Below are 288,358 nucleotides of genomic sequence, written 5' to 3' on the forward strand. Positions count from 1 at the left end.
TAGAACACGCACATAATCTACTCAAAGCCAGTGAGCAATACCAACAACATGCTTGTAATAGAACACAATCTACTAAGAACCAGTGAGCAATGCCAACAACATGCTTGTAATAGAACACAATCTACTAAGAACCTGTGAGCAATACCAACAGCATACTTACAATAGAACACACACATAACCTGCCCAGAACCAGTGAGCAATGCCAACAACATGCTTACAATAGAACACACAAGCAATCTACTCAGAACCAGTGAGCAATACCAACAACATGCTCACAACAGAACTGACACACAATCTACTCAGAACCAGTGAGCAATGCCACCAATATGCTTACAACAGAACACACACAAACTACTCAGAACCAGTAAGCAATGCCAACAACATGCTTGCAATAGAACACACAAATCTACTCAGAACCAGTGAGCAATGCCACCAATATGCTTACAATAGAACACACACAATCTACTCAGAACCAGTGAGCAATGCCAACAACATGCTTACGATAGAACACACATACAATCTACTCAGAACCAGTGAGCAATACCAACAACAGGCTTACAATAAACACACAAACAATCTACTCAGAACCAGTGAGCAATACTAAAATGCTTGCAATAGAACACACAAACAATCTACTCAGAACCAGTGAGTAGTGCCAACAACATGCTTGCAATAGAACACATACAATCTACTCAGAACCAGTGAGCAATGCTAACAACATGCTTGCAATAGAACACACACACAATGTACTCATAACCAGTGAGCAATGCCAACAACATGCTTACAATAGAACACACAAGCAATCTACTCAGAACCAGTGAGCAATACAAACAACATGCTTGCAATAGAACACACACACAATCTACTCAGAACCAGTGAGTAGTGCCAACAACATGCTTACAATAGAACACACAAGCAATCTACTCAGAACCAGTGAGCAATACCAACAACATGCTTGCAATAGAACACACACACAATCTACCCATAACCAGTGAGCAATGCCAACAACATGCTTACAATAGAACACACAAGCAATCTACTCAAATCCAGTGAGCAATGTTAACAACATGCTTGCAATAGAACACACACACAATCTACTCATAACCAGTGAGCAATACCAACAACATGCTTGCAATAGAACACACACACAATCTACTCAGAACCAGTGAGCAATACCAACAACATACTTACAATAAAGCACACAATCTACTCAGAACCAGTGAGCAATGCTAACAACATGCTTGCAAAGAACACACACACAATCTACTCATAACCAGTGAGCAATGCCAACAACATGCTTGTAATAGAACACACACACAATCTACTCAGAACCAGTGAGTAGTGTCAACAACATGCTTACAATAGAACACACAAGCAATCTACTCAGAACCAGTAAGCAATGCCAACACCATGCTTGCAATAGAACACACAAATCTACTCAGAACCAGTGAGCAATGCCACAAATATGCTTACAATAGGACAAACACACAATCTACTCAGAACCAGTGAGCAATGCCAACAGCATGCTCACAATAGAACTGACACACAATCTACTCAGAACCAGTGAGCAATGCCACCAATATGCTTACAATAGAACACACACAATCTACTCAGAACCAGTGAGCAATGCCAACAACATGCTTACGATAGAACACACATACAATCCACTCAGAACCAGTGAGCAATACCAACAGGCTTACAATAAACACACACACAATCTACTCACAACCAGTAAGCAATGCCAACAACATGCTTGCAATAGAACACACAAATCTACTCACAACCAGTGAGCAATGCCACCAATATGCTTACAATAGAACACACACACAATCTACTCAGAACCAGTGAGCAATGCCAACAGCATGCTCACAATAGAACACACAAGCAATCTACTCAGAACCAGTGAGCAATACTAAAATGCTTGCAATAGAACACACACAATCTACTCAGAACCAGTGAGTAGTGCCAACAACATGCTTGCAATAGAACACATACAATCTACTCAGAACCAGTGAGCAATACCAACAACATGCTCACAACAGAACTGACACACAATCTACTCAGAACCAGTGAGCAATACTAAAATGCTTGCAATAGAACACACACACAAACTACTCAGAACCAGTAAGCAATGCCAACAACATGCTTGCAATAGAACACACAAATCTACTCAGAACCAGTGAGCAATGCCACCAATATGCTTACAATAGAACACACACAATCTACTCAGAAGCAGTGAGCAATACCAACAGCAGGCTTACAATAAACACACAAACAATCTACTCAGAACCAGTGAGCAATACCAACAACATGCTTGCAATAGAACACACACAATCTACTCAGAACCAGAGAGTAGTGCCAACAAAATGCTTACAATAGAACACACAAGCAATCTACTCAGAACCAGTAAGCTATGCCAACAACATGCTTGCAATAGAACACACAAATCTACTCAGAACCAGTGAGCAATGCCACCAATATGCTTACAATAGAACACACACACAATCTACTCAGAACCAGTGAGCAATGCCAACAGCATGCTCACAAAAGAACTGACACACAATCTACTCAGAACCAGTGAGCAATGCCACCAATATGCTTACAATAGAACACACACAATCTACTCAGAACCAGTGAGCAATGCCAACAACATGCTTACGATAGAACACACGTACAATCTACTCAGAACCAGTGAGCAATACCAACAACAGGCTTACAATAAACACACAAACAATCTACTCAGAACCAGTGAGCAATACTAAAATGCTTGCAATAGAACACACACACAAACTACTCAGAACCAGTGAGCAATGCCAACAACATGCTGACAATAGAACACACACACAATCTACTCAGAACCAGTGAGCAATGCCAACAATATGCTTACAATAGAACACACAAACAATCTACTCAGAACCAGTGAGCAATACCATCAACATGCTTGCAATAGAACACACACAATCCACTAAGAACCAGTGAGAAAAGCCAACAACATGCTTACAATAAAACACACACACAATCTACTCAGAACCAGTGAGCAATACCAACAACATGCTTGCAATAGAACACACACATAACCTACTCAGAACCAGAGAGCAATATCAACAACATGCTTACAATAGAACATACAAACAATCTACTGAGAGCCAGTGAGCAATGCTAACAACATGCTTGCAACAGAACACACACACAATCTACTCAGAACCAGTGAGAAAAGCCAACAACATACTTACAATAAAACACACACAATCTACTCAGAACCAGTGAGCAATACCAACAGCATGCTTGCAATAGAACACACACACACAATCTACTCAGAACCAGTGAGTAGTGCCAACAACATGCTTACAATAGAACACACAAGCAATCTACTCAGAACCAGTGAGCAATGCTAACAACATGCTTGCAATAGAATACACACACAATCTACTCAGAACTAGTGAGAAAAGCCAACAACATGCTTACAATAAAACACACACACAATCTACTCAGAACCAGTGAGCAATGCCAACAACATGCTTACGATAGAACACAAACACAATCTACACAGAACCAGGCAGCAATGCCAACAACATGCTTACGATAGAACACGCACATAATCTACTCAAAGCCAGTGAGCAATACCAACAACATGCTTGTAATAGAACACAATCTACTAAGAACCAGTGAGCAATACCAACGACATGCTTGTAATAGAACACAATCTACTAAGAACCAGTGAGCAATACCAACAGCATACTTACAATAGAACACACACATAACCTACTCAGAACCAGTGAGCAATGCCAACAACATGCTTACAATAGAACACACACACAATCTACTCAAAACCAGTGAGCAATACCAACAGCATGCTTGCAATAGAACACACACACAATCTACTCAGAACCAGTGAGTAGTGCCAACAACATGCTTGCAATAGAACACACAAACAATCTACTCAGAACCAGTGAGCAATACCATAAACATGCTTGCAATAGAACACAAACACAATCTACACAGAACCAGGCAGCAGTGCCAACAACATGCTTACGATAGAACACGCACATAATCTACTCAAAGCCAGTGAGCAATACCAACAACATGCTTGTAATAGAACACAATCTACTAAGAACCAGTGAGCAATGCCAACAACATGCTTGTAATAGAACACAATCTACTAAGAACCTGTGAGCAATACCAACAGCATACTTACAATAGAACACACACATAACCTGCCCAGAACCAGTGAGCAATGCCAACAACATGCTTACAATAGAACACACAAGCAATCTACTCAGAACCAGTGAGCAATACCAACAACATGCTCACAACAGAACTGACACACAATCTACTCAGAACCAGTGAGCAATGCCACCAATATGCTTACAACAGAACACACACAAACTACTCAGAACCAGTAAGCAATGCCAACAACATGCTTGCAATAGAACACACAAATCTACTCAGAACCAGTGAGCAATGCCACCAATATGCTTACAATAGAACACACACAATCTACTCAGAACCAGTGAGCAATGCCAACAACATGCTTACGATAGAACACACATACAATCTACTCAGAACCAGTGAGCAATACCAACAACAGGCTTACAATAAACACACAAACAATCTACTCAGAACCAGTGAGCAATACTAAAATGCTTGCAATAGAACACACAAACAATCTACTCAGAACCAGTGAGTAGTGCCAACAACATGCTTGCAATAGAACACATACAATCTACTCAGAACCAGTGAGCAATGCTAACAACATGCTTGCAATAGAACACACACACAATGTACTCATAACCAGTGAGCAATGCCAACAACATGCTTACAATAGAACACACAAGCAATCTACTCAGAACCAGTGAGCAATACAAACAACATGCTTGCAATAGAACACACACACAATCTACTCAGAACCAGTGAGTAGTGCCAACAACATGCTTACAATAGAACACACAAGCAATCTACTCAGAACCAGTGAGCAATACCAACAACATGCTTGCAATAGAACACACACACAATCTACTCATAACCAGTGAGCAATGCCAACAACATGCTTACAATAGAACACACAAGCAATCTACTCAAATCCAGTGAGCAATGTTAACAACATGCTTGCAATAGAACACACACACAATCTACTCATAACCAGTGAGCAATACCAACAACATGCTTGCAATAGAACACACACACAATCTACTCAGAACCAGTGAGCAATACCAACAACATACTTACAATAAAGCACACAATCTACTCAGAACCAGTGAGCAATGCTAACAACATGCTTGCAAAGAACACACACACAATCTACTCATAACCAGTGAGCAATGCCAACAACATGCTTGTAATAGAACACACACACAATCTACTCAGAACCAGTGAGTAGTGTCAACAACATGCTTACAATAGAACACACAAGCAATCTACTCAGAACCAGTAAGCAATGCCAACACCATGCTTGCAATAGAACACACAAATCTACTCAGAACCAGTGAGCAATGCCACAAATATGCTTACAATAGGACAAACACACAATCTACTCAGAACCAGTGAGCAATGCCAACAGCATGCTCACAATAGAACTGACACACAATCTACTCAGAACCAGTGAGCAATGCCACCAATATGCTTACAATAGAACACACACAATCTACTCAGAACCAGTGAGCAATGCCAACAACATGCTTACGATAGAACACACATACAATCCACTCAGAACCAGTGAGCAATACCAACAGGCTTACAATAAACACACACACAATCTACTCACAACCAGTAAGCAATGCCAACAACATGCTTGCAATAGAACACACAAATCTACTCACAACCAGTGAGCAATGCCACCAATATGCTTACAATAGAACACACACACAATCTACTCAGAACCAGTGAGCAATGCCAACAGCATGCTCACAATAGAACACACAAGCAATCTACTCAGAACCAGTGAGCAATACTAAAATGCTTGCAATAGAACACACACAATCTACTCAGAACCAGTGAGTAGTGCCAACAACATGCTTGCAATAGAACACATACAATCTACTCAGAACCAGTGAGCAATACCAACAACATGCTCACAACAGAACTGACACACAATCTACTCAGAACCAGTGAGCAATACTAAAATGCTTGCAATAGAACACACACACAAACTACTCAGAACCAGTAAGCAATGCCAACAACATGCTTGCAATAGAACACACAAATCTACTCAGAACCAGTGAGCAATGCCACCAATATGCTTACAATAGAACACACACAATCTACTCAGAAGCAGTGAGCAATACCAACAGCAGGCTTACAATAAACACACAAACAATCTACTCAGAACCAGTGAGCAATACCAACAACATGCTTGCAATAGAACACACACAATCTACTCAGAACCAGAGAGTAGTGCCAACAAAATGCTTACAATAGAACACACAAGCAATCTACTCAGAACCAGTAAGCTATGCCAACAACATGCTTGCAATAGAACACACAAATCTACTCAGAACCAGTGAGCAATGCCACCAATATGCTTACAATAGAACACACACACAATCTACTCAGAACCAGTGAGCAATGCCAACAGCATGCTCACAAAAGAACTGACACACAATCTACTCAGAACCAGTGAGCAATGCCACCAATATGCTTACAATAGAACACACACAATCTACTCAGAACCAGTGAGCAATGCCAACAACATGCTTACGATAGAACACACGTACAATCTACTCAGAACCAGTGAGCAATACCAACAACAGGCTTACAATAAACACACAAACAATCTACTCAGAACCAGTGAGCAATACTAAAATGCTTGCAATAGAACACACACACAAACTACTCAGAACCAGTGAGCAATGCCAACAACATGCTGACAATAGAACACACACACAATCTACTCAGAACCAGTGAGCAATGCCAACAATATGCTTACAATAGAACACACAAACAATCTACTCAGAACCAGTGAGCAATACCATCAACATGCTTGCAATAGAACACACACAATCCACTAAGAACCAGTGAGAAAAGCCAACAACATGCTTACAATAAAACACACACACAATCTACTCAGAACCAGTGAGCAATACCAACAACATGCTTGCAATAGAACACACACATAACCTACTCAGAACCAGAGAGCAATATCAACAACATGCTTACAATAGAACATACAAACAATCTACTGAGAGCCAGTGAGCAATGCTAACAACATGCTTGCAACAGAACACACACACAATCTACTCAGAACCAGTGAGAAAAGCCAACAACATACTTACAATAAAACACACAATCTACTCAGAACCAGTGAGCAATGCCAACAACATGCTTACGATAGAACACAAACACAAGCTACACAGAACCAGGCAGCAGTGACAACATGCTTATGATAGAACACACACATAATCTACTCAAAGCCAGAGAGCACTGCCAACAGCATGCTTATAATAGAACACACACACAATCTACTCAGAACTAGTGAGCAATACCAACAACATGCCCACGATAGAACACATGTACAATCTACTCAGAACCAGAGAGCAATATCAACAGCATGCTTACAATAGAACATACAAACAATCTACTGAGAGCCAGTGAGCAATGCTAACAACATGCTTGCAACAGAACACACACACAATCTACTCAGAACCAGTGAGAAAAGCCAACAACATACTTACAATAAAACACACACAATCTACTCAGAACCAGTGAGCAATACCAACAGCATGCTTGCAATAGAACACACACACACAATCTACTCAGAACCAGTGAGTAGTGCCAACAACATGCTTACAATAGAACACACAAGCAATCTACTCAGAACCAGTGAGCAATGCTAACAACATGCTTGCAATAGAATACACACACAATCTACTCAGAACTAGTGAGAAAAGCCAACAACATGCTTACAATAAAACACACACACAATCTACTCAGAACCAGTGAGCAATGCCAACAACATGCTTACGATAGAACACAAACACAATCTACACAGAACCAGGCAGCAATGCCAACAACATGCTTACGATAGAACACGCACATAATCTACTCAAAGCCAGTGAGCAATACCAACAACATGCTTGTAATAGAACACAATCTACTAAGAACCAGTGAGCAATACCAACGACATGCTTGTAATAGAACACAATCTACTAAGAACCAGTGAGCAATACCAACAGCATACTTACAATAGAACACACACATAACCTACTCAGAACCAGTGAGCAATGCCAACAACATGCTTACAATAGAACACACACACAATCTACTCAAAACCAGTGAGCAATACCAACAGCATGCTTGCAATAGAACACACACACAATCTACTCAGAACCAGTGAGTAGTGCCAACAACATGCTTGCAATAGAACACACAAACAATCTACTCAGAACCAGTGAGCAATACCATCAACATGCTTGCAATAGAACACAAACACAATCTACACAGAACCAGGCAGCAGTGCCAACAACATGCTTACGATAGAACACGCACATAATCTACTCAAAGCCAGTGAGCAATACCAACAACATGCTTGTAATAGAACACAATCTACTAAGAACCAGTGAGCAATGCCAACAACATGCTTGTAATAGAACACAATCTACTAAGAACCTGTGAGCAATACCAACAGCATACTTACAATAGAACACACACATAACCTGCCCAGAACCAGTGAGCAATGCCAACAACATGCTTACAATAGAACACACAAGCAATCTACTCAGAACCAGTGAGCAATACCAACAACATGCTCACAACAGAACTGACACACAATCTACTCAGAACCAGTGAGCAATGCCACCAATATGCTTACAACAGAACACACACAAACTACTCAGAACCAGTAAGCAATGCCAACAACATGCTTGCAATAGAACACACAAATCTACTCAGAACCAGTGAGCAATGCCACCAATATGCTTACAATAGAACACACACAATCTACTCAGAACCAGTGAGCAATGCCAACAACATGCTTACGATAGAACACACATACAATCTACTCAGAACCAGTGAGCAATACCAACAACAGGCTTACAATAAACACACAAACAATCTACTCAGAACCAGTGAGCAATACTAAAATGCTTGCAATAGAACACACAAACAATCTACTCAGAACCAGTGAGTAGTGCCAACAACATGCTTGCAATAGAACACATACAATCTACTCAGAACCAGTGAGCAATGCTAACAACATGCTTGCAATAGAACACACACACAATGTACTCATAACCAGTGAGCAATGCCAACAACATGCTTACAATAGAACACACAAGCAATCTACTCAGAACCAGTGAGCAATACAAACAACATGCTTGCAATAGAACACACACACAATCTACTCAGAACCAGTGAGTAGTGCCAACAACATGCTTACAATAGAACACACAAGCAATCTACTCAGAACCAGTGAGCAATACCAACAACATGCTTGCAATAGAACACACACACAATCTACTCATAACCAGTGAGCAATGCCAACAACATGCTTACAATAGAACACACAAGCAATCTACTCAAATCCAGTGAGCAATGTTAACAACATGCTTGCAATAGAACACACACACAATCTACTCATAACCAGTGAGCAATACCAACAACATGCTTGCAATAGAACACACACACAATCTACTCAGAACCAGTGAGCAATACCAACAACATACTTACAATAAAGCACACAATCTACTCAGAACCAGTGAGCAATGCTAACAACATGCTTGCAAAGAACACACACACAATCTACTCATAACCAGTGAGCAATGCCAACAACATGCTTGTAATAGAACACACACACAATCTACTCAGAACCAGTGAGTAGTGTCAACAACATGCTTACAATAGAACACACAAGCAATCTACTCAGAACCAGTAAGCAATGCCAACACCATGCTTGCAATAGAACACACAAATCTACTCAGAACCAGTGAGCAATGCCACAAATATGCTTACAATAGGACAAACACACAATCTACTCAGAACCAGTGAGCAATGCCAACAGCATGCTCACAATAGAACTGACACACAATCTACTCAGAACCAGTGAGCAATGCCACCAATATGCTTACAATAGAACACACACAATCTACTCAGAACCAGTGAGCAATGCCAACAACATGCTTACGATAGAACACACATACAATCCACTCAGAACCAGTGAGCAATACCAACAGGCTTACAATAAACACACACACAATCTACTCACAACCAGTAAGCAATGCCAACAACATGCTTGCAATAGAACACACAAATCTACTCACAACCAGTGAGCAATGCCACCAATATGCTTACAATAGAACACACACACAATCTACTCAGAACCAGTGAGCAATGCCAACAGCATGCTCACAATAGAACACACAAGCAATCTACTCAGAACCAGTGAGCAATACTAAAATGCTTGCAATAGAACACACACAATCTACTCAGAACCAGTGAGTAGTGCCAACAACATGCTTGCAATAGAACACATACAATCTACTCAGAACCAGTGAGCAATACCAACAACATGCTCACAACAGAACTGACACACAATCTACTCAGAACCAGTGAGCAATGCCACCAATATGCTTACAACAGAACACACACAAACTACTCAGAACCAGTAAGCAATGCCAACAACATGCTTGCAATAGAACACACAAATCTACTCAGAACCAGTGAGCAATGCCACCAATATGCTTACAATAGAACACACACAATCTACTCAGAACCAGTGAGCAATGCCAACAACATGCTTACGATAGAACACACATACAATCTACTCAGAACCAGTGAGCAATACCAACAACAGGCTTACAATAAACACACAAACAATCTACTCAGAACCAGTGAGCAATACTAAAATGCTTGCAATAGAACACACAAACAATCTACTCAGAACCAGTGAGTAGTGCCAACAACATGCTTGCAATAGAACACATACAATCTACTCAGAACCAGTGAGCAATGCTAACAACATGCTTGCAATAGAACACACACACAATGTACTCATAACCAGTGAGCAATGCCAACAACATGCTTACAATAGAACACACAAGCAATCTACTCAGAACCAGTGAGCAATACAAACAACATGCTTGCAATAGAACACACACACAATCTACTCAGAACCAGTGAGTAGTGCCAACAACATGCTTACAATAGAACACACAAGCAATCTACTCAGAACCAGTGAGCAATACCAACAACATGCTTGCAATAGAACACACACACAATCTACTCATAACCAGTGAGCAATGCCAACAACATGCTTACAATAGAACACACAAGCAATCTACTCAAATCCAGTGAGCAATGTTAACAACATGCTTGCAATAGAACACACACACAATCTACTCATAACCAGTGAGCAATACCAACAACATGCTTGCAATAGAACACACACACAATCTACTCAGAACCAGTGAGCAATACCAACAACATACTTACAATAAAGCACACAATCTACTCAGAACCAGTGAGCAATGCTAACAACATGCTTGCAAAGAACACACACACAATCTACTCATAACCAGTGAGCAATGCCAACAACATGCTTGTAATAGAACACACACACAATCTACTCAGAACCAGTGAGTAGTGTCAACAACATGCTTACAATAGAACACACAAGCAATCTACTCAGAACCAGTAAGCAATGCCAACACCATGCTTGCAATAGAACACACAAATCTACTCAGAACCAGTGAGCAATGCCACAAATATGCTTACAATAGGACAAACACACAATCTACTCAGAACCAGTGAGCAATGCCAACAGCATGCTCACAATAGAACTGACACACAATCTACTCAGAACCAGTGAGCAATGCCACCAATATGCTTACAATAGAACACACACAATCTACTCAGAACCAGTGAGCAATGCCAACAACATGCTTACGATAGAACACACATACAATCCACTCAGAACCAGTGAGCAATACCAACAGGCTTACAATAAACACACACACAATCTACTCACAACCAGTAAGCAATGCCAACAACATGCTTGCAATAGAACACACAAATCTACTCACAACCAGTGAGCAATGCCACCAATATGCTTACAATAGAACACACACACAATCTACTCAGAACCAGTGAGCAATGCCAACAGCATGCTCACAATAGAACACACAAGCAATCTACTCAGAACCAGTGAGCAATACTAAAATGCTTGCAATAGAACACACACAATCTACTCAGAACCAGTGAGTAGTGCCAACAACATGCTTGCAATAGAACACATACAATCTACTCAGAACCAGTGAGCAATGCTAACAACATGCTTACAATAGAACACACAAGCAATCTACTCAGAACCAGTGAGCAATACCAAAAACATGCTTGCAATAGAACACACACACAATCTACTCACAACCAGTAAGCAATGCCAACAACATGCTTGCAATAGAACACACAAATCTACTCACAACCAGTGAGCAATGCCACCAATATGCTTACAATAGAACACACACACAATCTACTCAGAACCAGTGAGCAATGCCAACAGCATGCTCACAACAGAACTGACACACATTCTACTCAGAACCAGTGAGCAATGCCACCAATATGCTTACAATAGAACACACACAATCTACTCAGAACCAGTGAGCAATGCCAACAACATGCTTACGATAGAACACACATACAATCTACTCAGAACCAGTGAGCAATACTAAAATGCTTGCAATAGAACACACACACAAACTACTCAGAAGCAGTAAGCAATGCCAACAACATGCTTGCAATAGAACACACAAATCTACTCAGAACCAGTGAGCAATGCCACCAATATGCTTACAATAGAACACACACAATCTACTCAGAACCAGTGAGCAATGCCAACAACATGCTTACGATAGAACACACATACAATCTACTCAGAACCAGTGAGCAATACCAACAACAGGCTTACAATAAACACACAAACAATCTACTCAGAATCAGTGAGCAATACTAAAATGCTTGCAATAGAACACACACACAATCTACTCGGAACCAGTGAGTAGTGCCAACAACATGCTTGCAATAGAACACATACAATCTACTCAGAACCAGTGAGCAATGCTAACAACATGCTTGCAATAGAACACACACACAATCTACTCATAACCAGTGAGCAATGCCACCAATATGCTTACAATAGAACACACACACACAATCTACTCAGAACCAGTGAGCAATGCCAACAGCATGCTCACAACAGAACTGACACACAATCTACTCAGAACCAGTGAGCAATGCCACCAATATGCTTACAATAGAACACACACAATCTACTCAGAACCAGTGAGCAATGCCAACAACATGCTTACGATAGAACACACGTACAATCTACTCGGAACCAGTGAGCAATACCAACAACACGCTTAAAATAAACACACAAACAATCTACTCAGAACCAGTGAGCAATACTAAAATGCTTGCAATAGAACACACACACAAACTACTCAGAACCAGTAAGCAATGCCAACAACATGCTTGCAAAAGAACACACAAATCTACTCAGAACCAGTGAGCAATGCCACCAATATGCTTACAATAGAACACACACAATCTACTCAGAACCAGTGAGCAATACCAACAACAGGCTTACAATAAACACACAAACAATCTACTCAGAACCAGTGAGCAATACTAAAATGCTTGCAATAGAACACACACACAATCTACTCAGAACCAGTGAATAGTGCCAACAACATGCTTGCAATAGAACACACACACAATCTACCCATAACCAGTGAGCAATGCCAACAACATGCTTACAATAGAACACACAAGCAATCCACTCAGAACCAGTGAGCAATACCAACAACATGCTTGCAATAGAACACACACAATCTACTCAGAACCAGAGAGTAGTGCCAACAACATGCTTACAATAGAACACACAAGCAATCTACTCAGAACCAGTATGCAATGCCAACAACATGCTTGCAATAGAACACACAAATCTACTCAGAACCAGTGAGCAATGCCACCAATATGCTTACAATAGAACACACACACAATCTACTCAGAACCAGTGGGCAATGCCAACAGCATGCTCACAATAGAACTGACACACAATCTACTCAGAACCAATGAGCAATGCCACCAATATGCTTACAATAGAACACACAGATTCTACTCAGAACCAGTGAGCAATGCCAACAACATGCTTATGATAGAACACACATACAATCTACTCAGAACCAGTGAGCAATACGAACAACAGGCTTACAATAAACACACAAACAATCTACTCAGAACCAGTGAGCAATACTAAAATGCTTGCAATAGAACACACACACAAACTACTCAGAACCAGTGAGCAATGCCAACAACATGCTGACAATAGAACACACACACAATCTACACAGAACCAGTGAGCAATGCCAACAATATGCTTACAATAGAACACACAAACAATCTGCTCAGAACCAGTGAGCAATACCATCAACATGCTTGCAATAGAACACACACAATCTACTAAGAACCAGTGAGAAAAGCCAACAACATGCTTACAATAAAACACACACAATCTTCTCAGAACCAGTGAGCAATACCAACAACATGCCCACGATAGAACACATGTACAATCTACTCAGAACCAGAGAGCAATATCAACAGCATGCTTACAATAGAACATACAAACAATCTACTGAGAGCCAGTGAGCAATGCTAACAACATGCTTGCAACAGAACACACACACAATCTACTCAGAACCAGTGAGAAAGGCCAACAACATACTTACAATAAAACACACAATCTACTCAGAACCAGTGAGCAATACCATCAACATGCTTGCAATAGAACACACACAATCTACTCAGAACCAGTGAGCAATACCAACAGCATGCTTGCAATAGAACACACACACAATCTACTCAGAACCAGTGAGTAGTGCCAACAACATGCTTACAATAGAACACACAAGCAATCTACTCAGAACCAGTGAGCAATGCTAACAACATGCTTGCAATAGAATACACACACAATCTACTCAGAACTAGTGACAGGGTCAACAACATGCTTACAATGAAACACACACACAATTTACTCAGAACCAGTGAGCAATGCCAACAACATGTTTACGATAGAACACAAACACAATCTACACTGAACCAGGCAGCAGTGCCAACAACATGCTTACGATAGAACACACACATACTCTACTCAAAGCCAGTGAGCAATACCAACAACATGCTTGTAATAGAACACAATCTACTAAGAACCAGTGAGCAATACCAACACCATACTTACAATAGAACACACACATAACCTACTCAGAACCAGTGAGCAATACCAACAACATGCTTGCAATAGAACACACACACAATCTACTCACAACCAGTGAGTAGGCCAACAACATGCATTACAATAGAACACACAAGCAATCTACTCAGAACCAGTAAGCAATGCCAACAACATGCTTGCAATAGAACACACAAATCTACTCACAACCAGTGAGCAATGCCACCAATATGCTTACAATAGAACACACACACAAACTACTCAGAACCAGTAAGCAATGCCAACAACATGCTTGCAATAGAACACACAAATCTACTCAGAACCAGTGAGCAATGCCACCAATATGCTTACAATAGAACACACACAATCTACTCAGAACCAGTGAGCAATGCCAACAACATGCTTACGATAGAACACACATACAAACTACTCAGAACCAGTGAGCAATACCAACAACAGGCTTACAATAAACACACAAACAATCTACTCAGAACCAGTGAGCAATACTAAAATGCTTGCAATAAAACACACACACAATCTAATCAGAACCAGTGAGTAGTGCCAACAACATGCTTGCAATAGAACACATACAATCTACTCAGAACCAGTGAGCAATGCTAACAACATGCTTGCAATAGAACACACACACAATCTACGCATAACCAGTGAGCAATGCCAACAACATGCTTACAATAGAACACACAAGCAATCTACTCAGAACCAGTGAGCAATACCAACAACATGCTTGCAATAGAACACACACAATCTACTCAGAACCAGTGAGCAATGCCAACAACATGCTTACGATAGAACACACATACAATCTACTCAGAACCAGTGAGCAATACCAACAACAGGCTAACAATAAACACACAAACAATCTACTCAGAACCAGTGAGCAATACTAAAATGCTTGCAATAGAACACACACACAAACTACTCAGAACCAGTAAGCAATGCCAACAACATGCTTGCAATAGAACACACAAATATACTCAGAACCAGTGAGCAATGCCACCAATATGCTTAAATAGAACACACACACAATCTACTCAGAACCAGAGTAGTGCCAACAAAATGCTTACAATAGAACACACAAGCAATCTACTCAGAACCAGTAAGCTATGCCAACAACATGCTTGCAATAGAACACACAAATCTACTCAGAACCAGTGAGCAATGCCACCAATATGCTTACAATAGAACACACACACAATCTACTCAGAACCAGTGAGCAATGCCAGCAACATGCTTACGATAGAACACACACACAATCTACTCAGAACCAGTGAGAAAAGCCAACAACATACTTACAATAAAACACACAATCTACTCAGAACCAGTGAGCAATGCCAACAGCATGCTTATAATAGAACACACACACAATCTACTCAGTACCAGTGAGCAATGCCACCAGCATGCTTGCAATAGAACACATACAATCTACTCAAAACCAGTGAGGAATGCTAACATGCTTGCAATAGAATACACACACAATCTACTCAGAACCAGTGAGCAATGCCAACAGCATGCTTATAATAGAACACACACACAATCTACTCAGAACCAGTGAGCAATACCAACAACATGCTTGCAATAGAATACACACACAATCTACTCAGAACCAGTGAGCAATGCCAACAGCATGCTTATAATAGAACACACACACAATCTACTCAGAACCAGTGAGCAATACCACCAGCATGCTTGCAATAGAACACATACAATCTACTCAAAACCAGTGAGGAATGCTAACATGCTTGCAATAGAATACACACACAATCTACTCAGAACCAGTGAGCAATGCCAACAGCATGCTTATAATAGAACACACACACAATCTACTCAGAACCAGTGAGCAATACCAACAACATGCTTGCAATAGAATACACACACAATCTACTCAGAACCAGTGAGCAATGCCAACAGCATGCTTATAATAGAACACACACACAATCTACTCAGAACCAGTGAGCAATGCCACCAGCATGCTTGCAATAGAACACATACAATCTACTCAAAACCAGTGAGGAATGCTAACATGCTTGCAATAGAATACACACACAATCTACTCAGAACCAGTGAGCAATGCCAACAGCATGCTTATAATAGAACACACACATAACCTACTCAGAACCAGTGAGCAATGCCAACAACATGCTTACGATAGAACACACACATAATCTACTCAAAGCCAGTGAGCAATTCCAACAGCATGCTTACAATATAACACACACCCATTCTAATCAGAACAAGTGAGCAATACCAACAACATGCTTGCAATAGAGCACACACACAATCCACTCAGAACCAGTGAGCAATACTAACAATATGCTTACAATAGAACACACACACACAGTCTACTCAAAACTAGTGAGCAATGCCAACAACATGCTTGCAATAGAACACACACACAATCTACTCAGAACCAGTGAGAAAAGCCAACAACATGCTTACGATAGAACACAAACACAATCTATACAGAACCAGGCAGCAGTGACAACATGCTTACGATAGAACACGCACATAATCTACTCAAAGCCAGTGAGCAATGCCAACAGCATGCTTATAATAGAACACATACACAATCTACTCAGAACCAGTGAGCAATACCAACAACATGCTTGCAATAGAACACACACATAACCTACTCAAAGCCAGTGAGCAATGCCAACAGCATGCTTACAATAGAACACACACACAATCTACTCAGAACCAGCGAGAAAAGCCAACAACATGCTTACAATAGAATACAGACACAAATGGCCAAATAGATCTCATGGAGAATGAGAAAACTACATGTCTTGCTCAAGCCCTTCACATATTGTTCTATTCTCTACCATAGTCGCATCTACTCTTTGCAAATACCACGGTTACCAGGGGTACAGTGAGCGTGATCAACAAGAGTAAATGAATTTGAGGGGCAAAAACACATGAATGGTTTTGCACTCTGAATGAGATCTCTGCAATCTTTTGAGTTTATCATTCAAATTAACAACAACACATAAAACTGTGAGAATGTTTATTTAAATTTTTCTGGCATTAATGTGTGAACAAGGTTCATAGTGAGGTTTCAATAAAGCTTCACAATGTTGTTCAATTCTGGGCTTTGTACTCCATGCAGGAACATGTATAATAAAAAGAGTATGGTTGCATCAACCTTTGCAACTCCTCATGCACTGTCTTCTTGAATAAATCACAATATCCTCATAATAGGTACTTATAATGAACAAACACTAAATAAAAGACGTCTTTGAGACTAACTAAGGTGATAAATATGCAAGTTTTACATGTTAACTTTGTTTCCTTTAAGAACCTTAGGTTTTGGTTCTCGACTGTATAAATATGTTGCACTAATTACAGATGTTGCTCCAATAAAAAAATATCTGTAAACAAAACAGATTACAGTAATATAAATGAATAAAACCCATGTAACATTAGTCTTTTAGTGTGCTGTCATGACATATATCTTATAATTAATAGTGTAATGAATAATCAAGTAGATGTGTCATGGAGAATGACAAATATCTGAATAATGAGGAAGATGCGTCTTGAAGAATGTCAACTATCTGAATAATGAGGTAGATGTGTCATGAAGAATGTCAACTATCTGAATAATGAGGTAGATGTGTCATGAAGAATGTCAAATATCTGAATAATGAGGTAGATGTGTCATGAAGAATGTCAAATATCTGAATAATGGGGAAGATATGTCATGAAGAATGTCAAATATCTGAATAATGGGGAAGATATGTCATGAAGAATGTTAAATATCTGAATAGTGGGGAAGATATGTCATGGAGAATGTCAAATATCTGAATATTGGGGAAGATGTGTCATTAATAATGTCAAATATCTGAATAATGGGGAAGATATGTCATGGAGAATGTCAAATATCTGAATAATGGGGAAGATGTGTCATGAAAAATGTCAAATATCTGAATAATGGGGAAGATATGTCATGAAGAATGTCAAATATCTGAATAGTGGGGAAGATATGTCATGGAGAATGTCAAATATCTGAATATTGGGGAAGATGTGTCATTAATAATGTGTCAATGGGAGTGTAAAATTGGAGTAACTTACATTGTTGGTATAAAATCATTCAACCAGTAATAAGAGACTATAGTAGAGAATATAATGGATAAGGATGAAGCAAAACCTTTCAAGATGTTATCTGCATATTTGATAACAGCAGCTATTATGAGACCACCAATTGCCTATCAAGTAAAACATTAATTATTTATTGTCTGAGAATTGACTTAGTGTCCAACTAGAAACTAGTATATGCTCTGTGACTGACTATTTGAATGTCTGTTGACATAAAATAGGGTAATTGAAATATGAACCTTTATTTTGTATCAATATGCTTAGAATGAAATGTACAATTTGTAATTTTACAAAACTAAAACTAAAACTAAAAAGCAAATACTTACCTGTAAGAGAACAACAGCCCATGTAATATTATTATAGCCTTGTAAAAAACCATCTTTATACACAGCTTGTCCATCGTACCAAAACACTCCAATAAGACCAAATAATGTTCCAAAAAATCCTTCAGTACATACAAAAGTAATGAATCAGCTGGTGTTAAGTTGGCCATGTTGCATTGTCTCAAACCAAAAAAGAAAACAACACAGGGACATAATTTAATTTTGCTAAATGTAGTACAATTGCAGCACATATATTTTCAAACAATAATACTTGTTTTACTTCATGAAAATCAAGAAGAATAAGATTTTATGCCAGCATTGTTGTGCAACATTTTGTTGTTTTTCATAAATTTTGAACAAGATGGACATTTCTTGTCCAAATCCCTTTAAGCATCTCAGTATTTGAACGGTCACATCATTTGAATGGTCACATTATTTGAATGGTCACAGTGTTTGAATGGTCACAGTGTTTGAACGATCGCATTATTTGAATGGTCACATTATTTGAATAGTCACATTTTTTGAATTGTCACAGTATTCGAATGGTCACATTATCTAAATAGCCATAGTGTTTGAACAATTAAAATATTTGAACAGTCACAGTGTTTGAATGGTCACAATATTTGAATAGCCAAACTATCTGAATGGTCACAGTATTTGAATGATTACAGTATTTGAATGGTCACAATATTTGAATGGTTACAGTAATTGAACTGTCACAATATTTGAACTGTCATAGTATTTGAATGGTCACAGTATTTGAACTGTCATAGTATTTGAATGGTCACAATATTTGAACTGTCATAGTATTTGAACGGTCACAGTATTTGAATGGTTACAGTATTTGAACGGTCACAATATTTGAACTGACATAGTATTTGAATGGTCACAGTATTTGAACTGTCATAGTATTTGAATGGTCACAATATTTGAACTGTCATAGTATTTGAACGGTCACAGTATTTGAATGGTTACAGTATTTGAACGGTCACAATATTTGAACTGACATAGTATTTGAATGGTCACAATATTTGAACGGTCACAATATTTTAACTGTCATAGTATTTCAACGGTCACAATAGTTGAATGGTCACAGTATTTGAACTGTGATAGTATTTGAATGGTCACAATATTTGAACTGTCACAAAATAATTGAACGGTCACAATATTTGAATGGTCACAGTATTTGAACGGTCAAAATATTTGAAGTCACAGTATTTGAATGGTCACAATATTTGAACTGTCATAGTATTTGAATGGTCACGGTATTTGAACTGTCATAGTATTTGAATGGTCACAATATTTGAACTGTCATAGTATTTGAACGGTCACTATATTTGAATGGTCACAGTATTTGAACGGTCATAATATTTGAACTGTCATAGTATTTGAACGGTCACAATATTTGAATGGTCACAGTATTTGATGGTTACAGTAATTGAACGGTCACAATATTTCGACTGTTACAATACAACGGTCACAGTATTTGAACAGTCACAGTGTCTGAATGGTCACAATATTTGAACTGTCATAGTATTTGAATGGTCACAGTATTTGAACGGTCACAATATTTGAATGGTCAAACTATTTGAATGGTCACAGTATTTGAATGGTTACAGTATATTTGGACTGTTACAATATGACGGTCATAGTATTTGAACAGTCACAGTATTTGAATGGTCACAATATTTGAACTGTCATAGTATTTGAATGGTCACAGTATTTGAACTGTCATAGTATTTGAGTGGTCACAATATTTGAACTGTCACAATATTTGAAGTCACAGTATTTGAATGGTCACAATATTTGAACTGTCATAGTATTTGAATGGTCACAGTATTTGAACTGTCATAGTATTTGAACGGTCACTATATTTGAATGGTCACAGTATTTGAACGATCACAATATTTGAACTGTCATAGTATTTGAACGGTCACAATATTTTAACTGTCATAGTATTTGAATGGTCACAGTATTTGAACTGTCATAGTATTTGAACGGTCACAACATTTGAATGGTCACAGTATTTGAACGGTCACAATATTTGAATTGTCATTGTATTTGAACGGTCACAATATTTGAATGGTCAAACTATCTGAATGGTCACAATATTTAAATGGTTACAGTATTTGAATGGTCACAGTATTTGAATGGTTACAATACGACGGTCACAATATTTGCACTGTTACAATACGACGGTCACAGTATTTGAACAGTCACAGTGTCTGAATGGTCACAATATTTGAACTGTCATAGTATTTGAACGGTCACAATATTTGAATGGTCACAGTATTTGAACGGTCACAATATTTGAACTGTCATAGTATTTGAACGGTCACAATATTTGAATGGTCACAGTATTTGAAGTCACAATATTTGAATGGTCAAACTATCTGAATGGTCACAATATAAAAATGGTTACAGTATTTGAATGGTCACAGTATTTGAATGGTTACAATACGACGGTCACAATATTTCAACTGTTACAATACAACGGTCACAGTATTTGAACAGTCACAGTGTCTGAATGGTCACAATATTTGAACTGTCATAGTATTTGAATGGTCACAGTATTTGAACGGTCACACTATTTGAATGGTCAAACTATTTGAATGGTCACAGTATTTTAATGGTTACAATATTTGAATGGTCACAGTATTTGAATGGTTACAGTAATTGAACGGTCACAATATTTGGACTGTTACAATACGACGGTCATAGTATTTGAACAGTCACAGTATTTGAATGGCCACAATATTTGAACTGTCATAGTATTTGAACGGTCACTATATTTGAATGGTCACAGTATTTGAACGGTCATAATATTTGAACTGTCATAGTATTTGAACGGTCACAATATTTGAATGGTCACAGTATTTGAATGGTTACAGTAATTGAACGGTCACAATATTTCGACTGTTACAATACAACGGTCACAGTATTTGAACAGTCACAGTGTCTGAATGGTCACAATATTTGAACTGTCATAGTATTTGAATGGTCACAGTATTTGAACGGTCACAATATTTGAATGGTCAAACTATTTGAATGGTCACAGTATTTGAATGGTTACAGTATATTTGGACTGTTACAATATGACGGTCATAGTATTTGAACAGTCACAGTATTTGAATGGTCACAATATTTGAACTGTCATAGTATTTGAATGGTCACAGTATTTGAACTGTCATAGTATTTGAGTGGTCACAATATTTGAACTGTCACAATATTTGAAGTCACAGTATTTGAATGGTCACAATATTTGAACTGTCATAGTATTTGAATGGTCACAGTATTTGAACTGTCACAATATTTGAAGTCACAGTATTTGAACGGTAACTATATTTGAATGGTCACAGTATTTGAACGATCACAATATTTGAACTGTCATAGTATTTGAACGATCACAATATTTGAATGGTCACAGTATTTGAACGGTCACAATATTTGAACTGTCATAGTATTTGAACGGTCACAATATTTGAATGGTCACAGTATTTGAACAGTCACAATATTTGAATGGTCAAACTATCTGAATGGTCACAATATAAAAATGGTTACAGTATTTGAATGGTCACAGTATTTGAATGGTTACAATACGACGGTCACAATATTTCAACTGTTACAATACAACGGTCACAGTATTTGAACAGTCACAGTGTCTGAATGGTCACAATATTTGAACTGTCATAGTATTTGCATGGTCACAGTATTTGAACGGTCACACTATTTGAATGGTCAAACTATTTGAATGGTCACAGTATTTTAATGGTTACAATATTTGAATGGTCACAGTATTTGAATGGTTACAGTAATTGAATGGTCACAATATTTGGACTGTTACAATACGACGGTCATAGTATTTGAACAGTCACAGTATTTGAATGGTCACAATATTTCAACTGTCATAGTATTTGAATGGTCACAGTATTTGAACTGGCATAGTATTTGAGTGGTCACAATATTTGAACTGTCATAGTATTTGAACGGTCACAACATTTGAATGGTCACAGTATTTGAACGGTCACAATATTTGAATTGTCATAGTATTTGAATGGTCACAATATTTGAATGGTCAAACTATCTGAATGGTCACAATATTTAAATGGTTACAGTATTTGAATGGTCACAGTATTTGAATGGTTACAATACGACGGTCACAATATTTGCACTGTTACAATACGACGGTCACAGTATTTCAACAGTCACAGTGTCTGAATGGTCACAATATTTGAACTGTCATAGTATTTGAATGGTCACAGTATTTGAACGGTCACAATATTTGAATATTCAAACTAACTGAATGGTCACAATATTTGAATGGTTACAGTATTTGAATGGTCACAGTATTTGATTGGTTACAATACAACGGTCACAATATTTGGACTGTTACAATACAACGGTCACAGTATTTCAACAGTCACAGTGTTTGAATTGTCACAATATTTAAACTGTCATAGTATTTGAATGGTCACAGTATTTGAACGATCACAATATTTGAATGGTCAAACTATCTGAATGGTCACAGTATTTGAATGGTTACAGTATTTGAATGGTTACAGTATTTGAACGGTCACAATATTTGAACTGCTACAATACACAGTACAATACAACGGTCACAGTGTTTGAATGGTCATATTATTTGAATGATCACAGTATCAGAATGGTCACAGTATTTGAGCAGGCACATTATTTGAATGGTCACAGTATTTGAACAGTCACAGTGTTTGAATGGTCACATTATTTGAATACTCTCATTATTTGAATGATCACAGTATCTTAATGGTCACGTCACAGTATCTTAATGGTCACAGTATCTTAATGGTCACAGTATCTGAATGGTCACAGTATTTGAGCAGGCACAGTATTTGAATGGTCACAATATTTGGACTGTTACAGTATGACAGTCACATTATTTGAATGGTCACATTATTTGAATGTGTGTGTAATTGTTAAGATAAGGTTCAGGGGTGGATAACAAGAGACTAACTGGTGTACACTATAACAGATGACTTTATTGAAACTCCTCCTGTGGTGTGTCAAAGCACCCACTTATATACACAAGTTTACATTCCTTGCATTTTGGCGGAAAGTGACTTTGGCCTTGTACATCATTGGGTAATAGGGAGACGAGCTGATAGGTAAATAACTATTAATGAGGTTGTTGTATTGGCTAAAATTAACGTACTATGATTGGCTAAATTATTTGTAAGCAGAATCCTAAATCGACATCAAGCTCGGCTAGTTATATTATGGTGATTTGTTAACACTGAAATGATTGAGATTCAGTCATCTTGTATCTGATCGTCAAAGGAGTACTTGTCCATATTAAGAGATATTGCTGTGGGACAGCATTAATTAAAACAAAATAGCCATTTTGAATATAACATGATGTAGAATGAATATATAAAATTTTAAGTCAAATCATGTCAGAGATATGGCTCTAAAGCCACATTCATTAAAAAAAAAAATTGCCACCAGTCAGCCATTTTGAATCAGATTTGAAAAATAAAATTCATTCATGAACGACCAAGATCCTGTTCCACAATGCAGAAATGCTTTATTTTTGATAATTTGTTAGCACAAAAATGGTTGCCACTTGGCCATTTTGAATCAGATAGTCAAACAAATATATTTGTACATCTATGACATGATCTATAATGAATTTAGGCAGAGGGTTCTCCAAACCCGCCTATTCACATAGTTCATGCCCACCATAGACTCCTGTCAGTCAAAATGACTATTTTGAACTGTAGGCATTAATCAGCGATTCTGCCGATGACGGAGAGATAGAATCTAGGTCAGGGGAAGCCCCATGACCCCAAGATTCTCTTTCCCTTACGTCACGAACCATGTGACCGAGGCCATATGGCAGCGCCATAGACGGCTGTACAATCACTCAGGTTCCTTTCTCTCCGCCTCAAGAACTTGGACCAACGCTACGGAAAGAGTTGGGTGGTTAGGGGGGACCCGGAGTCTATGGTGGGTATGAACTATGTGAATAGGCAGGTTCGGAGAACCCTCTTCCTAAATTCACTACGTTCAATTACCCACCATAGACTCCGGTCAGTCAAAATTACTATTTTGAACTGTAAGCATAGTCAGACGGTGGCGGGTTTTCCGAGCAAACAGAAAAAGGATGAAAGTCCGGGATGAAATACAATAATCACTCAACACCCTGGTTAAGGCCCAAGAAAGGGTGGTGTCTTACCTTGCCTGTGCTGTCCCTGGACAGGGTTCGATGTGCCGAGAAAGCTAGACCCCAACCCAATACTGGGGGCAGTAAGCTTTCGAAGTATAGACCGAAACAGTTCTGCATGAGGGCATAGGACGCAAAGCGGGACCTGGGAGCTTCCAGGGGAGTGCTGAGGGTAGAGAAATCTGTCCGCATAAAATGCCAAGACTGACTTGCGCAGGAACCCTTGTGGTCATTCGGGCTGGGTCAGCAAACCAAGACTGACCCGCTACGACGGGACCCAACCTATAGAGACCTTCCACAATGGATACGGTGTCTGTTAGGTGGTAGTTCATAAAGACATTCTGTGTTCTCCAGAAGCCTGCCCTCCGTGTATGCTTGAGGGGGGGTCACCTGACGCTAGCACTAGTGAGTTAGCAATCGCACAGACCTCATGTGCTCGTACTTGGTGTCTCTGCAAGCTCAGTGTCGAGGAAGTTAAAGTATTATAGACCTCTAATACAGTCGCAGTAAACCACCTGGTTATGGAAGTTGGGGAGGCCGGCCTATCCTGCCTGCCTGGGCAGTAACACAAAGACATATCATGTGCCTGGCACCCAGTCCTGAACCCTTAGTACGGTTTGGTAGCAACTCTGTGCTCGAACCAGGCAGAGAAGCAATTCCTCCTGACCTTCCGGGCAGACAAAATTTGACAGCCGGGGAATGACGATCGGGTGAGGATCGTGTCCTGGGATTTGGTTCTAGGAGAGAAACCCGATTCGTGTCTTTCGTCCATGACGGCAGTACATCATCCGAGAAGGACAATGGCCCCAGCTCTGGTTGACGCCTACCTGAGGCGAGGGCCAGTAGGAAGACTATTTTCTACGTCGAAAAATTTGTGTGGTACTGATCAGAGAGACTCAAAGGTCAGTCTGCTTAGAGCGGACAACACAGCCAACAAGTCCGAGTTGGGCGGTTCCCTTGTCTGGAAGGCAGTAAATAGTCTCCTAATAATAGGACAATCAGCTAGTCAAACAAGTGGATGAAGGAGCCTGCTACGTGGCCAATAGAGGGATGGTATGGATCAATCTCCCTTCCGCTACACCAATCAGTGTATGCTCGTAGCCTAGAAATGTAGGCTGCATTGGTGGAATACCTGTTCGCCCTGGCCAGGACGTTGGCAGCCTGCTCAGATAAAACTTTCGTATGTGCGAGTCTAATGAGAGCCTCTATGCATGTAAGTGATACCCGCTCGTTGGTAGTGCTCCGTCTGGTTGGGATGGCAGGTCTGGTAAGTCTAGCGTACACAACCAAGTGGGTCCACGGGGTTAGCAAATCGACCCTGGCCCAGGTTCCTGGAGTCGGCAGGAGTGTTACGTACGTCGGGAGCTTGGCGATCCGGCAAACCGGTCTAACCTTGGACCGTCCCACAGCCGAAACAGCCTGGAGGCTTGTATCAGCCACCCAGTGTTCAGGAGACGGAGCCGCCCTGAAAGGGCATTTGCCAGACTGTTCCTCACCCCTGGAAGGTGGTGTGGGGTTAGCTCCACATTGTATTCCAGGCACCAAAGAAGGATTTGCTCCGCTAGAACTGACAACAATGAGGAACGCGTCCCCCCTCCTTCTTGAAGGAGACCACCGCTGCATTGCCTGTGTGGAGCAGAACTATGTGGTCTTGAACTACGGGTAGAAAGCGTGGTAGTGCTAAGTATACTGCTTTCAGTTTGAGCTGCTTGATATGGTAGTCCCGAAACTAATGCGGGGACCATATCTTAGGACTTGTTCGTCCAGTAGATATACTCCCCAACCTTGGGAGGAGGCATCAGTTACCTCATACCTGCGGCGAGCGAATCCACGGCGGCCCTCTATCCGAGGTTGGCCAGTGACGGCCACTAGAGCAGGACTTCCTTCACTTGGTCCCAGATCAAAACCCACCTATCTTGTTCCCATAGGAGAGCTTGGCGTTATAACAAGCGTTATACCGAGCGGCTGCGGCCTGGGGAACCACCTTCGAACCGAGGTGATCATTCCGATGATCCGCATTAGTTCTCGGAGGGACACTGAAGAAACGCTGACTAGGCGTTCGGCTAGACTGCTTAGCGCTAAGTAACACGCTTGCAATAGCTAAACCAAGCTTACCTCTGTGTCAAAACTCCATGCCCAGGGACACCAACTGCACGTTGGGTCGAGGTGGGACTTGTTGATTTACTAACGAGCCCAACTGGTGAAGTAAATCCTGTGTTAGCCTGACGTGTTTGGCTATTGACCCCTTGTCCGGGTTGTGTAGTAACCAGTAGTCTGGGTACGGATTGAGGTGTACCAAAATTTGGTGAAGCAGCAGCACTACCTGTTTCATCACTCTGGTGAACATGTAGGGTGCTGTGCATAACCCGAACAGGGGGCACCCAAAATTTGAATACTTGGCCCAGCGATTCGAAGGAGATGGCAACTCGCTGGGTGCATCGGTATGTGCAGGTAGGCCCGCTTAAGTCAGTGGGGCTAGCCAGTAGAAACGGTGGATGGAGAGAAGAACCCTGAATGGTGTCTCCATGTGGAACCGATCAAGAAGCACATAATGATTCAGTCTGCCTAGGTACAGAACTGGACACCCGCCACTTGTAGGTTTGGTACTACGAACACATTTGGGTAGAAGCCTGGATTTAGTTCCGGCTGATGTACCCTGTATATGGCGCCTTTTCCCAGCAAACTACTACTTCCTGTCGAATTGCTTCCACCTTGCGGGAGTCTCCTGGCAGTGCCCAACAGGGGAGATACTGACGGGGAAGATGGAAATTTCAGCGGTATCCCGTAACCAGATGTCACCACCTGGGAAGGTCCAGGGATCGGTCACCCGCTGTCTCCAAACGGGACTACATCGGCGTAATCCGTGTACTACAGAGATATGTGGCCATGTGCCCTGCCCTGAAAGCCCTGCCCCGCAATCGGAGTATTGGCTGCCAGCACCCCGTTGGCATTCAGTGCCCGAGACTCCAGAGGAGCCCCAGTGCAATTAGCCTGAGTCTCTGCCTCACCCAAATTAGTGGGAGAGCCACAGCTGGGAACTGGTGTTCCCTGGAAGAGACGTGTTAGAATGCAAACATGCTTTCGTGTTTCTTCCTGCTTGCCCACCAAGGGGCCACATTGGAGACAGCTCGCTCCGACTGCGTCTGATCTACTCGGCCTGCCAGGGATGCAATTGCCCTGACAGTCCTTCGGCCAAAGCCCTCAACTCAGAGGCAAACCTGACGCCGTGCGAGGAAGGGTCCACAAAGGGACCCGCAACGAGCCCCATAGGAGGAAAGCCTCCAGGGGCACAGCCTCGCTGCAGCCGGTAAAATTGGGTAAACCACCGCCTGAAAAAACAGACTGTGACGATGCCCTCCGATCAGTTGGTACCTCCACCATCGGGCCTCCTACTCGACGTCCTGATACACAAAGCACCGGCAGCCGAGTCTGAGGACTTTCCACTCATGCCAAACACGCACTCACTTTAACCGATTTCTTTACTGGCTGCGCGACCTTGCTGTGAAGAAAAACGAGCGACACGGTCAGTCTCAGCGATTTTGATGGCTCTGAAAGAAAATCTCAGGCCTCAGAACTCCAGTGAAAACCACACGTCTTTACGGCAAAAACCCCGAACCCCGCACACAGCTATGACAAAAGTATTTCAAATGCAGGTTCTATGCTGTTGAATTCTAAATATAACCACTGCACAGTCGCCTCGAAATACGAGGGGACCCCAAAAAAATGGCAGCGAGCCCTGGTGCTGTCATTACATCTATTCATTTCTAAATACATAGATCAAGCATAAAATGAAGACGACCTGCATGAGGGAAGCGAATTACAGTAGTAAAAGGTGCCACCACGAAACTGACAAGTGGTTACGTAGTGGCACCGGGTTTTAATTTCTTTGTTGTGGAAAAAAAAATATTACACACAAAAGGGAAAACGACACGAGGGTAAAGAAGACAAGAAAAACTTATCCTACCAGTAAGAATGTCAAGTGCCGCCCAGCGGCAACAACCCAAGCTAGAAACCCGGACAGGAAAAAGCAAAAGAGCCAGGCAGAGCCGTTCAGAATCATTCCCAACGAGGCGGAGATGAAAGAAAGAAAGGCCTCGATCACGTGATTCATGACGTAAGGGAAAGAGAATCTTGGGGTCATGGGGCTTCCCCTGACCTAGATTCTATCTCTCCGTCATTGGCAGGATCGCTGATTAATGCCTCCAGTTCAAAATAGTCATTTTGACTGACCGGAGTCTATGGTGGGTAATTGAACATAGTGAATATATAAAATTCGACCATAATCAGTCAAAGCATGGCAGAGATATGGCACTAGAACTGCATGAACAAAATGGCTGCCAGTCGGCCATTTAGAATCCGATCTGAAAAATGATGTCCAATGTATCTACAAAGTTTGAACAAAATCCATCCATGAATGCTTGATTTTAATGTTGAAGCACAACAATGGCCACCATTCGACCATCTTGAATCAGATTGTGAAACAAATGATGTGCATATATATAATATTATGTATGATGTATTTGTGAAGTTTGAATGTAATCAGTCCAGGCATGTCTAAGATATAGGACTGGATGCACGCACAGACAGACACATGGACACACAGAAGTCAAACCATAAGTCCCCATTTTCGAGCTGCGTCCTGCTACTAATTTCTACTTACCAAGTTGTATATTTCGTAACCATAATGATTGCTTTGTTTCTTTTAAAATCTTTTCAAAATAAACTCCAGCAAAGCCACTTGAAAGGCATGCACTGAGCACGGCAACGAGACCAATGAATTGATTTGTCACAGGAAGTGATTTGTCATTTGTTGTATCTGAAGGCATCTGTAGAGAATTACACTGATTTAAAATGCATGTTTTTATAGTCTGTTATCATCTAAGAATGAGGCTTATAATAACTGAGTGTTTTTTTTGATAAAAATGTTCACCAGAGATTCAAGAACTATATTCAACATCATATCTCAAAAATGCAGCAACAAAAAAAAGCTGGTCAGCAAAGGTTACAAAATTTATAGTGAAGACTGATTGAATATTACCAAACTCAATTTAGTTTGTAACACATATCACCAATAACAACAAACAATGCTTTACAAATAGCCAGTGTAATTTGATTACACAGTTCCAAAAATTAGTCTGTATTGTAATCCAAATAACAGGACACCAGAAACCCAGCCATCATATTACAATTTGTAATCTAGATTTTACAAGAGCCTAAACTAAAATTTCAGGAGTTTTAAAAAAAGACCTGATACCGTATTACCCCCTGGGCAAGCCCCCCCCCCCCTGTTTTCACAAAAGTTACATGTTGGGGACATCCTAGGATAAACGCCCAGGGTGATTTTAGCCAAGAACAGGGACAACAATAAAGTTTTATTTGCCAAAAACGAACGCGTTTGATTTATTTTAATAGTGTGTTTGTTACGGTAGTTCTCTTTTTGGAGTGTGTGGTGGCCCTGAAAAGGGCAGTTTTGTTTGTGTTTTTACGTAAAAACTCATTGGAACTTAACGGCGTAAGATGAACCACGCAGCATGTGGTGCACACCTTCTGCTTTCTCTTCATTCACGATGAATCCAATATTGCATACCTTGGTGAGTGGTTTGAAGCACTTAGCTTTGGTTTCAAAACGCAGCACTTCGCTGACTGTGAATCCATAACGGGAGCTAGCACTTTTGAGACATCACGTCGTAAACTTGCTACTTTTTTTCCAGCCTTCATCACAGCTATGGCATTACGGTCATGTGGATTAATTTTCTGTTGTTGAAGAAAAAACATTTTGCCGACCTCAAGTCCATTACGATAACCATAATGAGGCATGCCGACCATGGGAACTTGTTGCATCATAATTTTGTCATGTGTGTGGGTGTGTGAATAAATCATGTTAATGAGGTCGACCGGAGTTTATTTTCAGTCTGTTTTTTATGTATCGCCATTTGGATATGTTTATCTATTCACAATAGTTTGTGAACATTTCACATCAGTAATGTAAGATTTATTTGTTTCATAACCTTGTCTGCTATTCTTCAGTAATTACGATGCAATGTATCAATACGTGCGTGAACAAAATTATGCTAATGAGGTCATCGCCATTTTGGATTACAAGCGGTAGGTTTTCCCGGTCGTTTCGACTTGCACTGATCACGGTTACTAAAAATGTAACCGTGCATTGATTACAATACTTACCATACTTTGTAGCCAATTTCAGTGAGTAATACAACTTCATTCGCTGACATAAAACAAGGTTTATTCTTGAAATTCGACCCTGTGTCTTAGTGTTCCCACAGTTCTTGACTGAGGGCTCACGTTTATTGAAACCTCGCATAAATCAAAAAATAAGTACGTGTACAAAATGTACGAAAGCATTCCTTTATTTGACCTTATCATACGATCACAAAAACAACTTTTTTAAATCTTTTTGGGGGTGGTCCTCGGGTAAGCGCCCACCCCCAATTTTTCACGATTTTGTATGCCCGGGGTAATACGGTAGATTAAAACCTGTGAAATGATGATAATAAGGCCATGGTATCAAACTCACCTGTACTAGTGCAACACCAATCATTAACATTATTAATGAGACCCACTTTGCTTCATCTAATTTTCTTCCCAACATCAGTACGGAGAACATGGCTGTTGTTAAGATTTTGAGTTGGTAAGTGACCTGATAATAAAAACATCAATACAATGACACACCTAGCAGGTGACAAATGATACTGCCAGAAGACCATAATCTATTTAGACCAGTTTGCCAATTACTCTATACATGCATCATCACGTTAGAGTTTGAAGTGTATTTTAATTTTAAGGCCTTACTTAACATTTGACTGGATCCTATTTCAGAAAGAGTTGTTTTGGTAGTGTCATCTACCCCATATGGTGTATCGCTTCAAAGAAAGCAATTATGTTAGGGCTGTTTTAGAGGAATTCATATTTTGCATACTAAACATATTACATCACATATATGCAATGCATTATGGGAGATAATATTTTGTATATAATATAATTATCACCCTGGAAACTAGTTATATGTCAATTTCTAATATTGTTTTTACAATATTAGAATACATATCAATAATAATATATCAATTTTTTTTATATCATACTTTTTCATTGTTTTGGGGATATGAAGAAATAATCGTTCCATAGAAACAAGTGTAAAATAGCATGGAAATCCTGATTATATGATAACAATAAAAGTAAGACAAACATGGCAAACCTCTTCTATATAAGGCCTTTACTAACCTGGTATGTAGCAGCATCCAAGTTAGAAAGAGCAATAAATAATAAATTATTTTGAATCGTGTAGAGTCCTGATGGAATTGCTAACTTTATTGTCTCCATAGGCTTCTCAATAACTTCATTTTTTAAAATGGACAACAGTCTTCTAATACTGCCATCTAGAGGTGATAACAAGTGAATGCAAATAATTTCATGATTTGAATTAATAGACAATATATTTATATAGTTAAAGGCCCATGCGCAAGTACATAAACAGTGCCTTTAAAACTGAAAGCAAACATTGTGAACCAAAAATGGCCTGATTAAGTATTGTGGTTTGAGTACTGAAAACTGAGTTTGTTTCATGACATGGCGTCATTGAAAATTGTGAAATTATGTAGGATTGAAAATTTTGTTGATGTATTACACAACATGCAGTGTCAGTGACTTCATGAGTTGCACAGTATGCAGAGATTTTACTAAAAATGATTTAAGTTTTGTACATACATACAAACATACAAATGTACATACGTTCCAAAAATTAACTGCAAGAAATTTGAATCTTAAAAAAAAAGAATAGAATCCCACTTCTTTTCTGCACTATACCTAATTTGACACTGAACAATTAATAGATAAAATAATATTCATGACTTTCATAATACTGTCATAGATTATGCTATAAATAAACAAGAATTTAAATTGGGCCATTCCAGTTTATATCTGCACCCCCCTGTTGATGAGCTTGTGTATTTACTTCATACAGGGTATAATTTCCATGGGTGTATAAGTCATATAAAGTTTTATTTACAAATCACCATTCACCATACAGTAATGGAAATCCAAAACTATAGTTCCTACTTATGGTGTTGATGAGTTCCATTGTGCCACCATACAGAGTAGGAATTCCAAATATAACTCTCATCATATGCTAATTTACCAAGTTCAAAATTTTATATTTGATAATGAAAATCCAAACTAGTCCTGATTCACGGTGTTGTTGAGCTCATTCTTGCCACCATCCTTATCTAATTTCACTGATAACTATTTTATACTGGCTCAATTTTTTTTACCATATACAGCCACAATTCCAAGTTTTTTTAGTCATACTGTTGGAAATCCAACCTCATCAACCGGTATGTGGCGAGATATACTAGGCCATATTTTATTTTAGTAGCCATAACTGCCTGGATTTCCAGGATTTTTTTTTTCCGTACTCGTCTGGATTTCCAGATTCTGTTTCTCCATATACAGTTGGATTTCCGGGGTATTTTCCCCATCATACAGTGCTGGAAATCCGACCACATGAACAGGAGGGGGGGGTGCAGATATAAACTGGAATGGCCCATTTTCAGATAGATGTACCGTAATTCGTAGAGCAATGAAAACATTCTGAGCATATGTGTGGTCCATAGATTGTAGAACACAGGTTTAAATAATTCAATCTTTCTGCATTACTTACTTTCTTGACAGAAAACCAATATTAAGCAAGTTGATATTTTAATTATTTCGGCCATAACAACAGCTGTAGATGATAAATACTTTGGTCCTTGTTCGACTACGGCTCTGGAGTATCTCAACATCAAGACTAAGGAAGTGGTCTGAACTATCAGTATACTTAACGACATGTACTTCAACCGATTTGATCCCATCTAAAAATAAAAACAAGCTGAATTTGAAAATTTGAATGAAATTTGAATGAAAATAATATTAAAGAGAGAATAAAATAATTATAAAGACATTAAAATTACACACATTATAACACATGCCTGTAACAAGGCAGTTTTCACCATGAGTCTATATATAGAAAATCTGATAATGATTTCAACATTTGAAATGAAATGATGTTGTATGGCAGTAAATTGCATTCATGCTACAACTGGTTATACTCTACATCTTTCAGAGATTTGATGTCATCTGACTAATACTTTATGACTTTAAAACCCTGTTTGTACTTGCAGAAAAAGTCTTGGATATATCAATAATCAGACACAGAAAGTTTAGTCTAATTAACAAGTCATAACATGACATGGTTCCTGTCAACCATTTTGAGCCACAACTAAAAACAAAAGTCTAGTTATGTGTGATGTGTCATGCGATGCGATGAGATGTGATGTGATGTGTCATGCGATGCAATGAGATGTGATGTGATGTGATGTGGTGATGCGATGTGGAGATGTGATGTGTGATGTGATGTGCCTTCATAATTGCAGAAATGCTTTATCTTTATACTTTTTACTAATAAATTAAACTAATCATTTAATAAATGAATATGCAAAGTAATTGGACTGTCCAATAAGCCATTTTTCGCAAGCCGTGAGATCACGCGTGACCATGGTTTACGCACCTTAGCAACCAACTGAGTCACGTGATACAGGTCAAGCTTTCAGTTCAATACGATAGCAACCACAGTGTTGTAAACTTCAACTCGCAACAATATCTGTCCCAATGGGAGTCAATCGGTGCAAATGGCGCGCTAACGACGAATGTAAGAGTGATTCTCGTATCAGTACAAAAATTATATGAATACTGTTTTTGTTGTTTTTTTGCGATTCCTAAAACCAAAAACGCAGTCTGAAAAGTATGTGGGATCGATGGATCAGTGCCTGTTCTCGGGCAGACAATTTTGGTTGACACAGAATCATCCAGGACATGTACATGTATGCTTGTTTACTGCACTTTGTGGGCGAAAGGGTCCTTCGGAGTCGTATTCAGACCCAAAACAGCGATTGCGAGAGGTGTCGAACGTCGTATATTCGAGTCGATGACATCGTTGAGCGGCAATCAAAAGAAGCGCCGGTAAACATTGAAACCTGTTGATACGGTTTAACTTTGTTTTGCAAGTTGTACGGGTCGGAACTTTATCGTGCTTGTTTTCATGCCATCAATATTTGTTATTTTAATTTTATGATCGCGTATTTTATTGCAATGCCGAATAAAACGTGGGATTGACTTTTTTTTTTTATTTACAACTCACAAGTGTACATCTTAAATTGTCTTATCATTAGTATCCCGATGAAAACAAGATTTCTGACATTGCTGTTACCTCAGAATTTTAAAAGGATTTAAATGCGAAAAGCTATGCATTTAATGATAACAATATTGCCATAAAGTTACGGAATACGCCTCCTGACAAAGAGCTAAGCCTGAATGTTGGCAAGTGAACTAATTCTATTACAAAATGCCAAATTAAATTGTAATATTTAATACTTTGTTTTGTAGTTTATTCAACTTCCCTTCTATGTCGAAAAGTTATGAATTTTCAAGCTATGTATTTTTTTTAAAGCATGCTTGTTGTTTACAATATTGACAGTTTCCTGTTATTTGTATGGATGCTTGTGCCTATCATGCAGTGTCGACAGATTGTTGTTATCCATATGAACTAATGTGTGAATCATTCAATATTGGCCGTTTCCCGATATTTAAAGCTGTTCATGCTAGTAATGGTGAAAGTAGCAGTAATGTGAAGTATGTGCCTTTGACATGTGATGCCATTACACAGACAGGTGTTACATTCAAACATGCCAGTCGCTCGATATGTAGGCCCTGAGCTTTTTCCGGTCATAGTCGCAGTGATAGCACATTAAAATATCGGACAAACCTAATTTCGGGACATTCCTGAAATCAATATAGAGTAGCCCGGTAATTTTAAAGGTTCGATGAAATTGCAGTCTTGAAGCGACGCAATGTTTTGGGATCACGGCGTAAACAAATCAGGGTCTTCCTCGAGCTAAAACTGAAATCGTGCACAACTTTAGCGATTGCAAGAAAAATATACTTTTTATAGTTGGATGATGACACGCCGAATTTATGCAGGAAGTCTTTGAGCACGGTCATTCTGTCGAAGTCAGCCATGGTCGAAAACCTGAAACAGATAAATCACTCGGATATTTAACGCATGACACTAGACACACGCACGATTTAGTGCTATTTTGATTCAAAGCTTGACCTGTATCACATGACTAGCAACCGGTTGCCAGGCAAATTTAGCCATCTCGCGAGATCTCGACCGAAGCAGAAAATAGTCTATTCAAAGCTATATAACCAAGAAAAAGATTTGTTTTTGGTCTAGGGAGGTTTTTTGATACTTTTTACAAGTAATTAAGTATGCAAATTAAATTGCATTAAATTGACTAATATGAACTATTATACATATAGCACATGGTAAAATAATTACACATTCAACACAGTATGCATGTACCAAGTGTTAAAGCGTGGCTCTGCAATGCCAGGATTGCACCAGTTCATCATTGTAAATGCAATGATCTACCCATGTAGTAAAGTTTTATCAGTATTGTGAAAAATTTGGTTAATTTAGGATAACTCAGTTTCTGGGTAGGGAGAGCGCCCCCTATGTTAGTTTGGGTAATGTATTTCCCATCGTCATTTGCGGCCCGCCATCTTTGAGTTGGCTACTTTTTCAGTTTACTTTTTTGCAGTTGCTTATTTGGCACACAGATATTATCATTTCAACTGTGGGTGTTAAATCTGTTAACGTCCCTAATGTCTGTTTTGAAAGGACTTATTGACACACATTGTTCGATGCTCACTCAATCTATTGAATCACAGTCCCTCTACCACAGAATTACTGTGAATGCATTTTTTGGAGGTTTGTTTCACCCATGGTCGACAGTTAAAGCGGAAGTCAAGCCAAAGAACACAATGCTCCCTAAAGAAAGACCTCCACAAATGTAGTAGAATGCAATTTACAATTTTTGTATATCACTTTTCTTTAAAAAGTAAAGTGTGACATCATAATACAACGGACGGCGACAGACGCCGACAGACAATCACTTATATCATAAGCTCCGCTCGACAAAGTCAACAGTGGAGCTAAAAAGTTCATCTAAAATTTTGCAAACAACTATTGAATCTAAACAAATTTTCTACAAATATTGCATGTAGAGCAGAGCTGGGAGAATTTCAATTATTTGTTGATACTAAAATAAATCTTATTAATTAACAAAACTAGCATTTCAAGAACAGATGAAGTCAAACTTATCATGGGGTATTTCAAATCAGAAATTAAATCTGCAAGCAGCATTGGCGGGGTCCAAGCAGAATTGTCAGAAAAGTTATCTGGAGATACTCATTGAAATGGTGTGTTGATACCAATATCCCTGCATAATGAAGTGTAAACATGTTAAATATTTCTTTATATTCAACATCAGCATAACTACCATACTCGACCGCGTTAGCGCCCATGCCCGGGCAAGCGCCCACCCCCCACTTTTGCGCAATTTTTATATTTGGGGTCACATTCGGCAAAGCGCCCACGCCTTCAAAATGCAACTAATTTAAAACTTGGTCTTGCGTAACGAATCTTGGTAATCATTTTTATATGATACAGCGTGGATATCGACCGCTGTGAACATGTTGTGAATGCGTAGAACACGGTAATCGTGCGTAAACTACGCTTCGACAATGACCTGTTAATACAAGTAAAATGCGGTAAATATTTCATGCCATATTCAGTTTACCTCTCAAAAATGGCTAGTTACTAGTTTTTTGGAAAAACCATGTCGTTTATTCGCTGAAATAAATTCCAACAGATCGTACTTCAACATCGATAATTCACTTCCGCATTGCGTTACCGGAAAGTTTTCGGGAATTTCCGAAGAATTGCGTCAGTGCAACACGGCATTCTGATTGGTAAATAACCAACTTGACCCATTAGGTCAAAGGATGCTGCTGCAGGTCAAATGCAAATGCATCATGGCGGAAAGTGATTTTCATCGCGAGTTTGCGTACGATCCAACACCTTCGTCAGTGGAGATAATATGACAATTTTGACTTTGACTGTGTTCCAACAGACTCAAATGTTTTTAATTTCATAAATTCTGGTGGTACGTAATTAATATTGTAATAAAATGTGCATATTTGTTGTGATCATTTTTGTTTCTTCCTTGTGAAAATCAATGACGACTCAACTAATTTCGTAATTTGATTTTCCCTCAAAGACGTAATCTGTTACTTGATGAATCAAATTTTTCATTTGCACTCTTTTTCGAAGGGGGTGCTCGGGTAAGCGCCCACCCCTAAAAAATCGTGATTTTTTGAGTTGAGGCCCCTGGGCGCTTATGCGGTCGAGTACGGTATATATGTGACTTATAACAATTTGGGGGTAAAATTTGGGTGTATTGCTTCTGCATATGTATGAGGTTACATGATCGTATGTCAGTTACATCTTTTATTTGATGCCATCATGATGGCACTGGTTGCATGTTCCGTTCTGCAACAGTGTTACAGATATGATAGTTATGCATATTAATGAGTTCACATGCCCATATACGGTCATCTGTTATTTTAATCAAATCTCTTGTTCAACATTGTTATAATAATACAGGATTCATCTTCCTAACTGCAACAGTGCTTGAGATATAAAAGTTAAGCATATTATTGAGGTTAGAAGCCCCCACCCCAGGGACGCCCAGCCACAGGACCTAGCCATGTGCCATTCAGTTGGAAAAATGTACCTCAAGCCAAATTTTCACCCCAATCGAACCAATACAACACATGTATTTGCCATTTCCCGTTTTCACAAAATCCAAGATGGCGGCCAAACCACCTGAAGCACCGAAATTTTATTATTTTTTTCATATAAAGCTATGACCATACATGTTACATTTATATTTATTTAGTTGATCTGTGTATGCATTTTTGAGAAACAAATGCCTAACATTTTGTTCAGTTTTTCCTATAATAATACAAAATGGCGGCCAAACCATGCGACCAATCAACTTTTTGGGCTCAAACTTGAAAGATCTGTGCATGTAGATGGATTATGTCAAATTCATGTCAATCGGTCTGCGACTTTATGAGGAGAAGATTTTTAAAGGATTTAGCCTCGTTTTCGAAAAAACAAAATAGCGACAAAAGTCACGTGACCTATAATGTTTTTTTACCTCAAGGATAGGCATGGGCTACAGGTGCAACACAACAAAAATTGTGACTTTTAGACCGTCACAAAGTGGTCAAATTAGGCAGAGGGTTCTCCGAACCCGCCTATTCACATAGTTCATATCCACCATAGACTCCGATTCTGCCAATGATGGAGAGATAGAATCTAGGTCAGGGGAAGCCCCATGACCCCAAGATTCTTTTCCCTTACGTTACAAACCACGTGACTGAGGCCATATGGCGGCGCCATTACGGCTGGCTAATCACTCTGGTTCCTTTCTCTCCGCCTCGCGGATATAAACCAATGCTACGAAAAGAGTGAGGTGGTTGGGGAGGGGGACACGGAGTCTATGGTAGGTATATGAACTATGTGAATAGACATCTCGCTTCCACTGTGTCTGATCTACCCGGCCTGCCAGGGACGCAATTTGCCCCGACAGTCCTTCGACCAAAGCCCTCAACTCGGAGGCAAACCTGGCGAGGAAGGAAGGAAGAATCCACAAAGGGACCCGTAACGGGCCCCATAAAAGGAAAAACCTCCAGGGGCACAGCCTCACTGTAGCCGGTAAAATCGGGTAAACCACCGCCTGCAAACACAGACTGTGAGGAAAAATATCGGTACCTCCACTGTCAGGCCTCCTACTCGACGTCCCAGTACGTGAAGCACCGGTAGCTGAGCGTGAGGACTTTCCACTCATGCCAAACACGCAACTCACTTTAACTGATTTTTACTGGATGTGCGACCTTGCTGTGAAAATACGAGCGACGCGGTCAGTCTCAGCGATTTTGATGGCTCTGAAAAAATATATCTCTGGACTCAGAACTCCAGTGAAAAACACATGCCTTCAAGGCAAAGACCTTGAACCTCGCACACAGCCACAGCAAAAAGCATACCACATGCAGGTTCTATGCTGGTAATTTCTGAATATAATAACCACTGCACAGACGACTCGAAAACGAGGAAACAACAAAAAGGCAGCGAGTCATGGTGCTGTCATTACATCTAATCATTTCTAAATATGTAGATCAAGTATAAAATGAAGACGACATGCATTAGGGAAGCGAATTACAGTAGTAACAGGTGACGTAACGCAATCAACAAGTGATTAAGCTACTATGCCCAGGTTTTATTTTATTGTTGTGCAAAATGCTACACACAAAGGGGAAAACGACACAAAGGTAAAAATGACAAGAAAAACTTGTCCTACCAGCTACAATGTCGCATGCCGCCCAGCGGCAACAACCCAAGCTAGAAACCCGGACAGGAAAAAGCAAGCGATCCATTGGGCCATTCCAGTTTATATCTGTACCCCCCCCCCTGTTGATGTGATCGGATTTCCAGCACTGTATGAGGGGGAAAATACCCCGGAATTCCAACTGTATATGGAGAAACAGAATCTGGAAATCCAGACGAGTACGGAAAAAAAAATCCTGGAAATCCAGGCAGTTATGGCTACTAAAATAAAATACCGGTATGGCCTAATTTATCTCGCCCACATACCAGTTGATGAGGTTGGATTTCCAACAGTGTGACTAAAAAAACTTGGAATTCTGACTGTATATGGTAAAATAATTGAGCCAGTATGAAATAGTTATTAGTGAAATTAGATAAGGATGGTGGCAAGAATGAGCTCATCAACACCGTGAATCAGGACTAGTTTGGATTTCCATTATCAAATATAAAATTTTGAACTTAGTAAATTAGCTTATGACAAGAGTTATATTTGGAAATCCTACTCTGTATGGTGGCACAATGGAACTCATCAACACCATAAGTAGGAACTATAGTTTTGGATTTCCATTACTGTATGGTGAATGGTGATTTGGAAATAAAACTTTATATGACTTATACACCCATGGAAATTATACCCTGTATGAAGTAAACACAGAAGCTCATCAACAGGGGGGTGCAGATATAAACTGGAATGGCCCATTCAAGGCAGAGAAAAAGTGATTAGCCAGCCGTAATGGCGCCGCCATGTGGCCTCGATCACGTGGTTCGTGACGTAAGGGGACCTAGATTCTATCTCTCCATCATTGGCAGAATCGCTGATTAATGCCTCCAGTTCAAAATAGTCATTTTGACTGACCGGAGTCTATGGTGGGTAATTGAATATAGTGAATATGGCCAAATTCGGTTTTCACTAAATCGAAGATGGCGACAAAATTAATGGACCAATCAAATTTTGTTTTCCAAACTAAGTAGATATAGGTTAGTAGAAGCTATATACTAAGTTTCATAGCGACCGGCCATGTTGTTCAGGAGAAGAAGAGATTTTAATGGGGAAAAAATGCTGAGTCAGCAGTGACTATACAAATCATCATTTCCTTCACTGCTATTTTGTGTTTTTCACTGACTCGTGAATAATTGTCTCAAGTAAAATTAAATCAGTATACAGTTTCTTCTACAAATTACAAATATGACAAACATAGAAGAAAATCATTACCAACCTGCAAAAATTCACATATTTAATGAAAAGTAATGACAGAAATATAATAAAACTTTTAGGGAAATTTTTACATAAATCATTTATTTTAAGAAATGAGCTTTCTTCGGATATAATAGCTTGACTCTTTTTCTATTTTTTTACGTTATCATTCTTTGATATTATTTTAATCACTTATATATTTATTGCTGTAAACCAATAGAACATTTGTACTTCTAAGGATGCAATAAAGTTATTATTATTATTATTAGATACTAATCAGGCAAATTTTTGCAATCTGTTTAAAAAAATGTTGAACCAAATTTACTCAACAAATGTGGAAAGTCAGTTGAACAAAACTGGTCATAATAAATTAAGTACATATAAAACCTTCAAAAATAATTATAAATTTGAAAAATACCTGGATGGTATAAAAAAAAACACACAATTGAAACAGGCCGTCACAGGTGAATAAATAAAATTGACAGGGTATGTAACAAGTGTGACTCTAATGACGTGGGTGATGAAAAACATTACATTATTCATTGTAAACATAAGAGTTTTTCAGAACACAGGAACGAATTCCCCTATGCACTATTTATATACTCACCTGATTACCAAATCTTGCCAACTGAAGAGTTGTTTATCAAGATTTTCTCAAGTGTAGACAAATATGTTTGTAGTAATTTAGCTAATTTTGTATTTCAGATTCTAAAATTATTTTAGATTAGTTGTGTTACTTTTGATTCTTATATTGGACTTTACTCAAGCATTGTTTTTGTGTATGTTCTAAATAAAATATGCCATTCTATCCGATCATTTACATAACAATGGATACTTACCATATCACTAGCAACATTCACAAGGTTTTCCCCACATTTGCACCCCTTGGTGTGAAATTATTCTTTTAACAACTTCATTAATAATATGTTCACTATTAGTACTGGTCAATAAATTATACCATTTATTGGTAGTTTACGAGTAGCGATAATGGGATAAAGTACCTTATTCACGTTTTGTACTGGAGGGTCTATGGTTGAGGGTGGACTATGAGAAACTCAATGGCAGAGCAACTATGTGTAATATTCTTTTTTCAGTTAGCGTTGTGCTATTTTTTCCGAGATGAATTCACTTTTTTTTATTTTCAACTTGTTGTCTGTTGTCGAAATGACCAAAACTCTTGACTCGTATTTTTTGCTAAAATTCACAGAATACACGGAGTGTAAATATGTCCCAATTGTTCTAAGAACATTTTCTTTAAACTTTAAGAAGAAATGTTTTCCAGTTCGGCAATTCAACACCAGTTAATAGCTTTGATGAGTCATTCTTTAAAGCACAATGTATTTTTCAAAACCCAGACATATTCATCTGTCTCTTTGCCTTGTGAATTATCTTTATACATGTGTGCAAGTTACATCAATGCATTCTTTATTTGGAATCAAGGAAACATAACAAGCAGTCTGCCAGCTGAGATAGCTTCGCTGTTAGCAATGCACATTGCAATTAAAGAACTGAAGATATCAATAGAAAATTAACAATATGTATAGTATCAAAGCAATCAGACTTGCTGTTTTCAACAAGAATTCAAAAATATTACTTTTCACCAAAAATGACAACAATTTTCATCAAAATTAGATAATTGAAGATATCACCACAAAATGAACAAATCTGAGAGAGGTCCACATTTAGTACCTACATGTATAATATCAAAGCAATTGGACTTGCGATTTTCAACAAGAAATCGAATAATATCACTTTTTAGCAAAAATTACAAAAATATTCACCAAAATTAGAGAATTAAAGATATCATCACAAAATGAACAAATCTGAGAGAGGATGACATGTAGTACCTATATATCGTATTTATCTGGCTAAGAGCCCATGCCCAGACAAACGCCCACCCCCCACTTTTGATAAAATAAAGGAGTTGAAGTCATATCCCAGCAAATGCCCAGGGTTTTTTTTTCTACACCTGTATTAAAACAAGCAGCCTCTCGGCAGAGATAGCTCCGCTGTTAGCAATGCACATTTCAATTAAAGAACAGAAGATATCATTAGAAAATGAACAATATGCATAGTATCAATGCAATGGGACTTGCTGTTTTCAACAAGAATTCAAAAATATCACTTTTCATCAAAAATGACAAAAATATTCATCAAAATTGGAGAATTGAAGATATCATCATACAAATGAACAAATTTGAGAGTGGTCCACATGTAGTACCTATGTATGTAATATCAAAGCAATTGGACTTGCGGTTTTTAACTAGAAGTCAAAAATATCACTTTTTACCAAAAATGACAAAAATATTCATCAAAATTAGATAATTGAAGATATCATCATGAAATGAACAAATCTAAGAGAGGTCTACCCAAGGTATATATACCAAGTATCAAAGCATTTAGGCTTGTAGTTTTCAAGAAGAAGTCGAAAAAGTAAAACATTGACACGGACGACGACGAACGCCAAACGCCGGACAATCACTCATATGATAAGCTCCGCTCGACAAAGTCGACAGCGGAGCTAAAAATAGTTTCAGACAAAAATTTGACAAAAGCCTTGTATGTTATATGTTAGTACCACAGTATTCACTGACTGTAGTTCAAGTGCATCTAGATTTGCAGTCTCTTCTTTGTTTTTGGTATATTTTTATTCAATAAAATAATATATTATGCAAGTATATAAATGGTGAAAGCTGGGTTACCTTAAAAAAAACAAGAGACTGGTGATTCTAAGTTTGCAGAAATGTTTTTATGCGTATACTGTAAAACACTTTATTTTGGTTTGTTTATTTTCAATGATTTTTAATGAGTTTTTAGTTTTCATTGAATCATCCCTTCAGTGAAAATAAAGTGAAAATGAAGCATTTTACTGAATACAAAAAAAAATTATCACATTAAGCACTCAACTGCCTGTCATAACTAACATATCAACTAAGGCTCAACTGGATTGTTGCTGCATAATTCAAATTCCAGTCTTGTTTTCCTTACATATTTATCATTGTTTATGACCTACTAAATAAATGTTATTGTTGATTTTGGGATTACAGAAGGCCTTCCACAACAATGATAGACAATTATAGTGGCCCACAGTGCCAATATGAAGTCAACAATGTTAGCCTATGAAAACATGACTTGTGCAAACACTTAGTGTGTGCATGCTAAAACTGACCCTAGACCCTTACCAGGGTTAACAAAGTATGCATGAATGCTGAGCACAGGTTAAAAAAAGTATAGGTTAAATCTGTTCCGTTTTTAAGACTCGGTCCAGAAAGTGTGCATGAACGCTTGGGCTAAGCGCCCATTGTATTCAATGTCCATTTGGAATATTTGCTATTATATTATATGACATCATTGCAGCAGATTATTCGCGATAATGTATCCCATTATTGACCATCAAGACCCTGTGCCATGGATATGAATAGAATGTTGTTTTAAAAAACGAATAAAGGAGAAACTATTGAAAAAGAAGAGAAATTTGTTGGATAACAACCATTCAATACTAAAATCAGTCCATTGCGTATAACAGCAAAGACCAACATGACTTGTATTTCTTCTAGCCTAGCATTGTGCAAGCCAAGAGTGAAAGACCGCTGCCGACACCGATACGGCATACCTGCTACCAGTCACGGTGTGCCGTTCGCTCGGGCGATCACTACAATGCTAGTTCACACCACATGTCAGTCACTCGTTCACTCTCAATGTAAATGACTTAAATACAATAATATTTGATGGATTAAAACTAGTTTCTTTCTTAGTTTCTTAGTTGCCATATAAGATTGTGAAAAAAAATCCAGAAAGACATTTCAAATTATTCAGATTCACAGGCCAGTGAAACCGCTCCATTCACTGTGGATTTTTCTCCAAATTTTTCGCTTTTTTTAGTGGCAGCAAATCCACTGGTATTGACAACACTACAAAATAATAACAATAGTGAACTCCCCAACAACCCATAATGGGCAAAAGATAACTTTGTACGACATATATGAAGCACAAAGTGTGCATTATGGGTTGGCGGGTTGTTTAAATATATTCAAAGCTATTCATTTCAGTATGCCATTTCCGACTTGCCAATCAATGCCAACACATTCTGGATTGTCAGGAAAAAATTGGACTGACGATGAGACTCATAATTAATAATTCCTGTTATTTTGTAAGCTGCACTTTCTGAATTTGCTTTGTAATTGTTTATAACCATAGAGCTAACATGTATATCTTCCTTGTTACTGTACAGAATAATCATAGTTAAAAATAACTGAAGATTTGCCAATATGCTAACTGTTGTTTCCTCCCATATGTGAATGTAATTGGGTATACAAACCTACGAGATTAACTTAAATTTTACCCTGTAGCCTGAACATGACTAATAGGGACCAAACTTTTAGTAATTCAATGGAAAAAAAACAATAAATCCAATGGGAATTATTTCTTACCCACAGCACTTTGTGTCTAGCTGTATTTAGTGATGTATTTAGGCAGGTATACCACGAGATATTGCACAATTCACAACATATATGCATGAGCCACAGGCAAGTGCATATATGGAGTGAATTGTGCAATAAACCGAATGTCTGACTCATCATACTACTTGTAACTGTGGATATTTGACGTTCAGCGGTACTTGGTTCGACCAAAGTTTGAAACATGGTGGGATTCAGTGGTGTATCATGTATGTTGAATTTAATAAGGAAATCCCAACTTTCCAGTTTGAAAACAAATATCAATAAGTTCATTATCCTTATTAATACTAACCATCCTAAACTAATTAGACATGTGACACGATATCTGAAAGTGTGTTTTGAAAAACACAAACTGCATTAATTTTTACTGCCTGATGTTATGTTATTTTAACGTTCTGTTTTTTACTTACCTTTCCTTTTATTACTTTCAGCCAAAAATGAATTAGTAATTTCATTACAGTGTAATAAAACTGTTATAGTATTATTATTATTATTATTATGTACAGTGACGGGCAAAGCAATCTCAGACCCAACATATTACCTAGATACATCTTTGGTATAACCAAGGTTTTGTGACAATATGCCTGACAAGTTTTGTCATTATTCTGGAGTAAGTTTATTGGTGCAAGATCGCCTCGTTTTTGTGATAGGATATGTACATGATATGCCTTGTCTTAACTCTGACCGAATCAAGGACTGTTCACACCGTCGCTCAAATACAGTGGTTGGTTTACACATCTGCATCTTTCAAAATTACCTTCATCATCTCCCCTAATTTATTTATCCCCAGTAGAGAATTACAATACCATATATCGTTGTTGAATTCTGTGTTATCCCATGGTACTATGAAATACTTTATTTTCACTTGGAATTAAATTTTGCTATTTTCGCTGAAGGAATGACTCAGTGAAAATAAAATCCATCGAATATACCTTTTTTCCTATATTTTACATTCAACCTGTCAAAAATCAGTGAAAATAAATTCCATACAAAACTCCTAAAATCTCCTTTCAGCGAAAATTTGATATTTTACAGTATTTGAAACAGATGGCAATTACCTGGGTTCAATTTTGTCAGGTAGATTTTGAATGTCGCTACGGGACACCAGTTGTTATTGTTGGCATATATTTTTGCCTGAGCCTTGTAGTTTTTTTTGCATTTTTTTCATCCTTCAATCCTTCAATCTCATTTAGTTGATCACCAGTTAAACTTACAAATCGTATTTTCTTTGTCGGAGATTTGCAATCCATTTCAAAGTCACAACACAGAGAACAAAAAATGTTTTACCAGCAAACACAGCATTCTGGCGTTTGTGTAGGTTTGTGTGGCAAACGACGATCACCCAACGACCAACACTCACAACTTGGATCCCGCCATTAACAATCAAAGAAAGCTTAGAAAGGACTGTGTGCTGAGAGTATGGGAGACACATTAAAATTAATTAAAAATTTAAGATTTGCTTTCCAAAACGAGAAGCTTCGCAACTAATATTTGTCTGCTATTTGAGATGCACAACATGAAAACAATGTGATTCCCATTATCAAAATTTATAATACATACAGAAAATACATTTGATGTTTAATTCATGAGCACGTCTGTGATGAATTCAATTTAAATATATTTTTTTTAGATATTAGAAATGGACTAATAATAGATAATCAATATGTATGTTTATCAACATTAAACTAATCATGTCTGTGGATTACCTCAATGAACCAAATAAATTATTATAGAAAATAAGTGATTATTGTGCATAAATTTAGGTTTGTATTTTGTTTTAGAACACACATGTTATGCAAATTATGCAAATTAGGTAATTAATACTTCGCATATCAGTCAGTGCATTGTCCTATATGTTAATATATAATCATTATGCAAATGAGGTTAATTATATGCATGAATTTGTACCCAAAACTAATCAAATCTGTGCATTACTCCAGAGCATCTATGTACCAAGTTTAATCAAAATCCAATGAATGGCTTTTTAGATATCAGTGGAAAAGTCATGGAACAGATAAAAATCAGCTAATTATCATGCAAATAAGGTAATTAATATGCAAAGCTTTCAACCAAAACCTAATAAAATATGCGCATTAGTCTATGTACCAAGTTTCATTAAAACCCAACATGCAGTTCTTGAGACATCAGTGGAAAATATATACATTTATCCAAAATTATCCAATCACAGATGTATATTCATGTAGCAGATAAACTCAACTTGACTTGTCAATTTCTGAACATATTTTACAACAGAAAGAAAATTTCTTGATACATTTATTATCTTTACTATAGCTATGCATCAGTAGTAGTATTTATGTCGCCAGTCAGTAATTTGATGATGTCATCAAGTTCATTGGAACCAGAGTGTGAAAATGACTGCAGTGTAGTGAATAGTTATGGAATAGTTTGCTTATTGTTTATCATAGCAAGCATGGCACCACCCTAAGTGTGCGTGCATATATTACTGGTCATGTTTCCTGAGTATAAAATTAACATTCTGTGATACAACGCATCTCATCCTCTAAAACGTCACATTCAGGACCGGTTTTGTCTTCTAGCTTAGTTTTGGGCTTTGTATAACAGTCTGTTGAATGTGGGGTTTATGGGAACTTGTTCTGAATTTACTAATTATTTGTATTGCATTTCTGTCAAAATTTTAATGTTCTTAATTTTGAATCTTCTTACTGTATATTTGCATTCTACGCACATCGGATAAAAGATGACATTCAAACTGATGACTTAGCGCATTTACGTTATATTATGCGAATTACGTACCTTGCTTGTTTTTAAATTCTTTATAATATTCCAACTCGGAAATTTAAGCGTTCCTTGAGATGCATTTTACATTGACGATACCGCCACGTCGACGGTGATAGTGAAAACTGACCCGGAAGTAAAGAGTGAAGCTATTAAACTTTGACCTTCAATGTCTTCAGCTTTTCTAAAATGGCAGCGCCCATGCGACCATATTGTTTACTGCCCGCTCGTTGCAGAAGTTACTATAGGCTTATTCGAGAGTTGAGGACAACTTGTTCTGCCTCTGGGAAGAATGACGAGGGTGTTAGTTTGGAAGCAAACCCATTTTATTCGAAATATTCGAACAAAATTAAAGAGCTACGAAGGTACGTAAACGAGTTTTGTCCCAGTGGCATATGCATGATGATGCAAGGCAATGAATAGAATAGAATATAAGGTAGGACTCCTGAAGACGTACCTACACTTTATGCATTTTTTTTAAATTATGCTAATGGTACGGTTCTAGAAGCCGTACCTACACACGAATTGGTGACGTCACAAAATACATGACCTTCAATCGGGGTCGTTTCCTCGGTATAGATACAAATTACAATTTTGTTAGAAAGTTTCACAATTAAATCAAATATCCAATGATACCAGTATATTTATTTCATTATTTTAACAACTTGCAATGGTGGAAGTTGGTCAAACATGAGTTCTTACACCTAAATAAGTATCAAATATTTGTCGACACAATTATTCTCTCAATTTAAGGTAGCGAGAAGGGAAATTTTCACTTTTTTCTTGATTTTTCAAAAATTGATAAAACGGTTACTTTAGACCTTGATCATCACCCCAGGTTTACAAAAGATCGAAATTGCGAAATAACGTTGCTCAAATTAGTGTTTTAAAACACTAGCAGAAAAGACTACAACTGCTGTTTCGTGGATATTTGCATAATGTTTATCTTTGAAAGGGTTTAAATGATAACATCTTATCTGTATACTCTGTTGTTGACGATTCTGATATAACGGGTGATAAGCTTCCAGTTGCAAACAATGCGTGTTTATCTAACATCCATTGTCAGCATTATTGTCAGTCGAGACTTCGTCGGAGAAACATGGTCATACAGTACTCATTTCGCCCAACCTTCCGCTTTTACATCGACCGCTTATCGCTTAATTTCCGACCACGCGGTCTTGTCCGACCGGAAACCAACCGCATTTTAATCGTGTTTTTTTTTCGCTCACTCGCTCATTGAAAACATTGACCGTTCGCCCAAACACTGAAAACTGGCACATGGGTGGTCGAAATGGTGGTTTTGATAGTAAAGTGTGAACATACAACTAGTATTAACTATTATTAAATTCTGTACGACACTTCAAATCTAGTAGTTGTATTGTGAAAGCAACTGAACTGGGACCTCTTGTTACGTGTTTTGGGTGCTTGTTCTAGATGTAATATTTTTTATTTTAATGAGACAGTTACGTGAAAAAAGCCTAGGTAACTCCTTTTGACAGAGCAGAGAAACGAGGAAATGTTAGTGATTAATTCCAAAAATAACGATACCGAATCCACATCGGTCCACGTCTGGTAAAATTTGACATTAAATTTTTAAAATTAAGTCACGATCATTGAATGAGCTCGGTCTATACCGTATACGTACCGCAAAAGTGTTCCCACAAAAAATATTTTCGACTAAAAACAGCCACATGCCCTGAAAAAATCGAACAGAGCTTGACATGTATGAATAATTTATTGGACTTAAAAGAAAAACGTGTCAAATTTAGTTATAGCCATAACTATTTGGTGGCCAGTCGATGAACAATTCAAAACTCGGGATTCACACGGAAGTCCTTCAGGGCTGAAAATCATTAACGCTACTCTGGTTTACTTTATTTCACAACTTGCAGAGAAAACTGATTTGCGTGAACTCTAATGTATCTTAGCCTAGTATTTTCTTTTTGAACTATGGTCAAATTCCATCAGTTTGTCAAAATATATGTTTTTCAGCGAATAATTTTGAAGCCTGTCACAGCACAAAAAATCATGTGAATCGACGCCGGTGATTGGATTGTATGACGACCCTTCAATTAGCGTCAAATATGCTTTGTTACAACATCATTGATTGGCTGAGAGTCACAGAACCATATTTGTCCGTATTATCAACAGGACTTTGCAAAATACCACACCCACATTTTCAATCTTTTTTAGCGCGGAAGTTGCCAACAATGTTAAAAAAAATCGTGAATTTCATGGATTCGAATAAAATAAAGCAAGCGATTGATAAGGATGATTATTAATATTTTCCCCGATGCTCTTCGAATTTTTATTTTTTTTATTTCAAGGTAAAAAATGGCTAGTTGAAGTTGCATCGTCTTCAATGCAGTTGTTTCACCACGAACAACTCTAGCTCTGTTTTGGGTATGGTTTAGTTTTGCGATGTAAATTAAAATATATATTAAAATAATAATATTGATTAATTATTTGGGGTTTCAGCCCACAAATTACGGACATGATCCCCATGAATTACGGTCAATGTTTGTCTTCTCTCGGCTGATTGTCACGGTGTTGATCGACGCCCTTCCTAAACTCAGTATGGAGAAACCAACGGGGATCGACATTCCAAACAAACAATCGAAATTATTAACGAAAGACGAGATTTTTCTAGATATTTACAAACATACTGTCATGACAAACATATGTAAAATTAACAAATACACAAAGAGGTGTAATATTAGGTTTTATTTTAGGCTTAGAAATATTTTCTTTCACTCAGCTCATGCATGTAACTGCCATTAATACGGTCCTTCAGCATCGGGGAAAACAACAATAATTATACAAAACACATTGCGAAGACTCAACAATCAGGAAAGAAACCCCAGACAACCATGTCGTACTTGTGTTGAAATACATTTTGTATTTCACGTCAGAATATTGTTTAAAATAAAATATTCAGTCCAAGCCAAATCAAGGTCAAAGGGTCAGGTTGCGTGCATATAATTATATATAGTTAAAACAAAAAGTATTTGAACTTTTGTCAGCTGTTCAACATCTATAAAAAACAGAAAGACAATTATAAGACAATGTGAACCTCGGAAATTATTCTGTTAGTCTGAATTTTAAATGCGCGCGAGCGAGCAGGTGGGCGGTGATATTTCGGGGTTTGCGCGGTCGAAAACAAAGCGGAAATTGTCCGGTCGAATTCAACAAGCGGTCGCAAAAGCGAGAGAAAAAGGTGATGCAGAAGCGGGCGGGAGGTTGTGCGAAAGGAGTACTGTAACTTTGCACAACTTTCTTTTAAATCGTTTTATTTTCCAAGTCAATATTCTATTTTACTAATACATTTTTTTTTCTAACGCAATGGCGAAGAAAAGAAAGAAAGCGTTGACAGACGAGGCAAAGAAAAATCTGCCACTCAGTATCTCACTCTGACACAGCAATTTTTTTTCAAACATCGGCCATTTTGTTTCACCATGAAAACCGTTTTTAGATGTCTTATCAGAGACACTTGAAGGATTAGCTTGTTTGTAAACTGTCAGCGTGTACAGTGGGACAGTAATGTTTGTCAGAGGATTATCCCTCGTTGTTCGTTTGCATAGCAATGGAAAACCCGAACGTTCCTGGAGTACGGACTCAAATGCCAGCAGTTTTCTTCATTTTTCACGCTCGAGCTTGAAATTATTCATTATCTGACACTCTTTATGAGTTCTATGATATCAGTGGTTAATATGTTTGGCCATTTTTAGTGTATATTTATAATAATGCAGCAAATCTACAGTGTTTTATTAACCAAAACTGTTTTTCGCGTTTTTCTCAAGTTGAAGTTTTGATCGAGTACGACTCATTGGGACCGCCGCCAAATCAAGTGCGTTCAGACTAGGACATTCAAACTCGCAGTTATCGTTCAAAAGATAATGATGGTGCGAAATATGTCTGGGTTTTTAAAGAAAATGCTTTGTCACAGAATAATAGTCTGTTAAAGGTGCCAAGTATGAAATAATTTGGGGACAAAAAACAAACCTGCATAGAAATCGGAATAATAGGTCTTTTGATTATCGGAGACGCATTTCAATGGACTTGATTACGGACAATGCATGACGTAAATTTCACCAGCAAATTCCGCTGTGTGCTCTTGCAATCGCGGACTTAGTCATTTTTACAAGGTTTGCCATTTTTGATGTCACGTGATAATTATGTAAACAATGACTGTCCAGTTTTCTGCGAACTTGCAACTCTATACTTAGTCTTTTGATATATATAACCTAAATTACTGTTCTGAACGAGACAACAGACAGAGAATGTTTTATTTAAAAACGTCACAAAACCTTCTCACTACCTTAACAACCTTGTAGAGGTGGAAATTAATTAAACAACAGGTATTTACTCACAAATATAATGGTCAATATTTGTCCATACATTCATTCTGTCAATTTAAGAACTTGTAATGGTGTAAAATTATTAAATGAGAGTTGTCTACACCAAAATAAGTCTCAAATGTTTGTCCACACATTTATTCTCTCAATTTAACAATTTGTAATTTGTGGAAGTAAATTAAATGCGACTTTTCTACACCAAAATAAGTCTAAAATATTTGTCCACACATTTAGTCTCTCAATTTAACAACTTGTAATTGTGGGAATTAATCAAACGCGAGTTGTTTACACCAAAATAAGTCTAAAATATTTGTCCGCACACTTATTCTCTCAATTTAACAACTTGTAATGGTGTAAAATAATTAAACGAGAGCTGTCTACGCCAAAATAAGTCTAAAATATTTGTTCACACATTTATTCTCTCTATTTAACAACTTGTAATTGTGGGAATTAATCAAACGTGAGTTGTTTACACCAAACTAAGTATTAAATATTTGTTGAGACATTTATTCTCTCAATTTAACAACTTGTAATGGTGTAAAATAATTAAACGAGAGTTGTCTACACCAAAATTAATCTCAAATATTTGTCCACACATTTATTGTCACAATTTAACCACTTGTTAATAGTGGAAATTACTTAAACGCGACTTGTTTAATCAGTTGACATCAATGCAACTTACCCGCAGACAGTGCACAACAGAGTATCATTATTGATCAATTATATTGTTATATTATACAGTCAATCAATTGTGGTCTTGGTTCAGTTGTCTACATAGTGATCAGGAGAACCTTGGTTCAATTCCCATGCCTGCCAGTCTTTTTTCGCAAACACTAATTTGCAATAAAGCTAAATATGAAAACAAATCATTCATTTGCATGACTACCCATGTGGTTCAGTAGATATGTACAATGTAGGCAATGTGAGAGATCGCTGGTTCGAATCCAGTATGGTTAGTACGATTTTTGAATGCTAGTGAAAACATTGATCCTATAAGTAGGACTTAAATCCTATCATTTGTGTGAGGACACTCGTGGTACAGTGGACAAGACAGTGTGCTGGGAACTCAAAGATTGCAAGTTCGAATCACGGACAGGACACTCCTACAAGACAAGATATGAAAGAAAAAAAAACATAAACAGCAACTTCTGTATATCAAGAACTCAAGTCAGAAAAACAGAACACAAGAAACTGCCTCACATGGAAGCCAGTCGAAGTCGTCGAAATACGAACACAGTTGAAAGCTGCAGGTCACGTGCAACAACAGACACGAGGAGCAATGCTGCTCTCCAAATGGGTCCCTTCTTTTGTATTGACCCCCTAAGGATTGCTAATCCCCCTTTCTAACTCTTCCCCCCAAAATAATATATCGCCCCTTATACAATGTATTGACCCACAAATTAATAAATATTCATGAGCACAGAAACTGCTACGTAATGAATAAATTAGCATAATTAAAAAAAAAAATGTGCATAAAAGTGTAAGTACATGTACGTCTTCTGGAGTCTTGCCATGCTAATTTATTCAAGATGTAGCAGTTTCTGTGTTCATGAATATTCTTTAATTCTAAAAGGCGACATATTATTTTGGGGGGAAGATCGGAATGATGACCTCGGTTTGAAGGGTGGTTCCCCAGGCCGCACTACGCAGCCGCCCGGTATAACGCTTGTTGTTACAACGCTGAGCTCTCCTATGGGAACTAGATAGGCGGGGTTTGATCTCGGACCCCATATCAACCGGATCAAACTGAAAGCAGTTCGAGACCACAGAGTCCTGCCTCGCACAGGCAACGCAGCGGTGGTCTCCTTCAAGAAGGAGGGGGAGACGCGTTCCCCATCATTGTCAGTCCTAGCAAAGCAAATCCTCATTTGGTGCCTGGAATACAATGTGGAGCTAACCGCACACCACATTCCAGGGGTGAGGGCTTTGTCTCCAGAACACGGAGTGGCTGATACCCCAGTGGTTAGCTTCCAGGCTGTTTCGGCTGTGGGGCAGTCCAAGGTTAGACCGGTTTGCCGCACCCTGGAATGCCAAGCTCCCGACGTACGTAACACTCCTGCCGACTCTAGGTGCTGTGGACCCACTTAGTTGTGTGCGCCTTTCCTCCCTTCCCGCTAGTTCACTTAGCACTGGGGAAACTTCAACAGGTGCACACCTGCATATTATCATTGGGCACACCCAATTGGCCAAGCAAGGCCTAGTTACCACTTCTGTCGGAAATACTAGTCGAAACACCAGTAGTGCTTCTGGACTTACCGGACCTGCCGTCCCAACCAGACGGCGCATTACCAACAAGCCCAGCGGGTAACACTTACACGCATCGAGGCTCTCAGTAGTCTTGCACATACGAAAGCTTTATCTGAGCAGGCTGCCAACGTCCTGGCCTGGGCGAACAGGGATTCCACCAATGCGGCCTACATTTCTAGGTTGCGTGTAAAACTGATTGGTGTAGGGGAAGGGAGAATTATCCATACCATCCTTCTATTGGCCAGGTAGCAGGCTCCTTCGTCCACCTGTTTGACGAAGTGGGTTTGTCCTATGCAACGATCATTGGCTACAGGTCGGCCTTGTCCCCCACCATTGAGAACGTACGGGAACAAGACTAGCCGATTGTCCTATTATTAGGAGACTATTTACTGCTTTCCAGACGCAGCGACCCCATACAAAGGAATCGCCCAACTGTGTGTACTGTGTTGTCCGCTCTGAGGAGACCGCCCGTTGAGCTTCTTCGATCAGCACCACTCAAATTTTTGATGTGGAAAATAGTCTTCCTACTGGCCTTCGTCTCAGGTAGGCATTGGCCAGAGCTGGGGGCATTGTCCTTCTCGAATGATGTACCGTCGTTATGGACAATCAAGTTGTGCTAAAAACACGAATCGGGTTTCTCGCCAAGAACCAAATCCCAGGACACGATCCTCACCAGATCGTCATCCCCCGGCTGTCAAATTTTGTCACCCGGGAAGGTCAGGAGGAATTGCTTCTCTACCAGGTTCAAGCACGAAGTTGCTACCAAACCGTCCTAAGGATTTGGAACGGGGTGCCAGACTCATATCTTTGTGTTACGGCCCAGGCAGGTAGGATAGGCCGGCCTCCCCAACTTCCATAACCAGGTTTACTGCGACTGTATTAGAGGTCTATAATACTTTAACTGCCTTGACACAGAGCTTGGAGAGACACCAAGTATGAGCGCATGAGGTCCGTGCGATTGCTAACTCACTAGTGCTAGCGTTAGCGTCAGACGCCCCCCCCCCTCCCCTCGAGCACACACGGAGGGCAGGCTTCTGGAGAACGCAGAACGTCTTTATCAACTACCACCTAAGAGACACCGAATCCATTGAGGAGGGTCTCTTCAGGTTGGGTCCTGTTGTAGCGGGTCAGTCTTTGTTTGCTGACCCAGCCCGAATGACCACAAGGGTCCCTGCGCATAGGCAATAAGTCAGTCTCGTCATTTTTTGCGGACAGATTTCTCTACCATCAGCACTCCCCTGGAAGCTCCCAGGTCCCGCTTTGCAGCCTATGTCCTCACGCAGAACTGTTTCGGTCTTTACTTCGAAAGCTTACTACCCCCAGAAACTGACCGGAGTCTATGGTGGGTAATTGAACGTAGGCGGAGAGAAAGGAACCAGAGTAATTAGCCAGCCGTATGGACGCCGCCCATGACGTAACGGAAAAGAATCTTGGGGTCATGGGGCTTCCCCTGACCTAGATTCTATCCCTCCGTCATTGGCAGAATCGCTGATTAATGCCTACAGTTCAAAATAGTCATTTTGACTGACCGGAGTCTATGGTGGGTATGAACTATGTGAATAGGCGGGTTCAGAGAACCCTCTGCCTAAATTTAGAATGTATTGACCCACAAATTAATGAATGTTCATGAGTACAGAAGCTGCCACTTCATGAATAAATTAGCATAATTTGAAAAAAAAATTGCATAAGGTGTAGGTAGGTCTTCTGGAATTATGTCTGTCTTTCTTTGCGCACTTATACTAAGGAAGTTATTGAAATGTTTATGCACAATCCCTCCCCTCTCATGCACACCCCAGCTCGTGCTATCCGCACTCGCTTGAGCTAGACCAATTTGTGTGGACGACGCCCCTGAAGTGACTAGAGAAACATCTCACAGCATATCTTTTCTTATTAGCTCCATTACTTATTATTACTTATTATTATTTCTTATTAGCTCCACGATATCACTTACATGATCAACTCCATATTTACATAAACATACCTAGAGATTGAACAAACAACTCAGGATTAACACCATGGATTTGCATAAATCCATGACTGACAGTCATTTTGAGCAAATTGTTTGAATCATGCTTTCCCATCGCTTTTACGCAGAAATCACATTGACATCGCTCTGAACTTGTAAATTAACATTGAAATTATATTGCGGATATATTCATGTTCATGTCTGACATATAAATAAAGCACCACAAGCATTAATTATTATTATTATTATTTCTTTATTTCAGGTACACAGGCCATAAAGTACACACAAAAAAGAAAACATACTAAAATAAAACATTTTATAAAACATACAAAAGGCGTCTGTAATGGCGCCAAAAGATTGATTTATAATATGAATCGCAGTTAATGCAATCGGAAATTATACTATTCTTACTTTGAAAAAGCCGCATATTAAAATTGTACAATGCTTTTCTCTGTAGAGATGAAAAATTTAAAATATTTCTATTGAGTCAATTAGAACTAGCACTTGAGGCACGTCTTAGTTTAAAAACTAATCGTATAGCATTATTATAGGCAACTTTAATTTTGTTTAGCTGCCGACCACTATAATTACATCAAATATTAAGACAATAAATACTGTTTAAAAACGCTTTAAAAAGTGTATGTTTCACATACTCTGAACAGAGACCAAAATTACGCAAAATCATATTTGCCCTTGCATATATTGACCTTAGCTGTCTTTGCATATCTTGACAATCACTGCCTGATGATGACACAATGTAACCAAGATATTTGATAACATAGTTCAAAGATGTACCATACAAATAGACGTTGGAGATACTATTAGGTTTCCATGCACTGTGAAGGAAGACCATACATTTTGTTTTTATAGTGTGAAACTATAATGAAACTATAGTGTGAAATTAATATCATGTTCTACTCCATATTTCTCACAAATTGACACCAGCGTCTGTAGAGCTTTAGCAGATGGACACATCAAGGCTCTGTCGTCTGCTTATAAAAGATGGTTCAGAATACGTGCTCCTAAGTGACACCCGACCCTCGCCAGCCTTAGTTTTTCACTTAAGTCGTCTACATATACCGCAAATAATTTTGGGGAAAGAAAACTTCCCTGACGAACGCCGTTGGAGACCTTGAAAGATTCTGACACACCAGATACCCAACGAACGTAAACTAATTGGTTACGGTACCACCTGGTCAAACACCGCACAATGAACAAAGGCACCTGCTTCTTTATAAGCTTATGAAACAAAGACCAATGATTTACTCGGTCAAATGCCTTTGTGGCATCCATAAAACAGGAGAGTTGTGCCTCTTATAAAAATCAACAATTTCTTTAAGAATAAATATACACATGTCAGTTGATGATGACTTTTAAACCCAAACTGGAAGTCATTCGTCCCAATATACATTTCTAGTCTTGTCAAAATACACAATTCAAACACTTTAGAAATCACAGACACCAGTGCAATGGGTCTATAATTATCAGTAGATGTTAAATCTTTAGCTTTATCTTTTATGATAGGTACAATAACCGCGCTCATTAAATCACCAGGTAAGTCACCGTGAACAAATAGGTCAGTAAAACACATACTCAACAACGGATAAATAGCCGGATTGCCAAAAATTAAATGCTCCGAGGACAAATTATCTTTTCCTGCAGCCTTCCCCTTTTCTAATTTATTGACTGCTTCAACAATTTCTTGTGTAGTAACAATTATGTCATCGTGAAATACAATATTCTGTAATAATGAGGTCACATGATTTTTATGCTTACAGCCCGAAACTGAGTTCAACAACCTTTTGTAGTGATGCTTCCACATATTGGCAATGTTTAAATGCCCACTACAGCCACCCATATTACTTGGAGAAGGACATGATTTAATTGTATCTGATTGAACCAATTTCCAAAACTTATCTGTGTCACCTCAAGACAGTTTGTTGGCCATCGCGTTGGCCCTTGCCTCGTTCTCATTTCTACTGCAAATCCGCAACATGAGTTTAAATTTTGCTCCAGTTTTCCACATAAGTTCCAATAGCGGCCCACTCTACGGTTTTTCGTTTGACACCCTCATCTTGAATGCGTCCCGAGCAATGTGATGATAATCTCGGACATTTCCATTCCAGCCGGGGATTTCATAACAGAACGCAGGTTTTATAGCCGGTATACTTTGCTGTGCCGCCTGTTGCATAGAATGCACTATGTCTGAATAGAAGTTACTCAATTCTTTACCATGGTTTGCATTGCTACAGTTAGGATTCCGACACATTAGCGACTCTTTAGGTAATTTTAAATTACGCGAAAGTTGTCCAGAAATCAATCGATAGTTTTCCAACTCATGCGTTGTAGCTTTTCTCCAATTGGGAACGTTCCTATCATACATGTTAATATTTCCATCATCGGGATCAGAGCGAGTCAGACCAGCAAACTCAATACCCACGCTGAGTGGCAAATGATCCAAAGACATACAATTAAACAAAATGTCAACACTAGAAATTGCATTATGCACTGAGTATGTAGTGACACAGTGGTCCAGCCACGCAGTGGTGTCATGAGCTTCACTATAGTACGTGAAATTGTTATCCCCTGTACCTAAATGATCAACATCGGATATGAATAAATTATTATCACAGCAAAAATGTTCAAGTTCCTGGCCAAATGCAGATTTAGGACTGGCATTAAAATCTCCAATTACAATCACATTTGAAGAATCAAAATCATGAATAATACCATTGATTTTAGCTAAATACATCAAATAGTCATCATAATTATCTTTGGAGCAAGTAGGAAGATACACACATAAAATCAATAAATTAGAAAGTTCTGAATGAAGTTTTAACCCCATAAGTCTGGTGTCCTTTGAATCGATGATTTTTACAAAATTACCCAGTTTCTTACGCTACATGAAGGTCATGCCACCAAATGGTCTACCAACACCGATACCAATCTCGTCATCCATAGCCGATACCCCATTAGCATAAAAATCCCTGTGTATATTCGACAATAGGGTAAGCTCACTTTTAGTTAGCCAGTGTTTTTGAATAGCGACTATATCATGTGAATCACACAACTCACGAATGGCATCAACAGAAGACTTACATCCCCGACAGTTAAAAGTAGCTATTTTAATATTCCTCATATCGATGCGGTTAATAAAACTTAGGAATTAAAATGCCATTTGGCCATGACGTCGGACTTAAAAGACATCTTGCTAGAGAAATCGTAGTTTTTACTTGGAAAGAGGCATATGTATCAAATTTCGTCTCAAGTTTTTCACATTTCACTTTTATATCAAACACCTGATTTACATACATGTAACTACAGATATCCTGTTCCGTGGTAGATGGAGCAAGTCTTGTGACAAATAATTTAAAAGGAGGGCTAGAATGAGCTACCTTGATAGTACGAGCATCATTGACTTTTGCTGTCCCAACTGTTGGTTGCTGGCGCCTTTGTACTATAGTAAATTCATTGTTATAGTTGCTTGTTGATTTACTGATGACTTTAGTCGACACTACAGGTGTTGCATTCTTAGTTACACCAACTGTTGATTCAGTCTCTCTGTTCCACTTAAGTGGCACATTCTTGGTTACGTCATGTCGGAGTGTTTTTGCAATCTCAGCATACGAAACTGATTCAGTTTGCTCAGACATCTGAGTTGGTGTTTTTCCAATCGCATGTCTGGGTATAGGCCTACCTAAATTATAGTCTGTTTCACGTATTATCAATTCATTGGCATTAGGTTCTATTTCGCGTTCAATAGCTGACGGCAGATTCAATTCGACATCATCCACCCTTGGTGAGCTAAGCCGAGATTTCAACTGATTAAGTTTCTTGCGAATAAAGCTCAAATCCTGCATCAAGTCTTTATTTGTCTCTGATTTAAGTTCCAATACCTCACGCCTTAATGATTTCAGCTTCTTTGCCATAAAAGATACGTCCACATGTGTTATGTCAAATGGAGGTAACTTGGTCAAATTCTTTGCCACAAAACAAGGTAAATTTTCTTCATCAATTTCATGAATGAGCTTTATCATATCAAGTACATTATTAGACCGTTTGTTGTGTCCCTGCCGTTTAATAAATCTCGAAGTGATATCGTTACAACAGAGATCAAATAATGTTCTCTTCGCGAAATCAATATCATCGTCTTCAAAGTGATCGACACATAGCTTAGCTAAAATGTCCGTCGGTAAAATGTCAATTTTATTAATAAGAAAACAGTCTAATTCATTGATCATTACACCGCTAGCGGTCAAACCTTTCGTGGGATCTTCTCCCCGATCGTCTGCATTTCCATTTCCAAAGCGTTTCCACTTACAATTAACACAAATTTGAGTATCACCCTGTGCCAGCGTTACCCGCATTCATTTCATCTTTCATCATAATGCCTGATGAGCGAGCACACCGGAGTAGTTTATTGATTTACTAAAAATTTAACCGACATAGCTATAGAACTGTGAAGGTCGTGTTATTAGTTCACACGCAAGTTTAGTGGGATTCAAGAAGACGTCACACACGATTCATGTTTCCAGCTGATATAAATGACTTGTAATAGTATTCAAAGTTAAACTTTTTTCAGTCCATATTTGCCAGAAAACATTTCAATGGTGGCTTCCCCATACATATTTGCTTCATATAAAGAAACATGGAGTATCTATTCTGACATGTTGGCTGTCTATTTCAGATAGCTAAAGTTCCTACAAAACCTTGAAAGCAACAACAGCAGTGCAGTGATGTCAATTTGTTATGCACAGTGGTTTTAATTATCCATGTGATATACCATCGTCGTTGTTTGTGTCAACATTGTGATATTTTCGACTTCTTGTTAAAAACCTCAAGTCCAATTGCTTTGATATTACATATATAGGTACTACATGTGGACCTCTCTCAGATTTGTTCATTTTGTAATGATATCTTTAATTCTCTAATTTTGGTGAATATAATTTTTGTCATTTTTGGTAAAAAGTGATATTTACGACTTCTTGTTGAAAACCGCAAGTCCAATTGCTTTGATATTACATATATAGGTACTACATGTGGACCTCTGTCAGATTTGTTAATTTCAAGATGATATCTTCAATTCTCTAATTTTGATGAATATTTTTGTTATTTTTGGTAAAAAGTGATATTTTCAAATTCTTGTTAAAAACGCAAGTCTGATTGCTTTGATGTTATACATGTAGGTACCTCAGATAGACCTCTCTGATATTTTCAGTTCTTTAATAGAAATATGCATTGCTAACAGCAGAGCTATCTCAGCCGAGAGGCTGCTTGTTCAGAGTTTCAACCAATCATGGCACGTGTAACAACAGTGAAATGTTATAATGTTGAATAGGGGTAATCTCTTAAAAATACAATGTTCATGCATCCATGCGTGTCCGTCCACATCTGTATCTCAGACATTCAAACTTAATAATACATACATGATACATATGTAAGCCTTTAATCCAGCCATTCTGACTTCACTATTCACCTTTGACATTTCCACCACCTCTTGTCGAAGGGGCAACCCACTGATCTCATCAGTAGTGATTGATAATAAATAAATACCCATTAAATGACTGTCAAAACTAGGCTAAGTCAAAGAAGCGATAGACAGAGAATAAGGTTGGGCAGTCAGGGACTGCTGACGATAATTTATTTATTAAACTAAGAACCTACAAACTTTTTAAAACCAAAATTGAACAAGAAAAATACTTAACAATTATGAAAAACAATGAACTTCGCAAATCCTTAGCAAAATTTAGACTTGGCAACCACTGTCTGAAAATTGAAACAGGTCGGCATATAGGTTTGGACTTTTAAAGACAGAGTCTGCAATATGTGCGACAATCACCATGTTGAAGATGAACAACATTTTGTCATAAATTGTCCTCATTACAACGAAATAAGATCAAAACTTTACATTGTAGCTAATAAATGTATACCAAATTTTGACAAATTTAGTAATGAAAATAAATTCATATCATTACTAAGTAACGAGAAAATGTCAATTCCTTTAGCGCAATATTTAAAAAACTGTTTTAATACAAGACAGCAGCACCTACATAAACTAAGCCAGTAACACATTCCTCGTATACCAATTTATCTTTCTTTTTTTTTAATGCTTTTTTGTTCCCTTACTTTTTAGGTAGTTATTTTTCTTTTACTAATTGATTTGTAACCCTTTTCATCCCCTCCGGGGGATGTTGTGTGTTAATAAATAAATAAATTATAAACCGGCGCTTGGTTGGCGCATGCGCAGAAGCCACCATATGAAAAACCCCATATGGAAGGATACATCCCTGTGAGGTAATAAAGTACCTCAAAAAACTATAAACTACAAAGCTCAAAATCTGTAACTACAAACTAGATCTATAAAAACTACAAGCATAAAATAAACAAAAGGGAGGGTGGGTTGGGGAAACAATGCCTGCCATGCGTGTCGAGCCAGCTAGCCAATACCCTCAATCTGTAATGCAGCAATACATATAGTGCCAAGGTGTTAGCCACGCTAGCTAAGATAATCACATATTGAGCTTAAAAGCAATCAAGCATTGGCACCGGTAATCTTTTCCTGCCTTGGCATTGGCTTGAAATTGTCTATACCAATAAACAAGCTGGTTGCTATACAGCTGGTAGTGAGGGGAAAGATTACATTGCTTAATCTGCCACTAAAGGTTACGTAACAAAAGATGACACATTTATAACTGTATTAAACATAAATACATAACCTATTGTTACCACTACAATTCAAGATCAAAATCAAGCATTTCTGCCATTCCAAAACTGGATCTCAGTCATACATGGACATATTAAATTAAAATTAAATATTAACTTGGTACATGCATGGAGGTAAAAAGAGAAGGAGTCACAGCCAAAATAATCCTCCTAAACTTCTTTTGTTTTAGACAAGTTTTATCCCATAATTCCCTTTGTCTTATCGTCCTTTCACCCCAGGATCGTCGCCGACGCGTCATTTACTCTCAAGCGTTGCTGCGCACAGTACACACTCCAAGGTCTTGTTTTACGGTGTCAAAGTAAATGTCAAAAGACATAAAGCATGCGCAGATCTTTTATACGTAGAGGAATTGTGTTTGTGAGAACGGGAAAGTTGGAATTTTGAAAATCAGAGAATTTCTCGTTAAGTTTATGTAATTTTTCGTTTTTCAGCACATTTTTCGTTTTATTTTTGAATCAGCAATATTGTAATGTTTCGAAATTTTGCTAGTACTGTTTTTTAGTCCACAATAAAGCTTGTTTAATGATCTTTGCAATGGTGCATGGCATGAACCGCACCGCGTTGTACCAGAGACTGAATTTTGAGGTTCGAAATGACGCTTTTTGAAGTTTATATCCCTTGTATGTCCTACTTCCTACGGCAGTGCATCAACAAGAAATTTGCTGCATTTTTTGTTTTTGAGCAATCGTTTCGTTCACAACATATGGAAAAACAATTTTTCGTCTGTAATATGCTCTTCGATTTCGTTTAAGTCTTCTGAATTGAAGGACATAGATGTTTCAGCATCGTAGTCAAACTCGTGCGCGTTATCGATCGTCGCCATATTTGTTTAATAAGAATTTGACAGAATTGTCACCGAGTGCTGCCGAAGGCGTTCATAGTATGCTAATTCACGGTAATCCTCACTTCGCTAAGGGGAAACTGTCCTCCTTGATCCGTTCGGAAAATAAACTCCCTGATATATGTACAAACAATGGCGACCATCCTGGTACCTTTGATCTAAGCTTGGCTGTGACTCCTTCTTTTTTTACCTCCATGGTACATGTCTATGTCTATTGAGCATAATGGGGCCTTAATACACATCCTTTTTAGGGGTAGGGGGGAGAGTGGTGTTCCAGATCAAATTCACAATTTCCACATGGCACCATTTTGTTTTAATAATAGCTATTCCAAAGCCATATCTCTTACATTCCTTGACTGATCACATTCATACTTACACATATCATACATGAGCACATGCATTTGTTTTATGAAATGCCCAAACGGTGGCCATTTTAATGTTAACAATTCAGCAAAATCAAGCATTTTCACCATGTTGAACCAGATTGTGTATGGATTGAATTTGTTCAAAATTCACATGTACTTGTAACATTAAACGTCCTTGATGCATTTCATTTTTTTTATTTAATTAGCTCCGCTGTCGACTTTGTCGAGCGGAGCTTATCATATGAGTGATTGTCCGTCGTCGTCGTCCGTCGTCGTCCGTGTCAATGTTTTACTTTTTCAACTTCTTCTTGAAAACTACAAGCCTGAATGCTTTGATACTTGGTGTATATGTACAATGTACCTTGGGTAGACCTCTCTTAGGTTTGTTCATTTCATGTTGATATCTTCAATTCTCTAATTTTGGTGAATATTTTTGGTAAAAAGTGATATTTTCGACTTCTTGTTAAAAACCGCAAGTCCGATTGCTTTGATATTACATATATAGGTACTACATGTGGACCTCTCTCAGATTTGTTCATTTTGTAATGATATCTTTAATTCTCTAATTTTGGTGAATATTTTTGTAATTTTTGGTAAAAAGTGATATTTTCGACTTCTTGTTAAAAACTGTAAGTCTGATTGCTTTGATACTATACATACTGTTCATTTTCTAATGATGTCTTCAGTTCTTTAATTGAAATGTGCATTGCCAACAGCGGAGCTATCTCAGCCGATAGGCTGCTTGTTTAGATTCAAAATGGCCAACTGGTGGCCATTTTGTTTAATGAATGCTGTTTCAGGGCCATATCTCTGAAAAGTCTATTTACATCATACCTTATGTCACCATTGAAATGTTATGTAATATATCTCACAATAATAATATTAATATTACAGAGACATTTTCTTTGTTACATTGCCAATTTTTAAGTTATGCTTAGGAAAATGAGTTTTAGTTTTCCTACTCATATTTTGTAGAATACCATCTATATTTCAAGAATATTTTTTATAATTTTAAATTATATGTCAATTTTAGATTTTTCTGTTATGTTTATGGGCTTGACCTGCAATAAAGATCAATAATATTAATTAGTATAATGCAGTAGGAAATGCTTTATTGACCATTCTTTGTGGGTCAAGAAATATAATAAAGCTAACGAAATGAAATATAGGTTAGGAAAACTTAATGAATATTATAATATCTTTACAACACAGAACTAATCCAGAACAAGTGCAGTCTCTATTGCAGAAGCCAATGAAGTCAGATGTTAATAAAAAGAAAGAATTTGAAAGACTACAGGTAATGAATGTATCAATTGTATTTATAATGAAATGCAAGTTATGTTTTCACATTGAAAGTCAATTTATATCAGGGAAATTGTCTGTTTGTGTTGTTGATTCTGTCATAAAACATTTTCCATTGGTGACAATAACTAAAACTGTTTTTATAATATTGTATGTGTTCTATGTATGTTTTTCAAGATATTGGTTAAAGTTCATTTGAAATAGTTTTTTTCTTGTAGTTACAATAACTCGGACAATTTTTATCTGATCATATTCAACTTTAATAATCTTATCAATCACTATAAAATGTCAACTAAGTTTAATTTTGATGTAACTAGCATGTGCAATACTTAAGATATGAGGTAGAGTTTGGCTGAAGTAAAACACTTGTTCTGATAATAAGAACAATATGTTTGTTATGTGCTCCCTCAGATCTGTCAATTAAATAGGTGTAGTAAACTTGTATTGTGCTCATCATGAGTATAAACAAACAAAAATGAACAAGTAACAGTGTTGTTTTCCCGCTATTTTCAAATCTGGCTAGTATTTTTTGACATAATCATATAATTGTAGTTACTAAGATAGACTTACATAATCACAGAATGTGCAGTTACTAAATTAAAGAACTTACATAATCATAGAATTACAGTTACTAAAAATAAAACTGACATAATCATAGAATTGCAGTTGCTAAAAATAGAACTGACATAATCATAGAATTGCAGTTACTAAAAATAGAACTGACATAATCATAGAATTGTAGTTACTAAAAATAGAACTGACATAATCATAGAATTGCACTTATTAATTAAAATAGAACTGACATAATTATGGAATTGCATAAAACTGTTGTAATCATTGAATGTGCAGTTACTAAAAATAAAACTGGCATAATCATAGAATTGCACTTATTAAAATAGAACTGACATAATTATAGAATTGCATAGAACTGTTGAAATCATGTGCAGTTACTAAAAATAGAACTGACAATCATATAATTGCAGTTACTAAAAATAGAACTGACATAATCATAGAATTGCAGTTACTAAAAATAGAACTGACAATCATAGAATTGCAGTTACTAAAAATAGAACTGACATAATCATAGAATTGCATAAAACTGTTGTAACCATAGAATTGCAGTTACTAAAAATAGAACTGACAATCATAGAATTGCAGTTACTAAAAATAGAACTGACATAATCATAGAATCTGTAGTTACTAAAAATAGAACTGACATAATCATAGAATGTGCAGTTACTAAAAATAGAACTGACATAATCATAGAATCTGCAGTTACTAAAAATAGAACTGACAATCATAGAATTGCAGTTACTAAAAATAAAACTGACATAATCATAGAATTGTACTTATTAAAATAGAACTGACATAATTATGGAATTGCATAAAACTGTTGTAATCATAGAATGTGCAGTTACTAAAAATAAAACTGGCATAATCATAGAATTGCACTTATTAAAATAGAACTGACATAATTATAGAATTGCATAGAACTGTTGAAATCATGTGCAGTTACTAAAAATAGAACTGACATAATCATAGAATTGGCTAGAACTGTTGTAATCATACATGTAGAATGTGCAGTTACTAAAAATAGAACTGACATAATCATAGAATTGCAGTTACTAAAAGTAGAACTGACATAATCATAGAATTGCACTTATTAGAATAGAACTGACATAATTATAGAATTGCAAGAATTGCATAGAACTTTTGTAATCATAGAGTGTGCAGTTACTAAAAATAAAACTGGCATAATCATGGAATTGCACTTATTAAAATAGAACTGACATAATCATAGGATTGCACTTATTAAAATAGAACTGACATAATTATGGAATTGCATAAAACTGTTGTAATCATAGAATGTGCAGTTACTAAATATAAAACTGGCATAATCATAGAATTGCACTTATTAAAATAGAATTGACATAATCATAGGATTGCACTTATTAAAATAGAACTGACATAATTATGGAATTGCATAAAACTGTTGTAATCATTGAATGTGCAGTTACTAAAATAAAACTGGCATAATCATAGAATTGCACTTATTAAAATAGAACTGACATAATTATGGAATTGCATAAAACTGTTGTAATCATAGAATGTGCAGTTACTAAATATAAAACTGGCATAATCATAGAATTGCACTTATTAAAATAGAATTGACATAATCATAGGATTGCACTTATTAAAATAGAACTGACATAATTATGGAATTGCATAAAACTGTTGTAATCATAGAATGTGCAGTTACTAAAAATAGAACTGACATAATCATAGAATTGCATAAAACTGTTGTAATCATAGAATGTGCAGTTACTAAAAAATAGAACTGACATAATCATAGAATTGCATAAAACTGTTGTAATAGAATGTGCAGTTACTAAAAATAGAACTGACATAATCATAGAATGTGCAGTTACTAAAAATAAAACTGGCATAATCATAGAATTGCACTTATTAAAATAGAATTGACATAATCTTAGGATTGCACTTATTAAAATAGAACTGACATAATTATGGAATTGCATAGAACTATTGTAATCATAGAATGTGCAGTTACTAAAATATAGAACTGACATTATCATAGAATTGCACTTATTAAAATAGAACTGACAATCATAGAATTGCAGTTACTAAAAATAGAACTGACATAATCATAGAATTGCAGTTACTAAAAATAGAACTGACAATCATAGAATTGCAGTTACTAAAAATAGAACTGACATAATCATAGAATCTGCAGTTACTAAAAATAGAACTGACATAATCATAGAATCTGCAGTTACTAAAAATAGAACTGACATAATCATAGAATCTGCAGTTACTAAAAATAGAACTGACAATCATAGAATTGCACTTATTAAAATAGAATTGACATAATTATAGGATGGCATCGAACTGTTGTAATCATAGAATGTGCAGTTACTAAAAATAGAACTGACATAATCATAGAATTGCAGTTACTAAAAATAAAACTGACATAATCATAGAATTGTACTTATTAAAATAGAACTGACATAATTATAGGATGGCATCGAACTGTTGTAATCATAGAATGTGCAGTTACTAAAAATAGAACTGACATGATCATAAAATTGCACTTACATGTATTAAAATAGAACTGACATAATTATGGAATTGCATAAAACTGTTGTAATCATAGAATGTGCAGTTACTAAAAATAAAACTGGCATAATCATAGAATTGCAGTTATTAAAATAGAACTGACATAATCATAGGATTGCACTTATTAAAATAGAACTGACATAATTATGGAATTGCATAAAACTGTTGTAATCATTGAATGTGCAGTTACTAAAAATAAAACTGACATAATCATAGAATGTGCAGTTACTAAAAATAGAACTGACAATCTTAGAATTGCAGTTACTAAAATAGAACTGACATAATCATAGAATTGCAGTTACTAAAAATAGAACTGACATAATCATAGAATTGCAGTTACTAAAAGTAGAACTGACATAATCATGGAATTGCACTTATTAGAATAGAACTGACATAATTATAGAATTGCAAGAATTGCATAGAACTTTTGTAATCATAGAATGTGCAGTTACTAAAAATAAAACTGGCATAATCATAGAATTGCACTTATTAAAACAGAACTGACATTATCATAGAATTGCACTTATTAAAATAGAACTGACATAATTATGGAATTGCATAAAACTGTTGTAATCATTGAATGTGCAGTTACTAAAAATAAAACTGGCATAATCATAGAATTGCACTTATTAAAATAGAACTGACATAATTATGGAATTGCACTTATTAAAATAGAACTGACATAATCATAGAATTGCACTTATTAAAATAGAACTGACATAATTATAGAATTGCACTTATTAAAATAGAACTGACATAATTATGGAATTGCATAAAACTGTTGTAATCATTGAATGTGCAGTTACTAAAAATAAAACTGGCATAATCATAGAATTGCACTTATTAAAATAGAACTGACAATCATATAATTGCAGTTACTAAAAATAAAACTGACATAATCATAGAATTGCACTTATTAAAATAGAACTGACATAATCATAGAATTGCACTTATTAAAATAGAACTGACATAATTATGGAATTGCATAAAACTGTTGTAATCATTGAATGTGCAGTTACTAAAAATAAAACTGACATAATCATAGAGTGTGCAGTTACTAAAAATAAAACTGGCATAATCATAGAATTGCACTTATTAAAACAGAACTGACATAATTATAGAATTGCACTTATTAAAATAGAACTGACATAATTATGGAATTGCATAAAACTGTTGTAATCATAGAATGTGCAGTTACTAAAAATAAAACTGACATAATCATAGAGTGTGCAGTTACTAAAAATAAAACTGGCATAATCATAGAATTGCACTTATTAAAACAGAACTGGCATTATCATAGAATTGCACTTATTAAAATAGAACTGACATAATCATAGAATTGCACTTATTAAAACAGAACTGGCATAATCATAGAATTGCACTTATTAAAATAGAACTGACATAATTATGGAATTGCATAAAACTGTTGTAATCATAGAATGTGCAGTTACTAAAAATAAAACTGACATTATCATAGAATTGCACTTATTAAAATAGAACTGACATAATTATAGAATTGCACTTATTAAAATAGAACTGACATAATTATGGAATTGCATAAAACTGTTGTAATCATTGAATGTGCAGTTACTAAAAATAAAACTGGCATAATCATAGAATTGCACTTATTAAAATAGAACTGACAATCATATAATTGCAGTTACTAAAAATAAAACTGGCATAATCATAGAATTGCACTTTTTAAAATAGAACTGACATAATCATAGAATTGCACTTATTAAAATAGAACTGACATAATTATGGAATTGCATAAAACTGTTGTAATCATTGAATGTGCAGTTACTAAAAATAAAACTGGCATAATCATAGAATTGCACTTATTAAAATAGAACTGACATAATCATAGAATTGCACTTATTAAAATAGAACTGACATAATTATGGAATTGCATAAAACTGTTGTAATCATTGAATGTGCAGTTACTAAAAATAAAACTGACATAATCATAGAATGTGCAGTTACTAAAAATAGAACTGACAATCTTAGAATTGCAGTTACTAAAATAGAACTGACATAATCATAGAATTGCAGTTACTAAAAATAGAACTGACATAATCATAGAATTGGCTAGAACTGTTGTAATCATACATGTAGAATGTGCAGTTACTAAAAATAGAACTGACATAATCATAGAATTGCACTTATTAGAATAGAACTGACATAATTATAGAATTGCAAGAATTGCATAGAACTTTTGTAATCATAGAGTGTGCAGTTACTAAAAATAAAACTGACATAATCATAGAATGTGCAGTTACTAAAAATAGAACTGATAATCTTAGAATTGCAGTTACTAAAATAGAACTGACATAATCATAGAATTGCAGTTACTAAAAATAGAACTGACATAATCATAGAATTGGCTAGAACTGTTGTAATCATACATGTAGAATGTGCAGTTACTAAAAATAGAACTGACATAATCATAGAATTGCACTTATTAAAATAGAACTGACATAATTATAGAATTGCATAGAACTGTTGAAATCATAGAATGTACAGTTACTAAAAATAGAACTGACAATCTTAGAATTGCAGTTACTAAAAATAGAACTGACATAATCATAGAATTGCAGATACTAAAAATAGAACTGATGTACATGTAATCATAGAATTGCAGTTACTAAGAATAGAACTGACATAATCATAGAATTGCATACAACTGTTGAAATCATAGAATGTGCGATTACTAAAAATAGAACTGACATAATCATAGAATTGCAGTTTCTACAAATAGAACTGACATAATCATAGAATTGCAGTTACTAAAATAGAACTGATGTACATGTAATCATAGAATTGCAGTTACTAAAAATAGAACTGACATAATCATAGAATTGCACAGAACTGTTGTAATTATAGAATGTGCTGTTACTAAAAATAGAACTGACATAATCATAGAATTGCACTTATTAAAATAGAACTGATGTATATGTAATTATAGAATGTGCAGTTATTGAAAATAGAACTGACATAATTATGGCATTGCATAGAACTGTTGTAATCATACATGTAGAATGTGCAGTTATTAAAATATAACTGACATAATCATAGAATGTGCAGTTACTACAAATATAACTGACATAATCATATAATGACAGTTACTACAAATATAACTGACATAATCATATAATGTGCAGTTACTACAAATAAAACTGGCATAATCATAGAATGTGCAGTTACTACAAATATAACTGACATAATCATATAATGACAGTTACTACAAATATAACTGACATAATCATATAATGTGCAGTTACTACAAATAAAACTGGCATAATCATAGAATGTGCAGTTACTACAAATATAACTGACATAATCATATAATGTGCAGTTACTACAAATATAACTGACATAATCATATAATGTGCAGTTACTACAAATATAACTGACATAATCATATAATGACAGTTACTACAAATATAACTGACATAATCATATAATGACAGTTACTACAAATATAACTGACATAATCATATAATGACAGTTACTACAAATATAACTGGCATAATCATATAATGTGCAGTTACTACAAATAAAACTGGCATAATCATAGAATGTGCAGTTACTACAAATATAACTGACATAATCATATAATGTGCAGTTACTACAAATAAAACTGACATAATCATAGAATGTGCAGTTACTACAAATAAAACTGGCATAATCATAGAATGTGCAGTTACTACAAATATAACTGACATAATCATAGAATGTGCAGTTACTACAAATAAAACTGGCATAATCATAGAATGTGCAGTTACTACAAATATAACTGACATAATCATATAATGACAGTTACTACAAATATAACTGACATAATCATATAATGACAGTTACTACAAATATAACTGGCATAATCATATAATGTGCAGTTACTACAAATAAAACTGGCATAATCATAGAATGTGCAGTTACTACAAATATAACTGACATAATCATATAATGTGCAGTTACTACAAATAAAACTGACATAATCATAGAATGTGCAGTTACTACAAATAAAACTGGCATAATCATAGAATGTGCAGTTACTACAAATATAACTGACATAATCATATAATGACAGTTACTACAAATATAACTGACATAATCATATAATGACAGTTACTACAAATATAACTGGCATAATCATATAATGTGCAGTTACTACAAATAAAACTGGCATAATCATAGAATGTGCAGTTACTACAAATATAACTGACATAATCATATAATGTGCAGTTACTACAAATAAAACTGACATAATCATAGAATGTGCAGTTACTACAAATAAAACTGGCATAATCATAGAATGTGCAGTTACTACAAATATAACTGACATAATCATAGAATGTGCAGTTACTACAAATAAAACTGGCATAATCATAGAATGTGCAGTTACTACAAATATAACTGACATAATCATATAATGACAGTTACTACAAATATAACTGGCATAATCATATAATGTGCAGTTACTACAAATAAAACTGGCATAATCATAGAATGTGCAGTTACTACAAATATAACTGACATAATCATATAATGTGCAGTTACTACAAATAAAACTGACATAATCATAGAATGTGCAGTTACTACAAATAAAACTGGCATAATCATAGAATGTGCAGTTACTACAAATAAAACTGACATAATCATAGAATGTGCAGTTACTACAAATAAAACTGGCATAATCATAGAATGTGCAGTTACTACAAATATAACTGACATAATCATATAATGACAGTTACTACAAATATAACTGACATAATCATATAATGTGCAGTTACTACAAATATAACTGACATAATCATATAATGTGCAGTTACTACAAATATAACTGACATAATCATAGAATGTGCAGTTACTACAAATATAACTGACATAATCATATAATGTGCAGTTACTACAAATATAACTGACATAATCATATAATGTGCAGTTACTACAAATATAACTGACATAATCATAGAATGTGCAGTTACTACAAATAAAACTGGCATAATCATAGAATGTGCAGTTACTACAAATATAACTGACATAATCATAGAATGTGCAGTTACTACAAATATAACTGACATAATCATATAATGACAGTTACTACAAATATAACTGACATAATCATATAATGACAGTTACTACAAATAAAACTGGCATAATCATAGAATGTGCAGTTACTACAAATAAAACTGACATAATCATATAATGTGCAGTTACTACAAATATAACTGACATAATCATAGAATGTGCAGTTACTAAAAATATAACTGACATAATCATAGAATGTGCAGTTACTACAAATATAACTGACATAATCATATAATGACAGTTACTACAAATAAAACTGACATAATCATAGAATGTGCAGTTACTACAAATAAAACTGACATAATCATAGAATGTGCAGTTACTACAAATATAACTGACATAATCATATAATGACAGTTACTACAAATAAAACTGGCATAATCATAGAATGTGCAGTTACTACAAATATAACTGACATAATCATATAATGTGCAGTTACTACAAATATAACTGACATAATCATATAATGTGCAGTTACTACAAATAAAACTGACATAATCATATAATGTGCAGTTACTACAAATATAACTGACATAATCATATAATGTGCAGTTACTACAAATATAACTGACATAATCATATAATGACAGTTACTACAAATATAACTGACATAATCATATAATGTGCAGTTACTACAAATATAACTGACATAATCATAGAATGTGCAGTTACTACAAATATAACTGACATAATCATATAATGTGCAGTTACTACAAATATAACTGACATAATCATAGAATGTGCAGTTACTACAAATATAACTGACATAATCATAGAATGTGCAGTTACTACAAATAAAACTGGCATAATCATAGAATGTGCAGTTACTACAAATATAACTGACATAATCATATAATGTGCAGTTACTACAAATATAACTGACATAATCATATAATGACAGTTACTACAAATAAAACTGACATAATCATATAATGTGCAGTTACTACAAATATAACTGACATAATCATATAATGACAGTTACTACAAATATAACTGACATAATCATATAATGTGCAGTTACTACAAATATAACTGGCATAATCATATAATGACAGTTACTACAAATATAACTGACATAATCATATAATGTGCAGTTACTACAAATATAACTGACATAATCATATAATGACAGTTACTACAAATAAAACTGACATAATCATATAATGTGCAGTTACTACAAATATAACTGACATAATCATATAATGACAGTTACTACAAATAAAACTGACATAATCATATAATGTGCAGTTACTACAAATATAACTGACATAATCATATAATGACAGTTACTACAAATATAACTGACATAATCATATAATGTGCAGTTACTACAAATATAACTGACATAATCATATAATGACAGTTACTACAAATAAAACTGGCATAATCATATAATGACAGTTACTACAAATATAACTGGCATAATCATAGAATGTGCAGTTACTACAAATATAACTGACATAATCATAGAATGTGCAGTTACTACAAATATAACTGACATAATCATATAATGACAGTTACTACAAATATAACTGGCATAATCATAGAATGTGCAGTTACTACAAATATAACTGACATAATCATATAATGACAGTTACTACAAATATAACTGACATAATCATATAATGACAGTACTACAAATAAAACTGGCATAATCATAGAATGTGCAGTTACTACAAATATAACTGACATAATCATAGAATGTGCAGTTACTACAAATATAACTGACATAATCATATAATGTGCAGTTACTACAAATATAACTGACATAATCATATAATGACAGTTACTACAAATAAAACTGACATAATCATAGAATGTGCAGTTACTAAAAATATAACTGACATAATCATATAATGTGCAGTTACTACAAATATAACTGACATAATCATAGAATGTGCAGTTACTACAAATATAACTGGCATAATCATAGAATGTGCAGTTACTACAAATAAAACTGGCATAATCATATAATGTGCAGTTACTACAAATATAACTGACATAATCATATAATGACAGTTACTACAAATAAAACTGACATAATCATAGAATGTGCAGTTACTACAAATAAAACTGACATAATCATATAATGTGCAGTTACTACAAATATAACTGACATAATCATATAATGACAGTTACTACAAATAAAACTGGCATAATCATAGAATGTGCAGTTACTACAAATATAACTGACATAATCATATAATGTGCAGTTACTACAAATATAACTGACATAATCATATAATGACAGTTACTACAAATATAACTGACATAATCATATAATGTGCAGTTACTACAAATATAACTGACATAATCATATAATGACAGTTACTACAAATAAAACTGGCATAATCATAGAATGTGCAGTTACTACAAATATAACTGACATAATCATAGAATGTGCAGTTACTACAAATATAACTGACATAATCATATAATGACAGTTACTACAAATATAACTGACATAATCATATAATGTGCAGTTACTACAAATATAACTGACATAATCATAGAATGTGCAGTTACTACAAATATAACTGACATAATCATATAATGTGCAGTTACTACAAATATAACTGACATAATCATAGAATGTGCAGTTACTACAAATATAACTGACATAATCATAGAATGTGCAGTTACTACAAATATAACTGGCATAATCATAGAATGTGCAGTTACTACAAATAAAACTGGCATAATCATAGAATGTGCAGTTACTACAAATATAACTGACATAATCATATAATGTGCAGTTACTACAAATATAACTGACATAATCATATAATGACAGTTACTACAAATAAAACTGACATAATCATATAATGTGCAGTTACTACAAATATAACTGACATAATCATATAATGACAGTTACTACAAATATAACTGACATAATCATATAATGTGCAGTTACTACAAATATAACTGACATAATCATATAATGACAGTTACTACAAATAAAACTGACATATTCATAGAATGTGCAGTTACTACAAATATAACTGACATAATCATATAATGACAGTTACTACAAATATAACTGACATAATCATATAATGACAGTTACTACAAATAAAACTGGCATAATCATAGAATGTGCAGTTACTACAAATATAACTGACATAATCATAGAATGTGCAGTTACTACAAATATAACTGACATAATCATATAATGTGCAGTTACTACAAATATAACTGACATAATCATATAATGACAGTTACTACAAATAAAACTGACATAATCATAGAATGTGCAGTTACTAAAAATATAACTGACATAATCATATAATGTGCAGTTACCACAAATAAAACTGGCATAATCATAGAATGTGCAGTTACTACAAATATAACTGACATAATCATAGAATGTGCAGTTACTACAAATAAAACTGGCATAATCATAGAATGTGCAGTTACTACAAATATAACTGACATAATCATATAATGTGCAGTTACTACAAATATAACTGACATAATCATATAATGACAGTTACTACAAATATAACTGACATAATCATATAATGTGCAGTTACTACAAATATAACTGACATAATCATAGAATGTGCAGTTACTACAAATAAAACTGGCATAATCATAGAATGTGCAGTTACTACAAATATAACTGACATAATCATAGAATGTGCAGTTACTACAAATATAACTGACATAATCATATAATGACAGTTACTACAAATATAACTGACATAATCATATAATGACAGTTACTACAAATAAAACTGGCATAATCATAGAATGTGCAGTTACTACAAATAAAACTGACATAATCATATAATGTGCAGTTACTACAAATATAACTGACATAATCATAGAATGTGCAGTTACTAAAAATATAACTGACATAATCATAGAATGTGCAGTTACTACAAATATAACTGACATAATCATATAATGACAGTTACTACAAATAAAACTGACATGATCATAGAATGTGCAGTTACTACAAATAAAACTGACATAATCATAGAATGTGCAGTTACTACAAATATAACTGACATAATCATATAATGACAGTTACTACAAATAAAACTGGCATAATCATAGAATGTGCAGTTACTACAAATATAACTGACATAATCATATAATGTGCAGTTACTACAAATATAACTGACATAATCATATAATGTGCAGTTACTACAAATAAAACTGACATAATCATATAATGTGCAGTTACTACAAATATAACTGACATAATCATATAATGTGCAGTTACTACGAATATAACTGACATAATCATATAATGACAGTTACTACAAATATAACTGACATAATCATATAATGTGCAGTTACTACAAATATAACTGACATAATCATAGAATGTGCAGTTACTACAAATATAACTGACATAATCATATAATGTGCAATTACTACAAATATAACTGACATAATCATAGAATGTGCAGTTACTACAAATATAACTGACATAATCATAGAATGTGCAGTTACTACAAATAAAACTGGCATAATCATAGAATGTGCAGTTACTACAAATATAACTGACATAATCATATAATGTGCAGTTACTACAAATATAACTGACATAATCATATAATGACAGTTACTACAAATAAAACTGACATAATCATATAATGTGCAGTTACTACAAATATAACTGACATAATCATATAATGACAGTTACTACAAATATAACTGACATAATCATATAATGTGCAGTTACTACAAATATAACTGGCATAATCATATAATGACAGTTACTACAAATATAACTGACATAATCATATAATGTGCAGTTACTACAAATATAACTGACATAATCATATAATGACAGTTACTACAAATAAAACTGACATAATCATATAATGTGCAGTTACTACAAATATAACTGACATAATCATATAATGACAGTTACTACAAATAAAACTGACATAATCATATAATGTGCAGTTACTACAAATATAACTGACATAATCATATAATGACAGTTACTACAAATATAACTGACATAATCATATAATGTGCAGTTACTACAAATATAACTGACATAATCATATAATGACAGTTACTACAAATAAAACTGGCATAATCATATAATGACAGTTACTACAAATATAACTGGCATAATCATAGAATGTGCAGTTACTACAAATATAACTGACATAATCATAGAATGTGCAGTTACTACAAATATAACTGACATAATCATATAATGACAGTTACTACAAATATAACTGGCATAATCATAGAATGTGCAGTTACTACAAATATAACTGACATAATCATATAATGACAGTTACTACAAATATAACTGACATAATCATATAATGACAGTTACTACAAATATAACTGACATAATCATATAATGACAGTTACTACAAATAAAACTGGCATAATCATAGAATGTGCAGTTACTACAAATATAACTGACATAATCATAGAATGTGCAGTTACTACAAATATAACTGACATAATCATATAATGTGCAGTTACTACAAATATAACTGACATAATCATATAATGACAATTACTACAAATAAAACTGACATAATCATAGAATGTGCAGTTACTAAAAATATAACTGACATAATCATATAATGTGCAGTTACTACAAATATAACTGACATAATCATAGAATGTGCAGTTACTACAAATATAACTGGCATAATCATAGAATGTGCAGTTACTACAAATAAAACTGGCATAATCATATAATGTGCAGTTACTACAAATATAACTGACATAATCATATAATGACAGTTACTACAAATAAAACTGACATAATCATAGAATGTGCAGTTACTACAAATAAAACTGACATAATCATAGAATGTGCAGTTACTACAAATAAAACTGACATAATCATATAATGTGCAGTTACTACAAATATAACTGACATAATCATATAATGACAGTTACTACAAATAAAACTGGCATAATCATAGAATGTGCAGTTACTACAAATATAACTGACATAATCATATAATGTGCAGTTACTACAAATATAACTGACATAATCATATAATGACAGTTACTACAAATATAACTGACATAATCATATAATGTGCAGTTACTACAAATATAACTGACATAATCATATAATGACAGTTACTACAAATAAAACTGGCATAATCATAGAATGTGCAGTTACTACAAATATAACTGACATAATCATATAATGTGCAGTTACTACAAATATAACTGACATAATCATATAATGACAGTTACTACAAATATAACTGACATAATCATATAATGTGCAGTTACTACAAATATAACTGACATAATCATAGAATGTGCAGTTACTACAAATATAACTGACATAATCATATAATGTGCAGTTACTACAAATATAACTGACATAATCATAGAATGTGCAGTTACTACAAATATAACTGACATAATCATAGAATGTGCAGTTACTACAAATAAAACTGGCATAATCATAGAATGTGCAGTTACTACAAATATAACTGACATAATCATATAATGTGCAGTTACTACAAATATAACTGACATAATCATATAATGACAGTTACTACAAATAAAACTGACATAATCATATAATGTGCAGTTACTACAAATATAACTGACATAATCATATAATGACAGTTACTACAAATATAACTGACATAATCATATAATGTGCAGTTACTACAAATATAACTGACATAATCATATAATGACAGTTACTACAAATAAAACTGACATAATCATAGAATGTGCAGTTACTACAAATATAACTGACATAATCATATAATGACAGTTACTACAAATATAACTGACATAATCATATAATGACAGTTACTACAAATAAAACTGGCATAATCATAGAATGTGCAGTTACTACAAATATAACTGACATAATCATAGAATGTGCAGTTACTACAAATATAACTGACATAATCATATAATGTGCAGTTACTACAAATATAACTGACATAATCATATAATGACAGTTACTACAAATAAAACTGACATAATCATAGAATGTGCAGTTACTAAAAATATAACTGACATAATCATATAATGTGCAGTTACTACAAATAAAACTGGCATAATCATAGAATGTGCAGTTACTACAAATATAACTGACATAATCATAGAATGTGCAGTTACTACAAATAAAACTGGCATAATCATAGAATGTGCAGTTACTACAAATATAACTGACATAATCATATAATGTGCAGTTACTACAAATATAACTGACATAATCATATAATGACAGTTACTACAAATAAAACTGACATAATCATATAATGTGCAGTTACTACAAATAAAACTGGCATAATCATAGAATGTGCAGTTACTACAAATATAACTGACATAATCATAGAATGTGCAGTTACTACAAATATAACTGACATAATCATATAATGTGCAGTTACTACAAATATAACTGACATAATCATATAATGACAGTTACTACAAATAAAACTGGCATAATCATATAATGACAGTTACTACAAATATAACTGACATAATCATAGAATGTGCAGTTACTAAAAATATAACTGACATAATCATAGAATGTGCAGTTACTACAAATATAACTGACATAATCATATAATGACAGTTACTACAAATAAAACTGACATAATCATAGAATGTGCAGTTACTACAAATAAAACTGGCATAATCATAGAATGTGCAGTTACTACAAATATAACTGGCATAATCATAGAATGTGCAGTTACTACAAATATAACTGACATAATCATATAATGTGCAGTTACTACAAATAAAACTGGCATAATCATAGAATGTGCAGTTACTACAAATATAACTGACATAATCATATAATGTGCAGTTACTACAAATATAACTGACATAATCATATAATGTGCAGTTACTACAAATATAACTGACATAATCATATAATGTGCAGTTACTACAAATATAACTGACATAATCATAGAATGTGCAGTTACTACAAATAAAACTGGCATAATCATAGAATGTGCAGTTACTACAAATATAACTGACATAATCATAGAATGTGCAGTTACTACAAATATAACTGACATAATCATATAATGACAGTTACTACAAATGTAACTGACATAATCATATAATGACAGTTACTACAAATAAAACTGGCATAATCATAGAATGTGCAGCTACTACAAATAAAACTGACATAATCATATAATGTGCAGTTACTACAAATATAACTGACATAATCATAGAATGTGCAGTTACTAAAAATATAACTGACATAATCATAGAATGTGCAGTTACTACAAATATAACTGACATAATCATATAATGACAGTTACTACAAATAAAACTGACATAATCATAGAATGTGCAGTTACTACAAATAAAACTGACATAATCATAGAATGTGCAGTTACTACAAATATAACTGACATAATCATATAATGACAGTTACTACAAATAAAACTGGCATAATCATAGAATGTGCAGTTACTAAAAATATAACTGACATAATCATAGAATGTGCAGTTACTACAAATAAAACTGACATAATCATATAATGTGCAGTTACTACAAATATAACTGACATAATCATATAATGACTGTTACTACAAATATAACTGACATAATCATATAATGTGCAGTTACTACAAATATAACTGACATAATCATAGAATGTGCAGTTACTACAAATATAACTGACATAATCATATAATGTGCAGTTACTACAAATATAACTGACATAATCATAGAATGTGCAGTTACTACAAATATAACTGACATAATCATAGAATGTGCAGTTACTACAAATAAAACTGGCATAATCATAGAATGTGCAGTTACTACAAATATAACTGACATAATCATATAATGTGCAGTTACTACAAATATAACTGACATAATCATATAATGTGCAGTTACTACAAATATAACTGACATAATCATATAATGTGCAGTTACTACAAATATAACTGACATAATCATATAATGTGCAGTTACTACAAATATAACTGACATAATCATAGAATGTGCAGTTACTACAAATAAAACTGGCATAATCATAGAATGTGCAGTTACTAAAAATAAAACTGACATAATCATATAATGTGCAGTTACTAAAAATATAACTGACATAATCATAGAATGTGCAGTTACTACAAATAAAACTGACATAATCATATAATGTGCAGTTACTACAAATATAACTGACATAATCATATAATGACAGTTACTACAAATATAACTGACATAATCATATAATGTGCAGTTACTACAAATATAACTGACATAATCATAGAATGTGCAGTTACTACAAATATAACTGACATAATCATATAATGTGCAGTTACTACAAATATAACTGACATAATCATAGAATGTGCAGTTACTACAAATATAACTGACATAATCATAGAATGTGCAGTTACTACAAATAAAACTGGCATAATCATAGAATGTGCAGTTACTACAAATATAACTGACATAATCATATAATGTGCAGTTACTACAAATATAACTGACATAATCATATAATGACAGTTACTACAAATAAAACTGACATAATCATATAATGTGCAGTTACTACAAATATAACTGACATAATCATATAATGACAGTTACTACAAATATAACTGACATAATCATATAATGTGCAGTTACTACAAATATAACTGACATAATCATATAATGACAGTTACTACAAATAAAACTGACATAATCATATAATGTGCAGTTACTACAAATATAACTGACATAATCATAGAATGTGCAGTTACTACAAATATAACTGACATAATCATAGAATGTGCAGTTACTACAAATAAAACTGGCATAATCATAGAATGTGCAGTTACTACAAATATAACTGACATAATCATATAATGTGCAGTTACTACAAATATAACTGACATAATCATATAATGTGCAGTTACTACAAATATAACTGACATAATCATATAATGTGCAGTTACTACAAATATAACTGACATAATCATATAATGTGCAGTTACTACAAATATAACTGACATAATCATAGAATGTGCAGTTACTACAAATAAAACTGGCATAATCATAGAATGTGCAGTTACTAAAAATAAAACTGACATAATCATATAATGTGCAGTTACTAAAAATAAAACTGACATAATCATATAATGTGCAGTTACTACAAATATAACTGACATAATCATATAATGACAGTTACTACAAATATAACTGACATAATCATATAATGTGCAGTTACTACAAATATAACTGACATAATCATAGAATGTGCAGTTACTACAAATATAACTGACATAATCATATAATGTGCAGTTACTACAAATATAACTGACATAATCATAGAATGTGCAGTTATTACAAATATAACTGACATAATCATAGAATGTGCAGTTACTACAAATAAAACTGGCATAATCATAGAATGTGCAGTTACTACAAATATAACTGACATAATCATATAATGTGCAGTTACTACAAATATAACTGACATAATCATATAATGACAGTTACTACAAATAAAACTGACATAATCATATAATGTGCAGTTACTACAAATATAACTGACATAATCATATAATGACAGTTACTACAAATATAACTGACATAATCATATAATGTGCAGTTACTACAAATATAACTGACATAATCATATAATGACAGTTACTACAAATAAAACTGACATAATCATATAATGTGCAGTTACTACAAATATAACTGACATAATCATAGAATGTGCAGTTACTACAAATATAACTGACATAATCATATAATGTGCAGTTACTACAAATATAACTGACATAATCATATAATGACAGTTACTACAAATAAAACTGACATAATCATATAATGTGCAGTTACTAAAAATATAACTGACATAATCATATAATGTGCAGTTACTACAAATATAACTGACATAATCATAGAATGTGCAGTTACTACAAATATAACTGACATAATCATAGAATGTGCAGTTACTACAAATAAAACTGGCATAATCATAGAATGTGCAGTTACTACAAATATAACTGACATAATCATATAATGTGCAGTTACTACAAATATAACTGACATAATCATAGAATGTGCAGTTACTACAAATAAAACTGACATAATCATAGAATGTGCAGTTACTACAAATATAACTGACATAATCATATAATGTGCAGTTACTACAAATATAACTGACATAATCATATAATGTGCAGTTACTACAAATATAACTGACATAATCATATAATGACAGTTACTACAAATAAAACTGACATAATCATATAATGTGCAGTTACTACAAATATAACTGACATAATCATATAATGACAGTTACTACAAATAAAACTGGCATAATCATATAATGTGCAGTTACTACAAATATAACTGACATAATCATAGAATGTGCAGTTACTACAAATATAACTGACATAATCATATAATGTGCAGTTACTACAAATAAAACTGACATAATCATATAATGTGCAGTTACTACAAATATAACTGACATAATCATAGAATGTGCAGTTACTACAAATAAAACTGACATAATCATAGAATGTGCAGTTACTACAAATATAACTGACATAATCATATAATGTGCAGTTACTACAAATATAACTGACATAATCATATAATGTGCAGTTACTACAAATATAACTGACATAATCATATAATGACAGTTACTACAAATAAAACTGACATAATCATATAATGTGCAGTTACTACAAATATAACTGACATAATCATATAATGACAGTTACTACAAATATAACTGACATAATCATAGAATGTGCAGTTACTACAAATATAACTGGCATAATCATATAATGACAGTTACTACAAATAAAACTGACATAATCATATAATGTGCAGTTACTACAAATATAACTGACATAATCATATAATGTGCAGTTACTACAAATATAACTGACATAATCATATAATGCAGTTACTACAAATATAACTGACATAATCATATAATGTGCAGTTACTACAAATATAACTGACATAATCATATAATGTGCAGTTACTACAAATATAACTGACATAATCATAGAATGTGCAGTTACTAAAAATAGAACTGACATAATCATATAATGCAGTTACTAAAAATAGAACTGACATAATCATATAATGCAGTTACTAAAAATATAACTGACATAATCATATAATGCAGTTACTAAAAATAGAACTGACATAATCATAGAATGTGCAGTTACTAAAAATAGAACTGACATAATCATATAATGCAGCATGTGAAATACATATGTCAAACAAATTTTAAGCCCAGAAAAAAAACTTTGCATCTTTTCACCATGGACACTGCGTGCACATCTGTTGAAAACATGCGTGTCATATTTTTTAGGTTTTTTGAGATTTCAGAATATTGTTAGAACAAATCTTTTTTTCTCAACCTCAGTCACTCAAACATGTTTTGAACATTGTTTGTGTAATAATACAAAGTAATAAGTCTAATCACTTGAATCATAGTTAACACCTTGTTCAACTCAGTTGACCTGGAATATTTATATACCCTGTGTTTTATAGGGTATATACATACAGGCGCTAAATGTTGGATTTCTAAATTCACTACAAATGTAAATACAGATTGAATTTTAACCCTGATAGTTGTATTATTTATTTGTAGGTTGCCAAAGAAGGAAAACCATCAAGAACTGCTTCTCCAATATGTAAAGTATGTTTACATTGTACCTCTTATCTGATAAATTGTCTTATGGAATGGATTCATTTTAATCCCCATACAAACACAGTCCTTCTTAAAATGACCTGTCTCCATCTGTATTTCGGACATGTCTTGACTGATCAAATTAAATTTCTCAGGACATGTCTGTACTGATCAAATTAAACTTCTCATGACATGTCTGGACTGATCAAATTAAACTTCTCATGACATATCTGGTCTGATCAAATTAAACTTCTCATGACACATCTGGTCTGATCAAATTAAACTTCTCATGACATATCTGGACTGATCAAATTGAACTTCTCATGACATGTCTGGACTGATCAAATTAAACTTCTCATGACATGTCTTGACTGATCAAATTAAACTTCCCATGACATGTCTGGACTGATCAAATTAAACTACTCATTACATGTCTGGACTGATCAAATTAAACTTCTCAGGACATGTCTGGACTAATCAAATTAAGCCTTTCATGACATGTCTGGACTGATCAAATTAAACTTCTCATGACATGTCTTGACTGATCAAATTAAACTACTCATTACATGTCTGGACTGATCAAATTAAACTTCTCAGGACATGTCTGGACTAATCAAATTAAGCCTTTCATGACATGTCTGGACTGATCAAATTAAACTACTCATTACATGTCTGGACTGATCAAATTAAACTTCCCATGACATGTCTGGACTGATCAAATTAAACTACTCATTACATGTCTGGACTGATCAAATTAAACTTCTCAGGACATGTCTGGACTAATCAAATTAAGCCTTTCATGACATGTCTGGACTGATCAAATTAAACTTCTCATGACATGTCTTGACTGATCAAATTAAACTACTCATTACATGTCTGGACTGATCAAATTAAACTTCTCAGGACATGTCTGGACTAATCAAATTAAGCCTTTCATGACATGTCTGGACTGATCAAATTAAACTTCCCATGACTTGCCCTGACTGATCAAATTAAACTACTCATTACATGTCTGGACTGATCAAATTAAACTTCTCATGACATGTCTGGACTGATCAAATTAAACTTCTCATGACATATCTGGACTGATCTAATTAAACTACTCATTACATGTCTGGACTGATCAAATTAAACTTCTCAGGACATGTCTGGACTAATCAAATTAAGCCTTTCATGACATGTCTGGACTGATCAAATTAAACTTCTCATGACATGTCTGGACTGATCAAATTAAACTTCTCATGACATGTCTGGACTGATCAAATTAAACTTCTCATGACATGTCTGGACTGATCAAATTAAACTTCTCATGACATATCTGGACTGATCTAATTAAACTACTCATTACATGTCTGGACTGATCAAATTAAACTTCTCAGGACATGTCTGGACTAATCAAATTAAGCCTTTCATGACATGTCTGGACTGATCAAATTAAACTTCTCATGACATGTCTGGACTGATCAAATTAAACTTCTCATTACATGTCTGGACTGATCAAATTAAACTTCTCAGGACATGTCTGGACTAATCAAATTAAGCCTTTCATGACATGTCTGGACTGATCAAATTAAACTTCTCATGACATGCCTGGACTGATCAAATTAAACTTCTCATGACATGTTTGGACTGATCAAATTAAACTTCTCAGGACATGGATGGACTAATCAAATTAAACTTCCCATGACATGTCTGGACTGATCAAATTAAACTACTCATTACATGTCTGGACTGATCAAATTAAACTTCTCAGGACATGGATGGACTAATCAAATTAAGCCTTTCATGACTTGCCTGGACTGATCAAATTAAACTTCTCATGACTTGCCTGGACTGATCAAATTAAACTTCTCATGACTTGCCTGGACTGATCAAATTAAACTTCTCAGGACATGGATGGACTAATCATATTAAACTTCCCATGACATGTCTGGACTAATCATATTAAACTTCCCATGACATGTCTGGACTGATCAAATTAAACTACTCATTACATGTCTGGACTGATCAAATTAAACTTCTCAGGACATGTCTGGACTAATCAAATTAAGCCTTTCATGACTTGCCTGGACTGATCAAATTAAACTTCTCATGACATGTCTGGACTGATCAAATTAAACTTCTCAGGACATGTCTGGACTGATCAAATTAAACTTCTCAGGACATGTCTGGACTAATCAAATTAAGCCTTTCATGACATGTCTGGACTGATCAAATTAAACTTCTCATGACATGTCTGGACTAATCAAATTAAGCCTTTCATGACATGTCTGGACTGATCAAATTAAACTTCTCATGACATGTCTGGACTAATCAAATTAAGCCTTTCATGACATGTCTGGACTGATCAAATTAAACTTCTCATGACATGTCTGGACTAATCAAATTAAGCCTTTCATGACATGTCTGGACTGATCAAATTAAACTTCTCATGACATGTCTGGACTAATCAAATTAAGCCTTTCATGACATGTCTGGACTGATCAAATTAAGCCTTTCATGACATGTCTGGACTGAATACAGTAAAACTTCTCACATACATCTTCCATATACATTATCTATTTGTTTCACTGATCACAATACTTTGCCCGAAACAAAAAACAACTTTAATAACTGACTTAATGTTTCAGTATGGTATGATATCAGCTAGTGGTTATGAAAGACACGTAGAGGGCACACTATCAGCACATTGTTGGTAATTATATTTTCAGCGTTGTTTTTTTTTCAATTTTTGTTAGACACTAGATTCGGTGATGAAAGTTGAATTGACTCACGATAAGACAAAAGAAGAAATCATACAAGTAAGGCACATGTCTATTAAACTGTACAGTCAAAACCCAGATTTGGCTCGCACCCAGATGACCCCCCAACTAACCCTACCATTAAAGCTATTGTGTTAGTGCATCTGTATGTATGTCTGTATGTATGTATGCATGTATGTATGTATGTATGTATGTATGTATGTATGTATGTATATGAGGCATACACACGCTGGTACATCGCTTTCCTGGTAATTCGATTTTTCACCCTTTTATAGGTCAGTTATCACACTTTATTTCATTGCACCACTTTTGGAAATACTTTCCCGTTTTGGTTGGTGCATTTCTTGGTTGGTTTTGCAAAAATCTAGCCTTTTTTCAATTGTTTTAGTTTTCTCTGTTTTCTCTGTGTTACTCGTCAAGAGGCCTCCATGGCGAGTACACGTGTCAACCCCTTTGCTGGGTTGACACGAAAGCATGGAGTCAAATGCATGTCACTGGATGGTTTTAAAATTGAAAAATATGTTGAGGCTTTTTCACAGCTTTGTGGTCTGGATAAAATTGTTGCAGCCTCTCGTGCTAATGGCAGCATAATTGTTTTCTTTAATTCACTTGAATCTGCCGAATCTGTGTGTGCATCTGGGTGTGGAATTGAGCACACATTTATTACTGTACAACCACTTGTGAAACCCGCTACGAAAGTCATGCTATCTGGTGTACCCCCGTTTATACCCGACTACCTACTACAAGAACAACTTTTACGGTATAGTAGTGAGCAAAATAAATACAATTCCACTAGGCTGCAAAAGTCCCAATTTGAGACACGTTAAAAGTTTTCGCAGACAAGTATACATGCTGTGCGATCAGAATAAACTAGATAGGTGTGCTTAATGTCGTTTTTGAGGAGCGTACTTATCGCATTTATTTATCAACGGACGAAATTATTTGTTATAAATGTCACAAAAAAGGCCACACTCAACTTAACTTTAGTCAAATTATAACACCTGTACCTACACCCGCAGTCACTAACAATGCAAACCCACAAACTGATATTCAAAACGAAAACAAAAACGCAAATCAAAACCTAAACCATGACAATAACACTCAGTTTATGCGTGGTATCCGACAGGGATGTTCGCTGTCAGGACAATTGTATAGTATTGCTATCGAGCCGCTCCTACACAACATTCGTACCCAAAGTAGTATCCATGGTGTCATAATTGACAACATACCTGAACAAAAAGTAAACCAAACTGCACATGCTGATGACATCATTTTTTTCATCACCGAAAACCCTGATTTTGCCAAACTGCAGGAGTGGCTTCCAATTTACGAGAAAGCTAGCAATTCACACATCAACTATGGTAAATCGCAGGGCTTATGGGTTGGTGCGTGGAAAACTAGAACTGACAAACCACTTAATTAATATAGGTTGGAACAATATGGGGTTGAAAATCCTTGGTATTTTCATTGGAAATAATAATAATATAGAGGGTGTGCTATTGTAATTAATAACCTTGTAGTATCCAAATTGCTTCATGGGTTGATATGTTTGTGCCCACCCACACATATTGTTGAGTCTGTCCAACGAAAGCTTCTTGACTTTTTTTGGCAAGGTAAACACTGGGTAAATGCAGAAGTTGTCTACTTACCAATAAATGAGGGTGGACAAGGACTGACGCATCTACCAACGCGCATTACTTCATACCGTCTGCAATTTATACAGCGATATCTTTACTTCAGCTCAGGTCACCCTTGTTACATGTTTACTGACTTTTTTCTTAGAAAGTTTCAACACCTGAAATATGACAAGCTGTTGTTTATTACTGAATTCCCACAACATTTGTATAATATGCCTGATTTCTATTGTAACTTACTAAAAACCTGGCGGGCAGTCACATATATTCGTAAAGATTCGCCATCTAATATGCATAATCTATGTCAAGAACCGTTGTTTCACAATAAACTAATTCTACACCATCTACATAAAACGTCATTGGATATCACACACTTCATCGATCCCACCCACCCAGGCACACTTTGGTGTGATCTGTTATCTCTTGATCCCGACAAACCAATATTTAAAGATTGCTACATTGCATCGCTAACGAAAAAAGATGGAGATTTACAGTGGTGACTTCTTTATGGGGCATACTGGAGGTTTTCTGGTTAAGTCTGGTTTACAACAAACAGATAACTGTCCGTTTTGCCAGGATAAAGACGATCTCGTCCATATTTTTGTAGAGTGTACAAGACTTGAACCACTCTTCAAATTGTTCAACAGCATCATACAAAATCTATTTCATGGAGAGAGAATACCACTATCACAGTATCTACTAGGTGCCACTAGAAGCAAGAGCATAACACAGAACCATAGATTACTATGCTACATACTCGTCTCATTGAAAGCAGCTATCCATGTGACACAGGTAAAGAAAATGAAAGGACTACCGAAAACGGACGTCACTCAAGCCTTTAAGGCGAGACTAAAATGGAGAATTAACACAGAGTACAACTACCACTATCTCAACCATACCGTTGACCAGTTCAAGTACCGGTGGTGTAACAACAATGCGCTAGCATCCATTGCAGAAGATAGACTCGTCTACCCAGATTATTTGAAATAACACCCTTATGAACATTGTAATCATCATCATACTTGTTAATAACATTGAGAACTGTATTATTTATAATTAACGATTAATACTTAAATATTGTCGTTACTACCAACCTAAACAATATTTACCGGGTACCTGTCGGAATTATTCGGAATTGATATCTTGTGTTTCCTGTAAACCTATATTTTTATCCTTTTTAGTCATGTAATAACAGAAATGTAAATATCTTTTTATACCTGTATGTATGTATGTATGTATGTATGTATGTATGTGTGTGTGTGTGGGGGGGGGGGGTGTCTGTGTGTGTGTGTGTGAGTGTGAGTGTTTCTGTCTGTCTGTCTGTGTGTGTGTGAGTGTTTCTGTCTGTCTGTCTGTCTGTCTGTCTGTGTGTGTGTCTGTCTGTCTGTCTGTGCGTGTCTGTCTGTGTGTGTTTCTGTGTGTGTCTGTGTCTCTGTGTGTCTCTGTCTCTGTTTGTATGCGTGTGTTTTCAGTTGTTTTTTGTTTGTTTTTTTCTTTGTTTTTTTGATAAATATTTTGTTATTACTTATAAACAAAAAAATACAGGACTTATAGTAATTTACAAAAAAAAAAGTAAAAAAAAAAATAATGAAGACAGATTACCAAGTAACTTCAATTATATAAAAAGTTTGTGAATTGTAAGATGCACAAAGCAACATTAGGTAAAGTTCCCCCACTTCACCTGAAACAATTCGATAGTGCTATATTTACTACATATACAATATTCCATTTATTTTGTTTCCATAACTTTTTTTTACACCAGACGAAATGAAGGTGGAGTACCATTTAATTTACAAGAATAAATCATTTGCTTAGTTATAATAATGATATGGTTCAATAAACTTGAGAACTGATCATCTCCCAGCAAAATATCTGTGAAAGTGTCTGGGGTATTTAAAAGTTCACCCCATCTATTACATATTGATGTCCAAAGAACAGTAACATACTTGCATGTAACGAATAAATGTTTTAGAGTTTCATCGCTATTATGACAAAAAGAACAAAGGCTAGAGGTGACGAGAGGAGGTCTCATACGGTGAAGCATAGTATTCGTATATAAAACATTATGATTTAGTTTCCACTGGAATTCTTGGATTTTTGTTTCAATGGTAACTCTGAATGGTAACTTGAAAATAGTTTCCTACTTAATTTCATTTATTTGTAACAACTGCTGAAAATTAGTCTTACATTTTGGTGGAATAAAATAAAGAGATGAAAGAGCATTCCGTATTACTTTACATGTTACCGTATTCAATGGACAAAATATGTTGTTATTATTCTTCTCTAACAAAAAAGGGAGTACAGCCTCTCAATTCTAGTTGTATAGCAGAAATTATGCCGTGCTAAAGGAAATATTGTCTGGGAGTAAACCCAATTTCTTGTAGTTGTGCCCAATTTTTTATTTTCCCATTTGAAATAAAAAGGTCCAAGATATAATGCCCTTTAAAATGAAATCTAAATAACATTCACTCTTGTTATCAATGAGAATGTTGGCGTTATTCCAAATTATATTGTTAAGCAACTGTTTGAACTGGTTGCTGGGATTGTAATTTCCACCAACTGCACAATAGACTGTGATAGAAAGGGGCTAAAGTAATAGGTAATAGCTCAATTTTATAATTACATCTTAAAGATTAAAGGACCACCAAGGGGAAGCAGATAGTATGATAAAAAAAGTTTCCAGGGATGATTAATTTTTGGATTAAGAAAGCGCTGGACCCATTTAACTGTGAATGCGTGATAAAGAGCAGCATATTTAGACCTCCCTGGCCAACATCCCCAGCATATTTAGACCTCCCTGGCCAACATCCCCAGCATATTTAGACCTCCCTGGCCAACATCCCCAGCATATTTAGACCTCCCTGGCCAACATCCCCAGCATATTTAGACCTCCCTGGCCAACATCCCCAGCATATTTAGACCTCCCTGGCCAACATCCCCAGCATATTTAGACCTCCCTGGCCAACATCCCCAGCATATTTAGACCTCCCTGGCCAACATCCCCAGCATATTTAGACCTCCCTGGCCAACATCCCCAGCATATTTAGACCTCCCTGGCCAACATCCCCAGCATATTTAGACCTCCCTGGCCAACATCCCCAGCATATTTAGACCTCCCTGGCCAACATCCCCAGCATATTTAGACCTCCCTGGCCAACATCCCCAGCATATTTAGACCTCCCTGGCCAACATCCCCAGCATATTTAGACCTCCCTGGCCAACATCCCCAGCATATTTAGACCTCCCTGGCCAACATCCCCAGCATATTTAGACCTCCCTGGCCAACATCCCCAGCATATTTAGACCTCCCTGGCCAACATCCCCAGCATATTTAGACCTCCCTGGCCAACATCCCCAGCATATTTAGACCTCCCTGGCCAACATCCCCAGCATATTTAGACCTCCCTGGCCAACATCCCCAGCATATTTAGACCTCCCTGGCCAACATCCCCAGCATATTTAGACCTCCCTGGCCAACATTCCCAGCATATTTAGACCTCCCTGGCCAACATCCCCAGCATATTTAGACCTCCCTGGCCAACATCCCCAGCATATTTAGACCTCCCTGGCCAACTTCCCCAGCATATTTAGACCTCCCTGGCCAACATCCCCAGCATATTTAGACCTCTCTGGCCAACATCCCCAGCATATTTAGACCTCCCTGGCCAACATCCCCAGCATATTTAGACCTCCCTGGCCAACATCCCCAGCATATTTAGACCTCCCTGGCCAACATCCCCAGCATATTTAGACCTCCCTGGCCAACTTCCCCAGCATATTTAGACCTCCCTGGCCAACATCCCCAGCATATTTAGACCTCTCTGGCCAACATCCCCAGCATATTTAGACCTCCCTGGCCAACATCCCCAGCATATTTAGACCTCCCTGGCCAACATCCCCAATCAAAATGTTACGTGCAATTCTGTCTGGGCTTTTCCAAATAAATTTATGAAGTTTATTATTTATTTTTTTTAATATCTGCCATTTTGACGTTTATGAGACTAAATATTGTGACATAAATTGTAAGTGAAAAGTACAGAGCCCTGGCTGCGTGAAATAAAAGCGCACATGTTTGGATACTTTGCAACAACCCATTGCACATGTTTATTTTTAAGACTGCTGATACAGTCACTGGATTGTGTTGTCAGCAGAATTTGAGATACATACATCCTGTCTCTCCCTGTGGCATAATGGTATGGCTCAGACAGTAACATGGTGATTGTGAAATACCTTGGAATGTGCTGAACCCAGTGTTGTTGGCAATGAAAATAGATATGACATCATTGACCCGAGTCTCCTACTTTAAATTGGTAGAGCTTGGATTAAGAGTGGTTTATTCCACTACCAAAATTGGCATCCTCTGTACACTGATTTGTTGGCTATTTCGAGATAACCAATAATTTCGTTATATACATTTTATTATTTGCATGCCCATAAATTAGCTAGGGTATTTAAGTTGAGACATAAGGGAAAATATTTAGTCAGGAAGGTGACCTGACTTGATCCTGTAACATCTTGTGATGCTGATTCCTGACTCCAGTGAGCTGTACCCTATACAGGGGTACATATGCAGACGTGCTATGCAGTAATCCCTGCTGATCAACAGGAACCACTGAAGCTCACTGCCTGAACTACTCCCGTTGTACCAGTGCTACCAGTAGCAGCAGATAGCAGTGCAGTTGCCGATACTCCCTGGACACAGAGCACGAGTTTAAATTGTAGTGCAACTGCTTCGACAGTGTGCCAGATACGAAGGAACGCAACATTGCACATTGCTGTCCAATGAAGAGTGGAGTGTTCCCTGCAGCATCGATCAAGTCTCTAATTTATTTTATTTTACAGTGTATTCCCTTCCTTGCTGGTTCCAGTGACCAGCATCCCTGTTATTTGTTTATTAAAGTACAGGAAACCGTATATATTGTGTTGTGTTAATTTGTTATAATCGTTACTGGTATATTTCTTTCTCTGCACAGTCTCAGTTGTGGTGATATACATTCACCAAACGATCCCCACCCCGTGACAGCGGACGAACTGAGAGGGAGGAGACTTATAAGATAAGCATGCTACCAAAGACAAAGACTATTAGACCGGCATTAAAGACAAGCTCCCCGATCCTGAATATGGTGTAGCCCCATAAAGGCCTCCCCCCTCCCGTATTTAACGTCACAATATATAGAGAAATTTTTGAATAACCAGTGATTTAATAATTTGAATTTTGCCAATAAGACTCAGACTACGTGAGGACCAAAGATACAAACATTTATTAAGAGAGTCAATTGGAGCTTCCATATTTAGTAGATAGGCACTCTCGTACCTGTAAGAAAAATATATACCAACAATTTTGAGTGGAGTTGATGGCCAGAGAACCCCAAATGGTTTATCCGTACGAGACCTCCAGCACCCAAGCCACATTGCCTCTGTTTTGTCATAATTTACGTGTAACCCTGAATATGTCTAAAACTTGTTAAAGGGGCGCCTCCAGTTAAGTCTAATCTCACAACAAATTTACTTTTTGGATTAAAATTACAATGGATAACAAAAGATAGATTAACAATGTAAACAACATAAACAATAGTGTCCCATGATTCTTTGGTGCAATCCCTGGGTTTGAAAGGTTCCCCTTTAAGGAGGGAGAACAAATTAATGCAGGAAAGTTTGTCCGAGAGAAAGCAGGTTAGATCATCAGCAAATGTTGAATACTTAACCCCCCTTGCCCTGGATATGAATTCCATGAATAGAGTCATCATATTGCAGTGAATTCAAAACTAATTCAAGTGACAAAATAAAGAGGGCGGGCGAAACCGAGTCATTCTGTCTAACTCCTCGTCTAATATCAAAATAGCCAGTGCTTAGACCTCAGTTCATCACACAGCTTGAGAGGTTATTGTCAAATAATTTGATCCAGTTAATAAGGGAAGGGCCAAAATTAAAAATTTTAAGAGAGTGGAAAATAAAATTCCATTCCAGGCTATCAAAAGCCTTTTGAAAATCAATGGCTATAAGTATTCCTGGTTGATTAGTATCTTTGATGTAATGCATAATTGATTCAATAAGGCGTACACAGTCCCCAATTGATCTACCCTTAATAAAGGCTGACTGCATTTCATTAACAATTTTAGGAAGAATTTTATCAAGTCTTCGTGCAATGCATTTTGAGGCAATTTTGTAATCAGTAAGTTGGCACAGCGGAGCTGTCCATATTACTGATGGCCAGTCATCCATCGTCGTCAACTTTACAATTTCAACTTCTTCTTCGAAACTGCAAGTCAGAATGTTTTCAAATTTGATATGCAAGTACCGTGGATGATTCTTTCACAGATTTGTTCATTTCATGTCAAAATCTCAAATTCTCTATTTTTGGTGAATATTTTTGTCGTTTTTAGATCCGCTGTTGACTTTGTCCAGCGGAGCTTATCATATGAGTGATAGTCTGTCGTCGTCCGTGTCAATGTTTTACTTTTTCGACTTCTTCTTGAAAGCCTGAATGCTTTGATACTTGGTGTATATGTGCCTTGGGTAGACCTATCTTAGGTTTGTTCATTTCATGAATCTAATTTTGGTGAATATTTTTTTCATTTTTGGTAAAAAGTGATATTTTCGACTTCTTGTTATAAAAACTACAAGTCTGATTGCTTTAATACTATACATATTGTTCATTTTCTAATGATATCTTCAGTTGCTAACAGCGAAGCTATCTCAGCCGACAGGCCAAAATGTGCGATAAATTCTCGACTTAATTCATCATTACCTGGGGCTTTATTGCTTGGTAAACACTTTCGCGCTTCAAACACCTCGGCATGGCAAGCTCACTGTTCTAAATTGATTGTTATAAATAGCTATTTAGAGGTAGGTATAGGCCTACATAAAAGTAGATACAAAGTCGAAGTACGTTTAAATATATAGCGCAATTTCACTTTTAGTAGAAAAAAAAAATAGTTTGGTATTTAAAAAAATAAAAATGACAAATCTAATCATGATAGATACAATCAATTTTTGGAATTATACGCTCTGATATACTGTTGACCATTTTAATTTCTAGAATATGTATTTTTTAAATGCATTATACTAGTATTAACAATATAGCTGAAATCAGAAACAATGCCAAATAACATGATTATAAGATAAAGTGATTTTGAAAAAAACTTGATCAGCGTTACCATCCACCGACTCAAGAAAAAAGGCAAAAGTGATAATAACTATTTTATATAATTTGAGCCACACGTAGATGACCAAACATAGTAAACATGTATCAAATTATTTGAAAATGGTGCAGGAGGTCCAACACATACAATTGGTTTTATTTTAATTATTTCCACTTAAAATGGAAGTTGAAACTTTTGGCAGTATATTCAGTTTAAATACCAAAACGAATAAGTTTAGACCTATATAAAGACTCCCTTGTAGCACGACGACATAAAATGCAGTAATAGGTCTGATAAATGTTATATTGTTACAATATACAATAATCTACATTACTATATATTAGTAAGACTATTATGTAACTGACCATCAATAAATAGTTTACCATTTTCGAAACATACTTTTTTACCATTCTTATAAGCAGTGTTCATAACATCCTTCAGAGCACGTTTGGCATCCAAGTCTGATATAACAAATATACCTGTATCACTTAAGCAAATGCGCAAATTTGATTAGGTTTTGGTAGAAATCCATGCATATTAATAACCTAATTTGCATGATAATTAGCTAATTTTTAGCTGTTCCATGACTGTTCCACTGTAGTATCTAAATAACAACTCATTGAATTTTGATGAAACTTGGTACATAGATGCTCTGAGCTTATGCGCAGATTTGATTAGTTTTGTGTTAAAATCTGTGTATGTTAATTACCTAATTTTCATAATGATTAGTAAATTTCCGGCTTTTCCACTTATATCTCAAGTACTAATCATCACATTTCAATAAAACTTGGTGCATAGATGTCATAGGACACTGCACAGACCGGATAGTTTTAGGGTAATATCAGTACATATTAATTACCTAATTTGCATAATTACTAATCATCACATTTCAATGAATCTAGGACTATGCTGAGACCCAATTAGTTTTTGGTATATATTCATGCATATTAATCACCAAATTTGCATAATTAATCAATTTTCAACTTTCACACTGATATCTTGTGTACCATTCATCACGTTTCAATGAAATTTTGTACATAGATGCTCTAGGACAATAGACAGACCTGATTAATTTTGGGTTAAAATCTGTACAAGCTTAAGTATAAAAAGTATAAAAATAAATTGGTTTCAGTGTTGAGGAACACAGAGAAGCTTTACTATAGTCAAACATAAGCGAAAAACATGGAAAGGAACATGGAAAGTTTTGAATAATATTATAAGGAAAAAAATGGAGTTATTCAGGTTTATCAAACAAGTTTGAATGTGGAGGTGTTTAAACTGACAAGAAGTCTAATATTGCTACGGGATTTAATAATTATTTTGTAAATGTTGGGTCTGATTTGGCTAGTAAAATTCCTTCTATAAATGTGGATTTTAGTAAATATATGAGTATGCCTGTATGTTTATACACTGTGTAACACCTGAAAAAAATTATAATGAAGACTTCAACATTTAAAAGCAAAAATTCTAGGAGGTATAATATGCATATTGTGAAATCTGTAATATATTCAATTGCAACACCTTTTGAACACATATTTAATATATTATTTACTACAGGAATATTTCCAAACTGTATGAAATTGCTAAAGTGGTGCATATTTTTAAAGCTGGTGAAAAAACATCCTTTTCAAAATATAGACCAGTACCACTACTTCCTCAGTTTTCTAAAATTTTGGAAAAACTTTTTAATAATAGGCTATTAAATTTCATTGAACATAATGATGTATTGTTTAAAAGGCAGTTTGGATTCAGAAGAAATATGTCAACTACTTCATTATAATTTGTTTAAGTCTTGCCCATTTGCCCCTGTATCTTCAATAGTAGTGTTCATGCTACACAAAGTAAGATTTACACTAAGATTTAGGCTAATCTCATACGTTTGAATTCATGCACAGAAGGAAACGATGGTTAGCACGGGGTAAGGAACACCCAAACTTATTAAGAATAGGCAAAATCTTCAGGAATTTTAACTATGAGTGCTCAGTAAGAGTAACTAGGAAGGTTAGTTCTATAGTTATAAAACAATACCAAAGCAAATTCAGAAAGTGCAAATTGCAGAATAACAGGAAGTTGCACAGAGTCTCATCATCAGTTCATTTTTTTCTTGAGTCAATTTCTCTATATGTGTTAACGTTGATTGTCATGCAGGAAATGGCACATCGAAATAAAAAGTTATGAATATAGTAGTAAATCTCTTAAATGAACATTGAATACAATGGGTTTTTTTTTAGCCGAGCTAAGTGTTCATGCATGTTTTGTTTTGGCTGTGCTAAGGCTCTGGACTGACCAGATTTACTCTGTGCTTAGTATTTCTTAGCCTGTGTTCATGCACATTTTCTTAGCATGGGCTAAGGTTTTGGACCTCTTAGTCTTTGCAGGGAGCTGTAATGAGAAGGAGACTGGACCAATTCTAATCCCCATTAACGCCCTTTGTTTTAAAGACTGTAATCCCTTATAAAACCATTGTGTATGATTCTCATTACAGCTCCCTGGTCTTTGCTAAAGAGCTCTGCGTGAATACTACTAATAAGTGTCTTCTGTTTATTCCTTCCTTAGGCCACAGTCCCTCTATCCCCGGTCTGGAAACGACTAGCGTTCTTTTGTCTCGAACCGCAGTGCGGGTAAACAAACCGTTCACACGCGGGCCGAGGGAGTCAGGAAGTCAGACAGATTACAATACCTTCAAAAGTTACCGTCATGCAAAGCGATACCTCATTGTACGACTTCACTTTGACTTAAAATTCGGGCAACCACAACGTAAACAAACATGTAAACAAAATTATCACTATGAAATTTGGGTTTTTTGAACCCTGATATGCATCACCACCAGCCTACCAACTCATAAACATCCAGTTCCTGCAATTCAAAGATTAATATCGGGAATTATGTTAATGTTCTCGTTTTAATAGGGAAAAAACTTCACGTGCCAACATGCTGACATCGCTAAAAAAATCTTGTCAAAATGGCGTCGTTCATGTTAACGTAGTCGATCAAAAAACCTGTGATATTTCTGATTCTTGGGGGGTTCATAACAGTTCAAGTCAACTATACAACAACTAATGACTTTATTCTATGTAAAAGTATATAACAATGCTTCAATGATTGTATATAAATGATTTTTTTAGCACAGAATTGAGTACATTGTCATTTCAAAACGTCGCCATTTGCATTTACGATCTAAAAAGCATCCATAAAAGTCGCTCAATTTAACATTAATAAAATGCGGTGTGACAAATAAAAAATCAGCCCACCAATTTTTAATGATATGTTTCGATTATAAAATGTCAAAATCGAAGACAAATATTGTTTTCGCGCCGAGAAGTATGGTAAATAAAATTGAGTTAATTTCAATCACCCCAAAAACGACAAATATCTGGGTAAAGGTATGAAAATTTGTTGCGAAAATGTGTCGTTGCTGGTAAAATAGATGAATTAAAGAACTACTCGCCGGCTAAAATATGACCTTATACATTTATCCTGATTAAAAAATTATGTGAAAAAGTACGAATTCTGTAATAAACAACTAAGTTGTAAAAAAAATACATAACACGGACGATGTCAAATCACGTACTGATCACGTGACAATGCTTTGCCCACACCCGCAATGCGCCTTTGCCAGGGAAGGAGACCAATTCACACCTAATACAATGACCGTTTCTAGACCGGGGATAGAGGGATTGTGCTTAGGCGCATACATTAAGGTTCACTTCCCCTTTTTAGTGATCTCTATAACTCATTCAAATCAAATTGGGCTCAAAGATGGGCAAAGAATATTAGATTTAATTGAAATTTAGTTTAAATCTATGCTAAATTAAAAGTTATTTTGAGTATGGGAGTTTTACTTTTTTCTTTTGTGCGCAAAGAAAATGAACTGTTGCATACTGTGGGCATATATCATCTATACTAGTTTACAGGAAAAAGGGATTGTGTATGGTATTTGACATTATGGGCATAATATATATATTTCATACATGGTTACTAAATTAGATTTCCCAATGTACAGTACACTATTGCTGGTATTGTCTGAAGAGAAAAAAAAAATGTACACAATCTTCGAAAATTTAAAAAAAAAACATTTTGCAGTCAGTTAAATTATTAATCATTTGAAAACATTGCCATGAATAGAAACAAATTTACGTTGATGTTTTTTGCAGATTCCAGGAGTTGGAAATAACCTTTGTTTATACTTTTCTTGTATTAACAAACATAGGACCTAATCCTCATTAACACCTACTTGAGCTTGTTGTTTGACAATTATGAATAATAATGAAACAGTACTTACACAGTGTGCCATGACTGAACAAAAACTTGCGCGTTTACTTTTTTCAAAAAAATAGGTATGATAGTACATACGGCAAATGCCACAGTGTTTTTTAATTTACATAATTTTTGAAAACAAAAACGAAAGCCCCAAAAGACTATCCTGCTACATAAATAACAACAAAAGTATCTAATATTGTATTGAAGTCATTGTAAAATGGTAAAACAATTACAAATTCATACCTTGATGTGCCAGTTGCAGTACTGCAATCGTCCTATGATTCAACACCATCTAAATACTCCACAGGTTATGTAGTCCACCAGCGGTCACTGGCATCAGCGTTACTATGAAATTTCACTGGGGATCGAGGCAATATTCGCGAAATTTCATTTAAGTGTACTTGCAAGCGCCAGTAAAACTTGGAAAAATACATTCCTACACGTATATTGACTCACATGAGGTAGCAGGCTTTTTTCTGGGCCATTATATTAGTGACATGAACAAAAATACTGGTCATTTTATGTATATAATGAAAAATAAAATGACCATATTACTGCCCATCAAAAAAAAAATGTCATCAACTCCATCATTTAAAAAGCAATTGTAATTATTCTGACCAGTATAAAAAACATGGGTCATTAAAACCACCATTTTAAAAACACTGGTAAATATTTTGGCCATTAAGAAAATAGTGGCCATTATAATGGCCAGAAGTGACTTTTTAAAGGGGTCTGAGGGGTGTAAAAAACAGTGTTAAAGTGAAATGAAAAATTATTATAACCTCCTCACTAACCTAAAAGCACAAATAAATATTCAAAAGTTGTGAAAATTAAAACTTTCCGAAACGCGGCGGAATTTCCGAAAGTAATCCGGACACTGTTTTTAGCTTTATTGAATTTGACAGAAGAAATTACAAATGCAATGGATGCTTCTAAATATACGGTAACACATACAAATCAACATTGAAAAGCTTATACGGTAACACATACAAATCAACATTGAAAAGCTTATACGGTAACACATACAAATCAACATTGAAAAGCTTATACGGTAACACATACAAATCAACATTGAAAAGCTTATGCGGTAACACATACAAATCAACATTGAAAAGCTTATACGGTAACACATACAAATCAACATTGAAAAGCTTATGCGGTAACACATACAAATCAACATTGAAAAGCTTATACGGTAACACATACAAATCAACATTGAAAAGCTTATATTTGTTACAAATCAACATTGAAAAGCTTATATTTGTTACAAATCAACATTGAAAAGCTTATATTTGTTACAAATCAACATTGAAAAGCTTATATTTGTTACAAATCAACATTGAAAAGCTTATATTTGTTACAAATCAACATTGAAAAGCTTATATTTGTTACAAATCAACATTGAAAAGCTTATATTTGTTACAAATCAACATTGAAAAGCTTATATTTGTTACAAATCAACATTGAAAAGCTTATATTTGTTACAAATCAACATTGAAAAGCTTATATTTGTTACAAATCAACATTGAAAAGCTTATATTTGTTACAAATCAACATTGAAAAACTTATATTTGTTACAAATCAACATTGAAAAGCTTATATTTGTTACAAATCAACATTGAAAAGCTTATATTTGTTACAAATCAACATTGAAAAGCTTATATTTGTTACAAATCAACATTGAAAAGCTTATATTTGTTACAAATCAACATTGAAAAGCTTATATTTGTTACAAATCAACATTGAAAAGCTTATATTTGTTACAAATCAACATTGAAAAGCTTATATTTGTTACAAATCAACATTGAAAAGCTTATATTTGTTACAAATCAACATTGAAAAGCTTATATTTGTTACAAATCAACATTGAAAAGCTTATATTTGTTACAAATCAACATTGAAAAGCTTATATTTGTTACAAATCAACATTGAAAAGCTTATATTTGTTACAAATCAACATTGAAAAGCTTATATTTGTTACAAATCAACATTGAAAAGCTTATATTTGTTACAAATCAACATTGAAAAGCTTATATTTGTTACAAATCAACATTGAAAAGCTTATATTTGTTACAAATCAACATTGAAAAGCTTATATTTGTTACAAATCAACATTGAAAAGCTTATATTTGTTACAAATCAACATTGAAAAGCTTATATTTGTTACAAATCAACATTGAAAAGCTTATATTTGTTACAAATCAACATTGAAAAGCTTATATTTGTTACAAATCAACATTGAAAAGCTTATATTTGTTACAGAAAAAAGCTATATGAGTGGTGGCAGAGTATAGTAGTCAGACAAAACCTATTTTTTATAAGTTTAAGTTTAAATATATATGACATTATTGAATTAAGAACAGTCTTAGTTCTTTATAAAGCAAATAAAAATCAATTACCTTTGAACAGTATTTTGTTAAAATATGTAATATCCATGAGTACAATACAAGACAATGTCAGAATCTTGGTACTATTTACAGAAGGACTAGAGTAAAAGCTATGTGTTTATCTTGTGCTGGAGTAAACATTAGGAACAGTATTGATAATAATCTGAAAAATTGTAAATGTTTTCACACATTTAAGCAAATGTACAAAAAGCATTTGTTAGAACAATATCATGAAATGTGATTTTTCTTTTATGATGTTGTTAAATTAAGCATGTTATTACATGTTATTTGTGATTAATATTTTGAATCGCCCATTAAGGTAGCGAGAAGGGAAATTTTCACTTTTTTCTTGATTTTTCAAAAATTGATAAAACGGTTACTTTAGACCTTGATACATCATCCCAGGTTTACAAAAGATCGAAATTGCGAAATAACGTTGCTCAAATTAGTGTTTTAAAACACTAGCAGAAAAGACTACAACTGCCGTTTCGTGGATATTTGAATAGTGTTTATCTTTGGAAGGAATTAAATGATAACATCTTATCTGTATACTCTGTTGTTGACGATTCTGATATAACGGGTGATAAGCTTCCAGTTGCAAACAATGCGTGTTTATCTAACGTTCATTGTCAGCATTATTGTCAGTCGAGACTTCGTCGGAGAAACATGGTCATACAGTACTCATTTCGCCCAACCTTCCGCTTTTACATCGACCGCTTATCGCTTAATTTCCGACCACGCGGTCTTGTCCGACCGGAAACCGACCGCATTTTCATCGCGTTTTTTTTTTTTCGCTCGCTCGCTCATTGAAAACATTGACCGCTCGCCCAAACACTGAAAACTGGCACATGGATGGTCGAAATGGTGGTTTTGATTGTAAAGTGTGAACATACAACTAGTATTAACTATTATTACATTCTGAACAATTAAGTCACGATCATTGAATGAGCTCGGTCTATACCGTATACGTACCGCAAAAGTGTTCCCACAAAAAATATTTTCGACTAAAAACGGCCACATGCCCTGAAAAAATCGAACAGAGCTTGACATGTATGAATAATTTATTGGGCTTAAAAGAAAAACGTGTCAAATTTAGTTATAGCCATAACTATTTGGTGGCCAGTCGATGAACAATTCGAAACTCAGGATTCATATGGAAGTCCTTCAAGGCTGAAAATCATCGACCCTACTCTGGTTTACTTTATTTCACAACTTGCAGAGAAAACTGATTCGCATGAACTCTAATGTATCTTAGCCTAGTATTTTCTTTTTGAACTAAGGTCAAATTCCATCAGTTTGTCAAAATATATGTTTTTCAGCGAATAATTTTGAAGCGTGTCACAGCACAAAAAACTATGTGAATCGACGCCGGCGATTGGATTGTACGACGACCCTTCAATTAGCGTCAAATATGCTTTGTTACAACATCATTGATTGGCTGAGAGTCACCTGATCGGAACACGACCTGGGTCACAGAACCATATTTGTCCGTATTATCAACAGGACTTTGCAAAATAACCACACCCACATTTTCAATCTTTTTTAGCGCGGAAGTTGCCAACAAATGTAAAAAAAATCGTGGATTTCATGGATTCGAATAAAATAAAGCAAGCGATTGATAAGGATGATTATTAATATTTTCCCCGATGCTCTTCGAATTTTTATTTTTTTTATTTCAAGGTAAGAAATGGCTAGTTGAAGTTGCATCGTCTTCAATGCGGTTGTTTCACCGCGAACAACTCTAGCTCTGTTTTGGGCATGGTTTAGTTTTGCGATGTAAAATAAAATATATATTAAAATAATAATACTTGATTAATTATTTGGGGTTTCAGCCCACAAATTACGGACATGATCTCCATGAATTACGGTCAATGTTTGTCTTCTCTCGGCTGATTGTCACGGTGTTGATCGACGCCCTTCCTAAACTCAGTATGGAGAAACCAACGGGGATCGACATTCCAAACAAACAATCGAAATTATCAACGAAAGACGAGATTTTTCTAGATATTTACAAACATACTGTCATGACAAACATATGTAAAATTAACAAATACACAAAGAGGTGTAATATTAGGTTTTATTTTAGGCTTAGAAATATTTTCGGCACAGATCTAGAAGCAGTACCTACACACGAATTGGTGACGTCATAAAATACATGACCTTCAATCGGGGTCGTTTCCTCGGTATATACGAATTGGTATATACAAATTACAATAAAGATACTTAAGACATTACACATAAGGTAAAACAAATCACGTGACAATATAATGATAATAACGGTAATAAATCCTAGCTTAACAGTTGAACAGAACGCTCATATAGTCAGTCGGGTGACGCCGAGGGTCACGAACTGTGTTGCAAAATGGCCGTGTGGTTGAAACTGGGTCATGGCGTGTCGGGTGAGGAAGACATCATTAAACACTCAAAATCACAATAAAACGGGGAAGTGGTTGCATATTACGGCGTAACCAACATGGGAAATAAAAAAACGCCCAATACAAACGACATGGGTTCGAATCACACTAGATACACACTCACCAGAACCGAAGCAATCAGAAACCAGCAATCGTTTTGGCTTTTCCGTTCAACTCATTGGAACACTGTAGTAGTTAGAAAAATGAACACCACTTAACGACCAACGTCGTGGCGTGGTACACAAGCGTGCCATCATTTATTCTCTCAATTTAACAACTTGTAATGGTGTAAAATTATTAAATGAGAGTTGTCTACACCAAAATCAGTCTAAAATATTTGTCCACACATTTATTCTCTCAATTTAACAATTTGTAATTTGTGGAAGTAAATTAAATGCGACTTTTCTACACCAAAATAAGTCTAAAATATTTGTCCACACATTTAGTCTCTCAATTTAACAACTTGTAATTGTGGGAATTAATCAAACGCGAGTTGTTTACACCAAAATAAGTCTCAAATATTAGTCCATACATTTATTCTCTCAATTTAACAACTTGTAATGGTGTAAAATAATTAAACGAGAGTTGTCTACACCAAAATAAGTCTAAAATATTTGTCCGCACACTTATTCTCTCAATTTAACAACTTGTAATGGTGTAAAATAATTAAACGAGAGCTGTCTACACCAAAATAAGTCTAAAATATTTGTCCATACATTTATTCTCTCAATTTAACAACTTGTAATGGTGTAAAATAATTAAACGAGAGCTGTCTCCACCAAAATAAGTCTAAAATATTTGTCCGCACATTTAGTCTCTCAATTTAACAACTTTTAATTGTGGGAATTAATCAAACGAGAGATGTCTACACCAAAATAAGTCTAAAATATTTGTCTGCACACTTATTCTCTCAATTTAACAACTTGTAATGGTGTAAAACAATTAAACGAGAGCTGTCTACACCAAAATAAGTCTAAAATATTTGTCCACACATTTATTCTCTCAATTTAACAACTTGTAATGGTGTAAAATAATTAAACGAGAGCTGTCTACACCAAAATAAGTCTAAAATATTTGTCCGCACATTTATTCTTTCAATTTAACAACCTGTAATTGTGGGAATTAATCAAACGTGAGTTGTTTACATCAAACTAAGTATTAAATATTTGTTGAGACATTTATTCTCTCAATTTAACAACTTGTAATGGTGTAAAATAATTAAACGAGAGTTGTCTACACCAAAATTAATCTCAAATATTTGTCCACACATTTATTGTCACAATTTAACCACTTGTTAATAGTGGAAATTACTTAAACGCGACTTGTTTAATCAGTTGACATCAATGCAACTTACCCGCAGACAGTGCACAACAGAGTATCATTGTTGAGCAATTATAAACAGGAACGTGTCTTGGCATTAGGGTAAGGGTCGGGTCAGGTATGGGCAACGGAATTATTAACAGGAACGTGTCTTGGCATTAGGGTTAGGGTCGGGTCAGGTATGGGCAACGCAAATGGCAAACACCCTATTGGCAAGATGTACACTAACGGGTTATGGCATGCATATAGTTTACACAAGTAAAAACACAAAATTGGCAATTTTTTGGACAATTGTAACTCAATAATAGAATACACACTATATACACACTACATGTATATAGTCTTATCAAATGCAAACCTATCCAGTCAATCCATTGTGGTCTTGTGGGTCAGTTCTCTACATAGTGACCAGGAGGACCTGGGTTCAATTCCCTTGCCTGCCCATCTTTTTTTCGCAAACACCATTTGGCAATAAAGCTAAATATGACAACAAATTATTTAATTTGCATGACTACCCACATAGCTCAGTTGATTTGTACTATGTCAGCAATGTGAGCGATCGCTGGTTCGAATCCAGTATGTTTAGTTAGATTTTTGAATGCTAGTGAAGACAGTGTCCTATGAATAGGACTTAAATCCTAACTCCTGTGTGAAGACACTCGTGGTACAGTGGACAAGACAGTGCGCTGGGAACTCAAAGATCGCAAGTTCGAATCACGGATTGGACACTCCTACAAAAGACATGAAAGACGTTAAAATCATAAACAGCGGATTCAAAAACTCAAGTCAGGAAAACAGAACACAAGAATACTACCTCACATGGAAGCCAGTCGAAGTCGTCAAAGAACTACCCCAGACCATTCGTCCCGGTGTTATCGCTATCGCCACACGAGACTCCAGCTTGTCTCCTATACAATTTTCCTTCCGCCCACTTAATTTTAATATTCATATGACCTTTGCACTGACATCGATAGCCAATCGCATTCGACCGCGGACGTCACTCTAAATAAACAACTGAATAAATTAATATACCATATTTGGAAGATAGCGGGTAAATTCAACGTTGTTGGTGTGTTCCTTCGGGTTCCGAAGTCGCACGAAACGAGTTCATGTTCCGTTATCTTTCGCAAGTAAAACAGGTCGATATGTATTAAACATGGCATTTGTTTTCTTGTTTTAACCCCCTTATTACGCAAGCTTCCGTCGAAGTGGTGTTTTTTTCGACGATTTGTGGCATGTTGCAAAACGAACGAAACATTGCGGCATTCTTAGCGGTGGATAAGGGATCGACTATGTCGTCACATTTATGTCTCGTTTGAAAGAGAATAAACAACCGCTCAGAAAAATATGTTGCTAATATTTAAGTGCGGTGCCTTGAAATCGCCTGCCCGACGTCCAAATTTCAAAAGGATGTTCGATTTGCAATGACGACTGTTCATATGTACTAGGCAACGTTACTAATTACTACTAGGGTCGGTGTTTGCATTAAAAATTATAGAACAAAAGATCAGCAAAGCGGTGCTTTTGTCGGCGATTTTGTCAAAGGGAATATTGATAAAATGTTGCAAAACAGAATCGCGAGTTGGGTGAAAAATTGCGCTGGCGACACCCGAGAAACACAGTGTCACGGTGCATTCGTGCATCAGTACACCGAAGAAATACATACATATTGTTGCGGACGACTATTGTAGACTGTGTTCGTGTAGTCTTCGAGTTTGTGGACAGTTAAAGTCGTGTGTGAATTTATTCAAGCCAGGAAAAGCAGGAGGGATAACTTATGGAAATCGTCTTTCCAATTTGATCCAGTGCGACGTTGTGAAAGGAGCGACTCTGTCGTCTCATCTATGTCTAGTTTGTAAGAGAAAGATTGATAGCGCAGAAAAAGCCGCCAATAATGTAAAACAGTGGCGTGAAATTGTCAGTCATTCTAATATCTCCCAACCTGTGAACGAAAGGGTTAAGCGTGCTGCCTTGAAATCGCCTGCCAAAACTAAAATGGCGCGTGTCACGTGATTTTGTTTACTAAAGATAGCGTGGGCGTTTGATTGACACTCAACTCATTAGTATTCCACCAAACACAGCTACATCTACTTTCTGGATGTGCGCAGTCAAATTGTATAGGAGACAAGCTGGAGTCTCGTGTGGCGATAGCGATAACACCGGGACGAATGGTCTGGGGTAGTAAGAAATAGACAAGGGATGAAGGCTCCAGCCAGCTCACATTTTTTAAACTCGAAAAAACAGACGAAAAAAATAAAAAATAAAATCTAAAAAAATACCAGGTTGAAGAATATTAGTTGCTCCTTCGAATTTCGCCAAAGCCTTACCTACATTTTACCGATATCTGCAGAAAAATCAAGAAAACTACACAAATTGACTCCATTTAGGAATTCCTAACGGTTAGTCCGAACGAACGACACCGTTGGAGGCGTGGCCTGTTCAGCATTTGTCAACAACCAATCACAAGACTGGTTACGAACTAGTTGAGCAAGGCTAACCGAGTCGTGACCTCGATGTGGTTATATTTTTTCAAGTTTAAAAAATGTGAGCTGGCTGGAGCCTTCATCCCTTGTCTATTTCTTACACTAGATACCAGCCGATATCCCCCCCCCTCGCTCATAGAGACTGCGTATTACAGTTGATTGTAGTTCCTGGGCTACCTGTGGTTGAACAGCTGACAAAAGTTCAAATACGTTTTGTTTTAACTATATATAATTATATGCACGCAACCTGACCCTTTGACCTCAATTTGGCTTGGACTGAATATTTTATTTTAAACAATATTCTGACGTGAAATACAAAATGTATTTCAACACAAGTACAACATGGTTGTCTGGGGTTTCTTTTCTGATTGTTGAGTCTTCGCAATGTGTTTTGTATAATTATTGTTGTTTTCCCCCGATGCTGAAGGACCGTAAAGCTAAATGGCAGTTACATGCATGGACTGAGTGAAAGAAAATATGGCAGAGCTCCAGAAGGAGTACCTACACTTTATGCAAATTTTTTTAAAATTATGCTAATTTATTCATGACGTAGCAGTTTCTGTGCTCATGAATATTCATTAATTTGTGGGTCATTACATTTTAAAAGGGGCGATATAGTGTCTGTTGTTGCACGTGACCTACAGCTGTCAACTGTGTTCGTTCTTCGACTGTGTTCGTTCTTTGATACCCCAGACCATTCGTCCCGGTGTTATCGCTATCGCCACACGAGACTCCAGCTTGTCTCCTATACAATTTGACTGCGCACATCCAGAAAGTAGATGTAGCTGTGATTGGTGGAATACTAATGAGTTGAGTGTCAATCAAACGCCCACGCTATCTTTAGTAAACAAAATCACGTGACACGCGCCATTTTAGTTTTGGCAGGCGATTTCAAGGCAGCACGCTTAACCCTTTCGTTCACAGGTTGGGAGATATTAGAATGACTGACAATTTCACGCCACTGTTTTACATTATTGGCGGCTTTTTCTGCGCTATCAATCTTTCTCTTACAAACTAGACATAGATGAGACGACAGAGTCGCTCCTTTCACAACGTCGCACTGGATCAAATTGGAAAGACGATTTCCATAAGTTATCCCTCCTGCTTTTCCTGGCTTGAATAAATTCACACACGACTTTAACTGTCCACAAACTCGAAGACTACACGAACACAGTCTACAATAGTCGTCCGCAACAATATGTATGTATTTCTTCGGTGTACTGATGCACGAATGCACCGTGACACTGTGTTTCTCGGGTGTCGCCAGCGCAATTTTTCACCCAACTCGCGATTCTGTTTTGCAACATTTTATCAATATTCCCTTTGACAAAATCGCCGACAAAAGCACCGCTTTGCTGATCTTTTGTTCTATAATTCTTAATGCAAACACCGACCCTAGTAGTAATTAGTAACGTTGCCTAGTACATATGAACGGTCGTCATTGCAAATCGAACATCCTTTTGAAATTTGGACGTCGGGCAGGCGATTTCAAGGCACCGCACTTAAATATTAGCAACATATTTTTCTGAGCGGTTGTTTATTCTCTTTCAAACGAGACATAAATGTGACGACATAGTCGATCCCTTATCCACCGCTAAGAATGCCGCAATGTTTCGTTTGTTTTGCAACATGCCACAAATCGTCGAAAAAAACACCACTTCGACGGAAGCTTGCGTAATAAGGGGGTTAAAACAAGAAAACAAATGCCATGTTTAATACATATCGACCTGTTTTACTTGCGAAAGATAACGGAACATGAACTCGTTTCGTGCGACTTCGGAACCCGAAGGAACACACCAACAACGTTGAATTTACCCGCTATCTTCCAAATATGGTATATTAATTTATTCAGTTGTTTATTTAGAGTGACGTCCGCGGTCGAATGCGATTGGCTATCGATGTCAGTGCAAAGGTCATATGAATATTAAAATTAAGTGGGCGGAAGGAAAATTGTATAGGAGACAAGCTGGAGTCTCGTGTGGCGATAGCGATAACACCGGGACGAATGGTCTGGGGTAATTTCTTACACTAGATACCAGCTGATACCCCCCCCCCCCCCCCCCCCCCCCGCCGCTCATAGAGACTGCCTATTACAGTTGATTATAGTTCCTGGGCTCCCTGTGGTTCAACATCTATAAAAAACAGAAAGACAATTATAAGACAATGTGAACCTCAGAAATTATTCTGTTAGTCCGAATTTTAAATGCGCGCGAGCGAGCAGGTGGGCGGTGATATTTCGGGGTTTGCGCGGTCGAAAATAAAACGGAAATTGTCCGGTCGAATTCAACAAGCGGTCGCAAAAGCGAGAGAAAAAGGTGATTGGAAAGCGGAAGCGGGCGGGAGGTTGTGCGAAAGGAGTACTGTAACTTTGCACAACTTTCTTTTAAATCGTTTTATTTTCCAAGTCAATATTCTATTTTACTAATACATTTTTTTCTAACGCAATGGCGAATAAAAGAAAGAAAGCGTTGACAGACGAGGCAAAGAAAAATCTGCCACTCAGTGTCGCACTCTGACACAGCAATTGTTTTTCAAACATCGGCCATTTTGTTTCACCATGAAAACCGTTTTATTAGATGTCTTATCAGAGACACTTGAAGAATTAGCTTGTTTGTAAACTGTCAGCGTGTACAGTGGGACAGTAATGTTTGTCAGAGGATTATCCCTCGTTGTTCGTTTGCATAACAATGGAAAACCCGAACGTTCCTGGAGTACGGACTCAAATGCCAGCAGTTTTCTTCATTTTTCACGCTCGAGCTTGAAATTATTCATTATCTGACACTCTTTATGAGTTCTATGATATCAGTGGTTAATATGTTTGGCCATTTTTAGTGTGTATTTATAATAATGCAGCAAATCTACAGTGTTTTATTAACCAAAACTGTTTTTCGCGTTTTTCTCGAGTTGAAGTTTTGATCGAGTACGACTCATTGGGACCGCCGCCAAATCAATTGCGCTCGGACTAGGACATTCAAATTCGCAGTTATCGTTCAAAAGATAATGATGGTGCGAAATATGTCTGGGTTTTTAAAGAAAATGCTTTGTCACAGAATAATAGTCTGTTAAAGGTGTTAAGTATGAAATAATTTGGGGACAAAAAAACAAACCTGCATAGAAATCGGAATAATAGGTCTTTTGATTATCGGAGACGCATTTCAATGGACTTGATTACGGACAATGCATGACGTAAATTTCACCAGGAAATTCCGCAGTGTGCTCTCGCAATCGCGGACTTAGTCATTTTTACAAGGTTCGCCATTTTTGATGTCACGTGATAATTATGTAAACAATGTCTGTCCAGTTTGTGCGAACTTGCACCTCTATACTTAGTCTTTTGATAAATATAACATAAATTACTGTTCTGAAGGAGACAACAGACAGAGAATGTTTTATTTAAAAACGTCACAAAACCTTCTCGCTACCTTAAGGCAATTGTCAATTTAGTGAGTGTAAACAGGGAACATCATCAATAAGCAGTGCTTCGTAATGTCCCCTTTTTCTTTGTGCATAATGTATTAACTGCAGATGGATACAAGGAAATAAAATGTATTGTCATTGTACATATTAATAACCTAAATTGTATAATTAACCAATTTTAAGCTTTCACACAGATAGCTAAGGTACTATTTATTCCATTTCAATGAAACTTGGTACATAGATGGTCTGTTACATTGCACAGACCTTATTAGTTTTACACTAAAATCTATTCATATTAATTTCCTGATTTGCATATTTAGTTTTCAGCTTTTCATCAATGTCTCAAATAAAGGGAATTTAGAATTAATTTTTACTCCAATACACAGGTGTTCTTTCTAAGCTTTCTTTGATTGCTATCTTTGTTTCAATTTTTAGATTTGGAAAGAACATCATAGTAAAAAAGACATGATTTCTGCTGCTATTCCAGTGAGTTATAATTTCTCTTTACTTTACAATTCTTATAATACTGTGCGTTGCCAGCATGGTGGATTCTCATTGGTTGATTGTTACCATATGCTGCTTGGTTACCCAGTGTTTAAGGTCATTGTTTGATCAAATCCAGTGTGTGAATGAGTAATATCTAAATTTTTCCCCTGTCTGTACAGTATATTTATCAAACAATAATTCTTTTATGTTATGAAATCATTTTAGTTTGAAAATTATGATTATGTTTTTACATTTTGTAATTTTCTAGCATATTATTGTGCATATATCCAAGTTTTTGACATTTTGTGGTATATAAAGCAAAGAGTGTGTGATAACAATATATCTATAATCTATTGTTTGCACAATTTCTGTGTTATTAACAGTATGTCACTTTTTAGTCCCCGTTCGGACGTAGTCCGAAAACGGGGACTTATGTTTTGCCCTGTGTGCGTCCGTCCGTGCGTGCATCTGTGCGTCCGTGATCACCTGTATCTCGAACATGCATGGACCGATTAAGTTCAAACTTCACTCATACATCACACATTATATGGGACATATGCACATGCATTTTTTTCATGATCCGATAAACGATAGCCTAATAGCGGCCATTTTAAGGCCGAAAATGCATCAAAATCACACATTTTCACCATTCCGAACCCGGATCTCAGTTATACATGGACGGATTTTGTTCAAATTTGGTACATACATTAAACATAATAGGACCTTGATGCACGTCATTTTTTTTTCTGATCAAGTTCGAAATAGCCGACTGGCGGCCATTTTGTTTTAAAGAATTCAGTTCTGGATCCGTATCTGAGACATGCTTGGATTGATCGAGTTCAAACTTCACACACACAAGGTACATCATGTCACAAATATGTATGTGCATTTGTTTCATGATCTCATTAACGATAGCCAAATGGCGGCCACTTTAAGGCCGAAAATGCATTGAAATCACACATTTTCACCATTCCGGACCCGGATCTCAGTTATGCATGGACGGATTTCAGTCAAATTTGGTACATACATTAAACATAATAGGACCTTGATGCACGTTATTGTTTCACACATTTTCACCATTCCGGACCCGGATCTCAGTTATGCATGGACGGATTTCAGTCAAATTTGGTACATACATTAAACATAATAGGACCTTGATGCACGTTATTTTTTTTTTCGGATCAAGTTCGAAATAGCCGACTGGCGGCCATTTTGTTTTAATAAATTCAGTTCTGGATCCGTATCCAAGACATGTCTGGATTGATCAAGTTCAAACTTCACACACACATGGTACATCATGTCACAAATAGATATGTGCATTTGTTTCATGATGCGCTTAACAATAGCTGAATGATGGCCATTTTAAGGCCGAAAATGCATCAAAATCACGTATTTTCACAATTCCGGAACCTGATCTCAGTCATGCATGGATGGATTTTGTTCAGATTTAGAACAATGTGTTGTACATATGCAGGTGCTTTTCGGTCATGATCTGCTTTGAATGTATATGTCACTCAAATATGAACGGAACGGGGATGTGTCATTGACAATGACTTGTTATTTCCTGAATATGACTTCATTTGGAAATTTTTTGATAAAGTTGAAAAATATTAATATTGCCAATCTAGGTGCATGTACAATATTTGCTCTTATTAAAATCACATCTCTACCGTACTTCCCCAGGGGCCTGAACATGTAAAATCGGGAAAATTAGGGAGTGGGCTTATACTCGAGAACCACCTCAGAAAAGATATTTTTTTTGGGGGGGGGGGGTAAAATTGTAACCATCTTCCCAACCATGACAAATTATCCAAATTACATTTTTCGTTCACAGTACCGGTCTATATTACGTCTTTTTAATTTCCACGACACTTTTACAATGAAGAAACAAACATGTTCATAAAAATATACACATTTTATTACAATACGATTTACATATCGTCTGAATTTACGGTGCAAAAAGTCGAGGGCAAGATCTTTATCATTATCTTTTTTGTGGAATGTTTTCGATCGTAAGCAAACTCTCGATACAAAGCAATTTACGCCATGGTGTTTTGCATCATGACTTGACCTGAACAACTTTCTTTGACCTAACAGGTCACGTCTTTTGTTAACCAATCAAAATGTTGTGTCGTACAGACGTAGTTTACCGATTATTGACAAACTAATTTTGTCAATGGAAAGAGGAAGTGAATTACTGCAATGTTAAAATGCGATCTGATTTCGACAAAAAAAAACGGTAAACTGAGGGTGGAGGAAGTATTTATATTTTTCACGGTCGCCATTCATGTCGAAGAATAGTTTGCTCGTTCACATCCCATTCACCAAAGTCTCAATGGACACGATTATTCAGAAAAGTAAAACGATGTTCAATGACCAGGTTTCACGACTTGACGATCACATTTTTGGCGTTTCTAAAACTACTACTCAAAAGAAATATGGATTACTTCAGTATTGCAACATCGGGGTTCATCCTGAGTAAATAACAGAATAGAAAATGTGTGAACCATGTTCCGTACGTTCGCCAGCCTGAAATTAATGCAAGTTTTTTCCTAAAAGCAGGAACCAAACTACCGTACCACTCACAATTATTATGCAATGAAATACACTTTTTACATGCATTTTTTGATAAATGTCATCGATTCCCGTTAAAAATACCATGGGCCTATACTCGGGGATGCCCTAAACTTGTTAAATGTCTAAAAACAGACCGGTGGGCTTATACTCGGGGAGGGGCTTATGCTCAGGGAAGTATGGTAATTGAGGTGAATGTACCATATTTGCTCTATTACATGTAGAATGACATCTCTAATTGAGGTGAATGTACCATATTTGCTCTATTAGAATCACATCTCTAATTGAGGTGAATGTACCAAATTTGCTCTTATTAGAATTACATCTCTAATTGAGGTGAATGTACTATATTTGTTCTATTAGAATCACATCTCTAATTGAGGTGAATGTACCATATTTGTTCTATTAGAATCATTTCTGTAATTGAGGTGAATGTACCATATTTGCCCTTATTAGAATCACATCTGTAATTGAGGTGAATGTACCAAATTTGCTCTTATTAGAATCACATCTCTAATTGAGGTGAATGTACCATATTTGCTCTATTAGAATCACATCTCTAATTGATGTGAATGTACCATATTTGCTCTATTAGAATCACATCTCTAATTGAGGTGAATGTACCATATTTGCTCTATTAGAATCACATCTCTAATTGAGGTGAATGTACCATATTTGCTCTATTAGAATCACATCTCTAATTGAGGTGAATGTACCATATTTGCTCTATTAGAATCACATCTCTAATTGATGTGAATGTACCATATTTGCTCTTATTAGAATCAGTTCTCTAATTGAGGTGAATGTACCAAATTTGCTCTTATTAGAATCAGATCTCTAATTGAGGTGAATGTACCATATTTGCTCTATTAGAATCAGATCTCTAATTGAGGTGAATGTACCAAATTTGTTCTTATTAGAATCAGATCTCTAATTGAGGCGAATGTACCAAATTTGCTCTTATTAGAATCAGATCTCTAATTGAGGTGAATGTACCAAATTTGTTCTTATTAGAATCAGATCTCTAATTGAGGTGAATGTACCATATTTGCTCTATTAGAATCAGATCTCTAATTGAGGTGAATGTACCAAATTTGTTCTTATTAGAATCAGATCTCTAATTGAGGCGAATGTACCAAATTTGCTCTTATTAGAATCAGATCTCTAATTGAGGCGAATGTACCAAATTTGCTCTTATTAGAATCAGATCTCTAATTGAGGTGAATGTACCATATTTGCTCTTATTAGAATCAGATCTCTAATTGAGGTGAATGTACCAAATTTGCTCTTATTAGAATCAGATCTCTAATTGAGGTGAATGTACCATATTTGCTCTATTAGAATCAGATCTCTAATTGCGGTGAATGTACCAAATTTGCTCTTATTAGAATTACATCTCTAATTGAGGTGAATGTACTATATTTGTTCTATTAGAATCACATCTCTAATTGAGATGAATGTACCATATTTGTTCTATTAGAATCATTTCTGTAATTGAGGTGAATGCACCATATTTGCCCTTATTAGCATCACATCTGTAATTGAGGTGAATGTACCAAATTTGCTCTTATTAGAATCACATCTCTAATTGAGGTGAATGTACCATATTTGCTCTATTAGAATCACATCTCTAATTGATGTGAATGTACCATATTTGCTCTATTAGAATCACATCTCTAATTGAGGTGAATGTACCATATTTGCTCTATTAGAATCACATCTCTAATTGAGGTGAATGTACCATATTTGCTCTATTAGAATCACATCTCTAATTGATGTGAATGTACCATATTTGCTCTACTAGAATCACATCTCTAATTGATGTGAATGTACCATATTTGCTCTATTAGAATCACATCTCTAATTGAGGTGAATGCATCATATTTGCTCTTATTAGAATCACATCTCTAATTGATGTGAATGTACCATATTTGCTCTATTAGAATCACATCTCTAATTGAGGTGAATGCATCATATTTGCTCTTATTAGAATCACATCTCTAATTGATGTGAATGTACCATATTTGCTCTTATTAGAATCACATCTCTAATTGATGTGAATGTACCATATTTGTTCTATTAGAATCAGATCTCTAATTGAGGTGAATGTACCAAATTTGCTCTTATTAGAATCAGATCTCTAATTGAGGTGAATGTACCAAATTTGCTCTTATTAGAATCAGATCTCTAATTGAGGTGAATGTACCAAATTTGCTCTTATTAGAATCAGATCTCTAATTGAGGTGAATGTACCAAATTTGCTCTTATTTGAATCACATCTCTAATTGAGGTGAATGTACCAAATTTGCTCTATTAGAATCAGATCTCTAATTGAGGTGAATGTACCAAATTTGCTCTTATTAGAATCAGATCTCTAATTGAGGTGAATGTACCAAATTTGCTCTTATTAGAATCAGATCTCTAATTGAGGTGAATGTACCAAATTTGCTCTTATTAGAATCAGATCTCTAATTGAGGTGAATGTACCAAATTTGCTCTTATTTGAATCACATCTCTAATTGAGGTGAATGTACCAAATTTGCTCTTATTAGAATCAGATCTCTAATTGAGGTGAATGTACCAAATTTGCTCTTATTAGAATCAGATCTCTAATTGAGGTGAATGTAGCAAATTTGCTCTTATTAGAATCACATCTCTAATTGAGGTGAATGTACCAAATTTGCTGTTATTAGAATCAGATCTCTAATTGAGGTGAATGTAGCAAATTTGCTCTTATTAGAATCACATCTCTAATTGAGGTGAATGTACCATATTTGTTCTATTAGAATCAGATCTCTAATTGAGGTGAATGTACCAAATTTGCTCTTATTAGAATCAGATCTCTAATTGATGTGAATGTACCATATTTGCTCTATTAGAATCACATCTCTAATTGAGGTGAATGCATCATATTTGCTCTTATTAGAATCACATCTCTAATTGATGTGAATGTACCATATTTGCTCTATTAGAATCACATCTCTAATTGAGGTGAATGTACCAAATTTGCTCTTATTAGAATCAGATCTCTAATTGAGGTGAATGTACCAAATTTGCTCTTATTAGAATCAGATCTCTAATTGAGGTGAATGTACCATATTTGCTCTATTAGAATCAGATCTCTAATTGAGGTGAATGCATCTTATTAGAATCATATCTCTAATTGATGTGAATGTACCATATTTGTTCTATTAGAATCACATCTCTAATTGAGGTGAATGTACCATATTTGCTCTATTAGAATCAGATCTCTAATTGAGGTGAATGTACCAAATTTGCTTTTATTAGAATCAGATCTCTAATTGATGTGAATGTTCCATATTTGTTCTATTAGAATCAGATCTCTAATTGATGTGAATGTACCATATTTGTTCTATTAGAATCAGATCTCTAATTGAGGTGAATGTACCAAATTTGCTCTTATTAGAATCAGATCTCTAATTGAGGTGAATGTACCAAATTTGCTCTTATTAGAATCAGATCTCTAATTGATGTGAATGTACCATATTTGTTCTATTAGAATCACATCTCTAATTGAGGTGAATGTACCATATTTGCTCTATTAGAATCAGATCTCTAATTGAGGTGAATGTACCAAATTTGCTCTTATTAGAATCACATCTCTAATTGAGGTGAATGTACCAAATTTGCTCTTATTAGAATCAGATCTCTAATTGAGGTGAATGTACCATATTTGCTCTATTAGAATCAGATCTCTAATTGAGGTGAATGTACCATATTTGCTCTATTAGAATCACATCTCTAATTGATGTGAATGTACCATATTTGCTCTATTAGAATCACATCTCTAATTGATGTGAATGCATCATATTTGCTCTTATTAGAATCACATCTCTAATTGATGTGAATGTACCATATTTGCTCTATTAGAATCACATCTCTAATTGAGGTGAATGTACCATATTTGCTCTATTAGAATCACATCTCTAATTGAGGTGAATGTACCAAATTTGCTCTTATTAGAATCAGATCTCTAATTGATGTGAATGTACCATATTTGCTCTATTAGAATCACATCTCTAATTGATGTGAATGCATCATATTTGCTCTTATTAGAATCACATCTCTAATTGATGTGAATGTACCATATTTGCTCTATTAGAATCACATCTCTAATTGAGGTGAATGTACCATATTTGCTCTATTAGAATCACATCTCTAATTGAGGTGAATGTACCATATTTGCTCTATTAGAATCACATCTCTAATTGAGGTGAATGTACCATATTTGCTCTATTCGAATCACTTCTCTAATTGAGGTGAATGTACCATATTTGCTCTATTAGAATCACATCTCTAATTGATGTGAATGCACCATATTTGCTCTATTAGAATCACATCTCTAATTGATGTGAATGTACCACATTTGCTCTTATTAGAATCAGATCTCTAATTGAGGTGAATGTACCATATTTGCTCTATTAGAATCACATCTCTAATTGATGTGAATGTACCATATTTGCTCTATTAGAATCACATCTCTAATTGAGGTGAATGTACCATATTTGCTCTATTAGAATTACATCTCTAATTGAGGTGAATGTACCAAATTTGCTCTATTAGAATCACATCTCTAATTGATGTGAATGTACCATATTTGTTCTATTAGAATCAGATCTCTAATTGAGGTGAATGTACCAAATTTGCTCTTATTAGAATCAGATCTCTAATTGATGTGAATGTACCATATTTGTTCTTTAGAATCAGATCTCTAATTGAGATGAATGTACCAAATTTGCTCTTATTAGAATCAGATCTCTAATTGAGGTGAGTGTACCAAATTTGCTCTTATTAGAATCAGATCTCTAATTGATGTGAATGTACCATATTTGCTCTTATTAGAATCAGATCTCTAATTGATGTGAATGTACCATATTTGCTCTATTAGAATCAGATCTCTAATTGAGGTGAATGCATCATATTTGTTCTATTAGACTCACTTCTGTAATTGAGGTGCATCATCGTCCGCCTGTACGGTGTTGTTTCGCTCGGACATTCCTCCAGATAGTGGAGTGCTTTGCCGGAACATTCACCTTGAAAATTCAAGATGAGGTGCATGTACCATATTTGTTCTATTAGAATCACATCTCTAATTGAGGTGAATGTACCATATTTGCTCTATTAGTGTCACTTCTGTAATTGAGGTGAATATACCATATTTGCTCTTATTAGAATCACATCTCTAATTGAGGTGTATGTACCATAAAAACTTAAATTTTGACCGCCTGTAAATAATAAGTTTTTTTAAAACTGGTTGAGGTTTTGAAATACAAAATTTATGTTGACATTTATAACTGGTCGAATTTTCATACTAAAAATCATTGATTATAAAATCATTAGATGGCATATAAGGTGCATTATTTGTTCTCAGAAAATTTCCGTCAATACACAATCATTCGCAATATTCATGGCCCAAAAAACAGATTATGACAGATTCATTGTGCTAATTCATTTCATCTGTATTCATCATGAAAGCTTTTAAAACTATTTCAGTACTCTTTTTACTTTAATAATGTCCCACATACGCTATATAGGAAGCACATATTCTGTGGAGAGGTGCATAGTGAGGCTGGTGAAAATTATAATATGCATACTCGAATACAAAATTTGAAAATGGATTTTTAGCTCCGCTGTCGACTTTGTCGAGCGGAGCTTATCATATGCGTGATTGTCCATTGTCGTCCGGCGTCTGTTGTTCTGTGTCAATGTTTTACTTTTTTGACTTCTGCTTGGAAACTACAAGTCTGATTGGTTTGATATTACATATATACATGTATAGGTACTACATGTGGAATTCTCTCAGATTTGTTCATTTTGTGATATCTTTAATTCTCTAATTTTGGTGAATAATTTTGTAATTTTTGGTAAAAAGTAATATTTTTCAACTTCTTGTTAAAAACCACAAGTCTGATTGCTTTGATACTATATATATAGGTACCTCAGGTAAATCTCTTTCAGATTTGTTCATTTCGTGATGATATCTTTAATTATCTAATTTTAATGATTATTTTTGTAATTTTTGGTAAAAAGTAATATTTTCAAATTCTTGTTGAAACCAGCAAGTCCGATTGCTTTGATACTATACATATTGTTCATTTTCTAATGATATCTTCAGTTCTTTAATTGAAATGTGTATTGTAACAGCGGAGCTATCTCAGTCGACAGGCTGCTTGTTTAGTCCCTGTTCGGACGTAGTCTGAAAACAGGGACTTATGGATTGACCTCTGTGCGTCCATGTATCCATGTGTGCGTTCGGACCTATATCTTAGATATGCCAGGGCCGATTACATTCAAACTTCATAAATACATCATACACAATATTATACGAATGCACATTAATTTGTTTCATGATCTGATTAATGATGGCTAAATGGCAGCCATTTTTGTGATGGAAAATCATCAATATCAAGCATTTATGGATGGATTTCTTTAAAACTTTTACCTTTTATTTTGTTGACGTCACTTCATTATGCAAATTAGTCTACAATTGAAATGCTTATTACAGTTAAAAAAAAACGTGCTAAAATGTAGAGCTCCATTTGCCAAAGCGTGTACAAATTGTTGCCTCGATTCCCAACTTTATATTTAAAAAAAAATGAGATTGTGTGTCACCAATAAAAAAAAGAACAAGCGTAGATCCAGAGTTTTCTTTGGGTTCACTGAGCACGGACAAATTAGTTGCGTAATTAAAAATGCTCAAAATGTCTGTCTGTGTCATTCTTGTCAGCGTAAGAAGAGAAAAGAAGGAAAAATGTGTGTCGAACCAAAGATCCATTGTTTTAAAACGCACGTATTACAATTTTGCGTAACTGCCATGGTGTCCAAAACTGTGGGATTAAAGGTTACTTTGTTCTAGAAATAAGATTGGGAGAAAGGAAAAAAAGCGATGCAGAGTTAACGTTTATTTAACGAACGTACGTTTTTATTTTGTTTAACTACCGCTTCAAAATGCATGGAATTAAACTTCATATTGGCCCAGAAGTCACACTGGGAAAAAGTAAACAAAAAAGGTTCGCTTGCTATCGGCCGTAACATGTACATGCCAGTGTTTTGAAAACGAGAAGGGAACAAGACACCGATGTGTGGAAAGACGATATTACTGTTCAATTGGAGTATTCTGCAATCGTTCCTGTCATCCAAAGTCGCCAGTCAGTAACTACTTGTAAGCCTAGGGCACTATTCAATAAATCTGAGGCTTCAGCTTGACATGTGACATTTTGTGTGTGTGTGTTAGTCTGAAATAAAGTCATTCGGACAAGTACACGATATTATTAAAAATAGATTTGCTACAGTTCCGTGAAACTCAATGCCTTGGTTTGATTTTGTTCGAAGATATATTGCTGTGTATTGAAGTGATCCCTCGCTTATCAAATGGTCGGATCCAAAGAACAAAATTGAAAACACAGCAGATCTTTGAATTAGAATGTCTCTAGACCCATCCCCGTCCTCCATAAGAGGACACGTTTTGGCAGTGAACTCTCATACCACAAGCGAAGACGTTGATGTTTTATCCGTCCAAACTTATCGAATCTACTTTTGCAGTGCTATTATTTTTTTCCTGTCAACATGCCTCGCCAATCGAAGAGAATGCGTAAAAGAGGTAAGCACTGTTTTACCATGGTTTTACTTAGTTGTGGACGCAGAGCCAGCCCAATGTATTACTGTTATGTACGGCGCATTTGTATGAACAAGCTGCAGTTTTTGATCGCGTGTTTTATTTTCAGGTTTTTATTTTAATTCGAGACGGCGACTCATTTTCGAAATCCAATCCATCATTTTTACCGACAACATCTGTTGTTATTGTTTCCAATACCGGTACCGTAATCATAACAAACGTGCCGATTATATTTTAACAGCGACCTAAACAAACATCGGTTTTCACTGTATCACCTAATTACCCTAAGAAATAACTGATGGACCTTGGATACCATTCGAATGCTCGACTGAAATAAATACACCTTTATTTTTGCAGACCCAAAGTTTATACTAGTCCAATTTAAATGTGACAACAAATTATTGGTGTGTAAATCTCAGAGAGTGCATTCGGGCGTTGTCACAGCAGGTGGCGAAATTTATTTGAATTGAAAGAAGGGCCCACTAATGGTAAAAATCTTACAAGTGTCTGGTAAGTTTCAAGATAAAAATATGTTTTTTTATTGCATCCTTATAAACACAATATTTCTGTCGGTGATAGCAATTTAATATATATAAACTGCATAAAAATGTCAAAATAAAAAGAGACTCTACATCACAAATAAAAAAATATATATAAAAATGTATACAGGTAAATCAACTGTGTTTCTCTCCAACAAATCGGGATAATAAATTCAATTTTTCGTCATTACTTCTGTGTCTGGGTGTACTACAACAAAGTCCAACTTTTACATTTAGTTTGATTGTTAATATGCAAATTACATGTGCTAAATTTCTGTAGTGAACAATGACAAGTTTTTGTAGATTATTACATTGTAAATGGTTGTTTTGATGGGCGTTATTGCAAAATATTCAAGTGTTCATCACTAGTTATTATTATTATTGTTAATTATTTTAGACATTGAAAGAGACTTGAAGGATGAAGAGAAAAGAATTGTGGACGAGATTTTGGCAAAGGAGGTGCCACCAACAACTGGAGAAATGCAAACGATTGATCAAGGCAAACAGAGGAATAAAAAGAGTTCACCAGTGAAAAAAAATATATCCAAACCAAAAGTGGTTAAAAGAAAAAATACTCCAAAGCCAAAGGTAAACCATTTTTTATTTCAAACGCCTCTCTGTCAGGGGTTTGCCACACACAAAAAATGGCTAGCTCTATCATTAGCAAAACAGTGTTGTGGTCACAGTGAATGAGTTCGATACACAGTTTAGTTTAAGTGAATTTAGGTTAATTTTGTTTTCATTGAAGGATTAAATCTTTCTAAAATGTATTTAAAAAAATTTGGGTTTCCACAGTAATAGTATCAAAAAATATGATGCACATAGACATTAACCCTTATTTTTTAAAGTGAATGTGAAAGTATATGCTGGTACAGCAGTGAACTGACTGTAGCTGTGTCATCCCACTTAAGAAATTCTGATGTGACAATTACTTTGTTACTTACAAATTTTTTCTAACAATTAATTTTATATATTTTCCTGTAGAAACCACATAATTTTATATGTCAGGCAAAACAGTCAACTGTTCCAGCACAGACATTTAATTTCCCAGGATTTGCTGAAGGAGTTAACCTACTATCCCCTGCAAAGCAACAGGAGCTCCAACATCTCCTAGACAGAGAACCAACAACATCATCCATCAGTACAGCAACTACAGAGACCAGTGAGTCACCTGCAACGCCGACACCATCCACCAATGCAACAATTCCGACACCATTCACCGACGCAACAACTCCAATGCCATCGACCAGCACAACTCTGCCGCCATCGACCAGCACAACTCTGCCGCCATCGACCAGCACAACTCCAACGCCATCGACCAGCACAACTCCAACGCCATCGACCAGCACAACTCTGCCAATGTCATCGACCAGCACAACTCTGCCAATGCCATCGACCAGCACAACTCTGCCAATGCCATCGACCAGCACAACTCTGCCGCCATCGACCAGCACAACTCTGCCGCCATCGACCAGCACAAATCCGATGCCATCGACCAGCACAACTCCAACGCCATCGACCAGCACAACTCCAATCTACCAATCCGCAGCAGCTTGTATCTCACCACAATCACCATCGCCACCTCCAAAAAAATGTGACTGCAATTTTGAATTGATGTACAAAGAACTGCAATTGTACATAACAAAATTGATGCGTTAAGAAAGGATTTGGCACAGCCTTCTTTAGATTTTTCCTTTGATGAAGTACCTTTTTCCGAACTTTTAAATTCACATACTCAAACACCTCATGAAAATGCTACAGAACACCCACAACAACCTGCTTCACACCCAACACAAACTGCATCCAACAGAAGAGACACAGACACAAATCCAACAAACACCAACCCAGGATGCACCAACACCAATTAGACCAGAAATTGTAAACACTGCACTATTTGGTTCTAATTTTCGACACCATTTTGCAAAACGTTTATTGTTTCAGGTATTTACAAAGGAGGAAAGATTAGGTTGTAATGTGTATGGCCGCACAGGCAGCAACGGTGTAATTAAACATCCTCTTAGCCCTAATAGGGTTGCACAAGTGAAAGAGGCAGCTTTTATTCATTTTCCTGCACCAGAACTTAGAAAAGCCAGGACATGGGCAGGCTGTGTTGAGGAAATAAATAAAGCCCTTCGCCAAGAATTGAGACGATCTTTGTTGAGATAGATTGTGCTTTTATTTTAAAAAGAAATGTATGTTTTTACTTTTAGCCACAGTTGCAAATGTTAATAAAAATAATATTTTCAACACAAATATTTTGTGTACTCCTTGACACAAAATGGTCTGACTCTACTGTATGAATTTTCATAATTAATAATTTTGTAATCCTGCCAAAAAATCACATTAAACAATTCCCTTTGATGATATATACAGTATACAAATATACACCAGATTATATCAATTGGTCATGCAATTAGATTAGCAAACTTGAAAACAACAGATTTGTTTATCTGTAAATCATGTATTTAAACTATGGCTATGGTACATACACATCTAGGGATGAATTGCCAGAAATCCCGGGGAAAAGCATACAAATTAAATAAGATTTCCCCAAGGCTTCTAACCCACCAGCACCTCCAGAAAATTGTACTTATATATGGCTCCCAAGATAGCTAGGTTTCTTCAAAGGGTGCTTATATAATTACATTGTGGTGGTTAAGAGTACCAAAAACAATCGTTTAACTTATCCCCAGCAGGTTTTCTCACAAATTAAATTCTTAAGAGAGAGATATAAATTTTACATAATTAGCATAATAATGACAAAGAACGTAAAAATAATATGCATATTTATTTGATATAATACAAGCAATATGTTGATATTCTTGTATTATCATAACAAATACTTTAAACAATCTGTGTGATAACAAAATTTCAATCTACTTGTATAGTAAAAATTACACTACAAATCAGCTCCAAGTCATCACAATTTTGCAATTAGAGGCTCACAATAAAACTTGTAAAATTCCTGTCATGTGTATGGGATCTTGATGCATGTTATTAAAATGGCCGCCGGTGGCCATTTTGTTTTGATTATGCATTTCTAGCCCCATATTTGCCATGCTTTGACTGATTACATGTATGTTCAAATTTCATATATTCATTATAGATCATGTTATAGATATACAGATATATTGTTTTGACTATCTGATTCAAAATGGTCAAATTGTGGCCATTTTTGTGGTAAAATATCATCAAAAATCAAGCATTTCTGGCTTTCTGGAATCGGATTTTGGTCGTTTAAGGGTGAATTTCATTCAAACTTAGTATATACATATAATATGATAGGTTTTAATATTATAAAATCATCATAGTCAAGCATCAGCATCTGGATCCATATCTCTGACAGGATTATGTTTGAAATATGTTACTATAAATTTAAACTATCCATTTTGTGTATTGACAGAATGATAGTATTTTAAAATAATATTTAATGGACTACTGGTCACTTTCTGACAGTGCTAGTAAAATTTGAAAGTTATTTTCCCTGATGTCTAGGACACAATTTTGTGACAAGTGATATTTGGACATAATATTTTATCATTCACATATTTCATGCAAGTAACACAGATTTATAAACTGTCTAATGTGATCACACAGTTGCTGCCCATTGAAATCCTTACTTTACCATTTCTTCATGGTCTAAAAATTGTGATATATTTTCAGAGTGAAACCTACAAAAAAATCCATGAAAGATCTGTGAAGTACCCTATGTTTTTATACCCTATGCCAAGGCAAGAAGGTTATGAGTTCATCATCGCACAGTTTGATGCAAATAACTGTCATTTTACATCGCTTATAAATTACCAAGTAAGTAACTCAAATAATATCCTCTCTAACTAGGAGTTTTCTGGACGATTAAATAAAATGCTGTTTCTACTCAACAAACATGCTCTATTCGGTTAACAAGACATGATGCGATGTGAAATTTTATTTTTGTGAGTGCATCATTTTATTGTACATGTAACCAGCTACATGGTATGTTCAAGAGAGGAATTCTGAAAAACTGTTTTCAATATTACACTCTTCTCTGTTTTATCAGAGTGATATCCATACACTCTTTTCTGTTTTATCAGAGTGATATCCATACACTCTTCTCTGTTTTATCAGAGTGAAATCCATACACTCTTCTCTGTTTTTATCAGGGTGATATTCCTACACTCTTCTCTGTTTTATCAGAGTGATATCCATACATTCTTCTCTGTTTTATCAGAGTGAAATCCATACACTCTTCTCTGTTTTTATCAGGGTGATATTCCTACACTCTTCTCTGTTTATCAGAGTGATATCCATACACTCTTCTCTGTTTTATCAGAGTGATATCCATACACTCTTCTCTGTTTTATCAGAGTGATATCCATAAGTTCTTCTCTGTTTTATAAGAGTGATAACCATACACTCTTCCCTGTTTTTATCAGGGTGATATTCCTACACTCTTCTCTGTTTTATCAGAATGGTATCCCTACACTTTTCTCTGTTTTATAAGAGTGATATCCATACACTCTTCTCTGTTTTGTCAGAGTGATATCCATACACTCTTCTCTGTTTTATCAGGGTGATATCCATAAGTTCTTCTCTGTTTTATAAAAGTGATATCCATACACTCTTCTCTGTTTTATCGGAGTGATATCTATACACTCTCCTCTGTTTTATCAGAGTGATATCCATACACTCTTCTCTGTTTTATCAGAGTGATATTCATAAGTTCTTCTCTGTTTTATCAGAGTGATATCCATAAGTTTTTCTCCATTTTATCAGGGTGATATCCATAATTTTTTATCAGGGTGATATCCATAAGTTTTCATCAGGGTAATATCTATAAGTTCTTCTTTGTTTAATCAGAATGATATTCATAAGTTCTTCTGTTTTATCAGGGTAATATCAATAAGTTCTTCTCTGTTTTATCAGACTGATATCCATAAGTTCTTCTCTGTTTTATCATGGTGATATCCATTAGTTCTTCTCTGTTTTATCAGAGTGATATCCATGAGTTTGTCTCTGTTTTATCAGAGTGATATCAATAAGTTCTTCTCTGTTTTATCATGGTGATATCCATTAGTTCTTCTCTGTTTTATCAGAGTGATATCCATGAGTTCTTCTTTGTTTTATCAGAGTGATATCCATAAGTCCTTCTCTGTTTTATCAGAGTGATATCAATAAGTTGTTCTCTGTTTTATCAGGGTGATATCCATTAGTTTTCATCAGGGTGATATCCATAAGTTTTCATCAGGGTGATATCCTTAAGTTTTTCTCTGTTTTATCAGGGTGATATCCATAAGTCCTTCTCTATTTTATCAGAGTGATATCCATAAGTCGTTCACTGTTTTATCAGGGTGATATTCATAAGTCCTTCTCTTTTTTATCAGAGTGATATCAATAAGTTGTTCTCTGTTTTATCAGGATGATATCCATAAGTTTTCATCAGGGTAATATCTATAAGTTCTTCTTTGTTTAATCAGAATGATATTCATAAGTTCTTCTGTTTTATCAGGGTAATATCCATAAGTTCTTCTCTGTTTTATCAGAGTGATATCCATGAGTTTGTCTCTGTTTTATCAGAGTGATATCAATAAGTTCTTCTCTGTTTTATCATGGTGATATCCATTAGTTCTTCTCTGTTTTATCAGAGTGATATCCATGAGTTCTTCTTTGTTTTATCAGAGTGATATCCATAAGTCCTTCTCTGTTTTATCAGAGTGATATCAATAAGTTGTTCTCTGTTTTATCAGGGTGATATCCATTAGTTTTCATCAGGGTGATATCCATAAGTTTTCATCAGGGTGATATCCTTAAGTTTTTCTCTGTTTTATCAGGGTGATATCCATAAGTTCTTCTCTATTTTATCAGAGTGATATCCATAAGTCGTTCACTGTTTTATCAGGGTGATATTCATAAGTCCTTCTCTTTTTTATCAGAGTGATATCAATAAGTTGTTCTCTGTTTTATCAGGGTGATATCCATAAGTTCTTCTCTATTTTATCAGAGTGATATCCATAAGTCGTTCACTGTTTTATCAGGGTGATATTCATAAGTCCTTCTCTTTTTTATCAGAGTGATATCAATAAGTTGTTCTCTGTTTTATCAGGATGATATCCATAAGTTTTCATCAGGGTAATATCTATAAGTTCTTCTTTGTTTAATCAGAATGATATTCATAAGTTCTTCTGTTTTATCAGGGTAATATCCATAAGTTCTTCTCTGTTTTATCCGACTGATATCCATAAGTTCTTCTCTGTTTTATCATGGTGATATCCATGAGTTCTTCTCTGTTTTATAAGAGTGATATCCATGATTTCTTCTCTGTTTTATCAGAGTGATATCCATAAGTTCTTCTCTGTTTTATCATGGTGATATCCATGATTTCTTCTCTGTTTTATAAGGGTGATATCCATGATTTCTTCTCTGTTTTATAAGAGTGATATCCATGATTTCTTCTCTGTTTTATCAGAGTGATATCCATGAGTTTGTCTCTGTTTTATCAGAGTGATATCCATAAGTTCTTCTCTGTTTTATCATGGTGATATCCATTAGTTCTTCTCTGTTTTATAAGAGTGATATCCATGATTTCTTCTCTGTTTTATCAGAGTGATATCCATAAGTTCTTCTCTGTTTTGTCATGGTGATATCCATGATTTCTTCTCTGTTTTATAAGAGTGATATCCATGATTTCTTCTCTGTTTTATCAGAGTGATATCCATAAGTTCTTCTCTGTTTTATCAGGGTGATATCCCTACACTCTTCTCTATTTTATCAGAGTGGCATCCATGAGTTCTTCTCTGTTTTATCCGACTGATATCCATAAATTTTTCTCTGTTTTATCACGGTTATATCATAAGTTCTTCTCTGTTTTATCAGAGTGATATCCATCAGTTGTTCTCAGGGTGATATCCATAAGTTTTCATCAGAGTGATATCCATAAGTTTTCATCAGAGTGATATCCATAAGTTTTTCTCCGTTTTATCAGGGTGATATCCATAAGTTTTTATCAGGGTGATATCCATAAGTTTTCATCAGGGTAATATCTTTAAGTTCTTCTTTGTTTAATCAGAATGATATTCATAAGTTCTTCTGTTTTATCAGGGTAATATCCATAAGTACTTCTCTGTTTTATCCGACTGATATCCATAAGTTGTTCTCTGTTTTATCATGGTGATATCCATTAGTTCTTTCCTGTTTTATCAGAGTGATATCCATGATCTCTTCTCTGTTTTATCATGTTTGTTTGAATATAAGTGGTGACTTGTGTGAATAGAAGTGATGACTTGTTTGAATATAAGTGGTGACTTGTGTGAATAGAAGTGACGACTTGTGTGAATAGAAGGGATGACTTGTTTGAATATAAGTGGTGACTTGTGTGAATAGAGGTGACTTGTGTGAATAGAAGTGTTGACTTGTTTGAATAGAAGTGTTGACTTGTTTGAATAGAAGTGTCGACTTGTTTGAATAGCAGTGAAGACTTGTTTAAATAGAAGTGGTGACTTGTTTGAATAGAAGTGATAACATGTTTGAATAGAAGTGACGACTTGTTTAAATAGAAGTGATGACTTGTTAGCTCCGCTGTCGACTTTGTCGAGCGGAGCTTATCATATGAGTGATCGTTCGTCGTCGTCGTCCGTGTCAATGTTTTACTTTTTCGACTTCTTCTTGAAAACTACAAGCCTAAATGCTTTGATACTTGGTGTATATGTACCTTTGGTAGACCTCTCTTAGGTTTGTTCATTTCATGTTGATATCTTCAATTCTCTAATTTTGGTGAATATTTTTGTCATTTTTGGTAAAAAGCGATATTTTCGACTTCTTGTTAAAAACCGCAAGTGCAATTGCTTTGATATTACATATATAGGTACTACATGTGGACCTCTCTCAGATTTGTTCATTTTGTAATGATATCTTTAATTCTCTAGTTTTGGTGAATATTTTTGTCATTTTTGGTAAAAAGTGATATTTTCGACTTCTTGTTAAAAACCGCAAGTCCAATTGCTTTGATACTATATATATAGGTACTACATGTGGACCTCTCTCAGGTTTGTTTATTTCGTGATGATATCTTCAATTCTCAATTTTGGTGAATATTTTTGTCATTTTTGGTATAAAGTGATATTTTTGACTTCTTGTTAAAAACCAATAGTTCAATTGCTTTGATACTATATATATAGGTACTACATGTGGATCTCTCTCAGATTTATTCATTTCGTGATGATATCTTCAATTCTCTAATTTTGGTGAATATTTTTGTCATTTTTGGTAAAAAGTGATATTTTTGACTTCTTGTTAAAAACCAATAGTTCAATTGCTTTGATATTACATATATAGATACTACATGTAGACCTTTCTCAGGTTTGTTCATTTTGTGATGATATCTTCAATTCTCTAATTTTGGTGAATATTTTTGTCATTTTTGGTAAAAAGCGATATTTTCGACTTCTTGTTAATAAACCGCAAATGCAATTGCTTTGATATTACATATATAGGTACTACATGTGGACCTCTCTCAGATTTGTTCATTTTGTAATGATATCTTCAATTCTCTAATTTTGGTGAATATTTTTGTCATTTTTGGTAAAAAGTGATGTTTTCGACTTCTTGTTAAAAACCAAAAGTTCAATTGCTTTGATATTACATATAGATACTACATGTAGACCTTTCTCTGATTTGTTCATTTCGTGATGATATCTTCAATTCTCTAATTTTGGTGAATATTTTTGTCATTTTTGGTAGAAAGTGATATTTTCGACTACTTGTTAAAAACTGTAAGTCCGATTGCTTTGATACTATACATATTGTTCATTTTCTAATGATGTCTTCAGTTCTTTAATTGAAATGTGCATTGCTAACAGCGGAGCTATCTCAGCCGATAGGCTGCTTGTTTGAAACTAAGTGGTGACGTGTGTGAATAGAGGTGACTTGTTTGAATAGAAGTGACGACTTGTGTGAATAGAAGTGACGACTTGTGTGAGTAGAAGTGATGACTTGTGTGAATAGAAGTGACGACTTGTGTGAATAGAAGTGACGACTTGTGTAAATAGAAGTGACGACTTGTGTGAATAGAAGTGATGATTGTGTGAATAGAACTGATGACTTGTGTGAATAGAAGTGATGACTTGTATGAATAGAAGTGATGACTTGTTTGAATAGAAGTGTCGACTTGTTTGAAAAGCAGTGAAGACTTGTTTGAATAGAAGTGACGACTTGTGTGAATTGAAGTGACGACTTGTGTGAATTGAAGTGACGACTTGTGTAAATAGAAGTGACGACTTGTGTGAATAGAAAGGATGACTTGTTTGAATAGAAGTGTCGACTTATTTGAATAGCATTGATGACTTGTATGAATAAAAATGTTGACTTGTGTGAATAGAAGTGATGACTTGTATGAATACAAGTGATGACTTGTGTGAATAGAAGTGATGACTTGTTTGAATAGAAGTGATGACTTGTTTGAATAGAAGTGATGACTTGTTTGAATGAAAATGTCGACTTGTTTGAAAAGCAGTGAAGACTTGTTTGAATAGAAGTGACGACTTGTGTGAATTGAAGTGACGACTTGTGTAAATAGAAGTGACGACTTGTGTGAATAGAAGGGATGACTTGTTTGAATAGAAGTGTCGACTTATTTGAATAGCATTGATGACTTGTATGAATAGAAGTGATGTCTTGTGTGAATAGAAGTGATGACTTGTTTAAAGAGAAGTGATGACTTGTTTGAATAGAAGTGATGACTTGTTTGAATAGAAGTGGTGACTTGTGAGAATAGAAGTGATGACTTGTTTGAATAGAAGTGATTACATGTTTGAATAGAAGCGGTGACTTGTATGAATAGAAGTGATGTCTTGTGTGAATAGAACTGATGACTTGTATGAATAGAAGTGATGACTTGTGAGAATAGAAGTGACGACTTGTGTGAATAGAAATTGCGACTTGTTTGAATTGAAGTAATGACTTGTTTGAATATAAGTGGTGACTTGTGTGAATAGAAGTGACGACTTGTGTGAATAGAAGGGATGACTTGTTTGAATATAAATGGTGACTTGTGTGAATAGAAGTGACTTGTTTGAATAGAAGCGATGACTTGTTTGAATAGAAGCGATGACTTGTTTGAATAGAAGCGATGACTTGTTTGAATAGAAGTGACGACTTGTGTGAATAGAAGTGACGACTTGTGTAAATAGAAGTGACGACTTGTGTGAATAGAAGTGATGACTTGTGTGAATAGAAGTGATGACTTGTGTGAATTGAAGTGATGACTTCTGTGAATAGAAGTGATGACTTCTGTGAATAGAAGTGATGACTTGTGTAAATAGAAGTGATGACTTGTGTAAATAGAAGTGACGACTTGTGTAAATAGAAGTGACAACTTGTGTGAATAGAAGGGATGACTTGTTTGAATAGAAGTGTCGACTTATTTGAATAGCATTGATGACTTGTATGAATAGAAGTGATGTCTTGTGTGAATAGAACTGATGACTTGTGTGAATAGAACTGATGACTTGTTTGAATAGAAGTGATGACTTGTTTAAAGAGAAGTGATGACTTGTTTGAATAGAAGTGATGACTTGTTTGAATAGAAGTGGTGACTTGTGAGAATAGAAGTGATGACTTGTTTGAATAGAAGTGATTACATGTTTGAATAGAAGCGGTGACTTGTATGAATAGAAGTGATGTCTTGTGTGAATAGAACTGATGACTTGTATGAATAGAAGTGATGACTTGTGAGAATAGAAGTGACGACTTGTGTGAATAGAAATTGCGACTTGTTTGAATTGAAGTAATGACTTGTTTGAATATAAGTGGTGACTTGTGTGAATAGAAGTGACGACTTGTGTGAATAGAAGGGATGACTTGTGTAAATAGAAGTGATGACTTGTTTAAATAGAAGTGATGACTTGTTTGAATATAAATGGTGACTTGTGTGAATAGAAGCGATGACTTGTTTGAATAGAAGCGATGACTTGTTTGAATAGAAGTGACGACTTGTGTGAATAGAAGTGACGACTTGTGTAATTAGAAGTGACGACTTGTGTGAATAGAAGTGATGACTTGTGTAAATAGAAGTGATGACTTGTTTAAATAGAAGTGATGACTTGTTTGAATATAAATGGTGACTTGTGTGAATAGAAGCGATGACTTGTTTGAATAGAAGCGATGACTTGTTTGAATAGAAGTGACGACTTGTGTGAATAGAAGTGACGACTTGTGTAAATAGAAGTGACGACTTGTGTGAATAGAAGTGATGACTTGTGTGAATAGACGTGATGACTTCTGTGAATAGAAGTGATGACTTGTGTAAATAGAAGTGATGACTTGTTTAAATAGAAGTGATGACTTGTTTGAATGTAAGTGGTGACTTGTTTGAATAGAAGTGATGACTTCTTTGAATAGAGGTGATGACTTGTTTGATCGGAAGTGACGACATGTTTGAACAGAAGTGATGACTCGTTTGAATAGAAGTGATGTCTTGTTTGAATAGAAGTGATGATTTATTTGAATAGAAGTGATGACTTGTGAGAATAGAAGTGATGACTTCTGTGAATAGAAGTGATGACTTCTGTGAATAGAAGTGATGACTTGTTTGAATAGAAGTGATTACTTGTTCGAATTGAAGTGATTACATGTTTGAATAGAAGTTATGAAATGTTTGAATAGAAGTGACGACTTGTGTGCATAGAAGTGATGACTTGCTTGAATAGAAGTGATGAGATGTTTGAATAGAAGTGACGACATGTGTGAATAGAAATGGCGACATGTGTGAATAGAAGTGATGAATTTATGAAATGCTGACAATGCCTACACAGTTGGACAAAGGTATTAGTTAAAGCTTTAGAGAATTATTTTGTGGTGTACTGTACACCATGACACACAAAACTATAAACCAGTTTGTCATATATCTTCACAAATTTGAAACTAATTTTGGATTTGATGACCCCGCAGTGAGAGATAACGAAATGAAGCACTAACTTGTAGATGGCAGAAAAATTGAGAATCTTCTGTTACACAATCTAGGAGGAAATAATATTTGACAAGATTATCATTATCAAGTTTATAAGTATCCAAATGCAAAACAATAAACTGTTCCAGTATATTTGTTCCGCACTCCATACTTTTGTTTGTACTTCATTCAAATGACAAATTGTAAGCTCAGATTTTACAGTGATCAAGATTTCTCCCAAAAGTCATGTCTCTTGCTAAATAAACTTTCAAATATTTTAAACAGTACCTTGCATTGCATTCTGATTTATTGATAACATACAGGAATTAACTGAATTGTTTGTTGTCTCATTGCAGGCATATGCAGAAAATGCACCTGTACTTCTAACTATGGTGCACTATACAGAGCTACAACAAACTAAAGGTGAGTGGAAAGAGAGCTGCTGCACACAGTTGATGCAGCCAATCCATCTCTGTCTGCACATAGCCCAGACAGCTAAGCCATCTCTGTCTGCACACAGTCAATACAGCTAATCCATCTCTGCCTGCACACAGTCAATACAGCTAATCCATCTCTGCCTGCACACAGTCAATACAGCTAATCCATCTCTGCCTGCACACAGTCAAGACAGCTAATCCATCTCTGTCTGCACATAGCCCAGACAGCTAATCCATCTCTGTCTGCACACAGTCAATACAGCTAATCCATCTCTGCTAGCACAGTCCAGACAGCTAATCCATCTCTGCCTACACACAGTCAATACAGCTAATCCATCTCTGCCTGCACACAGTCAATACAGCTAATCCATCTCTGCCTGCACACAGTCAAGACAGCTAATCCATCTCTGCCTGCACACAGTCAAGACAGCTAATCCATCTCTGCCTGCACACAGTCAAGACAGCTAATCCATCTCTGCCTGCACACAGTCAAGACAGCTAATCCATCTCTGCCTGCACACAGTCAATACAGCTAATCCATCTCTGCCTGCACACAGTCAATACAGCTAATCCATCTCTGCCTGCACACATTCCAGACAGCTAATCCATCTCTGCCTGCACACAGTCAAGACAGCTAATCCATCTCTGCCAGCACACAGTCCAGACAGCTAATCCATCTCTGCCTGCACACAGTCCAGACAGCTAATCCATCTCTGCCAGCACACAGTCCAGACAGCTAATCCATCTCTGCCAGCACACAGCCCAGACAGCTAATCCATCTCTGCCTGCACATATAGTCCAGACAGATAATCCATCTCTGCCTGCACACAGTCAAGACAGCTAATCCATTTCTGCTAGCACACAGTCAAGACAGCTAATCCATCTCTGCCTGCACACATAGCATAGTCCAGACATCTAATCCATCTCTGCCGGCACACAGTTCAAACAGCTAATCCATCTCAGACTGCACACATAGTCCAGACAGCTAATCCATCTCTGCCAGCACACAGTCCAGACAGCTAATCCATCTCTGCCAGCACACAGTCCAGACAGCTAAACCATCTCTGCCGGCACACAGTCCAGACAGCTAATCCATCTCTGTCTGCACACATAGTCCAGACAGCTAATCCATCTCTGACTGTACACATAGTCCAGACAGCTAATCCATCTCTGCCTGCACACAGTACAACCAGCTAATCCATCTCTGACTGCTCACATAGTCCAGACAGCTAATCCATCTCTGCCTGCACACAGTCCAGACAGCTAATCCATCTCTGCCAGCACACAGTCCAGACAGCTAATCAATCTCTGCCCACACACAGTCCAGACAGCTAATCCATCTCTGCCCACACATAGTTAAGACAGCTAATCCATCTCTGCCAGCACAAAGTCAAGAGCGCTAATCCATCTCTGCCAGCACACAGTCCAGACAGCTGATCCATCTCTGCCTCCACACAATCAAGACAGCTAATCCATCTCTGCCCACACACAGTCAAGACAGCTAAGCCATCTCTGTCTGCACACAGTCCAAACAGCTAATCCATCCCTGCCTACACACAGTACAACCAGCTAATCCATCTCTGACTGCTCACATAGTCCAGACAGCTAATCCATCTCTGCCTGCACACAGTCCAGACAGCTAATCCATCTCTGCCAGCACACAGTCCAGACAGCTAATCCATCTCTGCCCACACACAGTCCAGACAGCTAATCCATCTCTGCCCACACATAGTTAAGACAGCTAATCCATCTCTGCCAGCACAAAGTCAAGAGCGCTAATCCATCTCTGCCAGCACACAGTCAAGACAGCTAATCCATCTCTGCCTGCACACAGTCAAGACAGCTAACCCATCTCTGCCCACACACAGTCAAGACAGCTAAGCCATCTCTGCCTGCACACAGTCCAAACAGCTAATCCATTTCTAGCTGCACACAGTCCAGATAGCTAATCCATCTCTGGCCACGCACAGATAAGCCATCTCACATCTCACCTTTGCACACAGTCAAGACAGCTAATCCATCTCTGCCTACACACAGTACAACCAGCTAATCCATCTCTGACTGCTCACATAGTCCAGACAGCTAATCCATCTCTGCCTGCACACAGTCCAGACAGCTAATCCATCTCTGCCAGCACACAGTCCAGACAGCTAATCCATCTCTGCCCACACACAGTCCAGACAGCTAATCCATCTCTGCCCACACATAGTTAAGACAGCTAATCCATCTCTGCCAGCACTCAGTCCAGACAGCTAATCCATCTCTGGCAGCACACAGTCCAGACAGCTAATCCATTTCTGCAGGCACACAGTCCAGACAGCTAATCCATTTCTGCGGGCACACAGTCCAGACAGCTAATCCATCTCTGCCTGCACATAGTACAGGCAGCTAATCCATCTCTGCCTGCACACAGTCAAACAGCTAATCCATCTCTGCCAGCACAAAGTCAAGAGCGCTAATCCATCTCTGCCAGCACACAGTCAAGACAGCTAATCCATCTCTGCCTGCACACAGTCAAGACAGCTAATCCATCTCTGCCCACACACAGTCAAGACAGCTAAGCCATCTCTGCCTGCACACAGTCCAAACAGCTAATCCATTTCTGCCTGCACACAGTCCAGATAGCTAATCCATCTCTGCCCACGCACAGATAAGCCATCTCTGCCTGCACACAGTCAAGACAGCTAATCCATCTCTGCCTGCACACAGTCAAGACAGCTAATCCATCTCTGCCTGCACACAGTCAAGACAGCTAATCCATCTCTGCCAGCACACAGTCCAGACAGCTAATCCATCTCTGCCTGCACACAGTCCAGACAGCTAATCCATCTCTGCCAGCACACAGTCCAGACAGCTAATCCATCTCTGCCAGCACACAGCCCAGACAGCTAATCCATCTCTGCCTGCACATATAGTCCAGACAGATAATCCATCTCTGCCTGCACACAGTCAAGACAGCTAATCCATTTCTGCTAGCACACAGTCAAGACAGCTAATCCATCTCTGCCTGCACACATAGCATAGTCCAGACATCTAATCCATCTCTGCCGGCACACAGTTCAAACAGCTAATCCATCTCAGACTGCACACATAGTCCAGACAGCTAATCCATCTCTGCCAGCACACAGTCCAGACAGCTAATCCATCTCTGCCAGCACACAGTCCAGACAGCTAAACCATCTCTGCCGGCACACAGTCCAGACAGCTAATCCATCTCTGTCTGCACACATAGTCCAGACAGCTAATCCATCTCTGACTGTACACATAGTCCAGACAGCTAATCCATCTCTGCCTGCACACAGTACAACCAGCTAATCCATCTCTGACTGCTCACATAGTCCAGACAGCTAATCCATCTCTGCCTGCACACAGTCCAGACAGCTAATCCATCTCTGCCAGCACACAGTCCAGACAGCTAATCAATCTCTGCCCACACACAGTCCAGACAGCTAATCCATCTCTGCCCACACATAGTTAAGACAGCTAATCCATCTCTGCCAGCACAAAGTCAAGAGCGCTAATCCATCTCTGCCAGCACACAGTCCAGACAGCTGATCCATCTCTGCCTCCACACAATCAAGACAGCTAATCCATCTCTGCCCACACACAGTCAAGACAGCTAAGCCATCTCTGTCTGCACACAGTCCAAACAGCTAATCCATCCCTGCCTACACACAGTACAACCAGCTAATCCATCTCTGACTGCTCACATAGTCCAGACAGCTAATCCATCTCTGCCTGCACACAGTCCAGACAGCTAATCCATCTCTGCCAGCACACAGTCCAGACAGCTAATCCATCTCTGCCCACACACAGTCCAGACAGCTAATCCATCTCTGCCCACACATAGTTAAGACAGCTAATCCATCTCTGCCAGCACAAAGTCAAGAGCGCTAATCCATCTCTGCCAGCACACAGTCAAGACAGCTAATCCATCTCTGCCTGCACACAGTCAAGACAGCTAACCCATCTCTGCCCACACACAGTCAAGACAGCTAAGCCATCTCTGCCTGCACACAGTCCAAACAGCTAATCCATTTCTAGCTGCACACAGTCCAGATAGCTAATCCATCTCTGGCCACGCACAGATAAGCCATCTCACATCTCACCTTTGCACACAGTCAAGACAGCTAATCCATCTCTGCCTACACACAGTACAACCAGCTAATCCATCTCTGACTGCTCACATAGTCCAGACAGCTAATCCATCTCTGCCTGCACACAGTCCAGACAGCTAATCCATCTCTGCCAGCACACAGTCCAGACAGCTAATCCATCTCTGCCCACACACAGTCCAGACAGCTAATCCATCTCTGCCCACACATAGTTAAGACAGCTAATCCATCTCTGCCAGCACTCAGTCCAGACAGCTAATCCATCTCTGGCAGCACACAGTCCAGACAGCTAATCCATTTCTGCAGGCACACAGTCCAGACAGCTAATCCATTTCTGCGGGCACACAGTCCAGACAGCTAATCCATCTCTGCCTGCACATAGTACAGGCAGCTAATCCATCTCTGCCTGCACACAGTCAAACAGCTAATCCATCTCTGCCAGCACAAAGTCAAGAGCGCTAATCCATCTCTGCCAGCACACAGTCAAGACAGCTAATCCATCTCTGCCTGCACACAGTCAAGACAGCTAATCCATCTCTGCCCACACACAGTCAAGACAGCTAAGCCATCTCTGCCTGCACACAGTCCAAACAGCTAATCCATTTCTGCCTGCACACAGTCCAGATAGCTAATCCATCTCTGCCCACGCACAGATAAGCCATCTCTGCCTGCACACAGTCAAGACAGCTAATCCATCTCTGCCTGCACACAGTCAAGACAGCTAATCCATCTCTGCCTGCACACAGTCCAGATAGCTAATCCATCTCTGCCCACACACAGTCAAGACAGCTAATCCATCTCTGCCTGACACAGTCCAGACAGCTAATCCATCTCTGCCTGACACAGTCCAGACAGCTAATCCATCTCTGCCTGCACACATAGCATCTCTGCCTGCACACAGTCCAAACAGCTAATCCATTTCTGCCTGCACACACAGTCCAGACAGCTAATCCATCTCTGCCTGCACACACAGTACAGACAGCTAGTCCATCTCTGCCAGCACACAGTCAAGACAGCTAATCCATCTCTGCCAGTACACAGTCAAGACAGCTAATCGATCTCTGCCTGCACACAGTCAAGACAGCTAATCGATCTCTGCCTGCACACAGTCCAGACAGCTAAGCCATCTCTGCCTGCACACAGTCCAGACAGCTAAGCCATCTCTGCCTGCACACAGTCCAGACAGCTAATCCATTTCTGCAGGCACACAGTCCAGACAGCTAATCCATCTCTGTCTGCACACAGTACAGACAGCTAATCCATCTCTGCCTGCACACAGTCAAACAGCTAATCCATCTCTGCCAGCACACAGTCAAGAGCGCTAATCCATCTCTGCCAGCACACAGTCCAGACAGCTGATCCATCTCTGCCAGCACACAGTCAAGACAGCTAATCCATCTCTGCCTGCACACAGTCAAGACAGCTAATCCATCTCTGCCCACACACAGTCAAGACAGCTAAGCCATCTTTGCCTGCACACAGTCCAAACAGCTAATCCATTTCTGCCTGCACACAGTCCAGATAGCTAATCCATCTCTGCCCACGCACAGTCAAGACAGCTAAGCCATCTCTGCCTGCACATATTCCAAACAGCTAATCCATCTCTGCCTGCACACAGCCAAGACAGCTAATCCATCTCTGCTAGCACACAGTCAAGACAGCTAATCCATCTCTGCCTGCACACATAGCATAGTCCAGACATCTAATCCATCTCTGCCGGCACACAGTTTAAACAGCTAATCCATCTCTGACTGCACACATAGTCCAGACAGCTAATCCATCTCTGCCAGCACACAGTCCAGACAGCTAATCCATCTCTGCCAGCACACAGTCCAGACAGCTAAACCATCTCTGCCGGCACACAGTCCAGACAGCTAATCCATCTCTGTCTGCACACATAGTCCAGACAGCTAATCCATCTCTGACTGTATACATAGTCCAGACAGCTAATCCATCTCTGCCTGCACACAGTACAACCAGCTAATCCATCTCTGACTGCTCACATAGTCCAGACAGCTAATCCATCTCTGCCTGCACACAGTCCAGACAGCTAATCCATCTCTGCCAGCACACAGTCCAGACAGCTAATCCATCTCTGCCCACACACAGTCCAGACAGCTAATCCATCTCTGCCCACACATAGTTAAGACAGCTAGTCCATCTCTGCCAGCACAAAGTCAAGAGCGCTAATCCATCTCTGCCAGCACACAGTCCAGACAGCTGATCCATCTCTGCCTGACACAGTCAAGACAGCTGATCCATCTCTGCCTGCACACAGTCCAAACAGCTAATCCATCTCTGCCTACACACAGTACAACCAGCTAATCCATCTATGACTGCTCACATAGACCAGACAGCTAATCCATCTCTGCCTGCACACAGTCCAGACAGCTAATCCATCTCTGCCAGCACACAGTCCAGACAGCTAATCCATCTCTGCCCACACACATTCCAGACAGCTAATCCATCTCTGCCCACACATAGTTAAGACAGCTAATCCATCTCTGCCAGCACTCAGTCCAGACAGCTAATCCATCTCTGCCAGCACACAGTCCAGACAGCTAATCCATTTCTGCAGGCACACAGTCCAGACAGCTAATCCATTTCTGCGGGCACACAGTCCAGACAGCTAATCCATCTCTGCGGGCACACAGTCCAGACAGCTAATCCATCTCCGCCTGCTCACAGTACAGGCAGCTAATCCATCTCTGCCTGCACACAGTCAAACAGCTAATACATCTTTGCCAGCACAAAGTCAAGAGCGCTAATCCATCTCTGCCAGCACACAGTCAAGACAGCTAATCTTTTTCTGCCTGCACACAGTCCAGACAGCTAATCCATCTCTGCCCACACACAGTCAAGACAGCTAAGCCATCTCTTCCTGCACACACAGTCAAGACAGCTAAGCCATCTCTTCCTGCACACAGTCCAAACAGCTAATCCATTTCTGCCTGCACACAGGCCAGACAGCTAATCCATCTCTGCCCACACACAGTCAAGACAGCTAATCCATCTCTGCCCACACATAGTTAAGACAGCTAATCCATCTCTGCCAGCACAAAGTCAAGAGCGCTAATCCATCTCTGCCAGCACACAGTCCAGACAGCTGATCCATCTCTGCCTCCACACAGTCAAGACAGATAATCCATCTCTGCCCACACACAGTCAAGACAGCTAAGCCATCTCTGTCTGCACACAGTCCAAACAGCTAATCCATCTCTGCCTACACACAGTACAACCAGCTAATCCATCTCTGACTGCTCACATAGTCCAGACAGCTAATCCATCTCTGCCTGCACACAGTCCAGACAGCTAATCCATCTCTGCCCACACACAGTCCAGACAGCTAATCCATCTCTGCCCACACATAGTTAAGACAGCTAATCCATCTCTGCCAGCACTCAGTCCAGACAGCTAATCCATCTCTGGCAGCACACAGTCCAGACAGCTAATCCATTTCTGCGGGCACACAGTCCAGACAGCTAATCCATCTCTGCCTGCACACAGTACAGGCAGCTAATCCATCTCTGCCTGCACACAGTCAAACAGCTAATCCATCTCTGCCAGCACAAAGTCAAGAGCGCTAATGCATCTCTGCCAGCACACAGTCAAGACAGCTAACCCATCTCTGCCCACACACAGTCAAGACAGCTAAGCCATCTCTGCCTGCACACAGTCCAAACAGCTAATCCATTTCTGCCTGCACACAGTCCAGATAGCTAATCCATCTCTGCCCACGCACAGATAAGCCATCTCTGCCTGCACACAGTCAAGACAGCTAATCCATCTCTGCCTACACACAGTACAACCAGCTAATCCATCTCTGACTGCTCACATAGTCCAGACAGCTAATCCATCTCTGCCTGCACACAGTCCAGACAGCTAATCCATCTCTGCCGGCACACAGTCCAGACAGCTAATCCATCTCTGCCGGCACACAGTCCAGACAGCTAATCCATCTCTGCCCACACACAGTCCAGACAGCTAATCCATCTCTGCCCACACATAGTTAAGACAGCTAAACCATCTCTGCCAGCACTCAGTCCAGACAGCTAATCCATCTCTGGCAGCACACAGTCCAGACAGCTAATCCATTTCTGCAGGCACACAGTCCAGACAGCTAATCCATTTCTGCAGGCACACAGTCCAGACAGCTAATCCATCTCTGCCTGCACACAGTACAGGCAGCTAATCCATCTCTGCCTGCACACAGTCAAACAGCTAATCCATCTCTGCCAGCACAAAGTCAAGAGCGCTAATCCATCTCTGCCAGCACACAGTCAAGACAGCTAATCCATCTCTGCCTGCACACAGTCAAGACAGCTAATCCATCTCTGCCCACACACAGTCAAGACAGCTAAGCCATCTCTGCCTGCACACAGTCCAAACATCTAATCCATTTCTGCCTGCACACAGTCCAGATAGCTAATCCATCTCTGCCCACGCACAGATAAGCCATCTCTGCCTGCACACAGTCAAGACAGCTAATCCATCTCTGCCCACACACAGTCAAGACAGCTAAGCCATCTTTGCCTGCACACAGTCCAAACAGCTAATCCATTTCTGCCTGCACACAGTCAAGACAGCTAATCCATCTCTGCCCACACACAGTCAAGACAGCTAAGCCATCTTTGCCAGCACACAGTCAAGACAGCTAATCCATCTCTGCCTGCACACAGTCAAGACAGCTAATCCATCTCTGCCCACACACAGTCAAGACAGCTAAGCCATCTTTGCCTGCACACAGTCCCAACAGCTAATCCATTTCTGCCTGCACACAGTCCAGATAGCTAATCCATCTCTGCCCACGCACAGTCAAGACAGCTAAGCCATCTCTGCCTGCACATATTCCAAACAGCTAATCCATCTCTGCCTGCACACAGCCAAGACAGCTAATCCATCTCTGCTAGCACACAGTCAAGACAGCTAATCCATCTCTGCCTGCACACATAGCATAGTCCAGACATCTAATCCATCTCTGCCGGCACACAGTTTAAACAGCTAATCCATCTCTGACTGCACACATAGTCCAGACAGCTAATCCATCTCTGCCAGCACACAGTCCAGACAGCTAATCCATCTCTGCCAGCACACAGTCCAGACAGCTAAACCATCTCTGCCGGCACACAGTCCAGACAGCTAATCCATCTCTGTCTGCACACATAGTCCAGACAGCTAATCCATCTCTGACTGTATACATAGTCCAGACAGCTAATCCATCTCTGCCTGCACACAGTACAACCAGCTAATCCATCTCTGACTGCTCACATAGTCCAGACAGCTAATCCATCTCTGCCTGCACACAGTCCAGACAGCTAATCCATCTCTGCCAGCACACAGTCCAGACAGCTAATCCATCTCTGCCCACACACAGTCCAGACAGCTAATCCATCTCTGCCCACACATAGTTAAGACAGCTAGTCCATCTCTGCCAGCACAAAGTCAAGAGCGCTAATCCATCTCTGCCAGCACACAGTCCAGACAGCTGATCCATCTCTGCCTGACACAGTCAAGACAGCTGATCCATCTCTGCCTGCACACAGTCCAAACAGCTAATCCATCTCTGCCTACACACAGTACAACCAGCTAATCCATCTATGACTGCTCACATAGACCAGACAGCTAATCCATCTCTGCCTGCACACAGTCCAGACAGCTAATCCATCTCTGCCAGCACACAGTCCAGACAGCTAATCCATCTCTGCCCACACACATTCCAGACAGCTAATCCATCTCTGCCCACACATAGTTAAGACAGCTAATCCATCTCTGCCAGCACTCAGTCCAGACAGCTAATCCATCTCTGCCAGCACACAGTCCAGACAGCTAATCCATTTCTGCAGGCACACAGTCCAGACAGCTAATCCATTTCTGCGGGCACACAGTCCAGACAGCTAATCCATCTCTGCGGGCACACAGTCCAGACAGCTAATCCATCTCCGCCTGCTCACAGTACAGGCAGCTAATCCATCTCTGCCTGCACACAGTCAAACAGCTAATACATCTTTGCCAGCACAAAGTCAAGAGCGCTAATCCATCTCTGCCAGCACACAGTCAAGACAGCTAATCTTTTTCTGCCTGCACACAGTCCAGACAGCTAATCCATCTCTGCCCACACACAGTCAAGACAGCTAAGCCATCTCTTCCTGCACACACAGTCAAGACAGCTAAGCCATCTCTTCCTGCACACAGTCCAAACAGCTAATCCATTTCTGCCTGCACACAGGCTAGACAGCTAATCCATCTCTGCCCACACACAGTCAAGACAGCTAATCCATCTCTGCCCACACATAGTTAAGACAGCTAATCCATCTCTGCCAGCACAAAGTCAAGAGCGCTAATCCATCTCTGCCAGCACACAGTCCAGACAGCTGATCCATCTCTGCCTCCACACAGTCAAGACAGATAATCCATCTCTGCCCACACACAGTCAAGACAGCTAAGCCATCTCTGTCTGCACACAGTCCAAACAGCTAATCCATCTCTGCCTACACACAGTACAACCAGCTAATCCATCTCTGACTGCTCACATAGTCCAGACAGCTAATCCATCTCTGCCTGCACACAGTCCAGACAGCTAATCCATCTCTGCCCACACACAGTCCAGACAGCTAATCCATCTCTGCCCACACATAGTTAAGACAGCTAATCCATCTCTGCCAGCACTCAGTCCAGACAGCTAATCCATCTCTGGCAGCACACAGTCCAGACAGCTAATCCATTTCTGCGGGCACACAGTCCAGACAGCTAATCCATCTCTGCCTGCACACAGTACAGGCAGCTAATCCATCTCTGCCTGCACACAGTCAAACAGCTAATCCATCTCTGCCAGCACAAAGTCAAGAGCGCTAATGCATCACTGCCAGCACACAGTCAAGACAGCTAACCCATCTCTGCCCACACACAGTCAAGACAGCTAAGCCATCTCTGCCTGCACACAGTCCAAACAGCTAATCCATTTCTGCCTGCACACAGTCCAGATAGCTAATCCATCTCTGCCCACGCACAGATAAGCCATCTCTGCCTGCACACAGTCAAGACAGCTAATCCATCTCTGCCTACACACAGTACAACCAGCTAATCCATCTCTGACTGCTCACATAGTCCAGACAGCTAATCCATCTCTGCCTGCACACAGTCCAGACAGCTAATCCATCTCTGCCGGCACACAGTCCAGACAGCTAATCCATCTCTGCCGGCACACAGTCCAGACAGCTAATCCATCTCTGCCCACACACAGTCCAGACAGCTAATCCATCTCTGCCCACACATAGTTAAGACAGCTAAACCATCTCTGCCAGCACTCAGTCCAGACAGCTAATCCATCTCTGGCAGCACACAGTCCAGACAGCTAATCCATTTCTGCAGGCACACAGTCCAGACAGCTAATCCATTTCTGCAGGCACACAGTCCAGACAGCTAATCCATCTCTGCCTGCACACAGTACAGGCAGCTAATCCATCTCTGCCTGCACACAGTCAAACAGCTAATCCATCTCTGCCAGCACAAAGTCAAGAGCGCTAATCCATCTCTGCCAGCACACAGTCAAGACAGCTAATCCATCTCTGCCTGCACACAGTCAAGACAGCTAATCCATCTCTGCCCACACACAGTCAAGACAGCTAAGCCATCTCTGCCTGCACACAGTCCAAACATCTAATCCATTTCTGCCTGCACACAGTCCAGATAGCTAATCCATCTCTGCCCACGCACAGATAAGCCATCTCTGCCTGCACACAGTCAAGACAGCTAATCCATCTCTGCCTGCACACAGTCAAGACAGCTAATCCATCTCTGCCTGCACACAGTCCAGATAGCTAATCCATCTCTGCCCACACACAGTCAAGACAGCTAATCCATCTCTGCCTGACACAGTCCAGACAGCTAATCCATCTCTGCCTGACACAGTCCAGACAGCTAATCCATCTCTGCCTGCACACATAGCATCTCTGCCTGCACACAGTCCAAACAGCTAATCCATTTCTGCCTGCACACACAGTCCAGACAGCTAATCCATCTCTGCCTGCACACACAGTACAGACAGCTAGTCCATCTCTGCCAGCACACAGTCAAGACAGCTAATCCATCTCTGCCAGTACACAGTCAAGACAGCTAATCGATCTCTGCCTGCACACAGTCCAGACAGCTAATCCATCTCTGCCTGCACACAGTCCAGACAGCTAATCCATTTCTGCCTGCACACAGTCCAGACAGCTAATCCATTTCTGCAGGCACACAGTCCAGACAGCTAATCTATCTCTGCCAGCACACAGTCATGACAGCTAATCGATCTCTGCCTGCACACAGTCCAGACAGCTAAGCCATCTCTGCCTGCACACAGTCCAGACAGCTAAGCCATCTCTGCCTGCACACAGTCCAGACAGCTAATCCATTTCTGCAGGCACACAGTCCAGACAGCTAATCCATCTCTGTCTGCACACAGTACAGACAGCTAATCCATCTCTGCCTGCACACAGTCAAACAGCTAATCCATCTCTGCCAGCACACAGTCAAGAGCGCTAATCCATCTCTGCCAGCACACAGTCCAGACAGCTGATCCATCTCTGCCGGCACACAGTCAAGACAGCTAATCCATCTCTGCCTGCACACAGTCAAGACAGCTAATCCATCTCTGCCCACACACAGTCAAGACAGCTAAGCCATCTCTGCCTGCACACAGTCCAAACAGCTAATCCATTTCTGCCTGCACACAGTCAAGACAGCTAACCCATCTCTGCCCACACACAGTCAAGACAGCTAAGCCATCTCTGCCTGCACACAGTCCAAACAGCTAATCCATTTCTGCCTGCACACAGTCCAGATAGCTAATCCATCTCTGCCCACGCACAGATAAGCCATCTCTGCCTGCACACAGTCAAGACAGCTAATCCATCTCTGCCTACACACAGTACAACCAGCTAATCCATCTCTGACTGCTCACATAGTCCAGACAGCTAATCCATCTCTGCCTGCACACAGTCCAGACAGCTAATCCATCTCTGCCGGCACACAGTCCAGACAGCTAATCCATCTCTGCCGGCACACAGTCCAGACAGCTAATCCATCTCTGCCCACACACAGTCCAGACAGCTAATCCATCTCTGCCCACACATAGTTAAGACAGCTAAACCATCTCTGCCAGCACTCAGTCCAGACAGCTAATCCATCTCTGGCAGCACACAGTCCAGACAGCTATTCCATTTCTGCAGGCACACAGTCCAGACAGCTAATCCATTTCTGCAGGCACACAGTCCAGACAGCTAATCCATCTCTGCCTGCACACAGTACAGGCAGCTAATCCATCTCTGCCTGCACACAGTCAAACAGCTAATCCATCTCTGCCAGCACAAAGTCAAGAGCGCTAATCCATCTCTGCCAGCACACAGTCAAGACAGCTAATCCATCTCTGCCTGCACACAGTCAAGACAGCTAATCCATCTCTGCCCACACACAGTCAAGACAGCTAAGCCATCTCTGCCTGCACACAGTCCAAACATCTAATCCATTTCTGCCTGCACACAGTCCAGATAGCTAATCCATCTCTGCCCACGCACAGATAAGCCATCTCTGCCTGCACACAGTCAAGACAGCTAATCCATCTCTGCCTGCACACAGTCAAGACAGCTAATCCATCTCTGCCTGCACACAGTCCAGATAGCTAATCCATCTCTGCCCACACACAGTCAAGACAGCTAATCCATCTCTGCCTGACACAGTCCAGACAGCTAATCCATCTCTGCCTGACACAGTCCAGACAGCTAATCCATCTCTGCCTGCACACATAGCATCTCTGCCTGCACACAGTCCAAACAGCTAATCCATTTCTGCCTGCACACACAGTCCAGACAGCTAATCCATCTCTGCCTGCACACACAGTACAGACAGCTAGTCCATCTCTGCCAGCACACAGTCAAGACAGCTAATCCATCTCTGCCAGTACACAGTCAAGACAGCTAATCGATCTCTGCCTGCACACAGTCCAGACAGCTAATCCATCTCTGCCTGCACACAGTCCAGACAGCTAATCCATTTCTGCCTGCACACAGTCCAGACAGCTAATCCATTTCTGCAGGCACACAGTCCAGACAGCTAATCTATCTCTGCCAGCACACAGTCATGACAGCTAATCGATCTCTGCCTGCACACAGTCCAGACAGCTAAGCCATCTCTGCCTGCACACAGTCCAGACAGCTAAGCCATCTCTGCCTGCACACAGTCCAGACAGCTAATCCATTTCTGCAGGCACACAGTCCAGACAGCTAATCCATCTCTGTCTGCACACAGTACAGACAGCTAATCCATCTCTGCCTGCACACAGTCAAACAGCTAATCCATCTCTGCCAGCACACAGTCAAGAGCGCTAATCCATCTCTGCCAGCACACAGTCCAGACAGCTGATCCATCTCTGCCGGCACACAGTCAAGACAGCTAATCCATCTCTGCCTGCACACAGTCAAGACAGCTAATCCATCTCTGCCCACACACAGTCAAGACAGCTAAGCCATCTCTGCCTGCACACAGTCCAAACAGCTAATCCATTTCTGCCTGCACACAGTCCAGATAGTTAATCCATCTCTGCCCACGCACAGTCAAGACAGCTAAGCCATCTCTGCCTGCACATATTCCAAACAGCTAATCCATCTCTGCCTGCACACAGCCAAGACAGCTAATCCATCTCTGCTAGCACACAGTCAAGACAGCTAATCCATCTCTGCCAGCACACAGTCCAGACAGCTAAACCATCTCTGCCGGCACACAGTCCAGACAGCTAATCCATCTCTGTCTGCACACATAGTCCAGACAGCTAATCCATCTCTGACTGTATACATAGTCCAGACAGCTAATCCATCTCTGCCTGCACACAGTTCAAACAGCTAATCCATCTCTGACTGCACACATAGTCCAGACAGCTAATCCATCTCTGCCAGCACACAGTCCAGACAGCTAATCCATCTCTGCCAGCACACAGTCCAGACAGCTAAACCATCTCTGCCGGCACACAGTCCAGACAGCTAATCCATCTCTGTCTGCACACATAGTCCAGACAGCTAATCCATCTCTGACTGTATACATAGTCCAGACAGCTAATCCATCTCTGCCTGCACACAGTACAACCAGCTAATCCATCTCTGACTGCTCACATAGTCCAGACTGCTAATCCATCTCTGCCTGCACACAGTCCAGACAGCTAATCCATCTCTGCCAGCACACAGTCCAGACAGCTAATCCATCTCTGCCCACACACAGTCCAGACAGCTAATCCATCTCTGCCCACACATAGTTAAGACAGCTAGTCCATCTCTGCCAGCACAAAGTCAAGAGCGCTAATCCATCTCTGCCAGCACACAGTCCAGACAGCTGATCCATCTCTGCCTGACACAGTCAAGACAGCTGATCCATCTCTGCCTGCACACAGTCCAAACAGCTAATCCATCTCTGCCTACACACAGTACAACCAGCTAATCCATCTATGACTGCTCACATAGACCAGACAGCTAATCCATCTCTGCCTGCACACAGTCCAGACAGCTAATCCATCTCTGCCAGCACACAGTCCAGACAGCTAATCCATCTCTGCCCACACACATTCCAGACAGCTAATCCATCTCTGCCCACACATAGTTAAGACAGCTAATCCATCTCTGCCAGCACTCAGTCCAGACAGCTAATCCATCTCTGCCAGCACACAGTCCAGACAGCTAATCCATTTCTGCAGGCACACAGTCCAGACAGCTAATCCATTTCTGCGGGCACACAGTCCAGACAGCTAATCCATCTCTGCCTGCACACAGTACAGGCAGCTAATCCATCTCTGCCTGCACACAGTCAAACGGCTAATACATCTTTGCCAGCACAAAGTCAAGAGCGCTAATCCATCTCTGCCAGCACACAGTCAAGACAGCTAATCTTTTTCTGCCTGCACACAGTCCAGACAGCTAATCCATCTCTGCCCACACACAGTCAAGACAGCTAAGCCATCTCTTCCTGCACACACAGTCAAGACAGCTAAGCCATCTCTTCCTGCACACAGTCCAAACAGCTAATCCATTTCTGCCTGCACACAGTCCAGACAGCTAATCCATCTCTGCCCACACACAGTCCAGACAGCTAATCCATCTCTGCCCACACATAGTTAAGACAGCTAATCCATCTCTGCCAGCACTCAGTCCAGACAGCTAATCCATCTCTGGCAGCACACAGTCCAGACAGCTAATCCATTTCTGCGGGCACACAGTCCAGACAGCTAATCCATCTCTGCCTGCACACAGTACAGGCAGCTAATCCATCTCTGCCTGCACACAGTCAAACAGCTAATCCATCTCTGCCAGCACAAAGTCAAGAGCGTTAATCCATCTCTGCCAGCACACAGTCAAGACAGCTAACCCATCTCTGCCCACACACAGTCAAGACAGCTAAGCCATCTCTGCCTGCACACAGTCCAAACAGCTAATCCATTTCTGCCTGCACACAGTCCAGATATCTAATCCATCTCTGCCCACGCACAGATAAGCCATCTCTGCCTGCACACAGTCAAGACAGCTAATCCATCTCTGCCTACACACAGTACAACCAGCTAATCCATCTCTGACTGCTCACATAGTCCAGACAGCTAATCCATCTCTGCCTGCACACAGTCCAGACAGCTAATCCATCTCTGCCGGCACACAGTCCAGACAGCTAATCCATCTCTGCCCACACACAGTCCAGACAGCTAATCCATCTCTGCCCACACATAGTTAAGACAGCTAATCCATCTCTGCCAGCACTCAGTCCAGACAGCTAATCCATCTCTGGCAGCACACAGTCCAGACAGCTAATCCATTTCTGCAGGCACACAGTCCAGACAGCTAATCCATTTCTGCGGGCACACAGTCCAGACAGCTAATCCATCTCTGCCTGCACACAGTACAGGCAGCTAATCCATCTCTGCCTGCACACAGTCAAACAGCTAATCCATCTCTGCCAGCACAAAGTCAAGAGCGCTAATCCATCTCTGCCAGCACACAGTCAAGACAGCTAATCCATCTCTGCCTGCACACAGTCAAGACAGCTAATCCATCTCTGCCCACACACAGTCAAGACAGCTAAGCCATCTCTGCCTGCACACAGTCCAAACAGCTAATCCATTTCTGCCTGCACACAGTCCAGATAGCTAATCCATCTCTGCCCACGCACAGATAAGCCATCTCTGCCTGCACACAGTCAAGACAGCTAATCCATCTCTGCCTGCACACAGTCAAGACAGCTAATCCATCTCTGCCTGCACACATTCCAGATAGCTAATCCATCTCTGCCCACACACAGTCAAGACAGCTAATCCATCTCTGCCTGACACAGTCCAGACAGCTAATCCATCTCTGCCTGACACAGTCCAGACAGCTAATCCATCTCTGCCTGCACACATAGCATAGTCCAGACATCTAATCCATCTCTGCCGGCACACAGTTCAAACAGCTAATCCATCTCTGACTGCACACATAGTCCAGACAGCTAATCCATCTCTGCCAGCACAAAGTCCAGACAGCCAATTCATCTCTGCCAGCACACAGTCCAGACAGCTAATCCATCTCTGACTGCACACATAGTCCAGACAGCTAATCCATCTCTGACTGCACACATAGTCCAGACAGCTAATCCATCTCTGCCTGCACACAGTACAACCAGCTAATCCATCTCTGACTGCACACATAGTCCAGACAGCTAATCCATCTCTGCCTGCACACAGTCCAGACAGCTAATCCATCTCTGCCAGCACACAGTCCAGACAGCTAATCTATCTCTGCCCACACACAGTCCAGACAGCTAATCCATCTCTGCCCACACATAGTTAAGACAGCTAATCCATCTCTGCCAGCACTCAGTCCAGACAGCTAATCCATTTCTGCCTGCACACAGTCCAGATAGCTAATCCATCTCTGCCTGCACACAGTCAAGACAGCTAATCCATCTCTGCCAGCACACAGTCAAGACAGCTAATCGATCTCTGCCTGCACACAGTCCAGACAGCTAATCCATCTCTGACTGCACACATAATCCAGACAGCTAATCCATCTCTGCCTGCACACACAGTACAGACAGCTAATCCATCTCTGCCAGCACACAGTCAAGACAGCTAATCCATCTCTGCCAGCACACAGTCAAGACAGCTAATCCATCTCTGCCTGCACACAGTCAAACAGCTAATCCATCTCTGCCAGCACACAGTCAAGAGCGCTAATCCATCTCTGCCTGCACACACAGTCCAGACAGCTAATCCATCTCTGCCTGCACACACAGTACAGACAGCTAATCCATCTCTGCCAGCACACAGTCAAGACAGCTAATCCATCTCTGCCAGTACACAGTCAAGACAGCTAATCGATCTCTGTCTGCACACAGTACAGACAGCTAATCCATCTCTGCCTGCACACAGTCAAACAGCTAATCCATCTCTGCCTGCACACAGTCCAGACAGCTAATACATCTCTGCCTGCACACAGTCCAGACAGCTAATCCATTTCTGCCTGCACACAGTCCAGACAGCTAATCCATTTCTGCAGGCACACAGTCCAGACAGCTAATCTATCTCTGCCAGCACACAGTCAAGACAGCTAATCCATCTCTGCCAGCACACAGTCAAGACAGCTAATCGATCTCTGCCTGCACACAGTCCAGACAGCTAAGCCATCTCTGCCTGCACACAGTCCAGACAGCTAAGCCATCTCTGCCTGCACACAGTCCAGACAGCTAATCCATTTCTGCAGGCACACAGTCCAGACAGCTAATCCATCTCTGTCTGCACACAGTACAGACAGCTAATCCATCTCTGCCTGCACACAGTCAAACAGCTAATCCATCTCTGCCAGCACACAGTCAAGAGCGCTAATCCATCTCTGCCAGCACACAGTCCAGACAGCTGATCCATCTCTGCCGGCACACAGTCAAGACAGCTAATCCATCTCTGCCCACACACAGTCAAGACAGCTAAGCCATCTCTGCCTGCACACAGTACAACCAGCTAATCCATCTCTGACTGCTCACATAGTCCAGACAGCTAATCCATCTCTGCTTGCACACAGTCCAGACAGCTAATCCATCTCTGCCAGCACACAGTCCAGACAGCTAATCCATCTCTGCCCACACATAGTTAAGACAGCTAGTCCATCTCTGCCAGCACAAAGTCAAGAGCGCTAATCCATCTCTGCCAGCACACAGTCCAGACAGCTGATCCATCTCTGCCTGACACAGTCAAGACAGCTGATCCATCTCTGCCTGCACACAGTCCAAACAGCTAATCCATCTCTGCCTACACACAGTACAACCAGCTAATCCATCTATGACTGCTCACATAGACCAGACAGCTAATCCATCTCTGCCTGCACACAGTCCAGACAGCTAATCCATCTCTGCCAGCACACAGTCCAGACAGCTAATCCATCTCTGCCCACACACATTCCAGACAGCTAATCCATCTCTGCCCACACATAGTTAAGACAGCTAATCCATCTCTGCCAGCACTCAGTCCAGACAGCTAATCCATCTCTGCCAGCACACAGTCCAGACAGCTAATCCATTTCTGCAGGCACACAGTCCAGACAGCTAATCCATTTCTGCGGGCACACAGTCCAGACAGCTAATCCATCTCTGCCTGCACACAGTACAGGCAGCTAATCCATCTCTGCCTGCACACAGTCAAACGGCTAATACATCTTTGCCAGCACAAAGTCAAGAGCGCTAATCCATCTCTGCCAGCACACAGTCAAGACAGCTAATCTTTTTCTGCCTGCACACAGTCCTGACAGCTAATCCATCTCTGCCCACACACAGTCAAGACAGCTAAGCCATCTCTTCCTGCACACACAGTCAAGACAGCTAAGCCATCTCTTCCTGCACACAGTCCAAACAGCTAATCCATTTCTGCCTGCACACAGTCCAGACAGCTAATCCATCTCTGCCCACACACAGTCAAGACAGCTAATCCATCTCTGCCCACACATAGTTAAGACAGCTAATCCATCTCTGCCAGCACAAAGTCAAGAGCGCTAATCCATCTCTGCCAGCACACAGTCCAGACAGCTGATCCATCTCTGCCTCCACACAGTCAAGACAGCTAATCCATCTCTGCCCACACACAGTCAAGACAGCTAAGCCATCTCTGTCTGCACACAGTCCAAACAGCTAATCCATCTCTGCCTACACACAGTCAAGACAGCTAATTCATCTCTGCCCACACACAGTCAAGACAGCTAAGCCATCTCTGTCTGCACACAGTCCAGACAGCTGATCCATCTCTGCCTCCACACAGTCAAGACAGCTAATCCATCTCTGCCCACACACAGTCAAGACAGCTAAGCCATCTCTGTCTGCACACAGTCAAGACAGCTAATCCATCTCTGACTGCTCACATAGTCCAGACAGCTAATCCATCTCTGCCTGCACACAGTCCAGACAGCTAATCCCTCTCTGCCCACACACAGTCCAGACAGCTAATCCATCTCTGCCCACACATAGTTAAGACAGCTAATCCATCTCTGCCAGCACTCAGTCCAGACAGCTAATCCATCTCTGGCAGCACACAGTCCAGACAGCTAATCCATTTCTGCGGGCACACAGTCCAGACAGCTAATCCATCTCTGCCTGCACACAGTACAGGCAGCTAATCCATCTCTGCCTGCACACAGTCAAACAGCTAATCCATCTCTGCCAGCACAAAGTCAAGAGCGCTAATCCATCTCTGCCAGCACACAGTCAAGACAGCTAACCCATCTCTGCCCACACACAGTCAAGACAGCTAAGCCATCTCTGCCTGCACACAGTCCAAACAGCTAATCCATTTCTGCCTGCACACAGTCCAGATAGCTAATCCATCTCTGCCCACGCACAGATAAGCCATCTCTGCCTGCACACAGTCAAGACAGCTAATCCATCTCTGCCTACACACAGTACAACCAGCTAATCCATCTCTGACTGCTCACATAGTCCAGACAGCTAATCCATCTCTGCCTGCACACAGTCCAGACAGCTAATCCATCTCTGCCGGCACACAGTCCAGACAGCTAATCCATCTCTGCCCACACACAGTCCAGACAGCTAATCCATCTCTGCCCACACATAGTTAAGACAGCTAATCCATCTCTGCCAGCACTCAGTCCAGACAGCTAATCCATCTCTGGCAGCACACAGTCCAGACAGCTAATCCATTTCTGCAGGCACACAGTCCAGACAGCTAATCCATTTCTGCGGGCACACAGTCCAGACAGCTAATCCATCTCTGCCTGCACACAGTACAGGCAGCTAATCCATCTCTGCCTGCACACAGTCAAACAGCTAATCCATCTCTGCCAGCACAAAGTCAAGAGCGCTAATCCATCTCTGCCAGCACACAGTCAAGACAGCTAATCCATCTCTGCCTGCACACAGTCAAGACAGCTAATCCATCTCTGCCCACACACAGTCAAGACAGCTAAGCCATCTCTGCCTGCACACAGTCCAAACAGCTAATCCATTTCTGCCTGCACACAGTCCAGATAGCTAATCCATCTCTGCCCACGCACAGATAAGCCATCTCTGCCTGCACACAGTCAAGACAGCTAATCCATCTCTGCCTGCACACAGTCAAGACAGCTAATCCATCTCTGCCTGCACACATTCCAGATAGCTAATCCATCTCTGCCCACACACAGTCAAGACAGCTAATCCATCTCTGCCTGACACAGTCCAGACAGCTAATCCATCTCTGCCTGACACAGTCCAGACAGCTAATCCATCTCTGCCTGCACACATAGCATAGTCCAGACATCTAATCCATCTCTGCCGGCACACAGTTCAAACAGCTAATCCATCTCTGACTGCACACATAGTCCAGACAGCTAATCCATCTCTGCCAGCACAAAGTCCAGACAGCTAATTCATCTCTGCCAGCACACAGTCCAGACAGCTAATCCATCTCTGCCTGCACACATAGTCCAGACAGCTAATCCATCTCTGACTGCACACATAGTCCAGACAGCTAATCCATCTCTGCCTGCACACAGTACAACCAGCTAATCCATCTCTGACTGCACACATAGTCCAGACAGCTAATCCATCTCTGCCTGCACACAGTCCAGACAGCTAATCCATCTCTGCCAGCACACAGTCCAGACAGCTAATCCATCTCTGCCCACACACAGTCCAGACAGCTAATCCATCTCTGCCCACACATAGTTAAGACAGCTAATCCATCTCTGCCAGCACTCAGTCCAGACAGCTAATCCATTTCTGCCTGCACACAGTCCAGATAGCTAATCCATCTCTGCCTGCACACAGTCAAGACAGCTAATCCATCTCTGCCAGCACACAGTCCAGACAGCTAATCGATCTCTGCCTGCACACAGTCCAGACAGCTAATCCATCTCTGACTGCACACATAATCCAGACAGCTAATCCATCTCTGCCTGCACACACAGTACAGACAGCTAATCCATCTCTGCCAGCACACAGTCAAGACAGCTAATCCATCTCTGCCAGCACACAGTCAAGACAGCTAATCCATCTCTGCCTGCACACAGTCAAACAGCTAATCCATCTCTGCCAGCACACAGTCAAGAGCGCTAATCCATCTCTGCCTGCACACACAGTCCAGACAGCTAATCCATCTCTGCCTGCACACACAGTACAGACAGCTAATCCATCTCTGCCAGCACACAGTCAAGACAGCTAATCCATCTCTGCCAGTACACAGTCAAGACAGCTAATCGATCTCTGTCTGCACACAGTACAGACAGCTAATCCATCTCTGCCTGCACACAGTCAAACAGCTAATCCATCTCTGCCTGCACACAGTCCAGACAGCTAATACATCTCTGCCTGCACACAGTCCAGACAGCTAATCCATTTCTGCCTGCACACAGTCCAGACAGCTAATCCATTTCTGCAGGCACACAGTCCAGACAGCTAATCTATCTCTGCCAGCACACAGTCAAGACAGCTAATCCATCTCTGCCAGCACACAGTCAAGACAGCTAATCGATCTCTGCCTGCACACAGTCCAGACAGCTAAGCCATCTCTGCCTGCACACAGTCCAGACAGCTAAGCCATCTCTGCCTGCACACAGTCCAGAGAGCTAATCCATTTCTGCAGGCACACAGTCCAGACAGCTAATCCATCTCTGTCTGCACACAGTACAGACAGCTAATCCATCTCTGCCTGCACACAGTCAAACAGCTAATCCATCTCTGCCAGCACACAGTCAAGAGCGCTAATCCATCTCTGCCAGCACACAGTCCAGACAGCTGATCCATCTCTGCCGGCACACAGTCAAGACAGCTAATCCATCTCTGCCCACACACAGTCAAGACAGCTAAGCCATCTCTGCCTGCACACAGTCCAAACAGCTAATCCATTTCTGCCTGCACACAGTCCAGATAGCTAATCCATCTCGGCCCACGCACAGTCAAGACAGCTAAGCCATCTCTGCCTGCACATATTCCAAACAGCTAATCCATCTCTGCCTGCACACAGCCAAGACAGCTAATCCATCTCTGCTAGCACACAGTCAAGACAGCTAATCCATCTCTGCCTACACACATAGCATAGTCCAGACATCTAATCCATCTCTGCCGGCACACAGTTCAAACAGCTAATCCATCTCTGACTGCACACATAGTCCAGACAGCTAATCCATCTCTGCCAGCACACAGTCCAGACAGCTAATCCATCTCTGCCAGCACACAGTCCAGACAGCTAAACCATCTCTGCCGGCACACAGTCCAGACAGCTAATCCATCTCTGTCTGCACACATAGTCCAGACAGCTAATCCATCTCTGACTGCACACATAGTCCAGACAGCTAATCCATCTCTGCCTGCACACAGTACAACCAGCTAATCCATCTCTGACTGCTCACATAGTCCAGACAGCTAATCCATCTCTGCCTGCACACAGTCCAGACAGCTAATCCATCTCTGCCAGCACACAGTCCAGACAGCTAATCCATCTCTGCCCACACACAGTCCAGACAGCTAATCCATCTCTGCCCACACATAGTTAAGACAGCTAGTCCATCTCTGCCAGCACAAAGTCAAGAGCGCTAATCCATCTCTGGCAGCACACAGTCCAGAAAGCTAATCCATTTCTGCAGGCACACAGTCCAGACAGCTAATCCATCTCTGCCTGCACACAGTCCAGACAGCTAATCCATCTCTGCCTGCACATAGTACAGGCAGCTAATCCATCTCTGCCTGCACACAGTCAAACAGCTAATCCATCTCTGCCAGCACAAAGTCAAGAGCGCTAATCCATCTCTGCCAGCACACAGTCAAGACAGCTAATCCATCCCTGCCCACACACAGTCAAGACAGCTAAGCCATCTCTGCCTGCACACAGTCCAAACAGCTAATCCATTTCTGCCTGCACACAGTCCAGATAGCTAATCCATCTCTGCCCACGCACAGTCAAGACAGCTAATCCATCTCTGCCTGCACATAGTACAGGCAGCTAATCCATCTCTGCCTGCACACAGTCAAACAGCTAATCCATCTCTGCCAGCACAAAGTCAAGAGCGCTAATCCATCTCTGCCAGCACACAGTCAAGACAGCTAATCCATCTCTGCCAGCACACAGTCAAGACAGCTAATCGATCTCTGCCTGCACACAGTCCAGACAGCTAAGCCATCTCTGCCTGCACACAGTCCAGACAGCTAAGCCATCTCTGCCTGCACACAGTCCAGACAGCTAATCCATTTCTGCAGGCACACAGTCCAGACAGCTAATCCATCTCTGTCTGCACACAGTACAGACAGCTAATCCATCTCTGCCTGCACACAGTCAAACAGCTAATCCATCTCTGCCAGCACACAGTCAAGAGCGCTAATCCATCTCTGCCAGCACACAGTCCACACAGCTGATCCATCTCTGCCGGCACACAGTCAAGACAGCTAATCCATCTCTGCCTGCACACAGTCAAGACAGCTAATCCATCTCTGCCCACACACAGTCAAGACAGCTAAGCCATCTCTGCCTGCACACAGTCCAAACAGCTAATCCATTTCTGCCTGCACACAGTCCAGATAGCTAATCCATCTCTGCCCACGCACAGTCAAGACAGCTAAGCCATCTCTGCCTGCACATATTCCAAACAGCTAATCCATCTCTGCCTGCACACAGCCAAGACAGCTAATCCATCTTTGCTAGCACACAGTCAAGACAGCTAATCCATCTCTGCCTGCACACATAGCATAGTCCAGACATCTAATCCATCTCTGCCGGCACACAGTTCAAACAGCTAATCCATCTCTGACTGCACACATAGTCCAGACAGCTAATCCATCTCTGCCAGCACACAGTCCAGACAGCTAATCCATCTCTGCCAGCACACAGTCCAGACAGCTAAACCATCTCTGCCGGCACACAGTCCAGACAGCTAATCCATCTCTGACTGCACACATAGTCCAGACAGCTAATCCATCTCTGCCTGCACACAGTACAACCAGCTAATCCATCTCTGACTGCTCACATAGTCCAGACAGCTAATCCATCTCTGCCTGCACACAGTCCAGACAGCTAATCCATCTCTGCCAGCACACAGTCCAGACAGCTAATCCATCTCTGCCCACACACAGTCCAGACAGCTAATCCATCTCTGCCCACACATAGTTAAGACAGCTAGTCGATCTCTGCCAGCACAAAGTCAAGAGCGCTAATCCATCTCTGGCAGCACACAGTCCAGACAGCTAATCCATTTCTGCAGGCACACAGTCCAGACAGCTAATCCATCTCTGCCTGCACACAGTCCAGACAGCTAATCCATCTCTGCCTGCACATAGTACAGGCAGCTAATCCATCTCTGCCTGCACACAGTCAAACAGCTAATCCATCTCTGCCAGCACAAAGTCAAGAGCGCTAATCCATCTCTGCCAGCACACAGTCAAGACAGCTAATCCATCTCTGCCTGCACACAGTACAACCAGCTAATCCATCTCTGACTGCTCACATAGTCCAGACAGCTAATCCATCTCTGCCTGCACACAGTCCAGACAGCTAATCCATCTCTGCCAGCACACAGTCCAGACAGCTAATCCATCTCTGCCCACACACAGTCCAGACAGCTAATCCATCTCTGCCCACACATAGTTAAGACAGCTAGTCCATCTCTGCCAGCACAAAGTCAAGAGCGCTAATCCATCTCTGCCAGCACACAGTCCAGACAGCTAATCCATCTCTGCCTACACACAGTACAACCAGCTAATCCATCTCTGACTGCTCACATAGTCCAGACAGCTAATCCATCTCTGTCTGCACACAGTACAGACAGCTAATCCATCTCTGCCTGCACACAGTCAAACAGCTAATCCATCTCTGCCAGCACACAGTCAAGAGCGCTAATCCATCTCTGCCAGCACACAGTCCAGACAGCTGATCCATCTCTGCCGGCACACAGTCAAGACAGCTAATCCATCTCTGCCCACACACAGTCAAGACAGCTAAGCCATCTCTGCCTGCACACAGTCCAAACAGCTAATCCATTTCTGCCTGCACACAGTCCAGATAGCTAATCCATCTCTGCCCACGCACAGTCAAGACAGCTAAGCCATCTCTGCCTGCACATATTCCAAACAGCTAATCCATCTCTGCCTGCACACAGCCAAGACAGCTAATCCATCTCTGCTAGCACACAGTCAAGACAGCTAATCCATCTCTGCCTGCACACATAGCATAGTCCAGACATCTAATCCATCTCTGCCGGCACACAGTTCAAACAGCTAATCCATCTCTGACTGCACACATAGTCCAGACAGCTAATCCATCTCTGCCAGCACACAGTCCAGACAGCTAATCCATCTCTGCCAGCACACAGTCCAGACAGCTAAACCATCTCTGCCGGCACACAGTCCAGACAGCTAATCCATCTCTGTCTGCACACATAGTCCAGACAGCTAATCCATCTCTGCCTGCACACATAGTCCAGACAGCTAATCCATCTCTGCCTGCACACAGTACAACCAGCTAATCCATCTCTGACTGCTCACATAGTCCAGACAGCTAATCCATCTCTGCCTGCACACAGTCCAGACAGCTAATCCATCTCTGCCAGCACACAGTCCAGACAGCTAATCCATCTCTGCCCACACACAGTCCAGACAGCTAATCCATCTCTGCCCACACATAGTTAAGACAGCTAGTCCATCTCTGCCAGCACAAAGTCAAGAGCGCTAATCCATCTCTGGCAGCACACAGTCCAGAAAGCTAATCCATTTCTGCAGGCACACAGTCCAGACAGCTAATCCATCTCTGCCTGCACACAGTCCAGACAGCTAATCCATCTCTGCCTGCACATAGTACAGGCAGCTAATCCATCTCTGCCTGCACACAGTCAAACAGCTAATCCATCTCTGCCAGCACAAAGTCAAGAGCGCTAATCCATCTCTGCCAGCACACAGTCAAGACAGCTAATCCATCCCTGCCCACACACAGTCAAGACAGCTAAGCCATCTCTGCCTGCACACAGTCCAAACAGCTAATCCATTTCTGCCTGCACACAGTCCAGATAGCTAATCCATCTCTGCCCACGCACAGTCAAGACAGCTAATCCATCTCTGCCTGCACATAGTACAGGCAGCTAATCCATCTCTGCCTGCACACAGTCAAACAGCTAATCCATCTCTGCCAGCACAAAGTCAAGAGCGCTAATCCATCTCTGCCAGCACACAGTCAAGACAGCTAATCCATCTCTGCCAGCACACAGTCAAGACAGCTAATCGATCTCTGCCTGCACACAGTCCAGACAGCTAAGCCATCTCTGCCTGCACACAGTCCAGACAGCTAAGCCATCTCTGCCTGCACACAGTCCAGACAGCTAATCCATTTCTGCAGGCACACAGTCCAGACAGCTAATCCATCTCTGTCTGCACACAGTACAGACAGCTAATCCATCTCTGCCTGCACACAGTCAAACAGCTAATCCATCTCTGCCAGCACACAGTCAAGAGCGCTAATCCATCTCTGCCAGCACACAGTCCACACAGCTGATCCATCTCTGCCGGCACACAGTCAAGACAGCTAATCCATCTCTGCCTGCACACAGTCAAGACAGCTAATCCATCTCTGCCCACACACAGTCAAGACAGCTAAGCCATCTCTGCCTGCACACAGTCCAAACAGCTAATCCATTTCTGCCTGCACACAGTCCAGATAGCTAATCCATCTCTGCCCACGCACAGTCAAGACAGCTAAGCCATCTCTGCCTGCACATATTCCAAACAGCTAATCCATCTCTGCCTGCACACAGCCAAGACAGCTAATCCATCTTTGCTAGCACACAGTCAAGACAGCTAATCCATCTCTGCCTGCACACATAGCATAGTCCAGACATCTAATCCATCTCTGCCGGCACACAGTTCAAACAGCTAATCCATCTCTGACTGCACACATAGTCCAGACAGCTAATCCATCTCTGCCAGCACACAGTCCAGACAGCTAATCCATCTCTGCCAGCACACAGTCCAGACAGCTAAACCATCTCTGCCGGCACACAGTCCAGACAGCTAATCCATCTCTGACTGCACACATAGTCCAGACAGCTAATCCATCTCTGCCTGCACACAGTACAACCAGCTAATCCATCTCTGACTGCTCACATAGTCCAGACAGCTAATCCATCTCTGCCTGCACACAGTACAGACAGCTAATCCATCTCTGCCAGCACACAGTCCAGACAGCTAATCCATCTCTGCCCACACACAGTCCAGACAGCTAATCCATCTCTGCCCACACATAGTTAAGACAGCTAGTCGATCTCTGCCAGCACAAAGTCAAGAGCGCTAATCCATCTCTGGCAGCACACAGTCCAGACAGCTAATCCATTTCTGCAGGCACACAGTCCAGACAGCTAATCCATCTCTGCCTGCACACAGTCCAGACAGCTAATCCATCTCTGCCTGCACATAGTACAGGCAGCTAATCCATCTCTGCCTGCACACAGTCAAACAGCTAATCCATCTCTGCCAGCACAAAGTCAAGAGCGCTAATCCATCTCTGCCAGCACACAGTCAAGACAGCTAATCCATCTCTGCCCACACACAGTCAAGACAGCTAAGCCATCTCTGCCTGCACACAGTCCAAACAGCTAATCCATTTCTGCCTGCACACAGTCCAGATAGCTAATCCATCTCTGCCCACGCACAGTCAAGACAGATAAGCCATCTCTGCCTGCACATATTCCAAACAGCTAATCCATCTCTGCCTGCACACAGCCAAGACAGCTAATCCATCTCTGCTAGCACACAGTCAAGACAGCTAATCCATCTCTGCCTGCACACATAGCATAGTCCAGACATCTAATCCATCTCTGCCGGCACACAGTTCAAACAGCTAATCCATCTCTGACTGCACACATAGTCCAGACAGCTAATCCATCTCTGCCAGCACACAGTCCAGACAGCTAATCCATCTCTGCCAGCACACAGTCCAGACAGCTAAACCATCTCTGCCGGCACACAGTCCAGACAGCTAATCCATCTCTGTCTGCACACATAGTCCAGACAGCTAATCCATCTCTGACTGTATACATAGTCCAGACAGCTAATCCATCTCTGCCTGCACACAGTACAACCAGCTAATCCATCTCTGACTGCTCACATAGTCCAGACAGCTAATCCATCTCTGCCTGCACACAGTCCAGACAGCTAATCCATCTCTGCCAGCACACAGTCCAGACAGCTAATCCATCTCTGCCCACACACAGTCCAGACAGCTAATCCATCTCTGCCCACACATAGTTAAGACAGCTAGTCCATCTCTGCCAGCACAAAGTCAAGAGCGCTAATCCATCTCTGGCAGCACACAGTCCAGACAGCTAATCCATTTCTGCAGGCACACAGTCCAGACAGCTAATCCATCTCTGCCTGCACACAGTCCAGACAGCTAATCCATCTCTGCCTGCACATAGTACAGGCAGCTAATCCATCTCTGCCTGCACACAGTCAAACAGCTAATCCATCTCTGCCAGCACAAAGTCAAGAGCGCTAATCCATCTCTGCCAGCACACAGTCAAGACAGCTAATCCATCTCTGCCCACACACAGTCAAGACAGCTAAGCCATCTCTGCCTGCACACAGTCCAAACAGCTAATCCATTTCTGCCTGCACACAGTCCAGATAGCTAATCCATCTCTGCCCACGCACAGTCAAGACAGCTAATCCATCTCTGCCTGCACATAGTACAGGCAGCTAATCCATCTCTGCCTGCACACAGTCAAACAGCTAATCCATCTCTGCCAGCACAAAGTCAAGAGCGCTAATCCATCTCTGCCAGCACACAGTCAAGACAGCTAATCCATCTCTGCCAGCACACAGTCAAGACAGCTAATCGATCTCTGCCTGCACACAGTCCAGACAGCTAAGCCATCTCTGCCTGCACACAGTCCAGACAGCTAAGCCATCTCTGCCTGCACACAGTCCAGACAGCTAATCCATTTCTGCAGGCACACAGTCCAGACAGCTAATCCATCTCTGTCTGCACACAGTACAGACAGCTAATCCATCTCTGCCTGCACACAGTCAAACAGCTAATCCATCTCTGCCAGCACACAGTCAAGAGCGCTAATCCATCTCTGCCAGCACACAGTCCACACAGCTGATCCATCTCTGCCGGCACACAGTCAAGACAGCTAATCCATCTCTGCCTGCACACAGTCAAGACAGCTAATCCATCTCTGCCCACACACAGTCAAGACAGCTAAGCCATCTCTGCCTGCACAAAGTCCAAACAGCTAATCCATTTCTGCCTGCACACAGTCCAGATAGCTAATCCATCTCTGCCCACGCACAGTCAAGACAGCTAAGCCATCTCTGCCTGCACATATTCCAAACAGCTAATCCATCTCTGCCTGCACACAGCCAAGACAGCTAATCCATCTCTGCTAGCACACAGTCAAGACAGCTAATCCATCTCTGCCTGCACACATAGCATAGTCCAGACATCTAATCCATCTCTGCCAGCACACAGTCCAGACAGCTAAACCATCTCTGCCGGCACACAGTCCAGACAGCTAATCCATCTCTGTCTGCACACATAGTCCAGACAGCTAATCCATCTCTGACTGCACACATAGTCCAGACAGCTAATCCATCTCTGCCTGCACACAGTACAACCAGCTAATCCATCTCTGACTGCTCACATAGTCCAGACAGCTAATCCATCTCTGCCTGCACACAATCCAGACAGCTAGTCCATCTCTGCCAGCACACAGTCCAGACAGCTAATCCATCTCTGCCCACACACAGTCCAGACAGCTAATCCATCTCTGCCCACACATAGTTAAGACAGCTAGTCCATCTCTGCCAGCACAAAGTCAAGAGCGCTAATCCATCTCTGGCAGCACACAGTCCAGACAGCTAATCCATTTCTGCAGGCACACAGTCCAGACAGCTAATCCATCTCTGCCTGCACACAGTCCAGACAGCTAATCCATCTCTGCCTGCACATAGTACAGGCAGCTAATCCATCTCTGCCTGCACACAGTCAAACAGCTAATCCATCTCTGCCAGCACAAAGTCAAGAGCGCTAATCCATCTCTGCCAGCACACAGTCAAGACAGCTAATCCATCTCTGCCCACACACAGTCAAGACAGCTAAGCCATCTCTGCCTGCACACAGTCCAAACAGCTAATCCATTTCTGCCTGCACACAGTCCAGATAGCTAATCCATCTCTGCCCACGCACAGTCAAGACAGCTAAGCCATCTCTGCCTGCACATATTCCAAACAGCTAATCCATCTCTGCCTGCACACAGCCAAGACAGCTAATCCATCTCTGCTAGCACACAGTCAAGACAGCTAATCCATCTCTGCCTGCACACATAGCATAGTCCAGACATCTAATCCATCTCTGCCGGCACACAGTTCAAACAGCTAATCCATCTCTGACTGCACACATAGTCCAGACAGCTAATCCATCTCTGCCAGCACACAGTCCAGACAGCTAATCCATCTCTGCCTGCACACAGTACAACCAGCTAATCCATCTCTGACTGCACACATAGTCCAGACAGCTAATCCATCTCTGCCTGCACACAGTCCAGACAGCTAATCCATCTCTGCCAGCACACAGTCCAGACAGCTAATCCATCTCTGCCCACACACAGTCCAGACAGCTAATCCATCTCTGCCCACACATAGTTAAGACAGCTAATCCATCTCTGCCAGCACTCAGTCCAGACAGCTAATCCATTTCTGCCTGCACACAGTCCAGATAGCTAATCCATCTCTGCCTGCACACAGTCAAGACAGCTAATCCATCTCTGCCAGCACACAGTCAAGACAGCTAATCGATCTCTGCCTGCACACAGTCCAGACAGCTAATCCATCTCTGACTGCACACATAATCCAGACAGCTAATCCATCTCTGCCTGCACACACAGTACAGACAGCTAATCCATCTCTGCCAGCACACAGTCAAGACAGCTAATCCATCTCTGCCAGCACACAGTCAAGACAGCTAATCCATCTCTGCCTGCACACACAGTACAGACAGCTAATCCATCTCTGCCAGCACACAGTCAAGACAGCTAATCCATCTCTGCCAGTACACAGTCAAGACAGCTAATCGATCTCTGCCTGCACACAGTCCAGACAGCTAATACATCTCTGCCTGCACACAGTCCAGACAGCTAATCCATTTCTGCCTGCACACAGTCCAGACAGCTAATCCATTTCTGCAGGCACACAGTCCAGACAGCTAATCTATCTCTGCCAGCACACAGTCAAGACAGCTAATCCATCTCTGCCAGCACACAGTCAAGACAGCTAATCGATCTCTGCCTGCACACAGTCCAGACAGCTAAGCCATCTCTGCCTGCACACAGTCCAGACAGCTAAGCCATCTCTGCCTGCACACAGTCCAGACAGCTAATCCATTTCTGCAGGCACACAGTCCAGACAGCTAATCCATCTCTGTCTGCACACAGTACAGACAGCTAATCCATCTCTGCCAGCACACAGTCAAGAGCGCTAATCCATCTCTGCCAGCACACAGTCCAGACAGCTGATCCATCTCTGCCGGCACACAGTCAAGACAGCTAATCCATCTCTGCCTGCACACAGTCAAGACAGCTAATCCATCTCTGCCCACACACAGTCAAGACAGCTAAGCCATCTCTGCCTGCACACAGTCCAAACAGCTAATCCATTTCTGCCTGCACACAGTCCAGATAGCTAATCCATCTCTGCCCACGCACAGTCAAGACAGCTAAGCCATCTCTGCCTGCACATATTCCAAACAGCTAATCCATCTCTGCCTGCACACAGCCAAGACAGCTAATCCATCTCTGCTAGCACACAGTCAAGACAGCTAATCCATCTCTGCCTGCACACATAGCATAGTCCAGACATCTAATCCATCTCTGCCGGCACACAGTTCAAACAGCTAATCCATCTCTGACTGCACACATAGTCCAGACAGCTAATCCATCTCTGCCAGCACACAGTCCAGACAGCTAATCCATCTCTGCCAGCACACAGTCCAGACAGCTAAACCATCTCTGCCGGCACACAGTCCAGACAGCTAATCCATCTCTGTCTGCACACATAGTCCAGACAGCTAATCCATCTCTGACTGCACACATAGTCCAGACAGCTAATCCATCTCTGCCTGCACACAGTACAACCAGCTAATCCATCTCTGACTGCTCACATAGTCCAGACAGCTAGTCCATCTCTGCCAGCACAAAGTCAAGAGCGCTAATCCATCTCTGGCAGCACACAGTCCAGACAGCTAATCCATCTCTGCCTGCACATAGTACAGGCAGCTAATCCATTTCTGCCTGCACACAGTCAAACAGCTAATCCATCTCTGCCAGCAGAAAGTCAAGAGCGCTAATCCATCTCTGCCAGCACACAGTCAAGACAGCTAATCCATCTCTGCCTGCACACAGTCAAGACAGCTAATCCATCTCTGCCCACACACAGTCAAGACAGCTAATCCATCTCTGCCCACACACAGTCAAGACAGCTATGCCATCTCTGCCTGCACACAGTCCAGATAGCTAATCCATCTCTGCCCACGCACAGATAAGCCATCTCTGCCTGCACACAGTCAAGACAGCTAATCCATCTCTGCCTGCACACAGTCAAGACAGCTAATCCATCTCTGCCTGCACACAGTCCAGATAGCTAATCCATCTCTGCCCACACACAGTCAAGACAGCTAATCCATCTCTGCCTGACACAGTCCAGACAGCTAATCCATCTCTGCCTGACACAGTCCAGACAGCTAATCCATCTCTGCCTGCACACATAGCATCTCTGCCTGCACACAGTCCAAACAGCTAATCCATTTCTGCCTGCACACACAGTCCAGACAGCTAATCCATCTCTGCCTGCACACACAGTACAGACAGCTAGTCCATCTCTGCCAGCACACAGTCCAGACAGCTAATCCATCTCTGCCAGCACACAGTCCAGACAGCTAATCCATCTCTGCCCACACACAGTCCAGACAGCTAATCCATCTCTGCCCACACATAGTTAAGACAGCTAATCCATCTCTGCCAGCACTCAGTCCAGACAGCTAATCCATTTCTGCCTGCACACAGTCCAGATAGCTAACCCATCTCTGCCTGCACACAGTCAAGACAGCTAATCCATCTCTGCCAGCACACAGTCAAGACAGCTAATCGATCTCTGCCTGCACACAGTCCAGACAGCTAATCCATCTCTGACTGCACACATAATCCAGACAGCTAATCCATCTCTGCCTGCACACACAGTACAGACAGCTAATCCATCTCTGCCAGCACACAGTCAAGACAGCTAATCCATCTCTGCCAGCACACAGTCAAGACAGCTAATCCATCTCTGCCTGCACACAGTCAAACAGCTAATCCATCTCTGCCAGCACACAGTCAAGAGCGCTAATCCATCTCTGCCTGCACACACAGTCCAGACAGCTAATCCATCTCTGCCTGCACACACAGTACAGACAGCTAATCCATCTCTGCCAGCACACAGTCAAGACAGCTAATCCATCTCTGCCAGTACACAGTCAAGACAGCTAATCGATCTCTGCCTGCACACAGTCCAGACAGCTAATACATCTCTGCCTGCACACAGTCCAGACAGCTAATCCATTTCTGCCTGCACACAGTCCAGACAGCTAATCCATTTCTGCAGGCACACAGTCCAGACAGCTAATCTATCTCTGCCAGCACACAGTCAAGACAGCTAATCCATCTCTGCCAGCACACAGTCAAGACAGCTAATCGATCTCTGCCTGCACACAGTCCAGACAGCTAAGCCATCTCTGCCTGCACACAGTCCAGACAGCTAAGCCATCTCTGCCTGCACACAGTCCAGACAGCTAATCCATTTCTGCAGGCACACAGTCCAGACAGCTAATCCATCTCTGTCTGCACACAGTACAGACAGCTAATCCATCTCTGCCTGCACACAGTCAAACAGCTAATCCATCTCTGCCAGCACACAGTCAAGAGCGCTAATCCATCTCTGCCAGCACACAGTCCAGACAGCTGATCCATCTCTGCCGGCACACAGTCAAGACAGCTAATCCATCTCTGCCTGCACACAGTCAAGACAGCTAATCCATCTCTGCCCACACACAGTCAAGACAGCTAAGCCATCTCTGCCTGCACACAGTCCAAACAGCTAATCCATTTCTGCCTGCACACAGTCCAGATAGCTAATCCATCTCTGCCCACGCACAGTCAAGACAGCTAAGCCATCTCTGCCTGCACATATTCCAAACAGCTAATCCATCTCTGCCTGCACACAGCCAAGACAGCTAATCCATCTCTGCTAGCACACAGTCAAGATAGCTAATCCATCTCTGCCTGCACACATAGCATAGTCCAGACATCTAATCCATCTCTGCCGGCACACAGTTCAAACAGCTAATCCATCTCTGACTGCACACATAGTCCAGACAGCTAATCCATCTCTGCCAGCACACAGTCCAGACAGCTAATCCATCTCTGCCAGCACACAGTCCAGACAGCTAAACCATCTCTGCCGGCACACAGTCCAGACAGCTAATCCATCTCTGTCTGCACACATAGTCCAGACAGCTAATCCATCTCTGACTGCACACATAGTCCAGACAGCTAATCCATCTCTGCCTGCACACAGTACAACCAGCTAATCCATCTCTGACTGCTCACATAGTCCAGACAGCTAATCCATCTCTGCCTGCACACAGTCCAGACAGCTAATCCATCTCTGCCAGCACACAGTCCAGACAGCTAATCCATCTCTGCCCACACACAGTCCAGACAGCTAATCCATCTCTGCCCACACATAGTTAAGACAGCTAGTCCATCTCTGCCAGCACAAAGTCAAGAGCGCTAATCCATCTCTGGCAGCACACAGTCCAGACAGCTAATCCATTTCTGCAGGCACACAGTCCAGACAGCTAATCCATCTCTGCCTGCACACAGTCCAGACAGCTAATCCATCTCTGCCTGCATATAGTACAGGCAGCTAATCCATCTCTGCCTGCACACAGTCAAACAGCTAATCCATCTCTGCCAGCACAAAGTCAAGAGCGCTAATCCATCTCTGCCAGCACACAGTCAAGACAGCTAATCCATCTCTGCCTGCACACAGTCAAGACAGCTAATCCATCTCTGCCCACACACAGTCAAGACAGCTAAGCCATCTCTGCCTGCACACAGTCCAAACAGCTAATCCATTTCTGCCTGCACACAGTCCAGATAGCTAATCCATCTCTGCCCACGCACAGATAAGCCATCTCTGCCTGCACACAGTCAAGACAGCTAATCCATCTCTGCCTGCACACAGTCAAGACAGCTAATCCATCTCTGCCTGCACACAGTCCAGATAGCTAATCCATCTCTGCCCACACACAGTCAAGACAGCTAATCCATCTCTGCCTGACACAGTCCAGACAGCTAATCCATCTCTGTCTGACACAGTCCAGACAGCTAATCCATCTCTGCCTGCACACATAGCATCTCTGCCTGCACACAGTCCAAACAGCTAATCCATTTCTGCCTGCACACACAGTCCAGACAGCTAATCCATCTCTGCCTGCACACACAGTACAGACAGCTAGTCCATCTCTGCCAGCACACAGTCCAGACAGCTAATCCATCTCTGCCAGCACACAGTCCAGACAGCTAATCCATCTCTGCCAGCACACAGTCCAGACAGCTAATCCATCTCTGCCCACACACAGTCCAGACAGCTAATCCATCTCTGCCCACACATAGTTAAGACAGCTAGTCCATCTCTGCCAGCACAAAGTCAAGAGCGCTAATCCATCTCTGGCAGCACACAGTCCAGACAGCTAATCCATTTCTGCAGGCACACAGTCCAGACAGCTAATCCATCTCTGCCTGCACACAGTCCAGACAGCTAATCCATCTCTGCCTGCACATAGTACAGGCAGCTAATCCATCTCTGCCTGCACACAGTCAAACAGCTAATCCATCTCTGCCAGCACAAAGTCAAGAGCGCTAATCCATCTCTGCCAGCACACAGTCAAGACAGCTAATTCATCTCTGCCTGCACACAGTCAAGACAGCTAATCCATCTCTGCCCACACACAGTCAAGACAGCTAAGCCATCTCTGCCTGCACACAGTCCAAACAGCTAATCCATTTCTGCCTGCACACAGTCCAGATAGCTAATCCATCTCTGCCCACGCACAGATAAGCCATCTCTGCCTGCACACAGTCAAGACAGCTAATCCATCTCTGCCTGCACACAGTCAAGACAGCTAATCCATCTCTGCCTGCACACAGTCCAGATAGCTAATCCATCTCTGCCCACACACAGTCAAGACAGCTAATCCATCTCTGCCTGACACAGTCCAGACAGCTAATCCATCTCTGCCTGACACAGTCCAGACAGCTAATCCATCTCTGCCTGCACACATTGCATCTCTGCCTGCACACAGTCCAAACAGCTAATCCATTTCTGCCTGCACACACAGTCCAGACAGCTAATCCATCTCTGCCTGCACACACAGTACAGACAGCTAGTCCATCTCTGCCAGCACACAGTCAAGACAGCTAATCCATCTCTGCCAGTACACAGTCAAGACAGCTAATCGATCTCTGCCTGCACACAGTCCAGACAGCTAATCCATCTCTGCCTGCACACAGTCCAGACAGCTAATCCATTTCTGCCTGCACACAGTCCAGACAGCTAATCCATTTCTGCAGGCACACAGTCCAGACAGCTAATCTATCTCTGCCCACACACAGTCAAGACAGCTAATCCATCTCTGCCTGACACAGTCCAGACAGCTAATCCATCTCTGCCTGACACAGTCCAGACAGCTAATCCATCTCTGCCTGCACACATAGCATCTCTGCCTGCACACAGTCCAAACAGCTAATCCATTTCTGCCTGCACACACAGTCCAGACAGCTAATCCATCTCTGCCTGCACACACAGTACAGACAGCTAGTCCATCTCTGCCAGCACACAGTCAAGACAGCTAATCCATCTCTGCCAGTACACAGTCAAGACAGCTAATCGATCTCTGCCTGCACACAGTCCAGACAGCTAATCCATCTCTGCCTGCACACAGTCCAGACAGCTAATCCATTTCTGCCTGCACACAGTCCAGACAGCTAATCCATTTCTGCAGGCACACAGTCCAGACAGCTAATCTATCTCTGCCAGCACACAGTCAAGACAGCTAATCGATCTCTGCCAGCACACAGTCCAGACAGCTAATCCATCTCTGCCAGCACACAGTCCAGACAGCTAATCCATCTCTGCCCACACACAGTCCAGACAGCTAATCCATATCTGCCCACACATAGTTAAGACAGCTAATCCATCTCTGCCAGCACTCAGTCCAGACAGCTAATCCATTTCTGCCTGCACACAGTCCAGATAGCTAATCCATCTCTGCCTGCACACAGTCAAGACAGCTAATCCATCTCTGCCAGCACACAGTCAAGACAGCTAATCGATCTCTGCCTGCACACAGTCCAGACAGCTAATCCATCTCTGACTGCACACATAATCCAGACAGCTAATCCATCTCTGCCTGCACACGCAGTACAGACAGCTAATCCATCTCTGCCAGCACACAGTCAAGACAGCTAATCCATCTCTGCCAGCACACAGTCAAGACAGCTAATCCATCTCTGCCTGCACACAGTCAAACAGCTAATCCATCTCTGCCAGCACACAGTCAAGAGCGCTAATCCATCTCTGCCTGCACACACAGTCCAGACAGCTAATCCATCTCTGCCTGCACACACAGTACAGACAGCTAATCCATCTCTGCCAGCACACAGTCAAGACAGCTAATCCATCTCTGCCAGTACACAGTCAAGACAGCTAATCGATCTCTGCCTGCACACAGTCCAGACAGCTAATACATCTCTGCCTGCACACAGTCCAGACAGCTAATCCATTTCTGCCTGCACACAGTCCAGACAGCTAATCCATTTCTGCAGGCACACAGTCCAGACAGCTAATCTATCTCTGCCAGCACACAGTCAAGACAGCTAATCCATCTCTGCCAGCACACAGTCAAGACAGCTAATCGATCTCTGCCTGCACACAGTCCAGACAGCTAAGCCATCTCTGCCTGCACACAGTCCAGACAGCTAATCCATTTCTGCAGGCACACAGTCCAGACAGCTAATCCATCTCTGTCTGCACACAGTACAGACAGCTAATCCATTTCTGCCTGCACACAGTCAAACAGCTAATCCATCTCTGCCAGCACACAGTCAAGAGCGCTAATCCATCTCTGCCAGCACACAGTCCAGACAGCTGATCCATCTCTGCCGGCACACAGTCAAGACAGCTAATCCATCTCTGCCTGCACACAGTCAGTCAAGACAGCTAATCCATCTCTGCCCACACACAGTCAAGACAGCTAAGCCATCTCTGCCTGCACACAGTCCAAACAGCTAATCCATTTCTGCCTGCACACAGTCCAGATAGCTAATCCATCTCTGCCCATGCACAGTCAAGACAGCTAAGCCATCTCTGCCTGCACATATTCCAAACAGCTAATCCATCTCTGCCTGCACACAGCCAAGACAGCTAATCCATCTCTGCTAGCACACAGTCAAGACAGCTAATCCATCTCTGCCTGCACACATAGCATAGTCCAGACATCTAATCCATCTCTGCCGGCACACAGTTCAAACAGCTAATCCATCTCTGACTGCACACATAGTCCAGACAGCTAATCCATCTCTGCCAGCACACAGTCCAGACAGCTAATCCATCTCTGCCAGCACACAGTCCAGACAGCTAAACCATCTCTGCCGGCACACAGTCCAGACAGCTAATCCATCTCTGTCTGCACACATAGTCCAGACAGCTAATCCATCTCTGACTGCACACATAGTCCAGACAGCTAATCCATCTCTGCCTGCACACAGTACAACCAGCTAATCCATCTCTGACTGCTCACATAGTCCAGACAGCTAATCCATCTCTGCCTGCACACAGTCCAGACAGCTAATCCATCTCTGCCAGCACACAGTCCAGACAGCTAATCCATCTCTGCCCACACACAGTCCAGACAGCTAATCCATCTCTGCCCACACATAGTTAAGACAGCTAGTCCATCTCTGCCAGCACAAAGTCAAGAGCGCTAATCCATCTCTGGCAGCACACAGTCCAGACAGCTAATCCATTTCTGCAGGCACACAGTCCAGACAGCTAATCCATCTCTGCCTGCACACAGTCCAGACAGCTAATCCATCTCTGCCTGCATATAGTACAGGCAGCTAATCCATCTCTGCCTGCACACAGTCAAACAGCTAATCCATCTCTGCCTGCACAAAGTCAAGAGCGCTAATCCATCTCTGCCAGCACACAGTCAAGACAGCTAATCCATCTCTGCCTGCACACAGTCAAGACAGCTAATCCATCTCTGCCCACACACAGTCAAGACAGCTAAGCCATCTCTGCCTGCACACAGTCCAAACAGCTAATCCATTTCTGCCTGCACACAGTCCAGATAGCTAATCCATCTCTGCCCACGCACAGATAAGCCATCTCTGCCTGCACACAGTCAAGACAGCTAATCCATCTCTGCCTGCACACAGTCAAGACAGCTAATCCATCTCTGCCTGCACACAGTCCAGATAGCTAATCCATCTCTGCCCACACACAGTCAACACAGCTAATCCATCTCTGCCTGACACAGTCCAGACAGCTAATCCATCTCTGCCTGACACAGTCCAGACAGCTAATCCATCTCTGCCTGCACACATAGCATCTCTGCCTGCACACAGTCCAAACAGCTAATCCATTTCTGCCTGCACACACAGTCCAGACAGCTAATCCATCTCTGCCTGCACACACAGTACAGACAGCTAGTCCATCTCTGCCAGCACACAGTCAAGACAGCTAATCCATCTCTGCCATTACACAGTCAAGACAGCTAATCCATCTCTGCCTGCACACAGTCCAGACAGCTAATCCATCTCTGCCTGCACACAGTCCAGACAGCTAATCCATTTCTGCCTGCACACAGTCCAGACAGCTAATCCATTTCTGCAGGCACACAGTCCAGACAGCTAATCTATCTCTGCCAGCACACAGTCAAGACAGCTAATCGATCTCTGCCTGCACACAGTCCAGACAGCTAAGCCATCTCTGCCTGCACACAGTCCAGACAGCTAAGCCATCTCTGCCTGCACACAGTCCAGACAGCTAATCCATTTCTGCAGGCACACAGTCCAGACAGCTAATCCATCTCTGTCTGCACACAGTACAGACAGCTAATCCATCTCTGCCTGCACACAGTCAAACAGCTAATCCATCTCTGCCAGCACACAGTCAAGAGCGCTAATCCATCTCTGCCAGCACACAGTCCAGACAGCTGATCCATCTCTGCCGGCACACAGTCAAGACAGCTAATCCATCTCTGCCTGCACACAGTCAAGACAGCTAATCCATCTCTGCCCACACACAGTCAAGACAGCTAAGCCATCTCTGCCTGCACACAGTCCAAACAGCTAATCCATTTCTGCCTGCACACAGTCCAGATAGCTAATCCATCTCTGCCCACGCACAGTCAAGACAGCTAAGCCATCTCTGCCTGCACATATTCCAAACAGCTAATCCATCTCTGCCTGCACACAGCCAAGACAGCTAATCCATCTCTGCTAGCACACAGTCAAGACAGCTAATCCATCTCTGCCTGCACACATAGCATAGTCCAGACATCTAATCCATCTCTGCCGGCACACAGTTCAAACAGCTATTCCATCTCTGACTGCACACATAGTCCAGACAGCTAATCCATCTCTGCCAGCACACAGTCCAGACAGCTAATCCATCTCTGCCAGCACACAGTCCAGACAGCTAAACCATCTCTGCCGGCACACAGTCCAGACAGCTAATCCATCTCTGTCTGCACACATAGTCCAGACAGCTAATCCATCTCTGACTGTATACATAGTCCAGACAGCTAATCCATCTCTGCCTGCACACAGTACAACCAGCTAATCCATCTCTGACTGCTCACATAGTCCAGACAGCTAATCCATCTCTGCCTGCACACAGTCCAGACAGCTAATCCATCTCTGCCAGCACACAGTCCAGACAGCTAATCCATCTCTGCCCACACACAGTCCAGACAGCTAATCCATCTCTGCCCACACATAGTTAAGACAGCTAGTCCATCTCTGCCAGCACAAAGTCAAGAGCGCTAATCCATCTCTGCCAGCACACAGTCCCGACAGCTGATCCATCTCTGCCTGACACAGTCAAGACAGCTGATCCATCTCTGCCTGCACACAGTCCAAACAGCTAATCCATCTCTGCCTACACACAGTACAACCAGCTAATCCATCTCTGACTGCTCACATAGACCAGACAGCTAATCCATCTCTGCCTGCACACAGTCCAGACAGCTAATCCATCTCTGCCAGCACACAGTCCAGACAGCTAATCCATCTCTGCCCACACACAGTCCAGACAGCTAATCCATCTCTGCCCACACATAGTTAAGACAGCTAATCCATCTCTGCCTGCACACAGTCAAACAGCTAATCCATCTCTGCCAGCACAAAGTCAAGAGCGCTAATCCATCTCTGCCAGCACACAGTCAAGACAGCTAATCCATCTCTGCCTGCACACAGTCAAGACAGCTAATCCATCTCTGCCCACACACAGTCAAGACAGCTAAGCCATCTCTGCCTGCACACAGTCCAAACAGCTAATCCATTTCTGCCTGCACACAGTCCAGATAGCTAATCCATCTCTGCCCACGCACAGATAAGCCATCTCTGCCTGCACACAGTCAAGACAGCTAATCCATCTCTGCCTGCACACAGTCAAGACAGCTAATCCATCTCTGCCTGCACACAGTCCAGATAGCTAATCCATCTCTGCCCACACACAGTCAAGACAGCTAATCCATCTCTGCCTGACACAGTCCAGACAGCTAATCCATCTCTGCCTGACACAGTCCAGACAGCTAATCCATCTCTGCCTGCACACATAGCATCTCTGCCTGCACACAGTCCAAACAGCTAATCCATTTCTGCCTGCACACACAGTCCAGACAGCTAATCCATCTCTGCCTGCACACACAGTACAGACAGCTAGTCCATCTCTGCCAGCACACAGTCAAGACAGCTAATCCATCTCTGCCAGTACACAGTCAAGACAGCTAATCGATCTCTGCTAGCACACAGTCAAGACAGCTAATCCATCTCTGCCTGCACACAGTCCAGACAGCTAATCCATTTCTGCCTGCACACAGTCCAGACAGCTAATCCATTTCTGCAGGCACACAGTCCAGACAGCTAATCTATCTCTGCCAGCACACAGTCAAGACAGCTAATCGATCTCTGCCTGCACACAGTCCAGACAGCTAAGCCATCTCTGCCTGCACACAGTCCAGACAGCTAAGCCATCTCTGCCTGCACACAGTCCAGACAGCTAATCCATTTCTGCAGGCACACAGTCCAGACAGCTAATCCATCTCTGTCTGCACACAGTACAGACAGCTAATCCATCTCTGCCTGCACACAGTCAAACAGCTAATCCATCTCTGCCAGCACACAGTCAAGAGCGCTAATCCATCTCTGCCAGCACACAGTCCAGACAGCTGATCCATCTCTGCCGGCACACAGTCAAGACAGCTAATCCATCTCTGCCTGCACACAGTCAAGACAGCTAATCCATCTCTGCCCACACACAGTCAAGACAGCTAAGCCATCTCTGCCTGCACACAGTCCAAACAGCTAATCCATTTCTGCCTGCACACAGTCCAGATAGCTAATCCATCTCTGCCCACGCACAGTCAAGACAGCTAAGCCATCTCTGCCTGCACATATTCCAAACAGCTAATCCATCTCTGCCTGCACACAGCCAAGACAGCTAATCCATCTCTGCTAGCGCACAGTCAAGACAGCTAATCCATCTCTGCCTGCACACATAGCATAGTCCAGACATCTAATCCATCTCTGCCGGCACACAGTTCAAACAGCTAATCCATCTCTGACTGCACACATAGTCCAGACAGCTAATCCATCTCTGCCAGCACACAGTCCAGACAGCTAATCCATCTCTGCCAGCACACAGTCCAGACAGCTAAACCATCTCTGCCGGCACACATTCCAGACAGCTAATCCATCTCTGTCTGCACACATAGTCCAGACAGCTAATCCATCTCTGACTGTATACATAGTCCAGACAGCTAATCCATCTCTGCCTGCACACAGTACAACCAGCTAATCCATCTCTGACTGCTCACATAGTCCAGACAGCTAATCCATCTCTGCCTGCACACAGTCCAGACAGCTAATCCATCTCTGCCAGCACACAGTCCAGACAGCTAATCCATCTCTGCCCACACACAGTCCAGACAGCTAATCCATCTCTGCCCACACATAGTTAAGACAGCTAGTCCATCTCTGCCAGCACAAAGTCAAGAGCGCTAATCCATCTCTGCCAGCACACAGTCCAGACAGCTGATCCATCTCTGCCTGACACAGTCAAGACAGCTGATCCATCTCTGCCTGCACACAGTCCAAACAGCTAATCCATCTCTGCCTACACACAGTACAACCAGCTAATCGATCTCTACCTGCACACAGTCCAGACAGCTAATACATCTCTGCCTGCACACAGTCCAGACAGCTAATCCATTTCTGCCTGCACACAGTCCAGACAGCTAATCCATCTCTGCCAGCACACAGTCAAGACAGCTAATCGATCTCTGCCTGCACACAGTCCAGACAGCTAAGCCATCTCTGCCTGCACACAGTCCAGACAGCTAAGCCATCTCTGCCTGCACACAGTCCAGACAGCTAATCCATTTCTGCAGGCACACAGTCCAGACAGCTAATCCATTTCTGTCTGCACACAGTACAGACAGCTAATCCATCTCTGCCTGCACACAGTCAAACAGCTAATCCATCTCTGCCAGCACACAGTCAAGAGCGCTAATCCATCTCTGCCAGCACACAGTCCAGACAGCTGATCCATCTCTGCCGGCACACAGTCAAGACAGCTAATCCATCTCTGCCTGCACACAGTCAAGACAGCTAATCCATCTCTGCCCACACACAGTCAAGACAGCTAAGCCATCTCTGCCTGCACACAGTCCAAACAGCTAATCCATTTCTGCCTGCACACAGTCCAGATAGCTAATCCATCTCTGCCCACGCACAGTCAAGACAGCTAAGCCATCTCTGCCTGCACATATTCCAAACAGCTAATCCATCTCTGCCTGCACACAGCCAAGACAGCTAATCCATCTCTGCTAGCACACAGTCAAGACAGCTAATCCATCTCTGCCTGCACACATAGCATAGTCCAGACATCTAATCCATCTCTGCCGGCACACAGTTCAAACAGCTAATCCATCTCTGACTGCACACATAGTCCAGACAGCTAATCCATCTCTGCCAGCACACAGTCCAGACAGCTAATCCATCTCTGCCAGCACACAGTCCAGACAGCTAAACCATCTCTGCCGGCACACAGTCCAGACAGCTAATCCATCTCTGTCTGCACACATAGTCCAGACAGCTAATCCATCTCTGACTGTATACATAGTCCAGACAGCTAATCCATCTCTGCCTGCACACAGTACAACCAGCTAATCCATCTCTGACTGCTCACATAGTCCAGACAGCTAATCCATCTCTGCCTGCACACAGTCCAGACAGCTAATCCATCTCTGCCAGCACACAGTCAAGACAGCTAATCGATCTCTGCCTGCACACAGTCCAGACAGCTAAGCCATCTCTGCATGCACACAGTCCAGACAGCTAAGCCATCTCTGCCTGCACACAGTCCAGACAGCTAATCCATTTCTGCAGGCACACAGTCCAGACAGCTAATCCATCTCTGTCTGCACACAGTACAGACAGCTAATCCATCTCTGCCTGCACACAGTCAAACAGCTAATCCATCTCTGCCAGCACACAGTCAAGAGCGCTAATCCATCTCTGCCAGCACACAGTCCAGACAGCTGATCCATCTCTGCCGGCACACAGTCAAGACAGCTAATCCATCTCTGCCTGCACACAGTCAAGACAGCTAATCCATCTCTGCCCACACACAGTCAAGACAGCTAAGCCATCTCTGCCTGCACACAGTCCAAACAGCTAATCCATTTCTGCCTGCACACAGTCCAGATAGCTAATCCATCTCTGCCCACGCACAGTCAAGACAGCTAAGCCATCTCTGCCTGCACATATTCCAAACAGCTAATCCATCTCTGCCTGCACACAGCCAAGACAGCTAATCCATCTCTGCTAGCACACAGTCAAGACAGCTAATCCATCTCTGCCTGCACACATAGCATAGTCCAGACATCTAATCCATCTCTGCCAGCACACAGTCCAGACAGCTAATCCATCTCTGCCAGCACACAGTCCAGACAGCTAAACCATCTCTGCCGGCACACAGTCCAGACAGCTAATCCATCTCTGACTGTATACATAGTCCAGACAGCTAATCCATCTCTGCCTGCACACAGTACAACCAGCTAATCCATCTCTGACTGCTCACATAGTCCAGACAGCTAATCCATCTCTGCCTGCACACAGTCCAGACAGCTAATCCATCTCTGCCAGCACACAGTCCAGACAGCTAATCCATCTCTGCCCACACACAGTCCAGACAGCTAATCCATCTCTGCCCACACATAGTTAAGACAGCTAGTCCATCTCTGCCAGCACAAAGTCAAGAGCGCTAATCCATCTCTGCCAGCACACAGTCCCGACAGCTGATCCATCTCTGCCTGACACAGTCAAGACAGCTGATCCATCTCTGCCTGCACACAGTCCAAACAGCTAATCCATCTCTGCCTACACACAGTACAACCAGCTAATCCATCTCTGACTGCTCACATAGACCAGACAGCTAATCCATCTCTGCCTGCACACAGTCCAGACAGCTAATCCATCTCTGCCAGCACACAGTCCAGACAGCTAATCCATCTCTGCCCACACACAGTCCAGACAGCTAATCCATCTCTGCCCACACATAGTTAAGACAGCTAATCCATCTCTGCCTGCACACAGTCAAACAGCTAATCCATCTCTGCCAGCACAAAGTCAAGAGCGCTAATCCATCTCTGCCAGCACACAGTCAAGACAGCTAATCCATCTCTGCCTGCACACAGTCAAGACAGCTAATCCATCTCTGCCCACACACAGTCAAGACAGCTAAGCCATCTCTGCCTGCACACAGTCCAAACAGCTAATCCATTTCTGCCTGCACACAGTCCAGATAGCTAATCCATCTCTGCCCACGCACAGATAAGCCATCTCTGCCTGCACACAGTCAAGACAGCTAATCCATCTCTGCCTGCACACAGTCAAGACAGCTAATCCATCTCTGCCTGCACACAGTCCAGATAGCTAATCCATCTCTGCCCACACACAGTCAAGACAGCTAATCCATCTCTGCCTGACACAGTCCAGACAGCTAATCCATCTCTGCCTGACACAGTCCAGACAGCTAATCCATCTCTGCCTGCACACATAGCATCTCTGCCTGCACACAGTCCAAACAGCTAATCCATTTCTGCCTGCACACACAGTCCAGACAGCTAATCCATCTCTGCCTGCACACACAGTACAGACAGCTAGTCCATCTCTGCCAGCACACAGTCAAGACAGCTAATCCATCTCTGCCAGTACACAGTCAAGACAGCTAATCGATCTCTGCCTGCACACAGTCCAGACAGCTAATCCATCTCTGCCTGCACACAGTCCAGACAGCTAATCCATTTCTGCCTGCACACAGTCCAGACAGCTAATCCATTTCTGCAGGCACACAGTCCAGACAGCTAATCTATCTCTGCCAGCACACAGTCAAGACAGCTAATCGATCTCTGCCTGCACACAGTCCAGACAGCTAATCCATCTCTGCCTGCACACAGTCCAGACAGCTAAGCCATCTCTGCCTGCACACAGTCCAGACAGCTAATCCATTTCTGCAGGCACACAGTCCAGACAGCTAATCCATCTCTGTCTGCACACAGTACAGACAGCTAATCCATCTCTGCCTGCACACAGTCAAACAGCTAATCCATCTCTGCCAGCACACAGTCAAGAGCGCTAATCCATCTCTGCCAGCACACAGTCCAGACAGCTGATCCATCTCTGCCGGCACACAGTCAAGACAGCTAATCCATCTCTGCCTGCACACAGTCAAGACAGCTAATCCATCTCTGCCCACACACAGTCAAGACAGCTAAGCCATCTCTGCCTGCACACAGTCCAAACAGCTAATCCATTTCTGCCTGCACACAGTCCAGATAGCTAATCCATCTCTGCCCACGCACAGTCAAGACAGCTAAGCCATCTCTGCCTGCACATATTCCAAACAGCTAATCCATCTCTGCCTGCACACAGCCAAGACAGCTAATCCATCTCTGCTAGCACACAGTCAAGACAGCTAATCCATCTCTGCCTGCACACATAGCATAGTCCAGACATCTAATCCATCTCTGCCGGCACACAGTTCAAACAGCTAATCCATCTCTGACTGCACACATAGTCCAGACAGCTAATCCATCTCTGCCAGCACACAGTCCAGACAGCTAATCCATCTCTGCCAGCACACAGTCCAGACAGCTAAACCATCTCTGCCGGCACACATTCCAGACAGCTAATCCATCTCTGTCTGCACACATAGTCCAGACAGCTAATCCATCTCTGACTGTATACATAGTCCAGACAGCTAATCCATCTCTGCCTGCACACAGTACAACCAGCTAATCCATCTCTGACTGCTCACATAGTCCAGACAGCTAATCCATCTCTGCCTGCACACAGTCCAGACAGCTAATCCATCTCTGCCAGCACACAGTCCAGACAGCTAATCCATCTCTGCCCACACACAGTCCAGACAGCTAATCCATCTCTGCCCACACATAGTTAAGACAGCTAGTCCATCTCTGCCAGCACAAAGTCAAGAGCGCTAATCCATCTCTGCCAGCACACAGTCCAGACAGCTGATCCATCTCTGCCTGACACAGTCAAGACAGCTGATCCATCTCTGCCTGCACACAGTCCAAACAGCTAATCCATCTCTGCCTACACACAGTACAACCAGCTAATCCATCTCTGACTGCTCACATAGACCAGACAGCTAATCCATCTCTGCCTGCACACAGTCCAGACAGCTAATCCATCTCTGCCAGCACACAGTCCAGACAGCTAATCCATCTCTGCCCACACACAGTCCAGACAGCTAATCCATCTCTGCCCACACATAGTTAAGACAGCTAATCCATCTCTGCCAGCACTCAGTCCAGACAGCTAATCCATCTCTGCCAGCACACAGTCCAGACAGCTAATCCATTTCTGCAGGCACACAGTCCAGACAGCTAATCCATTTCTGCGGGCACACAGTCCAGACAGCTAATCCATCTCTGCCTGCACACAGTACAGGCAGCTAATCCATCTCTGCCTGCACACAGTCAAACAGCTAATACATCTTTGCCAGCACAAAGTCAAGAGCGCTAATCCATCTCTGCCAGCACACAGTCAAGACAGCTAATCTTTTTCTGCCTGCACACAGTCCAGACAGCTAATCCATCTCTGCCCACACACAGTCAAGACAGCTAAGCCATCTCTTCCTGCACACACAGTCAAGACAGCTAAGCCATCTCTTCCTGCACACAGTCCAAACAGCTAATCCATTTCTGCCTGCACACAGTCCAGACAGCTAATCCATCTCTGCCCACACACAGTCAAGACAGCTAATCCATCTCTGCCCACACATAGTTAAGACAGCTAATCCATCTCTGCCAGCACAAAGTCAAGAGCGCTAATCCATCTCTGCCAGCACACAGTCCAGACAGCTGATCCATCTCTGCCTCCACACAGTCAAGACAGCTAATCCATCTCTGCCCACACACAGTCAAGACAGCTAAGCCATCTCTGTCTGCACACAGTCCAAACAGCTAATCCATCTCTGCCTACACACAGTACAACCAGCTAATCCATCTCTGACTGCTCACATAGTCCAGACAGCTAATCCATCTCTGCCTGCACACAGTCCAGACAGCTAATCCATCTCTGCCCACACACAGTCCAGACAGCTAATCCATCTCTGCCCACACATAGTTAAGACAGCTAATCCATCTCTGCCAGCACTCAGTCCAGACAGCTAATCCATCTCTGGCAGCACACAGTCCAGACAGCTAATCCATTTCTGCGGGCACACAGTCCAGACAGCTAATCCATCTCTGCCTGCACACAGTACAGGCAGCTAATCCATCTCTGCCTGCACACAGTCAAACAGCTAATCCATCTCTGCCAGCACAAAGTCAAGAGCGCTAATCCATCTCTGCCAGCACACAGTCAAGACAGCTAACCCATCTCTGCCCACACACAGTCAAGACAGCTAAGCCATCTCTGCCTGCACACAGTCCAAACAGCTAATCCATTTCTGCCTGCACACAGTCCAGATAGCTAATCCATCTCTGCCCACGCACAGATAAGCCATCTCTGCCTGCACACAGTCAAGACAGCTAATCCATCTCTGCCTGCACACAGTCAAGACAGCTAATCCATCTCTGCCTACACACAGTACAACCAGCTAATCCATCTCTGACTGCTCACATAGTCCAGACAGCTAATCCATCTCTGCCTGCACACAGTCCAGACAGCTAATCCATCTCTGCCGGCACACAGTCCAGACAGCTAATCCATCTCTGCCCACACACAGTCCAGACAGCTAATCCATCTCTGCCCACACATAGTTAAGACAGCTAATCCATCTCTGCCAGCACTCAGTCCAGACAGCTAATCCATCTCTGGCAGCACACAGTCCAGACAGCTAATCCATTTCTGCAGGCACACAGTCCAGACAGCTAATCCATTTCTGCGGGCACACAGTCCAGACAGCTAATCCATCTCTGCCTGCACACAGTACAGGCAACTAATCCATCTCTGCCTGCACACAGTCAAACAGCTAATCCATCTCTGCCAGCACAAAGTCAAGAGCGCTAATCCATCTCTGCCAGCACACAGTCAAGACAGCTAATCCATCTCTGCCTGCACACAGTCAAGACAGCTAATCCATCTCTGCCCACACACAGTCAAGACAGCTAAGCCATCTCTGCCTGCACACAGTCCAAACAGCTAATCCATTTCTGCCTGCACACAGTCCAGATAGCTAATCCATCTCTGCCCACGCACAGATAAGCCATCTCTGCCTGCACACAGTCAAGACAGCTAATCCATCTCTGCCTGCACACAGTCAAAACAGCTAATCCATCTCTGCCTGCACACAGTCCAGATAGCTAATCCATCTCTTCCCACACACAGTCAAGACAGCTAATCCATCTCTGCCTGACATAGTCCAGACAGCTAATCCATCTCTGCCTGACACAGTCCAGACAGCTAATCCATCTCTGCCTGCACACATAGCATAGTCCAGACATCTAATCCATCTCTGCCGGCACACAGTTCAAACAGCTAATCCATCTCTGACTGCACACATAGTCCAGACAGCTAATCCATCTCTGACTGCACACATAGTCCAGACAGCTAATCCATCTCTGCCTGCACACAGTACAACCAGCTAATCCATCTCTGACTGCACACATAGTCCAGACAGCTAATCCATCTCTGCCTGCACACAGTCCAGACAGCTAATCCATCTCTGCCAGCACACAGTCCAGACAGCTAATCCATCTCTGCCCACACACAGTCCAGACAGCTAATCCATCTCTGCCCACACATAGTTAAGACAGCTAATCCATCTCTGCCAGCACTCAGTCCAGACAGCTAATCCATTTCTGCCTGCACACAGTCCAGATAGCTAATCCATCTCTGCCTGCACACAGTCAAGACAGCTAATCCATCTCTGCCAGCACACAGTCAATACAGCTAATCGATCTCTGCCTGCACACAGTCCAGACAGCTAATCCATCTCTGACTGCACACATAATCCAGACAGCTAATCCATCTCTGCCTGCACACACAGTACAGACAGCTAATCCATCTCTGCCAGCACACAGTCAAGACAGCTAATCCATCTCTGCCAGCACACAGTCAAGACAGCTAATCCATCTCTGCCTGCACACAGTCAAACAGCTAATCCATCTCTGCCAGCACACAGTCAAGAGCGCTAATCCATCTCTGCCTGCACACACAGTCCAGACAGCTAATCCATCTCTGCCTGCACACACAGTACAGACAGCTAATCCATCTCTGCCAGCACACAGTCAAGACAGCTAATCCATCTCTGCCAGTAGTACACAGTCAAGACAGGTAATCGATCTCTGCCTGCACACAGTCCAGACAGCTAATACATCTCTGCCTGCACACAGTCCAGACAGCTAATCCATTTCTGCCTGCACACAGTCCAGACAGCTAATCCATCTCTGCCTGCACACAGTCAAGACAGCTAATCCATCTCTGCCAGCACACAGTCCAGACAGCTAATCCATCTCTGCCAGCACACAGTCCAGACAGCTAATCGATCTCTGCCTGCACACAGTCCAGACAGCTAAGCCATCTCTGCCTGCACACAGTCCAGACAGCTAAGCCATCTCTGCCTGCACACAGTCCAGACAGCTAATCCATTTCTGCAGGCACACAGTCCAGACAGCTAATCCATCTCTGTCTGCACACAGTACAGACAGCTAATCCATCTCTGCCTGCACACAGTCAAACAGCTAATCCATCTCTGCCAGCACACAGTCAAGAGCGCTAATCCATCTCTGCCCGCACACAGTCCAGACAGCTGATCCATCTCTGCCGGCACACAGTCAAGACAGCTAATCCATCTCTGCCTGCACACAGTCAAGACAGCTAATCCATCTCTGCCCACACACAGTCAAGACAGCTAAGCCATCTCTGCCTGCACACAGTCCAAACAGCTAATCCATTTCTGCCTGCACACAGTCCAGATAGCTAATCCATCTCTGCCCACGCACAGTCAAGACAGCTAAGCCATCTCTGCCTGCACATATTCCAAACAGCTAATCCATCTCTGCCTGCACACAGCCAAGACAGCTAATCCATCTCTGCTAGCACACAGTCAAGACAGCTAATCCATCTCTGCCTGCACACATAGCATAGTCCAGACAGCTAATCCATCTCTGCCGGCACACAGTTCAAACAGCTAATCCATCTCTGACTGCACACATAGTCCAGACAGCTAATCCATCTCTGCCAGCACACAGTCCAGACAGCTAATCCATCTCTGTCTGCACACATAGTCCAGACAGCTAATCCATCTCTGACTGCACACATAGTCCAGACAGCTAATCCATCTCTGCCTGCACACAGTACAACCAGCTAATCCATCTCTGACTGCTCACATTGTCCAGACAGCTAATCCATCTCTGCCTGCACACAGTCCAGACAGCTAATCCATCTCTGCCAGCACACAGTCCAGACAGCTAATCCATCTCTGCCCACACACAGTCCAGACAGCTAATCCATCTCTGCCCACACATAGTTAAGACAGCTAGTCCATCTCTGCCAGCACAAAGTCAAGAGCGCTAATCCATCTCTGCCAGCACACAGTCCAGACAGCTGATCCATCTCTGCCTGACACAGTCAAGACAGCTGATCCATCTCTGCCTGCACACAGTCCAAACAGCTAATCCATCTCTGCCTACACACAGTACAACCAGCTAATCCATCTCTGACTGCTCACATAGACCAGACAGCTAATCCATCTCTGCCTGCACACAGTCCAGACAGCTAATCCATCTCTGCCAGCACACAGTCCAGACAGCTTATCCATCTCTGCCCACACACAGTCCAGACAGCTAATCCATCTCTGCCCACACATAGTTAAGACAGCTAATCCATCTCTGCCAGCACTCAGTCCAGACAGCTAATCCATCTCTGCCAGCACACAGTCCAGACAGCTAATCCATTTCTGCAGGCACACAGTCCAGACGGCTAATCCATTTCTGCGGGCACACAGTCCAGACAGCTAATCCATCTCTGCCTGCACACAGTACAGGCAGCTAATCCATCTCTGCCTGCACACAGTCAAACAGCTAATACATCTTTGCCAGCACAAAGTCAAGAGCGCTAATCCATCTCTGCCAGCACACAGTCAAGACAGCTAATCTTTTTCTGCCTGCACCCAGTCCAGTCAGCTAATCCATCTCTGCCCACACACAGTCAAGACAGCTAAGCCATCTCTGCCAGCACACAGTCAAGACAGCTAATCCATCTCTGCCAGCACACAGTCAAGACAGCTAATCCATCTCTGCCTGCACACAGTCAAACAGCTAATCCATCTCTGCCAGCACACAGTCAAGAGCGCTAATCCATCTCTGCCTGCACACACAGTCCAGACAGCTAATCCATCTCTGCCTGCACACACAGTACAGACAGCTAATCCATCTCTGCCTGCACACAGTCCAGACAGCTAATCCATCTCTGCCGGCACACAGTCCAGACAGCTAATCCATCTCTGCCCACACACAGTCCAGACAGCTAATCCATCTCTGCCCACACATAGTTAAGACAGCTAATCCATCTCTGCCAGCACTCAGTCCAGACTGCTAATCCATCTCTGGCAGCACACAGTCCAGACAGCTAATCCATTTCTGCGGGCACACAGTCCAGACAGCTAATCCATCTCTGCCTGCACACAGTACAGGCAGCTAATCCATCTCTGCCTGCGCACAGTCAAACAGCTAATCCATCTCTGCCAGCACAAAGTCAAGAGCGCTAATCCATCTCTGCCAGCACACAGTCAAGACAGCTAATCCATCTCTGCCTGCACACAGTCAAGACAGCTAATCCATCTCTGCCCACACACAGTCAAGACAGCTAAGCCATCTCTGCCTGCACACAGTCCAAACAGCTAATCCATTTCTGCCTGCACACAGTCCAGATAGCTAATCCATCTCTGCCCACGCACAGATAAGCCATCTCTGCCTGCACACAGTCAAGACAGCTAATCCATCTCTGCCTGCACACAGTCAAGACAGCTAATCCATCTGTGCCTGCACACAGTCCAGATAGCTAATCCATCTCTGCCCACACACAGTCAAGACAGCTAATCCATCTCTGCCTGACACAGTCCAGACAGCTAATCCATCTCTGCCTGACACAGTCCAGACAGCTAATCCATCTCTGCCTGCACACATAGCATAGTCCAGACATCTAATCCATCTCTGCCGGCACACAGTTCAAACAGCTAATCCATCTCTGACTGCACACATAGTCCAGACAGCTAATCCATCTCTGCCAGCACACAGTCAAGACAGCTAATCCATCTCTGCCTGCACACAGTCAAGACAGCTAATCCATCTCTGCCAGCACACAGTCCAGACAGCTAATCCATCTCTGCCAGCACACAGTCCAGACAGCTAATCGATCTCTTCCTGCACACAGTCCAGACAGCTAAGCCATCTCTGCCTGCACACAGTCCAGACAGCTAAGCCATCTCTGCCTGCACACAGTCCAGACAGCTAATCCATTTCTGCAGGCACACAGTCCAGACAGCTAATCCATCTCTGTCTGCACATAGTACAGACAGCTAATCCATCTCTGCCTGCACACAGTCAAACAGCTAATCCATCTCTGCCAGCACACAGTCAAGAGCGCTAATCCATCTCTGCCAGCACACAGTCCAGACAGCTGATCCATCTCTGCCGGCACACAGTCAAGACAGCTAATCCATCTCTGCCTGCACACAGTCAAGACAGCTAATCCATCTCTGCCCACACACAGTCAAGACAGCTAAGCCATCTCTGCCTGCACACAGTCCAAACAGCTAATCCATTTCTGCCTGCACACAGACCAGATAGTTAATCCATCTCTGCCCACGCACAGTCAAGACAGCTAAGCCATCTCTGCCTGCACATATTCCAAACAGCTAATCCATCTCTGCCTGCACACAGCCAAGACAGCTAATCCATCTCTGCTAGCACACAGTCAAGACAGCTAATCCATCTCTGCCTGCACACATAGCATAGTCCAGACATCTAATCCATCTCTGCCGGGACACAGTTCAAACAGCTAATCCATCTCTGACTGCACACATAGTCCAGACAGCTAATCCATCTCTGCCAGCACACAGTCCAGACAGCTAATCCATCTCTGCCAGCACACAGTCCAGACAGCTAAACCATCTCTGCCGGCACACAGTCCAGACAGCTAATCCATCTCTGTCTGCACACATAGTCCAGACAGCTAATCCATCTCTGACTGCACACATAGTCCAGACAGCTAATCCATCTCTGCCTGCACACAGTACAACCAGCTAATCCATCTCTGACTGCTCACATAGTCCAGACAGCTAATCCATCTCTGCCTGCACACAGTCCAGACAGCTAATCCATCTCTGCCAGCACACAGTCCAGACAGCTAATCCATCTCTGCCCACACACAGTCCAGACAGCTAATCCATCTCTGCCCACACATAGTTAAGACAGCTAGTCCATCTCTGCCAGCACAAAGTCAAGAGCGCTAATCCATCTCTGCCAGCACACAGTCCAGACAGCTGATCCATCTCTGCCTGACACAGTCAAGACAGCTGATCCATCTCTGCCTGCACACAGTCCAAACAGCTAATCCATCTCTGCCTACACACAGTACAACCAGCTAATCCATCTCTGACTGCTCACATAGACCAGACAGCTAATCCATCTCTGCCTGCACACAGTCCAGACAGCTAATCCATCTCTGCCAGCACACAGTCCAGACAGCTAATCCATCTCTGCCAGCACACAGTCCAGACAGCTAATCCATCTCTGCCCACACACAGTCCAGACAGCTAATCCATCTCTGCCCACACATAGTTAAGACAGCTAATCCATCTCTGCCAGCACTCAGTCCAGACAGCTAATCCATCTCTGCCAGCACACAGTCCAGACAGCTAATCCATTTCTGCAGGCACACAGTCCAGACAGCTAATCCATTTCTGCGGGCACACAGTCCAGACAGCTAATCCATCTCTGCCTGCACACAGTACAGGCAGCTAATCCATCTCTGCCTGCACACAGTCAAACAGCTAATCCATCTCTGCCAGCACACAGTCAAGAGCGCTAATCCATCTCTGCCTGCACACACAGTCCAGACAGCTAATCCATCTCTGCCTGCACACACAGTACAGACAGCTAATCCATCTCTGCCAGCACACAGTCAAGACAGCTAATCCATCTCTGCCAGTACACAGTCAAGACAGCTAATCGATCTCTGCCTGCACACAGTCCAGACAGCTAATACATCTCTGCCTACACACTGTCCAGACAGCTAATCCATTTCTGCCTGCACACAGTCCAGACAGCTAATCCATTTCTGCAGGCACACAGTCCAGACAGCTAATCTATCTCTGCCAGCACACAGTCAAGACAGCTAATCCATCTCTGCCAGCACACAGTCAAGACAGCTAATCGATCTCTGCCTGCACACAGTCCAGACAGCTAAGCCATCTCTGCCTGCACACAGTCCAGACAGCTAATCCATTTCTGCAGGCACACAGTCCAGACAGCTAATCCATTTCTGCGGGCACACAGTCCAGACAGCTAATCCATTTCTGCCTGCACACAGTCCAGATAGCTAATCCATCTCTGCCTGCACACAGTCAAGACAGCTAATCCATCTCTGCCAGCACACAGTCAAGACAGCTAATCGATCTCTGCCTGCACACAGTCCAGACAGCTAATCCATCTCTGACTGCACACATAATCCAGACAGCTAATCCATCTCTGCCTGCACACACAGTACAGACAGCTAATCCATCTCTGCCAGCACACAGTCAAGACAGCTAATCCATCTCTGCCAGCACACAGTCAAGACAGCTAATCCATCTCTGCCTGCATACAGTCAAACAGCTAATCCATCTCTGCCAGCACACAGTCAAGAGCGCTAATCCATCTCTGCCTGCACACACAGTCCAGACAGCTAATCCATCTCTGCCTGCACACACAGTACAGACAGCTAATCCATCTCTGCCAGCACACAGTCAAGACAGCTAATCCATCTCTGCCAGTACACAGTCAAGACAGCTAATCGATCTCTGCCTGCACACAGTCCAGACAGCTAATACATCTCTCCCTGCACACAGTCCAGACAGCTAATCCATTTCTGCCTGCACACAGTCCAGACAGCTAATCCATTTCTGCAGGCACACAGTCCAGACAGCTAATCTATCTCCGCCAGCACACAGTCAAGACAGCTAATCCATCTCTGCCAGCACACAGTCAAGACAGCTAATCGATCTCTGCCTGCACACAGTCCTGACAGCTAAGCCATCTCTGCCTGCACACAGTCCAGACAGCTAAGCCATCTCTGCCTGCACACAGTCCAGACAGCTAATCCATTTCTGCAGGCACACAGTCCAGACAGCTAATCCATCTCTGTCTGCACACAGTACAGACAGCTAATCCATCTCTGCCTGCACACAGTCAAACAGCTAATCCATCTCTGCCAGCACACAGTCAAGAGCGCTAATCCATCTCTGCCAGCACACAGTCCAGACAGCTGATCCATCTCTGCCGGCACACAGTCAAGACAGCTAATCCATCTCTGCCTGCACACATTCAAGACAGCTAATCCATCTCTGCCCACACACAGTCAAGACAGCTAAGCCATCTCTGCCTGCACACAGTCCAAACAGCTAATCCATTTCTGCCTGCACACAGTCCAGATAGCTAATCCATCTCTGCCCACGCACAGTCAAGACAGCTAAGCCATCTCCGCCTGCACATATTCCAAACAGCTAATCCATCTCTGCCTGCACACAGCCAAGACAGCTAATCCATCTCTGCTAGCACACAGTCAAGACAGCTAATCCATCTCTGCCTGCACACATAGCATAGTCCAGACATCTAATCCATCTCTGCCGGCACACAGTTCAAACAGCTAATCCATCTCTGACTGCACACATAGTCCAGACAGCTAATCCATCTCTGCCAGCACACAGTCCAGACAGCTAATCCATCTCTGCCAGCACACAGTCCAGACAGCTAAACCATCTCTGCCGGCACACAGTCCAGACAGCTAATCCATCTCTGTCTGCACACATAGTCCAGACAGCTAATCCATCTCTGACTGCACACATAGTCCAGACAGCTAATCCATCTCTGCCTGCACACAGTACAACCAGCTAATCCATCTCTGACTGCTCACATAGTCCAGACAGCTAATCCATCTCTGCCTGCACACAGTCCAGACAGCTAATCCATCTCTGCCAGCACACAGTCCAGACAGCTAATCCATCTCTGCCCACACACAGTCCAGACAGCTAATCCATCTCTGCCCACACATAGTTAAGACAGCTAGTCCATCTCTGCCAGCACAAAGTCAAGAGCGCTAATCCATCTCTGCCAGCACACAGTCCAGACAGCTAATCCATCTCTGCCTACACACAGTACAACCAGCTAATCCATCTCTGACTGCTCACATAGTCCAGACAGCTAATCCATCTCTGCCTGCACACAGTCCAGACAGCTAATCCATCTCTGCCAGCACACAGTCCAGACAGCTAATCCATCTCTGCCCACACACAGTCCAGACAGCTAATCAATCTCTGCCCACACATAGTTAAGACAGCTAGTCCATCTCTGCCAGCACAAAGTCAAGAGCGCTAATCCATCTCTGCCAGCACACAGTCCAGACAGCTGATCCATCTCTGCCTGACACAGTCAAGACAGCTGATCCATCTCTGCCTGCACACAGTCCAAACAGCTAATCCATCTCTGCCTACACACAGTACAACCAGCTAATCCATCTCTGACTGCTCACATAGACCAGACAGCTAATCCATCTCTGCCTGCACACAGTCCAGACAGCTAATCCATCTCTGCCAGCACACAGTCCAGACAGCTAATCCATCTCTGCCAGCACACAGTCCAGACAGCTAATCCATCTCTGCCCACACACAGTCCAGACAGCTAATCCATCTCTGCCCACACATAGTTAAGACAGCTAATCCATCTCTGCCAGCACTCAGTCCAGACAGCTAATCCATCTCTGCCTGCACACATAGCATAGTCCAGACATCTAATCCATCTCTGCCGGCACACAGTTCAAACAGCTAATCCATCTCTGACTGCACACATAGTCCAGACAGCTAATCCATCTCTGCCAGCACACAGTCCAGACAGCTAATCCATCTCTGCCAGCACACAGTCCAGACAGCTAAACCATCTCTGCCGGCACACAGTCCAGACAGCTAATCCATCTCTGTCTGCACACATAGTCCAGACAGCTAATCCATCTCTGACTGCACACATAGTCCAGACAGCTAATCCATCTCTGCCTGCACACAGTACAACCAGCTAATCCATCTCTGACTGCTCACATAGTCCAGACAGCTAATCCATCTCTGCCTGCACACAGTCCAGACAGCTAATCCATCTCTGCCAGCACACAGTCCAGACAGCTAATCCATCTCTGCCCACACACAGTCCAGACAGCTAATCCATCTCTGCCTGCACACAGTCAAGACAGCTAAGCCATCTCTGCCCACACATAGTTAAGACAGCTAGTCCATCTCTGCCAGCACAAAGTCAAGAGCGCTAATCCATCTCTGCCAGCACACAGTCAAGACAGCTGATCCATCTCTGCCTGCACACAGTCCAAACAGCTAATCCATCTCTGCCTACACACAGTACAACCAGCTAATCCATCTCTGACTGCTCACATAGTCCAGACAGCTAATCCATCTCTGCCTGCACACAGTCCAGACAGCTAATCCATCTCTGCCAGCACACAGTCCAGACAGCTAATCCATCTCTGCCCACACACAGTCCAGACAGCTAATCAATCTCTGCCCACACATAGTTAAGACAGCTAGTCCATCTCTGCCAGCACAAAGTCAAGAGCGCTAATCCATCTCTGCCAGCACACAGTCCAGACAGCTGATCCATCTCTGCCTGACACAGTCAAGACAGCTGATCCATCTCTGCCTGCACACAGTCCAAACAGCTAATCCATCTCTGCCTACACACAGTACAACCAGCTAATCCATCTCTGACTGCTCACATAGACCAGACAGCTAATCCATCTCTGCCTGCACACAGTCCAGACAGCTAATCCATCTCTGCCAGCACACAGTCCAGACAGCTAATCCATCTCTGCCCACACACAGTCCAGACAGCTAATCCATCTCTGCCCACACATAGTTAAGACAGCTAATCCATCTCTGCCAGCACTCAGTCCAGACAGCTAATCCATTTCTGCCTGCACACAGTCCAGACAGCTAATCCATCTCTGCCAGCACACAGTCCAGACAGCTAATCCATCTCTGCCCACACACAGTCCAGACAGCTAATCCATCTCTGCCCACACATAGTTAAGACAGCTAGTCCATCTCTGCCAGCACAAAGTCAAGAGCGCTAATCCATCTCTGCCAGCACACAGTCCAGACAGCTGATCCATCTCTGCCTGACACAGTCAAGACAGCTGATCCATCTCTGCCTGCACACAGTCCAAACAGCTAATCCATCTCTGCCTACACACAGTACAACCAGCTAATCCATCTCTGACTGCTCACATAGACCAGACAGCTAATCCATCTCTGCCTGCACACAGTCCAGACAGCTAATCCATCTCTGCCAGCACACAGTCCAGACAGCTAATCCATCTCTGCCCACACACAGTCCAGACAGCTAATCCATCTCTGCCCACACATAGTTAAGACAGCTAATCCATCTCTGCCTGCACACAGTCCAGACAGCTAATCCATTTCTGCAGGCACACAGTCCAGACAGCTAATCCATTTCTGCGGGCACACAGTCAAGACAGCTAATCCATCTCTGCCCACACACAGTCAAGACAGCTAATCCATCTCTGCCTGACACAGTCCAGACAGCTAATCCATCTCTGCCTGCACACATAGCATAGTCCAGACATCTAATCCATCTCTGCCTGCACACATAGTCCAGACAGCTAATCCATCTCTGCCTGACACAGTCCAGACAGCTAATCCATCTCTGACTGCACACATAGTCCAGACATCTAATCCATCTCTGCCAGCACAAAGTCCAGACAGCTAATCCATCTCTGCCTGCACACAGTACAACCAGCTAATCCATCTCTGACTGCACACATAGTCCAGACATCTAATCCATCTCTGCCAGCACAAAGTCCAGACAGCTAATCCATCTCTGCCAGCACACAGTCCAGACAGCTAATCCATCTCTGACTGCACACATAGTCCAGACAGCTAATCCATCTCTGACTGCACACATAGTCCAGACAGCTAATCCATCTCTGCCTGCACACAGTACAACCAGCTAATCCATCTCTGACTGCACACATAGTCCAGACAGCTAATCCATCTCTGCCAGCACACAGTCCAGACAGCTAATCCATCTCTGCCAGCACACAGTCCAGACAGCTAGTCTTTCTCTGCCCACACACAGTCCAGACAGCTAATCCATCTCTGCCTACACATAGTTAAGACAGCTAATCCATCTCTGCCAGCACTCAGTCCAGACAGCTAATCCATCTCTGCCTGCACACAGTCCAGATAGCTAATCCATCTCTGCCCACGCACAGTCAAGACAGCTAATCCATCTCTGCCTGCACACAGTCCAGATAGCTAATCCATCTCTGCCCACGCACAGTCAAGACAGCTAATCCATCTCTGCCTGCACACAGTCAAGACAGCTAATCGATCTCTGCCTGCACACAGTCCAGACAGCTAAGCCATCTCTGCCTGCACACAGACCAGACAGCTAATCCATTTCTGCAGGCACACAGTCCAGACAGCTAATCCATTTCTGCGGGCACACAGTCCAAACAGCTAATCCATCTCTGCCTGCACACAGTACAGACAGCTAATCCATCTCTGCCTGCACACAGTCAAACAGCTAATCCATCTCTGCCAGCACACAGTCAAGAGCGCTAATCCATCTCTGCCAGCACACAGGCCAGACAGCTGATCCATCTCTGCCGGCACACACAGTCCAGACAGCTAATCCATCTCTGCCTGCACACACAGTCAAGAGCGCTAATCCATCTCTGCCAGCACACAGGCCAGACAGCTGATCCATCTCTGCCGGCACACAGTCAAGACAGCTAATCCATCTCTGCCTGCACACAGTCCAGACAGCTAATTCATCTCTGCCTGCACACAGTCAAGACAGCTAAGCCATCTCTGCCTGCACACAGTCAAGACAGCTAATCCATCTCTGCCTGCACACAGTCAAGACAGCTAAGCCATCTCTGCCTGCACACAGTCAAGACAGCTAATCCATCTCTGCCTGCACACAGTCAAGACAGCTAAGCCATCTCTGCCTGCACACAGTCAAGACAGCTAAGCCATCTCTGCCCACACACAGTCAAGACAGCTAAGCCATCTCTGCCTGCACACAGTCCAAACAGCTAATCCATTTCTGCCTGCACACAGTCAAGACAGCTAAGCCATCTCTGCCTGCACACAGTCAAGACAGCTAATCCATCTCTGCCTGCACACAGTCAAGACAGCTAAGCCATCTCTGCCTGCACACAGTCAAGACAGCTAATCCATCTCTGCCCACACACAGTCAAGACAGCTAAGCCATCTCTGCCTGCACACAGTCAGGACAGCTAATCCTTCTCAGCCCACACACAGTCAAGGCAGTTAATCCATTTCTGCCCACACACAGTCAAGACAGTTAATCCATCTCTGCCTACACACAGTCAAGACAGTTAATCCATCTCTGCCTGCACACAGTCAAGACAGTTAATCCATCTCTGCCCACACAGTCCAGACAGCTCGTCTATCTCTGCCCACATTCCGTTGCATGCTATAGGGCTTCTGCATCTGATTTTAACAAGGGATATTATTAGAATGTGACATAAATGTGATACACATTTTTAAAATAGTGAAGACATTTAAATAGATCGTCATTCATAACATGTCTGTGTCAGATATAATAATAAGAGATAGATAGCATGTTATATTACAGGCTATGAGTAAATAATGGGAGATGAATTTTGTGAGTCCATGTGTTGTTGCAGTGAACTTGTAATTGAGGATTTCACACAAGTCTTCATGATTTCTGTTTTCCTATTTTCAGGAATTGTATTGATGCATGGAGAGCATGATACTAAAACATTGGTAAGTGAAATTAGGGCATACGAGATCTATATATTCTGTGCTTCACATCACCTAGCTGTTACATACTATTTATATAGGTTATTTGTAGAGGTTTTCAGCAGCTGATGTGTTAATCAAATAGGTTTACTGTTATTGGCGGTACAGTTCAGTTTAAGTCTTTCTTGCTTGTTTGTTTTACAGAAAGTTCAAGAAGCTCAATTCTTGGCAAACCAGCTTCAGATGTACTATGGGTCTGATAGTGTAACTAAGCAGCAATTGTTGGAAACATTTACCAAACAACCAGACAAATTTAATCATATGGATCTTATAAAAGAAATGGAATTAACAGAATTACCACTCACTAACAGTCTGTGAGACCCGGATTTTATTTGAGGATCGCAATAATCTGCACATGTTGCTGACAGTAAATGTTAAATCTTGTAGTTTTCAGTTTTCACCTTTTAAGTAATGATAATGAAGTGGTGAGGTTGCGCTAGCACTTCTTGTTGCCAGGATAAGGAATTTTTGCTCAGTCTTTCTCAAACTTTAAAATATTATCCAGGAACGTATAATCTCAGTATATTTCAAGTTTGGTTAGTTTAGTAATTGGATGCAATTTGATACTGATAAGATTAGATTAGATTAGCTTTAAAGTTCAAATTAAGTCAAGAAAAAAAAAACATACATGTGTAAGAATGCAGATAATTTATTTTTACCTTGCATGTATCATCATTGAAGGAAAGGTTTATGAGGGGAACATGTGTTCCTCCTCTTTCTTGTCTTAAACCTTTGTTACTTGGGGTTAAAACTTACTTTAATTTTAGTGCGACTACTGTATCATGTATAATTTTTAAGATGTATGTGAAAATTGAGCAAAAATAAATTAACATAAAAGTAAGTGCAGAAATAACATTTTATTATATGCTGATTATGAGAACCAAGAGGTATGTACGGTATATTCTTAACGATCTGTCACTTAGATAGCATAGTAACCCTCATATGCAGTGTCAATTATTTTTGGCACCAAAATAAGACAATTATATTTTTCTCATAAAAGTTTTGTTTAAATGTATTTCTCTACTATTTTGCAATTCATGTTGTATTCTATAAGGAACCATGAGATTAATGTTACTACATTTTTGTATTAATAAAGATGTGCTACTAGTATACTAGTATTAATACCCCAGTATTTATTCATTTTATTTTTACATGGAGTCAGTGTGATGAATACATAACAATCAGTTCATGTAAACTTTGAGTTATATTTGCATTATTTTGGAACTTTCATTCAATTCATGTCATATTCAACTTTACTTACCTATGACCTCATTGTTCTTGTAAAATACCATTCAATAAGAATCCAAAAAATGAGAACAGATTTACCTCTGCATCTATACCTATATCTCTTGACACATCAAACTCAATCAAGTTCATTAGATTTGATTTATAACATTTACAGCCTATGCCCTTTGTTATATTGCTTAGTTTATAAGAAGGCTATACTGAATCATGACTTGCTCTACAATTGCAAATGTCCATACATCTCTACTAAACTGAAAGTAAATCTCCTACATACACCCCCAAGAATTATACCCAATGTTTTGGATAAACCAAGTTATTTCATTGAGTTTGTAACCATTATGGCTTCAATTTCATTATAGTCTATCTAGTTTATAAGTCCTAAATATATGCTCTGTAAAGTCTTGATTGCTGAAAATTTTAGATGCTGGTATTTTAAGGTTAACCAGTAAATGATACCAGACTAAATGTATGGTGTGAAATGTTTTATTGAACAACCCACTTAATGATTTACAGACTTTTTTAATATATAGTAACTGTAGAGGAATTAGTATAAATTTCAGTTTTCTGTGAATATATACAAAACATGGTGACTGTACAAGTAAAAATCTCCAATAGAAGTTCATCTGTGCCTGCATGCAGTAAACACACTATAGCTTATTATATACATGTGACTTATCTATGAGGAGTATAATAAAAATTACAAAAGGAAGCACCAAGATGTATAATATAGACTTAAATATGGTCACAACAAAACATTGTATATTTAATGTGGTATTAAAGGTTGTACACATGTATGTTCTTATGGCAAGTCAAATTATAGTATACAAAAATACTTCAAACCCCAATAAAATAAAGAAAAAAAAATGTTTGCTACAACTTTAAATATTAAATTTATTAAAAAGTTTCTCATGACATATGTAAATTCTTGGTAATTTCTACAATATCAGTTTATAAGGGCGGACATTTATACTGGGGCTTATTGGACAAATGATTGTATATACCATGCACCCCCCACCAACACAGTGACAAACACACTGAAATCCTGTACTGTGAAAACAGCCTTGGGTGTGGTATTGGGTAAATCACAAGAAGATTACAACATTAGTCACCAGGAATTCCAGCACACACACACATTCACACACACACACACTCGCTCGCCTGCCCACCTTCCCCAGTCATCTCACTCTGATCAGTCTTGTACCGGTATTTACAACACACATTTATACTTTAAACAATTGTAATACAAAAATGAATAGATGAATAACCAGGTATATATAGCCTATGGTATTTCAGTTTCAGGCCCAAAACCCAATAATAAGTACTGGAGAATACATTTTGATGGTGTTCATATTGCATTGAAATGTTTCAATCAAAGTTCACAATTATTTCTGACTTGTTTCTTCCATATTCAGTTGTGCTTCACAATTATTTTTTGTTCATTAAAACTTGATATACAGTGCACGTTGGATTCCTGAAATATGTCTACTTTGACCTTAGAATCACCTCTGCATTTACATAATTTTTTTAAATTGAAACCATTCAGAAAGAATACTTTTCAATTGCCAATTTTGAATATCATAGGTTAAAATCATTATTGGAAGTGTTTATAAAAATAACAATTGTAATTTGATGGTCTGCAGTTATGTTTATTTCACTTATAAAGGCATACTTTTTATGTACAGTGAGGTCCCCAAGACACCTTGTCATAACGTTTATGTAAAAGCTTTTCGAGTTCTTTCCCATGTTCTTCATCTCTTGTTTCAACAACACATTTTACCTACAAATAAGCAGAGAAATTATAAATAAGAAAATTGGTAAAGCTGATCTATTGTATTAAATTATTTAAAGGTTAGTCTAGAATCTAGTCTAATTCTAGAGAGCAGATCTGGACAGTAGTTAATTTAGTTGCTATATACATGTATATTGTCTCTCAAGAGGTGAGTGTATAAAATATACAGTGCTCACCTGTACACTGAAGATGTCTGTTTTTAACCAGGCTCTTTCATGGAATATATCTTTCAGGCTGTGAAAGAAAAGACAAAACAATCATTACCAGCCATAAAGCCCAATGCTGCAACCTGATCATAGTCTGTTTATACGAGTGTCGCCATGGGCATATCCATGAACCCAAGTATCAACCAGTGCTACGATTAAGTAATATCAGGTTATAACAGTTTTTTATTTCACAATTTTGAGTGTCACAACAGAAATTTTTCAAAACTACCCTTACAAATTATATGCAAATTAGTCACATCATCAAAGTGACCTATAATAGATATCAATAATTAACAGGAAGATGTGTTTTTTACACCACTGCTTAGACACTCTTAAAATAAAAATGTGACTTATTATTGTAAAAATCACCCTAAATCATGTCAGTAATATTGAGAATGATATATGCCAATAATTTTTATGCTAATTGGGCTGTATTGTTTAGTCAAAACTGTACAGGACCGTCTACTCTATGGAGTACTTTGGTGATGTAATAAGCCCAGTGATTGACATAATGATTTGTTTACCTGACGCCAACATCAGCAATAAGTCGTGTGAGTTCAGCAATGCCACCAGGTCGGTCACTAACGGTTACGGTAAATCGACATAATCTGCCATCAGCTGCCAAACCACGTTCTATACAACGTCCCAATACGGCCGTGTCTATGTTGCCACCGCAGAGCGGAATCACCACCCTATAAACAAATTCAGTAAAAATATGTTAAATTTGAAATTGAATACTTAGATGACAAACTTGATTTTAGGTTTAGTGTGCCTTCTAACAGGACTCATTTTGTACAAGTCTGACAAGTTGAGTCAGTTTGTTTTCTGCTGTGGAGGTCAGTCTTGTATGATTTGTATAGGTCACTTGAGACACAAACAACAATGTTGTGGCCCCTGATTTCCTTTTACTTATTTTTTATGAAATGTGAATTGTATTTATAGTTATAATTCTACAACTATAGTATGATGTTTTTTATGAAATGTGAATTGTATTTATAGTTATAATTCTACAACTATAGTATGATGTTTTTTATGAAATGTGAATTGTATTTATAGTTATAATTCTTCAACTATAGTATGATGTTTTTTATGAAATGTGAATTGTATTTATAGTTATAATTCTACAACTATAGTATGATGTTTTTTATGAAATGTGAATTGTATTTATAGTTATAATTCTTCAACTATAGTATGATGTTTTTTATGAAATGTGAATTGTATTTATAGTTATAATTCTACAACTATAGTATGATGTTTTTTATGAAATGTGAATTGTATTTATAGTTATAATTCTACAACTATAGTATGATGTTTTTTATGAAATGTGAATTGTATTTATAGTTATAATTCTTCAACTATAGTATGATGTTTTTTATGAAATGTGAATTGTATTTATAGTTATAATTCTACAACTATAGTATGATGTTTTTTATGAAATGTGAATTGTATTTATAGTTATAATTCTTCAACTATAGTATGATGTTTTTTATGAAATGTGAATTGTATTTATAGTTATAATTCTTCAACTATAGTATGATTTTTTTTATGAAATGTGAATTGTATTTATAGTTAAAATTCTACAACTATAGTATGATGTTTTTTATGAAATGTGAATTGTATTTATAGTTATAATTCTTCAACTATAGTATGATGTTTTTTATGAAATGTGAATTGTATTTATAGTTATAATTCTTCAACTATAGTATGATGTTTTTTATGAAATGTGAATTGTATTTATAGTTATAATTCTACAACTATAGTATGATGTTTTTAATGAAATGTGAATTGTATTTATAGTTATAATTCTTCAACTATAGTATGATGTTTTTTATGAAATGTGAATTGTATTTATAGTTATAATTCTTCAACTATAGTATGATGTTTTTTATGAAATGTGAATTGTATTTATAGTTATAATTCTACAACTATAGTATGATGTTTTTTATGAAATGTGAATTGTATTTATAGTTATAATTCTACAACTATAGTATGATGTTTTTTATGAAATGTGAATTGTATTTATAGTTATAATTCTTCAACTATAGTATGATGTTTTTTATGAAATGTGAATTGTATTTATAGTTATAATTCTACAACTATAGTATGATGTTTTTTATGAAATGTGAATTGTATTTATAGTTATAATTCTTCAACTATAGTATGATGTTTTTTATGAAATGTGAATTGTATTTATAGTTATAATTCTTCAACTATAGTATGATGTTTATTATGAAATGTGAATTGTATTTATAGTTATAATTCTACAACTATAGTATGATGTTTTTTATGAAATGTGAATTGTATTTATAGTTATAATTCTTCAACTATAGTATGATGTTTTTTATGAAATGTGAATTGTATTTATAGTTATAATTCTACAACTATAGTATGATGTTTTTTATGAAATGTGAATTGTATTTATAGTTATAATTCTTCAACTATAGTATGATGTTTTTTATGAAATGTGAATTGTATTTATAGTTATAATTCTTCAACTATAGTATGATTTTTTTTATGAAATGTGAATTGTATTTATAGTTAAAATTCTACAACTATAGTATGATGTTTTTTATGAAATGTGAATTGTATTTATAGTTATAATTCTTCAACTATAGTATGATGTTTTTTATGAAATGTGAATTGTATATATAGTTATAATTCTTCAACTATAGTATGATGTTTTTTATGAAATGTGAATTGTATTTATAGTTATAATTCTACAACTATAGTATGATGTTTTTAATGAAATGTGAATTGTATTTATAGTTATAATTCTTCAACTATAGTATGATGTTTTTTATGAAATGTGAATTGTATTTATAGTTATAATTCTTCAACTATAGTATGATGTTTTTTATGAAATGTGAATTGTATTTATAGTTATAATTCTACAACTATAGTATGATGTTTTTTATGAAATGTGAATTGTATTTATAGTTATAATTCTACAACTATAGTATGATGTTTTTTATGAAATGTGAATTGTATTTATAGTTATAATTCTTCAACTATAGTATGATGTTTTTTATGAAATGTGAATTGTATTTATAGTTATAATTCTACAACTATAGTATGATGTTTTTTATGAAATGTGAATTGTATTTATAGTTATAATTCTTCAACTATAGTATGATGTTTTTTATGAAATGTGAATTGTATTTATAGTTATAATTCTTCAACTATAGTATGATGTTTATTATGAAATGTGAATTGTATTTATAGTTATAATTCTACAACTATAGTATGATGTTTTTTATGAAATGTGAATTGTATTTATAGTTATAATTCTACAACTATAGTATGATGTTTTTTATGAAATTTGAATTGTATTTATAGTTATAATTCTTCAACTATAGTATGATGTTTTTTATGAAATGTGAATTGTATTTATAGTTATAATTCTACAACTATAGTATGATGTTTTTTATGAAATGTGAATTGTATTTATAGTTATAATTCTACAACTATAGTATGATGTTTTTTATGAAATGTGAATTGTATTTATAGTTATAATTCTTCAACTATAGTATGATGTTTTTTATGAAATGTGAATTGTATTTATAGTTATAATTCTTCAACTATAGTATGATGTTTTTTATGAAATGTGAATTGTATTTATAGTTATAATTCTTCAACTATAGTATGATGTTTTTTATGAAATGTGAATTGTATTTATAGTTATAATTCTTCAACTATAGTATGATGTTTTTTATGAAATGTGAATTGTATTTATAGTTATAATTCTACAACTATAGTATGATGTTTTTTATGAAATGTGAATTGTATTTATAGTTATAATTCTTCAACTATAGTATGATGTTTTTTATGAAATGTGAATTGTATTTATAGTTATAATTCTACAACTATAGTATGATGTTTTTTATGAAATGTGAATTGTATTTATAGTTATAATTCTTCAACTATAGTATGATGTTTTTTATGAAATGTGAATTGTATTTATAGTTATAATTCTTCAACTATAGTATGATGTTTTTTATGAAATGTGAATTGTATTTATAGTTATAATTCTTCAACTATAGTATGATTTTTTTTATGAAATGTGAATTGTATTTATAGTTAAAATTCTACAACTATAGTATGATGTTTTTTATGAAATGTGAATTGTATTTATAGTTATAATTCTTCAACTATAGTATGATGTTTTTTATGAAATGTGAATTGTATTTATAGTTATAATTCTTCAACTATAGTATGATGTTTTTTATGAAATGTGAATTGTATTTATAGTTATAATTCTACAACTATAGTATGATGTTTTTAATGAAATGTGAATTGTATTTATAGTTATAATTCTTCAACTATAGTATGATGTTTTTTATGAAATGTGAATTGTATTTATAGTTATAATTCTTCAACTATAGTATGATGTTTTTTATGAAATGTGAATTGTATTTATAGTTATAATTCTACAACTATAGTATGATGTTTTTTATGAAATGTGAATTGTATTTATAGTTATAATTCTACAACTATAGTATGATGTTTTTTATGAAATGTGAATTGTATTTATAGTTATAATTCTTCAACTATAGTATGATGTTTTTTATGAAATGTGAATTGTATTTATAGTTATAATTCTACAACTATAGTATGATGTTTTTTATGAAATGTGAATTGTATTTATAGTTATAATTCTTCAACTATAGTATGATGTTTTTTATGAAATGTGAATTGTATTTATAGTTATAATTCTTCAACTATAGTATGATGTTTATTATGAAATGTGAATTGTATTTATAGTTATAATTCTACAACTATAGTATGATGTTTTTTATGAAATGTGAATTGTATTTATAGTTATAATTCTTCAACTATAGTATGATGTTTTTTATGAAATGTGAATTGTATTTATAGTTATAATTCTACAACTATAGTATGATGTTTTTTATGAAATGTGAATTGTATTTATAGTTATAATTCTTCAACTATAGTATGATGTTTTTTATGAAATGTGAATTGTATTTATAGTTATAATTCTTCAACTATAGTATGATTTTTTTTATGAAATGTGAATTGTATTTATAGTTAAAATTCTACAACTATAGTATGATGTTTTTTATGAAATGTGAATTGTATTTATAGTTATAATTCTTCAACTATAGTATGATGTTTTTTATGAAATGTGAATTGTATATATAGTTATAATTCTTCAACTATAGTATGATGTTTTTTATGAAATGTGAATTGTATTTATAGTTATAATTCTACAACTATAGTATGATGTTTTTAATGAAATGTGAATTGTATTTATAGTTATAATTCTTCAACTATAGTATGATGTTTTTTATGAAATGTGAATTGTATTTATAGTTATAATTCTTCAACTATAGTATGATGTTTTTTATGAAATGTGAATTGTATTTATAGTTATAATTCTACAACTATAGTATGATGTTTTTTATGAAATGTGAATTGTATTTATAGTTATAATTCTACAACTATAGTATGATGTTTTTTATGAAATGTGAATTGTATTTATAGTTATAATTCTTCAACTATAGTATGATGTTTTTTATGAAATGTGAATTGTATTTATAGTTATAATTCTACAACTATAGTATGATGTTTTTTATGAAATGTGAATTGTATTTATAGTTATAATTCTTCAACTATAGTATGATGTTTTTTATGAAATGTGAATTGTATTTATAGTTATAATTCTTCAACTATAGTATGATGTTTATTATGAAATGTGAATTGTATTTATAGTTATAATTCTACAACTATAGTATGATGTTTTTTATGAAATGTGAATTGTATTTATAGTTATAATTCTACAACTATAGTATGATGTTTTTTATGAAATTTGAATTGTATTTATAGTTATAATTCTTCAACTATAGTATGATGTTTTTTATGAAATGTGAATTGTATTTATAGTTATAATTCTACAACTATAGTATGATGTTTTTTATGAAATGTGAATTGTATTTATAGTTATAATTCTACAACTATAGTATGATGTTTTTTATGAAATGTGAATTGTATTTATAGTTATAATTCTTCAACTATAGTATGATGTTTTTTATGAAATGTGAATTGTATTTATAGTTATAATTCTTCAACTATAGTATGATGTTTTTTATGAAATGTGAATTGTATTTATAGTTATAATTCTTCAACTATAGTATGATGTTTTTTATGAAATGTGAATTGTATTTATAGTTATAATTCTTCAACTATAGTATGATGTTTTTTATGAAATGTGAATTGTATTTATAGTTATAATTCTACAACTATAGTATGATGTTTTTTATGAAATGTGAATTGTATTTATAGTTATAATTCTTCAACTATAGTATGATGTTTTTTATGAAATGTGAATTGTATTTATAGTTATAATTCTACAACTATAGTATGATGTTTTTTATGAAATGTGAATTGTATTTATAGTTATAATTCTACAACTATAGTATGATGTTTTTTATGAAATGTGAATTGTATTTATAGTTATAATTCTTCAACTATAGTATGATGTTTTTATGAAATGTGAATTGTATTTATAGTTATAATTCTACAACTATAGTATGATGTTTTTTATGAAATGTGAATTGTATTTATAGTTATAATTTTACAACTATAGTATGATGTTTTTTATGAAATGTGAATTGTATTTATAGTTATAATTCTTCAACTATAGTATGATGTATTTTATGAAATGTGAATTGTATTTATAGTTATAATTCTACAACTATAGTATGATGTTTTTTATGAAATGTGAATTGTATTTATAGTTATAATTCTTCAACTATAGTATGATGTTTTTTATGAAATGTGAATTGTATTTATAGTTATAATTCTTCAACTATAGTATGATGTTTTTTAAGATCACTATTATAATATCAATGTATAATTCTGTTCTGAATTAGCACAACTAATTACATCAGTGGTGCTTCATATCGGCTTAATTAAACTGATATTGAAGAATAATTTACACTGGTAAGGTCAAGCTGTGTGCAGAGCACAAGGAATGGATTGATGGATGTGTCAAATCTTGTTCCATCAATATTTCAAGAACCACTGGATGGATTGGAATCAAATTTGATGCACAGATACTTGGTACACATACGTGCATATTAATTATCGAATTTGCAGACTAGTAACTGAAGTTGCAGACTCCCTGTACTGTTTGTGCAAATGATTACAAATTTTGTACATGCATGCTGTTTGTGTAGTTCAATGTTTAATACTTAGGTAATTAACATATGTAGACTAATTACTAATTAATCACTTTCAGAATGTTTTTTTGATATCCTAACAACTGTTTGCTCAAATAGGTTAAAATATGGTATAAGTTTTCTGTTTTTGTAGTTGAATGTCTAAGAAGTTGATTTGGAATTAATCTATAATATTTAACTAATTTGCATACTAATTAACTACTTGTGCATGTTTAGTTGATAACAGTTTGCTCAAGTTGTTACAGATTTGTACATACATACTGTTTGAGTCGTTGAACACTATAGAATTAAACTGCATATGTTAACTTAAGTTTGGAAGTAATCTTATGTATGTTACTTGTTCAATTTTGAGAAAATTGGTCATAAGTAGTATGACAATGTTCATTGGTTTGATATGTAAAACCATGGAGGTATTGTCGCATGACACCATGAAATAGCATTCTTTTGTGTGTTACAGTGAAGTGCAATGTTAAACAAAAATTGCACATTGTAAATTTCCATAAGCACAACAAAAAAAGGAGAATAGACATAATCCTGTGATTCTGGTCAAGCCTTTAAAACTTACTTTTTTCCCTTCAATTCTGGCAGTCTGTCTCCCAGTACTGCAGCTAATCCAGTGGCACCAGCACCTTCAACCACAGCCTTTTCTAACTCTATCAGTCTCAATATTGCCAAAGCAATTAGGTCTTCACTGAAATTGAAAAACATTTGAACACAAATGCTCAGTCATTGTAGCAGTGTTCTTCTCGTACTTTGTGGCAGTGTTCCCATTCTGTGTGACAGTATTCTTCCTGTACTGTGTAGCAGTCTTCTCCCCGTGCTGTGTAGCAGTGTTCTCCCCGTACTGTGTAGCACTCTTCTCCCAGTGCTGTGTAGCAGTGTTCTCCCCGTGTGTGTAGCAGTGTTCTCCCAGTGCTGTGTAGCAGTGTTCTCCCAGTGCTGTGTAGCAGTGTTCTCCCTGTACTGTGTAGCAGTATTCTCCCCGTGTGTGTAGCAGTGTTCTCCCAGTGCTGTGTAGCAGTGTTCTCCCAGTGCTGTGTAGCAGTGTTCTCCCTGTACTGTGTAGCAGTGTTCTCCCCGTGTGTGTAGCAGTGTTCTCCCAGTGCTGTGTAGCAGTGTTCTCCCCGTGCTGTGTAGCAGTATTCTCCCCGTACTGTGTAGCAGTGTTCTCCCTGTACTGTGTAGCACTCTTCTCCCAGTGCTGTGTAGCAGTGTTCTCCCCGTGTGTAGCAGTGTTCTCCCAGTGCTGTGTAGCAGTGTTCTCCCCGTGTGTGTAGCAGTGTTCTCCCAGTGCTGTGTAGCAGTGTTCTCCCCGTGCTGTGTAGCAGTATTCTTCCTGTACTGTGTCGCAGTGTTCTCCCTGTACTGTGTAGCAGTGTTCTCCCTGTACTGTGTAGCAGTGTTCTCCCTGTGCTGTGTAGCAGTGTTCATCCCGTGCTGTGTAGCAGTGTTCTCCCCGTGCTGTGTAGCAGTGTTCTACCCATGCTGTGTAGCAGTGTTCTCCCTGTACTGTGTAGCAGTGTTCTCCCCGTGTGTGTAGCAGTGTTCTCCCCGTGCTGTGTAGCAGTGTTCTCCCTGTACTGTGTAGCAGTGTTCTCCCTGTGCTGTGTAGCAATGTTCATCCCGTGCTGTGTAGCAGTGTTCTCCCCGTGCTGTGTAGCAGTGTTCTCCCCGTGCTGTGTAGCAGTGTTCTACCCATGCTGTGTAGCAGTGTTCTCCCTGTGCTGTGTAGCAGTGTTCTCCCTGTACTGTGTAGCAGTGTTCTCCCGTGCTGTGTAGCACTCTTCTCCCAGTGCTGTGTAGCAGTGTTCTCCCCGTGTGTGTAGCAGTGTTCTCCCCGTGCTGTGTAGCAGTGTTCTACCCATGCTGTGTAGCAGTGTTCTCCCTGTGCTGTGTAGCAGTGTTCTCCCTGTGCTGTGTAGCAGTGTTCTCTCAAGATGTTCATCCAAATATAGCATAATGTAACTAATTTCAATAATATTAATTTGCCATAAAAGGAACAACCTCTTTTGATGCCTGGAAAGCTACAGGTGCTGTGCCAGGATACAAAAAAAAACACCAATGAAGTCATCTTACCTGACTGTTACCATTTTATCTATTAAAGGTTTAGCAGTAGCAAAGGCATTTACACCAACAGTAGGAACAGCTAGACCTGTTAAAATTGAAATAGCATTATGAGCAACTAGAATGAATACCACATATGATCATGATGAAATAATAGAGAGCATGTCGTAGGATGCTCAGAGGATATGTTGATTTTCCAGTGCTAGACCATACAGAGAATGACTTACCATCAGCCAATGTGGAAGATACTGGAGTATATATCGGTCGTCCAGCTTCTAATGCAGCTTTAAAACTAGCACAGCGTTCAGATTCTACCCCCTACAAAAAAAATAATTAATAAAATTAATTTCACAAAAATAAAAGCAAGAGTACATTCCAAACATGTTTTATCATTTTACTGGCTTATATACAGCTAGCTTGGTGTGATTTCCAAAAATGATAGAAGCACAAGGGAAACACCCAAAGCCCAATACTTTCAATACATGTAACAACAGACCCCAAAACCAGAAAGAAAATGCTGTGTTTGCATTGTCGGCAAAAATTACAGACTTACTAGTATTTTCTCACATTATGTCAACAAATAAACTCTGCCGTAAATGGTTATTTTTTGATGGCTGTCACTATCTGATGTTTCTGCAATTTGATTGGGACTGACAAAAAATCGTCCCGGGAAGTGAAAACTACATTGTTCTGTCAGGCATGTATTGTGTTTTGAACACTGCGGAGGGCGCAACTCATGCAATCTTGTCAGGCTAAAAGATTGAGGGCTGGACCAGTTTAAATCTTGAAGTAGGAAGTGTATTATAATGGGTGGATTGAGTGAATCATCTTAAAATGCAAACATATTAAAAAATATTGTACATGTGCTTACAATTATTTGTACTTGTGGATATAGACTTTTGACTGCCAAAGCTGTTCCAGCAATTAAACCACCTCCCCCAACTGGAATGACAACAGCATCAATATCAGACACTTGTTCGACAATCTCTAATCCCATAGTGCCTTGCCCAGCTAAGATGTGTGGGTGATCATAACTGCAAATAAATACAAACAAATTAAAAAATAAACTCAAGTGAATTTCATGGAATTGCAGATGAAAGCAATGATCTGGTATGGTATAGTTTGCTACCATTAAAAAAACATACTCAGAAATTCTTGAAAGCCAGCAAGAGGGGTAGGGTTACTGTGATGTTAAAAATTCTGAAATAAAAATATATGGTCACCAAACTAAGTTTTCCACAGAACAACCTCGAAAATTGATAAAAAATTTGTGTTTTGAGTAGTTTACAATTTGTTCCCATACTTCAAAATTTTGTTCGGTGATGTATGCTAAAACTTTTTGCATACTATTTCTTGAAAACACATCCATAAAAATAATAAATATGAATGATGTTGCATGTATATAATCATCACACAACAATTATTGAATGATTTACTGTGATCAATTTTTGGTAAGTTAAATTTCTTACTCAACAATTTATGTACTATAAACGCTTCTCTTTTCTTACCCACCCATTTATGTACTGTAAACCCTTCTTTTTCTACCCACACATTTATGTACTGTAAACCCTTCTCTTTCCTTACTCACCCATTTATGTACTGTAAACCCTTCTCTTTCCTTACTCACCCATTTATGTACTGTAAACCCTTCTCTTTCCTTACTCACCCATTTATGTACTGTAAACCCTTCTCTTTCCTTACTCACCCATTTATGTACTGTAAACCCTTCTCTTTCCTTACTCACCCATTTATGTACTGTAAACCCTTCTCTTTCTTTACTCACCCATTTATGTACTGTAAACCCTTCTCTTTCCTTACTCACCCATTTATGTACTGTAAACCCTTCTCTTTCCTTACTCACCCATTTATGTACTGTAAACCCTTCTCTTTCCTTACTCACCCATTTATGTACTGTAAACCCTTCTCTTTCCTTACTCACCCATTTATGTACTGTAAACCCTTCTCTTTCCTTACTCACCCATTTATGTACTGTAAACCCTTCTCTTTCCTTACTCACCCATTTATTACTGTAAAGCCTTCTCTTTCCTTACTCACCCATTTATGTACTCTAAACCCTTCTCTTTCCTTACTCACCCATTTATGTACTGTAAACCCTTCTCTTTCCTTACTCACCCATTTATGTACTGTAAACCCTTCTCTGTTCTTACCCACCCATTTATGTACTATAAACCCTTCTGTTCTTACCCACCCATTTATGTACTGTAAACCCTTCTCTTTCCTTACTCACCCATTTATGTAATGTAAACCCTTCTCTTTCCTTACTCACCCATTTATGTACTCTAAACCCTTCTCTTTCCTTACTCACCCATTTATGTACTCTAAACCCTTCTCTTTCCTTACTCACCCATTTATGTACTGTAAACCCTTCTCTGTTCTTACCCTCCCATTTATGTACTATAAACCCTTCTGTTCTTACCCACCCATTTATGTACTGTAAACCCTTTTCTTTTCTTACTCACCTATTTATGTACTGTAAACCCTTCTCTTTCCTTACTCACCCATTTATGTACTGTAAACCCTTCTCTGTTCTTACCCACCCATTTATGTACTGTAAACCCTTCTCTGTTCTTACTCACCCATTTATGTACTATAAACCCTTCTGTTCTTATCCACCCATTTATGTACTATAAACCCTTCTGTTCTTACCCACCCATTTATGTACTGTAAACCCTTTTCTTTTCTTACTCACCCATTTATGTAATGTAAACCCTTCTCTTTCCTTACTCACCCATTTATGTACTGTAAACCTTTCTCTGTTCTTACTCACCCATTTATGTACTGTAAACCCTTCTCTTTCCTTACTCACCCATTTATGTACTGTAAACTCTTCTCTTTCCTTACTCACCCATTTATGTAATGTAAACCCTTCTCTTTCCTTACTCACCCATTTATGTAATGTAAACCCTTCTCTTTCCTTACTCACCCATTTATGTACTCTAAACCCTTCTCTTTCCTTACTCACCCATTTATGTACTCTAAACCCTTCTCTTTCCTTACTCACCCATTTATGTACTGTAAACCCTTCTCCTTGGCAAGCTTCATGGCATGCTTCTTGGACTATGAGGAGAACAGAAATGAAAAGTTATTCTCAGATTCTGTGACATCAGGTCACAGATACAGCACATAAGCAAATATTAGCTGTATTTAAGGATAAATAAAACATACTAAAGCATGCTTGTTATTCCAATACTACATTTTACAATCAATATATACAGATTGTACATGTTTATTATACACATGTGCAAAACAACATTAAACGGTACATTTCAATTTTGCAATCACTTACCTCACCAAGATCAGTACCAGTCACAATCACATTAGCACCATTTTGTTTACACAAGCTCACTTTCATAATGGGTGCTATGATCGGCATGACAACATACACTGGGATACCCAGATCTTTTCCGTGATATGAGAGTGCCAATGCATGGTTACCAGCGGATGCTGCTATTACACCAACCTGTCTCTGTTCAGCTGGTAACATCAACAATGTGTACCTAGCCCCCCTTTCTTTAAAACTTGGTGAAGAAAAAAATAAAACATTGGTTGAGATCATGTTTTGAATTATGTGAGCAGTGGTTAATTAAATTAAATTGATGGCTTTTCATTTTTATAATCTGTAATATACTATAGGGGTTTATAGTTCTGTCAACTGAAATCCGCTAAAATATCATTTTGTGCTACAAACAGAGCATACGAAGAACATACTCTGGTATATAGGGATCAAAAGAGGTACATGAAGAAATAACATTATGCAGAGTACTGATAGGTCAAAAAAGAAAAACAAATTTGCAAGGGTCTGCTTTGAAAAAACAAATTTGAGATAACAGTCATCTCTTAAAAAAACTATTCCAACAGAAGCAGAGAAAAAAATGTTAAGTGTTCAGCTGATTTTGAACTGTACTGAATTGTGCATGTGCAGTTGTTTTTTAATTGGTTTTGAAAGGTGGTTGAACTTGTCTAATTTGCAGACTTTTGTTTGGAGAATTAAACTGATTGCCTGAAAAGTATATAAGGATTAAAAACGGACATGTTTTCCATAAATGTTTCTTTTCAGATTTGAAAAAAATGAATTATGAATCAAAGAAAACCAAGTACATGTATTACATTTTCTGAATACATAACATATGAAATAAATACTGGTTACACTTAAGGTAATCTAGTATCTGTAGTTCACACTTGATTGACCTTGACACTGTAGAGTTGTTTTTGTTATTGTCATAGATTGTAAATACATGTATGACTAAGGTGAACCACAGTTCATTCACGAAATATGTATATTTATCATTCAGCCAAGAAACTCATACACACAACAGTATCATTGTTTATTTGCTTTTATACACCAACTAACGATAACAATTGCAACCAATAAAACATTGTTGTTTTGGAGGTGTGTCAGAGGCAGGACTGATAGTACAAATAAGATAGGAAGCTTATAACTAGGCCATCAGCCTTCATTCACATATAACACTGAGGAAAGTCCATTGCCCAAAACCTATATATACCTATCAGCCCCGGCAGTTTTCCAATTTTCTAACTAAACATATTTTTCACACTACACATGTTGCAACACAAAAGAAAATGCTCTATTTTTTTTACGAAGAAATGGGTGTCATGGTTTTGGTTTTATCACAACATAATTTCATTATGCATAAACAATTTCAAAGTTATTCACCATAATTTTGTCTCATAAAATTATTGGTGTCTTTATCAAAAAAAAAAAACATCTCTGGCTCCCTGAAAACATTATTAAATTTTCAGATTGACAATCAGATGGCAAAACTGTCTAGTAAATTGTTATTCTTATTATTTTAGTTGCCTGATAAATTTGTATAAACAGACTGTTTTACCAAATAATAATTGCTATCCAATAATAGCTGGTTGCATTTAACTAATTTTCAATTTTAAGTCCAATTGACGCATCAGATACGAGTCATCACAAATCTAGTGTAGGTTATTTACAATAACACAAAGTACTGCAGTGTTTGCACTATGCAGTCTGAAAATGATATGATAAAATCAACAAGTTATCATATTCAACAACTATCAATGACAATGAAATAATCAAAAAAAACATTCTCACCTTCCTGTGTATTGTAGAAATTCTTTCTTGAAGTAAATTTCAACTCCAGTCATTGCTGACATATGTGATTTCTAAAAGAAAAATAATAATATGAGGTTATTACGAGAATACCCTTATTATTATACATTTTTCCTTTTGAATTTGTGGTGAAAAGAGGGAACTGGAAGTGAAAGCTTAATGAAAATTTACATTTATTATACACCCAGCACTGAAAACAATAATATAAAGTTATTATGAAAATACCTCAAAGTATGCATGAAGACAGTATAGCCTGAGTATGTGTGTGTTGATGTATGGCGTACTGTATGAGTGCATACTTTGAGGTACCGGTATTCTCGTAATAACCTTATTATTATACATTTTTTCCTTCCAAGAATAAATCATGGGAATGCCGAAATCCAAAATGTTTAGAACAGAATCAGCGAACTTCTTTGTGTGTAGTCCAGTCAAACCATGATGGAAGCCATGTTTGTTTTTATTATTAGAGGACGCTTACAAGCGTAATCATTCCATATTTGGAATTTGCATTTCCTAATATGGTAGAACGAAAATTCTCTGTAAAATACCGCAAAATTACGGCACGCTGTAACTTATGCCGTTATGGTGACAGATGTATAATAATAGTGTATAAGGAGTGAATCTCTAACAGAAACTACACATAAATCCCAAAATACATTTGTTGTTTCCTGAATCATTGAAAATTAGTCAGACCATAGACACACCTTGGTCATTTACATAACTGGATGAGATACTGTTTGACAGTATAAGTGCCCAGTGAACTAATGATTTTTAAGGAATGGACACTCCATAAGAAAACTGCCAAAATGTAAATTTGTATCAACTACGTGATATGTTTGGAGGCTTATATTACTTGTTTAAAACAATGAAAAAATCAAAGAAAGCTTAGAAAGTACTCCCATCTGCTGAGAGTATTGAAGACACATTAAAAATTACTTGTACATGAGATATTGATGGAAAAACTGAAAACTAATTATGTAAATCAGGTAAATAATATGAAAAGAACAGAACAAAAAAATTATGAATTATTATGCTAATTAGAGAATTAATACGAACAAATTTTAACCCAAAATTAATCAGGCCTGTCTATTGTCCTAGAGCATTTATGTACCACATTTTATTCAAATATGATGATCAGTAATTGAGATATCAGTGTTAATTAATTATGTTAATTAGGTGATTAATAAGCATAAATATTTACCAAAAACTAATTGGGTCTCTGCATAGTTCTCTTTAAAAGTTTCATTAAAATCCAATTCGTGGTTCTTATTAATATATCAGTGGAACATTATGCAAATTAGGTAATTAATATCCAATTAAAACTAATCATGTCTCTGCATTGTCCTAGAAGATCTATGTAGCAAGTCTCATTGAAATATGATGATTAGTACTTGAGATATCAGGCAAAAAGCTGAAAATTAACTAATTATGCTAATAAGGTAATTAATATGCACAAATATTTACCCAAGAACTAATCAGGGGTATGCACAGTCCTTAAAGTGCCTGTGAAATGGCTGCTATTTTCACGCCTAAAATTATCCATTGATACATAAATATTATTATTTTTTTATGTTTCTAAGCATGAATTATTTTTTTAAGTGAAAAAATGTGTTTTAAACTTAATCTACGGCAACTTTATTTTTGTGTATTTTAAAATGAGGCTCCTCATTAGCTTCTTATTTGCATATAGAAATTCCCCTTGTGACGTCAGAAGGGGAAGTCGCATGGCAGCTTGCATTGCCGATACATGTAAATAAGGCAAATTTCTTCTGCAGTTTTTTCGTCTTTGACTAAATTTTCACTTATGTACTTGTTTGTCGAGGGGGAATGGACCATAATGAACACATAGTATCAATTTTTGTTGCATGGGGTTGAGTTAGATGCGAAATATGTTCGTTCTGGTGTAGCTGGTCACCGTGATCGTCAGCGGCGCACGTTTGTACACTGTCGCTGGACAAAATAGAATTTGACGTCGGAATCTCGTTATTTAGCAGGTTACTAGGCACATCACTACACTGTTTTATTTCATCGATCGTCTGAGTAAAACTTTCAAAATTAAAATAAAAGAGAACATATTTTGACATTCTAAACATTAGACCATAGTGATCACTATAAAATAATTTAAAAAACGACAAATCACAGTTACTAAATAAATGACAGCTGCTTGGAAATAAATTGAAATTTTGTTGAAATAGGTGAACGTGTTGGGTCAAGACGAGGGCAAGTGCGTTAAAAGCGGCGTTTAATTGGATAACAAAAATAATCGAGATCGACACACATACAGATAAATTCAGAGTGGATTCAAGTTAGCATGATCCATGGCGTGATTGTAATAATTATAACATCATATTAAAACTTTATTTGGTGGAAACACATTGACCAAGCCTGGATTCTTATTTCAGAAATTATTACGCAGATCAAGCTGCAAGCATGGAGGTAAAAAAAGAACAGAGGTGTGAATTCAACATTCAACACAAACCACCAAACAATTCAGAAACTCTTAGCCTTCGAAAATGAAAACAATTAGCAGTGTGTAAGGGCTGTGTAATTTCCTGTTTGTCCGACGCTTCGTTTTCGTGTCACTGTCAAAATTATTGCTACCTTTTACTTAACAGGGACTAAATGGTCTCTATAAAACGATAATCAGGATCGCAAAAAAGTCAACTCATTTGAAACACTTGCCAGACGTCTATCTCTCTTCTGAAATCCGCCTCGGTGATCATGGTCCGGAATCTATTTCATTCAAAAGTGTTGTGCCAGGTTTATGTTGTCGGCGTTTCTCTTTAAACTTAGTTGTTTTTTTCATGGACGAGGACAGTTTTTCCAAAATATGAATCTGAGGTTAAGTGGCTTTTGTTCACTGATGTCGCACCTTCGGATCGATTAGAAACGTGTTAATACTTACACTATGACTATACGTTTCACTGAAACTGCCCACAACACAACATCTAAAAACTCTCTCTCTCAAAAAAAAAGAAAATAGACAAAAAAAGAAAGAAAAAAAACGCCGACTGAAAAATGTATATCGTTTAAAAGTATACTGAATGACCAGTGTTATTACGGCTCAGGGGTATGACTTCCTATCACATTTTGGCATTTGGTGGCACACTTTCGGCGAGAGTAGGAAATCCGGAAACAGTCGACCGTTTCAGGATAGGTGGGCGTGGCTACAACATGAGAAATAACCCAAATTTACTTGGATACAAGTAATCATTTTCAGCAAAAAAATCAATAACTGCCCATTTCAGTGGGATACAGATCTCAAATGGGAAACGTGAGGGTGGGCATTGCACAGGCACTTTAAGTAATTATGTACCGAGTGTCATTGAAATGTGATGATTACTACTTGAAATATCAAAAGCTGAAAATTAATTAATTCTGCAAATTAGGTAATTATTATGTACTGATATTACCCTACTTCAGGTCTGTGCAGTGTTCTATGACATCTATGTACCAAGTTTTATTGAAATGTGATGATTAGTACTTGAGATATCAGTGGAAAAGCCGAAAACCAATTAATCATTATGCAAATTAGGTAATTAATATTGCACAGATTTTTACCCAAAACAAATCAAATCTGTGCATTAGTTTGGAGCATCTATGTGCCAAGTTTCATCTAAATCCAATGAGTGGTTCTTTAGATATATCAGTGGAACAGTCATGGAACAGCTAAAAATCAGCTAATTATCATGCAAATTAGGTTATTAAGATGCATGGATTTTTACCAAAACCTAATGAAATCTATGCAGAGCATCTATGCACCAAGTTTCATCAAAAATCAATGTATGGTTCTTGAGATAGCAGTGGAACAGTCGGACACACATACACACACACATACACACACACACAGACACACTAACTGCAAAGACTCCCTTTTTGTGCTTCGCACACAGGAGTCAACAAACACATAATATGCACATTATAGCACTCCTGATGCAAAGCAATTTTCACCATGATGTTTTGTGCTTGAATTGACCAGTAAAATTGTGCACATTTTGTTGTTGAAAAGGACATGTTCATTGACACAGTTTAATAACTATGACCATGGTTTATGGTTTATTGAAACACTAAAATTCCTCAGAAAGAATTAAAATGGTTACACTAACTGCTAAAACACATATATAAAACATACAAATTTTACAAGAATTACTGTCTAAAGCACAACAATGGTTTAAAAAATAAATCAACAGACTACAATTACAAAAAAACTATTGATATATGTTGGTAATAATATTGAAAAAAAAATAGATGAAATAATAATAATAAAAAAAGCAATAAACAGTAAATCAATGAAAGATGGAAATGAGAAAAAAAAAACGTATTAAAGGAGAAAAGCATTTATGTTAATTTGCCAGAAGATGTTGCTGTCTAAGGTTCGTGTTATTTTTGATAAATTGGGCAACTGGTATTTATACATTCAGATTTGTATCACCCATTAATTTTAAAAATTTGTTGTAGTCACTCATATTCGTGAAATTTATAATGTGCTTAGTAGTCACTTCAAATAATGCTTTCCGCAATTTTTTGTAAAATCATGAAATGGTACTCATCTTCTACTTTGTTATTTGAACACAGTTCGCAGATTCTTTTTCCTATTTCGGTTTTTGGTTTGGTGTGCCTCCCTGTTTCAATTTTTAGTTTATGATTGCTCAGACGGAACCTACTTAGACATTCACGTAGTTCGGCATTCTTTATTTTGATCACATAATTTTCTAAAGTGAATTCATTTTTGAAATTTTTGTACGTTCTCAGTTTATTTCTTCTGTTATTGTTATTGTTATTTTGGTTAACATCAGTCCGTATGTTAATTTCCCTTTTCCAGTATAATTTATATATTTTTTCAACTTCCAAACCTAATTTCTTTGTTTCTCTGTCGTTCAGTATAGTTGTTGTTTCGATAATTTGTGGTTGGTTTATTTGAGTTAACAGTGTAGTTATGGCACTGTACCAATTGCTGTTTAATTGTTTGTTCATAATTGCTGCCTCCCTTACCAATTCATTTGATGTATTCATTACTCTGTTGAAGTATTTAATTAATTGTTTTTTGATGAATACGTCAAGTGGGTATTTTCCCAGTTCCCCATAAATACCCAAGATTGATGTGTTCTTCCTGACTCCTAAAACAAAACAACAAAAGTTTAGGTGAATTTCTTCCACACTTGATTTGTATGTGCTTTCGTGACCCCAGATGTCACTTCCGTAAACTAGTATGGGTCTAATTAGTTTATCGAAAAGGGATAGCATTGTAAGTGGATTTAAATTTGCCTTATGTCCAAGTTTTGCTTTTAAACTAAATAAAGCTTTTTGGCCTTTTAGTTTTAATGTTTTCATTGCCTCCTTAAATTTTCCGTTCGAACTTAATACAACCCCTAAATAGTTGTAGTGCTTAACACCACATTAATTTCTTTACTTTCATAGAAGAAGATATTGTTGTCTAATAGACGATTATTTTTATTGAAAACCATTATTTTTGTTTTCTCTGTATTAACAGTCAGCTTGGAAAGATTATCTAAGCTCTTTTGTAATCCATGTTTTGTTTCTGAAAGGATGACAATGTCGTCCGCAAAGAGGAGGCAACCAACTTTACTGTTTCCCAGTGTGGGTGGATTACATGTTGCAGCATCAAAAATTCCTGGTAGGTCATTAATAAACAAATTGAAAAGAGTTAGACTTAAGAGTTGACAACTTTCATCATTTTGAAAGGGGTGGATACTTTAGCAAATGTGACACCGAACATAAAAATCATGTAAAGTGGGGGCTGGGTGCTTGACCAGACATGGGTGCTAATGCGGTTGAGTTTGAGTTTGGTAAAAGATATCATGGAGGTAAAAAAAGAAGGAGTCACAGCCAATATAAATAATCCTTCTAAACCTATTTTGTTTTAGCCAAGTTTAATCCCATAATTCCCTTTGTCTTATCGTCCTTTCACCCCAGGATCGTTGCTGACGCGTCATTTACCCTCAAGCATTGCTGCGTAAAGTACACACTTCAAGGTCTTGTTTTACGGTGTCACAGTAAATCTTAAAGAACATAAAGCATGCGCAGATATTTTATACGTAGAGGAATCGTTTTTGTGAGAACGGGAACGTTGGAATTTTGAAAATTAGAGAATTTCTTGTTAAGTTTATGTAATTTTTCGTTTTTCAGAAAATTTTCCATTGTATTATTGAATCGGCAATATGGTAATGTTTCGAAACCTTGCTAGTACTGTTTTTTAGTCCACAATAAAGCTTGTTTAATGATCTTTGCAATGGTGCATGACATAGACCGCACCGCGTTGTACCAGAGACTGAATTTTGAGGTTCAAAATGACACTTTTTGAAGTTTATATCCCGTGTATGTCCTACTTCCTATGGCAGTGCATGGAGGTAAAAATTCGCTGCATTTTTTGTTTTCGAGCAATCTTTTTGTTTACAGCATATGCAAAACAATTCTTCGTCTGTAATATGCTCTTCGATTTCGTTTACGTCTTCTGAATTAAAGCATATAGCAGTTTCAGCATCGTAGTTAAACTTGTGCGCGTTATCGATCGTCGCCATATTTGTTTATAAGAATTTGACTAGAATTGTCACGAAAATCACCGAATGCTGTCGAAGGCGTCTGTAGTATGCTAATGCATCGTAATCCTCACTGCGCTAAGCGGAAACTGTTCTCCTTGGTATGTTCGGCAAATAAACTCCCTGATCTATGTAAAAACAGCGGCGACCATCCTGGTACCTTTGATCTAAGCTTGGTTGTGACTCCTTCTCTTTTAACCTCCATGAAGATATGTTATAGTTTACAATTACTAATTACAATGACTGCATGACCATTAAATTGACTATTCATGTAGGTTTCTGGTACAAGGTCCACACTGGTAACAACATTCAGGGGTTCCCAAAAGAATTCTTACCAATATAAATACACTATTAAGTATATCCTATATGTAACCTTGAAATCCAAGTAAAAAGTATGCCACTAACCTGACATGGGGTCCTCTGTATGCCATTTTTAATCTTATATGCTGCTGCACTGACATCTTGAAAACGAACCATAACTGGGTTTTCTGCATCACAAAACTCATCCCGTAATTCTTCAGTGGTACTTGTACCATTTATTTCAGAACCTTGTGCCGCTGGCATTGTTGTATCTGGTTTCATCTAATAATAACAATAACAAGTTTTGTCTATTGGTATTTCACTGAGTGCTAATACTGTCAATGGCAACATTCCTGATTACATCTTGGCTTGATTTGGGACAAGTTCTGAGCTGGGTGCGAATGACAGATAAATTGTACAGTAGTAAAACCATAAATAAATCAGTAGAAACTTCATAAACCAAAAAAATGTCTATATGTACAACAACATCTTAAAGAAAATTAAAAAAAAAAAACCTTGGTGAAAACTAAAAATAAAGGTAATAAATTTAAACATAAAATTTGATGGTATTTATCCCGGGTCTCGCTTCAAGTTTTCGATACAAAGATGAGTGTTACATTGGCAACTTTGGCAAAAGTCCCAATTCGTTGCGTAGCTAGGATACACTTTCACGTCTTTCATAAAATTACAATATTTGCAGAGTAACTTTCACTAACAGAGACACATCACAATTCCACAAACCTCCAAAATGAAGAAAAAAATCACTGCGCAATCAGTTTGGTTACAGCATAGAACCACCCATTGCACTTCTAGTTGGTTGTTTACGTTTTATGAACAAGCTGTTACAGCAGGGATTCAGTCACGAGTTGCGATATACATCGTCGTTTATATGTCATTTCATTCCATCTTATTTTTCTATAATGTAGTACATGCTTCTGTTACACTGCAATACCGCCTCCCAACTTACCAATCTTAATACAAACAGTCAAACCTCTCTCGACCAGAATCGATGACCTTGAAATTGATGTCTGTCACCGGCCGGATGATGCCAGTCCAAATCAGCTGACCGTGCGAGGAAATCCCCGAGTAAAAACAACGACGTAAACAGGTACGATACACCTTTTAACTAAGCCGAATATTAATAAAAACTTGTTCAATTCTCAATAAACTTACTGTCTACAATTTGAGTAAACATCAATAAATTTCGGTATTGCGAAATAGTTAAAAATTCGATATGAAATTTGCTTCTGTCACCAAACACGAAAGCCTCGAACCTTTATAGAACAATAAGGAGGAACGGCGATACTGATTGGTTAGCACTGACGCAACGACATATATGATTGGCTAATGGGGACAACGCCCCCACATCGATGTCACTTGAGGTCGTACACGAAACCGGTGTAAACAAGAGTTCGTGGAACCCCTAAGTTCCTGACAATTAACAAGTAGACATGTCATTGCCCGGAAATCATTGACAGGAACTTCTGGTTTCGACTGAGGAGTGAGATTACCTACTAGTATTTTGCCATTTGCCAAAAATGTGTACTCCGATGATCACCGGCATGTGCATAGAAGATAATATTTGGTAATCGGCATGTGCAGTCGTTTTGGAACGCAGGACTGGATGAATATGATGTTTGTACGCCCCGCTACTTGACACATACATGTGAAGTTTACTGGCTTATTATATTAAGACCGACTAGCATTCTCCATATTGTGGTATAACTATGTTTTTCACTAATATTAATTTTCCTATTTGGAACTTAATGAAGTGCATAAACAAATTAAAAACAAAACCATAAAAAACAATTGAAATCCCGGGCATATGGAATTTGGGAGAAAACATGTAAACATACATTTGGCAAAACAAAACAGTGTGCGTGTTGTTCATAACAAGTTTGAATGAAATCAGACCATACGGAACAAAAATGTAAGAAAAATGTCCACCAGTCGGTCATAAATATACATAAATAACAATAAAAATTTAAACCAAAACAAAATTTCCACCAGTCGACCATTTTAAATCAAATTGCGAAACCAAATGACATGCATTAGTGACCTACCATAGTGACGTAAATGCAAAGTTTGAATGAAATCGGCCAAGGCATACACGATATAAGCGGTTAATGGTATGCTCATACTGAAGAAATAGAAAAAATATTCACGTGGTTTTAATTTCGCGGTAAGTCCAAAATACGAGAAAATGTTCTGTTTCATGTTGGAATGTTAATCACAATACGCCAGTCAAAACAACACTCACCCCTGACCCACGATCGTAAAATCAATAAGAAAGTACATCATGACACACACTAGTTTCATACAATGACTGTGATAACCGTGAAATCTCTAATTTAGGAGTCATTTTTGGGACATTTCAAACTTTCCTCACGCCTAATGGTTAATTAGATTCAAATTTAGGTTTTACCATAGTTATAGAGCGTTTACATGCGACCGGAATGCATTTTACAATTCGATGAAATTATTCTCTGTACGTTATTATAATCACTACAAAGTACTAGTAATAATCAACAATTGTGAATCGCAGCATGACCGGATTGCGCTACCAAAATTATATGTATGCATTTGTGTTTGTTTTTATTTTAAAATATACTTTCGTTACAATAAAATTTAAAAAAAAAAAAATGCATATTACATTTACATTTTTTTTTTGTCATCAGACATTTTTTTATTGAGCACTCATTGATTGGTATGGCAAAAACGGTGTTGCCTATATGGACATTTTTCCTTTGATCGTACGGCAAGCTGTGAAAACACTTGTTTTCTAAAGGACTATACTTTTTGTATAACTTTCTGTCTGGAAACAGGTTATTTACTCAGTATTTAAAATAAAGGATACATTGATTGGGTGTCAGACTGCAATGAGCTGCAAATAGTTATTGTGTAATACTGGTGCGCGTGCAGGAAATACCCGCTCTGTTGGAGGCTGCACGTGTCGGAAATCAACAAGACATTGGCAGATTGCTTCATTTGTTTTTGATTTCGACAATCCGCGAAATTTAAAAATGTTGCATTAATTCCCTTTTTCAAATGTATCATTCTCAAAACATAATAGTAAAGATTATTACTACTCAGAGTGTTCAGCGTTTGAAAGGGCATCTGCGCATCAAATGCTTACAAACTAAGTTTATGTTTAAAATGCATATATAATTCACTCAGAGTATTCAACGTTCGTGGCGGTAACAAACTATGTGTTAACGAATATGCACTCATTTTTGTATTTTTAAACGCTGAAAAAGTCAATATGTACAAGAGTCCACTTTTATGAAGAAATGCGAGTAATTGCAAAAAGATGAACTATGTCTTTAACGTCAGTTGCTTCACACTGCTATATATATGTTACAAAATATATCGACTTAAAATATTTAATGTATATAAGACACTATATAGGTCTTACGAAATGAAATTCCCCATGTGACTTAGTACATTCTCATCTGTGTGCTTTTGATGTCAGTATACTTTCCGTGGCTCGTACATCAAATGTATTGTGGCTATCACTGTATGTTTGCACCTGACAACATGAACTTTGAGTTATAATATATAAATAATATTAGTTCACCTGGTAACAAAATATTCTCAGTGTAAGATGGGGTATCCAAGTCTTGGACTTTGTTTGAAAATTCCCCAAATTATACCCATCCAAATGTTCAACATATCGAAATAAGCTCACTCCGTGCTCTCTCCGGAAGATTCGTTTTCGTATGAATGCCATGAGTTAACACATATTCCTGACAGAAGGCGTTTAGGATACTGTGCAAGTTCACACGTATATAATATGATGAATTTGTTTTTGCGTATCTGTTGATCGACTTATTTAGTTGATTACTAGCGAATTGCTGTGTTATGTCTGTCATCGTTTAGGCAGGCGAAGTCCTGGACGGAACTCGACTCAGTGATTTGGAACTAATTACGAGATAACCGTCGCTATTCGGACTGCTATTCTGACAGTTGGTATTCGCAATTATTAATGTAGGGAACGATTAATCAAAAGATTTGACGTATTCAGTACTTAGTATGATTGGCTTTATGATTGAAGGTTACGCCTTAGAGTCTTTTTACTGCTTTGTAATTGGTTAATGTTTTGAAAATGAATAAAGTTGTTTTTAGTTGGTCTTGGCGTGTACACCACAATAGACGCAGTGCAGTCCTGGAGAGTCTTGGGGCGAGCCTTGAGGCAGTCCAGTCTTGGGCTAGTCTTGGGTCAGTCTTGCGATAGTCTTGGGGATTTTTCCCCAGGGCGCTGTGTCTTGTAGAGTGATCGACTAAGACAAGAGTTGAAACGTATTTCGTTGTGTGTGTCTTATTTGACTGTAAAGCTTAAGGTAGCGAGAAGGGTTTTGTGACATTTTCGAATAAAACATTCTCTGTCTGTTGTGTTGTTCAGAAGAGTAATTTAGCTTATATATTTCAAAAGACTAAGTATAGAGGCACAATTTCGCACAAACTGGACAGTCGTTGTTTACATAATTATCACGTGACATCAAAAATGGCGAACCTTGTAAAAATGACTAAGTACGCGATTGCGAGAGCACACTGCGGAATTTCCTGGTGAAATTTACGTCATGCATTGTCCGTAATCAAGTCCATTGAAATGCATCTCAGATAATCAAAAGACCTATTATTCCGATTTCTATGCAGGTTTGTTTTTTTGTCCTCAACTTATTTCATACTTGACACCTTTAACAGACTATTATTCTGTGACAAAGCATTTTCTTTAAAAACCCAGACATATTTTGCACCATCATTATCTATTGAACGATAACTGCGAGTTTGAATGTCCTAGTCCGAACGCACTTGATTTGGCGGCGGTCCCAATGAGTCGTACTCAATCGAAACTTCAATTCGAGAAAAACGCGAAAAACAGTTTTGGTTAATAAAACACTGTAGATTTGCAGCATTATTATAAATATTCACTAAAAATGGCCAAATATATTAACCACTGATATCATAGAGCTCATAAAGAGTGTCTGATAATGAATAATTTCATGCTCGAGCGTGAAAAATGAAGAAAACTGCTGGCATTTGAGTCCCCACTCCAGGAACGTTCGGGTTTCCATTGTTATGCAAACGAATAACGAGGGATAATCCTCTGACAAACATTACTGTCCCACTGTACACGCTGACAGTTTACAAACAAGCTAATCCTTCAAGTGTCTCTGATAAGTGATCTAATAAAACGGTTTTCATGGTGAAACAAAATGGCCGATGTTTGAAAACAAAATTGCTGTGTCAGAGTGTGACACTGAGTGGCAGATTTTTCTTTGCCTCATCTGTCAACGCTTTTTTTTCGCCACTGCGTTAGAAAACATGGTACAGTGTATTAGTAAAATAGAATATTGACTTGGAAAATAAAACGATTTAAAGGAAAGTTGCGCAAATTTACAGTACTCATTTTGCACTACCTCCCGCCCGCTCCCGCGTTCCAAACACCTTTTTTTCTCGCTTTTTTGACCGCTTGTTGAATTGGACAATTATTTAGTTTTATTTTCGACCGCGCAAACCCCGAAATATCACCGCTCGCTCGCACGCATTTAAAATTCGGACTAACAGAAAAATTTCCGAGGTTCACATTGTCTTATAATTGTCTTTATGGTTTTTATAGATGTTGAACAGCTGACAAAAGTTATAAGCACGCAACCTGATCCTTTGGCCTCGATTTGGCTTGGACTGAATATTTTATTTTAAACAATATTCTGACGTGAAATACAAAATGTATTTCAACACAAGTACGACATGGTTGTCTGGGTTTTCTTTCCTGATTATTGAGTCTTCGCAATGTGTTTTGTATAATTATTGTTGTTTTCCTCCGAGGCGAAGACAAGCTGAAGGACTATGAAGCTAAATGGCAGTTCCATGCATGGGCTGACTGAAAGAATATATTTCTAAGCCTAAAATAAACCTAGTCTTTCGTTGATAATTTTGATTGTTTGGAATGTCTGTCGACCGTGTAATAAAGACATTATTCTCTATCAATAAACCGCCCAAAATAGGAACATTTCTACTAATCGACGTTTTTCGAAAAATCTGCGATTAGGCTGCGAAAGTAGAACATTCCGGGGGGGGTGAAGAGCATCGCCAGGCGATGGACGCGGAGTTCTTTGGCAACGACCGCAAACGTAATTGTGATCAGCCATTGGTTGGCCACAGAGGTCAAAATACGCGTTCTATTTTTATGCGTTAAGTTTGGCTCTTCCGTTTCACCGCCTCCGGAATTTTCTACTTTCGCAGCCGTGTGAATCTTGAGTTTCGAAATTGTTCATCGACTGGCCACCAAATATCTATGGCTATAACTAAATTTTTAAGCCCAATAAATTATTCATACATGTCAAGCTCTGTTCGATTTTTTCAGGGCCTGTGGCCGTTTTTAGTCGAAAATATTTTTTGTGGGAACAATTTTACGTATACGTATACGGTTTAGGCCGAAGTCATTCAATGATCGTGACCTAATTTTAAAAATTGAATGTCAAATTTTACCAGACATGGACCGACATGGATTCGGTATCGTTATTTTTGGAATTAATCATTAACATTTCCTCGTTTCTCTGCTCTGTCAAAATGAGTTACCTATGTTTTTTTTCACGTGATTGTCTCATTAAAATAAAATAACATATTACATTTAGAACAAGCACCCAAAACACGTAACAAGAGGTCCCAGTTCAGTTGCTTTCACGATACAAGTGTCATACAACTATTAGATTTGAAGTGCCGTTCAGAATTTAATAATAGTTAATACTAGTTAGTTGTACGTTCACACTTTACTATCAAAACCACCATTTCGACCACCCCTGCTGCGCCAGTGATCAGTGTTTGGACGAGCGGTCGGTGTTTTCAATGAGCGAGCGAGCCAAAAAAAAAAAAAAAAAAACGCGATTAAAATGCGGTCGGTTTCCGGTCGGACAAGACCGCATGGTCGGAAATTAAGCGTTAAGCGGTCGATGTAAAAGCGGAAGGTTGGGCGAAATGAGTACTGTATGGCCATGTTTCTCCGACGAAGTCTTGACTAACAATAATGCTGACAATGGACGTTAGATAAACACTCATTGTTTGCAACTGGAAGCTTATCACCCGTTATATCAGAATCGTCAACAACGGAGTATACAGATAAGATGTTATCATTTAAACCCTTTCAAAGATAAACAATATGCAAACGGCAGTTGTAGTCTTTTCTGCTAGCGTTTTAAAACACTGATTTGAGCGACGTTATTTCGCAATTTCGATCTTTTGTAAACCAGGGATGATGTATCAAGGTCTAAAGTAAACGTTTTATCAATTTTTGAAAAATCAAGAAAAAAGTGAAAATTTCCCTTCTCGCTACCTTAAGTGACTTTCCAGATCCCGTACCTCAAGGGGACGAGATATAGAGACAGAGACGAGATTTCCCCATGGCACGTGTGGGGAACCCCGAGGAGAAGAATCTTTTCCCCGATAATAATGTAGATCCGAAATAAGACTCTAGTTAGACAGTTTGTGCCGTGTAAATTCCGCTATTTTCACACCGACGTAAACTGGTCTCATTATAAAAAAACACCATTGTTAAATTTACGACGAGCTACAACGGCGTGAATGTTACATGTATCTGTCAACATAGTGCTATGTACTTTTCTATTCTATTCCTCTGTTCGTTACGCATTTTCTATTCTGCTTCTAAGATATCTCAATTTATTCAGATGTTTCACTGAGAGACATTGCCCGAAACTTTATTTTCACTCTGTGGCTAAGATCAACTATACTTAGGCCGAAACGTCCGTGGCCGAAACGTCCGGGAATGAAACGTTCGGAGCCGAAACGTCCAGGCCGTAACGTCCGGATCCGAAACGTCCGGCATTTTTTCGCGCATGCGTTCGGCGCCAGTAGGCTTCCATGAGCTTCTTATCATTGTTTCCCTTTCTTTCTTTTTTTCATCTTTTCTTTTGCATTCTTTGATCACATTTTCTCAACGTGTTCTCTGCACCTTTAAACTTGTATTTTATGTGTTACCAGTGGAGGACGTCTTCTAATCCTTCAGAAAATTCTTAACAAAGTGAGGCCGTTGTAGCGTTGTTTCCCGGGGGTACTCATATTGAAGTGCTCATATTGAATGTATATGTGCCGCCAAAAGAAGTCCAAAATTCACGTTCTCTGCATCTACCAAGTTATTTTCTTCAGCTGGATCATCTATAAACGTAAAGTCACCATTAATTACATAATACAATCCACATAATGTTTTGCAGTCAAGCAATGTAACTGAAGTTTAAAATCAGTAATATAGGAAATATCGAGGTATAATGCTGGAAGTTATTATTACATGATAACACCAATTACAATGCCAGCATATGTGGCCTTCTAGGTTATGTGCATCATTAGTTGGGCGTGTGCTTTGAATTCGCGATAACAATAAAAAAACGTAAGAGTGAAGTGCAGATAACAAAATGCATCCTTCAACTTACACCATTTTACATTCTCTAACTTACCACGTATATTATACAAATACGAAGTACTGTCTGTGATTTCTTCATCTCTATCTACCAGTTTATCATCACCGGGAGACACATCTACTGAAAACACAAAATAAATTACCATTTCTCACAAATCCCGTGTATGTAGTCTGTTTTGTATTATTCACTTCGTTGTAATCAATACAAGTAATGTAAAAATTTCGAAATACTGATAGTATTTAAGGTAGCGAGATAGTTTTTTGGCATGGAAAATGTAAACATCTATAATCGGAGTAAATTTTACAAGAACCTATACAATCTATATATGTTTGGAAAGCCCTTGACTTGTACTTTTCTATTATTAATATTTTGTGAACACTGTGTTTGTTTTAGCGTCACGTGATTCTGAAAATCGGCGCGGCTGATAATTAACTAACGTGAATACATTTTTAAATGTCAGCTCTACGGTCATGCATGCGGCCAAAAACTTTACACTGTTTTGAAGCAAAGGTCATGAAGTTTAAATCCGTATTTCTATTTTTTAAATTAAGTGTTTTTTTTCTCTCCGAAAATGGAAAATTTCAAGCACGTTTTTTGGTGTTGAAGTTAGTGTATACCGATGGTTTGCGCGAGGTTTGTGAAAATACGCGATAGAATTTCGCAAAAATGTAAATACGGATACGAAGCCAACATATTCGAGAGTACGGAAAGCCAAACGGCGACATCGTAGCGCTACTCACTGAAACGCCATTTAAAATTAGGTCAACGGCAATTGCCAGAAATCGAACACCGAGAAATCGGCACTTTTATGATTTTAAACTTCAATCAAGGTTAACTCCCGTTTTAGCAGCAACAATTATATAGGTTGGCAGTAAATAAATTACCTTGAAGGTTGTTTTCAGAAAAAATCATGACATTTATGTCTGTGAAAAAACTGTATTTTTACCGTTTTCTTTTACGCTATGGAGTTTTGACACGGTCTGTGCTGATAACGAACGGTGACGTCATCATTACAGCTGGGATTATGCAAAGTGGGCGGTTCTGTTTGCAGGTAGCAAACAACACAAATACTACACTGGGCAGTTGAAGTGTTTGTCAACATAGCGTATTTATGTTTGGGCCGTTTTATTTGCAAACTTATTTTCTTGAGTATTCCACAAGTTTCAAAGTCTTTTAGAGACACAAGAACACTTTCCGACAATAATTATCAGACTCCCGCGAGCAAACTTGCGCAGATTACGGTAGAATAAGAAAATGGAATGACGGCTGTGGGGTAAGTTTTTTTATGTGTTGAATTGGAAGAAATGCAGAGTAAATTTTCAACACGAAAATATTGTAAATCATCATCCGACGAGACCGTTTTTGTTGAACTTGTTATTTTCGGGAGGGACCTTTTGTAGTGTTCGTGCAAGTTTAGTTTTCATTTAACCTGAATAAGCCTAAAGCGATTTTCAGACAAATTCGAAGGAAACTCTGCCCCTCCTTACCAAAGTGTTCGTCTTACAGCACATTTACATGCACTCTTTTTGCAGGTACGTCGGACTTTGGTTTGATTTTATTTTAAGATAGTAACAACCACCATCAGCTAAATTCAAGTCTATTATGTTCGCAAATAATTGTGCTGCATCAAGTTTTAAACTTGCCACTTTATCGTGAAGATTCTGGCGATCTCGGCAAAGGAAGCTACCGTAGTGTGGCTCCCCAACAGCAAGTATATTGCGGATAACTCTTTTTTTCTCATGATGATAACAGTGATCAATCACTGTCAACAGACTGTAATATTTGTTTCAATTGACGACTCTTTCAACGTAATTCGACCAATGAAAATGCAGTGTTCTAAAATATTGACAGACACTAAACAACCCCACGTGGTTTCTTGTTATGGCTATGACGGGGCTTCAAAGTGTCTTTTTGTCGTCTTTTTGTTGCTTTAACCGGACTTTTCTAGTCTGTTTATAATTCACACTTACGCATTGAATAGTAAATTACTGAACAGCAAACTTCAAGAGGTGTTAGCTGGGGAAGCTAACTGTGGAGAAGAAGATGACGAATTTGACTTTTTAGACGAAGACAGTTTGAAGGTGAAGATATCACAGATGCCCTTCAAGTATTTGTGAATGACGCTGACGAATCCGACGTCGGGGGCTTTTAGTTTTACAGCCAAAACAAAGTCAGCTTGGACTTTCAGTTGCGAGACGTGACCCAAAAAAAAACCGCAGCGAGTGATACATTTCGAAGACAAAAATACAAAACAATCGCAATCAAAAACGCCGACCACGCGCGTTAGAAATAAATAGAACACGCTGTTTCACTGGCTTCTTTCACTCACGCAATATAATTATGCTATTTCCAAACGCTTATATTGATCACTGTAAAAGTGGATATATTCAAACCAGCCATCAAATTAAAAATTCGGATCTCGTTGAATGTCAATCAACACGGAACTCGGTAAGGGTCAAGGCCCCCTGATCTGATCCTAAAAAGCATATAATGTATCAAACAGAAATAACAAAAAATAAAAAATCTCCAACTGTGACATTGTACTTTTATTTTGACAACAGATTTATTAAAATAACATTTAGAACATAAATTTGTCTTCCCAAAATATTTTTAAAAAAATCTTAAAAAATACCAAACTGCCGTTAAACGGCCCGGGCGAATTTATGGCAAAATCCGGTAACATGTGATACACTCATGTACTATTTTGTTTATACAAAATTTGTTGTGTTTCGAAAGTGTTTTTTGTTTTTGTTTTTGCTGTACAGCTTCCTCCTCTTGAAACGAAGCAGTGTACACATCTTATCAGCTGTGTGTAATCTACAAACAGATATCTTATCAGTTGTTTGTAAATAGCTTAGCCCCAGTTCAGTTATGTTTGTTAACCATGAATATTAATGAGAAGCACTCATGGGGTGTACACTGGATAAACAAAAAACTTGGGTATTTGTTTGCACACAAGGAAAAAACCAGTTTACTTGTACAAGATATTATTTTTTCAATAAAATAAATACACTAATGTATGTGGCATGCCTTATGGAGCTATGCTTGTGATTTTCAAAAAAAAATGTGAAAAGTGCCCAAAAAACTATTCCGCTACCGAAGATGATTAGAAAGCATGCCCCATGTATCATCTTTAGAGAAGGTGCTTCCGGACGAAGGATGTTAGGCCACCTCGAAAATTGCCGAGTAGTTACGAATATAGCAGATTAATCACATCTACGAGGATATCATAATTCGAGGCATGTAAATCACAAACTTATTATTTAAATTATCATCTACCAAGCATTTTGAAATATGGCCTCATTACCAAATTATTACCTTGATCATTTACTTGTATTCCCGTTTCTATGAGTTTATAATCACCAAGCCTGCAAAAAAAACCACCCCGTTCTAAAATAGTATTGATTGAGTTCGAATGATCGATAAGTAAACGTAATGCATAGAAAATCAATACGTACTGGAAAGTGATACGTACAGGGACATAACATATATGGCCCATACTTAAGACGTGTCAAATGCAAAGTAAAGCAAATCTGACGATGTTTTACCGTATTGCTGCGACGGATGGTGCATCAATATTGTAAATTAACTCGTCCCTCAGCTTTTGGCTACCAGATATAATGTTACTGGTTGTTTCTACACTTTCTGTCGACGACTCTGAAAAGAAAATATAAATTTGCTAGGCTGTTTGTTGATTTGTATTTTTAGACTTTTACTCCCACCCAACAAAATTGGATGTGACATTATCTCTATTTATTCTAAGACACCATGATATTCGCAGTTAGGGTTAGTAGTAACACAGGTGTCCGTACGTCTGAAACCTCATTACATTTGTGAGACCCATCACGAGTATGTGACATTTTGTCAACCCTAACTCTAACCCTAACCCTAACTCTAACCCTAACCCTATCCAATTTCACTGTAACGCATCATTGGTTTTCGATTGAATCGAATATTTTAGGTGTGTTTTGATTGGAATTAGTTTTTCTGAGAACTGCATTTGTTTCATTTTGCTCTAGCTTTAAGGACTTCTTGTTTTGCGATGAATATTCCTGATTTGTGTGTTTTTATTATGCAGGTATATGTAGGTTTTTGTATATTCAAGTTCTCCCCCATCAACATAAAATTTCACTTCATAAAAATGAAATTTGTACGAGGGAGAACATGCACACAAAAACATCCAGTCTTATGGCAAATCTGTCTAGACCAAGGGAAAAAAATGAAAATATATTACTGCAAATACCTTCTAAAATTAAATAGCAAAGCAATAAATTTCGCTAGCTTGCTAGAGTTGGGAAAATATCCTCCCCATAGCAACTAGATTGAAATATTGGATCAAAATAAATAATTCTAACCCAAACTCGCTAGTTCACGAAGCTCACAAACTTGGAATACATATTGACGAAAAGGGAAAAGACAACTGGGTAAAAGACATGAATCAAAGTAAATAGCAAACCAAGAAATTTGGCAAGCCTGCTAGAGTTGAGAAAATATCCTTGTAAAAGACATGAATCAGATTTTAAACAATTTGACTATGGAAAAAAATAATATTTTGGAATACACATAAATCTCAGGATGACAAAAAAGAAAATCATTGAAATATTGACAGGTAATTCGAACAATCCTTTAGAAATTCATAGCACAGAAACATTACATGATGCAAATAAAAGTACACATCATAAAAACAAGTTACGAACCTACAGAAAATTAAAACAGAATTTGCATATAAAAAATATCTCACCACAATCAAAAATCTAAAACATAGTGCTGCGCTAAGGCGAAACTCGGAATAAAGGCTCATACCCTTCAAATGGAAAGGGGTAGATATAATAACTTTATAGCTGAAGACTAAATTTGCCCAGTTTGTGACAACTAGAAAATTGAGAACGAAAAACAACTTCTCAATTGTAATCTATACTTGGAGGAACGAAATAATCATGATTAAAATATTAAATACAATAAAATCAACTTTAGGACGGACGATGAACACCTAAAAGATATACTAAGAAGTTAAAATGACAAAATAATCATTGAGCTAGGAAAATTCGTCCACATCTGTTTCAGGTTACGACAAGAAAAAAAAACTAAAATACCAGATGCCTAAACCAACCACAAAATAATTTTGTTTTTCTTTACATTCAAATGTTTGTGATTTTATTATTGTTATACATTGCTTATTTTTGTTACTACTTTATTGTATATAATCTTATAGCTGAAGACTGAATTTGCTCAGTTTGTGACAACTAGAAATTTGAGAACGAAAAACAATATCTTCTCATTTGTAATCTATACAATAAGAAACAAAACAAATCATGATTAAAATATTAAATACAATAAAATCAACTTTAGGACAGATGATGAACACATAACAGGTATACTAAAAAGTTAAAATGACAAAACAATCATTGAGCTAGGAACATTCGTCCACATCTGATTCAGGGCACGATAAGAAAAAAAAAATCCTAAAATGCCAAATGCCTAAACCAACCACCAAATTTTTTTGTTGTTTTTGTTTTACATTCACATGTTTGTGATTTTATTATTGTTACACTTTGCTGGTTTTTTGTTACTTCGTTGTATTTCCAACCAAGATCCCACGCATGAATACGGTTTCAATTTTAATTATTATTGTGCAAATTAGATGGTTGGATATTGACATCATGGTCAGTTTACCACCTCAGTTATCACATCGTGCTTTGTAAATATTTGAAAAGCTCAGTGGTCACAGATAGTGTTGCTAACGCAGCACACGCACGCACTCTTTCGAAGGGGGAACTAGCCATGTTGTGTACGGCCGCAGTGAGTTGAATTGAAAAGCCCACTTCAAGTTGTGTACGTAGAGTAATAGATTATTATACATTATATTAGACATAATCATAATCGCAATCAAGAAGCAGATCTTTCCTCACCGATAAAATAGCTACTTATTGCTGACCCGTGTTTACCATGTCGTTAGGACAATTTGATTCATGGCATTATTCAATACAGGAGTTATGAAACGCGATCAGACAACATATCACGCCTCGTGCATTACTTCAATAATAACACCCAGCTGATTTGAAGACTATATAGTTGTGTCTTCAATTATTATTTCAAAGGCGAATATCTTTCACGTATACACTTATAAACATTACAAACGGTAACATCGGTGTAAAAGTATTTATTTCGAGAGCAAGTCAACACTGTTCATAATGAAAGAATCGACAAAAATGGCAAAATAAAAGAAATATCTAATCATTCGAACTACAACGTGCATACATACATACATACAGTATTTTGAGGATCGTCGATTGATATTACGCCATATTGCAAGTGATACTATTATGAATGAAAGTGTTGACGAAATGTAATGTGCACGCACGCATTTCTCGTCCACCGGTGCCCCAGTCACGTCAAACAGTCGATTTACGAGAGTTTAAACAATGCGGTCAGGATATTATAATTGTATAGTGGAATCTGTCTAATGGATAAGCGAGTGCTCTCTGTACATCTTGGGAATAATCAAAACTTAGCACATTTTATTAAACATGAATTAGCATACAAAGTGTATGCCATTATTACTGGTCGATGTTCGCCATTGAAAATGCGTACGTGTTTACCGTCGAAGAACAAACTACGCACCATCTCTATAATATGAAACATTTACGATTTCTTGACCCGCTTCCAGTTTGCTTATTGAATCTACAATGATAATAATAAAATTTCATCTCATTCTTTCCAATATAACTGTTTATTTTAAATTAGTGGTAAAGACATAATCGAGTATAATTTATAAGCGGAGTCTGAATTTGTCAATGGTATACGTAATTATACGTTCAGTGATTCAGTAGTTTAATGGTAAAAATAACAGGTTTGGTATTAAAATATGTATAATTTCAAAATTTGGTTAATTTTGTCTTAGAAATATGGGTCAATTTGTCGAGCTAGTAACTACAATTGTCTCTTTGTAGCCAAGCCAAGGCCGTTACCTCGAACAGGAGATCGCCTATAATGTTTCTTTTTGTCGTTGATCGTGGAAATTTGAATCTGGTGGTGAGGTTAGTTGAGTGATTTCTTTTGCCAGGCTGCTAAGGATGTCAGCGTAATTTGTGACGAATCATAGTGCTTCATTTAATTTGGTTTTGAACCATTTGAAGAGAAACTCGTTGTTTGAAGCATCGGCTATGGCTCTCAATGTGTTGACCATTCAAATGTAACGTTCGTTCTTGCCTCTTCTAGTATTTCGAAATCATGGATACACGAAATGATGTTTAAAAAACGATGAATGATAGTTTGCTGAGTACTGCCATTTCATTAGTGAAGAGAGAATGACCTGAATACTTAGTTTTGATGTTTGACTGAGTAAAGATTGAATCCTAAAATTTCGCGATTTCGGTCGGTTTTCCAGTTATTGTAAAATAAACCTTCAAAAATAAACTATTGGTTGATGCATTACATTCGAGCGGTACACTGAATTACCGATGATATAAAAACGATCAGAGTGGTGGAATGTTTGTCGTCTACACCGATCACAGATATAGATCGACGGCGTGCACAGTCTGATTCGGCCTGAATTGAGACAAGGCGTCATACACTCTTGGGGTGTGCCTTTTCAGACAAGTGAATTGGTGACGGACTGGAACCATCATACTGCCTGGGTCAGATTCATGTTGACTGAATCAAGTTGACCCAGTTTTTATCCCCCAAAGAGTCAATTTCGAGTATAATCGTAACATTGACACGGAGAACGCGTCATTACGAGATTGAACGTGTTTTATTTCAAATCCCTCCGCTGCGGGCCATGTTTTTTTTAATGACGTGGAAAATGACGGTAGTATTTTAGCAAAGGCTAATTGATAAAAATAATTTAAGCACAGTCACTCTACTAGGAGTCACTCTACTAGGACGGTTAGGAAGCTCTATTGGTTAAAGGTGTGAACGAGCAGCTTCTGAGAGCCTACGCTGGTCTCAAAACTATGACGTATTTGTCATTGGAATGCGCTATTTTTCACCATTATTTATTGCGTTCGATGTTGCTCGAGAAGACCCTCGAGAAGACCGTGAACTTTTTTAAAATGTGCTTTATTTTTACATCAAACTACAATCTCAACTGAACTGTAACTAGGAGTGATATTGTATTTTTTCGGCTGAGCATTCTTTTGCAATCTTGAAGATGCTTTACTCTAGAAAAACTGTGTTTTGTTGACAGTCTCTTTGTCTTGATCTCTAACAGTCTTTCGGTCCGTAAAATAAACCCCTCACTCAGTTTAGAAACAATTTTATCGCTAAAAACATTGATGTCTGCAAACCTTTACAATATTCCTTGGTCCATTCTCGTATTTTTTTTGTGTTTTTTAGGGTCACTTTATGGCGAAGTTTTGCATGTTTTCGTCTATGGAGGTGGTCGCCGTGTTGCTTTATTGCATAGTTTTCATAGGAGGTAATCGGACAAAAGAGATTTTTGATTGTCGTGCTTTCATATCCCTCCATTCGCTTTATTTGACGACTGATACAAATCCCGTTCAACATGTTCGCACTGTTTTTTGATTCAGTCGAGACAGGGGCGACTTTTGGGGGGAAATTCACTAATATAGTATTCTATTAACTATTTATAATTTCAGAATGCCATACAAGACAGCAAGATTTTCTCGCGAAAAACGTGTATAAACAAAGCATGTTCATTTCCGCATTTGAGACTGCTCTTCGTTGAAAGGTCAAAGTGCCATGTATTGCAATGCTTTGTGGGGAAAATGACGCATTTCTCGCACTGTCTCATGATTTATCGCGTGTTTTCCGTTGCCTGTTTAATGCTAATGACTTCTTAGCTCGTTAACACCTCTCTTGTTTCAATGTTTATGGTGACGAGGGTGGGTACAATAGAATGACGCGGCGCTTCCTAACCGTCCTAGTAGCGTGACTGCGGTTTAAGTCAGTGAATTGACTGATAGCGCCGGGGTCAACAGAATGTCGAGTCATGTTATCAGTATCCCATACACACAGGTCGAAATTCACGCTTTCAACTTGAAACTCAGTATCCCTCAGGCTGTTTGTGAGTGTTCATGTTTTAGATAACATAAATATACCAACATCTGTTGTTTATCATCTACGTGGGAGGTCTATTTCACGTTGGGAACACTTATGACTAGCGAGTTATAAATAACCCTACGCCTTACATTTAATCTTGTGATTGAGTTCAGACTGGCATTCACAAGTGTGCTTCGGAATGATACACATCACTTATATCAAACACCGTTGATATTCGCGAGTGGAACGCGTTGGGCCACTTTCTGTCTGAAAGATTTCTAGACGATCCGGCCCTGGTTTGTTGCGGCCCTGGTAAAAAAAAGACGTTCCGGCCCTGGATTGGACGTTCCGGCCCCAAATCAGTTTGGTCAATCCGGCCCTGGTGTAAAATATATTCGATACGTGTTCATATCTAATGTTAATATATTAAATGCACAACGAATGCTTGACTATCTTGTTTAACAACTATTTTTCGTCTTTTGCAGGGCATTTTCACGATTTCACACCGTGTTTGACAGATGTATGTTCATTTATTCGCCGCCTATGTACGTGAACGGCAGACATTAGAATACACATCTAATACAATCTGTTTTAGTCGGGGTTCGAATGCACATTCGTGGTTTGTCGCGTAATGAACGTCAATGTATTAAATGCGTGACTATCTTATCCACAATTTTTTTTTCATCTTTTGTAGGACTTATCAGAATTCATGGAAAGATTGCAGCCAATTTTAACACTTACGTTTTAGCACAATGCAAGGGTCGTACACACCTTCCAGTTGGCGGTACACTGTCAAAGTACACACAATCATTGTAATGGAAATGATGAGTGTAGCAAACATGCTCCAGAGACAATGTGTACCCACGAATATTTAAAGTGTAGGGAACCAATTTTCTAATCAACATGATTAGTTTTCTGCAAACGTAATGTAGCATTAAATCTGCTGATTTCAATATATTTCATTTGAAACATTTGCTAGACATCATATAGAAAATCACTCCGGCACTAGGTCCCACATTACCAGTACATGCGGTGTAGTGTGATACATGTATCATCAGGCGCCACCTGACTCATTGTTGCCTAGTTTGAGTTTTTTTTATAATCAGTGGGACTGATATAATGCGACCATGACATGGGACGATTTATTTATTATCAGTGGGACTGATATAATGCGACGTACAGTAACATGTGACGATTTATTTATTATCAGTGGGACTGATATAGCGATTTTGATGTAAAGAGGCTGTTATAAAATATCAGTGGGACTGATATGAGACGATGCGACACAGATTATCGGTGGGACTGATATAGCGATTTTAACGTAACGTGGCAATATAACATTTTCAGAGAGCGAGCGATATAGAATTCTGAGCAGTTAACTGATAGCTAAACTGAATCAGAATGACTGAACTGTGCTTTGCTCCCTAGTACACTGAGTGTATGAACGAAATTTCATTGTTCATAATATTGACCACTTACTACGTGTGCGGTATCATCTGTCAAGCACTCACTCCTAGTCAAGTTGTTAACACCTTCTTTTAGCCGTGAATTTTTTTCTTTCAACAATGACCTGCCGCCAACCGACAGGTCATTGTTTGTAATTTAGCGTATAATCATGATTACTTTTAGTACATAAAAGTCAAACATTTAACATGGTGACAAAGTGAGGCATCTTGCTACATTGTTACATTCCGACTTCTGCTCTTAATTTATTCACGCAATTCCCCATGGAAACACATGCAAACGAACCACACAAACGCAGACCGGGTGCGGTGTGGAACTAAAATGTATTGCTCAACAACCAGAAGCACAACGTACAAAGAAACAGTTTATTTATTTATTTACTGAAAGACCAATAAAACCATTTTGTCTGCCTTCTACATTCTTTTCCTCTGTTGATTAACGTTCTTAATTCATTATGTGACAAACCACAAATGTGTATTCGAACCCTGACTAAAACGGATTGTATTAGATATGTATTCAAGTTATCTGTCTGCGTGAAAATCGTGAAAATGCCCTGCAAAAGACGAAAAATAATTGTTAAACCATTGTCAAGCATTCGTTATGCATTTAATATATTAACATTATATATGAACACGTATCGAATATAATTTATACCAGGGCTGGATCGACCAAACTGTTCTGGGGCCGGAACGTCCAATCCAGGGCCGGAACGTCTTTTTTTTACCAGGGCCGCAACAAACCAGGGCCGGATCGTCCTGATACCGTCTGAAATACTCTTACCACGAAGACTATTTTGACTCGTACGGTAGTCATGTCATGGAATTTGTAAGATTTCTCGTACGTGGATCTACAATCATCAAATACTTTCAAGCTATGTGTTGCCAATACGTCTTGTATGACTCGTTGTGTCCATGAGATGAACTTTTCACGGAAGGTCAAACTTGGCCTTTGAATCTTTGGCAAGAAGCGAGGACATATCTTCTTCGCCGAGGGAAAAACGAAAATCGCTACATTACACCGTAAACTCATTCCGTGTGATGATTATGTATGTCAAAAGTTATTCTGTGAAACGATCAGATAATTATACATTTTAACTCATAGTAGCGTAGTCCGCCATTTTTTTGAAAAACAAACTGTACGTTGAGCAACCGATTTTGCATACTTTGCATTTTAGCGGATTGATGACAGCAGTTTTACGGGATAACTCATACTATTAAATTTTCAACACATAACTTATACTTTCTTTATATAACTATCGGTTTTTAATATTATCCTCTCTCTCTCTCTTTTTCTTGTACGACAGATGAGCGATTCTGATTATAGTGATGGAATAAAAAAAAGTGTACAGACTGCTTGACTCATTGAAAGGAAGTAAGAAATGTAAAATAAACAACATATGTATATATAGAATGAATTATTTTTTATTGATCAATGTTTACTATTATTGACTTTTCTCGTTTCTGTGTTTTAATCGAATCGTTTATGTACTCGTATTTTTCGTGGCGTTAAAAATAAATTTAACCACGCCGCACATTTACATGTATCTACGTATTTTTCGAGGTGTTAACAAAGAAATATTTAATCACGCTAAACATTTATACACTACGCAACTATTTTCCTTACTCGCATCGTATGTTTTTTTGTGACGTTAAAAAAATACTCAACCATGTCATAAATATATACTCCATGTCAATATTTCATTCTTGTTTACTTCCTTTGTGCAATAAACTCCATTAGTTTTCAAAATGACGTGTATTTATTAACGTGTGTGGGTGTGTGTGTTTGTTTGTGTGTGAGCGCCCTCTACGATATATTCTGAAAATCTTTCGTCCACGCCTGTGCAATTAAAAAAATAATTAAAAAAAAAAAAAATTGATGGTAATTTATGCAAATGTATTCACGATGACCTCGACACGACCTCGTATTCACATCAATTTTATGTATGCAAATGTATGCACAATATCCCATTGTGACGTCATCCTCATTCAAATGAACCCCTTTACGGCCATGGTCCTCATTTATGCTAATTTATGCACGAATTCCCATTGTGACGTCATTATTTATGCTCATCTATGCACGGGCACCCATTGTGACGTCATCCATCCCTGTATGACGTCATCGCATCCGAGCATCCCGATGTGAACAGCGCCCTCATGGTCGTCCCTATAATACGACTTAAACTACTATCATGGTCCTTCGCTCATATTTATAATATATAAACTTGGTCCTTCGCTCATATTTATCACGTACTCATGGTCCTTTGCTCATATTTACCACGTAACCATGGCCCTTCGCTCATATTTATAATATAAACTTGGTCCTTCGCTCATATTTATCACGTAACCATGGCCCTTCGCTCATATTTATAATATAAACGTGGTCCTTCGCTCATATTTATCACATAATCATGGTCCTTTGCTCATAATAATACAAACGTGGTCCTTCGCTCATATTTATAATATAAACGTGGTCCTTTGCTCATATTTATCACATAATCATGGTCCTTCGCTCATAATAATGCAAACGTGGTCCTTCGCTCATATTTATAATATAATCGTGGTCCTTCGCTCATATTTATCACATAATCATGGTCCTTCGCTCATAATAATGCAAACGTGGTCCTTCGCTCATATTTATAATATAATCGTGGTCCTTCGTTCATATTTATAATATAAACGTGGTCCTTCGCTCATATTTATAATATAATCGTGGCCCTTCGCTCATATTTATCACATAATCATGGTCCTTCGCTCATATTTATAATATAAACTTGGTCCTTCGCTCATATTTATCACATAATCATGGTCCTTCGCTCATATTTATAATATAATCGTGGTCCTTCGCTCATATTTATAATATAAACGTGGCCCTTCGCTCATATTTATCACATAATCATGGTCCTTCGCTCATAATAATGCAAACGTGGTCCTTCGCTCATATTTATAATATAATCGTGGTCCTTCGCTCATATTTATAATATAAACGTGGCCCTTCGCTCATATTTATGATATAAACGTGGCCCTTCGCTCATATTTATCACATAATCATGGTCCTTCGCTCATATTTATCACATAATCATGGTCCTTCGCTCATATTTATCACATAATCATGGTCCTTTGCTCATATTTATAATATAATCGTGGTCCTTCGCTCATATTTATAATGCAAATGTGGTCCTTCGCTCATATTTATAATATAAACTTGGTCCTTCGCTCATATTTATAATATAAACGTGGCCCTTCGCTCATATTTATCACATAATCATGGTCCTTCGCTCATATTTATAATATAATCATGGTCCTTCGCTCATATTTATAATATAAACTTGGTCCTTCGCTCAAATTTATCACGTACTTGTGGTCCTTCGCTCATATTTATAATATAAATGTGGCCCTTCGCTCATATTTATAATATAAACGTGGCCCTTCGCTCATATTTACAATAAAAACGATGTCCTTCCCTCATATTTATAATATAAACGTGGCCCTTCGCTCTTATATTGATCATGTAATGTGTAATATTTTTGTAAATTTAATCGCTACTGCATAATTTGTGAACAAATGCAATGTAAAGCAACGTTATTACCAAACGCTTCAGCGTGGTATTAAGAGTTTGTTTTCAGGGGTGGGTGATACCAAGGTGGGAAATGGATGCACATAAGGGGTTAATTCCTTGAATTGCAATATAGAGGGTTCATGTTTCGTCTGATAGTTCTGTGGTATTCCGCTGCTGTAAGTAATGCACGATTTGTTCCGAAATTCAGTATTTTGTGTGCATTCTAGGGTTATTCGTTTTTTGCTGAAAACACCCCTATTTTTTAATGACAGAGTCGAATAGTTTCACTCCCACTGGAAAATCTGCATTGTTGCTTGAATGAGAGATAATTAAACACATTTCCCAGACCGGCGAAAGAGCCAATTTTAATTTTAATTTTAATTTTTAAAAGAGCAACAGCCAATTTTAACAGCCTGTCACATGATTTTAGTCTGAATGTCAACATGAAAAGAGGCTAGTCCATTATACGCAGGAGTAATTTTGAGTAGAATATGTGAGGGATAGTATTAACAGAGATGTGTATACTGGAAAGTAATAACTATCATACATTTACACTCTGAGCATTCCTGTTTTAGTATATTGGTTTGAAAATGTTGAACTTGCATGGTTTGCAATGTGTTTTTTTTTTTACTGAAACTCCCCTATTGATCGAATTCCGGGTTTGAACGAGAACGACACACCACGTGATTCATTTGAATACAATGCTGAAGGCAAGCATTCCGTGCTACTGTGGTTCTCCACTGACGGGATGACTTACTAGTACTGCATGCTACAACTTCGCTTCTGATGTTGCTTGCTAGCCGTGGATTGAATGAATCTTGATTACCGGTTAAAATGTTGCTCATTTGGCGTTGGTAATCTTTATTTGGAACTGGGTAACGCCGCAACGTCGCCAGCAGAAACCTCCTGGTACTTCGTACTATGATAAAACTCAGTCAACATACACCAAGTTCTGTCAATCGTAGTATTCCATGTGATGTACACCTAATATGCAAAACATGTTGCTAAACTGGATAAAAATAGCAGACGAACATTTATTTACAAAATAAAAATACTTCGGTTGCCAATGAAAACAAGCCGGTAAAAAACAAGCAATATGTTTTCGGCTGTTACCATGGTAGGACATGAACGTGAAGCTAACGTCGGTTTATAACTAAAACCAGGCACCTTATACGAGGTTCGCAAAATAACATTCAGTCTTTAGAAGTCACTTTATTTTATTGCTAGGACGTATTCAGCCGTTAAATGTATTATTTCCAACCGTTTTGCGATATTATTTTCTAGATTGGAGGCAGCATTTATATTTTATTCAAAGTTCAATTGGGATTACGTTGACAGTGTAACAATGTCGGCGCCAGTGATCTCTTACCAGTGCGCAACGTAGCCAGAATAAAAGGCATGATCATTTGGCCACTGCTATTACAAGACTGGTAGGAGGTAATAAATTTGGGGCGAAAGTATTCAAAAAACAGATTTTGGCTGTTGCCATGGTAGCGGTGGGTCAGGATTGTTTTTCCAATTAGTGATGGTACAATCTGCCTATCAAGTTTGAACAAAATCAGCCAAGCCAAAAAAAATCACAGAAGAGTTAAAAAGCCATTCCTGGTGAACAGTTACTCTAACTTTGGGGTCAAATTTCTCATTAATGAAAAAAGATATAAAAAATTCAAATAGTAACTTTGTACCCACACTCAAACCGAGTACAATGAGCTATGTCTGAGGTGTTGTATCACAGGGAATTGGACAAACTTATGTATTTTAATAAATTATTGAATAATAAAATGTTATATAACTTTTCTTTTACCCCCTCCCCTTCCTGGTATCTAAATCAAGTAATCACTATTTTTATTTTGTAAACACATTTCCGTCTGCTATTTTTGTCAGGTTCAAATCGTTCACCAATCGTTCATTTTTGGCATGTTAGATGTACATCACATAGACTACTAGGATTGGGAGAACTTAATGTATGTTGACCACCTGGAAACTGAGTTTTATCAATCTTGAAGGGCTCTCTGAACATCCACCCGCAGCCTGGACCCGCAGTAAAATCAGCCTTTTTACTTTGGCGCGTAGATGTTTTGACTTGACAAGTTGTTTGACAGCTAGCAAAAAGATTGTGCGACGCGCATCGTCGGCGGCGTCTTTTTTATGACGTTTTGAACACTTAGTCAATTTGAGCAGTATTTATTCGGACAATGACTCAAGTTTGGACGTCTGATTATTTTATTTTCACACGTACAGTGACACGCGTTCTACACTGACACGCGTTGCTAGGTCGCAGCACTGTCTTGGAGCATATTAATGGGCAATTGGGTTCCCCGACCTAAATTTCTATCCCGATTTGTTGCACGTTCTTTCTTTAATATGAAATAATCAAATATGGGACATATGTAATAATAACAGAACCCCATACCCTCCCAGTGGCTTCGCTCGTGAAAGTACGGCAGCAGGATACACCGCATCACTCGTGAAAATAACTTCCATACGCAATGAAAGCCACGGGGAGGGTATGGGGTTCTGTCATAATACTTCATTATCACTGAAAACATTTCCCCCCTGAAATAAATTCCAGTGAAAATGCCATTTCCCTCACACTCTATTGAGACACAGCACAGTGAAAATTGGATTCACATGTAATGCTTGAAAACATGTCAGCAAAAATAAATTAAGTGAAATTCTACGTGACTTCATAAGAGTTGGAAATGAACAAATTACACCCGACCCTACCACTCCATACACAATGTAAACTACACCCCAAAACATCCTTTCGCCCATGGGTACTATCGTGTTTCACCAGTGTATTCTATTTGACTTCAGGAGAAATTGAAATAAACAAATTAATTATAATTTCAGCCTCTAGTTGAGCACTGATTAAATCATAAACTACCTCGTCTTTATGTCAACTTTAAGTTATTCATTGCCTACATCAGTGACTTCAAAATATACGTTTCAATCCCAAGAATTTAACTCGCTGTTAATTGCATGGGAGTGCCAGTCTTTCATGAATTTCTATTGTCATGTCAATTTCTTGCGATTACTGGGAACATGAAGCTGTAACTAAATCCTGGTATAAGCACCGGTTAGGCAGGCTTGAACTATGCATGTGAAGCCACCTGAGAGGTATATTCAATCCAATAGATTTTTCATTGTTTGGTAACTATTTGCTGCAAATGCAGCAAAAATCAATATAAAAATATTACCCACACAGCATTCTACAGGTTACTTGTTCGTATCAGTGTTTTATAGTCATTACACCCGTTTAAGTCTTTCGGTCCTTCGGTTAGGTCCTTTGGTCCTTCGCGGTCCTTCGTTTTAGTGGGTACCGTCACCAAATGAGGAAATAGTAGGAGTTGGTAGTACTAGTATACGCGGGAAGGGAGTCCAGCCAGGGAACAGCCAGCATTCCTTTTACGGGGAAAACATGAAATCTCGACGGATTTGTTTCGTTCTCACATTTAATATTAAGTTTTGAGGGCTTCTCAGTTCAAAAAATATGAGTAAATCAACCAAAAAGCATGCATTTAGAGACATACCTAATCAGAAGTTGGTTTTCCAATACTTAATCCATTTTAACACCTAGGCTACTCTATTGACATAGGCTGTTTATTTCATGGATTTGGCACTTAAGGTGGCTGATAAGCCGTGTCGAAAACGTGCACAAAATGACCATTCTGTGCAACGTTTTCGACACGGATTAAAAACCAGTTGTAAGCAGATATTTTCACTGCGACAATAACAAAGTTGTTGATAATCTCTGTACTTGTGTTCCAGATGATTCTGAGGGAATACAGAATACCAGTAATTATTACATATGTACTGCAGTTTATTTTGATTCGTCCCTGAAATCAAAATCGGTATTTCTACATCTCATATGCAAATGAGGTCTGAGAGTAAACAAAGTAGTCCCTTCAGGAGTACCGTTTTTCGAAACATAGCAGAAATAAACAATATTAAGAAGTACGATATTTTTCTCTTGGGGTACGTGAATATACTTGCCAAGTGAAATGAAATTTGAACAAGAGTAATGGTACCTTTAGCCAGTTACTTATTCTGACAAAAACTTATTTGCATATCACCCATGCAATAATGTTTTCGGTATTTTCACGGTCGATATGCAAATGAACATGGTGTAGTATAAATGGCCTATGTGATTTACGTATCGCCGAAGGATCCCGAATGGTACCGAAGTTCCCATTCTCCAACATCCGGGAACTTCGGTAGTCTGATCGGAACCTAGAGAAATAACGCCAGCTTCAGCTACCGTTCCTTCGCTAGTTTCGTTTAGATATCCATTCTCAACGTGTGTATCATCTCACCAAGAGACAGCTTAATAAAGGTAAGACTCTGCCTTTACTTTACTGGCGCTGCGAGCAACTTTCGTGCCTGTGTTTTTGGTTTTTAACCCTTTCTTAAACAGGGTTGGTGGAAAGTTGTCTCATAGTTAGAGTCGATCGTCACGCGATAGACGAATTGCGTTTTTCGCACATTCCAGCGTGAGAGCTTAGTTTAGGGAGTATTCCCTTAGATTTTTTAAAAAAAACAAAACATTGTTAGTGTTATTTATTGTTTTTAAACCAATTTCTTGGTTCTACGTACTTTTTAACCAATGTGAGTTAATTTCATAAACGTACGTTGTTTATATATCGACGCCATTTTCACGTGACTTCGATTTGTTGTTTTTGAAGTTTTTTTATTGTTGTTAACATTTCTACTGTTATTTAGTAGGATATTTAATTTCTTCAGTTTGTCCGGTATTGTTAATTTTTTATCCGGCACAATTCTGTTGAATATTTATCGTTTTAGAGAGTTTTGAAGTATTTTTTCACTCTCAAGTTGTTTATATTGGGGTCACGAGACGTCGTTTTTCTGGAAAACAATTTTCCCGAATTTTCTTCTTACTTTGTGAGCATTTCTGAGAATATTCACAGTAATTTGAATATTATTTAGTATATTTATTTGTTTTCCCACATTTTCGTGGGATATTTTTCGTAAATTGGTGAAAATTTTAGTTGTATTTCATAAATTTCTGTGCTGTGTGGAACGGACGTATATTTGTTTATACCGCCTGTTCCTAGTCTCACGAGAGCAGACGCCGTTGAATAGAATCAATTTTAAAAGTTCTTCTGTTCGTAACGTAAGAGGGTGTTGTATTTTCATTGTATTCTATGCACTGTGAACTAGTTTTCATAGCTGTGATTGAATATCTTTGTGTGCATTGTGTTGTAGACTTTCTTTGTTGGATTTCCGTTTGTTCAGTAACGAAAGGAAATCCAACGGGGAGGGTCTGCGGCACGGTGTATACAGGGATGTTTAGATTGTGAGTGTTTACATTACAGTGAGGGTCAATTTACTGTAAGCGTTTCCTTCTTTAGATTGTGAGGGAAAAATTTTAACAACTTGAGTAGAACATTTTTCACCGTTATACTTTTTTCTCCATCATTTTTAGGAGATATTTTCTTCAGACCCTAGTACTGTTTAAGGGTTGCAATATTAATTATTTTTGTGTATATTGTTATGTTATTATTTTTTTTAATTTTTATTGTGTCATTCACAATTTAGTCGGAGGTTTATGGTATTTATTTTTCCTGTATTTTTAGGAAATATTTTGAATACTTAAGTCTAGATTTTAAGGGTTCATCATTGATATTTTCTGATTGTACTTAAGTGTTTACCCTTGTTATTCGGGTATTATATTTCAAAATTGTACTGTGTTATTTTTAAAATTTATTTCTTGTTTCAAAATGTCAAAGAAAATTAATATCAATGATTGTAGTTATGATACATTGTTACGTCTGCCCAGAGTGGGACAAAGAACAGCAGACAGAATAATGCAGTTGAGAGAGGAGAATGGAAAATTGACCATGGCAATGATGGAAGATATCCCGCATTTTCAAGTGTCAGGTGAGCTGAGGGAATTGATTACTTTTGGGAATATTGTAGAAGATCGTCCTAAAACCCCTGATGATTGGTATGACCGTGTATTAGAGGAGGAAAGAAGAAGTTATTGTGATAGAGAAGATGACAGAGATGAGGATAGAAGCTTGGAGAGGGATAAAAGAGATGAACGTCATTTCAATCGTGACTATATTGGTAAAGAAGATTATCATAGAGACTACCATTATCCCTCAAACAGTAGGGAGGAGGAGGAGAGAGAAAGGAGGAGACATGATGAGAACTCCAAATTCCAAGAAAGGATGGAAGGGGTAATTAGGAGACAAAATCAGGTACCAAACAAATATCTCACTCCTACATCAATTTTCCCTAGACAAAGGGAAGATAGTTTCCCCCCTTCATACCATTATAAGGGTGAAGCGAGAGGAAATAGATCAGACCAGGCACCTGTGTACAGAGAATATGATCACAGTCATTTGGCAGGGGATAGATCTGCATCGCCAGTACAAATTATTTCCCCTTATGAAAGAGCTGAGAAGAAACACAGGGGAGGATCAGTGGCTATTCCTAAGCCGTCCAGTATCCCAAAGTCTTTGATGTATGATGGGAGTTCTAAATGGCGTACCTTTTTCATCAAATTCAAATCAAATGGCTTCAAGGATCTAGAAGAAATGAAGACATGCGATGAATGTGTAATAGACTTGGTTGAGGCGATTCAGATGACACATGTGATGGCACGTGAGACTCTGAAAACAAATCAATTAAGAGTGAAGAGTGATTATGACCTTAGAACACATGAACATTCTTACAGTGTAGGTGATAAGGTATATGTTCTGGATACAGCTTCGGTTAAAGGGAAAAGCCGTAAGCTTTTGAGACCCTGGAAGGGTCCAGGAATTATTATTAAAAAAATTACACCCTATCTTTTTAGGGTCAAGATTAGAAAAGATATTATTACTGTTAACCATGATAGATTAATGCGCTGTGAAATACAGGAATTACCAGTATGGATAAAGCGTTACCAACATAGATGTTTGGGTGATCAAAGCAAAATGTCAGACAAATTATTCTGTTTATGTAGGAAACCTGACGATGGTAAACTCATGATCCAATGTGACTCATGTTATGAGTGGTTTCATGGAGATTGTGTCGGGGGTATTTCACGTGCGGAGTTAAACAGTAATAATTATATATGTCCCTCTTGTAAAGGGCCGGAATAAAATATTTAAGGTTAAACATCGTCACTCAGAGTAACTGATCCCTATTAGGGATTTATATATTTTATCTTACAGGATGAGTGACGAAGAGAAAAGGAGTTGGAAAAGCAGCAGTAAGAAGCCAAGACACCCTTATGGGGTTGAGGAGGAGGAGGCTGCGGAAGGCGAGATTCCAAGAGACCCCTTTGGGGTTGAGGATGAGACTGTGGGAGGAGGAATTCCAAGAGACCCCCTTGGGGTTGAGGAAGGAGCTTGTGGTGGCGAAGATCCAAGAGACCCCCTTGGGGTTGAGGAAGGAGCTTGTGGTGGCGAGGATCCAAGAGACCCCCTTGGGGTTGAGGATGGAGCTTGTGGTGGCGAGGATCCAAGAGACCCTAATAGGGTTGAGGGGGGCACCAAGGCTAGTGAGTATTCAAGAATCCCTAATAGGGATGAGAAATTAGAAGAGATAAATAGGGCAAGTCGTCGGGATAGATTACTAGATCCATTCAAGGTAATTCTAAACCTGGCACTATGCAAGGGAGTCAGCGAAAAGAATCTGAAAGCGGCACTAGTAGATCAATACCGGGTGGCGGTGAGATATGGCAGATGGGGATGGGTGCGTGAAATGCACAAGGAAGCTTTGCAGTTGTTTGACAGGAGGTGGATTGTAGAAAATATACCTCACCAAAACCCGAGATACAACACGGTGCCGCAGAAGAAAGCTATTAGGTGTGTGGAAACCCCGGCTGGTTTGTGTAGGGATGTTCGTTTGAAAAGTGACAAAGATCTGGAGATTAGAAGGGAAAATGCAGCCGAGGTGACACAGCAGGATAAAAAAATGAAGGATGTTCGACCGAAAGAGAGAGGGATATCCCGGGCAATCGGGAGTCCCTCTACCTCTGAGCCCAGCTGGAAGAAATCTAGGGTGGAGCCAGTGAAGAGTACAGAGTCCCAACAAATTGGGAGATCTAAAAAGGAGGGACGAAGGAGACCAGAACCACAGGTAGCAAAATCAAGATTAGAAAAAGGAAAGGGCAGAGTATCCCAGGAAACTGGGGTTTCTGAAGCTGGTAACATCAGGGAAAGGAGGGTAAGAGCACATTTGCTGGGTGGTAATATTAAGGTTACAGTAGATGAAAAAGACCCATCATCACTGCCAGCATTACCAGCCGGTGAGGCTTCTGGTTCGACAACGACGTCACGGCCAACTCGAATAGTGACGCTAGCTCGTCCTGAAGAGAAGAAAAGTGAGTTGATTCCAAAGTGTGCTCCTGCACCACCACAGCCAGGGAGAACCATGGAGAGGACTTCCCCGTGTCCACTCCCGGGATGTAGGATTTGGACAAGAGCCGTAAAATGGCATTGTTTTAGAGAACACATCCCAGTGGTATTGTGGGAGAAATCTGAATCCCCTGAGAGGAAGGTTACTTTTGCGATAACCACATTGGGATCTCTCGCTTTTGGAAGAGAAGCAAGATGGGAGAAGATATATATCTGGGTGGTGAATTACTTCCATAGAGAATTTGCCGACAACTGGAATGTGACCCCCACGTATGAGCGGAAGATGAACAACATCTGTAGAGAGAATGGTTGGCTGATCCCACCTAGATATACATTTCGCCCACCGAGCAGCCCTGCGGTGCTGATCCACTGGAGAGTTATCATGGTCCTTCTGAGACGGCTGACGCCAAGTCAGAGGGAACATTTTAAGAACTTGTTCCCTGAAGAACAACCTCCAGCTGAGTAGAAGTACCACAGGAGAACCCATCAATTTGGGTGGAAGGTGTACCCACTGTGGTGGGTAATTTTTAACTGACTGACTAGACTTAGTTTACCCATTATTATGGGTGACTTACAACCGATTGACTAGACTGGGCTGTTCATTTATTTGGGAGTCATTGACAAGACTCAGTCTACCCATCATTATGGGTGGCTTACAATTCACTGACTGACTGACTGACTGACTGACTGACTGACTGACTGAGTGAATGACTGATTGCACTACGCACATTCCCCATCTATATGGGGTAAATAGACTGACGGACTAACTGATCAGATGGATTTTGGATGTATTGGAACATGATGGATGTTGAGTTGCGTTTTGTTAGTTAGTCCATATCATGTAACAATGCATTTGATAACCATCTGAGTTACTGACTTGACACCTAGGCGATACTGGCCTAAATCACATGGGCGTGATACTGGAAAAGAAAATTATAGGATAATGGAACCATCACCGAAAAAGATGACGGAGGAGAGTGTAGTATAAATGGCCTATGTGATTTACGTATCGCCGAAGGATCCCGAATGGTACCGAAGTTCCCATTCTCCAACATCCGGGAACTTCGGTAGTCTGATCGGAACCTAGAGAAATAACGCCAGCTTCAGCTACCGTTCCTTCGCTAGTTTCGTTTAGATATCCATTCTCAACGTGTGTATCATCTCACCAAGAGACAGCTTAATAAAGGTAAGACTCTGCCTTTACTTTAATGGTATTTCCATCGACTACCGAACTATTTTTATTTTGTAAATACATTTTCGTCTGCTATTTTTGTCCGGTTCAAATCGTCAGGCAACATTTTTGGCGTGTTAGGTGTACATCACATGGAATACTACGATTGGGAGAACTTAATGTATGTTGACCACCTGGAAACTGAGTTGAAGGGCTCTCGGAAGATCCACCAGCAGTGAAATCAGCGATCTACCAGTATGCAGCCGTAACCATCAACATCGAGATACCAAGTTTCTGCTGGCGACGTTGCGGCGTTACTCAGTTCCAAATAAAAATTACCAACGCCAAAAAAGCAATATTTTAACCGGTAACCAAGACTCAGTCAATCCACGACCAGCAAGCAACATCACACACGAAATTGTAGTGTGCAGCTCAGCGACGACCGCTGTCGACGAAAGTCATCCCGTCAGTGAAGTACGGCACTTGCACGGCATGTTTGCCAATGCACAATTCTGTGGCGGAACTTTTAACTTCAACATAAACTGTGTATCATAGTCGTCCAGTTCAAGTTCTGGTTCTGTCGTGGTCCCAACTAAACGTCAACGAGTTATTTATTCGGACAGTGACTCAGATTAGACGTCTGATTATTTTAATTTCAAACAAACAGTGACACTCGTTCTCCGGGCGCGTTCTACACTTACACGCGCTGCTAGGGCGTAACACTATATTGGAACAAATTAATGGGCAATGGGGTTCCCCGACCTAAATTCCATCCCGGTTTGTTGCACGTTCTTTCTTTAATATGAAATAATCAAATATGGAACATATGTAATAATAACAGAACCCCACACCCTGCCCGTGGCTTTCGTTGCGTATGGAAGTTATTTTCACTCGAGATGCGGTGTATTCGCCCGTGAAAGTATGGCCGCAGGATACACCGCATCACTCGTGAAAATAACTTCCATGCGCAACGAAAGCTACGGGCAGGGTGTGGGGTTCTGTCATAGTATGTACTCTCTCCACTACCAACAGTGACATCCCCCATACCTGAAAATTGTTCAATCAACATGAACCGTTCATGAATGATGACACTGTTTGGGCACCACATCTCATTTGCACGAGAGAGGGGATTATTACCGCATTCAAAACGGTAAAATGCAGAATGTAAATGATATGTATAACTCGACATAACGACACGACGACATAAAAAAATGTAAAAAAACTTGTGAAATGTATATGGAAAGGGGAAACAGGGACACATTCTTTTAAATATTATTAGTGGTCACAAAATGTAACTTGCAACTAAGCACCTGATAAAGGGCCCTTTATGGACAACAGAACTCCAATAGAACATTGTTTACATTTGTGAAATTGCAGACAAATATATATTAAATTTCATTCTACAATCACGTCGCTTGATGTTTCCCGGCAATTACACTAATTACAGTAATTATACGTGAATAAATAAAGTACAGTTATGATATACGTAGATGAAAATATTTTGTTTGAGAAATACACTGTAAATACTTCATGTATGCACAGTCCCTCTATCCTCAACTTTATTAGTATAACACTATTCATAGAACCTCACATCACCGACGACTACATGCAACGCAATGATGTTAGGTGGCGCTCTTGAAAAGCCACGGGAAGCAACCGACTCATTGATCTTCTGATCTGCAAATTTACATACAAACCGTTTTGTCAACTGACCTACTTTTGAGTAGTACGCCATCTATGGCGGGGCTGTGCAAGTTAAGTGGGATTAATATCATTGCGTAGTACAACAAACAAAAATACTTTGCTAAATGGTTGTTTGTAATTGGTGAAAAGAGTGTCTATGGATACATCAATGACTCCCCATCGAGTATCCAAGGAAGGCGTGGGAAGTTATGTGGGTAAGTAAAACAACGCTTGGTGATCTACAGCGCCGGGTACCTTGTTTTCAATGCGACCAGACGGCATTCACTATGTTGTTCATTGTAAAAGTCACTGAGAGTTCATCCATCAAACACGAGTCTGGTTTTATTGTTCGTCATTTGAATTGAATTGAGGCAACAACGAAAACATGGATAAAACTGTTACTGGTTAGCTTGACAACGTTCTGGTATGCCACTCTTAAAGGGTGTCATCTCGTTCGTAGAATTATTTTGTTCATTTATATTTCAACATTTTACTGGGATTCCTATTTTTGGAATCAGTGTTGTAATTTCAGTGATTAATTACCAGGCATGCTGGCCACAGATGTAATCGAATAACTAAGATTACATGGGTGTGAAATTATAGCAAAAAAATTCTGCAACGAAACTTCCTGCCAGGGCTTAAGAACAATGTGTTTATGACTGTGACGTCAACACTTGATTAACCAGCCTATTGATTAATACCATGCTATGCCTTTTTGTGAAGTTTAAATACAAGTCGCACTGCATCGAATAAAACTGCAACGGGATTCACATTGTAATGTCAGTTGAAGACATACAGTATAGCGTACACTTTGCTATAAAATGTGTGCTATATGACAATTCCTTTAATTCAAATAAAATACCATTAAATTAAATAATTTTGAATCAATTGCAAGTGATTAATTATATATAGATTGTGTCTTCGTATATTAATGTACAGTCTGTGACAGACATACGCCATACCACTAAATATCGAATCACTTTTACTTTAAAACCGAAATTATTTTCGACCTTTTGTTTATTTTCAATATGAAAAAAAAATATCTTATCTATACAAGTCAATAAGACTTCACTTCTATGTGTTTGGATTAGTGTGTTGTTATGGTAACGTCAACAAAAGCACTGTAAATAACTACATGGCTGACATGTGTGTGACTCAGCAAAAAACAATTAACGTATTACATTTTTGTTCGAATATCCCATATTATTCTCACGACCCGTAGCGTTTATGACCTCAGCTGTGAATACCTCACAATCAACTTCAATATTATCATGGTACCGATAAGATGTGTCAATCAACGTTGTCCGGTCCGTAGCAAACTGGACCAATAGGCTATTGAACCCACGTGACTCAGTGGCTGCTAGGTCAAGAAAATGAATGTATGATCGAAATATGGACTGTATTAGTCAACACCTTATGGTTGTATATTATTTTGAACTGGTTGCTACGGGCTGTTAGATGTAAATCATGTCTTTTTTTTACTAAATATAGTAACAATTAATGTTTGTCTTAACCTAAAAGGCCGATTTTTTGTTGGTTGCTAGGGACACGTCAATCTCACTCCTGTGATATTGTTTCTATCCATATTGTTGCATACGTATAACAGTTTGCTTGTAATAAAAACGTATGTCACAGAATATTCAAAATATGAAAAAAACTCGATATTTTAAATCTGAAGTTATTATGGTTTAAAAAATATCCTCCTAAGGAGAACACTTTTACAACATGTTTATCGAACTGATGGGTGCTGTTCATATTTTTTGTATCACAAAAGTTAATTTGTAGCCAATTTTGGTCGAAATGAACAAATCTGATAGAGTTTCACCCAAGGTTATGTCAATTATCAAGGTAATCGGCTGGTAGTTCTCCACAAAAATACGGATTAAAAAAAAAATAGAAAAATTCTAAAATCCCTGACGTAAAAAATGTCAACACACTTCGTGACATATCAGTATTTAAATTTCGTATCACTAATTTAGAACAAACGGTTTGATTTACATTCCAATTTACATGAAAAAACGTATAGAAAAATCCCGATTTGTTTACACATACACATTCCAGTGGATTGGTGAGATCGTTAAACAATGATTAAAACACCACATTTGGAATACAGGATATATATGTTCAATATAACATCGTTGTCAGGGTGTGTCCAGGGTAAGGTCAGGTCAAGATCATTGTTCGCGTCATCTGAATAGAATAAATTAAGATATTATAACCTATATATAGACTTGCGCATTTTACAACATTCTGAATTGTGTTTGATCTATGGAGGAGTAATAACTAAGTAAATAAAATATAAATTGGATGTCATCATTGGGTGCAGTTTTCTCTTTCATATAACATGTTTTTTGTGTGTTTTTCATTGTTTTATTCAATGGACATTGTGCGAATCATATTTATATTTGATACATGGTAGATACGTCTCTACATACCGGTATGAGTCAGATAGAGAATCATGCGTCGAGATATGTTAATGAGCAGTTTATAGTAAGCATGGTCAGAATAGATGTATACACAGTTATTGTGCATGGTATTATAATATTATTGGAAACTAGTCTGGACAGGACATAATTATAGTATTTTCTGCTATAATTCAAAGAAGGTTTTCAAAGGAATTGTCACACGCAACGTAATATTACCGTAATTGGTATAGTACAGGTGTGATGGTTCAAATACCAAAATGGCAACAGTAACAGAAAGACTTCCCTGGCGGCGATGATAAAATACGAACACGGAGCCAACAGATGAGGTTTCAACTGGTATTGGTATTATTATACTCTGCAAACATCAAGTAAAATATCGCGGTAAAACTCCACTACTCCAATAACTAGATACTTAAACTCCAATACAATTCAACGAGATCTCCGATCCGATCTCAGTGCTGAACAACTCCCCTATATATACCCACACTGTCTATAAATAGACCATTACATCAGCATACATAATGAGTCTGGAATTTACTACAAATTTCTAGAATGTTCCATTACCTTCTATTGCCTTATACAGTGTCATATTACCTATTCAACCAGCTTCTAAAAATTCCACCCAGACACAGTACGGTTCTAGAACATCCTCAGTCACACGGAAGTGGTAAACAAGTCGTATGCGACAGGAATATAAATTCAGTATTTTATTTGGTATGGAACAGTTGTTTGAAATGTATGTTACACAATTTTAAGTATTAATAGTAATATGCTGTTATGGTCACACGGTCTATTAAACCGTCTATAATAATTTATCAACTCAAGTATGTTAATGCCTGGTTTTGTTTTGTTTTAAATAAATAATTGGGCATGAATAAATTAAGACGTTATGTGCTATTTCAATATCTTAGTAGATTTTTGCCGGCTAATTTTAAATTCTTTTTCAAAGTACTGAGACAGACGGAGAGGTGAATAGACGACTATTGCATATAAGGGGATTACAATAATTGTATTGCTGGAAGATAACTTTATAAATTTTAACTATTGTTGCGTAACCCACTTTTTCGAACACGCCAATTTTAGAAAGAACATGTTTGTGTAATTTTGGTATGCGATATGGCACAACAATCTTATAAACAGGGTCACAACGTCTTAAATGGTATCTTCGCCGTACTCTTGACTAAACAATAACTAGACTAGTACCAAGCAATTAAAAAGGCTACAACGATATAACCTATTTCCATATCATTATTATACATGTGTCAAGGATAGGGGCACTCAAACCTACATCTCTCTAGCAACAAACAAACACTACTTTGGAATTGCGACATTCATCATATATATAATAGACAGATAGATTGTTATTGATTAGCGGGTATAACATAAATCGATAACGAATGGACAATAGAAGTAAAAACCTTGAAACCCCACGGGCAGGCCAATACATTTTGGCACGGACAGTGGGGGTAGAGAGCCCCCTACCCTGTGACATCGAGATAACAGTCATCCGTTTGTGTACACATTTCAAGGTTTAAATAAAATATATATATTAACCAAAAAATAGGTAAACAAATAGACTAAAGCCAAGTAGACTAAAACAAAGGGACGAAAACCAAGAATAATTAGACTGGCCGAAATACCCCGTCCTGGTGTTCTCATTTAAAATTCTAGATCATAGAATTCTTGTTTATGTCATTTGGTTGGCCCCGCAGTGACTATGAGAAATATGCACAAGCTTATCCTAATGTAACTATCATATCAAACATATCAAGAAAAATATTTTGATGTAACTATTCAAAATTCCCCGAATATCGAGATAGCCATCTGTAGCATATATATATATATATATATGCTACTGTTTATTTGTCGTATGAATGTGTTATTCGGTGAGTTATGGATTGGATTCCATATTACTAGTATTGGCAAGCGGAATGAAAGGTAATAAAACGTCTTGGAAAAACTTCTTTGAAATATGCTATTTTTTAAGACAGTAGTGCTATTTTTTTTACAGAATCATTGGTTTATAAATGTTAGTATTGCCAACATGCGGCACTTTCAGCATTTATAAATATGTATTACGTAATACAACAGCGGTTTATGTCATGCTTAAATTGTTCTAGTATTTGGGTTCGTAAAAGGCTGTTTTTTGGAAATAATTTTAGCAAGTATTACACGAATAAATAAACTTTGGGCTAAGGGCTGTGGTGTTGCATTAGTTCATTTTGTCTGCATAAAGTGTGTTTCAGAACTTAAGTCATACAACCTGGAAACACATCAAATTAATGAGTTATCAAACAGTGTTGTTTTGCCAGAATCGCAGATCCGATAATAGCATTTTGCATAGAACTTGACATGAATGAACCTGTAGGCAAATTACGGGCTCCTATTGCAAGTGTCTGAGAACGCTCATACATTTAGCTAATATTCACATGTATTTGGCTTTAAGTATTTAAGCAAGCCAGATTTTGTGTTGATTTTGAAAATTCATCGGTATCGGTCTTAGTGAGAATATTATCGCTAATTAAATGTAAACATTTTGATCCAATTTTGCTTCGTCCAAACAGTATCAAGGAGGATAATGGCGCCCAATCAAAACGCAAGTCTGCTTAGTATCCAGCGCAGCCTAAAACAGTTGCAGCCTCGCCGTTGTCGTCACTATAATCCCATGATGCGAGTCTATGCAGGAATGAGGGGATAATAATGATGTTATCAAGTAATATGCCCTTCTACAAGTACAGGAACAGGAACAACTACTCGGGAGTCCGTAAGATCCCCTCTAAATGACCATTTCTAAAGGACTATCCGATTCCGTGAGACCCCCTCTTCTAAACGACAATGGTTAAACGAGTCCGAGAGACCGCCTCTAAACGGTAATTGCTAATCTTCTCCACGAATCCGTGAGACCACCTCTAAATAGCAATTGATAAACGAGACCACGAGTCCATGAGACCACCTCTAAATGACAATTACTAAACGACTCCACGAGTCCGTCAGACCACCTCTAAATGACAATTGCTAAACGACTCCACGAGTCCGTGAGAACACCTCTAAATGACAAATGCTAAACGACTCCACGAGTCCGTGAGACCACCTCTATATGACAATTGCTAAACGACTCCACGAGTCCGTTAGACCATCTCCAAATGACAATTGCTAAACGAGTCCACGAGTCCGTGAGACCACCTCTAAATGACAATTACTAAACGAGTCCGTGGGACCCGAAATGATAATGGCTAAACACTCTGCGAGTCCGTGAGACCACCTTTAAACGGCATTTGCTGAACGACTCCACGAGTCCGTTAGACCACCTCTAACGACTTCCGAGTCCGTTGGACAACCTCTAAACGACAACCTAAACGAGTCCGTGAGACCCACTCTAAACGGCATTTGCTTGACGACTCTAAGAGTCCTTATGACTACCTGGAAATGACAATTGCTAAACGAGTCCATCCATTTGCGTGTAACAGCTGCGAGTACTAGTAGTTTTAGCATTCCCAAAACTACTGTGGTATTCTTGTGTTGTCATATTTGTTCGAACAGGAATTTGCTCACGACTGGGAGCATAGAAGCAGAAATGTGACTTGGCAACGATAATTCTAATTTCCCGCGGTTACCATTGGTTTAAAGATAATTTTAACTAAAAGTGTGATTAGAATAAGCAAAAATATTGTTTTTCAGTTCTGGTGACGTCATCAAATGCTCACTATCGAAATACGTTACACAATGTCATAGCGGTCGCTACTAACTAATACTATTTGATACTTTGATTTACTTGCATGACACACAACAGTATTCGTTAGATGAAAAATATAGACGCATGTGCATTGATTGTTATACGTACAAAAAAACAGTGCTCAATCGAATTAGAATTCCACTGTAAGATAAGATAAATCACAGACTAATGTATTCAACGACACCAGTATCAAACAACAATAATACAATATAAAATATATTAAATATGTATGTACATACTAAAAAATAAGAGTTCAGAAAATAAATATGCTTATTATGACGTCACCAGACACCCATTAACTTATTTGTTGTTGTCTGAATTCTGATTCCATTGGAATAATTTATCAAATTTCTTAACAAATATTTATAATAGCCTCTATGACAAAGACTCATTGGGTCAACTTGTGCATATTTGGCGATCAACTGTATAGCGCCCCTAACGTTAACCAGGCGTATGTGCTGAACTTTAATGACCTCTGAGACTGTACAGCGCAGTAAGACAGGTACACGTCATATTTAAATACCTGAAATGAAATTAAAACGTGACACCTACTGAATGTAAAACGTACCGACCCTCAATGCTTAAGAAAAAAATCAACGCCGCCAATGTTGATGTATGTAACAGCAGTCTTCGCCCAAGCTGACTACTGTGTCGGGAATTTGTCGTCTCCATTTTCTTTGTCGTTAATTCATTTTGGTCTTCTAACTTGATATCGGATTGTTGTTGCATGTTGCTAAGGATACTGAATTAGGATTTATACTGCACTAAAAAAGTTGCTAAGTACGCACAAAAACGAGAATTCGTTCGATATGTCTTTGGGTAGTATCCATAAATATTGTAAAACCACTTATTTTTTACTGGTATTTACTGGTATGAAGTTCACGAGATTGCCATGGAAACAAAGCGTTCTATTATAATTTAACAGGTTCTTGTGGATTTAATTAGCGAATTTAACTTATCAGCGCAGTAAATCGCAGTAAAAAATACAGATTTCACAGTATTTCGTACAAAGTACACGTTGACGGCACAACTAGGTTGATTTAAGGAACTAGTTCAGTGGCAAGATGGTTCTCTTGGAATGAACCAGAAGGAGTAATTGAAGATGAATTACGCGTTGTGTTTTACGAAAATTGGAAAGGGAATTTTACAAAAAGAAAACTTATCTTTGGTGTAAATATAATCATATATCGGTGCACACGGACAACATTTTACATCTAATCTTGAGAATGAACGCTAGAATATAATTTCTTTAAACACCAATTTACCGTTAAAAAGTACACTGCATTAGGTTCGTTACTAAATAGCGACACGAAGTGGAAAAGGGATGACACTCTTTTGAACAAGTGATGTCACAGGGACAGAATAGTTAAAATAATAAATGTTTACCTTCGAAAATATATATTACATAGTAAATAAATAAATAAATAAAGTCAATTCCCATCACATGAAAATCGCTGATGCAACTCAATTTGAGAAACAATACTAAAGACACAAAACTTGGGTTTTCAGTCATCATCATAAAGCATTTTATCACGCTCTTTTTCATTTGCAGTGCTATACAACTTGAATGCTGCAGGGGACCATTTCAATCATTGCAGACGTCAGCGAGAGTTCATTATTTGTTGGTTAAAAATAACTCATGGATTACTCTAGAACGTGCAGCTGTCTTAGAAAGATCTAAAAATAGACGAAAGATGAAAGTGAGCCATTCATTTGACACGTGCATTTAGGTGTTCTGTTAATTTTCCCAGGCCCAGGTTTCTTTAGCGTCATCTAAGAATAAAGGCATGTAAATTCTATATGAATAGTTGCTAGCGGATGTGGGGTTATATACACTGACCTGTCCTTGGGGGTTTCTCCTCCTCATTTGCTGGTGTTTAGGTGTGGTTGTCGTTTGAAAACAAGAACAATGTTCTAGGATGAGAAGAGAGTAATTTTTGTCCAACTTGAATATTTAATTGAAATAATCATTCTGTGTAAAGAGTGTTAAGTTCATACACAGTTCGGTGATTGCAGAATAAACTCTATGTGAACCATGAGATGGATGAAAGCCATCAGACGTAACCTGTCTGTGACTATCAAGTCGTGCTAAACCCTGGGGCAGAAGGACAGTGCGGTCAAAAGAAAAAAGTAAAGTAGTATATAATGCTATTAGTGGTTTTCGTTAACATTGTAAACTGAATCCTGATAGATCTACAGCACAAGACAACAATTGCTTGAAAAATATTAATTTATATGTATCGGGAAAACCAAATAGCCATGGGCTTACTTTAGAAGAAATCACTTCTAGCCATAGCACGTATTGATTATGTTTTAAACAATTTCAACTGAACGTGGCGCTGTTTATGATGTTTTAAATACTACCCACATGAAAAGAGAAATGAAGCTGAATACGGTCATTTTGACTACACGATATAGTTGAAAATATTAAAATAAACGCTGGAATTAAACAATTATCGAATGAATGCTTGCAATCTAGGAATAAAAAAAGAAAAAATGCAAGAAATAAACTTGAATGTAGCTCGATTTGATAAACTGGTGTCTGACAAATTTTGGATGACACACACTTCAGTTATTATTTGCTGGTCATTATGACTAGAGGTGTTCAATAAGGACAAATCTAGGGGTGTACAGGTACGCTCTAGAGTCAAGTGGGATGGAAATGACGGAATCGTTTTACAATTTGAAACGTGACGGACGGGTATTGTGAGTGCATAAAGTCGAAACTAAAACTATGTATATTATTAAATGTTATTACATGGTCCAGTATTGCTGGATTGAAAACGTACAAAAAAGACAGAAATACATTTTGCCATTGTGCGCATTATCCCAAGGCGGCGACTATATTTACGTAAATTACGCCGACGTAACTTTTTACAGTGAGAATACGGTATCAGAATCTGCTAATTCCTTCAAAAATATTAATACAATGTTTTCCGTAAAATAAGAACAGACAAATTGCCAAGCCCGGACGAACAACCTTAGCTACCGAGTTCTATCAAACATTTTGTCCCTCTATTTGTCTATCACGGATCGAAGTGAGCGTGTGAATGTACTGGGACTGTCGATTACTAAAATTGGACTTGCGTTTTTTGCAGACTACGTACATAGCCGGACACCTGGATACCCGGAACATGTATTGGTCAAAACATTTGCACTATTTACTATAGAATGATACTGAAGATATCCAGGATTACAAAAAAAAAAAAACAACTTTATAATGAGCAAATATTAGATTAAACGCTCTTCTAAGGTATGTATGTAAACAGTAGTATTGAAGAAAATAACCTTCGCAATTAAATCTATTATACCAAAAATACAGTTGGTTCAAGTGCTTTGGATAATCTTTTAACAACTAGTGTATTTGAGCACATTGCCACATCTCTCAGTTGATCACGTATAGTTAATCTTATCAAAGTACCATGGATTAAGCAAGGACCAAATATGCAGTTATTGCGCATATATATATATGGTACACGCACTGGGCTGTTGTTTCACTGTCATGAGCAAGTCATTTGCACGTGGCACATCCCAAAACTCTCTGCTGGTGGAGGGCGCCCTCATTTGCTCGCGCGTTTGGTCAAATTTTGAACGGCAGTATGTCGAGACATTCAACGTTCTACAATTTTGATTTATCCTCATTTCCAGCTGTGCAGTTGTGTTCGACAACGTATACTGAACACTAATAACGTGATAGAAGGCCAGCCACTGAAGTCACTGAGACACTGTCATCTATAGCTACATTTCGGCAGCTCATGGTTTATTGCATCCATAGCTTGTTTTTATTGCTCTATGATCGCAAAACCAGGAATCTACATTACAATTATCGATATTTATCCTGGCTGATTTATTGTTGTACTGATAGACCAAATTTAACAGTGCAATTTACAAAATAAGTCAGTCATAATTTATTTAAAAAAATCAACATTATCTGAAAAACGTTTGGACATCAGTTATATACAGAAGCTATACAACGCGATACACGAAAAACTTAACATTGACATAATTGATATATTAGTCACTATGGAATCCCTCTAGTCCACTGTCATATACATTGTAACTACTAGTCCCTATGGAATCCCTCCCGTCTACTGTCAAGTACATTGTCACTACTAGTCCCTATGGAATCTCTCGAGTCCACTGTAAGGGACATTGTCACTACTAGTCCCGATGGAATCCCTCTCGTCTACTGTCAAGTACATTGTCACAACTGGTCCCTATGGAATCCCTCTCGTCTACTGTCAAGTACATTGTCACTACTAGTCCCTATGGAATCTCTCTAGTCCACTGTAAGGGACATTGTCACTACTAGTCCCTATGGAATCCCTCTCGTCTACTGTCAGATACATTGCCACTACTAATCCCTATGGAATCCCGCTAGTCCACTGTCAGGTACATTATAACTACTAGTCCCTATGGAATCCCTCCCGTCTACTGTCAAGTACATTGTTACTACTAATCCCTCAGGAATCCCTCTAGTCCACTGTCAGGTACATTGTAACTACTAATCCCTATGGAATCCCTCTAGTCCACTGTCAAGTACATTGTCACTACTATTCCTTATGGAATCCCTCTAGTCCACTGTCGAGTACATTGTCACTACTAGTCCCTGTGGAATCCCTCTCATCTACTGTCAGGTACATTGTCACTACTAATCCCTATGGAATCCCCCTAGTCCACCGTCAGGTACATTGTCACTACTAGTCCCTATGGAATCCGTCTCGTCTACTGTCAGATACATTGCCACTACTAATCCCTACGGAATCCCTCTAGTCCACTGTCAGGTACATTGTAACTACTAGTCCCTATGGAATCCCTCCCGTCTACTGCCAGGTACACTGTCACTACTAATCCCTATGGAATCCCTCTAGTCCACTGTCAAGTACATTGTCACTACTATTCATTATGGAATCCCTCTAGTCCACTGTCGAGTACATTGTCATTACTAATCCCTATGGAATCCCCCTAGTCCACCGTCAGGTACATTGTCACTACTAGTCCCTATGGAATCCGTCTCGTCTACTGTCAGATACATTGCCACTACTAGTCCCTATGGAATCCCTCCCGTCTTCTGTCAGGTACATTGTTACTACTAGTCCCTACGGAATCCCTCTAGTCCACTGTAAGGAACATTGTCACTACTAGTCCCTATGGAATCCCTCTCGTCTACTGTCAGATACATTGTCACTACTAGTCCCTGTGGCATCCCTCTCGTCTACTTTCACGTACACTGTCACTACTACTTCCTATGGAATCCCTCTCGTCTACTGTCAGGTACATTGTCACTTCTAGTCCCTACGGAATCCCTCTAGTCCACTGTCGGGTACATTGTCACTACTAGTCCTTATGGAATTCATCCCGTCTTCTGTCAAATAGATTGTTACTACTAGTTGCTATGGAATCCCTCTCGTCTACTGTCAGGTACATTGTCACTACTAGTCCCCGTGGAATCCCTCTAGACCACTGCCAGGTACATTGTCACTACTAGTCCCTGCGGAATCCCTCTAGACCACTGTCAGGTACATTGTCACTACTAGTCCCAATAGAATCTCTATCTTCTACTGTGAGGTACATTGTCATTACTCGTCCCTACGGAATCCCTCTAGTCCACTGTCAGGTACATTGTCACTACTAATTCCCACGGAATACCTCTAGTCCACTGTCAGGTATATTGTCACTACTAGTCCCTGTGGCATCCCTCTCGTCTACTTTCACGTACACTGTCACTACTACTTTCTATGGAATCCCTCTCGTCTACTGTCAGGTACATTGTCACTTCTAGTCCCTACGGAATCCCTCTAGTCCACTGTCGGGTACATTGTCACTACTAATCCTTATGGAATTCATCCCGTCTTCTGTCAAATAGATTGTTACTACTAGTTGCTATGGAATCCCTCTCGTCTACTGTCAGGTACATTGTCACTACTAGTCCCCGTGGAATCCCTCTAGACCACTGCCAGGTACATTGTCACTACTAGTCCCTGCGGAATCCCTCTAGTCCACCGTCAGGTACATTGTCACTACTAGTCCCTGTGGAATCCCTCTCATCCACCGTCAGGTACATTGTCACTACTAGTCCCTTCGGAATCCCTCTAGTCCACCGTCAGGTACATTGTCACTACTAGTCCCTATGGAATCCCTCTAGTCCACCATTAGATACATTGTCGCTAATAGTCCCTGTGGAATCCCTCTCATCTACTTTCACGTACATTGTCATTACTAGTCCCTACAGAATCTCTCTAGTCCACTGTCAGGTACAGTGTCAGTACTAGTCCCCATGGAATCACTCCCGTCTATTGTCAGGTGCATTGACGCTACTAGTCCCTACGCAATCCCTCTAGTCCACTGTTAGGTACATTGTCACTAATAGTCCCTATGGAATCCCTCTCGTCCACTGTCAGGTACATTGTCACTACTAGTCCTTATGGAATTCCTCCCGTCTTCTGTCAAATAGATTATCACTACTAGTTCCTATGGAATTCCTCTCGTATACTGTCAGGTACATTGTCACTACTAGTCCCTACGGAATCCCTCTAGACCACTGTCAGGTACATTGTCACTAGTAGTTCCTATGGAATCCCTCTCGTCTACTGTCAGGTACACTGTCACTACTAGTCCCTATGGAATCCCTCTCGTCTACTGTCAGGTACATTGTCACTGCTAGTCCCTATGGAATTTCTCCCGTCTTCTGTCAAATAGATTGTCACTACTAGTTCCAATGGAATCCCTCTCGTCTACTGTCAGGTACATTGTCACTACTAGTCCCTGTGGAATCCCTCTAGACCACTGCCAGGTACATTGTCACTACTAGTCCCTACGGAATCTTTCTAGTCTACCATCAGGTGCATTGTCACTACTAGTCCCCACGGAATCCCTCTAGTCCACTGTCAGGCACACTGACACTACTAATCCCAGTGGAATCCCTCTAGACCACTGCCAGGTACATTGTCACTACTAGTCCCTACGGAATCCCTCTCGTCTACTGTCAGGTACATTGTTACAACTTGTCCCTACGGAATCCCTTCCGTCAACTGTCAAGTACATTGTCACTACTAGTCCCTACGGAATCCCTCTCGTCTACTGTCAGGTACACTGTCACTACCAGTCCCTATGGAATCCCTCTCGTCTACTGTCAGGTACATTGTCACTGCTAGTCCCTATGGAATCCCTCCCGTCTACTGTCAGATACATTGTCGCTACTAGTCCTTACGGAATCCCTTTAGTCCACTGTCAGGTACATTGTCACTAATAGTCCCTATGGAATCCCTCTCGTCCACTGTCGGGTACATTGTCACTACTAGTCCCTAAGGAATCCCTCTAGTCCACTGTCAGGCACATTGTCACTGCTAGTCCCTGTGGAATCCCTCTAGACCACTGCCAGGTACATTGTCACTACTAGTCCCTACGGAATCCCTCACGTCTACTGTCAAGTACATTGTCACTACTAGTCCCTTTGGAATCCCTCTAGTCCACCGTCAGGTACATTGTCACTACTAGTCCCTTCGGAATCCCTCTAGTCAACCGTCAGGTACATTGTCACTACTAGTCCCTATGGAATCCCTCTCATCAACCGTCAGGTACATTGTCACTACTAGTCCCTTCGGAATCCCTCTAGTCCACCGTCAGGTACATTGTCACTACTAGTCCCTATGGAATCCCTCTAGTCCACCATTAGATACATTGTCACTAATAGTCACTGTGGAATCCCTCTCATCTACTTTCACGTACACTGTCACTACTAGTCCCAACAGAATCCCTGCATTCTACTGTCAGGTACATTGTCACTACTAGTCCCTATGGAATCCCTCTAGTCCACTGTCATATACATTGTCACTACTAGTCCCTATGGAATCCCTCCCGTCCACTGTCAGGTACATTGTCACTACTAGTCCCTATGGAATCCCTCTCGTCCACTGTCAGGTACATTGTCACAACTTGTCCCTATGGAATTCCTCTCGTCTACTGTCAAGTACATTGTCACTGCTAGTCCCTATGGAATCCCTCCCGTCTACTGTCAGATACATTGTCGCTACTAGTCCTTACGGAATCCCTTTAGTCCACTGTCAGGTACATTGTCACTAATAGTCCCTATGGAATCCCTCTCGTCCACTGTCGGGTACATTGTCACTACTAGTCCCTAAGGAATCCCTCTAGTCCACTGTCAGGCACATTGTCACTGCTAGTCCCTGTGGAATCCCTCTAGACCACTGCCAGGTACATTGTCACTACTAGTCCCTACGGAATCCCTCACGTCTACTGTCAAGTACATTGTCACTACTAGTTCCTTTGGAATCCCTCTAGTCCACCGTCAGGTACATTGTCACTACTAGTCCCTTCGGAATCCCTCTAGTCAACCGTCAGGTACATTGTCACTACTAGTCCCTATGGAATCCCTCTCATCAACCGTCAGGTACATTGTCACTACTAGTCCCTTCGGAATCCCTCTAGTCCACCGTCAGGTACATTGTCACTACTAGTCCCTATGGAATCCCTCTAGTCCACCATTAGATACATTGTCACTAATAGTCACTGTGGAATCCCTCTCATCTACTTTCACGTACACTGTCACTACTAGTCCCAACAGAATCCCTGCATTCTACTGTCAGGTACATTGTCACTACTAGTCCCTATGGAATCCCTCTAGTCCACTGTCATATACATTGTCACTACTAGTCCCTATGGAATCCCTCCCGTCCACTGTCAGGTACATTGTCACTACTAGTCCCTATGGAATCCCTCTCGTCCACTGTCAGGTACATTGTCACAACTTGTCCCTATGGAGTTCCTCTCGTCTACTGTCAAGTACATTGTCACTACTAGTCCCTTTGGAATCCCTCTAGTCCACCGTCAGGTACATTGTCACTACTAGTCCCTATGGAATCCCTCCCGTCCACTGTCAGGTACATTGTCACTACTAGTCCCTATGGAATCCCTCTCGTCCACTGTCAGGTACATTGTCACAACTTGTCCCTATGGAGTTCCTCTCGTCTACTGTCAAGTACATTGTCACTACTAGTCCTTATGGAATCTCTCTAGTCCACTTTTAGGGACATTGTCACTACTAGTCCCTATGGAATCTCTCTCGTCTACTGTCAGATACATTGCCACTACTAATCCCTATGGAATCCCTCTCGTCTACTGTCAAGTACATTGTCACTACTAGTCCCTATGGAATCCCTCTCGTCTACTGTCAAGTACATTGTCACAACTGGTCCCTATGGAATCCCTCTCGTCTACTGTCAAGTACATTGTCACTACTAGTCCCTATGGAATCTCTCTAGTCCACTGTAAGGGACATTGTCACTACTAGTCCCTATGGAATCCCTCTCGTCTACTGTCAAGTACATTGTCACTACTAGTCCCTATGGAATCTCTCTAGTCCACTGTCAGGTACATTGTCACTACTAGTCCCTATGGAATCTCTCAAGTCCACTGTAAGGAACATTGTCACTACTAGTCCCTATGGAATCTCTCTCGTCTACTGTCAGATACATTGTCACTACTAATCCCTATGGAATCCCTCTAGTCCACCGTCAGGTACATTGTCACTAATAGTCCCTATGGAATCCCTCTCGTCCACTGTCGGGTACATTGTCACTACTAGTCCCTAAGGAATCTCTCTAGTCCACTGTCAGGCACATTGTCACTGCTAGTCCCTGTGGAATCCCTCTAGACCACTGCCAGGTACATTGTCACTACTAGTCCCTACGGAATCCCTCTCGTCTACTGTCAAGTACATTGTCACTACTAGTCCCTTTGGAATCCCTCTAGTCCACCATCAGGTACATTGTCACTACTAGTCCCTTCGGAATCCCTCTAGTCCACCGTCAGGTACATTGTCACTACTAGTCCCTGTGGAATCCCTCTCATCCACCGTCAGGTACATTGTCACTACTAGTCCCTTCGGAATCCCTCTAGTCCACCGTCAGGTACATTGTCACTACTAGTCCCTATGGAATCCCTCTAGTCCACCATTAGATACATTGTCGCTAATAGTCCCTGTGGAGTCCCTCTCATCTACTTTCACGTACACTGTCACTACTAGTCCCAACAGAATCCCTGCATTCTACTGTCAGGTACATTGTCACTACTAGTCCCTGTGGAATCCCTCTAGTCCACTGTCATATACATTGTCACTACTAGTCCCTATGGAATCCCTCCCGTCCACTGTCAGGTACATTGTCACTACTAGTCCCTATGGAATCCCTCTCGTCCACTGCCAGGTACATTGTCACTACTAGTCCCTACGGAATCCCTCTCGTCTACTGTCAAGTACATTGTCACTACTAGTCCCTTTGGAATCCCTCTAGTCCACCATCAGGTACATTGTCACTACTAGTCCCTTCGGAATCCCTCTAGTCCACCGTCAGGTACATTGTCACTACTAGTCCCTGTGGAATCCCTCTCATCCACCGTCAGGTACATTGTCACTACTAGTCCCTTCGGAATCCCTCTAGTCCACCGTCAGGTACATTGTCACTACTAGTCCCTATGGAATCCCTCTAGTCCACCATTAGATACATTGTCGCTAATAGTCCCTGTGGAGTCCCTCTCATCTACTTTCACGTACACTGTCACTACTAGTCCCAACAGAATCCCTGCATTCTACTGTCAGGTACATTGTCACTACTAGTCCCTGTGGAATCCCTCTAGTCCACTGTCATGTACATTGTCACTACTAGTCCCTATGGAATCCCTCCCGTCCACTGTCAGGTACATTGTCACTACTAGTCCCTATGGAATCCCTCTCGTCCACTGTCAGGTACATTGTCACAACTTGTCCCTATGGAGTTCCTCTCGTCTACTGTCAAGTACATTGTCACTACTAGTCCTTATGGAATCTCTCTAGTCCACTTTTAGGGACATTGTCACTACTAGTCCCTATGGAATCTCTCTCGTCTACTGTCAGATACATTGCCACTACTAATCCCTATGGAATCCCTCTCGTCTACTGTCAAGTACATTGTCACTACTAGTCCCTATGGAATCCCTCTCGTCTACTGTCAAGTACATTGTCACAACTGGTCCCTATGGAATCCCTCTCGTCTACTGTCAAGTACATTGTCACTACTAGTCCCTATGGAATCTCTCTCGTCTACTGTCAGATACATTGTCACTACTAATCCCTATGGAATCCCTCTAGTCCACCGTCAGGTACATTGTCACTACTATTCCCTATGGAATCCCTCTTGTCTACTGTCATATACATTGCCACTACTAATCCCTATGGAATCCCTCTAGTCCACTCTCAGGTACATTGTCACTACTAGTCCCTATGGAATCTGTCTCGTCTACTGTCAGATACATTGCCACTACTAATCCCTATGGAATCTCTCTAGTCCACTGTCAGGTACATTGTTACTACTAATCCCTATGGAATCCCCCTAGTCCACCGTCAGGTACATTGTCACTACTAGTCACTATGGAATCCGTCTCGTCTACTGTCAGATACATTGCCACTACTAATGCCTTTGGAATCCCTCTAGTCCACTGTCAGGTACATTGTAACTACTAGTCCCTATGGAATCCCTCCCGTCTACTGTCAAGTACGTTGTTACTACTAATCCCTCTGGAATCCCTCTAGTCCACTGTCAGGTACATTGCCACTACTAATCCCTATGGAATCCCTCTAGTCCACTGTCAAGTACATTGTCACTACTATTCCTTATGGAATCCCTCTAGTCCAATGTCGAGTACATTGTCACTACTATTCCTTATGGAATCCCTCTAGTCCACTGTCGAGTACATTGTCACTACTAGTCCCTGTGGAATCCCTCTCGTCTACTGTCAGGTACATTGTCACTACTAATCCCTATGGAATCCCCCTAGTCCACCGTCAGGTACATTGTCACTACTAGTCCCTATGGAATCCGTCTCGTCTACTGTCAGATACATTGCCACTACTAATCCCTATGGAATCCCTCTAGACCACTGTCAGGTACATTGTCACTACTAATCCCTATAGAATCCCCCTAGTCCACCGTCAGGTACATTGTCACTACTAGTCCCTATGGAATCCGTCTCGTTTACTGTCAGATACATTGCCACTACTAATCCCTATGGAATCCCTCTAGACCACTGTCGGGTACATTGTAACTACTAGTCCCTATGGAATCCCTCCCGTCTACTGTCAAGTACATTGTTACTACTAATCCCTATGGAATCCCTCTAGTCCACTGTCAGGTACATTGTAACTACTAGTCCCTATGGAATCCCTCCCGTCTACTGTCAGGTACATTGTTACTACTAGTCCCTACGGAATCCCTCAAGTCAACTGTAAGGAACATTGTCACTACTAGTCCCTATGGAATCTCTCTAGTCCACCGTCATATACATTGTCACTACTAGTCCCTGTGGAATCCCTCTCATCTACTTTGAAGTACACTGTCACTACTACTTCCTATGGAATCCCTCTCGTCTACTGTCAGATACATTGTCACTACTAGTCCCTGTGGCATCCCTCTCGTCTACTTTCACGTACACTGTCACTACTACTTCCTATGGAATCTCTCGCATCTACTGTTAGGTACATTGTCACTTCTAGTCCCTACGGAATCCCTCTAGTCCACTGTCGGGTACATTGTCACTACTAGTCCTTATGGAATTCATCCCGTCTTCTGTCAAATAGATTGTTACTACTAGTTGCTATGGAATCCCTCTCGTCTACTGTCAGGTACATTGTCACTACTCGTCCCCGTGGAATCCCTCTAGACCACTGCCAGGTACATTGTCACTACTAGTCCCTGCGGAATCCCTCTAGACCACTGTCAGGTACATTGTCACTACTAGTCCCTGTGGCATCCCTCTCGTCTACTTTCACGTACACTGTCACTACTACTTCCTATGGAATCCCTCTCGTCTACTGTCAGGTACATTGTCACTTCTAGTCCCTACGGAATCCCTCTAGTCCACTGTCGGGTACATTGTCACTACTAGTCCCAATAGAATCTCTATCTTCTACTGTGAGGTACATTGTCATTACTCGTCCCTACGGAATCCATCTAGTCCACTGTCAGGTACATTGTCACTACTAATTCCCACGGAATACCTCTAGTCCACTGTCAGGTATATTGTCACTACTAGTGCCGGTGGAATCCGTCCCGTCTACTGTCAGGTACATTGTTACTACTAGTCCCAACGGAATCCCTGCCTTTTACTGTCAGGTACATTGTCACTACTAGTCCCTACGGTCTCTCTCCCATCTACTGTCAGGTACATTGTCACTACTAGTCCCAACGGAATCCCTGCATTCTACTGTCAGGTACATTGTCATTACTAGTCCCTACGGAATCTCTCTAGTCCACTGTCAGGTACAGTGTCAGTTCTAGTCCCCATGGAATCACTCCCGTCTATTGTCAGGTGCATTGTCGCTACTAGTCCCTACGCAATCCCTCTAGTCCACTGTTAGGTACATTGTCACTAATAGTCCCTATGGAATCCCTCTCGTCCACTGTCAGGTACATTGTCACTACTAGTCCTTATGGAATTTCTGCCGTCTTCTGTCAAATAGATTGTCACTACTAGTTCCTATGGAATTCCTCTCGTATACTGTCAGGTACATTGTCACTACTAGTCCCTACGGAATCCCTCTAGACCACTGTCAGGTACATTGTCACTACTAGTTCCTATGGAATCCCTCTCGTCTACTGTCAGGTACACTGTCACTACTAGTCCCTATGGAATCCCTCTCGTCTACTGTCAGGTACATTGTCACTGCTAGTCCCTATGGAATTTCTCCCGTCTTCTGTCAAATAGATTGTCACTACTAGTTCCTATGGAATCCCTCTCGTCTACTGTCAGGTACATTGTCACTACTAGTCCCTACGGAATCCCTCTAGACCACTGTCAGGTACATGGTCACTACTAGTTCCAATGGAATCCCTCTCGTCTACTGTCAGGTACACTGTCACTACTAGTTCCTATGGAATCTCTCTCGTCTTCTGTCAGGTACATTGTTACCACTAGTCCCTACGGAATCCCTTCCGTCAACTGTCAAGTACATTGTCACTACTAATCCCTGTGGAATCCCTCTAGACCACTGCCAGGTACATTGTCACTACTAGTCCCTACGGAATCTCTCTAGTTTACCATCAGGTGCATTGTCACTACTAGTCCCCACGGAATCCCTCTAGTCCACTGTCAGGCACACTGTCACTACTAATCCCAGTGGAATCCCTCTAGATCACTGCCAGGTACATTGTCACTACTAGTCCCTACGGAATCCCACTCGTCTACTGTCAGGTACATTGTTACCACTAGTCCCTACGGAATCCCTTCCGTCAACTGTCAAGTACATTGTCACTACTAGTCCCTACGGAATCCCTCTAGTCCACTGTCATATACATTGTCACTACTAGTCCCTATGGAATCCCTCCCGTCCACTGTCAGGTACATTGTCACTACTAGTCCCTATGGAATCCCTCTCGTCCACTGTCAGGTACATTGTCAAAACTTGTCCCTATGGAGTTCCTGTCGTCTACTGTCAAGTACATTGTCACTACTAGTCCTTATGGAATCTCTCTAGTCCACTTTTAGGGACATTGTCACTACTAGTCCCTATGGAATCTCTCTCGTCTACTGTCAGATACATTGCCACTACTAATCCCTATGGAATCCCCCTCGTCTACTGTCAAGTACATTGTCACTACTAGTCCCTATGGAATCCCTCTCGTCTACTGTCAAGTACATTGTCACAACTGGTCCCTATGGAATCCCTCTCGTCTACTGTCAAGTACATTGTCACTACTAGTCCCTATGGAATCTCTCTAGTTCACTGTAAGGGACATTGTCACTACTAGTCCCTATGGAATCCCTCTCGTCTACTGTCAAGTACATTGTCACTACTAGTCCCTATGGAATCTCTCTAGTCCACTGTCAGGTACATTGTCACTACTAGTCCCTATGGAATCTCTCTAGTCCACTGTAAGGAACATTGTCACTACTAGTCCCTATGGAATCTCTCTCGTCTACTGTCATATACATTGTCACTACTAATCCCTATGGAATCCCTCTAGTCCACCGTCAGGTACATTGTCACTAAAAGTCCCTATGGAATCCCTCTCGTCCACTGTCGGGTACATTGTCACTACTAGTCCCTAAGGAATCCCTCTAGTCCACTGTCAGGCACATTGTCACTGCTAGTCCCTGTGGAATCCCTCTAGACCACTGCCAGGTACATTGTCACTACTAGTCCCTACGGAATCCCTCTCGTCTACTGTCAAGTACATTGTCACTACTAGTCCCTTTGGAATCCCTCTAGTCCACCGTCAGGTACATTGTCACTACTAGTCCCTTCGGAATCCCTCTAGTCCACCGTCAGGTACATTGTCACTACTAGTCCCTGTGGAATCCCTCTCATCCACCGTCAGGTACATTGTCACTACTAGTCCCTTCGGAATCCCTCTAGTCCACCGTCAGGTACATTGTCACTACTAGTCCCTATGGAATCCCTCTAGTCCACCATTAGATACATTGTCGCTAATAGTCCCTGTGGAATCCCTCTCATCTACTTTCACGTACACTGTCACTACTAGTCCCAACAGAATCCCTGCATTCTACTGTCAGGTACATTGTAACTACTAGTCCCTGTGGAATCCCTCTAGTCCACTGTCATATACATTGTCACTACTAGTCCCTATGGAATCCCTCCCGTCCACTGTCAGGTACATTGTCACTACTAGTCCCTATGGAATCCCTCTCGTCCACTGTCAGGTACATTGTCACAACTTGTCCCTATGGAGTTCCTCTCGTCTACTGTCAAGTACATTGTCACTACTAGTCCTTATGGAATCTCTCTAGTCCACTTTTAGGGACATTGTCACTACTAGTCCCTATGGAATCTCTCTCGTCTACTGTCAGATACATTGCCACTACTAATCCCTATGGAATCCCTCTCGTCTACTGTCAAGTACATTGTCACTACTAGTCCCTATGGAATCCCTCTCGTCTACTGTCAAGTACATTGTCACAACTGGTCCCTATGGAATCCCTCTCGTCTACTGTCAAGTACATTGTCACTACTAGTATCTATGGAATCTTTCTCGTCTACTGTCAGATACATTGTCACTACTAATCCCTATGGAATCCCTCTAGTCCACCTTCAGGTACATTGTCACTACTATTCCCTATGGAATCCCTCTTGTCTACTGTCAGATACATTGCCACTACTAATCCATATGGAATCCCTCTAGTCCACTCTCAGGTACATTGTCACTACTAGTCCCTATGGAATCTGTCTCGTCTACTGTCAGATACATTGCCACTACTAATCCCTATGGAATCCCTCTAGTCCACTGTCAGGTACATTGTTACTACTAATCCCTATGGAATCCCCCTAGTCCACCGTCAGGTACATTGTCACTACTAGTCACTATGGAATCCGTCTCGTCTACTGTCAGATACATTGCCACTACTAGTGCCTATGGAATCCCTCTAGTCCACTGTCAGGTACATTGTAACTACTAGTCCCTATGGAATCCCTCCCGTCTACTGTCAAGTACGTTGTTACTACTAATCCCTCTGGAATCCCTCTAGTCCACAGTCAGGTACATTGCCACTACTAATCCCTATGGAATCCCTCTAGTCCACTGTCAAGTACATTGTCACTACTATTCCTTATGGAATCCCTCTAGTCCACTGTCGAGTACATTGTCACTACTATTCCTTATGGAATCCCTCTAGTCCACTGTCGAGTACATTGTCACTACCAGTCCCTGTGGAATCCCTCTCGTCTACTGTCAGGTACATTGTCACTACTAATCCCTATGGAATCCCCCTAGTCCACCGTCAGGTACATTTTCACTACTAGTCCCTATGGAATCCGTCTCGTCTACTGTCAGATACATTGCCACTACTAATCCCTATGGAATCCCTCTAGACCACTGTCAGGTACATTGTCACTACTAATCCCTATGGAATCCCCCTAGTCTACCGTCAGGTACATTGTCACTACTAGTCCCTATGGAATCCGTCTCGTCTACTGTCAGATACATTGCCACTACTAATCCCTATGGAATCCCTCTAGACCACTGTCGGGTATATTGTAACTACTAGTCCCTATGGAATCCCTCCCGTCTACTGTCAAGTACATTGTTACTAATAATCCCTATGTAATCCCTCTAGTCCACTGTCAGGTACATTGTAACTACTAGTCCCTATGGAATCCCTCCCGTCTACTGTCAGGTACATTGTTACTACTAGTCCCTACGGAATCCCTCTAGTCAACTGTAAGGAACATTGTCACTACTAGTCCCTATGGAATCTCTCTAGTCCACCGTCATATACATTGTCACTACTAGACCCTGTGGAATCCCTCTCATCTACTTTGAAGTACACTGTCACTACTACTTCCTATGGAATCCCTCTTGTCTACTGTCAGATACATTGTCACTACTAGTCCCTGTGGCATCCCCCTCGTCTACTTTCACGTACACTGTCACTACTACTTCCTATGGAATCTCTCTCATCTACTGTTAGGTACATTGTCACTTCTAGTCCCTACGGAATCCCTCTAGTCCACTGTCGGGTACATTGTCACTACTAGTCCTTATGGAATTCATCCCGTCTTCTGTCAAATAGATTGTTACTACTAGTTGCTATGGAATCCCTCTCGTCTACTGTCAGGTACATTGTCACTACTAGTCCCCGTGGAATCCCTCTAGACCACTGCCAGGTACATTGTCACTACTAGTCCCTGCGGAATCTCTCTAGACCACTGTCAGGTACATTGTCACTACTAGTCCCTGTGGCATCCCTCTCGTCTACTTTCACGTAAACTGTCACTACTACTTCCTATGGAATCCCTCTCGTCTACTGTCAGGTACATTGTCACTTCTAGTCCCTACGAAATCCCTCTAGTCCACTGTCGGGTACATTGTCTCTACTAGTCCCAATAGAATCTCTATCTTCTACTGTGAGGTACATTGTCATTACTCGTCCCTACGGAATCCCTCTAGTCCACTGTCAGGTACATTGTCACTACTAATTCCCACGGAATACCTCTAGTCCACTGTCAGGTATATTGTCACTACTAGTGCCGGTGGAATCCGTCCCGTCTACTGTCAGGTACATTGTTACTGCTAGTCCCAACGGAATCCCTGCCTTTTACTGTCAGGTACATTGTCACTACTAGTCCCTACGGACTCTCTCCCATCTACTGTCAGGTACATTGTCACTACTAGTCCCAACGGAATCCCTGCGTTCTACTGTCAGGTACATTGTCATTACTAGTCCCTACGGAATCTCTCTAGTCCACTGTCAGGTACAGTGTCAGTTCTAGTCCCCATGGAATCACTCCCGTCTATTGTCAGGTGCATTGTCGCTACTAGTCCCTACGCAATCCCTCTAGTCCACTGTTAGGTACATTGTCACTAATAGTCCCTATGGAATCCCTCTCGTCCACTGTCAGGTACATTGTCACTACTAGTCCTTATGGAATTCCTGCCGTCTTCTGTCAAATAGATTGTCACTACTAGTTCCTATATAATTCCTCTCGTATACTGTCAGGTACATTGTCACTACTAGTCCCTACGGAATCCCTCTAGACCACTGTCAGGTACATTGTCACTACTAGTTCCTATGGAATCCCTCTCGTCTACTGTCAGGTACACTGTCACTACTAGTCCCTAAGGAATCCCTCTCGTCTACTGTCAGGTAAATTGTCACTGCTAGTCCCTATGGAATTTCTCCCGTCTTCTGTCAAATAGATTGTCACTACTAGTTCCTATGGAATCCCTCTCGTCTACTGTCAGGTACATTGTCACTACTAGTCCCTACGGAATCCCTCTAGACCACTGTCAGGTACATGGTCACTACTAGTTCCAATGGAATCCCTCTCGTCTACTGTCAGGTACACTGTCACTACTAGTTCCTATGGAATCTCTCTCGTCTTCTGTCAGGTACATTGTTACCACTAGTCCCTACGGAATCCCTTCCGTCAACTGTCAAGTACATTGTCACTACTAGTCCCTGTGGAATCCCTCTAGACCACTGCCAGGTACATTGTCACTACTAGTCCCTACGGAATCTCTCTAGTCTACCATCAGGTGCATTGTCACTACTAGTCCCCACGGAATCCCTCTAGTCCACTGTCAGGCACACTGTCACTACTAATCCCAGTGGAATCCCTCTAGACCACTGCCAGGTACATTGTCACTACTAGTCCCTACGGAATCCCACTCGTCTACTGTCAGGTACATTGTTACCACTAGTCCCTACGGAATCCCTTCCGTCAACTGTCAAGTACATTGTCACTACTAGTCCCTACGGAATCCCTCTCGTCTACTGTCAGGTACACTGTCGCTACCAGTCCCTATGGAATCCCTCTCGTCTACTGTCAGGTACATTGTCACTGCTAGTCCCTATGGAATCCCTCCCGTCTACTGTCAGATACATTGTCGCTACTAGTCCTTACGGAATCCCTTTAGTCCACTGTCAGGTACATTGTCACTAATAGTCCCTATGGAATCCCTCTCGTCCACTGTCGGGTACATTGTCACTACTATTCCCTAAGGAATCCCTCTAGTCCACTGTCAGACACATTGTCACTGCTAGTCCCTGTGGAATCCCTCTAGACCACTGCCAGGTACATTGTCACTACTAGTCCCTACGGAATCCCTCTCGTCTACTGTCAAGTACATTGTCACTACTAGTCCCTTTGGAATCCCTCTAGTCCACCATCAGGTACATTGTCACTACTAGTCCCTTCGGAATCCCTCTAGTCCACCGTCAGGTATATTGTCACTACTAGTCCCTTCGGAATCCCTCTAGTCCACCGTCAGGTACATTGTCACTACTAGTCCCTAC

The 288,358-nt window shown here is 39.3% G+C and overlaps 3 protein-coding genes across 5 annotated transcripts; 1 reads left to right on the top strand and 2 right to left on the bottom strand.

Annotated features, from left to right (window-relative positions):
• Positions 1 to 18,221: 18,221 nt before the first annotated feature.
• Positions 18,222 to 49,741, bottom strand: LOC100369690 (UDP-N-acetylglucosamine transporter-like). The gene is made up of 8 exons (XM_085503027.1): positions 49,620 to 49,741; positions 34,521 to 34,710; positions 33,086 to 33,240; positions 32,382 to 32,504; positions 30,507 to 30,672; positions 19,651 to 19,769; positions 19,301 to 19,434; positions 18,222 to 18,600 (listed from the first exon to the last, which is right to left on the bottom strand). The coding sequence occupies exons 2-8, from the start codon at positions 34,708 to 34,710 to the stop codon at positions 18,501 to 18,503; spliced, it is 987 nt and encodes a 328-aa protein (XP_085359153.1). The 5' UTR covers positions 49,620 to 49,741; the 3' UTR covers positions 18,222 to 18,500.
• A 10-nt stretch (positions 49,742 to 49,751) lies between these two features.
• On the top strand, positions 49,752 to 205,366 carry LOC144352383 (ATP synthase mitochondrial F1 complex assembly factor 1-like). Of its 2 annotated transcripts, XM_085503028.1 has the most exons (9): positions 49,752 to 49,966; positions 67,312 to 67,396; positions 88,187 to 88,234; positions 90,964 to 91,026; positions 116,480 to 116,530; positions 130,943 to 131,086; positions 139,556 to 139,622; positions 204,158 to 204,198; positions 204,379 to 205,366. In XM_085503028.1, the coding sequence occupies exons 1-9, from the start codon at positions 49,791 to 49,793 to the stop codon at positions 204,550 to 204,552; spliced, it is 849 nt and encodes a 282-aa protein (XP_085359154.1). In that variant the 5' UTR covers positions 49,752 to 49,790; the 3' UTR covers positions 204,553 to 205,366. The 2 variants fall into 2 exon arrangements, with proteins under 2 accessions (XP_085359154.1, XP_085359155.1); XM_085503029.1 differs by lacking the exon at positions 130,943 to 131,086.
• Positions 205,367 to 205,946: 580 nt separating this feature from the next.
• On the bottom strand, positions 205,947 to 230,002 carry LOC100375322 (uncharacterized). Of its 2 annotated transcripts, none has more exons than XM_085503025.1 (12): positions 229,684 to 230,002; positions 228,822 to 228,998; positions 221,842 to 221,912; positions 220,045 to 220,276; positions 219,760 to 219,815; positions 217,609 to 217,771; positions 216,965 to 217,055; positions 216,750 to 216,825; positions 215,239 to 215,364; positions 207,999 to 208,166; positions 207,445 to 207,502; positions 205,947 to 207,256 (listed from the first exon to the last, which is right to left on the bottom strand). In XM_085503025.1, the coding sequence occupies exons 2-12, from the start codon at positions 228,996 to 228,998 to the stop codon at positions 207,152 to 207,154; spliced, it is 1,323 nt and encodes a 440-aa protein (XP_085359151.1). In that variant the 5' UTR covers positions 229,684 to 230,002; the 3' UTR covers positions 205,947 to 207,151. The 2 variants fall into 2 exon arrangements, with proteins under 2 accessions (XP_085359151.1, XP_085359152.1); XM_085503026.1 differs by having other exon boundaries at positions 229,458 to 230,002.
• Between the last annotated feature and the right edge of the window lie 58,356 nt (positions 230,003 to 288,358).

This window comes from Saccoglossus kowalevskii, chromosome 9 (genome assembly GCF_978046115.1).
Source record: "Saccoglossus kowalevskii chromosome 9, keSacKowa6.1, whole genome shotgun sequence".
Taxonomy (NCBI): domain Eukaryota; kingdom Metazoa; phylum Hemichordata; class Enteropneusta; family Harrimaniidae; genus Saccoglossus; species Saccoglossus kowalevskii.

Bases quoted from the DNA above. Each gene is read 5' to 3' on its own strand.
- LOC144352383 (XM_085503028.1), top strand. From the start codon at position 49,791: ATGGCAGCGCCCATGCGACCATATTGTTTACTGCCCGCTCGTTGCAGA. The intron at 49,967-67,311 runs GTACGTAAACGA...TTTACAACACAG, and splicing joins AAAATTAAAGAGCTACGAAG to AACTAATCCAGAACAAGTGC. The intron at 67,397-88,186 runs GTAATGAATGTA...ATTTATTTGTAG, and splicing joins AAGAATTTGAAAGACTACAG to GTTGCCAAAGAAGGAAAACC.
- LOC100375322 (XM_085503025.1), bottom strand. From the start codon at position 228,998: ATGAAACCAGATACAACAATGCCAGCGGCACAAGGTTCTGAAATAAAT. The intron at 215,365-216,749 runs GTAAGATGACTT...TTTCAATTTCAG, and splicing joins GATAAAATGGTAACAGTCAG to TGAAGACCTAATTGCTTTGG. The intron at 207,257-207,444 runs GTGAGCACTGTA...GCTTATTTGTAG, and splicing joins CAGACATCTTCAGTGTACAG to GTAAAATGTGTTGTTGAAAC.
- LOC100369690 (XM_085503027.1), bottom strand. From the start codon at position 34,710: ATGGGATCAAATCGGTTGAAGTACATGTCGTTAAGTATACTGATAGTT. The intron at 32,505-33,085 runs GTTAGTAAAGGC...TTTTATTATCAG, and splicing joins TGGATGCTGCTACATACCAG to GTCACTTACCAACTCAAAAT. The intron at 19,435-19,650 runs GTAAGTATTTGC...TTTACTTGATAG, and splicing joins GGGCTGTTGTTCTCTTACAG to GCAATTGGTGGTCTCATAAT.